The sequence below is a fragment of the Cervus elaphus genome, chromosome 4, assembly GCF_910594005.1.
Source record: "Cervus elaphus chromosome 4, mCerEla1.1, whole genome shotgun sequence".
Classification (NCBI taxonomy): Eukaryota; Metazoa; Chordata; class Mammalia; order Artiodactyla; family Cervidae; genus Cervus; species Cervus elaphus.
The window spans coordinates 46,717,127-46,991,711 of record NC_057818.1 but is presented as its reverse complement, the minus strand read 5'-3'; the positions used below and the strand labels follow the sequence as shown (position 1 = coordinate 46,991,711).

The 274,585-nt window shown below is 49.8% G+C and overlaps 17 protein-coding genes, 1 non-coding gene and 1 pseudogene across 32 annotated transcripts; 8 read left to right on the top strand and 11 right to left on the bottom strand.

The window, feature by feature from the left end:
* The first annotated feature begins 17,761 nt into the window (after nucleotides 1–17,761).
* Nucleotides 17,762–19,351, top strand: LOC122688388 (cytochrome c oxidase subunit 7A1, mitochondrial). Its single transcript, XM_043894383.1, has 4 exons — nucleotides 17,762–17,876; nucleotides 18,561–18,647; nucleotides 18,782–18,866; nucleotides 19,213–19,351. The coding sequence occupies exons 1-4, from the start codon at nucleotides 17,862–17,864 to the stop codon at nucleotides 19,266–19,268; spliced, it is 243 nt and encodes an 80-aa protein (XP_043750318.1). The 5' UTR covers nucleotides 17,762–17,861; the 3' UTR covers nucleotides 19,269–19,351.
* A 567-nt stretch (nucleotides 19,352–19,918) lies between these two features.
* Nucleotides 19,919–27,199, bottom strand: CAPNS1 (calpain small subunit 1). Its single transcript, XM_043893778.1, has 11 exons — nucleotides 27,032–27,199; nucleotides 25,825–26,042; nucleotides 24,835–24,868; nucleotides 24,426–24,515; nucleotides 24,199–24,256; nucleotides 24,037–24,101; nucleotides 22,590–22,658; nucleotides 22,410–22,488; nucleotides 22,153–22,269; nucleotides 20,630–20,688; nucleotides 19,919–20,438 (listed from the first exon to the last, which is right to left on the bottom strand). The coding sequence occupies exons 2-11, from the start codon at nucleotides 26,022–26,024 to the stop codon at nucleotides 20,412–20,414; spliced, it is 798 nt and encodes a 265-aa protein (XP_043749713.1). The 5' UTR covers nucleotides 26,025–26,042; nucleotides 27,032–27,199; the 3' UTR covers nucleotides 19,919–20,411.
* A 21,536-nt stretch (nucleotides 27,200–48,735) lies between these two features.
* TBCB (tubulin folding cofactor B) lies at nucleotides 48,736–57,292 on the bottom strand. The gene is made up of 6 exons (XM_043893858.1): nucleotides 57,093–57,292; nucleotides 56,549–56,692; nucleotides 52,997–53,093; nucleotides 52,125–52,316; nucleotides 49,165–49,237; nucleotides 48,736–49,009 (listed from the first exon to the last, which is right to left on the bottom strand). The coding sequence occupies exons 1-6, from the start codon at nucleotides 57,204–57,206 to the stop codon at nucleotides 48,895–48,897; spliced, it is 735 nt and encodes a 244-aa protein (XP_043749793.1). The 5' UTR covers nucleotides 57,207–57,292; the 3' UTR covers nucleotides 48,736–48,894.
* A 169-nt stretch (nucleotides 57,293–57,461) lies between these two features.
* Nucleotides 57,462–59,108, top strand: POLR2I (RNA polymerase II subunit I). Its single transcript, XM_043894111.1, has 6 exons — nucleotides 57,462–57,950; nucleotides 58,034–58,088; nucleotides 58,378–58,451; nucleotides 58,538–58,612; nucleotides 58,720–58,771; nucleotides 59,006–59,108. Exons 1-6 carry the CDS (start codon nucleotides 57,892–57,894, stop codon nucleotides 59,066–59,068), a joined length of 378 nt encoding a protein of 125 aa, XP_043750046.1. The 5' UTR covers nucleotides 57,462–57,891; the 3' UTR covers nucleotides 59,069–59,108.
* A 45-nt stretch (nucleotides 59,109–59,153) lies between these two features.
* On the bottom strand, nucleotides 59,154–61,317 carry OVOL3 (ovo like zinc finger 3). The gene is made up of 5 exons (XM_043893954.1): nucleotides 61,191–61,317; nucleotides 60,916–61,062; nucleotides 60,777–60,841; nucleotides 59,855–60,056; nucleotides 59,154–59,362 (listed from the first exon to the last, which is right to left on the bottom strand). Exons 2-5 carry the CDS (start codon nucleotides 61,007–61,009, stop codon nucleotides 59,154–59,156), a joined length of 570 nt encoding a protein of 189 aa, XP_043749889.1. The 5' UTR covers nucleotides 61,010–61,062; nucleotides 61,191–61,317.
* Nucleotides 61,318–66,245: 4,928 nt separating this feature from the next.
* Nucleotides 66,246–113,413, bottom strand: WDR62 (WD repeat domain 62). 3 transcript variants are annotated; one of them, XM_043892123.1, is made up of 32 exons: nucleotides 112,881–113,413; nucleotides 103,251–103,342; nucleotides 101,563–101,625; nucleotides 99,146–99,203; nucleotides 98,728–98,898; nucleotides 97,427–97,564; nucleotides 96,839–97,021; nucleotides 94,317–94,477; nucleotides 93,049–93,238; nucleotides 90,868–91,005; nucleotides 89,194–89,372; nucleotides 87,234–87,325; nucleotides 84,966–85,091; nucleotides 81,482–81,549; nucleotides 81,279–81,400; nucleotides 80,470–80,545; nucleotides 79,065–79,176; nucleotides 78,744–78,807; nucleotides 77,906–78,028; nucleotides 76,227–76,360; nucleotides 73,890–73,942; nucleotides 72,464–72,682; nucleotides 70,550–70,677; nucleotides 70,149–70,252; nucleotides 69,685–69,792; nucleotides 69,278–69,412; nucleotides 68,786–68,900; nucleotides 68,547–68,673; nucleotides 68,413–68,464; nucleotides 67,636–68,253; nucleotides 66,683–66,840; nucleotides 66,246–66,588 (listed from the first exon to the last, which is right to left on the bottom strand). In XM_043892123.1, exons 1-32 carry the CDS (start codon nucleotides 113,055–113,057, stop codon nucleotides 66,325–66,327), a joined length of 4,548 nt encoding a protein of 1,515 aa, XP_043748058.1. In that variant the 5' UTR covers nucleotides 113,058–113,413; the 3' UTR covers nucleotides 66,246–66,324. The 3 variants fall into 3 exon arrangements, with proteins under 3 accessions (XP_043748058.1, XP_043748077.1, XP_043748068.1); XM_043892142.1 differs by having other exon boundaries at nucleotides 70,550–70,623; XM_043892133.1 differs by having other exon boundaries at nucleotides 93,049–93,223.
* A 26-nt stretch (nucleotides 113,414–113,439) lies between these two features.
* On the top strand, nucleotides 113,440–129,408 carry THAP8 (THAP domain containing 8). 2 transcript variants are annotated; one of them, XM_043893678.1, is made up of 4 exons: nucleotides 113,440–113,834; nucleotides 126,456–126,648; nucleotides 126,761–127,138; nucleotides 128,817–129,408. In XM_043893678.1, exons 1-4 carry the CDS (start codon nucleotides 113,515–113,517, stop codon nucleotides 128,955–128,957), a joined length of 1,032 nt encoding a protein of 343 aa, XP_043749613.1. In that variant the 5' UTR covers nucleotides 113,440–113,514; the 3' UTR covers nucleotides 128,958–129,408. The 2 variants fall into 2 exon arrangements, with proteins under 2 accessions (XP_043749613.1, XP_043749622.1); XM_043893687.1 differs by having other exon boundaries at nucleotides 113,690–113,820.
* A 1,490-nt stretch (nucleotides 129,409–130,898) lies between these two features.
* On the top strand, nucleotides 130,899–144,184 carry CLIP3 (CAP-Gly domain containing linker protein 3). The gene is made up of 14 exons (XM_043893044.1): nucleotides 130,899–131,060; nucleotides 131,377–131,600; nucleotides 135,326–135,465; nucleotides 135,550–135,643; nucleotides 135,846–136,007; nucleotides 136,374–136,492; nucleotides 136,969–137,205; nucleotides 139,769–139,904; nucleotides 140,021–140,149; nucleotides 141,043–141,186; nucleotides 141,255–141,378; nucleotides 141,586–141,650; nucleotides 142,021–142,093; nucleotides 142,673–144,184. The coding sequence occupies exons 2-14, from the start codon at nucleotides 131,435–131,437 to the stop codon at nucleotides 142,725–142,727; spliced, it is 1,644 nt and encodes a 547-aa protein (XP_043748979.1). The 5' UTR covers nucleotides 130,899–131,060; nucleotides 131,377–131,434; the 3' UTR covers nucleotides 142,728–144,184.
* Nucleotides 144,185–144,581: 397 nt separating this feature from the next.
* Nucleotides 144,582–150,437, top strand: ALKBH6 (alkB homolog 6). 3 transcript variants are annotated; one of them, XM_043893820.1, is made up of 7 exons: nucleotides 144,582–144,675; nucleotides 145,501–145,583; nucleotides 145,899–145,967; nucleotides 147,817–147,877; nucleotides 148,250–148,401; nucleotides 148,613–148,729; nucleotides 150,000–150,437. In XM_043893820.1, the coding sequence occupies exons 1-7, from the start codon at nucleotides 144,651–144,653 to the stop codon at nucleotides 150,261–150,263; spliced, it is 771 nt and encodes a 256-aa protein (XP_043749755.1). In that variant the 5' UTR covers nucleotides 144,582–144,650; the 3' UTR covers nucleotides 150,264–150,437. The 3 variants fall into 3 exon arrangements, with proteins under 3 accessions (XP_043749755.1, XP_043749761.1, XP_043749767.1); XM_043893826.1 differs by lacking the exon at nucleotides 144,582–144,675 and adding an exon at nucleotides 144,693–144,934; XM_043893832.1 differs by lacking the exons at nucleotides 144,582–144,675; nucleotides 150,000–150,437 and having other exon boundaries at nucleotides 145,521–145,583; nucleotides 148,651–148,716.
* A 537-nt stretch (nucleotides 150,438–150,974) lies between these two features.
* Nucleotides 150,975–155,482, top strand: SYNE4 (spectrin repeat containing nuclear envelope family member 4). Of its 2 annotated transcripts, XM_043893612.1 has the most exons (9): nucleotides 150,975–151,008; nucleotides 151,095–151,232; nucleotides 151,629–151,779; nucleotides 152,565–152,708; nucleotides 152,905–153,099; nucleotides 153,171–153,419; nucleotides 154,371–154,448; nucleotides 155,132–155,190; nucleotides 155,282–155,482. In XM_043893612.1, exons 2-9 carry the CDS (start codon nucleotides 151,105–151,107, stop codon nucleotides 155,460–155,462), a joined length of 1,185 nt encoding a protein of 394 aa, XP_043749547.1. In that variant the 5' UTR covers nucleotides 150,975–151,008; nucleotides 151,095–151,104; the 3' UTR covers nucleotides 155,463–155,482. The 2 variants fall into 2 exon arrangements, with proteins under 2 accessions (XP_043749547.1, XP_043749552.1); XM_043893617.1 differs by lacking the exon at nucleotides 150,975–151,008 and having other exon boundaries at nucleotides 151,015–151,232; nucleotides 152,905–153,084.
* Nucleotides 155,483–162,027: 6,545 nt separating this feature from the next.
* On the bottom strand, nucleotides 162,028–163,145 carry SDHAF1 (succinate dehydrogenase complex assembly factor 1). The gene has a single exon (XM_043894056.1). The coding sequence runs from the start codon at nucleotides 163,143–163,145 to the stop codon at nucleotides 162,669–162,671; it is 477 nt and encodes a 158-aa protein (XP_043749991.1). The 3' UTR covers nucleotides 162,028–162,668.
* A 31,208-nt stretch (nucleotides 163,146–194,353) lies between these two features.
* Nucleotides 194,354–202,042, bottom strand: LRFN3 (leucine rich repeat and fibronectin type III domain containing 3). Of its 3 annotated transcripts, none has more exons than XM_043892450.1 (4): nucleotides 200,877–202,042; nucleotides 200,664–200,765; nucleotides 197,912–199,351; nucleotides 194,354–194,989 (listed from the first exon to the last, which is right to left on the bottom strand). In XM_043892450.1, exons 2-4 carry the CDS (start codon nucleotides 200,756–200,758, stop codon nucleotides 194,524–194,526), a joined length of 2,001 nt encoding a protein of 666 aa, XP_043748385.1. In that variant the 5' UTR covers nucleotides 200,759–200,765; nucleotides 200,877–202,042; the 3' UTR covers nucleotides 194,354–194,523. The 3 variants fall into 3 exon arrangements, with proteins under 3 accessions (XP_043748385.1, XP_043748389.1, XP_043748393.1); XM_043892454.1 differs by having other exon boundaries at nucleotides 197,912–199,348; XM_043892458.1 differs by lacking the exon at nucleotides 200,664–200,765 and having other exon boundaries at nucleotides 197,912–199,348.
* A 16,172-nt stretch (nucleotides 202,043–218,214) lies between these two features.
* On the bottom strand, nucleotides 218,215–218,590 carry LOC122688241 (annotated as a pseudogene).
* Nucleotides 218,591–220,983: 2,393 nt separating this feature from the next.
* TRNAG-CCC lies at nucleotides 220,984–221,056 on the bottom strand. The gene has a single exon. It is a non-coding gene; the product is annotated as a tRNA-Gly (tRNA).
* Nucleotides 221,057–234,525: 13,469 nt separating this feature from the next.
* On the top strand, nucleotides 234,526–237,456 carry LOC122688255 (transmembrane immune signaling adaptor TYROBP). 2 transcript variants are annotated; one of them, XM_043894148.1, is made up of 5 exons: nucleotides 234,526–234,674; nucleotides 235,055–235,081; nucleotides 235,241–235,375; nucleotides 235,533–235,576; nucleotides 237,221–237,456. In XM_043894148.1, exons 1-5 carry the CDS (start codon nucleotides 234,620–234,622, stop codon nucleotides 237,284–237,286), a joined length of 327 nt encoding a protein of 108 aa, XP_043750083.1. In that variant the 5' UTR covers nucleotides 234,526–234,619; the 3' UTR covers nucleotides 237,287–237,456. The 2 variants fall into 2 exon arrangements, with proteins under 2 accessions (XP_043750083.1, XP_043750073.1); XM_043894138.1 differs by having other exon boundaries at nucleotides 234,529–234,674; nucleotides 235,530–235,576.
* A 137-nt stretch (nucleotides 237,457–237,593) lies between these two features.
* HCST (hematopoietic cell signal transducer) lies at nucleotides 237,594–240,207 on the bottom strand. 3 transcript variants are annotated; one of them, XM_043894173.1, is made up of 5 exons: nucleotides 239,970–240,190; nucleotides 238,926–239,021; nucleotides 238,520–238,543; nucleotides 237,974–238,105; nucleotides 237,594–237,743 (listed from the first exon to the last, which is right to left on the bottom strand). In XM_043894173.1, exons 2-5 carry the CDS (start codon nucleotides 238,966–238,968, stop codon nucleotides 237,703–237,705), a joined length of 240 nt encoding a protein of 79 aa, XP_043750108.1. In that variant the 5' UTR covers nucleotides 238,969–239,021; nucleotides 239,970–240,190; the 3' UTR covers nucleotides 237,594–237,702. The 3 variants fall into 3 exon arrangements, with proteins under 3 accessions (XP_043750108.1, XP_043750091.1, XP_043750099.1); XM_043894156.1 differs by lacking the exon at nucleotides 238,926–239,021 and having other exon boundaries at nucleotides 239,970–240,207; XM_043894164.1 differs by lacking the exon at nucleotides 239,970–240,190 and having other exon boundaries at nucleotides 238,926–239,068.
* A 141-nt stretch (nucleotides 240,208–240,348) lies between these two features.
* NFKBID (NFKB inhibitor delta) lies at nucleotides 240,349–248,164 on the top strand. 2 transcript variants are annotated; one of them, XM_043893707.1, is made up of 12 exons: nucleotides 240,349–240,479; nucleotides 241,854–241,954; nucleotides 242,134–242,194; nucleotides 242,566–242,783; nucleotides 243,037–243,227; nucleotides 243,309–243,414; nucleotides 243,532–243,678; nucleotides 243,793–243,844; nucleotides 243,937–244,085; nucleotides 246,231–246,347; nucleotides 246,634–246,798; nucleotides 247,498–248,164. In XM_043893707.1, the coding sequence occupies exons 4-12, from the start codon at nucleotides 242,778–242,780 to the stop codon at nucleotides 247,549–247,551; spliced, it is 987 nt and encodes a 328-aa protein (XP_043749642.1). In that variant the 5' UTR covers nucleotides 240,349–240,479; nucleotides 241,854–241,954; nucleotides 242,134–242,194; nucleotides 242,566–242,777; the 3' UTR covers nucleotides 247,552–248,164. The 2 variants fall into 2 exon arrangements, with proteins under 2 accessions (XP_043749642.1, XP_043749634.1); XM_043893699.1 differs by lacking the exon at nucleotides 240,349–240,479 and adding an exon at nucleotides 240,944–241,211.
* Nucleotides 248,165–251,706: 3,542 nt separating this feature from the next.
* APLP1 (amyloid beta precursor like protein 1) lies at nucleotides 251,707–261,365 on the bottom strand. 3 transcript variants are annotated; one of them, XM_043892479.1, is made up of 17 exons: nucleotides 261,111–261,365; nucleotides 260,130–260,273; nucleotides 259,187–259,319; nucleotides 258,837–258,949; nucleotides 258,470–258,603; nucleotides 258,170–258,357; nucleotides 257,594–257,724; nucleotides 257,145–257,219; nucleotides 256,121–256,279; nucleotides 255,911–256,039; nucleotides 254,403–254,502; nucleotides 253,371–253,478; nucleotides 253,085–253,111; nucleotides 252,827–252,897; nucleotides 252,536–252,598; nucleotides 252,260–252,403; nucleotides 251,707–252,158 (listed from the first exon to the last, which is right to left on the bottom strand). In XM_043892479.1, exons 1-17 carry the CDS (start codon nucleotides 261,237–261,239, stop codon nucleotides 252,060–252,062), a joined length of 1,947 nt encoding a protein of 648 aa, XP_043748414.1. In that variant the 5' UTR covers nucleotides 261,240–261,365; the 3' UTR covers nucleotides 251,707–252,059. The 3 variants fall into 3 exon arrangements, with proteins under 3 accessions (XP_043748414.1, XP_043748423.1, XP_043748433.1); XM_043892488.1 differs by having other exon boundaries at nucleotides 253,085–253,108; XM_043892498.1 differs by lacking the exon at nucleotides 255,911–256,039.
* A 1,195-nt stretch (nucleotides 261,366–262,560) lies between these two features.
* On the bottom strand, nucleotides 262,561–271,496 carry KIRREL2 (kirre like nephrin family adhesion molecule 2). The gene is made up of 15 exons (XM_043900585.1): nucleotides 271,145–271,496; nucleotides 270,770–270,919; nucleotides 270,032–270,181; nucleotides 269,704–269,864; nucleotides 268,936–269,086; nucleotides 268,573–268,678; nucleotides 268,319–268,467; nucleotides 267,862–267,989; nucleotides 267,638–267,770; nucleotides 267,247–267,347; nucleotides 266,869–267,088; nucleotides 266,281–266,385; nucleotides 265,861–265,961; nucleotides 265,463–265,528; nucleotides 262,561–263,544 (listed from the first exon to the last, which is right to left on the bottom strand). Exons 1-15 carry the CDS (start codon nucleotides 271,494–271,496, stop codon nucleotides 263,209–263,211), a joined length of 2,409 nt encoding a protein of 802 aa, XP_043756520.1. The 3' UTR covers nucleotides 262,561–263,208.
* Between the last annotated feature and the right edge of the window lie 3,089 nt (nucleotides 271,497–274,585).

The window sequence follows — 274,585 nt, the reverse complement described above, 5'->3', positions numbered from 1 at the left end:
TTTTTGCTCTTTCCAACAATCTAATAATATCCTTGCACCTACATTATTTTATATGTGTGTAATATATCCTTAAGATGAATTTCTAAAAGTGGAAATGTTAGATCAAAATGTATATACTTTTTAAAAGCTTTCTGTCCTCACAGACTCTTACAATATACCCAGTGCTCCCATGACCAACTTCAGTAATTACCATTTTATGGCCAGGCTTGTTTTATCTGTATTTCCACCAACTCCTCCAACTCCATGGTGTTTTTGAAATAAAACCCAGATATATCATTTCAACTATAAAAATTTTAATATGTATCTCTAATAAAATATATCACAATTTTACAAAAAATTTTCACACCTTAAAAAAATTGAGAGTACTGCCTTAATGCTATTACATATCTGATAGGCAGTGTTCCTTTCTGATTGTTTCATGAATGTCTGTTTCATGAATGTCAATTTTTTAAAAGTTAATCAGGATCCAAATAATGTCCAAAAATTGTAGTTGATTGTTGTTTTTTAAGCCTCAGTCTGTGTGTTCTCCTTTATCTTTGTTTTTGCCTTCAGCAATTTAATTTTTGAAAAAGCTATTTTGTTTGCCTTAAAGTGTGAGGCTGTCACGGCTAACGCCATGGCAGGCAGCCTAGATTAGGAGTAGGCCTGGTTTCCTGGGGTAACATAATTATCAGGCCTCCTGGAGCCAGCCAGTCAACAGATGCCTAGCCAGAAGAAAGGGAACCTATCAGGGGAAAGCTGAAAGCCCCATGTAGGGCCAACAAAAATTACCTTGCAACTGTGTAACCAATCCGCTTATGCCAACTACCCACTGTGTAACCAATCCGATTGCGCCAACTACCTGCTGCTTGTTTTGACCTAATAAATACCCGAGAGAACTGGGGCTCGGGGCCTTTCGTCCTCACACACCTGGTGAGGGCGGGAGGCCCTGGCTCGAGTCAGTAATAAATTCCCCTATTGCGAGTTGCATTATTTCGAGGAGTCTTCTTTCCCGACCGGGGACTCGGACTACGGGCAGAACAAAAGTTTCTTAGACCTTGGTTTTTGCTGACAGATCCCAGTGGTCAGTTTAACCTGCTCCTCTATCCTTGGTATTTCCTATAAGTTGGTACTTGATATCAAGGATCCATTGAGGTTCAATTTTTGTTGTTAAGGGTTCTTATAAGTGGTTAATATTGAGAAGTATAGTATTTAGGTGTCTTTTTATGATGTAGCAGCCATTGATGTTCAATTGGTAAATCTGTTAATAGGGACTACAAAATGATATATTATTCCTTTTCCCTTTTTTAGCTAGAATACTTTTACAAAGAAAAACGTCCCCTAAACTGCTGTTTGGTTACCCATGTAAAGAAAGACAAGTTTCCAAAATAATGAGCTGGTTCTCTAGCCTACTGCCATGGTGACCAGTGAGTTTAGGGTGGTGTGTATGTGAAACATCTTCAGTACATTTAAATCTATGTAAGCTGTACTCTCATTGATGCTCAGATTGTCCCCTGTGTGGTTTGACACAGGAGTGTCAAAAAGGACACTTGTCTTTGATCACTGGGCTGGTGTCTGCCACAGTAGGATGTCCCAGGCTCGTCTTTTTCATTTCCCTAGTTCCCACCTTGATGTAGCCATTTTCTAAGGAGTCCTTTTTCTTTCTGGTAATTTGGTACTTTCCAAAATGGTATTTAGAAACCACAGTCACTAGTTGTACGTCATTCTGCTGTTTGGACATTTTTTTATATAAATACACATTTTAGGCCATTTTGTATAAATCACTCAAGTGCCTTCAGGAAGATTATGCATCTATGCATCTGCCCACCTTACAAGAGATCCCAAAGCACCACATGAATCCATCTAATATTTATTGAATGTTCACCATTGGCTGGGTGAAAAATGGAAAAGTCACTTTTGTTTTTTCTTTCATTCCTTTGATTATGATGAATAGAGATGACCATTGTTCACATAGTTGTTGACCACTGGTTTTGCTTTCAGCGTGGTGCCTAAAATATAGTAGGTGCTCAATAAATATTTGTTAATTGAATAAATTAATTGTATATCCATATGCTTTATTCACTTAATATTGAGGTAGTCATATTTTTCTTAAGAGAACTATTTTTGAGAGGAATAAATGTGTACAAAATTCCTAGTACAATGCCTGAAATTCACCAAGTGTTAGTTCCCTGCCTTGTTGTTTGTGTCCATTGTTATTTGTGCCTCTGATTGGGTTTATTTTTCTACTTTAAGATAAAGAAATGGAGGGACTTCCCTGGTGGTCCAGTGGCTAAGACTCCACACTCCCAGTGCACAGGGCCCGGTTCAATCCCTGGTCGGGGAACGAGATCCCACATGCTGCAACTAAGACCCAGTGCAGCCAAATAAATAAATAAAAATTTAGTTAAAAGAAAGATAAGTTGAGAGTCAAAGAGACAAAGTAGTTTGCCCAAGGCCTCTTAAGTGGAAGATCCTAATTTCAAGGACAAGGGCAAGACAGGGTAGAGTTTCATGTGTACAGATTTGAGTGTATGACTGAAAAGGAAAAAGAGCAATGTTTTTTCAGATAATCTATAAATTTCAGTCTGAAAAAACACAGGTGGTTCATATGGTAAAGAATCCACCTGCAATGCAAGAGATCTGGGTTTGATCCCTGGGTTGGCAAGATCCCTTGGAGAAGGGAACATCTACCCACTCCAATACTGTGGCCTGGAGAATTCCACGGACTGTATAGTCCATGGGGTTGCAAAGAGTCAGACACGACTGAGTGACTTTCACTTATATCATGGCCCTAACACAGAAAGTGGAAATGCTAGGAACAAAAGGATGAAAGAACTTAATAAGATTTTTGTTTGTTTTATCCTTATAAAAAAGTAAAAATGCCCAAATAGAATACAGAGAATATAGGAAAATGGGAGGGAAAAACGTTTACCTTAAACATAAATGTTACCATTTTTGCACACTTCCTTCTAGCTTCGAAGTTTTTAAAAATTCAAACTTGGTCTTTACTATGGAACACTTCAAACATACGCAGAAGTAGAAAGTATAGTAGAATGAGCCCTCATATTCTCATTACCCTGCTATATAAACCATCAGCTGAGGAACTTCCCTGATAGCCCAGTGGTTAAGACTTTGCCTTCCAATGCAGGGGGTATAGATTTGATCCCTGGTTGGAGAGCTGAGATCCCACATACCTTACGGCCAAACAGAAGCAATATAGTAACAAATTCAATAACTTTAAAAAATAGTCCACATCAAAAAAAAATCTAAAAAACCGTCAGCCCGTGGTCAGGGTTGTTTGTCTGTACTCACATCTACTTCCTGTTTCATGGGATTCTTTTGAAAGCTGATCTCAGATGTTATATGATGACATCTGAAAATATTTCAGTAATTATCTCTTAAAGGGACTTTTTAAAATATCGGTAAGAATTTCTAATCCTGAGCCTCTAGTAGAAAACAGTAAAATTTTCTACCAAATCCATTTTAGCTGATTCTCACTGTGATTACAGAGAAAGTTGTTTCATATGCATAGGAGAATTAGGAATTTAGGACAAGACTTTCCTAGAAATGACATTCTCTCCCAGATTCTCTCTTTTCTTTTCAAAAAGAAAAATTATCATATGTGATTGTGAAATGTGAAGGATTATTTTTTTGTGTGTGAAGGATTTTTTATTGTTTGTATTAAAAATAACTGACATGGTACAAGTTTTACCCATAATTCTAAATCTTTGATGTGTTTAGAATTGCATTTGCTACTCTGTTCTTAGGAGGCAGTCAGATACTTTTTGAATGACTGAGTTAATAAAGTAGGCAAGTAATAGAATATTTTTATGGTGAGGAAAGATGTAGGTGGGGAACTTTCCCTTTAGAAAAAAAAAATTTTTTTTAAGATAAATATAGATGTGAAATTCCCCACTTAGAAGTCACCATGCCTTAAACCTTGGCTGAAAAATTTCACGAGTAATTCCAAAGAATTAACTTTTTTTTTTTTTTGGCTAGGCTGTGTGGCTTGCAGGATCTTAGTTCCCTGGCCAGGGATCCAACCCAGGTCCCAGTAAAAAGCACCAAGTTTTAACCACTGGACCACTAAGGAATTCCCAAGAATTCACATATTTTAATTTTGGAAATAAAGTTTGATATTTCATCTTTGTTAGATTCATAAGCAACATTAATGATGGACCAGGTTGCTTTACTATTCCAGCTAGGAATCCCTCAGGCATCTCAAGTGTAATATCTAAAGCCAGGTTTACATCTCCACCACCCCCACCTTACAGCTCCAAAATCCTCTTTTTCTTCCACATTTCTAATATATCTTCTAACAATGTCCCAGTTGGCCTGGTCTCCCAAGCCATAAATAGACTATTAGCTATGAGTTCTGGTACCTTATCTTCCATATTTGAAATATCAGCTTTAGGATCAGGTCTGGACTCTATCACTAGATAGATATGATAACCTAGCTTCTCTAAGCATCTGTTTGGGGCTCATAATAGTACCTCATGGAGTTATCATGAAAACGTCAATGTGAAAACCTAGCAGAGTTTCCAGCACAACAATAAAATCAGAAAGAAAAGTCTGATGTTACATAACAATTCAAAGTTACTTTAATAATTGCAGGCATACCTAAATTGACCCATTCATAGTCATACAAATAAGCTCCTCTAATTCAGTAAATGGCCCCCACTGCCCACCCTGGAACCCAGGGACCCTCCTTGGCCTGCCTCTCCCTGGTTATTTTGAAATCTCTTTTGCTTCTATCACTGGGGCATTTCTGGAACACACACCCCTTTGGTGAGTACCATGAAGAAGTACTTTAGGGTGATAAGCCCTGAGGCCAGAATTCCTGAGTTCAAGTTCAAGTACTGCTACTTTACTTGCCAAGTGGCCTTGAACTAGCTTCATAATTTGTGTCTAGGTAGTTCTTATGTGCGGATACAAATAATATATGCTTAGAGCATGTCTGGAACATAGTAAAGGTTGAGTACATTTAATTCAGTTCAACTCTACTTATTGAGCACCTACTATATGTCAAGCACTATTCTAGACCCTGGAGGTACAGCAGTGAGCAACACAGACAGAAAGCCCCTCCTTCCTGCAGGTTGTGTTCCAAATAGGGGAAGAGAGACCAACATCATAAGTCAATTTTGCAGTATGTTGGAAGGTGTTATGCATTGAGGTGAAAAAAAGGGCAGGGTAAGGAGATCAGGAATGGGAGGGAGGTTGCAATACAGCGATTGCTAGTTATTGTCATCACCAAGTATTTAATAATTGTTCTTTTATATATGTTAATACATATGTGTTTCTTACTTATTAATTAATGAACTCATTACTGTTTATCATTTGTTGTTGTTGTTTAGCCGCTGAGTCCTGTCTGACTCTGCGACCCAATGGACTATATATAGACCACTAGGATCCTCTGTCCATGGAATTCTCCAGGCAGGAATACTGGAGTGGGTTGCCATTTCCTTCTCTGGGGGATCTTCCTGACCCAGAGATCAGACCCACAATCTCCTGCTTTGCAGGCAGGTTCTTTACCACTGAGCCACCTGGGAAACCCTTATTTATAGTTGTGCTATGCTAAGTCACTTCAGTCATGTCTGACTCTTGATGACACTCTGGACTGTAGCCCACCAGGCTCCTCTGTCCATGGGATTCTCCAGGCAAGAATACTGGGGTGGGTTGCTGTGCCCGCCTCCAGGGGATATTCCTAGGATCAAACCTGTGTCTCTTTCCTCTCCAGCATTGGCAGGTAGGGGGATTCTTTACCACTAGCGCCACCTGGGAAGCCCTTATTTATAGTTATTAAGTGCTAATTATTAAGTAGTATAATCAGTGATCATTGTTTATCATTGTTACAATTTTATTATTGCCTTAAGTCAGCCCTCATCATCTCTTATCTTCCCTCAGAAAGCTGTATCTAAAATCAAGTATAACTATATTCCATCAATAGTCTTCACTCACTTAAGGAATAGAGTGACCTAACTGAACCTTAGCTCTGCTTTGCTCATCAGCTCCAGCTCTTAGGCCTCCCTCTGGATCTACCTAAGTCACTTGCTGCTCATCCTCACAGCATATTGTGATTTCCTGTGACATAATGACATAAGAAAGGGACAAGTCACTCTGTGACCAAATCTGAAATGAGAGACAATAATGCTCTGCAACCACAAAAATGACATGGTTCATGGTACATGGTTCAGGGTCATGACTATTCTTCTAGCTTCTAATACCCAAGGGGATGTGGGGACTTCCCTGGTGGCCCAGTAGCTAAGGCTCCACACTCCCAATGCAGGGGGCCTGCGTTCCATCCCTGGTCAGGGTTACTGGATCCCACACACTGCAACTAAGAGTTTACATGCCACAACTAAAGATCCTGCATGCTGCCACTAAGACCCAGCACAGCCAAATAAATAAATATTTATTTTAAAAAAGCCTGACATGAAGGGGAAAGGTATCAGGAAAGACAGGAGATTTTCTTGGGCAGTCTTTCACCTTCATTAGATGCCCAGAGTCCTGATGCAGGAACTGGAAGGAAAGATGCTTCAGGCCTTGGCAAGCAAACACATCCACCCTTGGGGAACATGGATGGCCTCTGAGGACAGAACCCTTGAAATCCAGAGGGCAGCCCCTGGCTCAGGCTCCCTCCTGGGGATGGTCAGGGTCTTGAGACACTTTAGCTGGGGGAGGGCAGAGAAGAGGCTCCCAGACTGACCTGACTGCCCCACCCTCCTTCAACCTGGGGGATCAGTCCTTACCCTCTGACCTGCATACATCTTTTCTGATACCCACACAGTCCCGCAGCTCTTTCTGCTTTACCCACACCAGCGGGAAATCAGCCCCCTCTTCCTTTCTCACCCACGATGCCTGGGGATGTAGTAACAGCCCTGTTTTGCAAATGAAGAAACAGACTTGGGGTGGTTAAAGCAAAGCCAGCAACAGAACCAGGATCTGAATTCATATTGGGCTTAGTAGCAAGCCCAATAAGATAGCTCAGAGAGACAGTGAGAAAAAACTACAATAGGGACTTCCCTGTTGGGTCCATTGGTTAAGACTCCATCCTTCCAATGCAGGGAGCGTGGGTTCCATCCCTGGTCAGGGAACCAAACTACAATCCCACATGCTGCATGGTGCAGCCAAAAAGAAATAAATAAAAATTTAAAGAAAAATCCACAATGGGAAAAATAGGACAGCGAGGCGGGGGAGGGGGGCAGTGTAGGGAATGGGACAATGGGGAAAAAAATAAACAACCAAAACTGAATTTATATCTAAGGAGTGAAAGTGAAACTCACTCAGTTGTGTCCTACTCTTTGCGACCCCATGGACTATATCCTTCCAGGCTCGTCTGTCCCTGGAATTCTCTAGGCAAGAATACTGGAGTAGTTGTTCCCTTCTCCAGAGGATCTTCCCCACCCAGGGATCTAACCCGGGTCTTCTCCAGCATTGCAGGCAGATTCTTTACCTAAGGAGCCATAGCCTAAACTGAAATCACAAAGATTTACTCCTATATTTTCTTCTCAGTTTCATAGTTTTAGCTCTTTGATCCATTTTGAGTTAGTTTTGGTATATGGTATGAGGAAGAGCCCAACTTAATTCTTTTGCCTGTAGATACACCATTTTTAACTACTATTCTGTCCTCTACTGTATGCTCTTGGCACTGCACTTTACTCTTTCTGTCATCTTATTTTTGACCACAAGGGTCAGAACTACCCCTGGTATGAGAAGGAAGGGAAGGAGGGAATGGTGACTTCGAATATGCTTTTTGGAAATCTGCAGAAAAGTTTACCCTGTCAGTCAAAGTTCTGAGTTTAATTTCATACTGGCACTTCTGCTTAGTTATGAGGCAAAATTCGAGAGAATTTAATCTACTGCTAGAAAAGCAAATGTTTGACTGAGTTTCAGCTACCAACTTTCAGAGCATTTTTTTATAATTTTATTTATTTACTTATTTATTTTTGGCTGTGCTGGATCTTCGTTGGTGCGCAGGCTCTTTTTGAGTTGTGGCAAGTGGGCGCTACTCTTTGGTGTGGTGTGAGGGCCTCTCATTGCGGGGGCTTCTCTTGATGCAAAGCACAGGCTCTCGGGCGCGCGGGCTCAGTAGTAGCAGTTCCCGGCCTCTGCAGCACAGGCTCAACAGCTGTGGTGCATGGGCTTGGCTGCTCCTCGGCATGTGGGATCTTCCAGGACCAGGGATCAAACCCGTGTTTCCTGCGTTGGCAGGTGGATTTTTTTTTTTTTTTTTTTTTACCACTGAGCCACCAGGGAAGCCCTCAAAATCCAACTATACATGTTATCTGAACTAGTATTAATTGTGCTTAGAATGAATGGTTTTATTGTTAGAAGAAAAAGATTAATGAAATGAAGAGATGTGTTCAAGTTCCACTGCTGGATCAGTAAACATAAATAATGGCAATGTTAAAAAAAATAAAATAAAATAATGGCAATGTTGAGGAAAAAACATTGATTCAGCAGACTTCTTAGAGCAACATTATCAAAGGAAAAAAATACAAGACTTTAACACATATATACGGAATCTAGAAAAATGGTACTGAAGAATTTATTTACAGGGCAACAATGGAGAAACAGATATACAGAATAGACTTATGGACATGGGGAGAGGGAAGGAGTGGGTGAGATGTATGGAAAGAGTAACATGGAAACTTACATTACCATATGTAAAATAGATAGCCAATGGGAATTTGCTGTAAGGCTCAGGAAACGGTTTCTGTATCAACCTAGTGGGGTGGGATGGGGAGGGAGATGGGAGGGAGGTTCGAAAGAGAGGGGACATATGTACACCTATGGTTGATTCATGTTGAGGTTTGACAGAAAACAGCAAAATTCTATAAAGCAATTATCCTTCAATAAAAAATAAATTTAAAAAATATAAGACTTCATCATGAAGATTATTTTTTAATGGTTTATCAAATATATAAAATTCAAGAAAAATGTCATGCCACAATATATTTCTCTATGGTTATATTCTTATCAAAAAAAAAAAGAATTTAATTAAAGGTACATGAGGGACATCCTCGGTGGTCCAGTGGTTAAGAATCCATACACTGCAGGGACACAGGTTCGATTCCTGGTCCAGGAGGGAAAACCTCACTTGCCGCGGAGCAACAAGCACCTGTGCCACAACCACTAAGCCCGTGCTCTGCAACAAGAGAAGCCACATCCACAAGAATCCCACCCGATGCAACCAGAGAGCCGTCCCCACTCCCCAAAACTAGAGAAAGCCCATACTCAGCAACGAAGAGCCTGTGGGCCACAACAAAGACCCAACATGGCCAAAAATAAAGAAATAAAAATTAATTTGAAAAAAAGAAACATGGACATACAGCACACCCACCTGTTGCTGTGTCCAGAGGATGCTGTGCTGTGCCGCCCAGCTCACTGTTTCAGGACCAAGGCACTCAGTCCTTCGTCTGCTTGAAGTGCTGGCTAGTAATGCCTTGCAGCTGAATTCCCCCCAGTGCATACTCTCAGCTAAAGAAAGATTTCTGGGGAGGGAGGTGGGAGCGGGGATCAGGATGGGGAACACGTGTAAATCCATGCCTGATTCATGTCAATGTATGGCAAAAACCACTACAATACTGTACAGTAATTAGCCTCCAACTAATAAAAATAAATGAAAAAAAAAAAAGATTTCCATTTGCAACTACGTGTGGTGATGAATGTTAACTATACTTGTGGTGGTGCTCATTTTGCCATATATACAAATATCAAATCGTATTGTACACCTCAACTAATAGAACATTATGTGTCAATTATATCTAAATTTAAAAATAAATTAAAAAAAAAAGACAAAAAGTCAAATAAATATTGCAATGTGATATCCCCTTTCTAGAGATGCCTTATACATGCACACATCAGAGATACTGTGAGCTTGGTTCCAGGCCACCATGATAAAGTGAATGACGCAATAAAATGAGTCACACCAATTTTTGGTTTCCCAGAGCATATGAAAATTATGTTTACTCTATACCATAGTATATTAAGTGTACAATAGCCTTATATCTTTTAAAAGTACATACCTAAAAAAATAAATAAAAGTACATACCTTATTTTTAAAATCCTTTATTGCTATAAAGTGCTAACCTTCATCTGACAACGCAGGGTTGCCACAGACCTTTAATTAGTAAAAACCACAATATCTGCAAAGCACAATAAAGTGAAGCATAATAAAACAATGTACGCCTGTATCCAGTTACTGGTTGATCCTAGAGATTCCAGCCCCATTGTCCCAACTTGGAGAACTCTGAGAGGCCATCCAAGTTCCACAGCTCCCCTCGGCCTGATGTAGAACACCCGAGGAAGAGGCCCTCCCAGGGCCTGAGATCCAGAGCTTGTTGAGAGGGCACAGCTATGGCTCATGGAAGGGCAGAGAGAATGGTGGTGGTGGATCTTGCTGGAAATGTGCCATTTGGAACTCGTTGGAATGGAAATCCACCCTGGTGTGTCAAGGAAAGCTGTTTGAGGGGAAGTGTCTCACCCGAGGCACTCTGCTATAAAACCACCCAAAGGGGACACTTCCGTGGTGCTGCAGTGGTTAAGATGCCATGCTTCCACTGCAGGCGGTGTGGGTTCAGTCCCTGGTCCAGAACTAAGATCCCACACAGCAGGACTACGGGGGAAGAAAAACAAAGCTACTGGCCACTAGGTGCTACTTGGCTGCTCCCTTCTTTACGTTGTGCGGCGCCCTGGTTCAGGAGAAGCTGAGAACGCCGTGGGAGCCTGGTGCTAGAAACTACCCACACTGCAGGGGCTGGGCATTAGGGAAGCCAAGCACGCTATAGGAGCCTGGCCATCGAGCACAACAGAACCAGGACGCAGACCCCCCTTTCCACTCTGTAGTCCCCATCAACCTCTGCTGATGAAGCTTATCATCATGCCAACCGGCAAAGAAAAAACTTTTTTTAATGACCCTACATTCATTTTCACGAAGCAGACAAAAGGGCGAATTTAGAGCTAAAGGGCAATAAATCAGTAATCAGAACTGTCTACCTCTTGGACTAATTAGTGTAGCACCCTCTACACACATGTGAACCCCTATACAACCGCAAAGTGTGAAACTTAGTCACGTATCTAACAAGATACAGCTGTCCTCCTTACGAATGAAGAAATTCTCCCCCTTTCCCCTAAGTGAGATGCACAAACCCCAAAAGTCACTGTATCCATTATTGGCTATATTAATTACTCCTCAAGTCACAGTCTGACTGAATACTAGTTTAAGGCTCAATTGTAAACTAACTTCCAACAACTTGCATATAAACTAAAAATGTATCAAGGAAAGAGGAGAAAATAGCATGTACAAACAAATACATACAGTAGGAAAATGGGTGACTGGCCTTTCCTGGTGGCTCAGATGGTAAAGAATGCCTGCAATGCAGGAAATCCAGGTTCAATCCCTGGGTCAGGAAGATCCCCTGGAGAAGGGCATGGCAACCTACTCCAGTATTTTTGCCTAGAGAATTCCATGGACAGAGGAGACTGGCGGGCTATAGTCCATGGGGTCGTAAAGAGTAGGACACGACTGAGCAACTAACACACACAGAGGCAAATAAGAGACTTCACTGGGGGCCAATGGTTAAGACTTGGGGCTCCCAATGCAGAGGGCCGGGGTTCAATCCCACAATCTGCAACTAAAGATCTCGCCTGCCATAACAAACAGCCAGCACAGTCAAGCAAGTAAATGTTTTTTTAAAATAGGCAAATGGGAAATATGGAAAGCCACTACAATTTTCACTTTTGTAACCGGTCACAAGGCCATAATTGATAGCTTCCTTCTTCCTCAGCCCATTCTGTATTTCCACCACCCTCAGCCAGAACCTCATCTGCTCCAGGTTCTTTACCTGGTGGGGTGATCTGTTTTGATTGTATCCTACTCACCCCATTGCTAAAGGAGGGTTCCTTTACCTTAACCTTATTTGTACTTACTTGCATTTGGTGTGACAAAGTATCAGTGAAACAACTTAGGACTTGGCACTTTCACTGCTGAGGGCCCAGGTTCAATCCCTGGTCGGGGAACAAAGATCCCACAAGCCATACAGTTCAGCCAAGAAAAAAAAAATTCTATTTTGGGATATAGTGTATATAATTTTTCCATAATAAATCAACAGATAAGTTAGAACTCTACATCTCAATAATAAGAGCATATATCTCATCAAACCAAATCTACACTGCTATGAAATATTAAGAAGCAATTCTTTTTAGGCCATCAAATCTGGCATAGATTTGATATAGTCTATTTCCTTAGAATACTAATACTGCAAACTTCACAATACTTTTCATTTATGTGAAATATCAAGATAATTTTATGAGGGAATTCCCTGGCAGTCCAGTGGTTAGGACTCCACGCTATCACCAAGAGTTCAATCCCTGGTTAGAGAACTAAGATCCTGCAAGCTATGCATACGACCAAAGGGGAAAAAAACACAAAATGATAATTTTATGACAGTTTAGTTTTATTTAAATTCAACTCTATACTCACAGGATTGAACATACCAACAGGATTATAAAAAGGCATTATTAATCAGTACACATGAAACTGAAAAATTTGTAAAGGAATTACAAGCGATGGAGCTATAAGTATGACCAGAAAAGATAGTGGAGCTATTAAACTATTGGAAGAATTACAGGAATAATTCTTTACATGACAAAACTTTGGCACCCAAAGAGATTCTTCTGAATCTTATTAGATGCATTGTTTTCTTTTTTTTTTAGATGCATTGTTTTCAAATGCAGTAAGAATTGTTAAAATGAATCTCATCAAAGAGCTGAATTAATGAAATATTTTGTTCAAACACTGGAGCTATTATACTGAAATGTGTTGATTGGTTGGAATCAAGGTGAAGTTTTGCACATTGTCAGTCTTCTGGTTTCAACTGTTCTGGGGTCTATGTGCTTGAGGCCAGCAGTTTTCAGCTGGTGGGGGTCTGGTTCCTTACAGGAACAACTTAGGAAGGTGTATCAGACTTTTATATCTTCAGGGAACTGGGTGTTGTGATTCTGCTATGTGACTGGTTTATAGTCTAAACTCTTACTGGCTTCCCAGTCCAACAGCTATTTCTTGTTTCTACATCTTCACATTTTCTAATTATTAACTCTTGAGCAAGCCTTTTGGGACTCTGGGGAGGACTGGGAGACTAAAGCAAAAGCCTTTTACTTCAAAAATCAGGGACACAGGGGCCTGTATACAGTTTCAAGCTCCATATTACCCCTAAAAAAAAGAACATTAATTCCTTCATATAATAAAATTTTCAGTCAGTGTTCACATTTCCCTGTTTGGTCATATTATTTTTATATTTTTTCTTTGTTGAAAATATATACATACTGCCTGTTCAAATCAGGATCAATAAATATCACTGAATAACTGCTGATTTCAGGAACAAGTTATCCTTTTATGTCTGGGGAAGGCCGAGTATATTTTCGTACTTTTGTTGTGGTATTTGAGGGGTTATTTTTGTTTTGTTTCTTACATGCATAAAATTTCCTTGGAAGGACACATAATAACACAGAATGGTTCCCTTGGAGAGGATCACAGAGAGTGATCAGAAGGAAGATTTTTCTTCCTATGCACACTTATGAATTTTAAGCCATATTGAACTCATGATCTACTCAACAACTGGGGAGTTAAAAGTAAAAAGTTTTCTAAAGGCAAGTCCTAAAACATCATCAAAAGGGATTAGAAGAATGCGGGAAGGAGAGGCGGGAGGGGCTGTTTTCCAGACCTGCCACAAGATGGCAGCAGAGTGACATCAAAGCTTGGTTCTAGAAGACTCTAGAAGGCTGCCTGGCTGCCTTCAGTCTCCCTCCCCATTCAGGACAGGCAAACGCTGGGAGGTTCCTGCCCACCACTATCCTGAGCTGTGACGCTGTAGCTGAGCTAAATCCCCAGATTCCTGACCCACAGAGGCTGTGAAATAATGTTCACTGTTGTGTTATGCTTCCACATTTTGAGGTGATTTGTTACTTGGCAGTTAGATACTAGACTTCATGCTATTCCACCAAAAAGTATTTGACTATGTATTTCTAAAACGTAGAGGCTCACTCTTAAAAAAAAAAAAAAAAACACAACCACAATAGAAATAAAAGCTTAAATTATTTACTATAATAAAATATCCAAGCAGTCTAGTTAACGACACATGAAGTATTTGAATTAAAAATATTAATGTCTGCAATCTCTTTTAAAATAGACCAAAAAATTATCTGGATGGATAGAGGTATAGATGGCTAGTTATGTGATAAGACAAATGTAGCAAAGTATTTATTATAGAGTCTAGGTGGTGGGTATATGAGTGTTTACTAGAAGATTCCTTTACCCTTTCTGTATCTTTGAAATTTTTCATGAAATATTGAGGGAAAAATCAATCACTGGGGCTTCCCTGGTGGCTCAGTGGTGAAGAATCTGCCCACCAATGCAGGAGACTCAGGTTCAATCCCTGATCCAGGAAGATCCCGCATGCCAAGCAGCAACTCACTCCGCTGGCTGTAACTGTTGAACCTGTGCTCTAGAGCCCAGAACCTCATCTACTGATCCCACATGCTGCAACTGCTGAAGCTCAGTGCCCCCGACCCTGTGGTCCACAACAAGGGAAGCCACTGAAATAAGAAGCCTGCATAAGAGAAAAGCAACAAAGACCCAGGACAGCCAAAAATAAATGTTTTTTAAAAGTCAATCATTGTTTAAATTTCCAATTGTCTCAAAAGTGTTGCAGTTTTTTTTGTTTGCCCATATCAAGATCCAAATAATATCCACAGCGTGAGATTAGTAAATATGTAAGTTCTGTGTTCTTCAAATCACAGTATTTTGGTGCCTTTTTGTTATATCAATAAGTGTTCATGCTAATACAGGGCAACAGAGTTTACATCCCCCAGCTGGCTCTTGATCCTGAAGTTGAGCTCTTTAGTCTTGCAAGCTGATGAACCCATTCCTAAAGGAGACCTGAGTGATGGCAGCAGCAGCTTCTTTTTTCTTTTTAATATTTCTTTTTAGTTATTTATTTGGCTGTGCCAGGTCTTAGTTGCAGTACACAGATCTTCCTTGGAGCATGAAGATCTTTTTTTTTCTTTTAGTTGCAGCATGCAGAAATTTTAGTTGTATCATGTAGGATTTAGTTCCCAACCAGGGACCGAACACAGGTCCCCTGCATTGGGAGTAAGGAGTCAGCCACTGGACCACCAGGGGAGTCCCAGCAACAGTTTCTGACTAGGGCTTTCTGACCAAGGTCAGTGCTACAGGGTGTGTTCTGGACTCTGTCCCTGCAGGGGCAGCTTCAGAGGACAGCCTTCTTCGGTCAGTTTTTACATGTCCTGAGTGTCAGTCCTACAGGACTAGCCTAAAAGTGAGGCATGTGTCTAGTGTGGCTACACAGAGCCCCACCCTCAGAAATGGGGAGTTTAATCCTCTGCAGTTGCCATCATGTAATTCCTTTTTATTTTTTATGTACTGCTGCTCATTCAACACACATTTTTGTGATTTATTTATTTATAGACTGCGCTGGGTCTTCTTTATGGCGCCCGGGCTTTCTCTAGTTGTGGTAAGTGGAGGCTACTCCTCATTGTGAAGCATGGGCTCTAGGTACACGGGCTTCAGTAGTTGTGGTACATGGGCTTAGTTGCTCCACAGCATGTGGAATCTTCCCTGACCAGGGATCGAACCCATATCGCCTGCCTTAGCAGGCAGATTCTTAACCACTAGACCACCAGGGAAGCGCGCCACCTTGTAATTCTTCAGGTTATCTTTGAATTTGTGTTTTGTGTTTTATAAGTGAAGTCTGCTGGGACAATGGAGCAGCCATCAGGAACTTAGAGCCTGACCTGTGTGCATTCTCTCTTCCCACCACTCTGTCTCCCTGAGACAGGTTCGGGCTTCAGGAGGGCCAAGGTCCACTACACACATCCCGTGGCCTCTGAGGGCAGGGCAGAGTGGCAGCTACTCCCTCCTCAGCTGGCAGTCCATGGCATATTCAGCAGGTGACCAGCAGAGCGAGTGTTCTGCCCACCATTAACCCCAGTTCTTGTGTCTTCTTGAAAGAGAGGCTGCATCCCCCTGTAGGGAGCAAGCCTGTGGGAAGGAGCTATGCCTTGTTTGACTTCTCCACCTCAGGCCAAGGCACCCGTTGGTCCAGTGGTTGGTGGGGAGAGAAGGAGAACCTGGCAGCCAGCAGCCATGTGTCACCCAGGCGACAGTGAGAGCTTGGACTCACCCCAAGGGTATCCGTTGCTCTAGGGAGCATGACGATGAATAGCAAATTAAAAGCACCGTGACAATGGAGAAGGAAATGGCAACCCACTCCAGTATTCTTGCCTGGAAAAGTCCATGGACAGAGGAGTCTGGTGGGCCGAAGTCCATGGGATTACATGACTGAGCATGTGTGCACAAGGGTGGAGGGAGATGGGTTGGTAGCAATAAAGTGGTAGAACTAAAAAAAATAAAAATAAAACCAAAAACACCATAACAGGTCAAGAACAATCATGGAAGAAAGAAAAATGCTTTATATCTTAGTATTTTTTAAAATATTTATTTATTTGGTTGTGCCAGGTCTTAGTTGCAACATGTGGGATCTAGTTCCTTGACCAGGGACCAAACCTGTGCTCCCTGAATTAGGAGTGCAGAGCCCCAATCGCTAGACCACCAGGCAAGTCCCAATATCTTGGTATTTTTAACAGCGGTTTTTTTCTTTCCTACTGTTTGCTGTTTGAACGAGGGGTCCCACATTTTCATTTTGCACAGGGCCCCATACATCAGTTCACTGTCCTGCTTAGAGAGCACTCCTTCAGCCTTTCCAAGCTTCCTGGTATCCCAACCCAGAGCAATTTCTGTTTTCTTCCCTGAATACTGATCCTACACAGCTGCAGATAACAGGGGACAGCTGGGGGAATGAGCACATGTGTGGCCACTTCCTGGATGACCAGAAATATCTAAATGAGCAGAATCTAGGAGAAGCACTGAAGCCCTACTTGGTTAAGTAGGTAGGAATGACCAAGTTAGAGAACATTTGGCTTACATTGTATATCCTTTGACAAATATTTATCAAATCCCCCCATTTGTCAGGTGCTAGGGATGCAGTGGAGTCTAAAGTCAACAGACAGAGCAACTACACTGCTTTCCAGGGTGAAGAACCGAGTGTGGTGGTGGGGGTAAGATGAAAAAGCAAAGACAGTTGCTATGCAGCGTCGTCGTTTTGTGCGCATGTTTAACTTAAGCAGTCAGCTACATGGGTTCACAATAACCAAAGATAGTGAAAAATAATTACGTATACAAGGAAATTATCCTGCCCTTCATTCCACTTAATAAATAAGCAGCGTATGCTCCCTCCTGTATGAGATATGGGCGTAATCTACTTCCTTGGGTCTCGTATCTCATCTGGATGTGGTGTGAGTTGAGTGTACTTTCCATACAACGTAGTCCCTGAACCCCAAAATGAACACTGACATTTAGCCAAAGCCACAGCAATCTGTTACAACGTGGGAGGAAAATGGCATAATGAAAGATGGTGTCTTACCTTCCTTCAGGTGCTCTCAACATCAATCAGATAGGGAGAGATCCGAGGGACCCAATGGAGGAACTGCACTAGCCCTAGCCGGACACCTCCGCAGAAACAACCCAAAAATATATTCTCTGGGACCGCTTTCCTCTCCGCGTGGACCAACAGAATTCTGAGATGAGTAACAGATGGGTGCTCCAACCATTCGGCGCTGGGATGCGGGGATGGGGTTGCAGCGTCTTCCCCGCCCACCTATTGGACAAATCGGAAAGCGTCCTCCGAGACCACAGTGTCCTAGGGCGCGAGGGGGGCGTGGCCTGGGACTCCCCCAGAGGGGAGGGCGCCGTCTGTCCTTGGGCAGAGAGGGGAGGTGACTCCGGCCGAAGAGGAGGACACAGGATGAGGGCCCTGCGGGTGAGGGCCCCCAGGGGTCGGGTTGCGGCCCCCAACTCGGAAACTCTCAGAAACTCTCACCCCTATATGAGACTCTCCCCCAATTCCGGGATCTGGGGACTTGGAACGTGAGCCCCCTTCAGGGCTCGGGACTCCCTTCTAATAAGCCTGGGGCCCCTCTCCCCAGCTCCCAACCCAAAAGCTTTTGAGACACCCGGGGACACGTTAACTTGACCGAAAGCCCCGAGTTTGAACCTCTTCCCTTCATCCAGGGTTCCCTTAGCATTCCTTCCCCTCTCCCTAACTTCTTAGGCTGCCGGGAAATTCCTTAAGCACCCCGATCCAGTCCTGCCCTTCCTGCGGCCTGAGCTCCTCCCATTAACCCAGGGAACCAAAAAAAAAAAAAAAGAAAGAAAGAAAGAAACCTCTCGGGACTGGGACCCGCAGAACACGGGACTTCCTTCTGGGTCCGATAACCTTCAAGCCAGACCCTCTAGGCACGAGTCCCGTTTATCTAGGCCTTTCCTGCCAGGACACCCTCCCGCACTTGCGCTGTCAGTTCGCATCTTGCCTTTGAGACGCTCCCATGGGACAGGAGTGTCCCCAAGTCAGAGCCTCGGAAAGTCCGACAGCCTCCCCCCAACGGGACCTCCTCCGGGACGCCCCTCCAGGCTCCCCCAATGTCCACCCATCCCCTCTGCACAGGTCTCCCAGGCACTGGTCCGCTCCTTTAGCTCAACCGCCCGGAACCGCTTCGAGAACCGAGTAGCTGAGAAACAGAAACTCTTCCAGGTGGGCGGGGCAAGGGTGGGGCGGGGGAGGAGCCTGGGCCGCCCGCTTGGTCCCGAGGAGAAGCTGGGGGAGGCAGGAGCTTAAGGTCTGCGGTGCTGACAGCGCCTTTCTCATCGTGTGCCCCCAACTTCCAGGAAGACAATGGCCTCCCGGTGCACTTGAAGGGCGGTGCAACAGACAACATCCTGTATCGAGTGACGATGACTCTGTGTCTGGGGGGTGAGTGCACGGCCGGCTCGAGATGGAGAGGGGAAGGGGCGGGTTCTGGCGCTAGGGTTTCGCCAGGGAATTGGATTCTGAGCTGGTGTGGAACCACATGGGAGCCTGGGCTGACAGATACGGAGGGGGCACCCCAGGGCTTGGGCTCCTGTCCCAGGAAGGTGGCTGGGCTAGTGATGCATCTGGGGAGAAAGCCTGAAGCCTGGTCTGTACCAAGGTCCAGCATTTCCCCAGCTGAAGGGCTGTTTGGGAAGGGGCTCGAGCCTGCAGCATGGGCTCAGAAGCAAGATGGGGCTCAGGGAGGGAATTGGGGCCTCATTCAGTATCCCCCACACTCCCTTCCTAGGCACTCTCTACAGCCTGTACTGCCTTGGCTGGGCCTCCTTCCCTCACAAGAAGTGAAACCAAGAAGTCTGCAGGACACGAACAGGCATCAATAAATGTGCTGGTTTCCTGGGGAACCCAGCCCAGCTCCATGTTCCCTATTTGTGCCTCCTAGCCCATCCTTCTACCAGCAAGTCATCTCTGCCCTGTGGACAACCCTGGGACCCTCCGACTAGACCAGGGTTATCCCTAGGATGTCACTGCCTCTCAGCCCTCCCAGAAGCCCCAAACAGCATCCCTGGGCTGTGCCCTCAGGGTCTGGGGACCTGCTTTGTATCCTGGGATGGCAGCCCCCTCCCTGCAGAGGCCCGGGGGTGGGGAGGAAGATCCTGAGCATACTGTATGACACCAGAGAGGTAGAGGTAAGTGAAGACAGACTCATTCAAGCACAGAAGCTGAGAGGGGCAAACATGGCCCTGGGGGGCACAGCCAGGGGGACACTGAGACCTCCCACAGGTCTGGCTCTTGGAGCAGAGGCAGAGATGGTCCAGACTTCTTGTCTTGGTTTCCATGGGATCTGAGCAAGATCTCAGAAAGAATAAGGCTACAGCTCAATTGGGATCCAGAATGAGACAAAAGACTGGGACTAGGAGACACATACAGACAGGCTTCCTCTGCCTTAAACAGAGGCAGAGCCACCCCCCAACTCTCAGAACAGGAGGCAGATCTCGGAGAGAGCAGCAACTAGGGTGCATTTATTTCCTTCTGGGCCTGGCAGGCTGGGAGCAGAATATAGACAAAGGCACTGGGGCATGTGGCCCTGTTTTGGCCTGGAGTTCAGGTGCCTGGGTGGTAACTGAATGAGTGTGCCTGGGTGTGGAGGGACTGGAGTGATCCTCCCAGAACTAAGAGAAGGGCCCTTGGGGTGTGGAAGCCACACAAATGTTGGGCTTGGCACAGGTGCAAGAGAAGGGTTATGGAGTAGACGGGATGGGTGTGCTGGGTGGGGGTGTGACTCGAGGGGCAAGGCGTGTTGAAGCATGTTGGGCCCTGGCTGTTGACTGAGAATCCAGGTGCCAAGGGCTGAGAGGACAGAAAGGCCTGTGGGTCAGCAGGACCCATGAAGATGTGACTGCAGACAGAATCAGCCCTGGGGGAGACCGAAGAGTCCAAAGTGACTCCTACAGCGAGGTGATGAGGGGGCAGGCCTGGGGCTCCCGTTCAGGAGTACATGGTCAGCTGCAGCCACTGGGGAAAGGAAGGGACAGACAGTGAGGAGCAGGGAACCCAGGAATGCCAGCAGCCCTTCTCTGCTCTCACCCAGGGGTCTTTGGGAAAATGGGAGGGAGGGAACCCTAGCTCCGAGCTGGTACATGGGGCTGAGGGGAGGGGCCCCCTGCTAGGAGCCCACATTCCAGGGTGGAGATGGGGGTTCTTACCTCCTGGATGTTCACCTGGATTTGTCCAGTGCCGTCTTTGTCGAGAGATTTGAAGGCACCTGGAGAAAGGAAGGGTTGGTGGGACTGTCTTTTAGGATTAAAATATACTAATATATGATAATACTAACAGCTAGTAGTCTACCTACTCTGGCAAGCACCTGTATAAAGTGCTTTCCAGGTATGAATTCATTTAATCCGATTTTGGGAGATAAGTGTCATTTTAAGATAAGGCACAGAAAGGTGAAGTGATGTGCCTGTGTTACATAGAGAAAAAGGAAACTGGGATTGGAACCCAGACTGCTGCTCATCTCAGTAATGGCCTCCATATCTTGACCTTCACGCCCCTCATCACCCTCTGCCCAAGCCCCAGCCCCCACCAAACTCTAAGCTCCACACCCTCCAGTTCCAGCTGAAACAAGCTACTGGAAGGAGGCTCTGCATTTCCAGCTCCTACAGTCTGTTGTGGTCCCCACTCCTGCCCTGAAACTCATCTCCATGTTCCCCACTCACAGCCAAACCTGTATGTCAACAGGTGCCCACAGTCTGTGTGGCTTCTCTCTCACTCACGGCTCAGTTACCACGCTCGGGGGTCCACGCGTGTGGTACCCCGGACACTCCACTCACAGCTGGCCCTCTTGCTGATAAATCCCAGGCCATTTCTTGACCCTCTCATACATGACTTTTGGCATTATCTGCCCTGTTGTCCTTTCTCACGTTCCCTTCATGTCCCCAACATACCTGCCCCTTTTCTTCTCTGCATGCTCTTAATATATTGTCCGCCCTGGGCTCTTGGCATGCCAGGAGATCTTCCTAAAGGAAACCTGAGACCCTGTTCTTCCCCTGCCTAGACCCTGTCCACTGTCCCCGTTAGTGTCTGAGCACCTCCAAACTTGGCATTCACAGCCCTGCATGGCCTGGCCATCCCACTGCTCCTGCCCCCTCTCTCAGACAAATCTCAGTTCAAATTCTAGCTTTGCAACTTCCTAGCTAAGTGGCTGTGAGCAAGAAATTCGCCTCTTTGAACCCTAGGTTCCTCCTCCATGAAACACTCTAACCCAAATCACCAAGAGCACCATCTCCTCTTTCCTTTCTAGGCCTTCACACAGGCTGCTCCCAATGCAACACTGCTCCCCACTCGCTTGCTGGGGTCACTCCTTACCCATCAGGTCTCAATTCACACATGCCCTCCCTCCTCTAGGAAGGCCTCCTTGATCACTTAAGCTGCATCAGCTGGCTAGAAAAGTTTGAAGAGTTCCCAGTCACAAATCTAAACCTGATCTACCCTGACCTTCCCCTCACAGCCCCCATCACTCGGCACAGGCTTCCCCGATCCCAGACTTAACCATCCCGAGCTGTCACTGTCTGGTAATTTGCCTCTCCTGTGCACTGTGAGCAACCTAAGGGCAGGAACATGGGCTGTTTCAGCCCTAACACTGGCCACCTCAGCATCAGGCACAAAGGAGGCTTGGCCCATGAAGGCCAGACAAATCCCCACCTGGGAAGAGAGCTAGGGTGTCACTTACGGAACATGGCATCCAGTCTGACCAGGCAGCTGATGAAATTGTCAAAATCCATGTTCCCTCCCTCATCTGAGTAGCGTCGGATGATCATGTTGTAGAGATGTTCATTCAGGTGGAATCCTGATAACGATTTAGTTAACAGGTGTAGGGCTCACATAGCCCAGCCCTCTCCCAGCCCCAGGATTCAGGCTCAGACCAGATCAGTGGGGGCCGCCTCACCAGTCCCACCCCCGGCCCCACCATGTTCCTGCCAGCCACACCTGCTGCCTCAAAGGCCCCTGGGAGTTCACTGCTGCCAATGGTGCCTGAACAGTCAACATCAAACCGTTTGTATATGGCCTGTGGGGACAAGGAGGTCAGGATTCAACTGAGCCTCATGGGGCGTGGCATTTCCAAGGCTCGGGGGTCTTCGTGCCAGTCGTTTCAGAGGCTGAACACACCTGCCACTTTTTGATGTTGTTCCACAAGTACTTGAATTCTTCAAAGCCCAGTTTGCCAGTCGTGTCACTCTGGTGGGAGGGTGTTAAGAACAGCCATACCCAGAAGTGTGGACAGTGTACACGATGATGGTAAGGGCCAAGCAGGGGAGCCTGGGCTAAAACCTCAGCTCCCATCCCACCCTCGTCCTGTCACCTTGGGTGTGGCTTCATTGTTCGTTTTGCCCATAGGAACCTTAGTTTGTATTTCTAAATGATAAAGACTCTCTTTACACATAACCTCATGAAATCCTTGTTTATAACATTCTTTGATAATAATTCAAACTTATAAATGTTAGGACATGTAAAACACCAGGGTATCTTAGAACTCTAGGGAAATGAGGTGATAAGAGTAAATACCTGTTGCATTTGTGATAAAAAGTGAATGAGATATTGGTATAAAGCCTCAACTCAGGGCTGACACTTGATAAATTCTCAGTAAATAGCAACAATGGCCAAGACTTATCACATGACTTCAGATAGTGCTAAACTTCTCAGGAACATCACTTGTCTCACTAAATCCTCAAGATACCAGCCCCATCAGTATTATATCTGGGTGACAGAGAAACAGCTTCAGAGCTGAAAAATCTACCTGGGTGAGATCATAGTAACAGTTAGTGTGTGCAGACCACTTACTGTGTGCTACCCACTGTGCTAAGCCTTTTGCATGAAATGCCAATTTGATATCACCATTATCATTCACCCAATTTTATCGAGAGGCAAACTGAGGCACAGAGAGGTTCAATAACCTTGCTAAGGGGCTGAGCTGCATTTGTTTCACCCTAGGCAACACATGTATGTGATCACATGACATGCATATATATGTGTGTCTTTAATGCTTTGTGCAGTATGTGCCTGTGTCCAAAATCAGTGAATGATGTATGTGTGTTCCCATGCACACACCTCTACATATCTTCATGTATGTGGGTGTGCCCTTATATATATGTGTGTGTTTGTGGGCAAACCTATGGCAGTTACAAGGTGGGGTTATAAGGTTATAAGGTCAGTTGAATGATTGCCTCTCTAGGTCCTGGTTTCTTCATCTGTAAAATGGAATATAATAATCATACCTGTCTAACAGGGTGGCTTTCAAGTAAATGTGAGTAAAATGCCAGTTATGACAGCTGATGTTGTTATGTATTGCCACATGTCCATAGGCGGGTGTGTGTTCTAATGTACACATGTCCACATCTGTGGGTATGAAAGCTACGCCCTGACTGCCCCAGCCACTCTCGCAGAAAATCCCTTCTTGGGAATTCCCTGGCAGTCCAGTGGTTAGGACTCCCTACTCTCACTGTCAGGGCCCCGGTTTAATCCCTGGTTGGGGAACGAAGATCCCACAAACCACGCAGCGTGGCCAAAGAAAATTCCCTCATCCCCGAGGCCTCCACTAGACTACCCTCAAGGATACATCCATTACGGCCACCATGCTGCGACATGTGTCAATGCCAAAGCCATCAGTCTTCAGATCAGGATCTGTGGGATACAGGTTGAAGGTCAGAGGCCAGAGATCACAACTACCCCAGCCGACATGCCTCCAAACCCGCCCTGTCTGTTGACGCTGGTCACTCACGTCGGGTCACCACTTTGTTGAGAATGTTCATGAGTTCCGTGGCGCTGACCTCCATGTCCTAGGGGGAGAAGTTAGGAATGGGTCAGGGGTGACTGAAAGGGGTCTGGGGGTGTGATGAAGGAGGATGGGAACTTTGGGATTGCCATGGTGGAGTGTACATGTAAAGGGCAGCCCAAGGGAAGGCATGGAAGGGTTAAGGACGGGTCTGGGGTCCCCTGTGTACTTACATCTCCAGCCAGCTGGGCAAAAAGCCTCCGGAACTGCCGGACCTCCTCACTCTCATTGGCCTCGATGTTGGAGTAATGTGTGCGAGGGGGCTGCAGAGGGAGGAGATTTTAGAGCAGGTAGGGGGAGGGGTGCCCTGGCCGGGACAGCGGTAGGTTGGGAGCGTCTGAGTGGGCTGGGTGGTGAGTGACCAATGAATCAGAGGTGGGCAGTGAACAGGGAATGGATACAGCTAAGTCCGTAAAGAGTTGGATACGACTTAGCGACTGGAAAATAATAGCTAAGTTGGAGGATGTTACAAGGGAGAGATTCAGTGAGATAAATTCCATAAGGAAAGGGATGGGGCTCCTTCAAAGGGACAAGGATGGGTGTTGGAAAAGGCCTCAGGAGGAGAAAACAGGGGGCGCTTACCGGGGGCTCTGGGTTGTACTGCGCAGCCGCCTCACTGCAGGAAACGGGGGGGGGGCGGAGTTAGTGCCAGGGGGCGGGACCGCCAGGGGGCGGGGCCGCCAACCGGCAGCCAGCCCCCACACCTGCCCCCACACCCCATCCCTCAACCCCTAGCTCGCCACCCTGCCTACTTGCTCCCTCCGCCCTCATCAGTCCTTGTCCTCACCTGTCCCTATCCTTGCCGCCCTGGTTGCGCCCCCACAGTAAGATCCCCCTTGCCCGAGCACACCTACATATGGCAGATTCCTCAAAAGACCCAGCCCCTTCGAGGGCTCGCCTCATAAAAGCTTGGCCCCAGCTTCCCGCGGCCTCATCCTCCTGGGTTCCACCCGTGTAGGAACCTACTCCATCATTATGGCTTCTAACGTTTGTGTCTTCTCAATATCCCACCCCAGCTCCATTAGTTCTCACCCCTTCAAAGTATCACACTCAATGGCTAAGACCTACCAGGCACCTACCGACCCCTACCCTCCCTTCACTAGGACATTTTTAATCCAATCAGTTCTCAGCCCAGCCTTGCCCCTTGATGGCCTTTTCCCCAGTCCTATAAGGGCTAGACCTCTTCTGAGCACACCTCATTGACCCACCTACGAGGGCCACGCCGCGCCCACAAGGCTAGCCTTGCCCCCATGAAGGGATAACCAGCCTCATTGGCTCCGCCCCCTTAACGTTTGTCTCCAGGTTAGCGGAAGTAGGCCACGCCAGCCCCAGTAAGTCCCACCTCCCAAAGCCCCTTTGGTCCCATCAGACGGTGTCCCCTCAATAATCAGAGTACCCCCATGTCAAGCTCCGCCCTCATGAACTCATTAAGGTCGGCCCCCTCAAAGAGAGTCTCCTAGCCCAGGCCCGGCCCAGCTTAATTAAGGTTCCTGGTCAGTGTCCAGGTTACCCCATTCTATTGCTGGACAAGCCTCCTCCTCAGGCCACGCCCATCATCAGGCCCCGCCTTACCTAATGGCGCTAATGACCCCGCCCAGGATGCGCATGGCAGTTCCGCCGCCGCCGCCGCCGCCGCCGCCGCCGCCGCCGCCGCCGCCGCCGCCTCCGGCCCCGCTGATAAGGCCTCCAAGCACATTCCCTAGACCCCCGCCCAGGCCCCCGCCTCCTCCGCCGCCTCCGCCACCCTTCAAGAACGAGTTAACCAGGAACATGGCTGTGACTCAAGATTCCTGAGGAGAAAGAAAGGGGTCAGATGGCTGTCTCCTCCCTGAGCCCGCCCCTTCCCCCACAAAAATACACATTTCTGACTGCTGGACAGGAGGAAGTAATATGAAGCCTCTAGGCGGAGACCTATCCTCCGGCTGGGGCTTAAGGGCCCATTCGGGATGAGGTCTGGGCTTCCGGGGGAGGTAGTTCTTGGACGGTGGCATAGGGACAGAAAATCAGGTTTGAAACCTCTTCCGTTCCAAAGGTCTGCATCTGGCTTGAAAAACTCTGGACTGAGTCTACGCATAGGCATCATGAAGTACCAGGCACTGGTCGGGTCAAGTGGGATTCTCAAGGTGGGGGGTCCCAAGCTAGTGCTCGAATCTGAAATCCAGAGCCCTAGAGGTTTGAGGCGGGTCAGAACGGTGGGTTAGAAATTCTCCGCCTGCAGGCCCCAGAAACAGTTTAGGAAATCCAGAACGTGGGTTTAAGGATTTAGGTGCAACCAGCAGCGAGACACTGGAGAAGGAAATGGCAGCCCACTCCAGTACTCTTGTCTGGAAAATCCCATGGCTAGAGGAGCATGGTAGGTAGGCTGCAGTCCCTGGGGTTGCAAAGAGTCGGACACGACTGAGCGACTTCACTTCACAGCAGCGAGACTAGACTCATTGCTGGATCTGTGGGTTCAGGTCTAAGATTGTTAAGTGTTGAGCCCCGGGGCCTGGGATAACGGAGTTCCTGTTAGAACTGAGAGGACGGATCGTGGTCCCAGAGGCTGCACCCAGGGCTGAATTTACTGGGTACCTCTTCATGGGCTCCTATTTTAGATCCTGAGAGGAAGGGCGGAAGAGTCCCCGGGGCGGGATAACTAGGCCGGACAGATCTGGGAGCTCGAATCTGAGATCAAGGGAGTGGTGGATCCCTGAGGCTAAGATTTTAGGATCTCTTCGGGTCCGGAGGCCTCCAGGGCCGGAATTACAGAGTGCAGGGGGAGTCCGGACTGGGTGCTCACCGCTTCGCTCACGCGTCCGCCGGTCCGCTTGTCCGTGTAGCTCTGGGGCCTCCAGCTGCGTCCGGCTCCGCAGGGCGGGGCGGGTGACTCAGGCTGCCAAGGCCCGGTTAGGCTCTGCGGGGTGGCCAGTCCGCATCCGCGCGGTCCTAGAGTCGACCTTAAGACTGCGCATGCGCTTGTCGGCCCCACCTCCTGTGATTGGGTGCGGTTGCCCAGGCTCCACCCTGCGTTTCCAGAGTCTTGCATTCCCGACAGCGCCCTGAATTGACAAATCTGAGGTCTTTCCCTACTCTATGCGGTCCCAGATGCAAGCACTTGGGAACTAGAACTCCGAGGGAACTTGGGCAGTCATCGTGCCCAAGGCCACCTAGTGTTTTTCGACCTAGTGTCGATTTTCGCCCGAAAGCCTGCTGCCATCGTCTCACAGATGTGGTTTTCGGTTTCCTCGGAAAAGGACTCCTGATACTCTTGGGACTTGTCTCCTATCCCAACCTTGTTACGACAAACAGCGTCTGGAATTGTATTTGGCCCACAGTCTCGGGACAAGTGCCCGCATCTATGGCGGGGATCCTGCAGGCAGAGTCCTGATGCTGGTCCAGTTCCACCTGTGAATCAGACCGCAGTGTGCCTCCTGCATCCACACCCCTTGACCCCTTTGTCTTCTAGTCAAGACCACTAGAATTATTTTTCCTGGACGGGTCCAAAGTGAAGTCTCAGTCTTCCAGTCTCTAAAGAGGGACCGGGATACAGGAAGAATCCGCTGGCCACAGACTGGTTTTTGAGGCTGGACGTTCCCCGGGTCGGTTGGTGGCCGAGGTGGGGAGTGCAACTGGGAAGGAAAATGGCAAAGGAGGCCACCTTTGGAACCCTTTCGCTTGCTCTCTGCTTCCAACCTGTAAGCGCCCAGGACATTTTCAGGGTCCCCCAGAGGGAGCTGTCAGCCTGTCTCTGTAGCCCTTAGGCGCTACTGTGGAAGCTGATTCAGGTTGGGGTTGAATCCTGACTTTGCCCCTTAATAACTTGGAATTCCAAAACAGTGACCTGAGCCATGATTGTCTAATCTGTATAATGTAAATAAAGGTCTCCATGCCCCCACTCTCTAGGATCCTAACAGAATGAAGCAGTAAATGGTTAGTTAAATAGTAGCTATTATCCTCTGTGTCTATTCCTTCCTCCTGAGCCCTCTTGGGTTCCTGAAGTAGACTCTTGCTCTTCCTTAGTTAATACAGTAAGTCCCCTACATACAGACCTTCAAATTGCAAACTTTCAAAGATGCAAATATGTGTTTGCATGTCCAATCATGTAAGTTAGTTCACCAGTCTGGTGTACTTTTTCAGGTGCATGTATCCTCTATAAGCTGCTGTGCTTTTGTGTACTTTACAGAACTGTATAGAGTGGGCTTCCCTTGTGGCTCAACTGGTAAAGAATCCACCTGCAATGCAGGAGACCTGGGTTCGATCCCTGGGTTGGGAAGATCACCTGGAGAAGGGAAAGGCTACCCACTCCACTATTCTGGCCTGGAGAATTGCATGGACTGGATAGTCCATGGGGTCACGAAGAGTCGGACACAACTGAGCGACTTTCACTCACTCATTATATAGAGTACAGTAGTATAGTATGTTTATTTCCAGCCCAGGATGTCTGGAAGCAAGCATAAAAGCAGTGGTGATGTACCTGGTACTACTGTACTTTTTAAGGTACTGTACTGTAAGATTAAAAATGTTTTCTTACAAGTTGAGAAAGCCTGTGTGCAGCAAAGATGATCCAGTGTGGCCAAAAATAAAAATAAATAAAATATTAAAAATAAATAAATAAAAAAATAAGTTTAATTTGATTTATAACCACTTTCTGCACCCCCGGAGTTCGACCCCTTGGACGAGCCCCTTCCCTACCTGCCACCCCGCCAACCCTTTCCTTCCCTTTCATCCAACTCACCTACTGGCACTGAAACCTCTCGTGACTCCCCCTCGACCCCACTACCCCATCTCCCTGACTCTCCCTCCCCACTTCCTTCCCCCCCTGCCACATGGTCATGTATGCAACACATGTTTCCCCTGAGAGAGGTGGCAGGACCAGAGGGCCCCACCCGAGTCCATGTGCCATTTTCATTGTCAGATATGAGCCAGAGAGAAGAAAAGTTAGGATCATTTTCTGAAAATCCTACCAGATACAGAAAAGAATTCCTGAGACTCTCCCAGGCCTATAACCTCACATGGAGTGGCATATATTATATCCTAAATGCCACTCTCACCCCAGATGAAAAAGACTGTATCTGGCACGTGGCAAAAGCCCATGCTGATCATTTACATAACCAAGACCGGGATAGCCCAGCTGCTGATGAGGTGGTGCCTCAGTTAGATCCCCACTGGACTTTCCAGCCCGGTGACCCAGGTATCAGGAGACTCAATCATATTATTACCTGCATTCTAGAAGGAATGCAGAAAAATACTCATATCCATGTCAATTATGATAAAGTCATAGAAGTCACCCAAGAGGCAGACGAAAATCCAGCCTTATTCTTGGCACGCCTCACAGAGGCAGTCCAGAAGTATACCAACCTAGATATCACTACCCCTGCTGGGTTACTCTACCTTCACATTCAATTCATCAGCCAGTCTGCCCCTGACATCAGACGCAAGCTTCGACAACTAGAAAAGGGCCCTGAGACACCCCCCCCCCCCCCCGCCCAAAGAGACCTTCTAGAAGTCGCCTTCAAGGTGTTCAATAATAGAGAGGAGGAGGCTAAGAGAGAAAAAGAACGTGAGAGAAAAGCTAAATATGCCTTTTTGGCAGCAGCAATTAAGGGAAGAGATCAGCCTGGACCAAGTCATCCCAGAACAGGGCTTAAGCCCCGCCCCCCCGACCCTGCTTCCGATGCAACCAGTCAGGACACTGGGCAAAGGCATGCCCAAGCCCACGGCCCCCCCACAAAAGCATGCCCAACCTGTGGCCAGTGGGGACACTGGAAGATGGAATGTCCCCAAGGACGCACTGGCACCCCTGGGGAGGTCCCCACCTCCCAGACCTGGAGAGTGGAATGTCCACAGGGATGCCCTGGTGCCTCTGGGGAGATACCCACTTCTCCCCAGAACCCCAGCCCAACCCTACGAGAGTTGTTCCAATGATGGAGCCCAGGTTCCAGCCCCCTGGCCCGTATCCTGAACACAAGCTCGGAACTTAGGGTAGACAGGGTAGTGGCTGGAAAAGAGACCTGTTTTATAGTAGACACTGGAGCCACTTTCTGTCTCTTAACTTCCTACTCTGGCCCAACTCAAGACTCAGAACTCACAATCAAGGGGGTCTCTGGAATTCCCCTAAGGCCAAAAATAAGCCCTCCACTACTCTGTCAATTTGGAAAATCGACCCTTATACACTCATTCCTCATAATGCCTCAATGCCTGATGGCACTCCGAGGGAGAGATTTGTTATCCAAATTGGGGGTCTTTATTACCATACCCCCCCTTGATACAGTCTCTATATTCTGCATGCAGATGGCACCTGGATGGTCCCTATCCCTCACCCCTGACCTTCCCTTGGATCTACCCTCCTTAGACCCCCAAGTCTGGTACACTGATCACCCAGCCATAGCCAAACATCATCCCCCCAAGTCCACATTACCCTAAAAGACCCCTTGACTATAGTCACCCAACAACAGTACTCCCTCACCCCGGAGGCCCACAAGGGACTTAAGCCTATCATAGACTGTCTTCTTCAAGCCTCTATCCTAATTCCTACCCATTCACCACACAACACCCCTATTCTGGCAGTAAGGAAGGGACCAAACTCTTGGAGACTTGTCCAGGATCTGCAAAAAGTCAATGAGGCCATCACGCCAAAATTCCCAGGAGTCTCTGACCCTTACACCCTTCTGTATACCATACCCCCGCCTGCAACCCACTTCACGGTATTAGATCTCAAAGACGGCTTTTTCACCATCCCCCTCCACCCCTTCTCCCAACCCCTTTTCGCCTTCACCTGGCAAGACCCTGAAACTCACGTTTCCCAACAACTAACATGGACAGTTTTCCCCCTGGGGTTCAGAGACAGTCCCCACTTTTTTGGACAGACTTTACAAAAGGACCTACAGACACTCGACCTAGCCCCGAGTCATCTCCTCCAATATGTAGATGACCTCCTCCTTTGTAGCCCAACCCGAAAACTCTGCCTCCAACATACTGCCAAACTTCTTGGGGCCCTGGGGTCCTGGGGTTATCGGGTATCCCAATCTAAGGCCCAAATAGCCCAGACAAACATCACCTACCTGGGGCTCTCCATATCCCATCAACAAAGAACTATTCCCCCAGATAGAATCCAGGCCTTAATTAACTGTCCATTTCCAAAAAAGAAGAGGGAACTCCTGTCTATCCCCGGCCTCCTAAATTTTTTCTGTATCTGGATCCCTAACTTCTCCCTCATTGCAAAGCCGCTCTATGAGGCAACTAAAGGATGTCTGGATGAGCCCCTCTTTAATCCCTCCTCACTGGCCAATCCTCTTCGCCAGCTCACCCAGTGCCTCCTCCAAGTGCCAACTCTCCACCTGCCAGATCACACCAGACCATTCTTTCTCTTTGCACATTCCAACCAAGGACAGGCCCTGGGGCTTCTATATCAGCGGGCTGGAGACACCTGGGCTCCCATAGCCTATCTATCAAAACAGCTTGACATGGTGACCAAGGGGTGGCCTCCCTGCATACAGGCTATGGCTGCTATCGCAGCCCTCGTACCCGAAGCAAATAAACTTTCTAGACATGCCCCTTTAACAGTCTGTTCTCCACACACCTTCCAAGACTTACTATCACATCGGGCTTTTCTCTCCCTTCCCTCTTCCAGGGTACAGGTCCTACATGCCTTTCTCCTCGACCCTCAGCTCTCATTCTCCCCCTGTTCTCCCCTTAACCCCGCCAGCTTATTACCCATGTCCTACAACAGACTCCCTCCTACATAGCTGCAGCCTAACAGTAGATCTTACCCAAAACCCCTTCCAACATTTAACAGATCAACCCCTTAGACCCAGACACCCCACACTGGTTCGTTGATGGCAGCTCTCAAAAATCCCACCCTTTGCAGCAGGATATGCCATCATCCAGGGGGACCTTCATCACAATTATGGAACCCAGACAATTGAAGCTTCACTTCTGCCACCTCACACCACCTCCCAACAGGCAGAACTGATAGCTCTCACCAGAGCTTTAACTCTGGTTAAAAATCTAACGGTTAACATCCACACAGACTCCAAATATGCCTATAACATACTTCACTCAAACATCCTAATATGGAGAGAAAGAGGTTTCCTAACCCAAAAGGGATCCCCCATTATTAATTCAGACGTGATCCACAAACATCTAGAGGCAGCACTCTTCCCAAACAAAGCCGCCATCCTCCACTGTAGGGGACATCAAAAGGGAAGTCTCATATCAGCCTACAACAATGCTGCCGACCAGAAGGCAAAGGAGACAGCACTGTCCCATCCTTCCCTCCAGTCCCGTCATCTTCGCTCTGACTCCACCCGACCCTCCCACCGCCAGAGAAATCCTCTCTTATCTACACTCACTTCTTCATCCCTCATCCAAGACACTCCAACAGTTCCTCCGTAACCACTTCCCCATATCCAATGCTGACCAACAATATTTAGATAACCTTACCCGCTCCTGTTAAACATGTCAACGTACTAACCCCAATTCCAACCTTAAACTGACATCCTTTCCAACCCATCAAATGCGAGGCAGCCTCCCAGCACAGGATTGGCAGATAAGACTTTACTCATATGACCCCGGTCCGGAGAGTCAGATACGTCCTGGTCCTTGTGGACATCTTTTCAGGATGGGTAGAAGCATTTCCCACTACAAACACAAGAGCCCACACAGTGCCTCAAATCCTCCTCACAGAAATTATCCCCAGGTTTGGCCTGCCTTCATCCTTACAGTCTGATAATGGCCCAGAATTTACGTCCAAGGTCACCCAACAACTTGTCCAATTCTTACAGATACCCTGGAAATTTCACATTCCATACCATCCCCAGTCCTCAGGAAAGGTAGAAAGGATGAATAGAATAATCAAAAAAACGCTTACCAAACTAACCTTGAGGTACATCTGGATTGGACTAAACTTTTGCCAATTGTTCTCCTCAGAATACAGGCTTTGCTCAAAAAGCCCCTGGGGCTGAGCCCCTTTGAGGTGATGTGTGGAAGGCCCATGCTCCCTCCTGGACTCCCCCCGAACCTCCTCCCATACAAGCTTCCTACACTCCCCTCTGCTGGCGCAACTCCGCAATGCCCTCTGGAGATACATCAATCACAACTTGCCTGCCCCTGCCCCCCAAGCCTCCCTGCCCCCTTTACAAACTGGGGACATGGTCTATCTGTCTGATAATCCCCAGGGTGACCTAACCCTAAAAGTGGCAGGGACCATTCAAAATCATCCTCCTTACCCCAACTGCAGCTAAACTTGAGAAGGTCACCTCCTGGGTACACCTCTCTCACTTAAAACGGGTCACCTCCGATCCTGCGCTGTCCTCCTTAAATGATCCCTATTAGGTCTCCCTCACAGGACCTACCTCCTTAAAACTCACCCGGCGACAACCTCTGTCAACCATCCAGGAAGACACTGAATGACCTGGACTCTCTTCAACCTACAACTGTTCCTGACCCAACTACTGCAAGACCTCTGGACCAGCGCCCCGACAGGAACCTCCTTCAAAGACCTGACTACACTGGTGTCTTAACTGTGGCTCCAGGGAACCTTCTACAGCCTGACTCCAGGCGAAATCGATTTCTTTACTCTCATTCTCTATATCATTCTACATCCTAATGAGCACTGTTCCAAACAACCACCAACTTGGAGCCTTCTGCCCCTTGCCCTGACTGGCCTCTTCCTGTCTCTCTAACTATAACTGCACTCCTAATCCTAATCCTTGCTATAGGCCTAGTAACTGTCTCCCCTCAGGACTGGCCGCCTATCCTTCGTCTTTCCTTGGGTATCGCCTACGTTGCTGGCTGTGTTCTGCTCCTGGGGCGCTATTTCCTCTGCACCACCTAACTAACAGCCCCATGACTCCTCTGCTCCTTATCCTTGCTGCACTCCCCAGCCTTCTGGCTACTCCCTGCCCCTGCTCAGACATTTATTCCTACGTACATTCCTCATGTTATAATACAGCTCCAAAACCATGCACCATGAACCTCGGGGGCGGGAAGTCCAAATCCCTACTCACTGTCAAAGTACAAAAGAGAGGGAGTTTCGTGAGTACCTGCCATAAACCAAATGGAAAAAACATATGTTTTTATCCCATTACCCACTGGGGGTACTCAGATGGGGGCGGGGTACTAGATCAAAATCGGGAAAAGAAACAAGAACAAGTCATAAAGAACATAATTTCCCGGTTACAGGCAACCCCTGAGCCTTATAAATGCCTAGACCTCCTTTCCTAATTACGGCCTCTCCTAAAACCTCCCTCTGGCAACCAACACCTGACTCGCCTTCTCAACTCTTCCTTCCAATTCTTCCAGTACACACAGCATACATCCCAGTGTTGGATATGCAAGTCACTGTCTCCCTCACCACACATAGCAATTCCCTTACCCTCAACCTGGCTGTCACAGGGCAACTATACCTCCCCTTCCCAACAGAAAACTACACAACTCACTGGGCCAGTCTCTGACAATGTCCTACTCTCAGCCTCTTCAAACCTAACCTGTATTAACTACTCTAGTCCCAACTACACTGGTCTTACAAACTCGGCTCCCTCCTTCTGTTCCACTTGGGTTCTGTGGAACAGCACAAATAATTGCACCAATCCGGGAATCTTCATTCTCTGCGGGACCTATGCATATTCATGTCACCCCCCTGGACCCTGCATCTTGGTCTTCCTGACCCCTGGCCTAACATTCTTCAAAGAAGAAGAGGTAGAACAAATAGTCTACCCCCAAGGGAAACTTTCCCACAGGAAAAGACGAGCTGTCATAGCCCCCCTCCTGATTGAGACTGGCATAGCAGCAGCCCTAGGCACCAGGATTGGAGGCATCTCGACCTCTGCCCATTTCTACTACAAACTGTCCCAAGAACTTAATGAAGACATGGAGCAGGTAGTGGAGTCCTTTGTTTCAATCCAAAGACAAATTAACTCGTTAGCTTCTGTGGCCCTACAAAATAGGCGAGCCCTGGACCTTCTCACCGCAGAAAAGGGAGGGACCTGCCTTTTCCTAGGAGAGGACTGCTGCTATTTTGTTAATGAGACGGGCATAGTCCAGGGCAGAGTCAAAGAACTTAGAGACAGAATGGAACTGCAGGAAAGAGTTACAAAACCTTTACACTCCCCAAAACCTGTTCCAATACATCCTCCCTTGGTTGCTCCCTTTCCTGGGGCCATTGGTACTTATCATTCTATTCCTGTTATTTGGACCCTGTCTCTTCAATCTCTTTCAAAGGTTTCTCCGAGAACGGATTCCGGCCATCTCTCGAGATCAGGTCAAGACCATTCTTCTTCTCGAGAGCCTCACCCCAAGCTCAGAAAAAGGAGACCCTGGGCCCTAGGACAATCTTCCATTCCAGACCCAAAACCATTGCCCCTATCCAGCAGGAAGTAGCCAGAGAAATACAGCGCCCTCTTCCCCATTTTTTTTTTTTAATGACCTCAGGGTCTGGATGAAGGAGTCTTTTGGGCCTAGAAAAGAAAACAAGTGTCAAAGGACCTTGCTGAATCATCTAACTTTGGAGAAAACAAAACAGAACTTTAGGTTCTGCCCTGATGCCCTAGGCCAGTTGCATCTATCTGGGACTTATCACCCTCTGCCCAGAAACCTTCCACCCCTACACCTGCCCAGAAGACTTATCACCCCCTGCCCAACTACAAATGCCATCTCAACTAAAGAATACCCAAAACATCCTGCCTAATTAATGTTTCCCTTATCACTTCCACAAACCTCTCTATAAATATGGAGCCTCCCTGATCCCTCTGGGTGCTCAGCCTGGTCCGACCGTCGCCCCTCCTTGCATGAATAAAGGTAACATACTTCTGTTGACTGGAGAAGGAAATGGCAACCCACTCCAGTACTCTTGCCTGGAAAATCCCATGGACAGAGGAGCCTGGTAGGCTATAGTCCATGGGGTCACAAAGAGTTGGACACGACAGAGACTTCACTCACTTCTGTTGAGGTCGTCTTTCCTTTTCTGCCTCGGCCCAAACTATACATTACAATACCTACTACTGTGGTCAAGAATCCCTTAGAAGAAATGGAGTATCCCTCATAGTCAACAAAAGAGTCTGAAATGCAATATCACAGTAATCTAAGTCTATGCCCCAACCAACCAGTAATGCTGAAGAAGCTAAAGTTGAATAGTTCTATGAAGACCTACAAGACCTTCTAGAACTAACACCCCCCCAAAAAATGTCCTTTTCATTATAGAGGACTGGAATGCAAAAGTAGGAAATCAAGAAACACCTAGAGTAACAGGCAAATTTGGCCTTGGAGTACAAAATGAAGCAGGACAAAGGCTAACAGAATTTTGCCAAGAGAATGCACTGGTCATAGCAAACACCCTCTTCCAACAACACAAGAGAAGACTCTACACATGGACATCACCAGATAGTCAATACAGAAATGAGATTGATTATATTCTTTGCAGCCAAAGATGGAGAAGCTCTATACAGTCAGCAAAAACAAGACTGGGAGCTGACTGTGGCTCAGATCATGAATTCCTTCTTGCCAAATTCAGACTGAAATTGGAGAAAGTAGGGAAAACCACTAGACTATTCAGGTATGACCTAAATAAAATCCTTTATGACTATACAGTAGAAGTGACAAATAGATTCAAGGGATTAGATCTGATAGAGTGCCTGAAGAACTATTGACAGAGGCTCATGACATTGTACAGGAGACTGATCAAAACCATCCCCAAGAAAAAGAAATGCAAAAAAGGCAAAATGGTTGTCTGAGGAGGCCTTACAAATAGCTGAGAAAAGAAGAGAAGCTAAAGGCAAGGGAGAAAAGGAAAGATATACCCATTTGAATGCAGAGTTCCAAAGAATAGCAAGGAGAGATAAGAAAGCCTTCCTCAAAGATCAATGCAAAGAAATAGAGGAAAACAATAGAGTGGGAAAAAACGAGATCTCCTAAAAAAAATTAGAGATACCAAGGAACATTTCATGCAAAGATGGGCACAATAAAGGACAGAAATGGTATGGACCTAACAGAAGCAGAAGATATTAAGAAGAGGTGGCAAGAATACACAGAAGAACTATACAAAAAGATCTTCATGACCCAGATAACCACAATGGTGTGATCACTCACCTAGAGCCAGACATCCTGGAATGCGAAGTCAAGTGGGCCTTAGAAAGCATCACCATGAACAAAGTTAGTGGAGGTGATGAAATTCCAGTTGAACTATATCAAATCCTAAAAGATGATTCTGTTAAAGTGCTACACTCAATATGCCAGCAAATTTGGAAAACTCAGCAGTGGCCACAGGACTGGAAAAGGTCAGTTTTCATTTCAGTCCCAAAGAAAGGCAATGCCAAAGAATGCTCAAACTACCACACAATTGCACTCATCTCACACACTAGCACAGTAATGCTCAAAATTCTCCAAGCCAGGCTTCAACAGTACGTCAACCATGGACTTCCAGATGTTCAAGCTGGATTTAGAAAAGGCAGAGGAACCAGAGAGAGATCAAATTGCCAACATCTGTTGGATCATCAAAAAAGCAAGAGAGTTCCAGAAAAACATCTACTTTTGCCTTATTGACTATGCAATGCGGGGGGCACAGGTTCAATCCCTGGTCGGGGAACTAAGATCCCACATGCCACAGAGTAGCTAAGCTCACAAGCTAAAACTAGAGAGTCCATGCACTGCAATGAAAGACCCTACATGATGCAATGAAGATCACACAAAGACCTGATGCAGCCAAAAAAAAAAAAGAAACAATAGTGCAGCTTTGGGACAGGATCCTCATTCTGCCTTAAGGGATACACATAATACCTTTGAGAATACCTCTGCAGAATTAAAACTTCCACCCAATGGAAGATGTTAGATGCTTGATGAAGCATTCTTCATTCCAGAGAATCAGAAGACCAACAGGAGGTCAGATTAAAGGAGTGCAGGCCCTGAATACTCCCTGATTCTTATCAGCAACCCCGCCCTTGAACCATTGCTCTTAAACTCCTCACCACGTCCTCCTGAGTTGATACACAAGCTTTGAGGGCATGAGCCCTCTGTGTCTCCCTTTGCCTGGCAAAGCAATAAAGCTATTCTTTTCTGCTTCACCTAAAACTCTGTCTCCAAGATTCAATTCAGCACTGGTGCACAAAGGCCAAATTTTTGGCGTCACTACCCTAGTGTATTGACTCTTCAATAATATAATGAATAATAGCCCAAATAACAAAGTCACAACAGACGAAACCCCAGTCACAGCTATGCTTCCTGAGGGCTTGTTGGGGCTGCTACGAAGGCCTTATCTATGATGCAGGATCTAACAGGAGAGAAAATGGAGGCTGGGTCAACTTGCCTGAGTTCACAGAGAGTGGCAGGACCAGATCTGAACCTGGGCTTGGCTGATGCCAAAAGTTTGCTTGATGACTGATCTGGATTCCCTTCTGACCACACCCCTCCCAGTCAGTCTGAGTAGCTTCCTCCTCTGCCCTTTCCTGGGCTCACTTGCTACCAGGCCTTTGCATGGGCTGTGTCTGGAATACACTTCTGCCTTGTTTGCCTGGTGTTGTAACCACTCAAGCTTTGAGTGTCAGCTTAGGAGTCACCTCTTCTAGGAAGCCCTCCCTGTCTGAGCCTGAGACTGAAACTGAAGTTTGCAGTTCTGTGCTTGTAGCATACATTCTCATAGCACTTACTGCCAATTACAATCATCTAGGTCTGGCTCCCTCATCTTTCAATTCTGACCAGCTCCAAATCTTAGTCTGCCTCTCCAGCCCACTCATGCCATCGTGGATCTCCCTCTTTTGTTGTTGTTGTTGTTCAGTTGCTAAGTTGTGTCTGACTCTTTGTGACCCCATGGACTGCAGCACGCCAGGCTTCCCTGTTTCCCGGAGTTTGCTCAGATTCATGTCCATTGAGTTGGTGAAGTTATCTAACCATCTCATCCTCTGCCGCCCTCTTTTGCCTTCAATCTTTTCCAGCATCAGGGTATTTTCCAATGAGTCAGCTCTTCCCATCAGGTGGCCACAGTATTGGAGTTCAGCATCAGTCTTTTCAATAAATATTGAGTTGATTTTCTTTAGCTTAAATTCCACCTCCAGGAAATTTCTTGGTGGTCCATTGGTTAGAACTCTGTGTTTCACTGCCAAGGGCTAGATTTCAACCCCTGGTTATGGAACTAGGATCTTGCAAGTCACACAGCATAGCAAAATAAATAAATTCCATCTCTAGGCTATCAGCTTATGCCCAGGTTTCTATCTTCAGCCCAGATATTTCTATCTTTAGGCTCCTCCATTCTGTATCCTACTCACTGTCTTCACAGGGGTCTTAGAGATGTGCTGAGCTTGGGACATCTTTACCTTCCTCCTTACCTTCCCCAACTAGTTTAATGGCATCTCTATCATTCCAGTGACTGAGACCAAATACCCTAGGTTGGTCCTTTAAAAAAAATATTTTTGTTTGTTTGGTTGTGCTGGGTCTTAATTAAGGCTCCAGGCATCTTTTAGTTGGGGAATCGGGGATCTAGTTGACTTCCCAGTAGTAGCATTTAAAAGCCAGTGCGGGATGCTCAAAGCTCTAATCTTCTGATGCTCTCAGGTTGCCTAGGCAACTCTGAAAGCTATGCAAGCACTGAGGTGCCACAGAAAGGAGGCTAGCTGGATGCCTAAGCCATGGCAAGGAGCACATCTGCCAATTTCTGTGAACAAGAAACCAATTTTGAAGTGTTAGTCCACTGAGGGCCAGAACTCATTGTCACCGCCACATAACCTAGCCTATTCTGAATTATGATGCCATGAGTTAACCAGAGAGATGGGATTACTTGTCCAACATCATACAGCTAAGAAGCACCAGAGTCAAGATTCAAACCCAGGAAGACTGACTTTGTAGCTTATGCTTTTTTTTTTTTTTTTTGTCATGCTGCCTGGCATGTGGGATTTTAGTTCCCTGATCAGGAATTGAACCTGCATCCCCTGAAGTGGGAGCATGGAGTCTTAACCACTGGACAGCTAGGGAAGACCTGTGGCTTGTGCTCTTAATCCTCACAATTTGCTACCTCAGTGATGTTAATGTTACAATGCCACCACCAATTAATAAACTCAAAATAGTCATAACTACCCTAGCTCATGCCTCCTGAGGGTTTGATGGGACCAGGCTGAAGTAACAGCATTTTTATAGACATGTCTTGCCAGGCCTCTCACAACCCTCTTAGAACGGAACTAACATGAAAAGAAGTGGAGGTTCAGAGAGGTGGAGTCATTTGCCTGAGGGGATGGCAGAGTCAAGTATGAACCCAAATGTAGTTGATGCCAAATTGTTCCATGATGACTAATACAGTTTACTGTCCTTTCACCTTGCCAGTGTATTAGTCAGGGTTTTCAAAGAAATAGAACCAATAGGATATATGGAGAAAGAGAAAAATACTTATTACAGGGGCTTCCCTGGTGCGCCAGAGGCTGCGACTCCCTGCTCCCAATGGAGGGGGCCTCATTTCTATCCCTGGTTAGGGAACTAGATCCCTCTGTGTACTGCAACTAAAGATGCCTCATGCCATAACGAAGCTCAAAGATCCTGGGTGCTGCAACTAAGATCCGGCACAACAAAATAAATAATTTTAAAAAAGAAGAATTCAGATCTATGTGGCCTTCTCTTGAATGTGGGTGGATTTGTAATCACTTTCTTCAATAGACAGTGGCAGAAGTGACTTCTGAGGCTGAGTCAGAAAAGGCCATGCAGTTTTTCCTTGGTTCTCCTACAACACTTCCTTTGGAGAAAGCCAGCTCTCATGTAAAACATCCAACTACACTGGGACAGCCGTTGTGGAAAGAACATCTGAGGTGCTTTAGTTATAGTCCCCACTCAGCTCCCAGCCAACAGCTAGTGTCATTGCCAAGCTGCTGAGTCACTTTGGACATCCAGCCTGCTCAAACCTTGAGATGACTGTAGCCCCAGCCAACTTCTGATTCAAACATAGGAGAGATCTCAAGTCAAGCTCATCCCAAATCCCTGATCTACAAAAACAGAATGGGAAAAATAAAGTGGCTGTTTTAACTTGCTGAGGTTTAGATAAAATTTAATGCAGTTACAGATAACTGGAATACAGTTACATGAACTACTGCTGTTAACAATTTAAAAACCAAGATTTAATAGCCTAAAGCAATGTTAATTATCTCACATTGTCTATGGGTCAGGAACTCAGGAGTTTTTACTCATACTGGCCTACTCCGGGCCTATGCACAAGGCTGTTAGCAGGAGGCCCGTCAGTTCTTGCTGGCTGAGTCCTTGCAGGACTGTTTCTCAACCACAGTTTCTCACATATGAAAAGCTGGGTTCTCTTGGAGCCAGTGAACCCAGAGAGAGAGCAGGATGAAAATACAAAGCCTTTTGTGAATTGATCTCAGCAGTCCCACACAATTTCTTCTGTTATGTTCTTCTGTTCCTTGGAAGGGATGTACTACATCCAGCCCTCACTCAACGGGAGGGTCTTTTGTTTTTTTTTTTTAACAAACTACTGAATTAAAAAAAATTATTTATTTATTTGGCTGCCTTGGATCCTAGTTGCTTCATGGAGCATTTTGTGTTGCAGTGTGCAGACACAGGTTGTGGTGCCTGGTTCAGAAGTTTCGGCACCTACTTGTTCTGTGGTGTGCGGAATCCTACTTCCCAGTCAGGGACTGAACTCCACTCACCTGCACGACAAGGCGGATTCTTTTTTTTTTTTTTATCTTTTAGAGTTTTATTAGATTCATGGCAAAATTGAGTGGAAGGCACAGAGATTCTCACACTGCCTGCCAGCATAGCTTTCCCCTTTATTAACATCCCCCACAAGAGAGGTGCATTTACTGATGAATCTACAATGACACATCATTGTCAAAGTCCATAGTTTACATTAGGGTCACGTTTAGTGTTATGCATTCTGTGGGTTTAGACCAATACACAAAGACATACACTGTTCGAGGTGGATTCTTAACCACTGGACCACCAGGGAAGTCCCAATGGGAAAGCTCTTGAGAAATGTGTCAAAAAACTTGTGGACATTTAATCTATTACATATTTATTTATCTGTTATTTATGTTTTCTTTTTTTAAATAAAAAATACATACTCCAAGCCCCAGAGACCTGGGGTTTGATCCCTGGGTCAGGAAGATCCCCTGGAGTGGGGGGATGGCAACCCTTTCCAGTATTCTTGCCTGGAGAATTCCATGGACAGAGGAGGCTGGTGGACTACAGTCCATGGGGTCGCAAAGAGTCAGACACAACTGAACGACTAACACTTCACTTTTTCTCTTTTTTTAACTGAAATACAGTTGATATACAACATTATGTTAGTTTCAAGTGTGTTGTAGACATATTTTAAAATCACAACAGGGATTACAAATTTAACCTCTAATTCTAATCTTAAAGTAGTCAGACACATCACGTGAATCAGTGAGCAGAGCCTGGTGTAGAACAACAGGTCATGATGGGATTCCTGGTGCTGAGGAGAACCCAGGCTGTGCTGCTCTGGGCGGTATTGCCCCATCTGGTCCTTGCCCTCCCCTTGCTGCTCTAGGCCACAGTAGTTCCCCAGTCTCCTCTTCAGAGATGCTCCTGGGCTTTTGCCAACAGGAAATGTGGGCAATAGACCAGAGAGAGCTAGGAACTTTAGCAGCTTCCTGCTGCACTAATTTCCATTTGGTTTACTGGCTCCTGTTTGGCCCCTCAGCTCCTCCATCCACTGTGTAACCATCTCCATGTGTTCATGTCCCTCAGTTTTCATATAGGAGTGGTTTCTGCATCCCAGTTAGGTCCTGGCAGGTACCGCAGATCCAACCCACTGGGCCTAGTAGAGACATGGACTCTGTATTGTTAGATATCCCAGTGTGGCAGAAGCCAGAGACCAGGATTGTCACAGGGAATGTTTGGGTATTTCAAATGCTGGGGACACCCGGGCATCCTTGAGATCTTTTCAGGGAGTCTTTGAAGTTAAAACTATTTTCATAATACTACTAAGAGTTTTTCCTTTTCCACTCATTCTTTCATAAGTGAACAGAGGGGGATTTCAGAGGTGATATGACAATATTCAGTAGTTCATATGCAGAAACAGATGTGAGAACCCAGCTATCTTCTCTTAAGCCTAACATGGTCGCCTTGCTGAATCTTAGCTCCCTAACCTGGGCCCTTTGCTGTGAAAGCTCGGAGGCCTAACCACCGGACAATCAGGGAATTCCCTAAAAAGATTTTCAAAATGTAAGAACATGTCACTCTTCTTGCTAGTTTTTTTCAAGTTATTTTTTTAATAAAAATGTTAATAACAGTAACATGTTTATTTTGTTTGTTTTAATTATTTACTTATTTGACTGTGCCACATCTTAGTTGCCGCAAGTGGGACCTTCTCTCTTTGTCGAAGCATGTTGGGAACTAGTTCTCTGACCAGGGATCGAACCTGGGCCCTCTGCATTGAGAGCATGGAGTCTTAGCCACTGGACCACCAGGGAAGCCCCTGGATTATTATTTTTTAAATGAAAGCTTAAAAATTTTAATCTCCAAAAGTGGTAAATATCTAGATATAAGCCACCTAAACAAAACCTGCCTGAGGTTCTCAACAATTTTTAAGAATGTAAAGTCCTGGGACTTCCCTGGTGGTCCAGTGGTTAAGAATCTGCCTTGCTGAAATGTTGTGAAGTAATTAGCCTCCAACTAATAAAAAAAATTAAAAACATAAATAAAAAAAAAATAAATAAAAAGCAAAAAAAAAAAAAAAAGAATCTGCCTTGCAATGCAGGGGACTCAAGTTCGATCCCTGTTCGGGGAGCTGAGATCCCACATGCTCTGGGGCAACTAAGCCCGAGCACCACTACTACCGATCCCACATCAAAGATGCCAACACAGCCAAGTAAATAAATAAATATTTAAAAAAAAAAAAAAAAGAATGTAAAGTCCTGAGACACAAGTTTGAGAACCACTGGTCTAAATGTCGGCTGTCACTGCCGTATCAGTGAGTTGAGGTGAAGAGTCGCCTCCTGAGTTTATCAACAAGGAAGGGCTTCAGCAATAAAAAGTTTAGTTCTTGTGGAGTTGGGAGAGGGTTGCAGGAAGGACCACCTAGACATCTCTTTCCTGAAGCTTGGTTGTGGTTTTATAATGGATAGATCAGGCTGACAACACAAGAATCCAACCTTGGATCTTAGTACCACAAAGACAACCTGGTAACATGTGCCTCCTGAGGAAAAAACACCACCACCTAGAAAGTATATTTATTGCAAAACTGAAGCTGAAGCTGACCTAGTTTTTGAATCTACCAGTTTGTAGAACACGCAGGGATAGAGGACAGCAGCAGGTACAACCAGCCAAATCAGACTGTGGCAAATCACACAGGGAAACTGTTGTAGAGTAGAAGATTTAGAGCATTAACAGCCAAATGCAATGCCTAAACCCTATTTGGATTCTGATTTGAACAAGCCAACAGTAAAAAGTCATTTATGAAACAAATGGGGGCTTTGTTTCATATATAATAACGCTGACTGTATATTAAGTCATACTAAAGAATTACTGCAATTTTGTTTGGTGTGAAGACCTCATAACTTTTAGAGATACATTTAGAATGCAGATATACATCTGGATGAGAGGATATGTTGCCTGAGATGTGCTTTAAAATAATGATGGGAGAAATAGGAGGAAGCCAGAAAAACTGAACATGATTGGCCATATATGGACAATTATTGGCTCAGTTGGCAAAGAATCTGCTAGCTATGAAGGAGACCTGGGTTCGATCCCTGGGTCGGGAGGATCCCCTGGAGAAGGAAATGGCAACCCATTCCAGTATTCTGGCCTGGAGAATCCTATGGACAGAGGAGCCGGGCAAGTTACAGTCCATAGGATCGCAAAGAGTCAGACATGACTGTGCGACTTTCACTTTTCACTTTCAGCTTTTTCACTGAAGCTGGGTGACAAGTAAAGGGGGGAAAACATGGTTTTTTCTTTTAAGATGGGTGAGCCTTGACCCAGCTTGAGAGCTAATCAGGAGCCTGGAAAGTGACCGCCTGAAATGCAAGAACGCGAGCGGCAGGCAAGAACACGCCGGCCACGAAGAGGTCACCTCTTTCTTTTAGTGCAGCCAGAAAGTCAGCTCTGGCGCCCCCGCCAGGACATTGGTTCTTAGTCTCTGATTAAACCGCGGCGGGTTCGATAGGCCTCCGGCGTCTGCGCTGCCCAGTCCTCCACTAGGGAGCCAAATCCTTTCACCCCAGAATTCCCCGCGCCGCAGGAAGGGAGCAAGACCTTCGCTTCCAGACTCGCACAAGGTTAGACCGAGGGTGTCGCTTGGTTTTCTGGGAAACTCAGTTCGTGTGGCCAACTGCGAGACACCGCCCCGCGAAAGCGAGCCTAAGCCTGCCACAGTGCTCCGCGCGCACGGTGCGCAGAGCCGTGCGTTGCTGCCCCCACGCGGCGACTGAGAGGTCATTGCCCGCATCTGGGACCGTGCAGAGGCTAGGGGTGCTGAGGCTTCAGGGACTTTGGGGAGACCGGTGCCAGCCTGGAAAACCCTTTAGGAGAGAGTGGCCCCAGACTTGGCCCAGAAGAGATGGCATGGGAAGAGGAAAACGAAGAAACTGGAGCCAGGACCCGCTATGATGATTAAATGAAGCCAGCATTGGAACTGTTGACCGTATACAGGCATTTTTATTCCGATGGCTTATAAACAGCACTTACCTGCGTGCCTGGCTCTGAATTCAAGTGCTTTAGATGTATTAGATCATTTAATGCTCATAAAGTCGTTTGGGGTGGGTACTATTATTGGCCCCAATTAATAGAAATGAGGCTGAAACCCAGGGAGAAGGACTTGTTCAGTACCCCAGCTGGTGAGGGACAGAGCTGGGGTTTGAACCTAGGCTGTTTGGCTTTTTCTCATTAAGTTACACTACCTCTTAACCTATTGAATTATCCCAAGTTTGTAACTGGTACACGAATGAATTCAAGTGAGCCATTAGCATGTTGAGTTAGTGATTTATAACAGTTCTAGGAACCAGGAAAAAGGTTACATTCACCCTAACTTTGTGTTTAGTACTGGGACAAGTTTCTGGTCAGCATGAATCACCGAAAGGATTACTTCAGGCCCACAAAACTAGTCCTCTTTTGTTCATGTGGCTGCTATTCAAATATCCTCCATCTCACCCCTTCCCTCATACCAGCACCACCTGGCAGATTTAGTGATTTTATTCTCCCTTCCCCTAAGGTCAGTAAAATTTTTCATACGAAATATCAGTCAAAAAAATAAAGAGAAATACTTGGTAATTATATGTTTGTCTGCCTTCAACTCGCAGGCCTGTATGGTGTTCATGAGCCTGTAACCAGCATCAAGCCTGACACCATGGGGGTGGGGAGGGCTCCAAAATTGTGCAGAAAGAGTGCTGGACATCCACTGTCTTCCACCTGCCTTTATCTGAGGATTAAGGGGAGGGTGGTGGATGGTACAGGTCAGGCATGAGCAGTTGCAGATTTAATGGGTCTGGTGGATCCCACAGCCCTTTCCTGCTGCTTCCCCTGAGATTGTGGATCTAGTAACCCTGTAAAGGGTGGTCATTGCTGGACCAACATTCACAGTCGGTTTTCATAGTTAGAGGCTGGGAGGGAGCTGCTCAGCCCAGGAGCATGTTCCAAAGCCCACTCTGCATCAGAGTGGCTGCATGACTGACAAGTTCTCACCGATAGAAGCAGAAACGGAACATGTAGATTTTTAAAGAAAAGGATGAAACCTCCCCTATTTGCCGCCTGGAAGCTGGTAATTCCAAACACAAGAAAATGATGGAGCCCCAATATGGAGTCTGGGTGTGTGAATCATGGAGACTGCTGCCAATTAACCAGAACCTCTGCACTGGACTGCGTGTAGGGGGATATTGGTTATGGCAGCTGGTATTGCCTTAACACATTGACCACTGTCCCCCTTCCTTTCTGGCCCCCCTTAAAGCTTAAGCACTTATTCTGTAAAATATATCTCCCCAATCCCTAACTGTGGTTGACTTTCACACAGATGTGTTGGTCGCACAGTCATGTCCAACTCTTTGCGACCCCGTGGACTGTAGCCCACCAGGCTCCTCTCTCCATGGAATTCTCCAGGCAAGAATGCTGGAGTAGGTTGCCACTCCCTTCTCCAGGGGACCTTCCCAACCCAGGGATTAAGCTCAGGTCTCCTGCATTGCAGGCAGCTTCTTTACCATCTGAGTCACCAGGGAAGCCCATAGCAAATGTTTCCTATTTAGAAATCACCAGCATGATCCCTTCCATTGTCCTCTGATGGGGACAGCTTCTTCCATGCTGACAGCTGAAAGCCAATAAAGCACACCCTGGAAGTTTGTGCTGAGATCTTCCACTGCAGTTGGACAGATCCTCATATTCGCTGATGCTGTGACCTGTGCTTGGAGCTCAAAGGTGATTTTGGGCGATCAGTGTGTCCAGGAAAGCAAAAGCACGTGATCTTCCTGTCCCTGTTCTTTAGCCTCATCACATGGAGGTGCATAGTGGGCCTGATTTTAAAGTGAGCCTTGGGTCTTCAAATGCCAACCCACTAGCTAATTCTGCTGAACTCTGGCTGAACTTTGGTAGTTTTTGTTTGAGAATTTGGGGACACCTCCCAATGCTCCTTGTTCTGACAACTCCCTCATGTAGGAGGGACCTAAGCCGTGGGGTCCTTTTCTAAAGAAACCAGTTAGGGGACTTCCCTAGTGGTTCAGTGGGTAAGACTCCTCGATTTGAATGCAGGGGGCCCATGGTCAGGGAACTAGACCTGCATGCTGCAGCTAAGAGTCTGCATACTGCAATGAAGATCCTGGGAGCTGCAACTAAGACCCAGTGCAGCCAAAACAAACAAATAAAAATAAAAAATAGCCAGTTTTGTTTCATAGATTGACAGCTTCATTGATTTGCATGTGTGCGCGCGTGTGTGTAGGTGTACATCTACCCCACACAGGTGTTTGATGTCAATCTCTTGAGTGTATCCTGTGTGCGTCACTCTCCTATGTGGAGGAGAGAATCTTTGTGTACTGACTCTATTTCTCTACCTATGATCTGTAGTGTCTGTCTTCTGTGTGTGCCTCCCGAAGTCAGTCCAGATGTGTGAGTGTTCTGAGTATCTGAGTGAGCCTGTGTACATTACAGTAGGCATTGGAGAATGTATCTATCAGGTTGGAGGTACATGTGAGCACCTTCCCCCAGGACCCCTTCAGCCCCTAAGCATTTCAACCTCATTCTGCTTACTGTGGTTGCTCCTACCACTGCCAACTTCTTCTCCAGAAGTTATAATTAACCGCAACAATTATTATAGTCAAATATTATATATATATAACATTATATATATTATAGTCAAATATTATAGTCAGGAATCCCTTCAAGGAGCTAATGAGGGATTACTGCACATGTAGCAGAAACAGGGTGGATCAGGCTTCCTAGAATGCATGGGCTGCATGCACTCGTCACATACCTAAAGCCTCACCATGCCCAACTTGGATTTTGCCCAGCATCCTGTTTCACCCTCACCCATCCAGCTGTCTACAGCTCCTCCTATAATCACTGAGTCTTCCAAACACTTCCTAGGTTTCCAGCAAATTTAATACATGTGTCTCAAAAGTCAATGGCGAGGGTAGTCAATAAAATAAAAACAGGCTCACAGGGAGAGGGCCATGGGCACACACAGGGAAGGGCAATGAGTAGGCGAGCTAGCTGGAGCAGGCGGCTGCCCTTCCTTGGCCATCACATCTCATCCAAACCGTAGTCCTCTTCAGGGAAGTCCCCCACTGTCACGACTGATGGCTTGACGAAGGCGCCGTACTTGGCCTGGCATTCAAAGTAGCGCTTCCCATTCACGCTGCAGGACATCATGAGGGAGGCAGTGTCAGAGGGCTCCCACTCCAGATGCTAGTGTGGGTGGGCTCCCCCAGTAGTACCCGCATGCACTTACACATAAACGCACACGTGTGTGTGCCTGTGCACACACACAGACACTAGAGTGAGGATCTTTACCTGCCATCGTTTTTCCCTAGTGGTTCATCATAGCGGACGCCGATCCAGTGGCCAGGTTTGAAATCTGTCAGTCCTGCCCAGGGGAGAAATCCCTGTGAAGCCTCCCTTCGCAGCTCACCCCAGATTTGTGCCTGCCCACTGACTGTAAAGCCTGTCCAGGCAAAAACTACTCCTTGCTACCACCTAGGACAACCACCATCTCCAGCCCACTCTAATATGGTAGTCTCCCTGTTCCTACCTCTGACCCCTTGTTCACTCAACAGCCCCAGTCATAGGGGGCTTTGTAAAAATCAAAGGGAAGCAGCACCACTGGGGTTCTCAGTCCCTCAGTTGTGTCCAACTCTTTGCAACCCTATGAACTGTAGCCCGCCAGGCTACTCTGTCCATGGGATTATCCTGACCTTGCCCCAAATTCCTCAAAGGCTGCCTATCCCACTCAGCATAAAATCCACAATGTTTATGGCCAAATGATTTCTGACAAGAGAGCCAAGACAGTTTCAGGAGGAAGGAATAGACTTTCCGTCAAATCATATTGGGACGACTATATATCCACATGTAAGAGAATGAAATTAGACTCCCACCTTACATCATAAACAAAAAATTAATTCAAAATGGGTCAAAGACCTAATGTAAGTTATAACACTAGAAACCCTTAGAGGAAAATACAGAAGTAACTCTCTGTGGCCTGTCTAAGGCACTGGTTTCTTAGATATAATACCCCATACAGAAGCCAAAAATAAAAATAAAAAAAATTGGAGTTTATAAAATTAAAAATGTTTGTGCTTCAAAAGCCACTATCAAGAAAGTAAAAAGGGACTTCCCTCGTGGCCCAGTGGTTAAGAATCCACCTTGCAATGCAGAGACACGGCTTTAATCCCCGGTCAGAGGACTTAGATCCCACATGCTGCAGAGCAACCGAGCCTGCACGCTGCAACTGCAGAAGCCTGTGCACACCACCAGAGAGTTCGTGCACAGTGAAAGACCCTGCATGCCACAACTAAGACCTCATGCAGCCAAATAAACAAATATAAAAAAAACAACCAACCTACAGAATGGGAGATATATATTTGTAAATCATATCTGATAAGGGAACTGTACCTAACATATACAAAGAACAACTTGTTATGGGCTTTGTGTTCCACCAAGTTTAAATGTTGAAGCCCTAATCCCTTGTAGTTCAGAATGTGACTGTGTTGGAGACAGGGCCTTTAAAGAGATAATTAAGTTAAAAGGAAGCCATTAGGGTGGGATCTAATCCAGGCTGACTGACATCCTCATAAAGATTACCTGGATAAAGACTCCAGGGATGTGCCTACACACAGAGGAAAGAGCATGTGAGGACAAAGAGAGGAGGGGGCCGTCTATAAGCCAGAGAGAGGCCTAAGAAGAAATCAAATCTGCCAAGGCGTTAATCTAAGGCTCCCGCTTCCAGAACTGTGAGAAACAAATTTCTGTTGTTTAAGCCACCCAGGGTGTGTGGTACTTTGATATGGTAGCCCTAACATACCACTCAAAAACCAAAACGACAAACAACCCAACTAAAAAATGGGCAAAAGAGCCGAATAATCAGTCTCTCTAAAGAAGACATACACAAAGCATTAAGTACCTGAAGAGGCTCAATAGCATTAGCCATGCAGAAATGCAAATCAAAACCATAATGCTGGAACTTCTCTGGTGGTCCAGAGGCTAAGTCTTCACACACCCAATGCAGTGGGCCCAGGTTCGATTCCTGGTCAGGGAACTAGATCCCACATCATGGGATCTTCATGGGGGGTCTTCCCACTAAGCCCCGCCACAGACGAATATTAAAAAAATACAACACTGCTACATGCTACAACATGGATGATCCTTGAAATTATGCTTCTAGTAAAAGAAGCCAGTCGCAAAGACCATATATTATATGATTCCATTTATATGAAACTTCCAGAATAGGCAAATCTATAGAGACAGAACATGGATTAGTGGTCACCGATGTGGACTAGGGGAGCTGGGGTTTCATAAATGGGGAATAGCTGCTAATGATTATAGCATTTCTTTTGGGGGTGATGAAAATGTAAAACTGACTGTGGTGTGGTTGCACAATTCCGTGACCACACTAAAAATAATGAATGGTACTCTCTTTTCATTTTTATTTTCTCTTAGCCATGCTGCTTGGTTTGTGTGATCTTAGTTCTCTGACCAGGGAGTGAACCTGTGCCCCCTGTAGAAGTCCTAAACGCTGGACTGCCAAGGAATTCCTGAATGGTACTCTAAGTGAATTTTATATGGTATATAAATTATAGCTCAATAAAGCTGTTATAAAAGCTGTTATAAAAACAAACACAACCCACACTGCTCTCTCCTGTCCCCGAGGCCTAGCACAGTCCAGCCTTGCCCATGCCCCGGGTCTCAGCTCTCACCTTTCCCCTCTGTCACTCCCCACTGGCCATGCTGACTTCCTTTCCCTGCCTCAAACAAGTCAAGCTTGTTCCTGCTCACAGACCAAGCCCATTCATGGCCTTTGCGCTTGCTACTCCCCTGGCTCCCTCTTCCCCCTTTCCACCTTCACTCATCCCTTTCCTTCAGATAGCCCTTCCCTCAGGAAGCCTTCCTGGGTTACTCTCAAGGGTCTGGTACTTCCTCGCAGCTCACACAGCCCCCTCAGTTTCCCTCATCTCTGCTCTGATCACTTCAGCCTGAGCTTCCCCCATCACAGCCCTAATAATTCTGCTTGTTTCCCCATCTCAGCTCTGATCACTGCACCCCAGGCTTTCACCTTAGAATTGATCCCTCTGGCCTCTGCTTTCTCTGTTACATCCCAGGTCATATGGCCTCTGCTTCCCACTTCCCTGCTGTGAACATACTAGGCTGTCAGCCACCCCTGGAGACATCTCCCCTCTTGGACTGAGATCCCCTTGAAGGCTAAGTCCCCAGCACTGACCACCGCAGGGCAGGGCATGAGGCCTCTGTGGGCCACGTACCTACATACATGACGGTGCCCCTGCGAGGGGGCTGCCCAGGTGCCCGCACCTCACAGCGGCTGCCCACAGGGATGGTGCTGGCCTGGGCCTCTTCCTCAATAAGGCGCTGGGAGTTCTCGGCCTCTTGCTGGGCCCGCTCTTCTTCATTGAATCGACCTAGCTTGTTGCGTTTCAGGAAGGAGCGGATTGAGTCTGTGGGTGGAGAGGGTGGCGGGGGGTCAGACATGAGAGACCTGGGAGACCTCTGGCCTGAGGAGATAACCTGCCATCCCCACAGGGCCAACATCCAGAGACAAACTCTCCCGTTCTGGGTGTTGAAGGGCTGTCATCAAGCTCCCCCAGGTCTCCCACCAGAGCCCTGACCTCTCCACAGATCCCCCGTGCTTCCCCATAATCTTGAAAATAAATAGAAGGTGCTTGCCTGCAGTCTTTCACGTTACCCCATCTTCCCTGGCCCTTCAACTTCACTTACCTCCATCCGACCCCGGAAACCTTCCTCATCCCTCCCCCCACACTCTGATCTGTCACCACACTGGTCTCCACACTGTTCTGTCTGGCCCACATATTCTACCATACTCGGCCCTCCACACTGTGCCCCTGACCAGGCCCTCACACCCTGAACGTTTCCCATGGCCCTGTTTGTTTGCCCACACTCCCCATACCTCCCAGCTTCCATTCATACCTCATGCCTGTCCACCCTGACTGCTCTCCTACGACCCATCTGTCCCCACGCCAGCCTTACCCCACCCCACACACCGCCAACTTCCCCTCAATGTCCCTGTCTATCCTGTGTACCCCTGCACACACCTCTGCTTGCCCCCACACTTCCTCTAGCCCCCATAGGCCCCCATCCATCGCTGGGCATCCCGTACTTTGCCTCTGTTCATAGGCTTCTTGTGAGATCTCGTATTTCTCCACCTTGGACAAGTCCTCATACTCCCCAAGGCGGGCACCACTGTGGTCAATGACCTGGAATGAGGCAAGCGAGGTCAGTGGGCACAGAGACCTAGGATGCTGCGGGGTGAGTGTGGCTGCACATTCTTCAGATTTAAGTCTCTCCTGCCTCCAAAAAACGACATTCTCCTACCTTCACCTTTATCCCTGCTTTCTGTCCTCCCCGGGGCCCAGCCGAAGGGGTGACAGCTGGTGTCTACAATAGGTGTCTCCCCCTCTGTGCTCCATCTGAGGCCCTGGAGGCTGCATCTGCCTCCCATCTACCCCATACGCCAGCATCCACATGATTGATGGCCCCAGGCCACTGGAACCCAAGGGCAGGGCTCAGGGTAGCGTGAGGGCTCAGGGAGCTCACCCTCTGGGTAGCGTGTCTGTCCTCTCCGGACCCTGGGACCCTCCTACGCTGACCCCAGCTTCCATGTCTTGGAACATCTCTTCCTGTACTGCCCCTGACATCCATTCACTTGCTCCTCCAGGGTGCCCTGCTGGGCCCTGTGCTGGGTACTAGTGCTGAGTCGCTTCAGCCGTGTCTAACTCTTTGCAACCCCATGGACTGCAGCCTGCCAGGCTCCTCTGTCCATGGGCCTCTCCAAGCAAGAATACTGGAGTCGTTGCCACTAGGGTGGTTGCCCTTCTCCAGAGGATCTTCCTGACCCAGGGATTGAACCCATGTCTCTCATGTCTCCTCACTGGCAGGCGGGATCTTTACCACTAGCACCACCTGAGAAGCCTGTGCTGGGTACCAGGGCCACAGTGCAAAATCAGATCAATCCCTGTCCTCAAGAAGTGACCATTCTGGCGGGTGGGAGGGGTCAAAAAAAAAAAAGAAAAGAAGTGATCATTCTGTTGGGAGGTAAACTGGAAACAATCGCACAGAGATGTATATTAAACACCAGACAACGACAAGGTTCTATGCAGACAAATACAACTTGAAGAGGCTTCTGATAGGAAGGGATGTCTGAGACAAGGCCAGGAGGAACAATGGGTACAAAGCCCCAGCTGTATAAATGTCTTTAGCTCCTTTGAGGAACAGCAGGGCCGGCGAGGTAGGAGTGGAATGAGCCAGAGGGAAAGTGGGAGACACAAAAGACCATTGAGGACTTTGGCTTTTACCCACAACGAGATGCAGCTAGGGAAGGGCTCCACTAGGAGGGCTCTGATCTGACTCAGGGGCTCACAGGCTCCCTCAGCTGAGTGTGGGAGGCAGGTGGAGAGGCACTGGGATGGGGGCAGGGAGAGGATGTGATGGCCCTGCGTGGGGTGGGGTGGGGGGTTGTGTGGAAGGGAAGGATGGAGGTGGGGCTAGTATGGGGGCATGGGGGAGCAGAGTTTAGACTCTGGATAGATTTTGTGGGTGGAACCAACAGGGGCTGCAGAGAGATTAGATGTGGATGTGGGGGAAAGACGGAGGTCAGGAACACCCTAAAATGTTCGGCTGGAGTTACTGGGCAAAATAGAAATGGCCCTTATCTCTGGCCAAGGATCACTAAGAATGTCTACTTTCTACATTAGGGATTTTTGTAAGTTTGAGATTGCTGTTGTTCACTGCTATAAGAAATAGGGGTGATATTTAGAAACAGAAAAAGAATTTTAGAAAAAATACAGGGGAGGCACGTGGGAGGGGGATTCAGGATAAGGGGGACACATGTATACCTGTGGCCTATTCATGCTAATGTATGGCAAAAACCATCACAATATTGTAAAGTAATTATTCTCCAATTAAAATAAATTAACCAATTAAAAAAAATACAAATTCTCCAGAGGCTCCACCTCTAGGAAACTTTCCTTGTGTGGTCACGTCAGTCAGCAGCCAGCCTGTACCTGAATCCATGTGTAAAACCCTCCTGTTGGAGATGCCACTGCCCTGCGTGATCCATCCAGCATCCCTAGGGTGAGACTGCCTAGGTCAGCCCAGTCAGTTCAAGGGCTTGTGAGTTCTAGTTCACAGTTCTTGGAGCCCAACACAGTCCTGACCGACTCCCACTATGGTCCAGAACCCATCACTTCAACTGGGTCCTGGACCCAACTATGGAAGCAGCCTCCTCCTTGGTCTCCCTACTTTTCTGTCCTCCAGTCATTTCCCCACAGGCAGTCAGAGTGCACCTGTTAACACCTGACTCACACCAGGACCCTCCCAGCTCAAGTACTCCCCTGGCTGCCACTTCCCTCCACAACATAAGAGGTCACTCTTCAGCCCCATACCCACTCTGCTCCCTCCCCCTCAGAGTGCACATGCTGTGCCCTCCTCCTGGAGCATGCTTTTCCCTTCTTTAGTTAATTCTTCCTATTCTTCAGGTCTCTGCTCAGGCAGCACCTCCTCCAGGAAGTCCTCCTGGATCTTACTGATGGGTCAGGCTCCACAGTATATGATCTTCCAGCTCTGTGATGTCCTCCTGTATGGCCCTCATCTCACTAACCCTTCACATTTGTTTCTGTGAATGTTTAGCTAACAACTACCTCACATACTGGACAAAGCTAAAACAGAGACCTTCTCAAACTTGATTCACGGCTATACCCCTGGCACATCATGTAAGCTCAATGAATAGTTATGAATAAATGAAAGAGATAATCTACCCATGTTCCTCCTTAGGAAAGTCAATTCCATCCTGAAGCTAAGTTTTCTCTTTTGCAAAATAGTGTTAATTATACCATTTTCCAAGTCTTATTTTCTGGATTCAATTCATCATTCAACAATGAATCACTGAGCATCCTCTGTGTGCCAGGCTCTGTTCCAGGTACTGAAGAAAACTCCACAGTATGTCACAGGGTGATTAGTAAGAAGAAGGAAAATAAAATAAAGTGGGAAAGGGAGGAGGTTTAAATTTTATACTGAAGGCCATGAAGTCCTCACACCCAGTGACATTTATGTAAAGACTGGAAGGAAGAAACAAGCCATGGAGGCATAGAAAAAAAGAACCATTCAGGCACAGGGACTAGCATCTGCAAAGCTCACCCAGGATGCTGGCTCGTCTGAGTTTTTTGTGGGAGATACCGAGAACAGAGAGGACGATGTGAGCTGATGCATGCAGAGGTCCTCTGTGTTCTGGCATCTCCTGATACATGAGCCTCTTCGCTCACCCTGACCCATCTGACCCTCTGTTCCCTCTACCTGGCGTGTCCCTCCCTCCTCTTCCCTTAGGAGGCCCTTTCCTCATCCTTCAGATTTCAACTCAGGCAACCCACCCTTCAAGAATCCCCTTCAAAAAAAAAAAAAAAAAGAATCCCCTTCATATACCCCTGGGTGGGGTCAGGCACCTCTGCTGAATGCCTCCAGTCCCCTAGGCTTTTCTCAGCCCATTCCAGATCGCTGAGTGCCAATGTCTGGGGATGGGTCCGTCTCTCTCCCTGCTGGACTGGGAACTTCATGAGGTTAGGGGCTATCTTGGTTATCACATAGCGCAAAGTACAGCAAACATGTGTTGAATAAATAAATGAATGGAAGGGAGGGATCCTAGCTAGGGAGGCCTCACATGGATGCGACAGCCGTCGTCTACAGGGTAGGAGCCCAGCAGCGCATCATCCTGATCCAGCTTGCAGTAGAACTTGTCGTCAGGTCCATACAGATCCAATTCCATGCAAGAAGCAGGGCTGCCCACAATAAGCTGTAGTTTACACTGTGAGGATACAAGAGGGGGGAGGCGGGGAAGAGGTGGAAGACTGTCAGTGGCCCCACCCTCTGCCCTGAGGCTCCGTCCTTTGTATCAATAACCACCATCCCTTCCCAGTTCCTCCAAGAGACCTACCATTTGGGACCCACCAGGTATTCCTGGCCCCACCCCGTTCGGGTCTTGCCCCCAACTCCCTGCAACCTCCGATTTTCCCTCGCCCCGCACCCATTCTCTGGAACCTTAAGTTCTATCTGGCCCCGCCCCGCTGAGGTCTCGTCCCCAACCTGTGCAACCTGGGTTTATTTCTGGCCCCTTTCCTGCGTTGTGGAAGACCCTCCATTTCTTCTTGGTCCCGCCCCCTCAAACCTACGCCCCGCCTCTCCGGACCCCGCCCCCATGGCCACACCTTGAACTCAGCTACGGTGAGGCTACGACTGTACCGCTTTTGGGAGCGAAAGCTGTTGAGAGAGCTGCTGATGAACACGTTCACTGTGGGCGCCGACAACCCCGTCACCTCCATCTCGCCGCGCCCTGTGGCGGCCCGCAGCCCGGTCAGCCGCCTCACACCGGCTCCTCAGGCACCACCGCTTCTGGGATATCAGCCCCGCCCCTGCTCCCGGACCTGGCCAATCCACGCCCTCCCGTCAGGAGAGTCCACCAATCGCCGCGTCTCTTCGCCGTCGGCAGGAAGAGGGCTCTCGGGTAGGCTTGAGTAGGCCCAGCCAGTCCTGAGAGGCCTTGCACGACCTTTCATGGTGTACAGTTCCTCCAATAGCGGCACGGGAAACGGCCTGGCGGGCGAAGGCTGAAGCCGAGAGGAAGAACTGGCAAAAGCTAGCCCAGTCCGCGAAGGGTAAACTCGCGCATGTGCACTGGCCTTCAGCCTGCAAAGAGCTGGGGCGTCTTCATTAATGCTAAGCTCTTCGCGCGTTACGTGACGCATCGTTTTGCTGGCTCTCGTACTACACTATTGTGTGAAATAGGGAAGCACGGCCCAGAAATTGGAAGCAATTATTCTGAGGTATCAAGAGACTGAAGCAAGTAATTAATCAAACCTCAGGGCAGACGGGCGAGCACAAAGCCGCCGGGCACCAGTACACGTGCCCGGCTCCGCCCTTAGTTTGGCGAAGCTAGGAGTTCTGACCCTTCCTGCGACCTGTCGCACGGCGGAGCAAGCGCGGAAGCTGGACCGGCAGTGAGTCGCTATGGAACCCGACGGGACCTACGAGCCCGGCTTCGTGGGTATTCGATTCTGCCAGGAATGGTGAGGCCCGGCTAGCAGTGTGGAAGGGCAGCAAGTAATGGCCCCAGTACTGACCTCTGATTTCCCTCTTCCCCTCTTCACAGTAATAACATGCTTTACCCCAAGGAGGACAAGGAGAACCGCATTCTGCTCTACGCGGTGAGCGCGAGTCCGCACGCATTCTGAGACCGGCCCCTTGGTACCCAACATGGCCCCGCCCTACTCCCGGTGCCGCCCCGACCCCTCCTGGTCTAAACTCCAGACTATCCCCCAAATGAACTAGACTTTGTTTTGCCCATCCTCGAGGTAATCCTGGATTACACCCCATGACCCCAGTTCCGAGACTCCGTCTCCTAGTCATGCCCTCCGGGGAAGACCCTGCCCTTCCTTCCACTCCCTTCGGGTATCACCCCTTGACCCCCTTCCCGCCGCACACTCCCTCTCGCAGTGCCGGAACTGTGATTACCAGCAGGAAGCCGACAACAGCTGCATCTACGTCAACAAAATCACGCACGAAGTGGAGTGAGTGGCAGGACCGGAGCTCGGGGACGGGTTTGTTGGCTTGGGAGGTCCGACCAAGCATAATTATTCACCCTGTATTCCCTTAGCGAGCTGACCCAGATCATCGCTGACGTGTCCCAGGACCCCACGTTGCCGCGAACCGAAGACCACCCGTGCCAAAAGTGAGTGCGCAGCTGGTATTGGGGAGGGGAGGTGGCTGGCTTATCCTCACCAGACCGAGAAGCGGTGAGGGTAGGGTATGGCAGGCTCTGAGTGACTGTTCCCTCAGGTGCGGCCACAAGGAGGCGGTGTTCTTCCAGTCACACAGTGCTCGGGCCGAGGTGAGTGGCGCGAGCAAAACTTTCTGGGTGATCTTGGTCTGGTCCTTCCCGGGGGGTGGGGATACCTATATTGGGGAAGACCCTGCCCTTCCGGGTTTCCTGAGATGGACCTTTAGCAGTGGGGAAAGCCCTCTATAGTTTGTTCTTTTGGGGTGAGGCTTCTCTGAATGGAGGTTGCGTGTTGTACCCCGCTGTGGGTCGAGAGCCTTCCTAACCATGTATCTTTTCTGCCAGGATGCCATGCGCCTTTACTATGTGTGCACGGCCCCTCATTGCGGCCATCGTTGGACCGAGTGACCCTCTCTCTCCCTTGTGTAATAAATGCTGTGTTCTGTGAGTGCCTTTTGTTTATTTCCGTCTCATGGGTTGCCGGGTACACAGTCTAGGCAGTGCGGTGGAGAGCGCGGTGCCGCGCGAAGGCGTCGGGCTGCGAGCTGGTGAAGCCGCAGTCCTCGCACACGTGCAGCTTTTCACGGCGCTCGCGGTAAGCGTAGCTGGCCGGCTGCCCGTGCACCTTGGCGAGGTGTGCTTCAAGTGAGCAGCGCTGCGTAAATGCTTTTCCACAAGCTCCACAGCGGAACGGCCGGATCCCTGTGCAGGTGGGCCAGAGGGAGGGCAATGGTCCTCATACCAGAGCCTCCCCACCCTCACTCAACCTCCGTGAGCATCCCATCCACACACACACACATTCTTGCCCCAAATTCATCAGACCTTGGCCTGCATCTCATCATCTGCTCCCTCTCCACCCAGTGCAAACATGGACCAGACACCTGTGTTGCTACCCTCCTCACTGTGATGTTCCCTTTTGCACCCTGCAATCTGGGACCTGAATCCTGTAACCTGTATCTGTTTTCTCCCCATATCCCTCAGCAGGCCCCCACCTTGGCACTGCCTGACAACTACTGGCTGGGAGCTGAGGTGCGTGGTGTTCCTAGCCCGCTGAGGCCTGAGTCCTGCCCCACAAACACAAGCACCGCTTGTGCACCGAACTCAGGTGCTTGGAGTCTCTTGAGTCCCCTGCACCTCCCACCATTTCCTCCCATCTCCCGCCCGCAGCTCCTCCCAGTCCCTGCCATGGCTCACCTGTGTGTGTCCTCATGTGGCGCTTGAGGTCGAAGGCGTCATGGAAGCCCTTGCCACAGCAGTGGCATACGTGGCGGCGAGCAGGGCTGTGGCACTTGAGGTGCCGGGTTAGCATGCGCTGCAACGGGAATGCCTTGGGGCACAGCGGGCAGCCAAGGGTCCCGGGGCTACTAGGGGTGGCAGTCAGAGTGCCCTGGGAGGTCTGTGGGAGGGACAGGAGGGTTAGGACCCCAACTCCCCTCCCCTGGATGGAATCAATTGCCTAGAACCGGGAACCATGGAGGTCTGGTAAGGCTGGAGACTGCAGTTTGTGTGAGCAAATCCCATCCCACAAAGCCTTTCCTGGTCACCCGGCCCCCATCTCCCTTCCTTTGTTTTATATTTTTCCATAGTACATACCATCTTCCAACATATTTTTTCCTCTAATTTTATTATCTATACCTGCAACCCCCACCAGATGATAAGCTTCAGGAAGGAATGAGTTTTTGTCTTACTCTTAAACACCCATAGCCTAGAACAGTCCTGGCTTCCAGTAAAAATTGAAATAAAACTCCAGCACATTCACATCCCGCCTAGGGCTTTCCTTCTTCCAGTGTACTCACGGCTGAGTATCTCTTCTGAGAGGCCCCAAGCTCCTCCCCCACCCCCCATCCTGCTCCCGTCACCTTGTCCAACCCTCTGACATAGATCACCATCCATTTTATGGGCTTGAATCTGTTCTGCCCCACTGGGCACAGAAGCCCTGGGAAAACAGTGCTTAGGAGGAGGCCTAACAGTGAGCCCGCTACTCAGAAAGGAAAGGCATTCCCAGCAGAGAGGGCAGTGGGTGGGCAGGTCCTGAGGCTGGAGGAGTCTGTGGGAGTAAGGGGCAGTCAGGGTCTCTCGAGGCTGAGAGCGGGCAGGGGTGAAACAGCAGACTCACCGCTGCCCAAGAGTCCCCAAGGCCGGAAGTCTGGTGTGCTGGCGGCCCGCCCAGGTTGCTGCAGTCTGAGGAGAGAAACCAGGTGGTCATGCTTTATGTCTCCTCTGCCCCTCACCTCCAGGCCCAGGGAGGGGCCCACCTGGGATATAGGTGTCTCCCCGGAGCTGGTCAGGCAGGTGGTCCCAGTTGGGTGGCTGTGGACGCCGACTCCTGACCAGAAAGGCACGGGGCATCACCTCTGGGAATGGGGCGACAGCTCCACACACGCGGCTGCTTCCTCCACCTGCTGTCAGACCTCAGGTTCAGGATGACTCTCCCAGAATGGAAGGGAGGGGGAAGCCCCAGAGAAGCCTTGTTCCCGCCATGCAAATTTCCTGACAGGCTCTGGGGGCAGACTTAGCCAGCTCTGGTTACCTCTGCCTTGGGGCCTGCCATTCCTCCTGCTTCTCCTCTGCCAGGTTTCCCCGGGCCCTCTCCAGCCTCCAGGGGAAGACAAGCCCTAAGTCCTCCGAGGAGGTCCAGCAGGGCAAGATGGAACCTAGGTGGCTCTTGGGTGGGGGGGAGCGGGTGGAGAGAGGAAACAGAGACCCCAGTGAGGCTGAGTGTCTTTCCATAGTACCAGCAGGGCCCAGGACCAGAGGGCCTGTTTGCCAAGCAAATTAGTCACTACCGGACATCCACCAGCCTGCTTGGTTATTCAAATCACAGCAGCTGTATGAGGAATCAGGGGAGGGGGTGACTGTGATTGCTCCAGAGGGTGGAGGGACAGCAGGGTCTACTTAGTAAGATCAAAGTGAGAGTCCATGCTGATCATCGTCAAGAAGCTCTACCTTTCTGATCCTCAGAGGATAAGAGCTGACGGTCAGCCAGAAGCACTGTTCTAGTGTAGGGGACATTACAATACTTGGTTGATTATTAGTCCAGGGGCTTCCCAGGTTGTGCTAGTTGTAAAGAACCTGCCTGCCAATTCAGGAGACACAGGAGACTTGGGTTCAATTCCTGAGTCGGGAAGGTCCCCTGGAGAAGGAAATGGCAACCCACTCCAATATTTTTGCCTGGAGAATCCCATGGACAGAGGAGCCTGGCAGGCTACAGTCCATGGGGTCACAAAGAGTTGGACATGACTGAGTGACTGAATGTGCACCTGCACGTGTGCACACACATGCAAACACACCAGTCCAGCTCCTAGTAATTGTCTGGGACACCACCCTCCTATTGTTCAGGAACTAAAGGATGGGTCATGTGACACAGCCAGAGGCTCCCAGGACCCTAACCCCAGCACTCTGGCCAGGCTCTGTTCTAGACTGGTCATTGGCTTCTTAGCCAGGGGTTAAGGATTTTGAATATTCCCCTGCAGTTAACTTTTTTTCACTTATTCACCTACATTTTCCTGAGCTCCAACAACAGGCCAGGCCTACCTTAGCACTGAAAAAGACGTAACCTCATGGGGGAGACACCCAGAATGACCAAGGCTATGGAGCACAGGCAGAGGGACCCAGCTTCAGTGGGGAAAAGCCAGGGGGCTCAGGGGACCCAGGAGAGGCTCCTGATTCAGTCTAAGGGTTCAGGGACGACTTTCCAGGTGTGAAACCTGATGGAAGAAAAGGTCTCCGATAAACAGGGAGGGCTCTCCAGGCAGAGGAACAATCTGTAAAAGGCTTGGTGGTGAAAGAAGCAATATTTATTCATTTCTTCACATTCCTGGAGAGTGAGTCCTGCTAACGCATTTGCACAAACAACGGAGTTTAGTGCTGGAAGTCTGCGGGCCCAGAGCTTTGCCATTTTATTTTATTTATTTATTTTTTTTTTTGCGGCTTTGCCATTTTATCTCCACGGAACCTGGGCCAAGCCATGTCTCACTGAGCCTGAGTTTCTCCATCTGGAAGTGGGACTGATGCGTCTTCCTACCACTGTTTTGTGTTGAAAATCCATGTAGATCACCAGGTGGGAATGCTTTGCATAGAATCTGGCATGTGACAGTGATAAATGGGGGTTGTTTGAAAGTCTTTTTTTTTTTTTTTTTGGCCACATAGCAATCATGATGCAGGATCTTAGTTCCCCAACCAGGGATTGAACCTGCCTCCCGTGCAGTGGGAACTCGGGAGTCTTAACCACTGGACCACCAGGGAAGCTCTGTTTCAAAGTCTTGAAGGGTGGGGTGGCTAGGCAAGCATCTGAGTTTCAATCAGCCGGTGAAATGTGATTTTAGGCGTCTCATCTCTCAATTGCTGGACTTTACGCAGTGTACCTGGCCCAGGTCTGGGGGACCAGTATCTGCCCAGGACCTGTCAGTTGTGGAGCGCAGGGCCCAGAGGCACTGAAGAACGAGCCAGTGAATGGGTCATGGGAGCCATTTTGTTGTTCTCTGGTGTCTAGTTTTCCATGCCCAACACCAGGTCTCTTGGGATACCTGGTTCCTGAGTTGTTGCTGAAACACATTAGGGAAGAACTCTGGGCCTGGGGCTCTTTACTGCCCCCAGTCCCCTTTCTGTCCTGTGTCCTGGAGGCTGACTGGGGTGGGAAGCATCACCTGGACCCCTGTGCCTGCTGGCTTCCGGTAGGGTTTGGTAATGGGTGGCCCCACAGAAGATGGAGCCCCTCTTGCCACAGTCACAGCTCCCCTCAGGGCAGCGCCCTCTCCTCTGGGTTCCACTTTGCTCCCTATGCCTTCTGGCCTGAGCAGTGAATAGCTCTTCTCCAGTACCATCCTAGGGTACTGTACTGGCCCTGAGGTTCCCCTGTCCACTTCTTTACAAATGACCCCTCTGCTGAACTCTTTGAAATATCCCACATGAGCATGCTTCCTGCTGGGACACTGCTGCATGCACACACATTCATCAGCTTTGGTTTCTTTTTGAAAAATATTATTTACTTGGCGGTGCTGGGTCTTAGTTGTGGTGCTCTGAATCTTCCAGTTGTGGCATGCAAACTCTTGAGTTGCAGCATGTGGGATCGAACCTTGGGTCCCCCACATTAGCAGTGCAGTCTTACCCACTAGACCACCAGGGAAGCTCCAGCAGTGGTTTCTTAACCAGTTGGTTTGTCTAAGAAAGGTCTTGTCCTTCCAGGACTGAAGAGCTCAGCAGAGGTGGAGACTGGCAGACACACTGCCAGCCCACCCTCCTTTTGTGCTGAGAGAACCCAATTTTGTTCAAACAGTAACATGCCCAGGACAGGAGAATGGCTGAAGCAAGCAAATTAAAGCCATTTCCATTCCTGTTGCCTGCAACTGCCCTGAAAGGGAAGGGCGTCTAAGAAGGTTTGGCACTTTTCCCCCATGACCTTGGCGGGTGCCCAGCTTCGTGCCTTTGCTCCTAGTTAGGTGAGGGTGTACGCTGGGAACCACGGCAGCTGTGTTGCCACCATGAGGGCCTAAGCCAGGGAGTGAAACTCCGACTCACAGAGGGTGGAATAGAGCAGTAACAGAATCTAGAGTAACAAATGTCCCTGTAGCTTGGGGCCCCTTAAGCCAGGCGTTTGCTTCCTGGAGTTGAAGACCTTAACTATGATACAAGGTGGAACGAGGGGTAAAATCCACGAGGGACAGAGGCTCAAGGTGGTCCCCTCGGTGTCCAGTCACCTCACAGATTTTACAGCTTTGGCTGAGCCAGGCCAGGGCGGGGAGAGTGGTCTCCAGTCTTCAGGGGTGGCCTGTGAACCCAGGTAGGGAGCCTCCCGACAGAAATGCGGCCCACCTACGTGTCCTGGGCTTCCTAAGGCAGAAAGGAGGAGGGGAACCTTGTGAAATAAGCAACACTGGGCATCTCACAAACACCAAGATCAGGGATTTTATTTAGAGAAAAACCTGTATTGTGAACGTGTCTTGGGTTTAATTTTTTTTTTTCGTTTTTTAAATTTAATTTTGGTTGCACTGGGTCTTTGCTGCTGTGCAAGAGCTTTCTCTAATGGTGGCGAGCAGGGGCTACTCTTCATTGTGGTGCATGGGCTTCTCATTGCGGTGGCTTCTTTTTGTCGTGGAGCACAGGTTCTGAGCAAATGGATTTCAGCAGTCATAGCTCGAGGGCTCTTTAGAGCACAGGCTCTGTGGCATGTGGGATCTTCCCAGACTAGGGATGGAGCCCTTTCCCCCTGCATTGGCAGGCAGATTCTTAACCACTGGATTATCAGGGAAGTCCCAGATTAAAATGACTTAAAACATCAAGGCCCTGCCTGGTGGGACCCATTTTTCCTCCCACCTCCTCTCCTACCATCTCCTTGAGCCCACTCCATTCCAGCCTCCTGGCTTCATTGCTATTCCTTTCATCCTCACATATGAGCCTGCCATGGGGCCTTTGCACTGGCAATTCTCTCTGCCTAGATATTTGCCCAGTTGTCCACACGGCCTGTGCCCTCTATCAACCCTCTGTTTCAATGCCACCTAAGAAAGGCTTTTAACCAGCACGGTGACTGTGAGATCCCTCCGTTTACCTGCAGTTACACAGTTATTGTATTAATTCCTATCTTTTGCTCTCTAGAAGGTGAATGCATGATGCTCTGCTTGTCCTGTTCCCTGCTCTACTCCTAACATGTAGAACAGTGATGAGAGATGGGACCAGGAATTCCTGGGGGCTGAAAGACTTTTCAACAACTGCGTACTTAGTTCAGTGTTTACAGGGGCAACAGAGGGCCATGTCCTCAGGCTGAAGGGCCTGGCTCTACTACCAGGCAAGCCTGGGTTTGAGTCTCAGCTCTGTGGGGCCCTAGGCATGACCCTGGATATCTCTCTGAGCCTGTTTCTGGTGAGCCATGATCACATTAGAGCCCGGAGGAACTCACAGGCAAGTGGGGGTTCGGGCCCCACAGAACACATGATAGGACTGGGCTTCAGGGGAGGGGCCTGCTCCTGCTGCGCTTCCTTTTAAAAGACTCAGGACAGTGAGGGCTTTTGTGGTCCTAGTAGTGTCTTCTCAGCAGATATACCACATGGCTAGATGCCTGCTGCCTGGGGAGGCTGGTCCCAGAGCTGGAAGCCCATGGGACGTTGGAGCTGGACACAGTCTTGCTGGTGGAGGAATTACTGGCTCCAGCTGCTGGGTGGCCTGGGCTGGATTGTCCAGTAGCTGAGCATGTTTGTCCTTCCTCACTTTCCCCTGCTGCAAGTGGGAACAAAAGCCTGGAGCTCATAGGATCCAGCATGGGCCTGGCCCAGGGGCCGTGAGACAGTGTTGTGGGGATATGTGAATTGGTGGCCAGCGTCTGGCACACGGTAGTCATAGCGGCTCCAGTGGGTTCGTGGGCATTGGGAGAGGGCAGGGAAGAAGGGCTGGCCCCTCCCTAGGGGCCAGCAGCTCAGTGGGCTGGGGACAGGCGACATGGGAGCCAGGTGCTGGGGCCATCATTCCTGCAGTGCCCAAACAGTCCTGTGTGCCCCACGGCCGGTGAGTTCCCTGGGCTGTCCTCCTCCCCTCTCTCCCCACAGCCATCTGAACGGGGCTTTGTGGATGCTCCAGGACAGGCACCAGGCGCCACTTCTGCAAGCTGTCTGTTTATTTGCTTAAAATACCTATTTCCTCAGAAGCACATGGCTGCGTGGAGAGGCTGCTGGCCCTCAGTCCCCCCGTGCCTTCCTCCTCACGGCCTGCACCAGCAGCTCTGAGTAGTGTTCCAGCAGGGCACGCAAATCTGGGCTGGCCAGGGGGCACAGGGTAGGCGGGGAGGGGGCACCTGGGCTGGGCGGGGCCTGGGCTGTGGCCACATCCGTCCCCACCAGCCAGTCGCTGGCCTCTAACTGGCTGTGGATCCAGAGGAAAGTGGAGGCCAGCTCAGTCCGTGCCTGCCGCTGTTCGGCGCTCACCTCATCACTGGAGACCATCTGCAAGGGGCGCCCACCTTGTTAGGGGCCACCTGGGCTGGGCAGTGCCAGGGAACCCCTCAGCCCTTTCCCCTGACCCTGGGGCTTGGCTTACCAGGTGGTAAAGGTCCAGGGCTTCCTGGAAGGCATCCTGCAGTCTGTGCACGACAGTCCCCACATTGCTCAGCTCCAGGGGGTCTGGGGGCAGGAAGCTGGCTGGCGCCCTGGGGTCCCCCCAGTGTCCAGGGCAGTCCTGGTCTGGACTGGGTGCTTCTGGGGGTGGAAGGGAGGAAATGAGAAAGACACTTCTACTTTCCAGCTGATCTGAAGAGGCCAGGGTGGCTGGGCCAATCCCAACTGTTGTCCCCTTTCCTGGGACATTTCCCTCAGTCCCCAAGGCTCCTTTCCCAACCGTCCTGCAGGTCTCTGCTCAAATGCCACCTTCTCCCTGAAACCTTTTCTCATCGTTCATCATCCATCAGCCACTGCATCCACCTGTCACTCCCTAAACCCTTTCTTTCTCTTCCTTCTCTCCATAGCACACCTTGCTTCATGATACACGTAACCCTTTCCTTATAGATTTAGTCTGGTCAGGGAGGGGGCACAGTCTTGAGGTGCTAGCCTGTGTTTCCCTTTTGTTTGCCCGGCAAAGTAATAAAGCCACTCTTTCCCTCTCCTCCATTAAAAAAAAAAATTTAGACTGGGGATTTCCCTCAGTTAAGGTGTTAATTTCTGTAGTCTCATTTACCACCAGCTCCTATGGATCGGGAAGATCTCCTGGAGGAGGGCACGGCAACCCACTCCAGTATTCTTGCCTGGAGAATTACATGGACAGAGGAGCCTGGCAGGCATCAGTCCATGGAGTTGCAAAGAGTTGGACACGACTGAAGCGACTTAGCACATCCATGTCCCCAGGGCCCAGAACAAAGCCCAGTATATACAAGTACTCACTAATATGTAAGGAAATGAATGAATGAATGGCACAGCGCCTGTGGCCTTTGGAGCTGAGCCAGCTGTTATATGGGATGAGCTTAGGGGACAATCCCTCATCCTAAGGATGGTACTCACCAGGGGTGGGCTCCCGGAGAGAGGCGATGCTGCCAAGGACCCTAGGCCTGGCTTCTGGGAGCGGGAGACTGTTGGGGACAGGGGTATTGAGGTGCACAGGGGCCAGGAACCTTGGGAGAAAGGCGGACTTGTGGAGCCTCGAGGCGATCCCATCCACAGGGCTGTGGGCTGGAAAACCATCTGTCGTAACAATGACATCGCGTTCGGTGTCCACAGGCTCCTGGGACCAGACACACGTGGTGGGAGGCTCCAGTTGGGGTGTTGGCAGCAAGAGCCTGTCACAGATGCTCGACAGGCTGAGTTTCAGGCTGGCGCGGGCCTCATGGTTGCCCCGGGAGGGCAGGGCAGATTCTCGGCCCTCACCATCAGAACTGGGTGTCACTGTGGTGGTGACATCCTGGAGCTCCTGGCTCAGGGAGGCCAGCTCCTCCAGGGAAACGCTGCGGGACATCTTGGCATGGGAACTAACAGTGGCCTCCATGTGGGAGTGGGTGGTGGGGGTGTGGACACTCTGAGCCAGGCCTGCAGCGGGTAGGGCTGTGGGTGCTGGTGGCTTCTTGTCGGTGGGCAGCGCAGAGGAGGAGGACATGCAGGGCGCCAGGCCCGTGAGGCAGGGGGCTGGAAAGGAAGCAGGCGGCTTGCTCTCACAGCCCAGCTCAGGGCTGACAGACAGGGCCCCCCACCCGGCGTGGTTCATGGTCCGAGCGGCCCCTGGCCATCCCCACCATGGCTCACTGAGCCACCCAGGGCTTTCCACTGGGGGATGGGGACACTCACACAGTGGGGACCACACCTCCAGTGTCTCCTCAGCCTTTCCTCCAGAGATGACCTGCAAACACAGCCTCGAAGTAAGGACAAGGCCTCCCGGCTCCCAAGCCCCGTGTCTCGAGGGAGGTGGCCCCAGTACTCACGTTGGTTCTGACTGGGGAGGTGGAGCCAGCACCCACTCTTGGGGGCTTGCCCCCGAGGTCCGTGAGTCTGACCTCCGAGGACTTCACGAGGTGCCGGGGCAGCCGGGAAGGGAAGGTGTGGGGGAACCTGTTAGGAAAACAGGTGGCAGTGGGGGCCCTGAGGGTGCTTAGGGGCACACAGCCCCGCCCTGCAGGGAGACGGAGAGTGGGTGGGAGTTCACTAGTTCACCCGCTCCTACCTGGATGTCTTCTGAAGGCGGGAGAGGAACTGGGCTGAGATGCTCAGTCGGGGGTTGAAGAAGTCGTCCTCGGTCTCAGGGGCTTTCAGGTCTCTCAGGGATCCGAGGAAGAGCTCTAGGGCAAGATGCCAAGGGAGCCCTCAGAAACCCTCCAGCCAGCCAGCCCTGGGCCCAGGCAGACCCCACAGACCAGCAGACAGATCCTCAGAGACCCTCAACAACAGATAACACGGGGCTTCCCTGCTGGTCCAGGAAAAGATCCCACATAATGCAACTGAGACCCGATGCAGTCAAAAATAAAAAGCAGACAACACACACCTCGGGAGCAAATCGAGCTGGCAGAGGATACTGTGCTGCTCAGCCCCTAAGTAAAATGCACGCCCTCCCACCACCCTCGCCAGCCCTGCCAGGGAAAGCCCCACCCTGGGGACGTCCACACTGAGCCCAGCCCTGGGTGCGCCCAGGCAGGTGTCAGAGAGGGGCAGGGCTTACCCTCAGGGTGGGCATCAGTAAGCGTCTCGAAGTGGTGGCGGAGGAACTTCTCTTGCTCAGGGGTCTGGGGCAGGGAGCTGTTGGACACGCCTGGCACCTCGGGCCGGGGCAACTCTCCTGCAGTCCCTGGGCATCCTGAGCAGAGGGCGTGGGCAGGAGAGAACTGTCAACACATGAGTCACGCAAGAGGCCCTGAGAGAGCCACCAACTGCTTAACAATGGAGGAAGCTGGACTCGCCCATCACACACCCTGTGGCCACCAGGCGGGGAAGGCGGGGCTGATGGCTCTGCCTTCTAGGGGAGGGAATTGGGGGTGCAGGACTGATGTACAGCCAGTGGTTATATATCACAGCTATCAGCCGGCCAGGCCCACGCACCACCCTTTTCTGCATGTGGCCGCCGCTTACCTGGTGTGGGAGGAACTGTGTCAAACTGAGGCTCTGGGTCTGGCTGTGGAGGGGAGGACTGGACGGTGGCGACACTGCACTCCAAGTCAGCCTCTGACTCCCCCGAGTCTGGAAGAGAGTGGGTGCGGTCAGGGGCCCAAAGCTGGGCCTGACTGGGTGCGTCAGGTAAGGAGGCTCCGGGTTCCAGGGCTTCAGTTCCCTCATCTGAAGAAGGGGGACCACAGGACCCACGCCCTACTTTATGGACCAGCAAGGCTACACTTCAGGGGAGCGGCAGTGCTGGGCTCCCACTGGTGGGCAGCTGGGCTCCAGAAGTCTAGGGTGAAGACAGCAGGGATGACGTCTGTCTCTGTGACAGACTCTGAGCTTCAGGAAGACGGGCTCACAGTCACCATCAGTGCCCAGAAAGGGGTCCGGCCAGACGAAGAGATGACTGCAAGGTGTCCTGCCGGGTGCTCACTCACCCTCAGGTGGACTCCGGTCCTTCGAGCCGATTGAGGGGACCCGGAGGAAGGGCTCCCCTTGCTGGTCTCTGCCTGCCTCCACCACCGCCTCCGCACAGTACTCGCTGCATGCCGGGGGTGAGGGGTGGGTAGGGAGAGTGAAAAATGGCACACTGGTTAGTAAATACCTGGCCCCTACCCAGAAGCCCTGGGCATCTGCACCTGCCCCTGCGGGGAGCACAGCCTCGCCTCTCCTGCCTTCACCAAAGGCGCCCTCCACGCACCTCCTCCTGGAACCAGGGAAAAAGGTGGCAGCCTCACCCCCCTGCCTCCCTCCCTCAGGCCCACTGGGAGAGCGGAGCGCAGTTCTTCCAGGGTGTGCCTACCAGTCGAGGCTTCCTCTCTCCAACTAAGGAACTCACCTGTCCATCCCTGTGACTGTCACCTCTGTCTCCGGGGGGCAGGTGATGAGCTCGCTGGCCTCAGAAGACTCCTGCTGTGGGGGTGACAAGGAAGGGTGCCCGCAGCCGTCCTCCTGGGGACTCTCGGACTGTGAGTGAAGACAGCACAGCCCTCAGAGGCAGCCGTGACCCCCAGGGCCCATGTGAGCTGCTAGGTGTTCTACCCACGCCGATGGTGAGAGGAAAGATGGCAGGCCTCACTGTTGGATGCTCCCTGTGAGGCAAGGCCTGGGCGGGGCCGTCATGAGCTCACGTTCTGTGCTGCCCCTCCATTTCATCGGCCCCTTTACAGTAAGGAATAGGTATGGCTCCCACCCTGTAAGGGTCTATTCATATGAAGTTCAAGAACAGGCAAACCAATCCATGGTGACAGAGGTCAGCATGCTAGTTACTTCATTGGGGGTACTGACTGGAAGGGGCAGAGGGATCCTCCAAGATCAAGAGGTAGAAAATGCTCTACATACTTTGACTTAGGGGGTGGATACCTAAGTGTGTACACAGGTATTCAGCAAACTGTGGTTTTATGATCTGTGCACCTAACTGTACTTATATTAAGCCACATAAGAAAACTTACATTGTTGTTGTTAAGTTGCTAAGTCAGGTCCGACTCTTTGTGACCCCATGGACCGCAGCCCACCAGGCTCCTCTGTCCTTCACTATCTTCTGGAGCTTGCTCAAACTCAAGTACGTTGAGTCAGTGATGCTATCTAACCATCTCTTCCTCTGTTGCCCCCATTTTCCTCCTGCCCTCAATCTTTCCCAGCATCAGGGTCTTTTCCAATGAGTTGGCTCTTTGCATCAGGTGGCCAAAGCATTGAAGCTTTAGCTTCAGGATCAGAAAACTTACATAAGAAAACTTATATCATAGAGTAAAAAAAGATTTTGTTTGGAAAATAATAGAATAAGATCTAAAGTTATGTCAGCACGTTTTTGGGCCCAGACTGTTTATGGCCCTGGGTAACTGCAAAAGCCCTCTGAGGGCTTCTTTTTTTAATAACCATTTTTAACTTAAAAAAAAAATTTTTTTATTTCTTGATCTTGTCCCACAGCATGTGAGATCTTAGTTTCCTGATCAGGGATCAAACCTGTGTCCCCTGCTTTGGAAGTGTGGAGTCTTTTTTAAGATATTGATTTGTTTTTAATTTTATTTTGGCTGTGCCGGGTCTTTGCTGCAGCGTGAGAGATACTTAGTTGCAACATGTGGGATTTAGTTCCCTGACCAGGGATTGAACCCTTATCCCTTGCATTGTGAGCTTGAAAGACGTCTTAGCCACTGGACCACCAGGGAAGTCCCCATGACCATTTTAAAAAATGACTTTTTGATATCGTTTTTCTTGGTCATCTTTTTTTTGGTTTTTTTGGAAATGACTGTATTTTTGAAAACCAAAGACCAGAGAATTGAGAATCAAGCCTTGCTGCAAGTTACACTGCCAGGAGTGGGCAGGCCCAGGGCACCACCTGCTCCAATGCCCTTCACTCAGGTACAGGCCTGCCCTGGGGCCCAAGCTCTCACCCCCAAGTGAGCGCCTCCCTGACTCCTGGTCTGCTCTGGGAAGTTCCCCTGTGCACCAGGCCCAGGGCTTATCCTCCTGCTCACTGCCATCTCGTTACCCTCTCACATCCCTGGAGTGGCACCTGCCTGCTAAGTTGCTTCAGTTGTGCCTGACTCTTCGCAATCCCATGGACTGTAGCCCACCAGGCTCCTCTGTCCAAGAGATTCTCCAGGCAAGAATACTGGAGTGGTTTGCCGTGCCCTTCTCCTGGAGTGGGATGGTCAACCTTATTTTCAAAATGCGTGCGCTTTGAGGCCCCAGGTCCTCGACCCGCAGTTGTGGTGCATGTGCTGTGGGTGGGGCTGGGGCCAGCAGTCCATACCTCGCTCAGCAGGCCTGCCAGTCTCTGCGACTCCATTGCATCCAGGACAGAATCCTCCAGGCTCTCGGGCTTCATGGGTGTAAAGTAGCAGTCCAGGTCCCTGACATCCAGGATGGTCTTAAGAGGCTCCTGGTCAGCCCGCTCTGCCCAGCGGCCATGCGGCTGGTAGCTGCGCTTGGCATTGAAGGCTGTGCTGTCTGCTGCATCATCATCTCCTAGCTGGGGGGACAAGGGGACACTCAGGCAGCTGGCCAAGTGCTCACCAACTCCAGGGAGGGCGAGGAACACTGCACAGACCCTCTTCCAGCCTTGTGGCTTTAAACCTCACTCAGAAACAGCTTGCAGATGTCTGTCTCCAGCAGAACCTTGCTATTATTTCTTATTTTTTTTGCCACGTCACATGGCTTGTGGGATTTTAGTTCCCTGACCAGGGATCGGACCTGCAGCCCCTGCAGTGCTGGCACTTGAGTCTTAACCACTGGACTGCTCAGGAAGTCCCAAACCTAGCTCTAAACTTCAGAAGTCCTCATGCAACTGCTGCACATCTCCACATAGATGTTTAGCAAACTTTTAAAGCAAACATGTTGAAGACAACAACTGACCCTTCCCCCTAAACCAACTCAACCTAAAGTCTTCTGTCTCAGTGATTCTTCCCAGCTACTCAGGCCCCAAACCTTCTTGTCCTCCTTCATTCCTCTTATTCTGTCCCTCACACTTCACATTTCTGCAACTCTGCCACTCAAACACACCCAAGATATGTACACTTCTCTTTTCTGCCACTTCCTTGACCTTGCTTACCACTGCCTCCTACTAAGACTTGCTTGGCAGACAGTGGAAGGGTGGGTGCTTGAGAACCTGGGCTCTGGAGCCAGCCTTCTAGGGTCAATCCCACCTTCTCTAATTCCTAGCTGTGTGACTGTGGGGAAGTTATTTAACTGCTTTGGGCCTCAGTTTCCTATCTGTGAAATAATAGGGGATACGAAACGCCCAGACATCAATGATGATTAAATAATACATATAAAAGACTCAACAGAACCTGGACAGAGCAAGTGTGCTGTGAATAACTGTTATTGTTGTTTTAGTTGCTAAGTGGTGTCTAACTCTTTGTGACCCCATGGACTCTAATCCACCAGGTTCTTCTGTCCATGGGATTTCCCAGGCAAGAATACTGGAGTAGGTTGCCATTTCCCTCTCCAGGGGATTTCCCTCTCCAGGGATCAAACCTGTGTCTCCTGCTTTGGCAGGTGGATTCTTTACCACTGAGCCACCAGGGTAGGCATGCAGTAAACACCTGTGGCATGAATGAAGGGCTGTCCAGAGACTGAAACCATCATAAGGATTCTCCATGGAAAGTAAAGATATGAAGGGGGAAAGGGCACCCGTACTTTGTTAGACTCTAGGTGTCCCACTCCCCCGGCGGACTCACCAGCCGCTTCGCCCAGAGCGGCAGCTTGCCGTTGGTCAGCAGGCACTGAGGATCTGAAGAGACACAGAACATCCATGAAAAGAGAATAAACAATTCAAGAGACCACCGTCAACATAAAGAGGTAGCTCTCCAGAGACCACACAGGAAATGACACATCCAAAGATGATTGGCCTCACTAGCTATCAGGGAAATGCAAATTTGTTTTAAAGGTTTATTTTTTGATGAGGACTATTTTTAAAGTCTTTACTGACTTTGTTAACAATATTGCTTCTGCTGTCTACGTTCAGTTTCTTTTGGGATGTGAGGCACGTGGGACCTTAAGTCCCCAACCAGGGATTGAATCCACATTACCTGCCTTGGAAGGCAAAGTCTTCACCACTGAACCGCTGGGGAAGTCTCATGGGAAATGCAAATTTAAACAATGGGATATGTTTTCCCCATGCACACTCAATTGCTTCAGTCGTGTCCAACTTTTTGTGACCCTATGGACCATAGGATCCTCTGTCCATGGGATTCTCCAGGCATGAATATTGGAGTGGGTTGCCATTTCCTCCTCCAGGGGATCTTCCTGACCCAGGGATCGAACCCGCATCTCTTATGTCTCCTGCACTGGCAGGCAGGTTCTTTACCACTAGCTTAAGATTGACCAAAATTAAAAGGCTTCAAACTATCAAGTATTGGCAAAAGTATGGGGAAACAGCAGGCATAATACTGACTGCTGGCTGGGGCTGTCACTGGATTTGGAGGGCCCTTGGGGTTATCTTTTAAAATAAGAAGTGTATTAATCCTGGGATCCAGCAGCGCCTGTCCTTGGGTGGGGGCAGTGGGGGGGGAGTGGTCAGCACAGCCTCGTTCACAACAGTGTAATGTCAGAAAACACTCAAATCGGGGAAGAGGTTCAAGAAGGGGTATATGTACACATGTAGCTGATTCATGGTGTTGCACAGCAGAAACTAACACAATGTTATAGAGTAATTATACTCCAATTAAAAAATAAAAGTAAATAAATAAAGCTAAAAAGAAAAAAGAAAATATCTAGGTGTCCCCCTGGAGCACAATCAGTGGTGATGCTACCAGTTAAAAGAGGGAGGCCTCTGCTTTGTAGTCACTGAGATAGTTTTGAGAGAAAAAAAGATACAGAAGAATATCTGCAGTCTAATATAATTTGTAGACATAGATGCTCCCTGTGTATATTTTATGTATATTAATGTTCAGAAAAAGGCCTGAAAGGATCCACACCGAAATCCTAAGAGTGGCCACCTTGGAAGCGACGTTGGACTGGATGTGAGGGTGGTGACAAAGAAAATGAGCTTACTCTCTAGTTTTTTCCCAGGTTGAATTCTCACATGGCTGCTGCCTACCAATCAGCCATCCAGGGGGCCTCTGGCTGTTTCCTCCCTGTTGGCAGAGCCCACAGCTTCACTGGGAGCTGGCTAGCCACACAGGCCAGCCACCATTCCCAGCCTCTCTCACAGCTGAGAAATCATGGCCAACATGACCGGCAAGAAGCCTGCAGGGGCTTATGGGAAAGAAGCAGCCCCATAAAGGCAATTCCAGGAGGGAATGTCCTCTTCGATCATGTCTCTGATGGCTGGAACTTCAGCAGCCATCTTGCAACATGAGTGCTGAAGCCAAGGCAATATGCAAGGAGGCAGGAATTAATGGAGGGCCTGGCCTCTCATAAAGTCGCTGAGCCACTTCTCTCCCTTCTGCCTGAACAAGAGAATCTGGTTTGTCTTCTGGTTAACATCATCCTGTTTTCCCCCGGGACAGCCCCTTACACTAACCCCTGGCTCTTGATCATGTGGTTCAAGTGGAGCTGACTAAAGCCTCTGCCCTCAGGGATGACCACATGACTCAGGGCTGGCCAATCACAGTGGCTAGATCAGAAATGGGCAGGTGACTTAAAATAGGAACATAAGTCATGAGCAGAGGACTCCAAACTGTTGGAGAAGAGGTGCTCTCTTCTCTACAGTGTTATAACCTTGAGCTGCCAGGGATACTCTGCCCCTTTAACAGGGAGAGTCTGCCTGAGAGCAAAGTCAACACGGAGAAGCGCAGAGCCAAGAGATGGAGAAATATCTATTGCTTTAATGTCACCTGACTACCAGGATCCAGCTATGCCTGAACCCATACTCTCAAAGTTTCCATTACAGGAACCAATAAATCCTCTTTCCAAATTAAGCCAGTGACAGTCTAGTTGCTATGACCCTGAAAGAGTCCTGACTGATGTGATTATTGAGTTGCAATATGTGTCAGGCTGTGAAAACAAAGCAGTGACCAAAACCTAGCAATGATCCCTCTGCTGAGAGTTCAAAATAGGGCCCCTTTCCCAACCTGGATCCAAGCTCTCCTTGGATGGGGTCTTCAGCAACTCTTCAGATTCACATTCTTCCTCCAGCTCATCCTCTGTCTGCTCTCCAGGGCTCAGGGAGCAAATCTCACTAGGCACGGATGCATATATCTCCTGCCTGAAGACAGGGAAAAGGATGGCAGGAGAGAAACACAGGTAAATGGGATGGGAGAGGGGACCTGCCTAGGGCTGGGTCCATAAGAACACACTCTTGGCTTCTGGTCAACATGGGGCTGGGAGATCTCACCTGCTACAACCCCTCTGCTAGAAACACACTGTCACAATAAATGACATGTAACAAAGGCTGGCCTGGAGAAGGAAATGGCAACCCACTCCAGTATTCTTGCCAGGAAAATTCCATGGACAGAGGAGACTGGCGGGTTACAGTCCATGGGGTCGCAAAAGAGTTGGACATGACTTAGCAACTAAACAACAACAAAAGCTGGGCTCAAAAAATAAGGCAAACTCGTCAAGGCCCACAGCAATGGAATAGAAAGCAAAGCAGATGGTAGGGTATGAGTCCTGAGCTGCTGGCTTCTGTTCCAGGAAGCAGGGTTAGCAATGAGATTTTAGTTTCAAGGGCCAAAGAGTTGTCCGCTCCCTTGGTGCCTAGATCTGCATCACCTCAAGATGACTGCAGAAAATGAGGCCATGTCAGGCCTGGTTCCCAGGGGGAGGCAATAGCAAAGCCCCAAGACAGAGAGAGAGGACTTCCCTGGTGGACCAGTGGTTAAGAATCCACCTGCCAATGCAGGGGACAGGGGTTCGAGTCTGGGAAGATCCCCTATGCTGTGGGGCAACTAAGCCTGTGCACCACAACTACTGAAGCCCATGCACCTAGAACCTGTGCTCTGCAACAGGAGACCAACAAAAAGCCGTGTGTGCCTCAAGGAAGCGCAGCCTCCATTCACCACAACCAGAGAAAGCCCATGTGCAACAATGAAGACCCAAAGCAGCCAAAAATAAATAAATGAAAGAAAAAAAAAAAAAGACAAAGAGAGACAGGGACAGCTCCAGGGACAGGAGAAAAGAACATTTAAAACCTCCCACTCCAACTGAAACTTCCAAACCAAAATCCCAAATCAAAGACCAGAACAGGATTTCACTCCAAATAAAACTGGTCTTAGAACTTAAAGACTTAAGAAATAGGTTTAGGAAACTCAGGGATATAAGTGAAAGAACAACTTCCATTTAAAGATTAAGAAGACATCTCTGCTCCCCTGGACCCTTCCCTGACCTCCTCCCTCCCCACCAAGGGCTGGGTCGGGGGCCTCCTCTAGTCCCCACAGCCCCCTGAGGGCTCCTCACCAGAGTGCTCACAGGCTCTCCTAGCACTTTCGCTTTTACACTTCAAAGCCTTTCTCGTGTGTGTTACTGTAACTTCGTATTCAAAGTCCAGTTCCCAGAGAATACATGCAAAAATACAGCTGATTCACTTCCACTGTATAGCAGAAACTAACGCAACATGGTAAAACAACTATACCCTAATAAATGAAAACAAAACCCAAAACCCCACAAAGTTCATCTCCTCTTCCAGGCCCTGAGGGCACGAGGGGCAGGGTCTGGGGCCTGTGTCCGCAGCCTTACTCCCTATGGGGGCCGGGGCAAGAAGACACCCCTCTGGTGAATGGACAGGTGGGGATGGACAGGAGGCTGCCAGGACCTGGGGTGGCCGCTCCACTTCCCGTCCTTCGTGTTCTGCTGCTGCTCCCGGTGGTTGATCTCCAGCAAGTGCTGCTTCATGCAGTTGGTGATCTCAGGGCCCAGGTGCCAGATGAAGACACAGCTGCAGAGGCCAAGGAGAGATGTGGGAGGAGGAAGAATGGTGAATACAGAAGTCGTCCGACCCTGGAACCACCTGGGTCACCACAGCCAAGACCCTACTCCCTGGCCCGGAAAATAGCTCCCGTCAGCTCAGGGCAGGTCTACACCCTGGTGGGGTCCAGGGCCCCCTAGTAAACCAAGGCTGCTCTGAAGACCTCAGACCCACGGAAGATAGCCGCGAGGGAGGGTAGTAAATCGGACAGAGTGACAAAAGGGATGTCCTAGGATACCAACCAGGTGCTGAGGAACTGACATATGTCATCTCATTTGACTCTCACCATATGATTCTCAAGGTAGATGGGGTCATCTCTCTCTCTTTTTTTGGCCCCACCATGCAGCATGCAGGATATTAGTTCTCTGAATAGGGATCGAACCCCCTGCGCCCTGCCATGGAAGCTTGAAGTCTTAACCACTGGACCACCAGGGGGAAGTCTCGGGCTCATCTCTCTTTTACAGAGGTTCAGAAAGGGGAAATAACCTGCTCAGGGTCACAAGTAAGTGGCAGATCTAGATTTGAACTCAGGGCTTGGCACACTGTCCGGCGAGAGTAAGCTGGCATGCTGAGTTCCAGCTGTGGGCACCAGGCTCTAGTGTCTGAGCCCTAGCTCTCACCATAGGATAGGTCTCACCCACTCCCAGAGCGAGGCCCTGCTGGGCAGCCTCCAGGCCTTTCCCACCTGTCTCCGGACACGGTGATCAAGTGACGGCAATCATAGGTGAACTTCATGCCGGTGACAATTTCTGCAAGTAGAGTAGAAAAGCTGCATTGGTCTTTTTCATTTATTTATTTGACTGCACTGGGTCTTAACTGCAGTATATGGGATCTTTAATCTTCATTGTGGGATCTAGCTCCCTGACCAGGGATTGAATCTGGGCCCTCAGCATTGGGAGTAGGGAGTCTTTACTGGACCACCAAGGAAGTCCTGCACTGACCTTCTGAGCTAGAAGGCTGGGTGAGGGCAGGTGGGAAGGGGTCCCAAGCAGAGAGGCACACCCACCTGAATGGCCAAACATCTTGGCAACACACTCGCCTGAGTAGAAGTCAATCACTGAGATGCTTTTGTCAGAGCAGCTTGTGGCCAGGAAGGTGCCGGAGGGGTCCACGTGGACCTGCCGAGAAGAGCGCCCACGTGACACTGGGGTGGCCTCCTTCTTCCCAGAGGCGGGGGTCAATATCACAGCCCCGCTGACCAAGGTCCCCCTTGTGCTGGGCGCTAGGTATGTGGACTCATCCCAGGTTAGCCTCACGACACACCCCATGGTAGGCAGAAGCTCCTGTCCCCATTTCACAGGTAAAGAAATTAACAACCACCACAAGGGTACTAATGGCGGCCAGGCCCTGTGCTAAGTACTGTACGTATGTGGATTTATTTCCCCCACAGACCCCTGTGATAGAGGCTTAAAAAAAAATTTTTTTTTAAATCCTAATTAAATTTGTTACAATATTGCTTCTGTTTTATGTTTTGGTTTTTTGACCATGAGACATGTAGGATCTTAGCTCTCTAACCAGGGATTGAACCTGCCCCCCTGCACTGGAAGGTGCAGTCTTAGCTGTTGGACCTTTGGAGAGGTTCCTGTAGAGGCTATTTTTATTTGCATTTTAGAGATGATGAAACAGGATTGAGAGGAGATGACATTTGCCCAAGGTCACAGACAGCCCAAGGCAGAACTTTAAGAGGATCTGACTCTGGAGCGTTGTAACAACTCCCCTAGTTCAGAGACACTTGAGAAGGTTCCCACCTCATCCTAGATGACACAGGCAGGGGGGAAATTTGAAGAGGGACCCCAGACCTCTCTGATTCTTCCCACCACACTCTATTGCCACTCAAATGGAAACCACTTAAATGTCCCCGCTTGGGGAAAGTCAAAGAAAGTGGCTCAGTTGTGTCTGACTCTTTATGACCCCATGGACTATAGAGTCCATGGTATTCTCCAGGCCAGAATACTGAAGTAGGTAGCCGTTCCCTTCTCCAGGAGATCTTCCCAACCCAGGGATCGAACCCAGGTCTCCCGCATTGCAGGAGGATTCTTTACCAGCTGAGCCACCAGGGAAGACGAAGAATACTGGAGTGGGTAGCCAATCCCTTCTCCAACGGATCTTCCCAAGCCAGGAATTAAAGCAGGGTCTCCAGTATGCAGGCAGATTATTTACCAGCTGAGCTACCAGGGATGCCCCCCATTTGGGGAAGGGTTCAGTAAATAAATGTAGAGCTCTAGGGGCCACTCCTGGCTCCCAAGCATCCTTAGTCAGCCAGGCCTGAGTGGATGCTGGCCAGCATGTGATCCTTTGATTCCATGCCAAGGAGGACTCATATTTCAGATGGCCCAACAGCAGGAAGCAGACAGGGGGGCCTTGGGTGTGTGTGTCTGGGTGTGTTTTCAGCCAGGGCCCCAGTTCCTCACCTTCAGCAGGGACCCATCGTCACCCTGGGAGCCCTTGTAGCACTTCTTCTGCTTCCCGTTCAGGGTGTTGTAGACTCTGGAAGGTGAGGGCAGGAGTGGCTAACGTGGCCCCACCCACAACCCTTCTTGCTCCAACCTTACCTGCTGCCCACCTCTCCCTGGGAAGCCCCCACTACCTCTTTTCCTCTGCTTCCTGGATTGAAACCTTGTATCAGGAAATGGGACCCTGTCTCAGGCTGAGGTCACAGAGGTTATGTCTGGCAGCCAATTTGAATAAGCAAATATAGGAGATGGAGAATCTCTTTGGACACGCTCATTCCTCCACATCCTTCCCAGTCTAAGCTCAGATATCACTTCCGGTGATCCCTGCTTGAGCCCCAGGTGGGGTGGATGTCCTCCCAGGGGCCCCCAAAGCCTCTGGGCTGTCCTCATCCCAGCCCTGACCGCTCCATGCTGTTATTATCTGTCTGTCCTCCCCTGCACTCCACGGAGGCAGGGTTAGGGACTCCCTCTCTCTTCCCCGCAGACAGGTACTCAAGAAACGAGGCTGAATGATTTATATACCATGTCAGCACCTCTTGGTTACCCCATGCAGGCTCCTGAGAGCCAGGGAACCCGCTGTTGACCTGGAGACAAGGCCTGGGTGAGCCCAGCTCCTAAAAAACACCCACTGGGTCCCTCCACTCCACTCAGCTTCTCAGGGACTGATGGGCAGGGGAGGAAAGCTCATGAGAAGACAGACCCACACAGGCCCTGCTCAGAGACCCGCCGAGGCCAGGCCGACCAACCCGCCCAGGGCAGCTCCTCACCTCACATTGCGGTCCTGGCAGGCCACGGCCACGTACTTCTGGGTAATGTCGATGTCCATGTCATACAAGGTAGTCTTCTCAGCCACGTGGTGGGTACGGACAAAGTGCAGTCCATCTGAGGCCTGGCAGGGCAGATGGGGTTTTCAGAGGCCACCCCCAAGGAGCCCCCACATCCAGCCCCCAAGGAGGCCACCCCACTCTACCCGCTGGGCACTGCGGAAGTAGATGCTCTTGTCGGCGCCACAGCTGATCATCTGGATGTCTCTGTTGCCTGGAGGAGGAGGCCATCATGAGGGAGGGCTGGGCCCCTCTGAGCCCGACTAGGGCTAGGGATCCTAGCTAGGGAACCCTACCATAAGGGAACTCTGCTGGGCATCACAGAGGGCTTCCTGGAAGAGGTGACGGGAGTGCTGGCAGGTGGGAGGACTCTGTAAGCTGTGAGCCATTTGCATGAAGGGGTATGAACGGTGCAGTGGGCAATGCAGGCCTCTGCAGAGCGAAAGCATACAGGGAAACAGGCCAGGGTATAGCAGGGGCACAAGGCTTAATCTGGGATTCGGAAAAGTGACTCAGGCCACAGAGTGGAGATGTGACTGAAGCAGGCAGCAAGAGGAGACAGGCAGACTGCTGGGAGGCTCATGCCATCAAGAACGATCAGAGGGACTTCCCTGGTGGCCCAGTGGATAAGAATCTGCCTGCCAAGGCAGGAGACACGGGTTTGATCCCTGGTCCAGGAAGATTTCACAGGCAACTAAGCCCGTCCGCCACAACTACTGATGCCCGTGTGTCACAACTAATGATAACCATGCATCACAACCAATGATGCCCATGTACTCTAGAGCCCCTGCTCCGCACCAAGAGAAGCCAACACGGTAAGAAGGCTGTGTGCCACAAGGAAGAGTAGCCACCAATTGCTGCAACTAGAGAAAGCCCGCATAGCAATGCAGACCCAGCTCAGCCACAAATAACAATATAAAAAAGAATGATCAGAATATCCCGACAGGGACTTCTTGGCAGTCCAGTGGTTAGGACTCCACGTTTCCACTGCAGGGGGCTTGGGTTCAGGCCCTGGTCAGGGAACTAAGATCTCACAAGCCGCGTGGCACAGCCAAAAAAGAAAAAAAATCCACACAGATCCCAGTCCAGGCTCTCTGCCACTTGAGCCTCCCCCTCCTGACTTGTCACCAGCCACATTTTTGCAAACGTGAACCCAGGGGCTCAGAGTCACAAAGTCCTTGTCCCAGAGTGCAGAGTCAGGACCGGGCCAGGGCTGATCCAGGCATCCTCTGGTTATTAAACACTGTGCTCGGAAGCCAAGCTTTCTCTCCGAGCCTCAGCCTCCTGTCTGTTCAATGAGCCTGTATCAGCCACTGCCCCGTGGAGTGGCATGGAAACCCCTGGGACAGTGGCTGCCACCTGTAGGTACTATCGATGTTTTTGCTTTTAAGCTTCTCTCTTTATAGAAGAGGAATAATCAGAGAACAAGTACCTCACAGAGTTGTGGTGACGATGACAAGACAGAATGAATATAAAACATGTAGAGCCTTGGTACAATGGATGCTGCTCCTTCGTGACAGGACATTTGCAAGCTCCCAGGCCTGACATTACAAGCTAAGATGTTACTCAAGTGGGAGTCACTATTCCTAGAAGGGAGAGAGCCCTGTGTGTGAGAGGGACCCAGAGAGGGCCTAAAAGTTACTGGTAATGCTTTGCTTCCTAACCTGGGGTGGAGACTCCATGTGTTTAGCAAGATTAGGACCAGGATCAATCAGAATAGCCTCTAGTTAAAAACAAGGGGTGTGTCTAGTTCAGGCCTACCGACTATGAACTTTGATGTGGATATTTCATTGTATTATGCTGTAAACTATTCACAGATTTTCTGTTCACTTTTTGGAATATATGATTCAAAGAAAAGAGTTCAAAGACTGACATTCTTTAGCTGGGTAGCTTCAGACAGTTTCCAGTTGGCTGGTGCCCAGTTTATACAAATCATCAATGTTTCCAGCACAATGCCCAGGTAAGCCAGCCCAGCCAGAGCAGGGCTCACAGGAGCTGGGTTTAGGATGCCCATCCTCTCACACCGCCTGGGGCTTTAACAGAGGTCCACACTATCAGAAGGACTGACTCGTGGGTCACCCCCTTGGCCAGTCATCACCTCTCCTGGATCTAGACCATTCATTAAAGCTAAGGTCACTGCTGGGCACAGCACAAGATTTACTGATCTATTCTACCTACCTCTCCCCTGTGGAATGGGATGGTCTGAACAGTTTTTTAAGGCTGTCTGAGAAAGCTGAGCTGATCAGCATTTGTTAGGTCCTTACAAAGAGATGCGGGTTTGATCCCTGGGTCAGGAAGATCCCCTGGAGTAGGAAATGGCAACCCACTCCAGTATTCTTGCCTGGAAAATTCCAGGGACAGAGGAGCCTGGCAGGCTATAGTCCATGGGGTCGCAAAGAGTTGGACACGGCTGAGCAACTGTGCGTGTGCATACACACACACACACATCACAACATAGCAAACACTGTTAATCTGTTTTTGCTCAGCTCCCAACCACCTGAGACAGAGACAGGGCAGAAAGTGCAGAAGTCCAAGGGACATTAATACATTCTCAGCCACAAGATTATATGTACAAAACTCTTCCTAGTCAAGAACATAGAGCACAGGGATATATTCTCTCCATAATGGATTCTTCTTGAATATAGTTTTGAATACGTTCTTGGGTTCTGATCAGTTAAACTCCTACAAGGGCCTGCTTCCCCTTCTCTTGGAATCCCTTAGGGCCAGCGATTTCCAAACTGAATCTTTCCAGTCTTGGAGGGATCCCTTCAACTGCCTGTTTGAGTGAGGGCTTTGAAGGAAGACAGCCTTATGCAAAATACTGGCTGTGTGACTCTGGCTGTCAAGTGGGGTAACTGCTGGGACAGCACAAGGGTCACCACCCAGCACAGAACTAGCCTCCAGTAATTGTCGCTGTCACCCATTTTTCTGCCAAGGTCCCCAGCACCCATCCCATCCTGGATTGGCATTCTGACTTCCTGTTGGGGCACTCGCCTAATGTCAGTTCTCCTAGATCAGAGGTGGAGGCGGGTGGGAACTGGAGAAATAGGAGTCAGACACAGCCTAAGAGGACACTCCAAAGCTCTGGCACCGATAACTGTTCTGGAAAGGGGTGGCGCCTCAAGTCAGCACCAGGAAAGTCAGCTCTCAATTTCTGCCAAAGAGATAGGAAGAGGGGAAGTGTCTTTCCAGCAGCATAGGAATCACTGAGACCCTGCCCACCCAAGAGAGGCACAGCCAACAGAGGGAGACAGTCTGGATAACTTAAAAGAATTCAACCTTTGGGGGACTTCCTTGGTGGTCCAGTGGTTAAGACTCTGTGCTCCCAATACAAGGGGCCCAGGTTAAATCCCTGGTCTAGGAACTAGACTGCACACTAAGAGCTCTCATGCCACAACTAAAGATCCTGCATACTGCAATGAAGATGGAAGATCTGAGTTCCACAACTAAGACCCAGCACAGCCTACTAAATAAATAAATTTAAAAAAACATTCAACCTTTGGATCCAGCTGGGCTTTGAATCCGATGTTGCTGCTCCCTTTTTTCTCTAAGCTGAAGGGGGCTCTGCTGTTATGTGCAGCCAAAGGAGCCCACTGAATGAGGCGCAGGATGTAGAAGGCAGGGGCTTACCAGTGAACTTGATGGCCGTGATGGATGAGGAGTGGTCGTCCAGGGTCTGCTCCAGGTTGTAATTCTTCTCCACGTTCAGCACGTGGATCAGTCGGTCCCGACTGGCCGAGGCAAGCAAAGTCAGCCCTGTAGGTGAGAGGGAGGTCCTGGGTTCCCGGGGGCCCGCTTGATGGCCTGGCCTCTCAGACAGCAGTGTGACTGAGCTTTCCTGGCCTTGAGGAAGGGGATCTCTGGTTTCCTAACTGCAGCCAACTTGCCCCAGACCCTGGCACTCTGCATCCCTCGCCACCGGGTCGTGCAGGATGAATCTTGACGTACACATGGACACTCCTCCACCTGTGCCCACACCAGACACTTTGGGAAAGCACAGCATGCCTTCCTACCCAGTCCAGCTACTGGCAGCCATGAGAGGCTCTGCCAACTTCTCAACCTCTCCAAAACTCCACCCACCCCCTCACTCTCTACACTCTGGCTGCATGAGTCTCACGTAGGTCCTACTGACCATCTGCTGCCACCCTTTCTTCAGACACTGGACCCTTGTGCTGGCCCCTTCAAATGGTGCCTACCCTGGGCACCTGCTAGGTCTAAGGCCTAATGGTGATCTGAGGTGGAGGGGAGCTCAGGAGAGGTGTACTGGATGAAAAGAAATGCAGAGGAAATTTGGCAGAACAGAGTATGGCAAAAGGAAGGAGAAAAGAAGAGAATGGGAAAGAATATTAACCTCATTAATACATAACTTCACCAAGATTATATTCCTGCCAATAAGGTATCATCAGAATCAAAACATGAGGAAAACAAACAAATTCAAATGGAAGGAAATTCTATAAGACAACTGGTCTGTATTCTGCAGAAAGACAAAGTCATAAAGACAAACTAAATAAGGCTGTGGAAATAAGCCTCAAGTCAGCACCAGAACAAAGGTGACAAAAGAGCTACGACAACTAAAGCATGAACCTGGACTGGAAAGACAAAGGTGCTGCAAAAGTCAACACTGGGAAAACTGGCAAAATGGGAATAAGAACTCAAGATAGGGACTTCTCTGGTGAGTCGGTGGTTAAGAATCTGCCTTCCAATGCAGGGAACAAGGGTTCAATTTCTGGTCGAGGAGCAAAGATCCCACATGTCTTGAGCGGCCGCAATTAGAGAAGCAATTAGAGAAACCAGTGCTCTGCAGCAAAGACCCAGCATGGCCAAAAGAAAAAAAAAACCCAGGAGAGATGACAGATTTGATAAGATGCACATTGAATAAGATGCACTGTGGTCAGGTAAACAGATGTTCCCGTTGCTAGGAAATGCTTACAGAAGCATTTAAGAGTGAAAGGACAGCAAGTCTTCCTCTCAAGTAGTTTTAACTTTCTCTCAAGTGCTTTAGCAAAAGGAAAAAAAAACAACAACAGGGCTTCCCTGGTGGCTCAGTGGTAAAGAACCTGCCTGCCAATGCAAGATACATGGGTTCAATCCCTGGTCTGAGAAGATCCTACATGTTATGGAGCAACTAAGCCCATGCACCACAACTACTGAACCCTTGCTCTAGAGCTTGAGAGCTGCAACTTCTGAGCCCATGTGCCACAACTACTGAAGTCCACACACCCTAGAGCCCGTGCTCTGAAACAAGAGAAGCCGCTGCAACGAGAAGCCCATGTGCTGAAACTAGAGAGTAGTCTCCTTCAAAAACCAGAGAAAAGCTCACGCAGCAATGAAGACCCAGCACAACCAAAAATAAACAAGTACAATTATTTTAAAAAAAAAGAAAAAAATTACATACATGGTATTATTTTATTATGAATGTGTATATACACACACATGCACAAATCCAGAGAAAAGGAGAGAGGGGAAGCAGATAACATCCTATATATAGTCAAAGGGTCAGATAGGATTTAAAGAAAAGACTTGGGGAGCTGTGAAGAATCTACAGGTGTTCATGATAATATTCTCATAAATTTACCGTAAGCATCAAAGTTTTTCAAAAGAATATGTTTCACTACTGATCTATCTTTTGCAGCAGAGAAGGAGCTCATCCATACATTTACTCATTAACCTTCACCTCTTTAGCCTGAGCAGCTTGGGGTGCTGGGGACCAGAGTAAGCAGGTCAAGTCCTGCGTGCTGGTCTTACCTTCAGGAGTCCCAGCCACCCTGGTCCCGGGGCCTGGCAACAGGAATTCTTATTAAATGCAGGAGCCCTAGCTGTCATTCACAGTCCCGCCAGACACCAAGTGCTCACCCCGGTGGCTCTGCCAGGCAGGCCGTGCCCCCACCACAGGCTCACCTGTCTCCGGCTTGGAGTACTCCAGGCACAGCACCTCGGCATCGTGGGCCTCCACCTTGACCAGCTCGTCCATGAAGTGCAGTTCGTGGATCCTGGGAGACACACACTGCCTGCTGTACCCTGCCCACTGCCCCCGGCCCTCAGCCCCAGGTGCTCTGCTCCCACTAGAAAAGGCCAGAGCAGCCGGGTGGGGGACATAGAGAATACCCTACCCCGGCCAACTAGTCTAGAGGTGCCTGACCGTTCTCGGCACCCAGAAAGCTCCCAAGCCTGGGAGCACCTCAGCAGGCACCTGCCCCTTGGGGTTCCATGGGTTAACATCTACGATGGTCCCTGGGGGAACAAGGGTTAGGGGAGGGCTGTTATCAGAGGTGATCACTGGGGGTAGGGCAGGGGTCAAAGGTCATACTCAAAGATAGGCCCTATGGGTGGGAATATTTTTGTTGTTTTTTTTTGCTTTTGGTGTGGAATCTTAGTTACCTGACCAGGGATCAAACCTGGGCCTTTGGCAGTGAGAGCACGGAGTCCAAACCACTGGACTGCCATGGAAGTCCCAGGTGGGAACATTTAAAATATATATATTTATTTATTTGGGCATGCCTGGTCTTACTTGTGGCACACAAACTCTTAGCTGTAGATGTGGGATCTAGTTCTCTGACTAGGGACTAAACCCAAGCCCCCTGCACTGGAAGAGCAGAGTCTTAGCCACTGGCCCACCAGAGAAGTCCCCCAGGTGGGACCATTTGATTCTAATTTTTTTGGCCACACCCCAGGGCTTGCAGGATCTTAGTTCCCTGACCAGGGATTGAACCCAGGCCCTTGGCAGTGAAAGCCTGGTCCTAACCACTGGACTGCCAGGGAACTCCCTCTCATTCTTAAAGGGTCTCAAATCCAGACTTTCCTCATATTCTTGCCAAATGAAATCAGACAACAGGTCATCCAGGACTGAAATAAGAAATGGTCATCCCAGCTCCTCCATTCTCCACCTGTGTGATCTTAACCTGGCCACTCAGCCCCTCTTTCCTCAGCGAATCCATCTGAAAGTGGTGAGAATAACAGCACTGACACCAGCAGGTCGCTGAGAGGATTAAATCAGTCGATACCCACGGCGCTCAGGCCAGGGGCCGGCCTGGGAGAAGACCGTGATGCCCCTGTTAGCTCTCCTTACTGTTTTCTGCCATTCACACCAGGATGCTGTCAACTGGAGCAGCCCCCTGACCTGCTTGGTTTGCCTCATCAGTGACTGACATCAAAACAGCTGCTAACATTTAAAGACCATAGAATTTCACAGAAAAAAATCTGCACAGAAAGTTCTCTTCTGTTCTTCTTGGATGACAGGAATATGTGACAATGTGGAGGCTGTGCTACTGGTGCTGTGTGGCAGCTGCCCCTTCACGCGGCACATGGTCTCCAGCGCCCCCGGTCCCTCCCATCCCACCAGAGACCCAGCACCTAGGTGGTCACTGTGCAGCCTTTCACATTACACCTGATTCCTAAGACAGGGCTCATATTCTGTCAGCACCTATTGGGCCTGTCACATCTTGAAAAACCTCTGCAGGGTGGTAAACAGCCTGAGCCCTCAGATGTCCCACCCTCCGACCCCTCTCCTAGCACTCCCAGGTCCAGCTGGCATCTTCTCTGAGGGTTCAGCAGGGGTATCATGGGGCCAAGAAGGTGTCACCCTGCCCTGGAGTCATGCAAGTGTGCCTGTCCACTTGGCAGGCAAAGTTCACATGGCCCAGTCCCTAGGTGGCTACTCTGATATACTGGGAGCCAGCCCTTCTGGAAGCCCCTTCTCAACTTATGTTCCCAGGGCGGGCTGGCTCCCAGACTGCTACCCACACTCCCTCATTTGCCAACAGGCAGCTGGAGGTGCCAAGGCCAGGGCTCCTCCCCACTGCCCTGAGCACCCGAGCCCAAGCTGGGAGGTGTGCACTAGACACCACCAGGGCCCACTTGCCTCAGATTTCCACTTCGGTCGCCTGAAGCCAAGTGTTGGCCATCAGGACTGACCTGCATGACTCGAACCCCAGCCTTCACATCCACGGGCATCGCATTCTCGCTCCCCCGGTCTGGGAAGTGTGACGTGTCCTGCAGGTGCTGGATGTCGCTCTCCACGTACACGACCTTCAGCAGCGTCTGCAGAGAGGAGAGGGCCGAGGGCAGCGCTGGGAACCTCTGAAGCACCGCTGCCACTGTCTCCTTACAGCCAGTCTCCCAGTCTTGGTGAGCAACAGAGCTCTGATTCTGACTTGGAAACTTCATTACTCAGAATAATTACTATGTCTCCCACACTCCTTTGCATCTAGATGAACTTGTGTGAATAAATTCTGGTCAATGAGATGTAAAGCAAGTGAAAACTCTTCTTCCTTCCCACTGTCCAGCTGCCTGGAACTTGGATGTGATGACTGGTGCTCCAGTAGCCATCTTGGGTCATGAGGACAAGGGCCACGCCTTCAAAATGGCAAAGGGCCACTCCTTCAAAATGGGTGGTTCTTAAGTCTCTAAGTGCTTCCTAAAGCTGCCAAAACAGCCTGGACTTGTTATCCCTAGGCTATTTTTATGAGCCAGAAAATCAAACCTTTTCCATCATGTTTGGGCTTTTTCTATTGTGTATAACCAAATACAACACACATATCACGGTGCAGAAGAGAAGATGGTTGGGGGAGAAGAGGTGCTAGTGAGGGTAGCAGTAAAGGAGCACTTGCTATACATATTCTGCATTAAGGGCCTTTTTCGTTCTGGTAACACTGACCTTTTTTGGATTTTCCAACTCACCAAGCTCTTTCCTATCTCAAGGCCTTCGTCCCTTGGTGTAGAACACTCTCCCTTCCCCTCTTTATGCTGCCCAATCCTCCCATCTCAGTTATCTCGTCCTCTAGAGGCTGCCCCTAGTGCCACAGATAGAATCAGATGACTATTCACGTATCCTACTCGTACCTTACAACTTTCTTTCATGGTCCTTATTATGTTTGGAATTATATCATAGTGTGTGTAGTTACTGGCTCGTTGTCTGCCTCCTCCACTAGACTGGAGGTGCTTTGAGAGGAGGAGAATGTGTCTTAGTCAGTGATGTGTCCCCAGCACGCAACACAGCACCTAGCACTGACCTTGGTAGTATCTGCAGAATCAATGAATGCATGATTTAGGCCTTAGCTCCCCAGAGAAGCTCTCTCACTGACCTAGCAACACCTAACATTTCTCCAGCAAAGTGTTTTCTCCCCAGCCTCTCATCATGCCAGCACCCCATCTCCGGCCCCAGTCATTGCCAGACAGGGGACGCTTCTGCCTGGTTCAGCCCATCACGTGCTCCCCAGGGGGGTTCTAACCCAAGACTTGGGGAATAATTTCTTCTTTGTTGAGTATATTGGATTGCCTGGAGTAGCTGTGTTTACATACACTTAAGAGAGTAGGAGCTGACTCAAAGGAAAGCAAAGAGGAAAGACCAAGCCACTTAGAAAGGGAGAGAAAGAAAACTGAGAGAGGAGACAGAAAGTGACCTGCCTTGGTTCCTGGTTCCTGCCCCTAGTGAAGTCAAACACCCAGGTTCCATAAAACTCTTTCCTGCCCCCACATTTAGCTTCAAGTAGGCCTTTGTTCCTCCTAACAGACAGATCACAATGAAGCCACTCACATTACTGAAGATGTTCTTCTGCCAGTGAGAGTCAGGGTTGCTGTCCATGTTCCAGAAGCGGATGGTATTGTCTGAGGAACAAGTCAGAAAAGATCCTGATGGTAGACAAGCTCTCTGATCTTCAAACTCAGGATACACCTACAGTCCCCAGAGAACAAGGCAAAGGGCAAGTCAGTACAACCACTTTGATAACAACACTATGACCTACTATTGGATTTTTGTGAAAAAAAGTAAGTGGCAGGGCTACCCTGGTGGTCCAGTGGTTAAGAATCTGCCAGGCAATGCAGGGGATACAGGTTTGATCCCTGGTCTGGGAAGGTTCCACATGCCTCGTGGCAACTAAGCCCATGTGCCACAGCTACTGAGCCTGTGCTCTAGAGCCTGAGGGCCTAGAGCTCATGCTCTGCAACAAGCGAAGCCCTCGCGCCACAATTAGAGAAAGGCCGCAGGGAGCAACGAAGATCCAGTGCAACCAAAAATAAACAAATACATAACAAAATAAAATCAGTGTTGATGAAAATACAATGATGAAGATATTGAATAATTTGTGACAATAACAGCATAGAGGGTGAGGGACAGAACTACATAAAGAGCAGAGTGTTTGTATACTACTGAACCTAAATTGCTATTATTTCAAACTAGTTTGTTAAAAATGTAAGATGTTACTTATAATCTTCTAGTAAGAAGGTAACTTTAAAATATACAAAAGAAGAAATGAGAAGCAAATCAAAATGGAACAATACAAAAAAATCAATTAAACACAAAAGAAGGTAGTGATAAAAGAATTAAGAAACATCAAAGACATAAGAAAGATACATACATGTTCATGACATGACATATTCAAAGATACATACAAGTTGAAAGTGAAGGTAGAGAAAAAGATACTCCATACAAATAGTAACTAAAAGGGAGCTTTGCATGTCTATAGTAATGTTAGATAAAATAGACTTTGAGTAAAAAGTCATTAAAAGATCAAAACAGACTTTAGCTTTATCTGTAATATTTCATGTTTTTTCCCAAGAAGACTGTTTTTATACATAAATTTTGAAAATTATTTTTTAAAAAATATTCTTAAGTGAGAAAAGTACAAGCAACAGAAATGTCAGATCCATGAAGGCAGATACACACTCAAGCAAAGAGCTGGATAATGCCTATTCAAAAGGATGAAGTTATTTCTCACAGTCTTGAATTGGGCCACTGAAAACATCATTTATCTAGCACAAACATTTTCAGAAAGAAAAAAAAAAATTGGATACAATTCTTTCTCCAAGAGTTGCCTTATCTGCAAGAAGTACCTAGAATACCCTCAGAGAAAAAGTCCCACAGATTCATTCTCAGAAAATAAAGACTTCTTTAATACTTAAAAAACAAAAAAAGCAAGCTTCCCTGGTGGCTCAGTGGTAAAGAACCTGCCTGCCCATGCAGGAGACTCAGGTTCAATCCCTGGTCTGGGAAGATCCCACATACCATGGAGCAATTAAGCCCATGCGCCACAACTATTGAGCCTGGGCTCTACAGCCTGTAAACTGCAACTACTGAAGCCCTAGAGCCCACGCTCCTCAACAAGAGAAGCCTGCAGACCTCAACTAGAGAGTAGCCCCTGTTCTTTGTAACTAGGGAAAAGTCCACGCAGCAACAAAGATCCAGCACAGCCAAAAATAAAATAATAAAAACAAAAAAAAAGCAATAAGGTACACAAATGCCCTTGACAGAAAGCTCCCTGAGGTACACACGCTCCTGCTATGGGGCCTTTGCGCCTGCCATACCCCCAGTGGTGGCTAGCCTCGCCCCTCTCTTCCTGCAGGTCCCCAACTAGAAGAATGTCACACCCTCCGAGAGGCTTTCCCTGACCACTCTCCTTTCTAAAATAGCACCTTTGATCCCCTTCCCTGCTGGGTGGCTTTGTTTCTCTTCAGAGAGGTATTGTACTCGGCATGTTCTTGACTGATTTGTTTATAGGTGTACTCTACCACCCGGATGTGAGCTCCAGATGAGGACTCATGTCAGCTTCCTGTTCAGACGTGTCCCCAGCACCCAGAACAGCACCTGACACAAACTGGGGTCCAGGAGTATCTCTGGCAGGTATGGCTGAACGGGCTTCCCAAACTCTGCAGGAGCTTTCTCAGCTGAGTCCCCAGGCTGGGGCTGAGCAGGGGTACGGGGAGGGAGAGAGGGGCTCACCTCCACGTTCCAGACGTAGGAGCTGTGGAAGAGCTCCGACCACACCTTGCCTACTTGGTTGATGTCTCTGACATCCCAGATGTAGATGCTGTGGTCCTTGTACACGCAGGACAGCCACTGGTGTGTGGGGTCAAAGGTCAGCGCCACTGTATCCGGGTAGGTGGCCTCTGCCTTCCTGTGGAAGAGGAAGCTGACAGGGCCACGTGAGTCATCAGTTGCCACCAATGCCACTGTGAGCAGTGACAGCTGCCTCTGGTGACACCCGAGCAGCCCCCCGCCTGGCAGTGCCAGCCCTGATGATCTCTGTGGTAACCCAGCTCTCCCACTCCGACTCCACTGCTCGCTCCTCCATCTTCTTCCTTTGCTTTGCTTCTAATACACAGGCTGTAAACTGGAAGCTTCCACCTGGCCCCTGGGAGTGTTTGAGTTTTTTACTTCTGTCAACATTTCTCTCCCATCATTTTACTTGGCACAAAATCCATCCTCTCTGAGCACAGGATCATGGCCTTCTCTCTTGGCCTCAACACATGATCAAAAATCCCTGTACCAGTCAGGACAGGCTCCAAGCCCCTCAGCAGCTTCCATCAGTGCTCTCACTTGTTGCCCTTCCCCCACCCGGCGTATCGGGCTCCAGCGACATGGCCTCCTGCTGTCCCCATAACACACTGGGCCAAGTGTGCTGTTCCCTTAAGGCCTCTGCATTCGCTGTCAGGACCCAGCTCTCCACACAGCTGGCTTCATCTCACTGGAGAGGCCTCCCCCAGCCACCCAATCAACACACCCCCATCCCAAGACCCTCTCCTGGAGTCCCTGCTTTATTTCAGCAAAGCACTTACGACTATCTGAAATGATCTTTTTTATTTTTCAAATGTTTATGTACTCATCCATCATCCAGCACCTTGGGGCTTCCCAGGTGGTGCTGGTGGTAAAGAACTTGCTTGCCAGTGCAGGAGACATAAGAGACTCGGGTTCAATCCCTGGATGGGGAAGATCCCTCGGAGGAGGGCATGGCAACCTACTCTAGTATTCTTGCTTGGAGAATGCCTTGGACAGAGGAGCCTGGTGAGCTACAGTCCACAGGGTCACAACTGAGCGACTGCGCATGTACGCATTAGACTACAGACACCACGAGATTCTGTTGCCTCCTTAGGGTCTGTATCCTGCTTCCAGCCCAGGGCGGCCAGTAAGCAGATGGATCAGGAAGCATGGGTAGATACTGGCAGACAGACTCTAGGTGGGCCCCTTTCCCTCCCCGTGCTGGGCAGTACCTGGGCTCCAGGCCCTGGGCCACATCCACCCCCAGGTAGTGCGGCTTGGGCAGGTTGGTGAGGTACTGCAGGCTGTGGGCTTGGAAGATGCGGACTATCCCATCAGTGCAGCCACAGAAGATGAGCTCCTGGCTGACACACAGGCAGGAAGACAGGGAGACCTGTGGGGGCAAAGGGGACCCAAGTGGACCTGCTGCTTCACGTGGCCCAGATCGGGTCAGCCTTGGGCCTCCAGTAAAGCTTTACAGTTTTCGGATTTAAGAAGCCCATTTTTTGAACTTACTTACACAACAGAAAGAGACTCATAGACTTAGAAAAAGAACTTATGGTTGCCAGGAGGCAGGTTACAGGTAGAGAGAGGGAATTTGGGATGGATAGGTCCACACTGCTATATTTAAAGTGCATAACCATCAAGGACCCACTGTGCAGCACAGGGAACTCTGCTCGATGTCATGCGGCAGCCTGAATGGGTGGGAAGTTTGGGGGAGAATGGATACATGAATATGCATGGCTGAATTCCTTTGCTGTCCACTGGAAACTATCATGACATTGTTAATCAGCTATACCCCAACATAAAATAGAAAATATTTTTTAAAAAAAGAAACCCATTTTTTGCAGATTTTAAGATTTTTAAAATCAAGATATAATGTACATTCACTGTAGAAGAAAAGGTGGCAGAAAGGCACACAAAGGCATAAACTGGGGCAGAGTTGTCATTGCTATAGAGGAACTCAGCTGTGTATGGAAAATATCTCCTTAGTTGATTGTGACCTCCGAGGTCGCCTGCACTAGAAGTGCTGAATTTTAAGCTTAAATTTGATTCCACATTCCTTAAAAATAACTTCATAGAGAGTATATACTTCAAAGCAGCACAGAAAAAAGTTACTATCTTTTAGGAAGGACTATCCATTCAACCAGGGCATGCACATAAAGGGGTAGGACATGCCAAACTTCTAGATACAGCTTACAGTAGTTATGCCAAATCTACAGACTCAGTTTCTGAGTCTCTAAGAAGTCTCTAAGACCACTACTCAGGGACTAAGCATCTATCTATCAAAACGTCTGACTTGCTTAAAAGCTTCAGTAGTTCTAGCAGGAGGATTCAAATGAGAAAAATAAATAATGTTCAGTACAGCACTGTTTACAATAACCAGGACATGGAAGTAACCTAGATGTCCATCGACAGATGAATGGATAAAGATGTGGTACATATATACAATGGACTATTACTCAGCCATAAAAAAGAACACATTTGAGTCAGTTCTAGTGAGGTGGATGAACCTAGAACCTGTTATACAGAGTGAAGTAAGCCAGAAAGAGAAAAATAAATACCGTATATTAACGCATATATACGGAATCTAGAAAAATGGTATTGATGAAACTATTTGCAGGGCAGGATTGGAGATATAGAGAATGGACTTGTGGACACAAAAGTGGGGGAGGGAGGGACGAATGGAGAAAGTAGCATCAACATATATGTGTAAAGTGGATGCTGGAAAGGAGCCTCTATATACCACAGGGAGCCCAGTCTGGTGCTCTGTGATGACCTAGAGAGGTGGGATGGGGGATGGGAGGGAGGCTCAAGAGGGAGCGGATATATGTATAATTATGGCTGATTCGTGATGCTGTATGGCAGAAACAACACAACATTGTAAAAACTAAAAATCAAAACAAAAAAAAATTTTTTTTAAATGATGTTTAACCAACTAGGAAAGACAGAAAAGGCTCAGAATTCTCTACATGCCTCTTGCCAGGCTGTTAACCCTGAAGCTGAGGTCTGAAGGAGAACTGCAACAGCAGGAATAGGATAAGCAGGAAAACTTTGATGCGTCTGCTAACAGCCAAACAGGCACCCAATCCCAGGATGGAAAGACAACTTGGACTCAAACCCTCAGATCCTAAAGAAAAGCGGTTCTGCAATTCACTGATACATCATTTTTTAGTTTAAAATTTTATGTATTTTTTTTAACTTTTTATCTTGTATTGGGGTATAACCGATTAACAATGTTGTGATAGTTTCAAATGAACAGTGGAGGGCTCAGCCACACATACACATGCATCCTAAATTTTTATGTATTTTATATAGTCTTTGATTGTAAAAATAATATAAAAAGTATTAAATACATGATACCTTAAATTAAACAAGGAAAAAAAAGCGGTCCTCCCACCAGCCAAGAATGCCCAGTAAAGAAAACAAATGTGAACTGGATCACACAGTGATGGGGAAGCAATTATAGCCCTGACCCGTTATAGGGGCCAGGCAATGTGCTAAGTGCCTTACATATACCATCCCATAGGACACCCCTATCAACTTGGTGAGGCAAACAGTAGTAGTCCCATTTTACAGATGAGAAAACCGAGGCTCAGAGAGCCTCTCCCAGAATCAAATAAGCAGAACCAGAAATCAGACCCCAAAGTGGTGTGACCAGCTATGACGCAAGGGCAGTGCTGTGTGTCTCTGGAGACACGTGTCATGGGAAGAGTGTTTCCCGCACTGATAGCGGAGAGAGGGGTTGGGGTACCTTCAGGTTGATCCACTTCTCCAGCACCCTCTTCTCGTTGAACTGGCAGAGGAGGCCCGAGTAGGACACACAGAAGGTACTGCCTGCCATCTGGCCCCGGCCACAAGCCACACCACAGAAGACGTTGTCATGCAGCTCACCCAGGATGCCTGAGCGCCCCACCAGGGGCACCGTGCCTGTGACCTGGAGGGAGAGTGGGGCACAGCGAGACCCTGAACAGATGGCCTAGTCCCCGGCCAGGTCACGACAGGCTCTCCTGACCAGTGGACAGGACACAGCTAAATGGGAGAACTCTCAGAAACACCTCCAAGTGGAGAAGGCAGAACAGAACACGCACGCTTCCAGACAGAGTGGCTGGAGGCCACAGGCCCAGAATGAGGGGTGGCCCCAGGGCCCAGCAGGGGAGAAGAGGTTTCCCGGCAGGTCTGTCAGTCAGTCAGCATCTGGAGAGCAGTTCCGGAATCAGAAGGCCACCCCACTGAGAGGCTAGACAGCCACTGCCCCCGAATCATGGTAGAACCAGGAGTCCCTACTACCCCTGACGGTTCTCCCCTAGGCCTTGCTGAGGGAGTGGGGATGAAAACGCACCTTTGCTTCAGTGGACACTTCCAAGAACCAGAACCTCACATGCCGGTTCCCGACAGTGACAAAATAGCTGCTGTCCTCTGAGAAGGAGAGGGCAATGACCCGGCATGATACCTTGTTGGAGGCCACCAGGATGTCTTTCTGGAAGAATCAGTGAAGAGAAGGTCACCCCAGCACCCACCTCACCAGACTCTTTGTGCCTCTTCTCTCAGCCCTGTGTCTCCCTGCCCTCGCCTGCTCCAAGGTTGTCTTCCTCAGGCCCTTCTTTTTGGGGAAACCTACATGTGGCCCTCTTATCATTCCCAACACAGAGGAGACTGAGGCCTGGAAGGGCTTCCACATGAGAGGAAGTTCCAGAACTCTCCTCAGGAGTCCAAGCCCTGCAGCCCACATATGGTGTTGAAGATGGCCACAGCTAGAAGCGAAGGACAATGCAACCCACGTTGCTGGAGATTGGGCTCTCACTCTGGGCCCCACTGAGCCCTTCACAGAACAGCTCAGGAAGCCCCTTAAAAGTCCTATGAGGGAGGTGCTTCTCCCCCTACCCCGTCATGCTCAGGCAGGACAGTCACATGCTCAAGGTCACAGAGCAGGTGATGAACAGAGCCAGGACTGACACCCACTTCTGCCAACTTTAAGTCCTCCCCCAGCCGTTCCCAAGCCCAGCTTTCCAATGCATAACCCTGCGTTCTCCCAACTCAACAAAGTAGATACTATAACATCCATGTTACAGATGAGGAAACAGACTCACAGAAAGGTTAGGTCACTTGCTCAAGGTCACAGCTGGTCAGTATAAAACAAATGATACGTTCCACTAGTTGAGAGCTTATCACCTGCCCTACAACAAATGCCTAAAATAGGGACTGGCATGCAGTAGGTGTTCAAGAAACATTTGCTGGATAGGGCTTCTCTGGTGGCTCAGTGGCAAAGGATCCGTCTGCCAATGCAGGAGACACGGGTTCAATCCCTGGTCCGGGAAGATCCCACATGCCGCAGAGCAACTAAGCCCATGCACCAAAACTATTGAGCCTGTGCTCTAGAGTCATGAGCCATAACTTCTGAAGACCGCACACCCTAGAACCCCATGCTCTGCAACAAGAGAAACCACCACAATGAGAAGCGCAAGTGCTGCAACTAGGGAAATGCCTGCACAACAAAGACCCAGTCAAAAGTAAAAATTATTAAACAAACAAAAAGTGTGTTGGATAAACGCTTTACCAAGTTATCTCATTTAGTTCTCCCCATGCCTGAGACTCAGGGTGTTCTGGCGGCGGGCTGTCTGCCACCCACGCACCAGCTCTTACCTTCCAGTCCCAGACGTTGAGCACCATGTCGTGCTGGTAGCCCATGGACACAATGTGCTTCATGTTGGGGGAGAAGGCCACGCAGGCCACGCCATACTTGTGGCCCAGCATTTCCGCCACCTGACTCTTCTCTTCCACGTCCCAGATCCGTACAGCAGGTCTGTGTCCATTCTGGGGAAGATGGTGCCATTTACTGCTGCTGGGTTCTGCACCAGGTGAAGCTGGAGGGGCTGTCAGGGCTGAAGCTGGTACTGCCCCAGGGTGTGCCTGAAAGCCATCCCCCCCGCCCCTTGCCGCATCTGCCATGGGGCTTTCCTGGTCCAGGAAGGAGCTATTCCAGGGATTTCTCAGGTCTGCTGGGGCCAGAGGAATGGCCCCAAGACCCCTCCCCACCCATCCCACCATGATCACCACTCACCTCTCCCGTCACTATGTACTTTCCATCAGGGGAGAAGGCCAGAGCGCTCAGAGACTTCCTGGGGACAAGGAAAGGGGTTGATCACTGGTACTGAGGGTGGGCAGGCAGACCCCAGCCTGGCTGTGCTCACAGTACTCGGCGTACCCCTCGTTCCCAAGAGGCCAGGAGAGGTGAGCAAACACAGTTCCCTGTTGCCAGTGCTGTGAGCTGGCCCAGCACAGCACCCAGTGCGTTCCTAGCCTTGTCCTGCAGCCAGGAGAAGCAGGGGCAGTGCACAGAGAAATGAGGTTTTGTAAAAGCAAAGGCCCCTTCCTCCCCTAAACCTCAAGCCCTGATGGAGTGGATACTGCACAGCTCATGGGATTGTAGTTCCCCAACCAGGCACTGAACCTGGGTCCTTGGCAGTGAAAGCATGGAGTCCTAACCACTTGACCAGCAAAAAATTCCCAGAGACAGAGAATGATAAAGCAAACGTTGGTAAAATGTTAGCATCTGGGAAATATGGGTGAAAGGTATACAGATGCTCTTTGTACTATTCTTGTAGTCTGAAATTATTTCAATGTAAAAAGTCTAAAAATTGCCAGTGCTTACACCTTACTCTAGACTAACTGATTCAGCTTTCACTGAGGGTGAGGCCTGGGATCAGGTGACTCTGAAATGCAGCCAGGATGAAAACTTCCACTCTGCCCACACTGCCTCCTAAGACAGACCCACTAGTGACTTAGAGTGGACTCTTTTTGGCTATCTGCTTCAGATCAAGGTGACCTACTCTATCACCTGTGGGCACTGGAGAGGCAACTGGGAGGATGAGAAGAATTGGCCAACGGAGACTCTGACAAATGTCACCAAACTCCAGCCCATTCCTGCCATGGAGAATATGGGCCCCAGAGATGTGAACCTCTCACTTTTCCAAAATGAGAGAGCATCTGGATTTTTGTGTAGAAAACTTTGAAGGTTGTCGAGTAAGTCTGATATTTAAGACATACATACAAGAAGTACTTCATTTGAGATCACATAGTGAATAAACACGCTTGGATGGGGACCCACCTCTGCACTCATCACCAGTGACAGAACCCACAGTCAGAGCTAAGGGTCCAAGAAGCCCCTTCTAAGAGAGAAGCTGTATCTGCCAAATCATATCTCAGAGACCCTGCCTTAGGGATTATACAGGAAGAAGAAAACCCATATCTTCCCTGTCCACCTGGAGAGCTGGGCCAAAGGAGCTAAGCTTGAGCTATCTGTATAGTATTTGTAGAATAAAAAGTTGCAATGAGGGGAAGGACTGGTGGTCTAGTGGTTAGGACTCTGAGCTCTCACTGCCAAGGTCTCAGGTTCAATTTCTGGTCAGGGAACTAAGATCCCACAAGCCAAAAAAAAAAAAAAAAAAGTTGCAGTGGAGTGCCTCCCTAATGTCACAACTCAGTGGGGACCAAAGCCCAAGGATGACACAGTGATCAATGGGACCCCAGGTACCAATTTGGGCCTGCTCAGGGCCAAGAGTCTTCCCCAGTAAAGTGGCAGCTGAAGGGATCTTTCTAAAACCCAAAGTACATTCATTCATTCAGGAAGCAAGAAGTGCTGTCAATATCCTAGATACTGACCTAGGGTATAGGGACACAGAAATTAACTAAGAGAAAGTCCCTGCCCCAAGACAGCTCATCTTGTAGAGAGAGACAGTAAATATCATCACTGAGGAAACTACAAAGTATATCAAAAAGGAGTACATTCTGTGGGAAAAAGGAAAGTGGGGAAGGGAAATAGATAGCATGCTACAGGGCTGGGGTGGCTAAGCCCTCAGCCTACAAACGCCCTCTAGTGGCTTCTCTTTGCAATCAGCATGATAGTCAACCACTCCCCAAGGTGATCTGACTTCTGGGGCTCCAGCCTCACCCATGAAACCCTGACTGCTCCTCAAACAGCTTGAGATTCTTAACTATTCAACCTGAGATTCAAAAATGACTTTGCTCTTGCCGTCCCCTCTGCCTACAATGCTCTCCCCACACCTTCACATGAGTCACCTCCTCACTTTCTCCTGGTCTCAGCCCTGGGAGGGCTCTGATAAGACTCTGATAAGGGTCCTCTGACTTCCAACCTGCCCGAACACATCCTCATTATTTCCTCCATAGCCACAGTCAAGGTCTGATGGTTGGCTAGTAACTTGTCAGCTCTTTTAGTCTGTCTCCCCCACAAGCTATCAGCTCTATGGAGAGCAGCTTCTTATCTCCTTTGTTCATGGCTGTGTTCCCAACACCTGGAACAGTGCCTAGCACAGAGCAGACCTGAATCTGAATTGAGTGTCAGTGAACCAAGTGAGTGAATGAATGAGTCACCTACAAGCATCTCCAGGCAGTGTGGGGAAGGAGGGGTGTGTCAGGACCTTGATCCCACCCTTACCCTTTGCCCAGGCCCCAGCTTACCTGGCAGTATTAAGAATGTGCTGCTGCTTGTTCTCCTTGGGGTTCAAAATCACCACCACACAGCTGGGGAGAAAGAGGAAAATGTGCCCAAACTGAGGGGAGTATTGGGGTCCAGGGATGACTGCACTCTCAACGTAAGAGCCCACATATAGACAAGGCTATATGAGAGTTGGACTATAAAGAAAGATGAGGGCTGAAGAATTGATGCTTTTGATCTGTTGTGTTGGAGAAGACTCTTGAGAGTCCCTTGGACTGCAAAGAGATCCAACCACTCCATTCTAAAGGAAATCAGCCCTGAATGTTCATTGGAAGGACTGATGCTGAAGCTGAAACTCCAATACTTTGGCCACCTGATGCGAAGAGCTGACTCATTTGAAAAGACCCTGATGCTGGGAAGGATTGAAGGCGAGAGGAGAAGGGGACAACAGAGGATGAGATGGTTGGATGGCATCACCAACTCAATGGACATGAGTTTGAGTAATCTCTAGGAACTGGTGATGGACAGGGAAGCCTGGCGTGCTGCAGTCCATGGGGTTGCAAAGAGTCGGACACGACTGAGCAACTGAACTGAACTGATAGAAAAGGCTCTTTCTGTTCAGATGCTTCTCTCTTTAGTCCCCTCCTCCCCCATTATCTATGCTGAGAATTCTAGGGCACTTAACATTATTACTAATATCAACAAGTTCTTAAAAAGAAGCGAACACTCCCTCTGTAGTAACTGTACTGTCAGGCTCTGGTCTAAGAAAGATTTACTATTGTTCATTCATTAAGTCGAGTCCAACTCTTTGTGACCCTGTGGACTGTAGCCCGCCTGCCTCCTTTGCCATGGGATTTTCCAGGCAAGAATATTGGGGTGGGTTACCATTTCCTTCTCCAAGGGATCTTTCCCACCCAGGTACTGAATCTGCGTCTCCTGCATTGGCAAGCAGGTTCTTTACCAGTGAGCCACCAGGGAAACCACGAAAGACTTACTGTGTACAACATCTTTAATTCCTCACAACCGCCAGGTGAGGTCAGCAGTCTAGCTGCTTTTCATAGACGATGAAACTGAAGCCCAGAGAGAGCAGTTCTTTGCCCAGGGCTCCCCAGCATATCAGGGAATGAGTAGGGATGTGAATCCACACCCGTCAGATTCAACAGCCCCCCTTGTCCTGTATTCCGGCTTCTTCCCAAAGACTCAGTAATAGATGCTGTTCATCAGGAATTACTATGGCCTTGCCCTGCCCTGCGGGGGTGAGGGGTCCCTTCGGTGCCTAGAACAGTGCAGGTTAGACCAGTATTTGTGGGATAAATGGTTGCAGATGACCTTCAGTCCTCTCTAACTACCAGGAGGAGGGTATCACTAGTTCTGTTTTACCAAAGCAGAGGCTAGGACAGGGGCATGTGTGGTGGAGCTAGGACACTAACTGCCTGACACCAACCGTGGCTTTGATCTTAACCTCCTGTGTTTCCCAGAATCCCTGCTACCTCTCGCCTGCAGTCACAATAAGGCTTTCTTAGCACGCACACGTGGTGGTACCATTCTAGACATAAAGGGGCCCGTGGAATCCTTCCCACAGCCTTCAGAGGCAGGCAGCATTATCTGCAGTCTACAGAGGGAACAGCCGAGGCCCTGAGAGGTTCATCGAAGACTTGAGGCTCTGAATTCAGGATCAGGGATTAGAGGCCGAGGCCACCGACGCACTCACCCTGCCAGGTAGGCCACGTGGCCTGTGCTGGGGTCACAGGTTAGGCCACTGCTGTTCTGGGCTGTGATGCCAAGCACCTTCTCGAGTGATACCTGCAGGGAAAAGGCCCAAATCAGAAGCACCTGCCCCAGTAGGTCCCACATCCCTCAGTCACACATTCAGTCCGTTACTTTCAACATGTCCATTGAGCTTCTAGGGTCATCTACCAGCAGCTAATGCTTATCCACTTCAGTAATGCTTGGGCAAATACTGTGATAGGGCATAGAACAGTGAGGAATGTAGACAAATCCCTGTCCTCCTGCAGCTCACATTCTAGTGGTGATGGGATGGTAGACACAGGAAATGAACAGAACAGATATGTAAAATAGATATCAGGTGATGATGGGAGCATTAGAGAAAAACTAAGCAGGGAAGGAAATTAAGAGGACAGAGGAAGGGGAGAAGGCCTCAATGAAAAGAGTAAGTCTCTAAGTGTCTTATATGAAAGACTCGAGAGCCCACAACAACCCAGGGAAGAAGGCGCTGTTATCAGCCCTGTTTTACAGATGAGAACACAGGGCCAAGGTCCCACATCTGGAGCAGCAAGGCTGGGATACACACTCAGGCATCCTTTGGTTTCAAAGTCAGCACTGTGCTCACAGCAGTGAACACAAGAGGACACTGTCCATTTGCTCAGTAAATTGACAGTCTAGAGGTTCAATGAGTAAAGACATTAGTGAACTGGAACAATCACACTTAAAATTTAAAAATTCTCTAAGCAAAATAAGTCAAATGAGCCAGTCCCCATCATGGCTGATTAAACATTTACAGAGTATGGACTAACAAAGTGTGATATTTTCATATTCTTAGGAGATTAGTTTCTAATTATTATAAAGTAAAACACTCTCAAACAAGGTGTTGGGCCTCAGAAATGAGAGGCAGAGAGAGGACAGTAACGGTCAATATTTATTGAGCATCTGATCAGGAGATAGGCGCTGTTTATACAACTGTATTAACTTATTTAATGCTCACAATAACCCTGTGATATAGTTACTATCATCATCATCTCCTTACAGATGAGGAAAGAGAGGCCTAGAAGGGTAACCCATCTAGAAGTTAGCAGGACTAACCCAGGCAATGGAACTCATGTTGTTTTTTTAATCTGTTAATAAGCATTACTGGGCATTAGCGTAGCTGGTCGTTTTTAGACCAGGTCTTTGGCAAGCTGGATGGACTCTGCACCACCAAACAGGAAAAATACATGACATTAGTCACCCAGAATACACAATCACAGCAGTAGTAACTAACAGCAATAGAGTACTTACAATGTGCCAAATGTTTTTCTAAGTATTTAAGATACGTGAGCTTATTTAATCCTCACAAATAAACTATAAGGTAACATTTATATTATTATCCTCATTTTACAGATGAGGAAACTGAGGCACAGAAAAGTTCAAGAAAAAAAGAAGAATTCAGGTTAAGGAGTTGAGGTTAAAGCCCAGGCAGTCTGGGTCCAGAGGTGGTGCTCCTAACTACCTTGCTATACCGCCTCTCTGGAGCTAATGGTAAAGAACCTGCCTGCCATTCTGCCAGTGAAGAGACTAACAGATGTGTGTTCAATCCCTGGCTTGGGAAGATCCCCTGGAGAAGGAAATGGCAACCCACTCCAATATTCTTGCCTGGAAAATCCATGGACAGAGGAGCCAGTCCATAGGGTCGCAAAGAGTTGGACAAGACTGAGGCGACTTAGCACGCACAAACCACCTCTCTGAAATTGATTGTTATTCCTCTCCTTCATACACTTTAGAGCTCACATGGCACTTTCAGAAACATAAGAGATAAAAGCTATGAAGTATAAGGTGCTGGGTGAGAGACTGAGGTGGGTGACTGCTTTAGGCTGGGGTTCAAGAAGGCCTCTCAGAGGAATAAAAAAAGAAAAAGGCCTTTCTTTTTTTTTTTTTTTTTTAGTAGAAGGCCTTTCAGGGTAGAGATATTCAGCCTGAGACTCGAAGGATAGGTGCCAGTCAGGTAGACTGCAGCAAAAAGCCCAGAGGACTCACCAAACACAAAGGCTAAGAGGCAGAAAAGAACTTGGAGTCTCAAGAAAACAGAAAGCAGGCCAGTGTGACAGGACCTTTGTGAGAGGAAGGACAAGGGAAGTGTGGCCAGAGAGGTGAGGAGCAGGCACATGCCCAGCAACTTGCAGCCAGGAAACCATGGAGCATGGTTTCCTAGAAACCATGGATCAAGATTCACCCTCAGGTATTGCAATATTGACCCTTTATCTGGCATATTCACAATTTCCTTTCATCTCCCTGCAACACCATGGCTATTGTTACCAGCATTTTATAAAAACAGACTTGGCAGCTCTGCAAGTTGGGAGAATGATTTTTTAAATTGCTGCTGTGTGGACTTTCCTGGTGATCCAGTGGTTAAGAATCTCCCTGCCAATGTAGCGGACACAGGTTCAATCCCTGGTTTGGGAAGATTCCGTACTTCTTGGGGCAATTAAGCCCCTGCTCCAAAGCTATTGAGCCTGCCCTGTAGAGCCTGTGCTCTACAAGAGAAGCCACCGCAATGAGAAGCCTGTGCACAAGTAGCCCCCACCCCTTGCCACAACTACAGAACGTCTGCAACACAGCAACGAAGAACGGGCACAGTCAAAATAAATAAAAACAAATAAATATATTTTTAAAAGTTGCTGCTGTACAATTGGAATTTCTTCTACCCACTCTAAAAGTTTTGCATCTCAGGATTTAGAGAACTGGTCTATACCCATGTCCCTCCCCCCTCCCCTCGCAGTGCTGCTGAGATTCTAAATATTACTCACATCCTCTCCATAATTGAAGGCGGCAGTATGGAATAAGCATCCCACCGTGCTAAGGGAGAGGAGAGAGAAGGGGGGATGAGGGAAGGCAGGCTAGAGCCCAGGGAGAGTTGGAAAAAGTAGCAATGGGGACTGAACCCTGGTAGGGACCCTAAAGACCCAGCAGGGGATGAGGTCAACAAAAGTGTAAGGGCTCAGAAAGACTTCTAAAGGTGACTGAGGGGACAAGCAGGAAAGAAGGACTGGGAGGTGACTAGCACAACTATAATGCGTTTCAAAGGATAAAATCAGGAAGGAACCCTGGAATGATCCAAAGGCTGAGGGCGCCTTTGTTTGCCTTTCCTACTGTTCTTTTCCCCTTGCGGTAATCTTTACTGTATATAAATTGTCTTCATCTACCTCTATTTAACTCTGCATATCTATTCTTTCTTTCCTTTCCTCTCAACATATTTGTTAGTTTTTTTTCATTGCTTTATTCCCCACTTGACACCTTGCTTTAGTTTTGTTTTCCAGTTTGTGCTTTAGTTAGTTTTGTTCTTAACTGGTAAATATAATTTTTGATTTACCTTGTTTGCTGGGTCAATCTACTGTACTTTATTTTTGTTGGACCGTTTTCACTTTGCTTGTGGGTGTATGTGTATATTCTTTGCCTGATTTTGTAACTGCCATTTGTCTGGGGTTCATCTTCGGTTTCTCATTTTTGGATATTTGTTTTAATCTCACTTAATGCCATAACAAACTACTTGTGGAATGTTCGTTCCTGACTAGAGATCAAGCCCTGAGCCTTTGGAATGGGAGCACTGACTCTAAAAGCCTAGACAACCAGAGAACTAACCCTGCTGCTGCTGCTGCTGCTAAGTCGCTTCAGTCGTGTCCAACTCTGTGCGACCCCATAGACAGCAGCCCACTAGGCTCCGCCGTCCTTGGGATTCTCCAGGCAAAAATACTGGACTAGGTTGCCATTTCCTTCTCCAATGCATGAAAGTGAAAAGTGAAAGTGAAGTCGCTCAGTCGTGCCCGACTCTTAGCGACCCCATGGACTTCAGGCTCCTCCATCCATGGGATTTTCCAGGCAAGAGTACTGGAGTGGGTTGCCATTGCCTTCTCCAGAACTAACCCTAGGGAGTATCAAATAGTGAGAACTCACACAAAGGAAATCACTTGAATACAAGACCTGGCATCACCCAACCACCAGTAGCATCCTGTGCAGGATGCCTCATCTAAACAACAAACAAAACAATACAAAAAAATACAAACCCAATCATCAGCAGACAGGATTACCACCTCACTGGCCTTGCCCATGAGAGGAAAAACAAACAAATAAACAAAAACTCAGTACAAATCTCACCCTATACAAAGCTTACACAAATGACTGGACCAACCTTAGGAGGGCAGAAACCGAAAGGAAGAAAGAATTCAACCTTGAAGCCTGGGAAAAGGAGACCTCAAGCACAGTAAGTTAAAATAAAATAATGAAAAGGCAGAGAAATACTACACAAACAAAGGAACAAACTAGAAACACAGAAGTCCAAATAAATGAAGAGGAAATAGGCAAACTACCTGAAAAAGAATTCAGAATAATGATAGTAAAGATGATCAAAAACCTTGAAAACAAAATGGTGAAAATGTAAGAATCAATTAACAAAGACCTAGAAGAAATAAAGAATAAACAGAAAGAGATAAACAACACAATTACTGAAATTAAAAATACTCTAGAAGAAATCAATAGCAGAACATCTGAAGCAGAAGAATGAATCAGTGAGCTGGAAGATAAAATGGTGAAAATAACTTCTGAAGAGCAGAATGAAGTAAAAAGAATGAAAAGAACGGAGGATAGTTTCAGAGACTTCTGGGACAATATCAAATGCACCAACCTTTGAATTACAGGGGTCTCAGAAGTAGAGAAAAAGAAAGGGCATGAGAAAATTTTTGAAGAGATTATAGTTGAAAATTTCCCCAAAATGGAAAAGGAAATAGTCAATCAAGTCCAAGAGGCACAAAGAGTCCCATACAGAAGAACCCAGGAGAAACATGCTGAGATACATACTAATCAAACTAACAAAGACTAAACACAAAGAAAGAATATTAAATGCAGCAAAGGAGAAGCAACAAGTAACATACAAGGCAACCCCATACAATTAACAGCTAATCTTTCAGCAGAAACTCTACAGGCCAGAAAGGAATGGCAGGATATATTTAAAGTATTGAAAGGGAAAAATCTACAATCAAGATTACAGTACCCAGCAAGGATCTCATTCAAAATTGATGGAGAAATAAAAAGCTTTTTGAACAAGCAAAAGTTAAGAGAATTCAGTACCACCAAACCAGCTTTACAACAATGTTAACCGGACTTACGTAGTCATGAAATACAAGAAAAAAGATCTACAAAATCAACCTCAAACAATTAAGAAAATGGCAATAGAAACATATGTATCAATATTTACTTTAAATGTAAAAGGCATAAATGCCCCAACCAAAAGACATAGACTGGCTGAATGGATAAAAAAACAAGACCCATAGATATGCTGTCCAAAAGAAACCCATTTCAGACCTAAAGACACATATAGATTGAAAATGAGAGGATGCAAAAATATATTCCATGCAAATACATTTTGCAAGGAAGCAAAAGAAAGCTGGAGTAGCAATCCTAATATCAGACAAAATAGACCTTAAAATAAAGAAGATTACAAGAGATAAGGAAGGACGCTACATAATGATCAAAGGATAAATCCAAGAGAAAGACATAACAATTATAAATATCTATGCACCCAACATAGGAGCACCTCAATACTTAAGACAAACACTAACAGACATAAAAGGAGAAATTGACAGTAACATAATAATAGTAGGAGACTTTAATACCCCATTCACACCAATGGACAGATTATCAAAACAGAAAATTAATAAGGAAACACAAGTCTTAAATGATACATTAGATGAGATGGATCTCACTGATATCTTCAGGACATTCCGTCCAAATGCAGAAGAATACACCTTCTTCTCAAGTGCACACAGAACATTCTCCAGGATAGGTCTACCCACATCTTGGGTCACAAATCAAACCTTAGTAAATTTAAGATAATTAAAATAATATTAAGCACCTTCTCTGACCACAGCGCCGAGACTAAAACTGTAAGAAACACAAACACATAGGGAACAATACGTTTCTAAATAACCAACAGGTTACTGAAGAAATCAAAAGGGAAATAAAAAAATTTCTAGAAACAAGTAAAAATGAAAACACGACAACTCAAAACCTATGGGATACAGTGAAAGCAGTTCTAAGAGGGAAGTTTATAGCAATACAATCCTACCTCAAGAAAAAAGAAAAATATCAAACAGACAACCTAACTTTACACCTAAACCAACTGGAAAAAGAACAATAACAACAAAAAACCCCCAAAATTAGTAGAAAGAAAGAAATCATAAAGATCCAAGCAGAAATAAATGAAAAAGAAATGAAAGAAACAATAGTAAAGATTAATAAAACTAAAAGCCGTTTCTTTGAGAAAATAAACAAAATTGATAAGCCTCAGCCAGACTCATCAAGAAAAATAGAGAGAAGAATCAAATCAACAAAATTAGAAATGAAAAAGGAGAGGTTACAAAAGACAATGCAGAAATACAAAGGATTATAAAGACTATTAGTATATGGCAATAAAACGGATAACCTGGAAGAAATGGACAGATTCTTAGAAAAGTTCAATCTTCCAAGACTGAACCAGGAAGAAATAGAAATTGTGAACAACCCAATTACAGGCACTGAAATTGAACCTGTGATCAAAAATCTACCAAAAAACAAAAGCCCAGGACCAGATGGCTTCACAGGAGAATTCTATCAAACATTTACAGAAGAGCTAATCACCTATCCTTCTAAAACTCTTTCAAAAAATTACAGAGGAAGAAACACTTCCAAACTCATTTGACAAGGCCACCATCACCCTGATACCAAAACCAGACAAAGACCACAACAAAAAAGAAAACTACAGGCCAATATTACTGATGAACATAGATGCAAAAATCCTCAACAAAATTTTAGCAAACAGAATTCAGCAACATATCTAAAAGCTCAAACACCATGGTCAAGTTGTTGATTTGATTACAGGAAAGCAAGGATTCTTCAATATATGCAAATCAATGTGATACACTATATTAACAAATTGAAAGATAAAACCATATGATAATCTCAATAGATGCAGAAAAAGCCTCTGACAAAATTCAGCACCCATTTATGATTAAAACTCTTCAAAAAAATAGGCATAGAAGGAACCTACCTCAACACAGTAAAGGTCATATATGATAAGCCTACAGTAAACATTATTCTCAATGGTGAAAAACTAAAAGCATTCCGCCTAACAGCAGGAACAAGACAAGGGTGTTCACTTTCTGTTTTTTTTTTTTTGAAGGGTGTTCACTTTCACCACTATTATTCAACATAGATCTGGAAGTCCTAGCTACAGCAATCAGAGAAGAAAAAGAAACGAAAGGAATCCAGAACAGAAAAGAAGAAGTAAAGCTCTCACTGTTTGCAGATGATATGATACTGTACATAGAAAACCCTAAAGATACTATCAGAAAATTACTAGAGCTAATCAGTGAATTTAACAAAGTTGCAGGATACAAAATCAATACACAGAAATCACTTGCATTTCTATATACTAACAATGAAAAACCAGAAAGAGAAATTAAGGAATCAATCCCATTCATCACTGCAACAAAAAGAATTAAATATCTAGGAGTCAACTTACCTAAGGAGACAAAAGAACTGTACACAGAAAATTATGACACTAATGAAAGAAATCAAAGATGACATAAACAGATGGAGAGATATTCCATGTTCTTGGGTAGGAAACATCAATATTGTGAAAATGACTATACTACCAAATGCAATCTACAGATTCAGTGTGATCCCTATCAAATTACCAATGGCATTTTTCACAGAACTAGAACAAAAAATTTCACAATTTATATGGAAACACAAAAGACTCCGAATAGCCAGAGCAGTCTTGAGAAAGAAGAATGGAGCTGGAGGAATCAACCTTCCTGACTTCAGATTATACTACAAAGCTACAGTCATCAAGACAGTATGGTACTGGCACAAAAACAGAAATATAGACCAATGGAGCAAGATAGAAAGCCCAGAAATAAACGCATGCACCTATAGGTACCTTATTTTTGACAAAGGAGGCAAGAATATATAATGGGGCAAAGACAGCCTCTTCAATAAATGGTGCTGGGAAAACTGGACAGCTACATGTAAAAGAATGAAATTAGAACACATACCAACACTTGTGTATGGTATGTGTAACACCATGTACAAAGATAAACTCAAAACGGATTAAAGACCTAAATGTAAGACCAGAAACTATAAAGCTCTTAGAGGAAAACATAGGCAGAACACTCGATGACATAAATCAAAGCAAGATCCTCTATGACCCACCTCCTAGAGTAACGGAAATAAAAACAAAAGTAAACAAGCGGGACCTGGTTAAACTTAAAAGCTTTTGCACAGCAAAGGAAACTATAAGCAAGGTGAAAAGACAACCCTCACAATGGGAGAAAATAAAAGCAAATGAAACAACTGACAAAGGATTAATTTCCAAAATATATAAGCCGCTCATACAACTCAATGCCAGAAAAACAAACAACCCAAACAGTAGGAAAAAGACTTAAACATTTCTCCAAAGACATACAGATGGCTAACAAACACATGAAAAGATGCTCAACATCGCTCATTATTAGAGAAAGGCAAATCAAAACTACAATGAGATATTACCTCACATGGGTCAGAATGGCCATCATCAAAAACTCTACGAACAATAAATGCTGGAGACGGTGTGGAGAAAAGGAAATGCTCTTGTATTGTTGGTGGGACGATGGTATGGAAATTCCTTAAAATACTAGGAATAAAACCACCATACGACCCAGAAATCCCACTCCTAGGTATATACCCTCAGGAAACCAGAATTGAAAAAGACACATGTATCCCATTGTTCACTGCAGCACTATTTACAATAGCTAGAACATGGAAGCAACCTAGATGTCTATTGATAGATGAATGGATAAAGAAGTAGTGGTACATATACACAATAGAATATTACTCAACCATAAAAGGAACACATTTGAGTCAGTTCTGAAAAGGTGGATGAACCTAGAACCTACTATACAGAGTGAAGTGAGTCAGAAAGAGAACGATAAATATCATATTCTACCACATATATATGGAATCTAGAAAAATGATACTGATATTCACAGGGCAGCAGTGGAGAAACAGACACAGAGAATAGACTTACGGACATGGGGAGAGGGGAGGAGAGGGTGAGATGTATGGAAAGAGTAACATGGAAACTTACATTACCATATGTAAAATAGATAACCAAAGGGAATTTGCTGTAAGGCTCAGGAAACTCAAACAGGGGCTCTGTATCAACCTAGTGGTCTGGGATGGGGCAGGAGACGGGAGGGAGGTTCAAAAGGGAGGGGATATATGTATGCCTACGGTTGATTCATATTGAGGTTTGACAGAAAACAAAATTCTGTAAAGCAATAATGATTCAATAAAAAAAAGTTTTTTTAAAGGCTGAGGGTGGGGCCAGGGGTTGAGAGGTGGGACTAGGGGTGATGGGCAGTACCCGAGAGAGAGGAGGAGACGCGGAAGTGGGAGGAGCCTCATTTAGGGGCGGGATTTAGGGGATACAACAGGCCAGAGAGCAGCCAGAAGGGTACCAGCCGGGGACTGATAGGCGGGGCCAAGGGTCTAAGGGTGGGACCAAGGAAGAGCAGGGAACCTGGAACTGAGATGGACAAGGCAAGCAACTCCTCACCCGATTCTGCACCGCGTCCTCCGGAGCCGCCGGGAGTCGCGTCCGCCGCCGGAGGCAGAGCGGTGGAGCCGGGGGCGGGGAAGACTGGGCCCTCCGCGCCGGAACTCCCGCCATGACTGATGGCAGCTTCTCAACTGTATCATTCCGCGCGTAGCCTCCGGGCCCCAAGGCCGCCATCGTCGCGTCGGAGCACGGCGACCGTTACACTCCTCAACCGCCGCCGCCGCCACGGTCCACTTGAATAGCGAACGGCCGCGGGAAAGCCGGCGCCGCCGCCCATTGGACGCGGGGGGCTGCTGGTCTGGCCAATCTCTGGGTTACCCCGCGGCGCTTTTGACCAATGAGGGCTAAGAGGTGGAGCGGGGTTTCTGGCTGGGTGGAGCCACGGCTTCTTAGCTAGATGTTTGATCGAGCGTTGTGGAGTTTTTTTTAATCCCGTCTGTGTTTTCATCATTCACTGAATGTCAGTTTTGAACTTTTACGAGGCTAATGCCAAAGCCCCCTACCGCCACCCCAGGCCGACTATCCTCGCAGTAGCAGTCGCCCGGATGTAAGCTAGGGTGGAGCTGAGAAAGACTGAAGAGTTGGCGCAGACTCAGAAAGGTCTTGACGCCACCTCTTCCCCCAACACGTGATGAAGTCCCGGCGGCTCAGAGCCGGTTTTACTTTATTCACTTGCCACGTGATGTGGCAACGCAGTCTGGCGCGTAATACGCAGGCGCAGCTTTCCTTCCCCCCGCATGTGACGAGGACCCAAGGGCCGTCACGTGAGGCAGGCGACAAGCGCGCGGGTGGGGCGGGGTTCGGCGGCGCCTGGCGAGGATCAAAGTGCGGCTGCAGACCGGGCAAAACCCAGTTGGGCTGGACAGCCATGCCCAAGTACTGCCGGGCTCCGAACTGCTCCAACACTGCGGGCCAGCTGGGCGCGGACAACCGCCCGGTGAGCTTCTACAAGTGAGCGCAAGCGAGGGGCGGGGCTTACAGGGAGGCGGGGCCCAAGGGCGGGGCAATGTGGGGCGGGGCCCGAGCATAAATGCTGCGGCGCAGCGCTCCTGGTCTAGGTTGCAGGTATTTGGAAGCAGGGTTAGTTGCAGTAAACACGGTACATGTAAACGTGCAAAGGTATGATACAGCAGGGATAGACGATTAACTGCAGGTAGTGAGCGGGGCGAACGGAGGAAAGGGAGGGCTGTGTAGAGGAATGAAGTTGGTCCAGGCTCAGAAAGAGCTTACAGTTGCCTACTCGCCATCCCCACGAATTTGAGGCATCTCAAACTCAAAAGTTCCGAAACCGACCTCCTGACTGTCTCTCCCAGAACCTGCCATAAGTTTTCCTATCTAATAACTTTTCATCCTTTACTGTCTTTCAGGCTAGAAGTGCTTAGAACCAACTTTACTTTTTTCTCACACCTGAGAAAGTAAAACTTAGCTTAAATTTTTAAAACAAACCCAAAATCCCTGCCTTCTAATTTATTTAGGTGGGATGACAGAGATGGAAAAAGCTGGCTGAAGAGTTAATCGGAAAAAAATTTTCTCAGGAACGTGCTGCAGATGTGAAGTAGCAAAACTTCCCTTCTTTAAGCGACTACTGCTTTTTTATTAAGAAGCTTTGTTCTCTAAAAGCATAGGCTATCGCAAACTTTGCTGTTTGAAATTACATCAGTAGGAATGAAACATCTTACTTAAGGCCTGGAGAAGTTAGGTCGCTTGACACAGAGAAGCAGCCTTGATTTATAGTCCAGGTTCAGAACTTCAGGTAAGGGGTTTCTGAACACAGTAGTTCACATCTACCCAAACTTTATTGCTTCTAAGGACACAGACCCTGGGCCCACTTTGCAATCCAGGTCTGATATTGATCCGTTTATGCACAGTTCTGGTCTGCTTTGATCTTATCCAAACACTGTTTCACTTACATTTCATCTAAACTTTACCCATCCCCCAAACCCCAATAATGAGGCTTCCCAGGTGGCGCTAATGGTAAAGAACCCAACTGTCAATGCAGGGTATGTAAGAGACCTGGGTTTGATCCCGGTCAGGAAGATTCCCTGGAGGAGGGCACAAGCAGTCCACTCCCTATTCTTGCCTGGAGAATCCCATGGACAGAGGAGGTTGGCAGGCTACAGTCCATAGCGTCACAGAGTCGGACACGACTGAAGCGACTTAGCATGCAAACCCCAATAGTAATTATTTTCCTCTGTTTGATGAAATTCCCCACAGTACCTCTGGTGTGCAGTTCACTTATTGCCAAGGTAAATAACCTGACTTTATTAGACTCCAGGTTTGTCCCTGGTGGCCTTAGTCTAAATGGGCCAGGACACATTCCTCATCTGGTCCATCAGCAAACCCTGTTGGCATTCCCTTAAAAAATTTTTTTTTAAATTCATTATTATTTTTGGCTGCACTGGGCCTTCATTGCTGCACACAGGCTTTCTCTAGTTGAGGTGAGTGGGGGCTACTCTCTAGTTGTGGTACCCAGGCTTCTCATTGTGGTGGCTTCACTTGCAGAGCATGGGCGCCAGGGTGTGGGGGCTTTAGTAGTTGTGTGAGTGGGCTCAGTAGTTGTGCGCCACAGGCTTAGTTGCTCTGAAGCATGTGGAACCTTCCCGGACCAGGTGTTGAACCTCTGTCCTCTGCATTGACAAGTGGATTCTTAACCACTGGACCACCAGGGAAGTCCAGGCTCTTCCTTTAAAGTCTATCCAGAATTGACCACTTCTGTCCCCATCTTTGCCCCCACCCTGGCGTTGGCCACCTCCTGACTGCACTATTTTAGTCGGCTCTCCATTTGACAAGCTGCTCCCACAGTCTGTTTTCCACATGCAGTCACAGGGGACTGGTAACCCTCCGAGTCAGATCAGGGCTCAGATGCCTCCCCTGGCTCCCACCTGACTGTATAAAAGACAAGAAGGTGAGGCTGGAGCAGGCAGAAAGCAGGCCTACGAAGCCCTACAGGCACTAGATCCCCCCTGTCTGGCCTTATCTCCTCTCTCCCGCCCCTTACTCATTCCATGCCAGTGTCACTGCCTGTTTGATGTTCCTCTAGCATGCCAGGCACATTCTTGCCCCAGGGCCTTTGCATGGAAAGTTCTTCCCTTTATGACCACTACTCTGTAAAATGATAACCCTCTCCCAGTACGTACATATTTTCTTTACTCGCTTCCTGCTTTATTTTTCCCTTTAACCTTAACACTGTCTGGCATACTACATGTTTAATATTGGGTTGGCCAAAAAGTTCATTTGGGTTTTTCCACAAGATTGTATAGAAAAAGCCAAACGAACTTTTTGGTCAACCAATATATCTGTTTATTGTCTCTTCCATTAAAATGTCAGCTTCCTGAAGGCAGGGATTTTTGTCTGTCTTATTCCCTGTTGTGTCTCTATCACCCAGAACAGTGCCTGGCACATAGTGCTTAGTAAATATTTGTTGGGTTAATTATGTGAATGTGTCTCATATGAGCTTCCCAGGAAACCCAGAACTCCACACCCCAGCTATCCTTTGAGGGACCCTGTTTCAGGGTAGGAGGAGAGTAGAGTGGTCTTTGGACCTGAATCAACATGTCCAGACTTGCTTTTTAAAATGTATCACTCTGACGTGCATGTGCGTGCTAAGTTGCTTCAGTTGTGTCAGGCTCTTGTGACCTTATGGACTGTAGCCTGCCAGGCTCCTCTGTCCATGGGATTCTCCAGGCAAGAATACTGGAGTGGGTTGTGTGCCCTCCTCCAGAGGATCTTCCTGACCCAGGGCCCAATCCACATCTCTTATGTCTCCTGCATTGGCAGGTGGGCTCTTTACCACTGGTGCCACTTGACACCATTTATTAATTCAGCAACTTTGAGTGTCTCCTGTAGTAAGCAAGCCCCTGCTGGACACACGGGACACTGACACCTCTTGTTCCTGCCCTGACAGAGCTCATGGAAAGGTGTAGGGTCAGTCATTGACGAACTGAGGACACAAACTGATCCTCTTTTCTTCAGCACCACTGCCCCTAGTCTATACCATTAATCCATGCTTTAACTCTACCCTCTGACACTCCCCATCCTGCAACAATCACAACAAAACCCCTAACTCTTTGGAAATACAGTTACAAATGCCAATGACAGAATCCTCACTAAACTATTAGGAAATAAGGAAAGGAAAAAGCCCACCACCTTCCCAGTCTGACTACTTCTTATCACCTCTGCTATCACAGTGCAGTCCAGGCTGTCAGTCTCTTTTAAGATTTTTTTTTAATGTGGACCATTGTAAAGTCTTTACTGAATTTGTTACAATATTGCTTCTGTTTTGTCTTTTGACCATGAGGCATGTGGAATCTTAGCTCAGCTCCCCGACCAGGGATCACACCCAGGCCCCTTGGATTGGAAGGCGAAGTCTCAACCATCGGACCACCAGGGAAGTCCCTGTCATTGTCTCTTAATGAGATGCTGTTATAGTTTCTTGCTGGTCTCCCTACTTCTGCTCTTGCTTCCCTTACAGCAACAACAGTAAAAACTTAGAGAGCACCTACTGTAGGCCAGGTACTGTTCCAAGGTCTTCACACGTAATAATGAGAACAATCATGACTGTACACGGCAGCCAGGGGAACATAGGAAAATCAGTTCAGGGAATTCCCCGGTGGTCTACTGGTGAGGACTCCATGCTTTCACTGCCAAGGGCCCGGGTTCAACCCCTGCTTGGGGAATTAAGATCCCACAAGCTGCTTGGTGTGGGGAAAAATAAAAATCAGTTCACATCTGTGTTGTTGAAATCTCCACCAGTGGCTGCCAGGCTGTTCCTCACACAGGCTGACCCATTTCCACCTCGAGGCCCAACCCTGAATCACTCTTGCGGAAGCCATTTAGCTAAGAGTTTGATGAGAAGTAGGCTCCAAAGCAGATTCTAGAGGGCATGGATGCTAGAAGGAACAAGGTGAAACAATGAGCAAAGTACTGGGAAATAACTTGAAATTCCTGCCAGGATGCCAAAGGAAACATCCATTAGTTGTGTTTGAGACCCTTTCAGCACACAGGAACAAATGACAGTCATCTCATGGGGGTGGGTGTCTATGGGGTGTCTGTCAGGTATGAATTGCATCTGTCTGGCAGTTAAAAAAGTCCTGAAATAATAGTGGCTTAACCAAATTATGGGGTCTGTAGGAGTCAATCTGGCTGAGTTATGCTACAGTAACAAACTCACCGAAACTCAATAGCTTACTGCAACAAAGGTTTATTTCTCACTCAGATTAATGTGCTTGGCAGACCATTGATGGCACTTCTCTACTGTATCTTAATTAGGGGCCTGGGATGGAGGAACTGCCCCTAGGTGGAATGTTGCTGATCTTGTGGGAGGGGGAAAAAGATACAGTGGGGAGAAGTCACCCAGTGGCTCCTGGTAACTTGTGTACTTTGAAGTGGCCCATGTCACTTTAACTGCTTTGGCAAGTCTACAGCAGCATCAGGTCAGTGGAGTGGAAATGTGTTTCCATGTTGGCAATGGTAGCAAATGTTTTGAACAATAATTCAGTCTATGCAAGGTTTGTTTTTCTCTCATATAAAGCAAGTATGTAGGTCGGCAGACCAGCACTGATGTGGCAGCTCCACAGTCATCAGGGATGAAGGTCCTGTCTTTCATATCCATCCTCCAGCTGCCAACCATCATGCCCTACCATTTCTGGTAGGGAGAAAAGGGAAAGGAGGAAGAGTAAAAGGGACTCAACTCTAAACCAAGCTGGTCCACTTCACAAAGCCTTCCCAGAAATCCCACCCAATGATTCTTCATCATTGGGCATTGCAACTGCAAAGGATGCTGGGAAATGTAGTCTTTTTGATAGGCCTTTAACCACCCTGATGACATTTTGAATTATGTTAGTAAGGAAAAACAGAACTAGCAGTGCTCTAGATAGAATGGCTAACCAAAGACTAAATAAGAAAGACTAAGTTAGAATGGCCAACTAAGACTAAAATATTGCTATATACAAAAAAAGATTGGCTGTCCACTTAAGGTAGATTTTTAGAGAGGGACATTTCCTATTATAGATGTTGCTATCCAGAGGGACAAAAGAGAATAAAAATAAGACCAAATTAGGAAGAGGTTTTTTAATGATATTCCTTTCCTCCTTTAACCCTTGAGCTGCTTCTGATTCCATCTGAGGTTGCTTCCACATTTAAGGTACCATCTCAGATGTCTCACCCAACATGGAAATATTCATTGGCCAGGACTTAATTGCATGTCCCCACTATGGCAAAGGAACCCAGGAAACAGTCATTTAACAGAGCACATTATGGCCTCAAAAAAGTTGGAGTTTGTTAGTAAGGAAGAAGCAGAGAGTGGATATGGAATAATCCTTTGGCAGTCTCTGCTCAGGAGCAGGTGGGTCGTGCTATTACAGGGGGATTTCACGTCCAGGCAGAATGAGGCTGGTGAGAGCAGCTGGATCTCAGATGGAGGCTGAGGGAACTGCAGCAGCCAGAGTTCCTGGCTTTGTGCCCTGGGTTCTTCTCTTTGGCTGCCATGGCTCCCCTCTGAGTCCGCCCTCAGTCCTCTTTGACCAGCTACCCACCACTGTCTGCCTTTTGCCTGAGGAGTCTTGCTCTGCACCCCACGACCAACCTCAGTGCATCCCGTCCACCACCTCCCCAAAGGTGGCCTCTTTAGTGTCTTATGTGGCTTTCCCAGTGTTTCTTTATACAAATACAGTATATGTTGCTTAGTTTCCTGTGGCTGCTGTTTCAAACTGCTGGTGGCTTTAAACAATAAGAATTATGCTCTCACAATCCAGGTTGGTTTTACTGGGCCAAAATCAAGGTGTCAGCAGGGTTGCATTCCCCAGGAGGCTCTAGGAGAAAATCTGTTCCTCAATCTTCCAGTTTCTGGTGTCTGCAGGCATTTCTTGGCTTGTGGCCACATCATCCCAATCTCTGCCTCTGTGGTGACATTGCCTTCTCCTCTTTTGTCTGTGGTAATGATATATTCTTCCATTTCCCTCTTAGAAGACTACTTGTAGGACTTCCCTGGCAGTCCAGTGGTTAAGACTCTGTGCTTCCACTACAGGGGACAGGGGTTCGATCCCTAGTCAGGGAACTAAGATCCCACATGCCATGTGGTATGCCAAAAAATTAAAAAAAAAAACAACAACTTGTAATTGCATGGAGGACCAACACGGATTATCTCCGATAATTTCCCCATCTCAGGATCCTTTATCACATCTTTTGTCATGAAATGCAGTATTCACAGCGTCCAGGATTGGGACAAGGATGTCTTTTGTGGGACTATTACTCAGCCTACCACAATTACTGAAAGCTGGTGTACTCCATTTGGAACCTTTTTTTCACATAATATATGCCTAAAAATAGCATGTCAGTTCATACAGTGCCTCCAACTTACTTTAGAGCTCATAGTGTTCTTTTGTGTGCATATGTTTGAGTTTATTTATCTTGTCTTCTACGGATGGTACTGTCCCCTACTTTCTAACACTCCTTACTCTTCCTTTTTAAGAAAGAGGGTACAGACCTTACAGCCCTCAGCCTGTAAAGATATCCAGGTGTTTTTATGGTTAACTCCTATTTATGGAATTGATACTGATGTTCCATTTTCAATTGTGATTTAAAGATACATAAAAGTTTCTTTTAGGTATCTTTGTTTACTACTTAAAGTTGGTCAATTTTTAAAAAACTTGTTATTTTGTATTGGGGTGTCACCAATTAAAAGGTTGTGATTGTTTCAGGTGAGCAGCTAAGGGAATCGGCCACACCTATCCATGTATCCATCCTCCCCCAAACTCCCCTCCCATCCAGGCTGGGGCAGAACATTGAGCAGAATTCCCTGTGCTATGCAGTAGATTCTTGTTGGTTATCCATTTTAAATATAGCAGTGTGTACAGGCAACCATAAGTTCATTCTCTTTCTGTTTTGTGAGTAAGTTCATTTTGTATCATTTCTTTTTAGATTCCACATATAAGGGATGTCATATGACATTTCTCCTCTAACTTATAAAATTGCTCAGTTTTAAGAAAAAATATTAAGTAAATAATGTCACCTTGTGGAAGACTTTGTGAAGGGGGGATGTGGATAACTATTAGTTATCTAATGCTTCATAACATTGAGCAGCTTAAAATAAACCTTTTATTTTAAACCTCACAATTTCTGGCAGCTGCCATGGGATCAGCTGGCCAGAGCTTAATGATGGGGCCACCCTAGCTGCAAATGAAGCTGGGAAATGAGGTCTTTATTGTGGACAGTCTTGAACCCAGGTCTAAACAGAGTGTATCACTATAAAAGAGGACAGAAAGAGACATTGGGGACAATGGCACCAGTTGACAGGTGGCACTACTTCTATAGACACAGAAGTAGTAGGCCTGTAGAGGGTACCTTATCAGATAATCCCCACCCACTCCCACTGGGAATTTTATTTAGTTCATTTTTAATTTAGTTCATTTTTTTAAAAATTAAAATTGCTTAAAGTTTTAATTGTGGTAAAATACACACAAAATCTACCATCTTAACCATTTTTAAGTTCAGCAGTATTAATATGAAACATATTCACATCTTTGAGCAACCAATCTCCAGACTCTTTGATCTTGCAAACCTGAAACCCATTGAAAAAGAACTCGAATTTTCCTACCCCTCCCCGAGCCCCTGGCAACACCATTCTACTTTCTGTTGCTATGAGTTTGATTACTTTGGATACCCCATATAAGTGGAATCATATTTGTTGTTGTTCATTCTCTAAGTCTTGTCAGACTCTTGGTGACCCAATGGATAGTGGCACAATAGACTTCTTTCTCCTTCACTATCTCCCAGAGTTTGCTTAGATTTATGTTTATTGCATCGGTGAAGCTATCTAACCATCTCATCCTCTGCTGCACCCTCCTCCTTTTGCCTTCAACCTTTCCCAGCATCAGAGTCTTTTCCAGTGAGTTGGCTCTTCACGTCAGTGACCATAATACTGGAGCTGCAGCTTCAGCATCAGTCCTTCCAATGAATATTCAGGGTTGATTTCCTTTAGGAATGACTGGTTTGATCTCCTTGCTGTCCAAGGTCAAGAGTCTTCTCCAGCACCACAATTCGAAAGTATCAATTCTTCAGCGCTCAGCATTCTTTATGGTCCAACTCTCACATCCAGACATGACTACTGGAAAAACCATAGCTTTGACTATGTGGACGTTTGTCAGCAAAGTGATGTCTTTGCTTTTTAATATGCTGTGTATGGTTTGTCATAGCCTTCCTTCCAAGGAGCAAGCACATTTTAATTTCATGGCTGCAGTCACTGTCTGCAGTGATGTTGGAGCCCAAGAAAATAAAATCTGCCACTACTTTCACTTTTCCCCCTTCTATTTGCCATGAAGTGATTGGACCAGATGCCATGATCTTAATTTTTTGAATGTTGAGTTTTAAGCCAGCTTTTTCACGGTTCTCTTTAACCCTTATCACTTTCTGCTATTAGAGTGGTATCATCTGCATATCTGAGGTTATTGATATTTCTCTCAGCTATCTTGATTCCAGCTTATGATTCATTTCATCCAGCATTTCACATGATGCACTCTGCATATAAGTTAAATAAGCAAGATGACAGTATACAACCTTGTTGTACTCCTGTCTCAATTTTGAAGTAGTCCATTGTTCCAGGTCTGGTTCTAACTGTTGCTTCTTGACCTGCATACAGGTTTCTCAGGAGACAGATAAGTTGTTGTTGTTCAGTCGCTTAGCTGTATCCAACTACAAAGAGTTGTATCCAACTCTTTGCGACATAATGGACTACAACACACCAGGACTGTCCTTCACTGTGGTATTCCATCTCTTGAAGAATTTTCCACAGTTTATTGTGATCCACACAGTCAAAGGCTTTAGTGTAGTCAGTGAAGCAGATGTTTTCCTGGAATTCTCTTGCTTTGTCTGTGATCCAGCAGATGTTGGCAATTTGATCTCTGGTTCCTGTCCCTTTTCTAGATCCAGCTTGTACATCTGGAAGTTCTTGGTTCACGTACCATTGAAGCCTAACTTGAAGGATTTTGAGCATTACTTTGCTAGCATGCAAAATGAGCACAATTCTGCCATTGTTTGAACATCCTTTGGTATTGCCTGTCTTTGGGATTGGAATGAAAACTGACCTTTTCCAGTGCTGTGGTCACGGCTGAGTTTTCCAAGTTGGACTATGGCGTGCAGCACTTTAACAGCATCATCTTTTATGATTTGAAATAGCTCATCTGGAATTCCATCACCTCCTCTAGCTTTGTTCATAGTGATGCTTCCTAAGGCCCGCTTGACTTCACATTCCAGGATGTCTGGCTTTAGGTGAGTCACCACACCATTGTGGTTATCTGGGTCATTAAGACCTTTTTTGTACACTTCTTCTGTGTATTCTTGCCACCTCTTCTTAATATCATTTCATTCTGTTAAGTCCTTGCTGTTTCTGTCTTTTATTGTGCCCATTTTTGCATGAAATATTCCCTTGATATATCTAATTTTCTTGAAGAGATCTCTAGTCTTTCCCATTGTATTGTTTTCCTCTATTTCTTTGCATTGTTCACTTAAGAAGACTTTCTTATCTCTCCTTGCTATTCTTTGGAACTCTGCATTCAAATAGGTATATCTTTTCCTTTCTCCTTTGCCTTTCACTTCTCGTCTCTTCTCAGCTATTTGTAAGGCCTCCTCAGACAACCATTTTGTCTACTTACATTTCTTTTTCTTAGGGATGGTTTTGGTCACTGTTACAAACCTCCATCCGTAGTTCTTCAGGCACTCTCTCAGATCTAATCCCTTGAATCTATTTATCACTTCCACTGAATAATCATAGTGAAAGTGAAAGTTGCTCAGTCGTGTCCGACTCTTTGCGACCCCATGGACTATACAGTCCATGGAATTCTCCAAGCCAGAATACTGGAATGGGTAGCCGTTCCCTTCTCCTGGGGATCTTCCCAACCCAGGGATCGAACCCAGGTCTCCCGCATTGCAGGCAGACTCCTTACCAGGTGAGCCGCAAGGGAAGCCCAACAATATTGGAGTGGGTAGTCTATCCCTTCTCCAGCAGATCTTCCTGACCCAGGAATCCAACTGGGGTCTCCTGCATTGCAGGGGGATTCTTTACCAACTGAGCTATCAGGGAAGCCCGAATAATCATTAGGAATTTGATTTAGGTCATACTGGAATGGCCTAGTGGTTTTCCCTACTTTCTTCATTTAAGTCTTAATTTTGCAATCAGGGGCTCATGATCTGAGCCACAGTCAGCTCCTGGTCTTGTGTTTGCTGACTGTATAGAGCTTTTCCATCTTCAGCTGCAAAGAATATAATCAGTCTGATTTCAGTATTGACCATCTGGTGATGTCCATGTCTAGAGTAATCTCTTGTGTTGTTGGAAGAGGGTGTTTGCTATGACCAATGTGTACTCTTGGCAAAACTCTGTTAGCCTTTGCCCCGCTTCATTTTGTACTCCAAAGTCAAACTTGCCTGTTACTCCAGGTATCTCTTGACTTCCTACTTTTGCATTCCATTCCCCTATGATGAAAAGGACATCTTTTTTGATGTTGGTTCTAGAAAGTATTGTGGAATCATACAGTATTAGGACTTTTTTTTGTGTGACTGGTTTATTTCACTTACCATAATGTACTCAAGGTTCATCCATGTTATATAACATATGTCAGAATTTCTTTCCTTCTTTTTTTTTTTTGGCTGCACTGCCCAGCATGTGGGGTCTTAGTTTCCTGACTAGAGATAGAACCCATGCCCCCTGCAGTGGAAGCGTAGAGTCTTAACCACTGGACTCTCAGGAAAGTCCCAGAATTTCTTTCCTTTTTAAGGCTGAGGAATATTTCATTGTGTGTGTGTGTATTGTGTATATATATATCTAGTGTATGTATATGTGTGTGTGTGTGTATATATATATATATATATATATATATATATTCCACCTTTTGTTAAAACATTCATTTGTTGATGGACCCTTGGGTTTCTTCCACCTCCTGGCTATTGTAAATAATGATGTTATGAACATGAGTGTGCAAATATCTCTTTGAGACCCTGCTTTAAAGTTTTATTGGGGGGGGGGTCTTTATCCAGAAGTGGGATTTGGATCATATGGTAATACTGTTTTCAGTTTTTTGAGGAACTACCATATCATAGAGGCTTCTCCATTTTACATTCCTACCAACAGCACACAGGGTTCCAGATTCTGCATATTCTTGTCAATACTTGTTATTTTCTTTTTTTTTTGTAAATATAGTAGTCATTCTAATGGTTACGAGGCAATATCTTGTGGTTTTGATTGGTACTTTCCTAATGATAAATGATGTTGAACATCTTTCATATGCTGGTTGCCATTTGTAGCTTCTTTAGAGTCTATTCAAGCCCTTTGCCCATTTTTTAATCAGGTAATTTTTTGTTGTTTAAAAACTTTTTGACATGTTTTCAAGCATACACAAGAAATAGTGTTGTTTAAATGACTCCTCATGTATCTATCACTCAGTTACACCAGTAGTCAACATTTCACTAATCTTTTTCTTCCACCTTCCTCCCACGTACATCTTTAATGCAGTATTTTAAAGTAAATTCCAGTCTTTTATTCATAAATATTTCAGAATATTTTTCCAACAGATGACTATTTTAGAAGCTTAAATCAGTGTAATAATCACACCTAGCAAAATTAACTTCTTACAATTATCTAATAACCAATTCATGTTCAGTTTCCCCCAACTGGATTAAAATGTCTTTTTACAGAACGGTTGGTTGCAGAGGAAGCCCAGATCTGCTTTTGTGTTGATGTTTCTTAAATCTCCTTTAATCTATAACCCCACCCCTAGCCTCATGAATATAGGATCTCCCACATTCTAGATTTGTCCGATTTTGTTAACTGCTCCCTTAGGGTCCTGTGGAGGAACAGATTAGTGGGGAGGGGAGAGTGGCCATGGAAGAGAGACCAGGAAGGAGTTTGGAGGCTTTGGGGGACAGACAACAACAGATGTGGGAGAGGTGGGCTGATGCTGGGTGTTTAAAAGATGAAGGTGAAAGTCGCTTAGTTGTGTCTCTTAGACTCTTTGCGACCCCATGAACTATATATAGTCCATGGAATTCTTCAGGCCAGAATACTGCAGTGGGTAGCCTTTCCCTTCTCCAGGGGATCTTCACAACCCAGGGATCGAACCCAGGTCTGCCACATTGCAGGCGGATTCTTTACCAGCCACAAGATGGGAGCAAAAAAATTAGATATGGGTAGAGGCAGAGATGGGCTTCCCTAGTGATTCAGATAGTAAAGAATCTGGAAACCCAGGTTCTATCTCTGGGTGGGGAAGATCCCTAGAGGAGGGCATGGCTACCCACTCCAGTATTCTTGCCTGGAGAATCCCATGGACAGAGGAGCCTGGTAGGCTACAGTCCGTGGGGTTGCAGAGTCGGACAGGACAGAGTGAATACCCCCCCCCCCCCCCACACACACACACACAAACACACACACACAACCTGGTTGGGAGGCATGGCCAGACTCTGCCCCGGGGGAGGCAGAGGTTTGGCACTCAAGGCTCTCGGTGTGCGCGTGCTGGCGGTTGCGGGGGGGTGGGGCGGGGCGGTGGGGGCGGGGTTGGACCTGACATCGCTGCCCTCGCCCCCTCGCAGGTTCCCGCTGAAGGACGGCCCCCGGCTGCAGGCCTGGCTGAGGCACATGGGCCGTGAGCACTGGGTGCCCAGCTGCCACCAGCACTTGTGCAGCGAGCATTTCGCCCCCTCTTGCTTTCAGTGGCGCTGGGGCGTGCGCTACCTGCGACCCGACGCCGTGCCCTCCATCTTCTCCCGAGCGCCGCCCGCCCAGGTGAGCTCGGGGAAGCCCCGTCGCTGGAGTCGGATCCCCAGCCCTCCCCGCCTGAGGAATTTCCCCTTGGAGTCTGGCCCTGATGTCCGCCACCCCGCGCCTTGTCTTCCAGAGGCAGCAGAGTTCCCGAAGCACGGAGAAACCCGTCGTGCCTCCGCCTCTGCAGGCGACCCTATCCTTGGCCCCAGGCCCCGCCGTCCCGGCCCCTGGGCCCGAACAGCTCTTGATGCTGGGGCCAGCCTCCGGGGCCCCCGAGGCTCCAGCCACCGTTTTCCTGACGCCCCTGTCGCTTCCGCCGGCTCCCGCGGGGCTGCGCCCTAGAGCATCAGCCCAGCACCCCCGGGCCGGGCTGGGCGCGGCGCTGGGCGCGCTGCAGCGGCGGGTGCGGAGGCTCCAGCGGCGCCACGAGCAGCACCAGGCGCGGCTGCGGGCCCTGGAGCAGCTGGCGCGGCAGCTACTGGCGCGGGTGCACTGGGGCCGGCTGTGTGCGGTGAGTGCCCCGCCTGGCCCACACAGCCCCGGTGTTTCCGTCTAGAGTCCAGAGTTGAAAAGTCACAACGTATCACCCGGTTTCCAAATTGCTGCCATGAAAAAAATCAATCTGGCAATGCCAAGCAACTATGGGCAGAAACTGAGTAGTGGCTGTTCCCTTTTTAAATAATACTTAAGCCCCCCTATTCTCTTCTAGGGGGTTTCCCAAGTGGCACTAGAGGTAAAGAACCTGCCTGCCAATGAAGGAGATGTAAGAGATGTGGGTTGGATCCCTGGGTCGGGAAGATCCCCTGGAGGAGGGGACAGCAACACATGCCACTATTCTTGCCTGGAGAATCCCATGGCCAGAGCAGCCTGGCAGGCTGCAGTCCATAGGGTTGAACGGAGTTGGACAGGACTGAAGTGACTTAGCATACACACATACTCTCTTTTAGACACAGTTAATAACTTAATGAAAACTCACTTGACCTTGATGTTGACAGTCCCTATTTCCCATATGAAAAACTGAAGTACAGTGTAACGTGCCCAAAGCCAGGCAGCCAGTAAGTTGCAGAGCCAGGATCCAAATTCAGCTGTCCTGCCCCAGAGGAGGCCTGTGCGCTTCTGTTGGAGACCTCTGGGCATGGCCCCTATAGAGCTTGGGTTTGCAGCTCTATACTAGAGTTTCCCTGACCCTATCTAAGGCCCTTTGCCCCTGTATTTTACTGCTGAGTATTTTCTGGGGTGGGAAGTGGAGAGGATCATGTCTTTAAAAATCAAAAATTGGCCAAGCCTTTTTCCTGCTTAAAACCCCAGGGGCAAACTTGAGGTCCTGGGGCTCTTGTTCCTGCTTGGAAAAGGGAGGTGGGGAGGAGTTTCCGAAAGCCCCCGAGGTGCCTCTGTAGCTGAGATATCCTCACCTGACAGCCAGTGGGGTGGACCTGGCCCACAGATACCATTCGTTTGGCCTCAGTAATGCTTTAACATATTTTCTGGCCTTTCCCGAAGGCTCAGCCGATGTAGCAGCACTGGGTTCATGTCCCCAGACGGTAGCAGTCAGCTGGAGCTGCAGTGGCCGTCCCTGGAGGCCCTGTGTTTGAGGCTGTGGCCTGAACCAGCCATGCACCAGACGGACATGCTGGTGGGGGAGTGGCGAGCACAGAACGCAGACTCAGGCCTGAGGCTCTTCATGGAGCCTGCCAGGGCCCCTGGGCTGACAGTGTGTGTCTCTCTCTCTGCCTCCCCTGCCCCTCTTCCATTCCTGTTTCTCAATCTCTTCTTCTCTCTCCCACATTCATCTTTGTCTTTCTGCACACCCCCCCAATTTCTCTGTCATCCCATTTATCTCCCCATTTCCCTGTGTCTCTCTTTATCTGCTTCTTTGTCTATCCCCCATACCCATGTCCCTGTCTATCCCTGCATTTCTCCCACACCCCCATACCTGCCTCTCCATGTCTCTGTCCCCCCTCATCTCTGTCCCTGTTTTCCCATACCGCTTCATTCCCTCCTGAATGTCTCTCTGGTTCTCACCTCTCTCTCTGCCCATGTCTCTGTCTGTCTTCTGACACCCCCCTCCCCCCTCCCCTCCCTGTTCCTCATGGTTTCTCCCCCTGCCCCCACTTCTTCCTTCCCTCCTCCCCTCCTCTTACTTCCCTGTGTCCCCCATCTCTACTACTTCTTTCCCTGGGATGGCCCAGCTCCCTCAACCTGAGGAATCCCAAGCCTTCACCATCATCTGTGGAGGGCCTGACATTGCTGTGGTCCTTGCCCATGGTCCTGCACCTCCCACGCTGGACACCAAGCCTGAGCTCCTGGACACTCAGACTCCCAGTGCATAAGGACCAGGACAGATAATGTCGTAGGAAGGATGACAGAAGACAGAGGAAGAGAGACACATCACACATGGACTTGGCCTGCATGCCTGGGGCATAGCACTGCCTTCCTCAAAGGCCTGGCTCCCACCACCTCCTCCTAGGAACCCCTTGAACTTTAGGGCCAACCTGGGCCCAAGACCTCTGTCAGTAGTGATGACCCTGGGTACCAGGTCCCAAACCCACCTTCAATCTTTGTGGTCAGTAAAATATTCTCAGAGCAGGGAGAATATTGTTTGCTTGGGGAGAGTTGTAACTGGTACTGAAGAGCCCCTCATACCCTTTGCCAAGCCTGGCACCAAGCTGGGGATACAGCAGTGAACACAGCTGACAAAAGTCCTGTCCTCATGGTGCTCCAATTCTGCTTGAATAGAAGATGAAATAGTGAACTAATAAACAATATAATTTCAGACTGTGATAAGTGCTATAAAGACTGAATGAAAATGTAATGGCTGCAGTGAGGCGAGTGGCGGGTGGGAGGGTGGTTGTGGACAGAGGGAGGGAGGGAAGATTCTCTAAGGAGACAGTGTTTGAGCAGAGACCTGGATGATGAAAAGAAGCTGGCCTGGAAGGCATGCAGACTGGATGTTCCAGGGAGAACAGCCGCTGTTCTCACAGCATCATCTAAGGTGTAAGCTGGAGGAGGGCAGTGTTGCTATGGTGAAGCAGGGATGGGAGTGAGTTTGTGTGTAAGGAGGGCGGGGTTGGGAGGCAACATTAGATAGAGCCGAAAAGGTCTCATTGAAAAAGAACCAATAAGTGAAAGCCTAAAAGAGAGGAGAAAGGAGATCAGGTATTTGGGGGAGAGGCATTCCAGGCAGAAGGAACAGCTAGTGCGAAGGTCCAGGGGTGAAGAGGGACAAGGAGGCCAGTGTGGTTAGAGTGGAGTGAGTGATGGGGAGAGTGAGAGAAGGTGAGATTGGCGAGAGGATGGGACTTGTGGGCTGTGGTTGAGACACTGACTTTTATCTGGGGTGAGGTGCAGTAAGCAGATGCCTTCAGGAAGGTCCTGATGTGATAGGTATCAAGAGGTCCCTGTGGCAGCATCTTGCGGTGTTAGGGGGAGTAGGGAGAACAGGGAAGAGGCTGCTGCCATAGTCCAGGTGGGAGAGGATGAAGGATGGACCAGGGCCAGGGCCTGGGATGAGGGTGAGGGATGAAATACCTTGGAAATACCTTGAATGGAGCTACTGGGCTGGCCCATTAGAAGGATGAGGGGTGGAAGGCAAAGTCAGCCAGTTCTGTTGAGATCAGAGTGGACAGGGCAGGCCCCAGTCAGGTGTGACAGGCAAGCCACTGTGATGGAGCCATCCTGGGCTGGCTCCTGGAGGCCTTTCTGGGGAGGGGTCTATTGGCAGATGTGTACCCTACAGTGCCTAAGTCAGGTAGCATGGTGATTAAGCCGGGCTACTTGGATTCAAGTCTTAGCTCCATTTTACCTACTTGCTCTATGCCCTTGGACAAGTGGCTTAACTTCTCCGGGTCTGGTAAGTGCTGGGCGAGCACTCTGACAATTACCATAACAATGACTATAGGAGTCTCTACAAAACCATCCCTCTGAGACATCACTTGTCTAGGGCGAACATGGAGAAGAGGTCAAGTCTGACACGTCAGAGAGAGAAAACACCACAGAGACCCCCGCCCTAATTGGCCTGGTTTGCAGGCCTGCGGGGAAGGCGCTATCACAGCGGGAAGGACTGTGCCCGTTTTCCCAGGACTCAACGACTGAACAATTGCTTCATCGCTCTCCTTCTGTCTCCAAGCCTCACATTTTCTTGGTGGCCATTTCTTCTTCCCATCCTCGGCGTCTCTTCCCTTCCCATCGCTGCCTGCAGCCTTTTTATCAATGCAAACAGCCTCGCGCTGTCTCCGCCCCCGCGCCTGGTTGGGGGTGACACGGCGCATGCGCCGTCAGCGCCCCTCCCTCTCCACCCCCATCCCCCCCATCGGCGTCTGGGCCTCATCCCCTTCTCTCTGTCTCCTTCTCCCCCATCACTTCTCCAGACATTGACACCCCATTACTCCAGTTTCCCCGGTTTCAGCTTGGGTCTTCAGCCCCATCCACTCGAGGTAAGACGGGTAGAGGGGAGGCCCGCGGAGAAGGGGAGGGGAAAAGCATCCTGCATCCTGAGATAAACAAACCCGGGGAGGGGGCGGCCTAGACTGAGGGGCCTGACGCGGTAGGAGAAGAATGGGGGACTGGCCTGGGGGAAATGGTAGACCGTAGGCCCACAAACCAGGGTCCTCTGATGGGTGACTGACATCTCTATGGTTGCCCAAAATCCAGTGCTGGGGGCGTGAGAGCCATCCGGAGCCCTGGGAGTGTTTGGGGGGCTCAGATTCTGGAGACTGTGGAGCACCCTCTCTAGTTTACCTCTGCCCCCAGGATTTGCCTGAAGCCCACCCCCAACTCTGTACCTGCCCCCCGAGGGCCACCGAGGACCATGACTAAGACAGATCCTGCCCCCATGGCCCCGCCGCTCAGGGCGGAGGAAGAAGAAGAGGAGGAGGAGGATGAGCCTGTCCCAGAGCCCCCCAGCCCCACCCAGGAGCGCCGGCAGAAGCCTGTTGTGCACCCCTCGGCACCAGCTCCCCTCCCCAAGGACTACGGTAATCCCCCTCCCCATCCTGCAATATGGCCTGGAGCCTTGGGTGGCCAGGGAGGTCTGGCTGAAATCTCCGCTGATGGAGATGGTGGGAGGACTCCCGAGGATTTGAAGGTGGTCTGGAGAAGTCATGGCCCTTGCATCCCCACCCCCCTTCATTCATTCATTCATTCACCCACTGAAGAATGGAATTGGGATAATCCTAATATTTGATTCATGACACATCATTCAGTCCTTTAGTCATTCAACAAGCATGTTTGGAAAGCCTGCTATGGACCTAGGAGGTGGGGGCAGACAGATCTAGTCTTTGCCTAAGAAAATTCACAGGCCTCAATAATGGGCACACAGATAAGTACAAAAATACAAGTACATAATTAAAGACATGATGAGAATTGTGTTTGCCAAGAAGAGGAATCTGCAAGAGCCTTTTAAGATACAGTTTTCCTGAAGAAATAACATTCAAGGGAGACCCAAGGATGGATTGAGGGTTAACAAGGGGAAGGGGCTCCCAGGAGAGGTGACCACAGGAGTGAAGGTCCTGAGGTAGGAAGCTGTGGAGCTGAGAGGGAGGTGGCCTCTTAGAGAAATAGAAAGTGTCTACTCATTCAGCAGTACTATACTCCGTGACAAGCCTCGTGCTGGGAGGTGAAGATTTAACGGTGAGCAGTCCAAGCATGATCTCCGCTCTCAGGAGAGAAGGCAAGACTAAACAAGTAACAGATATACAAATCAGACAAGTTCAGGGGCTTCCCTGGGGGGGTCCAGTGGTTAGGACTTGGCACTTCTACTTCAGAGGGCATGAGTTCGATCCCCGGTCTGGTAACTCTCACATGCCATGAGGCATGGTCAGGAAAAAAAAAATCAGATAAGTTCAGATTGGCGTGAATGCTGTGAAAGAAATAAAAGATGGAGATGTAATAATAGAGAATGGCTAGGGGGCAGCACCTTGAGATGGAGCAGTCAGGATGGGTCTTTCTGACGAGGAAGCATTTAGGTGGAAACCCTGAGCATGAGGGGGGCTTCCCTGGTGGCTCAGTGGTAAAGAATCCACCTGCCAATTAGGAGATGTGGGTTCAATCCCTGGGTCAGGGAGATCTCCTGGAGAAGGAAATGGCAGCCCACTCCAGTATTCTTACCTGGAGAATTCCATGGACAGAGGAGCCTGGTGGGCTCCAGTCCCTGGGGTCGCAAAGAGTCAGACACGACTGAGCGACTCTCACTCACTCACTCACCCCAGGATTCTTGCCTGGGAAACCCCATGGACAGAGGAGCCTGGTGGGCTACAGTCCACAGGGTCACAGAGTTGGGACGCGACTTAGTGACTAAACAACAACTGAGCAAGAGGAGGAATCAACCATAGGAGAGCTGGAAAAAGAGAGTTCCAGGCTGTAACCAGCAAGTTGCAAAAGCCCTGAGGCAGGACTGAGCTTGGAACAAAAAGAAAATCATGGTGCTGCAGTTAGATCAGAGTTGAAGTGAGAGGTTGGCAAGGGCTAGATCTGGGAAGGGCCTTCAAGGCTACTGTGAGGACTTCGGGTATATTCTAAATGTGATGGCGGGGAGAGCAGTTGGGGGCGGGGGCATGTGTATTTAAAAGCAGGGGAGTGGCAGGTCTGATTTATATTTTTAAAAGCTCCCTCTGGTTACTGCATAGACAGAGTGGAGCTCAGCCAGAACTGGGTATAGGAGGAGGCTTTTGGATGTTGGCTGGGAATCCTCAGTAGCTGTACGTTCAGCTAGGTTCCAAGTTCAGAGAGTAGGCACCAGCAGGATAGGGCAAGTGGGATGGCCTCTGTGTCACTCACTAGAGGGATCAGAGAGGCTACAGGTTGCCCTCAGTCTGATGGAAAAATAACATTGTCTGGGTGTCCAGGGTGGGGTATCCATTCCGGAAAACTGGAAAATTTCCTTTGGAAATGTGGCTGTGGCCTGTGGCCTGCTGGGATGTCAAAGAGCCTAGGGTGTCTGTTCCCCACCCCCAGGAACCCTGTTGCTTGTAAAACAAGGAGGGTTTGGTCACAGAAGGTGAAGGAATCTGAAAAATGTGGTTGAGGCCAGAGAGAGGGCTAAGGTGGACTCCAAGAGAAACTCATGTATGTGTTTATTAAATGTGTACATTAATTCAGCAGAGACTGAGCATCTCCTGGATGCCAGGGCCTTGGGGATAAGGAAGAATAGAAATGTCCTAGTGAGGGGGACAAGTGAGAAAGAGAGAGAGAAGAAAAAGAGGGAAGAAGAGAAAGAGAGGAAAAGAGGAGGGAGGGAGGAATAAACAAGTAGTGGGTGGTTTTTGGTTTTTTTTTGCCACATCATGAGGCATGCAGGATCTTAGTTCCTTGACCAGGGATTGAACCTGGGTCTCTGCAGTCTTAACCAGCAGATGGCTGGGGAAGTACCCAAGTAGTGGTATTCAAAAGGCAAGAGGGACTTCCCTGGCAGCTCAATGGTTAAGACTCCATGCTTCCAATGAAGGGGGTGTGGCTTCGACCCCTGGTTGGGGAACTAAGATCCCAGGTGCCCTGCCTTGCAGCCAAATTAAAAAAAAAGGGGGTGGGGTGGGGCAAGAGATGGAGAAGGGCAGAGGTGCTCACTTAGCCAGGACGGTCTGGGGAGGCCTCTCTGGAGCCTTAAAAAGATCTGAGGGAAGACTGGCCCTGGCCAGAAAAACAGCAAGCACAAAGTCCTGAGACAGCAATTTGCCTGGCAAATTGAAAGGGTGGAAGGAGGCCAGTGTGACTGGAGGGGAACGAGTGAGGGGGAGAGAGCAAAGAACAGACAAGGCCAGGTGGTGCAGGGCCTGTGGGCCAGAGTGAGTGTGATGGGAGCCAGGGCAGGGATCTCAGCCAAGAAGGGCTGGGGTTTTAAAGGAGTATACAGGCTGCCTGCTGGAGACTATACGGTACTCCCCTGGGCTCTGTATCAGCTGGTCATTCATCTGCTCATCCATTCAACAGGCACTGAGTTCCCACCACGCGCCAGCCCTGTGCTGGGTGCTGAACGTTACTAGCGGGCAATCCTCAGAGTCTAAAGCAGCGAGATGGAAGTTCCTCTGGGTTTCTCCCTGGCTGGCCACAGGTTGGATCCTGCCCGTGGATACATTTTATGTGGACTGCACCGTAGCTGAAAAATTGGGGAGATTTTTCTTAAAAACTGATTTCTGGCTTTTAACTTTTCTTTACTCTGGGACTTCCCTAGTCATCCAGTGATTAAGACTTTATGCTCCCAATGCTGGGTGCCTGGGTTCGATCCTTGGTCAGAGAACTAGATCTAGACACTGCCTGCTACAACAAAGATCCCACATGCTGCAGTGAAGACCCGGTGCAGCCAAATAAATAAATCAATATTAAAAATTTTTTTCTTTACTCTGGAGATTCGGCCTAATAGTGCCCAGACTGGCAGGGAACCATGGGGCAGAACAGTAGCAATCCCTTTGGGCATGCAGACTCCTTGTCACACTCTTGTTTCATGAGGTAGAGTTGGCTGTTATACACGAATTGCCTGATCTTTAATTTTTCAAAACACAGAGGACATCCTAATTTTTATGTGAAACCTTTTCATTTTGAAACCTCATGCTGGCCACACAGAAAATGCCCAGGGCCCACAGGCCACCAGTGTGAGACCCTGCCTTAGAAGGTCTTAAAGACAAAGACCTAGAGCTCCTCTATCTCAGGGTGGAAGGAGGAGGGGTCAGGTTGCCTGGGGGTGACCTTGGACCTCTCACCACCCCAGCCTTCACCTTCTTCGACCCCAACGACCCTGCCTGCCAGGAGATTCTGTTTGACCCCCAGACCACCATCCCCGAACTGTTCGCCATCGTGCGTCAATGGGTGCCCCAAGTCCAACACAAGATCGACGTCATTGGCAATGAGGTAAGGACACTGGTGAAGCGAGGGAGGAGAGGAAGGGGTCTCTCACATGTTTGGGTAACCCTCCCTGGTCCCCGGTACTCTCAGATTCTGCGGCGAGGCTGCCATGTGAATGACCGTGATGGGCTGACCGACATGACACTGCTCCATTATGCGTGCAAGGCTGGGGCCCACGGAGTCGGTGAGGGTCCTAGCCCCCAACCATGAACCCCCAAACCTAGGCTCCCACGCCCGACACTCTCAGAACTCCAGCCCTCCGACCTCCATCCTGAGCCCACAGCCTAGGATCCCAAAGTGCAGTCCCTGAGGCCCAGGGCCTGCCCCATGGCTCTGGCCCCACTCTCTGGAGGAGGGGACCCGAGCTGACCTGGGCTGTTGCGCAGGGGACCCCGCGGCGGCGGTGCGCCTCTCGCAGCAGTTGCTGGCTCTGGGCGCAGACGTGACCCTGCGTAGCCGCTGGACTAACATGAACGCGCTTCACTACGCCGCCTATTTCGACGTGCCCGATCTCGTGCGCGTGCTGCTGAAGGGTGCGCGGCCGCGAGGTGAGGAGGAGGGGCCGGGCTGGGAGCGGGTAGGACCCAGACGAGGAAGGAGGTCTGGAAGCAGGAGGAGGGTGCTCAGGTGTAGGTAGTGAAGAAGGGTGGGAAGACGATTAATGGGCCTGGCTTGGGAGGGCAGGATGGGAGGCGGGAGGTGAGGGATATGGGGCTCAGTGGTCCTTAACGCCGCTGGGACCTGGCAGGAGCTAGTCGGGAAGGGTGTGGCCGAGGAGGGGCGGGGCTCTGTCCGAGGCTGCGGGAGGCACAGAAGCCTGCGGGTTAAGAGAGAGATGGAGAGATGGACTTCCGGAGACTGGAAGGCGGTGCCGAGGGCGCTCACCCGGAGCCCTCCTCTCACCCACTTCCCAGTGGTGAACTCCACGTGCAGTGACTTCAACCACGGCTCAGCCCTGCACATCGCTGCCTCCAACCTGTGCCTGGGCGCGGCCAAGTGTTTGCTGGAACACGGTGCCAACCCGGCGCTTCGGGTACTGCCACCCTGGCCCAGTCCTGTTACCTTCCTTTTCCTTCCTTCCCAATCCCTTTCCAGCCAGCAGGCCTCTACAGAGGATGGGAGGGGGGCAGGACCACTTGCCTTTCTTGAAGCTCTCATTCCCCATTGGCCCAGTTGGACCCTTGACCTGGTACCACAGGAGCCCATTTTCTGTGTTTGTCCTTCCATGGCCCCATTTCTGCGCTTGGGGTCTTGGCCCTGAAGGCATGACCTACAGCACTGAAGTGGGACCTTCATTCCCCGTTGGCTCCATACTTGACATCCCCAGGCTGAGGTCTCAGGGGTGGACTTCCCTGGGGACTGTGGCCTGAACCTTAATGCCCCATCCCTTCCTGTTGCCATGTTGGCCCAGGGCATGACCTTGCTTCACCTTGACCAAGGGTCTCTGGAGGTGTGGCCTCAGTGGGAGGGCAGCCTACTGCCACTGAGTTTTCTCCTGTTGGTCCACAGAACCGAAAGGGACAAGTGCCAGCAGAGGTGGTCCCAGACCCCATGGACATGTCCCTGGACAAGGCAGAGGCGGCACTGGTGGCCAAGGAGCTGAGGACACTGCTGGAGGAGGCCGTGCCGCTCTCCTGCGCCCTCCCCAAGGTCACACTACCCAACTATGACAACGTCCCAGGCAATCTCATGCTCAGCGCACTGGGCCTGCGCCTGGGAGACCGCGTGCTACTGGATGGCCAGAAGGTCAGGAACTGGAGCAGGGATGGGAGGGCAGGACTCAGTGCTCAAAGCTGGGGCCTTGGGCAGAGTCCAGACTCGCCCCCTCTTGTCTGTCCACCCTCCCAGGCATGCACACAGTGTTTATTTCATCCAACAGTTGTTCTGCTAGTGCCTCCCATTTTGCCCCACCCTGGGCTGAGCTCTTAGTCCAAGGGGGACAACAGTTCCATCTCCTGACAGTGACAGCCCAGAGCAGTTGTGGCTCTCATGAGGAAGCACAGGCAGAGTGATCAGCATAGGTCGGCCCCATTTGGGTCCCCCTGGGCCTTGTGGTCCCCATTCAGGGGCTACCTGTGTTCCCAGAGTGATCACTCCTTTGCTTGGGAAAAAAGTACTGATCAGAGAGATCAGGGTGTGATGGGGACTGCACCCACTTGAAGATGTGGAGGAGTGAGCCAGGAGAAGAAAAGGAGAAAGGGGGTTCTTAGGGAGAGGGAGCAGGGATAAAGTCCCAGAGGACAGAGAACATCTTCATTCATCCAGGCATTCCAAATTGAATTCATTTACCTGATGTTCTTCAGACTCCATGCTGGACCCAGCCTGTCCTTGGGGGTAAAGACCTGTGTCAGCCTCAGCCTTGCTCTCATAGAACTCCATTTCTATTGAATAAGAGCCAGTCAATAAAGTCAACTCACAGTTAAGATAATTTCCAGTAGCAAGGGCTTTGAAAACATTTAATAAATTAACCCTGGCCGAGGGCAGAGGTGGTTTTAGCTAGGGTCTTCTGAGAAGGCGTCTCTGAGGAGGTGATATATAGGCTGAGATGGGAAGGAGCTCACCTTGCAAAAATACAAGACAAAGGAAACCACAGGTACAAAGGCTCAGAGGAGTGTGCATGGAGGGGAGTTACCTAGGCAGAGTGAAGTGGCAAGGTTAGCAGGGGCTGGATCACACTAGAGCTGCAGGCCACTGCAGTGACTTTTAATTTTGTTTTTTTGTACAGTGAGAAGCCATAAAGTCACACTTTGTTTCCTAATCAAGAGTTTTGCATGCATCAGCCCCCTTTGGAAAGTTCTTATACATGATCTAATCAAATCAATGTGCCAGTTTTGAAAGCAGGAGGGGTTGACTCTCCATTTTACAACATAGAAGACTGTAAGAAATCCAGGGTGGTGAAACCTTTGTCTGGAGACATGTAATAACAGTCTCTGCCTGGAGAGAAGCAGCATAGCACAGTGGTTACAAAATCAGGCTTAAGATGTGCTCAAGCACATCTCAGCTTTGCCCCTTGCCAGCTGTGGGGCCAGTGATTTCACCTCTCTGGGCATCAGTTTCTTCATCTGTAAAATGAAACTAATAATACCCGTTTCAAGGGGTTGTATGAGGTTTATTTTAAAAATGAATTTGTATTTTACAATATTGTGTTAGTTTGCTTCATTGTACAGCAAAGTGAATCAGTTACACATACACACATATCCATTCTCTTTTAGATTCTTTTCCAGGTTTAAATTAGTTAAAATGAGTAAAGCCCTTAGAACAGGGCTTGGTGTACACCAAGTGCTCTTTGTGTGCCAGCCATTGTTCTGATCCCCACACCAGCTCTCCAAAGGAGGCACTATTATTTAGCCCATTTTATAGACAAGGAACTGAGGCTTAGAGCAGTGAAGGAACCTCACACAAATGATACAATAACCACATTCACTGCAGCTAAGCAATGTCACATGTATTGAAAATGTTTCCACCAGATAACCAGCCTCTGAGGTGGACTGTTATCCTCATTTTACAGGTGACACTGAGGCCCATGCAGTCCCTTTATGAAAGTGACGGTATACTAATAGTCAACACTTAATGATCCCTTACTCAGCACCAAGCCCTGTACTGGGGGCTTTTCTGTCTCTGTAGCACTCATGTCCAATAGACTTTGTGAGATTGAAAATGTTCTGTGTATTTATAGTCCAGTGAAGTAGCCACAAGCCACATGTGGTTTTAAGAACTTGGAATGTGGCTACTGCAATTGGGGAAATATTTTAATTTTAGTTTTTGTTTTTTTTTTTGGTCACTTTACTCAGAATGTGGAACTTTCCTGACCAGGGATCAAACCCATAGCCCTTACAGTGGAAGCATGGAATGTTAACCACTGGACCATGGGGGAGGTCCTGATTTCAGTTAAATTGTCATTATGTGGCTAGTGGCTATTTAGTACATTGGACAGGGCAGCTCTGTAACAATCCTGTAAGGTGGGTGCAATTTCTGCTCCCATTTCGCAGATGAGGACACTGAGGCACAGTATAGTTAAGTCACATAGCCAGTGAATGGTGATGTCCAAGCTGAGATGCTGAGATTTGAGCCTGGGGCTCCCTCATACACTCCACCATGCTGCTTGTGTGCCAGTGATTTTTTTTTTTTTTTCGGCCACTCTATGCAGCTTGCAAGATCTCCAGGGACTGGAGCCCTGGAGTTCACTGAGCCCTCAGCAGTGAAAGTGCTGACTCTTAACCACTGGACCACCAGGGAATTCCCCGTGCCAGTGATCTTATTATGGCCTCCCAAGGCCCACCCAAGACATATCCTCCCTTGTTTTCTCCAGACGGGCACGCTGCGGTTCTGCGGGACCACGGAATTCGCCAGTGGCCAGTGGGTGGGCGTGGAGCTGGATGAACCCGAGGGCAAGAATGACGGCAGTGTTGGGGGCGTCCGGTACTTCATCTGCCCTCCCAAGCAGGGTCAGTCCCACTGGGGTCCATTCAGTAGTGATGCTGCTGACTGGTGGGGTCAGGGGTGATGATGGGGCAGGGGGCAGAGGCTTGGACAACTCCCAGCCCAGGCTCTGTCCCCCCAGGTCTTTTTGCCTCTGTGTCCAAGATCTCCAAGGCAGTGGACGCACCTCCTTCATCCGTCACCTCCACACCTCGGACTCCCCGAATGGACTTCTCCCGTGTCACTGGCAAGGGCCGCAGGGAACACAAAGGTCAGGTGGAGCCCGTGGGGTGACAGGAGCCAGTCTTGAGGATATTCTGTGGGTAGCCCAGCTTCTGTGACTCAGTTTTTCCTCAGGCCCAAACTCCCATTTTAGAGGACAAACTCTGAGTCCCTGACTTTTGTACCTGAGTTTCTCCTTTGATTCAGTACTGGTCCCACCCAGGTCTTGGAAGGACCTGTATGTATTCCCTGCCCCCTGTGACTTAGCTTCCCCTTAGACCCAAAGGCTTTCTCCCAGTTTTAGGGAAGACTCTGTGGGGTTCCTGGCTTTAGTGACTTGATTTATCCTCAGACCCAACTCCCTCCTTCATTTTATTTATTTTCCCCTCTTCATATTTTTATTTTAAAAATATTTATTTATTTGCTTATTTATTTGCTGTGCTGGGTGTTAGTTGTAGCACATGGGATCGTCCGTCTTTCTTGTAGCATGCGGGATCTTTAGTTATGGCATGCAGAATCTAGTTCCCTGACCAGGGATTAAATGTGGGCCCCCTGCATTGGGAGTGTGGAGTCTTAGCCACTGTACCACCAGGGAAGTTCCCCCTCTCCTTCATTTTAAAAGGATAATTTCTGACTTTTGACACTCAGATTTTCCTTTGGCCTCCGTATCCTTAACTCTGAGAAAGAGTTTTGGGGTTCTCTAGGTTCTTGACTCACTTTTCTCTCTCACGCCTAAAGCTCCCAACCCCAGTTCTCTGACAGCTGGGGTTGTCTTCTTTCAAGCTCCCCAACCCCCCACTCCTATTTCAGAGAAAGGCTCTGCAGTTCATCTCATTTGAGCCCGGACAGAGTTCCTACCTTGTGGCTTTCCAGGTGGCACAGCATCCCCTGGGCTGGTGTCTGGAGGTCTCACCCTCACCCCTTGTTCCCCTCCACTCCCAGGTAAAAAGAAGCCCTCATCATCCCCGTCTCTGGGCAGCCTGCAGCAACGCGAAGGAGCCAAGGCTGAGGTTGGAGACCAAGTCCTTGTCGCTGGCCAGAAGCAAGGGATTGTGCGCTTCTATGGGAAGACAGACTTCGCCCCAGGTGAGGATCACTATCTGGGCTGGGGGGCAGACAGGGCCTCAAGGCATCCTGACACCCTCCTGTTGCAGGGTACTGGTATGGCATCGAGCTAGACCAGCCCACTGGCAAGCACGACGGCTCTGTCTTCGGTGTCCGGTACTTCACCTGCCCACCGAAGCATGGCGTCTTTGCACCAGCATCTCGAATTCAGAGGTGAGCCCCAGACTCTGATCATCACCCAGGGTACTACCCAGAGCCCTGATACCCGCCTTAGATGTCTCCTCCTCTTGGACCAGGAGGACAGAGTGGACACCCACCCCCATACCCTAGCACTTTCCTTGTAGGCCTCCTGCGGCTCAGCTCCTGCCAGACCCTGGCCTCTTGTGGCTCTGACTCCTCCCACTTCTCATGTCTCCCTAGGATTGGTGGATCCACTGACCCTCCTGGGGACAATGTCGGAGCCAAAAAAGTGCATCAAGTGACAAGTGAGTTGCGGGCTGGGTGTGAGGAGGAATGTGGTTTGGGAGTAGGCAGTAAGGTCATGGGTCCTTAGGTATATGCTGGTGACAGAATCTCCAGTATTTAATTGGGGATCCAGGAAAATGATGATTCAGACCCCCAAAAGGGTGGGTGTTATGGAGAAGAGGATGTTAACAAGGCTCTGAGCAGGCACTGGGGACATGGGTAGGTCTCAGAGGACACAGGGAATATTATTGACAAGAGAGTCCAGATGGCTGTTGGGAGTGTAGGATATTGGGGATGTAGATAAATATTAATGACAAAGAGTCTGGGTGGATATCGAGGACAGAGGTGAGTCTGTCATCCCATCACCTGAGACCTTGCCCTTCTCTTCAGTGACGCAGCCCAAACGCACTTTCACAACAGTCCGGACCCCAAAGGACATCGCATCAGAGAACTCCATCTCCAGGTGCGTAGCAACCCTTGGTCCCCTTTCCTGTGGGAAAATTCGGGGAAAGGCATCCACCAGGCCACTGGACAGAGGGGTCTGGAGTTCTGGTTGGGGCTGGAAATAGAGGTTAGGAAAACTTAGGACTTAAGTTAGCTTACCTGGAAACAGTCTTTAGAGAGTGAGGCCCCACCATGAATTCTGGTGAATTCAATTTTTAAGAGGCAGGTAAGACCTTCCCTGGTGGCTCAGTGGTAAAGAATCTGCCTGCCAAGCAAGAGACAGGGGTTCAGTCCCTGGGTCAGAAAGATCCCTGGAGAAAGAAATAGCAATGCACTCCAATATTCTTGCCTGGGAAATCCCATGGACAGAGGAGTGGGCTACAGTCCATGGGGTTGCAAAGAGTCAGACACAACTAGCGACTGAACAAAAACAAGGGAGACAGAACACCCTCTGCTCCAGAGGAGCCTGAGAGAGCCAGAGAGGTGGAGGCAGAACCCAGAAAGGCCAAATCCCAGACCCTTGGGGAGGAGCTGGGTGGGGATGGGTCCAGATGCTCCCGCACCCTGCACTGGGGTGTGACACAGTTCTTTTCCCCAGGTTGCTCTTCTGCTGCTGGTTTCCTTGGATGCTGAGGGCGGAGATGCAGTCTTAGAGGCTCTGGACATCCGACAGAGACACAGAGCCCCCTCTAGCGTCTCCTGACACAAAGAGCCCCCAAGTCACCCTGAGATAGAGATTCCCAGTAACACATCCAGAATAGAGACCCCCATTAGCCAGCCCTCGATCACTGAGGCCCTATTAACAGATTCCCCCATGATGACCCCCCAAATACAGACCCTATGTTACCCAGAAAGAGATTCCCTGAGTGTAGTACCTTCAGGCTAGTCCCACCCCTCAGATCAGACCCCCCAATTAACAGATTTCCATCTCACCCCAAATGATGGTGACTTCTCTACATAATGCTCCACAGTAGAACATTCCTGAGTCACTAGTCACTGGAGCAAAACCATTCCCTATTAACAAAGACCCTCCCAGCATCAAACCCCCTTGAAAGAAACATCTCCAGAGAAGAATAACAGACCCACATTTAATATCAATCCTGTCAAGATGTTGTGACTCCCATGGTCACCCCAAAACCCTTAGACTGCAATCAGAGACTCCCTCCATTAACAAAAGCCTCTACTCTTACCCCTCAAGAAGAGACCCACATTAACCAGCCCACTGTCACCCCCAATTTACAGATGCCAAAACAGTCCTGGAAGTGCTAATTACAGGACCCCCAAGTCTTCCTATCCTCTGCACCCTCAAGAAACCCCCAGTGCCTTGTATGAAGCCCACCCCATGTGGCCCACAGCACCTGTGCTGGCCAGGCTCCCAGAAAATTCTCTATTTTTTAAGTAATGATTTCCCCCTTTGGGGGACCCCAAAATTTGGAGGCCCCATTCTGGGACTCAGGATCCCAACCCCCAGAGTACATGTCCCAAACTTCCCTCTGCCCCTAATTCTGACAGCCCCTAGGAAAGCTCCAAACCCTAACTCCCAGGACCCCCAAATCATGGAACCCCAAATCCCCAGGGAATCCCAAACTTTAAAAATCTGATTCCAAGCCCCCAGGAAACCTTCAACCATGGAAGTCCCTATGCCTGAGATGGAGGAGACTGTAGTCAGGATATGCATCCTAGGCACCAGGAGACCCCAAACAGAAATTCTAATCCCTGGAAACCAGAGGACTTCAATGCCCCGAGTCCATGGATCTCAAGAAACCCAAATTCCAAGAGCCCCAGTCCCAAGGGAACCCCAAATCCTCAAGCTTCCCTCTCTAATAGACGAGGAGCATCGAGGCCTTGAGGGGATCCCAAATCCTGGAGCCCCCATTTCAATCTACCTTCTGGTCACAGGTCCAAAACGCCAAATCTAAGTTACTGGCCCTGGAGGACCTCAGCGCACCCTGGACAGACCAGCAAAAGCCGACGGAGACCCTGAAGGCCGAGGGTGTCCAGGGCAGACCTGGGGCCCTGAAAACCAAGAACAGCTCACGACTGCCCCTTCACTGCATGTCCCCAGACTCAGCATGACCCCTATCCCCTTCAATAAAGACGTTTCTATGGCTTTCTGTGTGCGGGTCGGTGTTTAGGGAGTTAACGGCCGTGCCTTTATACCCTTACTGGGGAAGCATGGCAGAGAAGTCCTTCCCTCAGTCTCGTCTCCCTACGGCTCGTATATAGGATGGCCTAACCTGCGGGGGTGTCTTTCCAGCACTCGCGTTTTCCCTGTGGGCCGCCAAGGCTACCCCTCCACTATGGGCTCGCTCCGCAGTGTGGACGGGTTCCGTTCTGAAGCTCTGATTGGTCGGTCCAGACGAAGATCGGTCTCTGAAGGGTCCAGTGGCTCAAAGGCCAGGAGGCATAGCCTATCACCGAACTAGAATGAGGGGGCGGGGCGACACTCTGTGAGAGCGCCTATTGGGTGGAAGGCGGAGCCTTAGCGCCATTGAGAATTCCCATTGGTCTGAGGATGCCTGCGTCAGGCATGGGGGCGGAAGTAGCTGGGAAGGGAATTTGGATGTTGAATTTGGATGTTGGAGGGGTCACTGGTGGACGGTCAGTTTGCGGGGTGGCCGAGGGTGGAGATGGCGGTCCAAGAGAGCTAAGAGTGGGGACCCAGGGAAGCGCATATGAGAGTCTGAGGAAGCTCAGAATGTGGGGTTCTAGAAGACAGAGTCGGGGGATCCAGACGGTTCGGGGGTGAAAGGAGTCAGACTCAGGATCACAGGTCCAAGGGTGCTGGAGTGAAGGGGCGCTCCGGAAGAGAAATCTGAAGGGAGTCTAGAATAGGGGGATCCGAGGAGACTGAAAATGGGTATGTCTGAGGAGGCTTAGATTGGGGGCACAAGGGTGCTCAGAATGGAGCGTCTGAAAGGGCTTGAGGAAGGAGGAGGATCTATGAAGACCTTGAACACTGTTAGAGAGCCAGGATTGCAGTTTTTAGGCATGCAGTTTTTAGGCACAGCTGTGCTGTGCTGTGCTTAGTCAGGGCATGGCAATTTTTAGGATAAGGTCTCAAATCAAGGTGTTTAAAGGGACTCTGGTGTGTAGCTTTGGGGGATATGTGGTGGAGCTCTTGGGAAAGGTGGCGGATGGAGTCAGAGGCTGTTCTCTGTGGGAGCTTGAGAAAGCAAATGTGTAGTTTGATGGACCTTTGATGGATGGAGTTTGGGGGAGTATTCTGGGTGCTCACTGTGTCCGGGCAAGTGTGGGGGATGTGCACTGAGTGGCTTTTGAGATACTGAAGACAGGTTTTAGAAACTAAGAGAGTTTCCCTAGAGGTCTGAGCTGAGGCTGTGGCCCATGGTAAGAGCAGAAAGCTGGATCATAGTCTGAGGGCGGCAGGCTTGGTTACTTCAGCATGTTCTCCCCTCCCCACAGGTCTGACCGGGTACCTGGAGTTGCTGTCGATGGAGGATCAGGATGCCAGGGTCCCAGCCCTGGAACCATTCAGGGTGGAGCAGGTTGTCAGGACTGGGGGTGCAGAGGGTTAAGGTGGGGACTAGAGGGCGGGAGATAGAGTGGAGGTGGATAGGGAGGCTAACTCCTGGGCTTGTGGACTGGGACTGCCCCCTCCCTCTCCATTCTTCCCCTCAGGGTCCAGCCCTAGCCTCACCCCCACCTCCTCATCCCCCAAATAGTCATTGGTCCCTTGACTTAAGGCCCTGGCCTGTCTGGGGACATCCTGAGCTACGCTCCAGAGAAGGGGCTGCGCATGGGTACTAGCACTAGACTGCGGCTGAAAGGGCCACACCTTCAGGGGGATCTCTCTGTCCTAGGCACCACCTGTAATCTACTACATCCCTGACTTCATCTCCAAGGAAGAGGAGGAGTATTTGCTTCGACAGGTGACCTCAACACCCTTCTGGTCTGTTTTTCTCCTCTTCCCAGATCCCTCTCCAACCCCCAGCTCTCATGTGACAGCCCACAAGGCCACAGTGAAGATCCTGGCAGAAAGGAGAGTGCCACCCAGCACCCATCCCTCACCTTCCCTATTTCTTTCTCATCACCTGCTGGGGCCTGGCGAAAGAGCTTTTGCCAGGAAGCTTAGAGGAACCAAACTGATTTTTTTTTTTTTTTTTGCCAAATTATACATCTTGCAGGATCTCATTCCCCGACCAGGGACTGAACCTAGGTCACAGCAATAAAAGCGCTGAATCCTAACCACTAGACCACCAGGGAACTTCCCAAACTGATTCCTAGAAAGGTGATGGTTATTATGGAGTTTAGGCTGCCTGTGCTAAGACAACCCAATCCTACTACTGTTATAGGGAAAAGGAGGTTACAACACAGGTTGAAAGAGCCCAGTTCAGGCCCTTGAGATTTGGGGAATGAAGAATTTATAGTGTTCAGATTTCTGTGCTGAGATAGTTCAGGCCTCAGAATGTTAACAGTAAATGCTTCCCTCCACTGATAGCTCAGTATAGATCCAGAGCCTTGGGAACAAGTTTATCAAGCCCAGACCACATGTGTTAGATAGTATAATCTGTATTCTATTCTTAAGGTTTGCAGAAAGAAGAGTTTTTCAAAGTTCAGAATCCATGCACTGGGATAGCCCTTTGCAGCCCCAGAGCCCTGGTTATAGAGCCTGAACTTGCCCTGTGCAGTCTCAACTAACTCCTAGGAATGAGTTAGCTTGAGGGCTCAGACTCTCCTACTGAGACAACCCATCCCAGCCCCATTACCATGAAGGAAATAAGGAGATTTCTTAGGTTTATTTTTTTAAAGATGCTTTTTAATTAATTAATTAATTTTTGGCTGCTCTGGGTCTTCCTTGCTGTGCGCAAGCTTTCTCTAGTTGCGGCAAGTAGGGGCTACCCTCTGTCGTGGTGCAAGGGTTTCTTATTGAAGTGGCTCCTCTTGTTTTAGAGCACAGGCTGTAGGGTGTGTGGGCTCAGTAGTTGTGTACACAGGTTTAGGTGCCCTGTGGCATGTGGGATCTTCCCAAACCAGGGGTCGAACCCATGTCCCCTGCAGTGGCAGGTGTATTCTTAGCCACTGGACCACCAAGGAAGTCCAACTTTTAATTTTTTAGTATTTGTTTGGCTGTGCCGGGTCTTCGTTGTGGCATTAAGGATCTTCAAACTTTGTTGCGGCATGCGGGTTCTTAGTTGCAGCATGTGGGATATATTAATAGTTCCCTGACCAGGGATCAAACCCAGGCTCCCTGAATTGGGAGTGTGGAGTCAGCCACTGAACCATCCAGGAAGTCCCTTCTTAGACTTCTTTGAAACAACCCTTTCTAGACCCCTGGGGTCTTGGCCGTGGAGAATTTTCAAAGTATTCTCTTGACTGTACTGAATAACCCAGTTTAGCACCTTTTCTCCCCCAGGCAACAGGAACAAGGAGGTTCCAGAACTCAGACTGTCCTGAGATAGCCCAGGGATCAGAAAAGTAGAGTGCAGACTGTTTGCTGGGCTGAAAGAGCCCCATCCAGCCCAGAGCTCTGGGTAGATTCAGACCCTGATTGTGTACCCCTTCCTCAATCCTGGTAGACACAGGTCAGCTTTGAGGCCTGTGGTCTCCACAGGGGGAAAAGGCAAACAACAAAATCCTGGGAACACTGTCCCAGAGAATGATCCCACAGACACTGGGATGACCCATTTCCACCCCAGTTAAAAACCCCTTTGTTGGCCTGGGTGGGAGAATCAGAGAGGGTGGTCCTTGAAAAAGGACTGACCCCCTTCCATCTCCCAGGTCTTCAATGCCCCAAAGCCAAAGTGGACCCAGCTCTCTGGGAGGAAGTTACAGAACTGGGGTAAGTGTCCCTGACTGTGAGCATAGGTGATTTAGGGTTGTGGGCTGGGGTAGGCATGTCAGGTTGGATAGTCTCAGGACATTGAGGCCAAGGTGGGGGGGTCCCTGAGGGTTCAAGGGGTCCCAAGGGCCAGGAGGATTCTGAGGGGTCAGTAGAGGTCTTGAGGGATTAGAATTTCCCAATGGGTTGGGGAGTATCTCTAGGTTTTGGAGAAGCAGGAAAGCTTTGAAGAGTGGAGTGGGGATCTCCAAAGAGTTAGGGGTCCCTGAGGAGGTCAGAGTGCTACCAACCACTGGGATATTCCTAACAGGGGCTCCTTGGTGCCAGAACTCCTTGGTTGGGTGCCCTCAGTGCCCCATTACCCTCCCCCAGGTGGGCTCCCCCATCCCCGAGGGATGGTTCCTGAGCGACTGCCACCATGGCTCCAGCGCTACGTGGACAAAGTGTCTGACCTCAGCCTTTTTGGGGGTCTCCCAGCCAACCATGTCCTTGTAAACCAGTATCTGCCTGGGGAGGGCATCATGGTAACCACACTCTCACCCCGCCCCCCAGACCTCGGACCCACCACGGGGCAGGGCATCATGTTGACCCACGTCCACTCTCATTAAGCAGTTCACATAGCCCGACCAAGCATTTGCCTCCCTGTCCCCAGCTGGGGAGACCCCCTTTCACCCCGGAGGGTGGGAGGGGGGGTGTGGACTCCTGCCCCGTCCAGCCCTGGTACCCACTCCTCAGCCCCACGAAGATGGGCCACTGTACTACCCGACCGTCAGCACTATCAGTTTGGGCTCTCACACCGTGCTGGACCTCTACGAGCCTCGGCAGCCAGAAGACGATGATCCGACAGAGCAGGTGGGCCCTGAGATGCTGCCCCAGCCACTTGTGGGCACTCCGACCTCCCATATCCTCCAAGAGACCCCAGTTCCACCTGCCTATGAGGTAGCCCTGATACCCATCTACCTCTGCCCCTTCATGAAGGGCACCCACAGCCTCCCAGAGACCTGACCCATCTACCTGCAGGGTGCCCTAGAAATCATGATCTTCACAGATACCCCAATACCCCCACCTGTTGAGTGACTATCCTGACATCTTACAGATGTTCTGGCTCAGCATATTTAGAGGGAGAGCTCCAGTACTGCAGGCAGGGCTCCCCAGTTCTCCAACAGACACTGATACCCTGATAGCCCACACCATCCCCTCAGGGGTGTCTCTGACATCCTCCCAGACACCCTGACTCTCAGTGGCCAACTGCATAGGCACCCCAATACTGACCTCCTCCCTCCCACTCCAATAATGTGATGTGTCACGCAGGACACCTCCTTGGCACCTTGGCACCTCAACCCAGGACTCGCTGCTCAAGCCCCTTTCCTTCTGTGAGGGTTGCTCATGACAATTTCCCTGACCTCTTTCTCTGATGCGTGTCTGACGCCCCAGTGTTCACAGAAACTACCCTGGACACCCTGAGCACAGCTGCTCCTTAGGGTTCTCCCTTAAAAAAAACCCACCAACTTCTATTTATTTGGCCACACCACCTGCAATGTAGGACCTTAGCTCCCTGGCCAGGAATGGAACCTTCATCTCCTGCAGTGGAACCACAGTGTTAACCACGGGACCTCCAGGGAAGTCCAGAGGCTCCCTTTGTTAATCCTACATGGAGCCTGCCCCTCCCACTCTGCTGGGGTCCTCAAAGCATCCTGAGACCCCCCACATCTGCCTAGACCACACCTGCTCCTTTCTCCCTCACTTCCTGGCTTCAGCCAAGTCTTCAGCCCAGTTCCACCTAGCTTACTGGGACCACTGATCCCTCAGTCCCAGCTCCTTGCAGATTCCTTAGATACATAGACGCCCCCATCTGCAGCCTAGTTCCTACTCCTTCCCAAAAGACTGCCGACCACTCCCCCTTCCCTCCCCGGCGCCCCTCCCCTCCAGGCCCTGGCCCTGTCGCCCTTGGGATTTTCATTCCAAAGCCTCGATCCTTAAGAGCACACTTGCGCCTCAGCCTTTGCCCCTGGGACTCGCTGACCCTCGCCCCTGAACCCCCTGAACCCCCAAACCTGCTGATCTCTCGTCTGCCCCCGCCGCCGACTTCTGGGGACCCGCTAACCTTCAACCCTCCCCGCAGCCCCGGCCCCCACCCCGGCCGGCCACCTCGCTGCTGCTTGAACCGCGCAGCCTGCTGGTGCTCCGTGGCACCGCCTACACGCGCCTGCTCCACGGCATCGCGGCAGCCCGCGTAGACGCGCTCGACGCAGACTCCCTGCCGCCCAACGCCGCCGCCTGCCCCTCGGCGCAGCCGGGAGCCCGCCTGGTGCGCGGCACCCGCGTCTCGTTGACCATCCGCCGCGTCCCCCGCGTGCTGCGCGCTGGCCTCCTGCTCAGCAAGTGACCCCAGGACCCAGGACCCGCTCGGATTCCTGAGCTCGCTCCCGCTCTGGACTGCTACCGCCCTGTGACCTTGGATCTCTGGGGCAGAGGCGGCTCCTCTCGGGTTATTTTCCAGTACCTGCGTGGAAACCGCAGGAAAAGGCCCCATTCCAAATAAACCAACAACAAAGTCTTACTCTGGTTTTGGACATTTGGAGGTGGGGCGGGGGGCAGATGTTTGGGTTCCTGAGGGACGCTGTGTCTGCGACCTTGGATGGATGGTGTGGGCTCCCAGGGGGGCTTCCCAGGTGGCTCTGTGATAAAGAGTCCGCCTGCTAATGCAGGAGACACAGGTTCAATCCCTGAGTGGGGAAGATCCCTTGAAGTAGGAAATGGCAACCCACTCCAGTATTCTTGCCTGGGAAATCCCATGGACAGAGGATCCTGGCAGGCCACAGTTCATGGGGTTGGCAAAGACTCCCACACCACTCAATATGCATGCACATGCAGACATGGGTTCCCAGGGTGAGAGGTCTGGGTCTCAGAGTGGCTCAAAACTTGGAGCTCTTGAGCGGGCAGGGTCATATCTGGAAACCCCTTAGTTGGGTGGGGTGAGCTTGAGAGTCAGCTACTGGTATGCCAGGGAGGAAGGAGTTAAGTGGAGCTAGGGTCACCTGAGCTGGGCATCAAATTACCTGGGTCCAGGTTCCACCTGGAAGGAGGTGGAGCTGAACCTGCCCCTGGGCTTCTGGCTGCCTCAGGCCTGGGTGAGTCCTACTGAGGAAGTCTTCTAGGAGACGGGGGCTAGGAAAAGGGCTCCTGCTGGGGGTCCTTACTGACTCTCTGTCCCCAGGCTCCCAAATATGGCCCGGCCCCCACCTCTGGGCCCTAGATCTCCCTCAGAGCCCTTTAGTCACCCCCCCGGAGCCCCTAGGGAACTGGACGCTACTGGAGACGCAATTTGCATTGCATCTGGAGAGGAGAGCATCAGGTAGGGGCTGGGGCTTTAGAAACTGGGGTCCAAAGTGGCAGGGGCATTAGCAGGGGCCCTTGAAGGGTAGGAGGTATTGTGGCTAAGACCCCCTGGGGACATGGGAGAGGTAACCCGGGACACGGGTGGGGTAGAGTGAATAATGCGCACCTAGACTCACCTGCTGGCTCAGATGGTAAAGCGTCTGCCTGCTTTACTGGAGACCCAGTTTCGATCCCTGGGTTGGGAAGATCCCCTGGAGAAGGAAATGGCAACACACTCCAGTACCCTTGCCTGGAAAATCCCTTGGACAGAGGAGCCTGGTAGGCTACGGTCCATGGGGTTGCAAGGAGTCGGACACGACTTCACTTTCACTTAGACTCACCCAGGGGCCTGTCACTGTCCTCTACCTCCCAGGTCAGAACAGGCCAAGAAGCTGGGGCAGGACTCCTTGGACCCTCCAGAGCAGTTCCGGGGTGGGCCGAGGGGCCCAGAGCCTGTTGCTGACCTCCCCAGGTTGCCAGCGCCCTCTTCTCTTGAGGAGTCAGCTGGAGCCAAACACCTAGAGGTGAGCTGAGGTGACCTGGGCCCCTGGGCCAGCCCCCACCTCCTGTCTGTCTCCCAGAGTCTGGCCTCCACACCAGGGATGAGGCGATGATTCCGGAAAAGTGTTGGCCAACTGTGTGGGGGTGGGATGCTCTAGACAATGATTCTTGACCTGTTTACTACTTCATATTTTATAAACTGAGAGAGAATTATATGTTAATATTTTATTTACTTATTTATGGCTGTGCTGGGTCTTCATTGTTGCATGTGGGCTATCTTTAGTTGTGGAGAGTTGTTATTATTGTTCAGTTGCTCCAATGTGTCTGACTCTGTAGTGGGGATGCTTTCTAGATGTGGTGCATGGGCTCAGTAGTTGAGGTGTGGTGCGGGCTTAGTTGCCACACAGCATGTCTTTGGACCAGGGATCGAACTCATGTCCCCTGCATTGGCAGGTGGGTTCCTAACCACTGGACCACCAGGGAAGTCCAAGAATTATCTCATCACTGGCCCTGGTGTAGCCCCATTCCCTGTGGGAGTAATTCGGTTCCATTACCCCTGCCTCTTCAAGACCCCCAGGCCCTATATGGACAAGTTTCTAGAAGCCTTGAAAACCTGGAGAATTTGAACTAGAGGTTCTCCGGCCTGACTCCACTGGGAAGTTTCTCTAGGTTGGAGTGGCCTTGGGGCACACCCACAGATGGACTCTGCTGCAGAGAAGCATCCAGAAGGCAGAAGCCTGGGTGCAATGGGAGTGGGGGCAAGGTCCCAGTTGGCTCACCAGCCCTGACTCAGCCCTGTGTTCCCCAGCACCCCATCTCTGGCCGGGAGGTATTGGAGGCTGAGCAGGACAGTCTGCATCTTTGTCTTCTGGGGCTGAGCCTCTGGCTGCAGGACTTGGAGCGAGGCCTGGGGCCCTGCGTGTCAGCCCAGAGCAGGATGGTCCAGCTGCAGGTGGGTAAGGGCCTCAGGATGGGGACCAGCTTCCCCTGGAAATGGATCTCTTCCATGTTCCCCATGTCTGGATGGGAAGAGGGTGGGGGTAGTAACTCCAGTCCTAGGTCTCTGGTTTTCTGGTGCCTCTGTGTATGTGTGTGTGTGTAGGCGGTGGGGTGGGCTGTATTGATGATGTTCAACTGTGTGTACCCAGGCGCTACAGGCAGACCTACGTGGGGCAGCTGAGTGTTTAGATGCACTGCTGGTATTCGGTGAGGGGCTGGCGCAGCGCAGTGAGCCTCAGGCCCGGGCAGCCCTGGAGCAGGTCCTGAGGGCCTTCAGAGCCCACCAAAACAGCATCTTCCAGCATCTGTGGCGGCTGCAGGCCCAGCTGGTCAGCACCAGCCTGGTATGGCCCACCCTGGCGGTCCCTGGTGCGGGTGCCAGTCTCAACCCTCATGACCTCTGTCCTCTGAGCAGGTGTTGGAGGAGGCCAGCACACTGGAACAGGACTTGGAGGTCGAGGGGGACTCAGATGGGCCGGGCCCTGGTGGGGTCTGGGGGCCCTGGGCACCCAGTAGCCTCCCCACACCAGCAGAGTTGGAATGGGACCCGGCGGGGGACGTTGGGGACCTTGAGCCTTTGGGGCGAAGGACAGCCTGGATGCCAGGGGCTCCGTGTGAGCTGTGTGGCCACAGGGGCCCCCAGAGCAGAGGACAAAGTCTGGAGGTGAGAGCAGGTGGGGTGACCTCCTCCCCCAAAGCAACCATGGGACCCTCTGTGTGTCTCCTCACAGGGTCCTTGCCTTTCGAGAAGGCCTTCGAACCTCTGGCTCTGTCTTTCTCAGTGTCTCTTTCTCTTTTGGTGTCTTGGTGTTCTCCTTCCGGGTCTCTCTGTTGTATCTACATTCCCTCATTTCCTCTCACTCTCCCCCTCACTCACCCCACCGCAACCACACTACCCTCCTGGCTCTTCAGACATTTCAAATACACTCCCATCTCCAAACCCCCAGCTCACCTCCTCCTTCACTCCAGTCTCTCCTCAAATATCACCCCAGAGAGACCTGACTCAGAACATTATCACTCCTTATCCTCTTACTTGGGCTTCCCTGGTGGCTCAGCTGGTAAAGAATCTGCCTACATTGTGGGAGACCTGGGTTTGATCCCTGGGTTGGAAGATTCCCTGGAGAAGGGAGTGGCTACCCACTCCAGTATTCTAGTATTCTGGCCTGGAGAATTCCATAGACTGTGTAGTCCATGGGGTCACAAAGAGTCGGACACGACTGAGCGAAAAGTTAGCACCTAACAGTACTTACCACATCTTGACTTATATATTTATTAAATTACAATCTCTCTCTCTCTCCTGCTAGAATATAAACTCCATGTATGCCAGCATTTTGCCTGCTTCTATGCCCACTGTGTCCTCAACTCCTAGAACAGTACCTGGAGTGTAACAGACTCTCATTAAATATTTGTTGAGTGAATGAATAAATAATGTCTCTCTTCTCGGGTTTTTTGTTGTTGCTGTTATGGGGCTCTGGTCCTCTCTTCATCTCTCCCTGAGATCTCGCTCTTCCCCCAGAATCTCATCTATATGACACCATACTGCCATCGTGGCCCTTCCTCAACTTTGTGTCTGTCATTGATTCTCCAAGGACCCCACACCTCTCTCTCCCCACAGGACACGCTCATGTCGGGCGTCAGCCACCGGAAACACATAGCAGGTCACCAAAGACAACCCCTGCTCCAGAAGTCTCGAGTGAGTTGGTCCTCAGCCAGGTGTATCACTCAGGAATCTCGATAGCAAGTGACAGCAACCCAACCCTGACTGAATTACACAAAAAACGGGGATGCTGGGTTGTTGTTTTTCTCCCCCGCTTAACTGACAAGTCCAGGCGCTGTTGAATTTCAGACCTCAAATACTGCCAGGGCACAGTCCCTCCTTGTCTTGGGCTCTACTTCACGGTGGATTTCTTCTCAGCAACACGGCTGCCCCAGCAGCTACACATTCACTTCCCACTGGCTCACTCACCCCAGGAGAGAATGCTCCGGACTTAACGGCAGCAAAAGTTCTAGGTCAGACTTCCGCTTCGCCACCAATCACAGTAGCCAAGCTGACGGAGGGCTCTGATTGGCCAGATCTGGTCACATGCCTAGTCATGGCAGTAGAACTGTGAATTCAGAAAAGTGGGGAGTTATGATACCTTCCTCTCCAAGTTGAACCACCGTTAACAGGAAAAGGGGGACTGCATGGAGGGCAGGCACAGACAGACCTCCACTACATTTGGAGCTATTCCAAGTCCCCATGGGGGCTTGAGGATGGAAGGGGTGCTAGGAAAGGAGGAGAAATAAGCCCAGTTCTGCCTGTCCATGGTAGTAAGGTAAAGAGCACATTAAATGTCACATTCACCCATTCTGCTGCTGGCGGCTCTCTACGTTTAGGACAGGATGAGGCAAGCATCTTCCAGTCTCCAAGATGTGATGCTGGAGGCGGACCCTGGGTAAGACGTCTGGGAGAGGAATCCGGGGGTTGGGGAACAGGGCTCATGGTGGCACCCACTGGTACATTGAACACTGTATTTCCCTTCACAGAGTGCCCACTCCTGCATCCAGGCGACCTCTGACCTTCTTCCATCTCCTCCTCCTCTTCCTTTTCCTGGTGGGTATCACATTGTTCCTGCCCACGTCAAGGGGTTCCTGCTGCTCTCCTGCCCAACTGATCAGGACACCTTACCTGGAACTCAGCTATGTCAATGGTCCCCCTCCAATGTGAGAATGCAGTCCAGACATATGTAATAAATAGTCACTGTTAAAGGACATGTCTTAGTCTGTTTGGGCTGCTGTAACCGAATAACATAGACTGAGTGGCTTAGAAACAAAAGTTGGTTTCTCACAGTTCTGGGTGCTGAAAAGTCCAAGATCAAGGTGCTGATAGATTGTCTAATGAGGATCCAGTTCCTGGTTCATCGATAGCCATCTTCTTCCTGTGTCCTCACATCAAAGAAGGGCCAGGGAACTCTCTGAGGTCTCTCTCTCTCTTTTTTTGTTTTTGGCCATGTGGCATGTGGGATCTTAGTTCCCTGACCAGGGATCGAACTCACACCCCCTGCATTGGAAGCATGGAGTCAATCATTGGACCACTAGGGAAGTCCCTCTTTAGGGTCTCTTAGAAGGGCACTAATCCCTTTCATGAGACCTTCACCCTCATGACCTGATCAGCTCCTAAAGGCCCCACACCTCCTCACATTGAGGGTTATGAGTGTTGAGGGGACACAAACCTTCATTCTATAGCAGGATGTGTGAGGACACTGGATGCTTGAATATTGACAATCTTTGTATGACCCTGGTACCTCTAGATAACCCCCTCCACAGAGCCCTTTGCCTTGAGCACAGAATATAGAACTGAATCAGCCCATCTTGGGCTGGGTTCCCCCAGACCATCAGACAAAGATTCAAGCACAGGTAGTTTTTTGTTTTTTAAAACATGGTGTGTGTGTGTGTGTATATATATATATAATATATATATATATTATATATATAATGTATTTTTATTTAATTATTATTTATTTGTCTGTGCTGGGTCTTAGTTGCAGCATGAGGGATCTTTAGTTGTGTCATTTGAACTCTTAGTTGTGGCATGTGGGATCTAGTTCCCTGACCAGGGATCAAACCTGGGCCCCCTGCATTGGGAGAGCAGAGTCTTAGCTACTTGACCACAAGGGAAGTCCCTCAAGCACAGGTAGTTTTTTTGATGGGGTGATCCTAGGCAAATTGACAGGGGAGTGGGAAGTGAGCCAGGGAAGGGAGTCAATGAGCTGGTTGCTTCTCTGGGCATTGGCGTGCCATCCCCCTAGGGACCTCTGGGAGATTGTGGGACACACTAGAGGTGAAGGACTTGTGGCAATGTACCAGCTCTCATCTCTCATTGACTCAGGATTAATCCTGGAGATGTTAACTCCCCAGCACTTCCAGCCTCTCCTGCCTGTAAAGACCCTCAGGCATCAATGTATGACAAAATCCACTGAAATGTTGTGAAGTAATTAGCCTCCAACTAATTAAAAAAAAGAAAAAAAGACCCTCAGGCAAAGAGGCACAGGTGCTTTCCACAGGCTACTAGGGGGTGCAGGTGTACAGGAGGGGTAGAGGGATGTTGGTGGGTTGCTGACAGCACTTGCTTTAGCCCCTGATCTGCATTCATCCAGGTGCTGTGTTCAAACACTCTACACGGTGGGCTCCCAGGCTGGCCATCACTGACTGGACTGTGAAAGCCTTCTCCCAGGTCACCAAGCTGAACTGCCGGGGCTCAGTCCTGGAGTCCAGTCCCCAGCCTCAGGTGTCTAAGCTTATCCTCTCCCAGAGCTTAAAGTATCAGGACAAGAGGTGGAGCAGAACCAGACTCAAGAACAAGAGGCAGGAGCCCCATGCTAGTCTCCTGGATGCGCACTTAAGACAGACACCTCCTTTAATTCTCACAACCACCCAATGATGTGTCCCTGCTTAACAGAAATGGGAAACTGAGGCTCTAGAGGGGAAGCCACTAGCCTGAGGCCACACATGAAGCAAGTGAGTGAAACCCAGTCTCCATTGATTTAAGGCTAAGATAGTGAGCACCCTATGCAGGAGGCCCAGGTTCCTCTCCTGGTTAGGGAACTAGATCCCACAGGCCGAAACTAAGAGTTTGAATGTTGTAACTAAAGATCCCACATGCTGCAATGCAGACTGAAGCTACCATGTGCTGAAACTAAGAGTCGGAGCGCTACAACTAAAAAAATAAAAAGTGCCCGCATGATGCAACTAAAGATTCTGCATGCCACAACTACGACCCGGCGCAGCCAAATAAATAAATAGTTAAAGCAAACAAAAACAACAGTAATTTCTTTTTTAAAAATTGGGAATTAATAATTAATTAATAATTATTTTATAATTTTAATATATAATTTTAATTTTATAATTTATAATATTAATTAATAAATAATTAATTAAGTAGGTAACTCAAAAAGTTCAGGACTGCAAGCACGCTGGATCCAGGGGCTCAGTTCTTTCCTGTTCTGGCTTCAGTCTTATCCAAATGGTGGGGAGTGCCCCTCGAAACCGCCAAGCCTACATCCCACCAATTTAGCAGTCAATAGAGAGGTGTGTGTGTGCTTAGTCGCTTCAGTCCATGGGATTCTCCAGGCAAGAATACTGGAATGTGTTTGCGTCCTGCCCTCCAGGGAATCTTCCCAACCCAGGGATCGAACCCAAGTCTCTTATGTCTCCTGCATTGGTAGGCGGGTCCTTTACCACTAGCACCACCTGGGAAGCCCAATAGAAGAGTTGCAGTGAAGTGAAAGTCTCTTAGTTGTGTCCGACTCTTTGTGACCCCATGGACTGTAGCCCACCAGGCTCCTCTGTCCATGGAATTCTCTAGGCAAGAATACCGGAATGGGTAGCCATTCCCTTCTCCAGGGGATCTTCCCAACCCAGGGATCAAACCCAGGACTCCTGCATTGCTGGCAGATTCTTCACTGTCTAAGTCCTGAAGCCAGCTCCTCTGGTTAGTGCCACATGCTTCACTGGGGGCTGTAGTCAGCCTTGCTCATACTAAAATGGGTAGAGGGGAGTAGTTCTCAAAAAAAAAAAATCAGGGAGCTGTTACCAGAAGGGGGAATGGACCCTGGGGGATGGAGGGCAGGAAGCAGCAGATCCTCAGAGTAATTCCACATTCAGGGAGAAGTCTGTGCAAACCTGGGTCTGTTATCTTTCAACTGCCAGACCAGGTCCTGTCCCCAGCTGAGGAGGAGGCATGGTATCCTTGGGGTCACTAGCAAACTGGATGGATGTGCAGAGTCTTGGCAGCATTGTCCCAACCGATTGAGTAATGGAACAAATCCATGTCATTCACTCAGTCATTTACTACTCACTGAGTGTCTGCTATGAACCAGGTCAAAGAGCAGGATTATGACCGTGAACAAGACAGGCTAAAATCCTGGTCCCTGTGGAGCTGACATTCTAAGGAGAGAGAGAGACGAACGGGATTGGTGGGATCTTGCAGGTGACCTGTGGCTCCTCGTCCAGTATGATGAGTTTCCCAGAATTCCCCAGGGCCCCCTGGACCACCTCATGCACCTGGTCGCCCTTTTGGGAGAGTGGAGCTTGTGACCCAAGACAAGAACATATTCTAGTGACCTGTCACTCCGACAGGGTGGAGATCAGAACCTGTGAGGGAGAGCAGATGGTACTATTTTGAAGGTCAGGAATTTAAATTGATTGCTAAATCTGTGAGAAAGTTATGTATGAGAGATCTATCCAAGTCTCAGAAAATACAGGCTTTGCTTTTCTCAAATCTCTTGTAAAAATGTACCCTGTGTGTGAAGATACCTGGTGTCCAAAGACAAATGACCAGTAAGACACTGATATTGTCATTATATATATGACATTGTCTTTTTGGTAACTTTTTGTTTTGTTTCAAATTCCTGAAAAGCTTTAAGACTAGTAACAAGAAACTCTCACATACCCTTTATCCACGTTCATCAGCTGTTAACATTTAACCCCATGGGCTTCACCATTCACACTCTCAGTAATATATCTATGCACATATTTTGGAACCATTTGAGAGTAAGTTGTAGACATGATGCTCTTTACTCCTAAATACTTCAGTGTATAGTTTTTAATGTCATAGACACTGTCTTACACAATTAGAGTACAGTTACTGGATTCAGGAAATTTCAACACTCAGTTCCATTTTATTATTAACCCACAATGCATATTCCAAATTATTCTAACCCCCTAAGTCCTTTATAGCAATTTTCTTATATCAGGAGATTCTTTGACAGGTTGAGATGCAGTAACCCTGTCCCTGAGAAGAGAGAAAACAGCAGCAGACATAGACAGGACCATTGGGGGTGCTTTAACATCAGTACATTCTGAGATAAGGGCTTGAGTGAGGTGGTATATTTGTGATGTGATCCCAGGAGGCAGGAGGCAGGGAATGAGGAGAGACAGAATGAACAGGGCAGAGGCAAAACAGATGCTTATGGTGCGGGAGCCACTGTGAGTACCTGGGGCTCAGTCCCACCAGACAACAGGCAACTGGGGCACTTAGCCAGTGACTGCTGTCCCCCACAGGCTGCAGTTTGCTCCTGAGGGCATTAACCCACCTCTCAGAATTCCTAGAAAGCCCTCAAGCAGAAGAGCAGAGATGCAGGGGCTCAGAGCAGGAAGCTGGCAGTCTCTTGGGAGCCCTCCTCTGCAGCTACAGGTGAACTCAAGTAGACAGGAGGGTTATGGGGTTGGGACATCACTCTCTGCTGCCGCAGGTATTTAATTCACTGTATCATAATGGTGACTGCACCATGAAATTAAAAGATGCTTGCTCCTTGGAAGAAATGCTATGACCAACCTGACCGTGTTTTCAAAAGCAGAGACATCACTTTGCCGACAAAGGTCTATATAGTCAAAGCTATGGTTTTTCCAGTAGTCACGTGAGAGTTTGGACTATAAAAAAGGCTGAGTGCCAAAGAATGGATGTTTTCAAAGTGTGATGTTGGAGAAGACTCTTGAGAGTCTCTTGGACAGCAAGGAGATCAAACCAGTCAATCCTAAAGAAAATCAATCCTGAATATTCATTGGAAGGACAGATGCTAATGCTCCAATACTTTGGCCACCTGACGCAAAGACCCTGATGCTGGGAAAGACTGAAGGCAGGAGGAAAAAGGGACGACAGAGGATGAGATGGTTGGATGGCATCACCAACACAATGGAGATGAGTTTGAGCAAACTCAGGGAGATGGTAAAGGACAGGGAAGCCTGGTGTGCTGCAGTTCATGGGGTTGCAAAGAGTCAGACACAACTTAGCGACTGAACAAAAACATACCATAACAGCTGCATGAGGGAGACACTATTGTAGTTAGTGTGCCCATTTGGTAGATAAGCGTGTTGAGGCACAAGGAGGTTAAATCACTTGCCTCTGATCACGTAATCAGTAAGTGTTAGAACTGCGATTCAAACCTAAGCATCCAGTTCCAGGGTCCAAGCTCTTACTCACCCCACATTCACCCTGTAACTCCCTTCTGACCAGGACACCCAGCCCCAGTGAGAACTCGATCACTGCCTGTGACCCTGCCAGAAGCTCCCATCCTGGAACTTATTAGGGCTCAAGCTCTTGGAGCCAGGAATGAGCAGGAGGAAGAGGAGGGAGATGCAGCTGGAGCCCTAATGTGGGCTGGATGGGTAGGACTTAACACCACTAGCCACTTTCAAGATTTCGATTTATACTATGAAATGCAGCCAGGCCAGGATTAATAGCAACACCCTGGTGGAAGAAACTGAGGCGGACAGATGAACATGGACATGGAGGCTGAGTACCAACCAGAGACAAAGCTGAAGTAGAAGCCACTTGCATGAACCGCACAGCCTGTGCTCTGGGGCTCTCCAGGCCCCAGCATTTCTCCCCTTCACCCTCTCCAGGCCTTTACCCACATGGTCCCCCTGCTTAGAAGCCTATCCCTATATCCTGGCAAACACCTCGTAATTCTTCAGATTTCAACCTCATTTTATAACTATTTGAGTATCTGCCTCCCGCACTGGGATTGGGGCAGAGACTGTTTTTCTTTGGTCCATCCTACCTTTGGGGCTTCCCAGGTGGTGCAGGGGTAAAGAATCTGCCTGCCAATGCGGGAGACCCTGGGTTGAGAAGATCCCCTGGAGTAGGAAATAGCAATCCACTCCAGTATTCCTGCCTGGAAAAAATTCTATGGACAGAGGAGCCTCGCAGGCTACAGTCCATGGGGTTACAGTCAGACACGACTGAGCAGCAGGCATGCCATGGCATCCTACCTTTGATCTGAGCGCTGAGTTCCTTTCCTGAGGTCCTCCTCAACTGCTTTCTACTTATTTAATGGGTGCAAATACAGCTGAGGGCTACAAAATGCAACACCTCAGGGAATGTCTAGGGCATGTCCCTGTGGAGACATGGGAAGAGGTATGTCTGTGGCCTAGGGGTGCATCTCTCCTTTCCTACCCCTAGGCCTTGCTAACAACAATTCCAGCTTGTAGCTGAGGCTGGACTCCTTAGCCAGAGGTTTGAGGGTCCCACTACTACCGCAAGGGTTACCAGCCAGGCCCCCTCAGCTCCACCATTCCTCTTCCGCCTCACTACCTTCCATTAAGGGGTCAACAGGGGCTTCCTTGGGGGTCAAACCAGGGTGGGTTCCCTCCATGGATTTGCCCAGGAGAAAGAACTATGCTGCTCCAACTAATCTGCCATTCTAGAGGGTTCCCCACACCCATCCCTTGCCAGAGGGTCACTTCTTGATAACCCTCAAAATCCCCAAACACATCAAATCTTTACCACCACCAACAGGTAAGTAAGCACACCCCATTTTATTGCCTTTTTGTCCAACAGTCCTGAGCAGGGTAAGGGGCAGGAATCGGGGAGGCGGGAGGTTTCCCCCTCAGAACCATCATGTAGAGGGCTTGAGGGGGTCTTTAACTGATTAGCGGGGGTGAGAGGCTCCTTACCCCCTTCCTCACCAATCCCAGTTGGTCTCAATGGAGGAAAGATTTTTCTGAGGGGGTTTCCAGGCTTCTCACCGTCCATCAGGGCATCATCCCAAACTCCTCAACGAAAAAGTCTGCTCTTCTCAGAGTTAAATACAGGAGAGGGGAGTCTCTGAGGAGTCAGCAGTGGTATTTCTCAGGGTTCTAGACAAGAGCGTCTCAGTCTCTTTCTGTCCAACAGCGGGGTGTCTTGGCTCCCCAGGCCTTAGGGTAAGTAGCTCTCAGTTTGACAGTCCGCCCCAAGCCTCACTGGTTAAGTTTGACCCGGTACCATACAGCAAGTAAAGCCGGGCATTTCTCGCCATCGAACCCCACGTCCCAGGAGGGCTCTTCATCTCCCTCAATCTGTCCATCCAGCTTCTCAAGACCTCTCAGTTTCCATCCGGGGGCTCCCCGGTCCGCCAGTCCCCCTGAGCCATTTGCCGAGCCCTTCAGCCGGTCACCGTCCATCCAGCGGGGTCTTTTGTGTCCTCACGCTGTCTAGCGGTCTCCTCGGGTCGTCACCTTCATCAGACAGGGTCCCTGGGGCCCCCGCGCCGGTGGACTCCTCGGTCGGGCCCCGCGTACGCACGAAGGCACCCAGGGCCGTGGCGTGGCCCGAGCGTAGCATCTGGAGCTGGCGCCGACCGCGGCGGTACAGGTACTCGATGCGCAGTACGTCGGAGCGTGGCAGGCAAGCGTGCTGCCGGAACTCGGCCCGCACTCGTGCCTCGGCGCCCGGCTTCCCGCGCCCGGCGCGCAACAGCTCGCGGTACAGGCTCAGAACTTGCCTCTGCAACCGGCTGTGCCGGCTCATGGTAGTAGCTGGGGCGCGGGGCACAGAACCGCGCGCCAGCACAGTCTGGAGAAGCGGTGAAACACCGCCACAGGCACTTCCGCCTCCCGTTCCCAGTTTTGCGGCGCCGTCGCGCCTCATAGGTTGTCGCTGCTGCTACGTCACAATGTTGTGAGTAAGGGGCGGAGCTAATGGTTCACTGGCCCGGCCCACTGGACATCAGTGTCCTTGAGAGGACGCTTGAGGACCTGGAGGAGGAGGACGCTAGACGCTGAGACCCTTAGGTTTGGGGTCGGAAGAGACCAGGGGATCCTAGGTCCTGCGAGTGGAGAGAGCTAGAGGGTAGGGTCCTTGTGTTCCCCGGGGCGCTGGGGGCACTGGGAGAGGGAAGACGGACACACACGTGGGTTTATCCTCATTTATTAAAGCAACCCTGGGAAGCTCCGTGCGTCCCCACTCCCAGAGCAAGTGTACATCGAGGGTCCCAACCCTTGGGGACGAGAATACGCGGTAAAGTGTTGGGTCACAGCCGGTAGAACCAGTCTCTCGGTGCTGGGAATATGCCGTGCGCTATAAGCCCCCAAACGCAGCCTGTTTGGGCCGGCAGCGCTCTCTGCCGTTGAGAGTCGGATCTGCGGGTAGGAGAGGGAGGGGCCTCCCTAGCTGATGAAGCCGAGTCCAGCCCACACGGAACTCTTCGACTATGTTGGCACTTCGCAGACCTCAGGAAGTATCAGGTAGTCAGCCGCAACTCCGTTATAGTTCCCGCAGGCTATCCGGAGGCGTCCCCGTAGCGCTGGGAGGCCCGCAAGGCCACGACCTGCTCAGCACCCTACCAGCACCTACCAGCATGCGGAGTGTGGGGGACCGGGAAACGATAACCCTGGATCCCTCCGCCCAGAGTGCGACCACCGCCCCGCACATCTGGGCATGCATTCTTCCGCAAGAGGCTAGGCAGGTCAGGGGCTGGGAAGAGGGCCTAAGTTTGGGAGTCTATCAGTTCAGTTCAATTCAGTTGCTCAGTCGTCTCCGACTCTTTGCCACCCCATGGACTGCAGCACACCAGGCTTCCCTGTCCATCACCAACTCCAGGAGCTTGCTCAAACTCCTGTCCATCGAGTAGATGATGCCATCCAGCCATCTCATTCTCTGTCCTCCCCGTCTCCTCCTGCCTTCAATCTTTCCCAGCATCAGGGTTTTTTCTAATGAGTCAGCTCTTCGCATCAGGTGGCCAAAGTATTGGAGTTTCAGCTTCCGCATCAGTCCTTCCAATGAATATTCAGGACCGATTACCTTTAGGATTGATTGGTTTGACTTCCTTGCAGTCCAAGGGACTCTCAAGAGTCTTCTCCATCACCACAGTTCAATTCTTTGGCGCTCAGCTTTCTTTATAGTCCAACTCTCACATCCATACATGACTACTGGAAAAACCATAGCTTTGGTTAGATGGACCGTTGCAGGCAAAGTAATGTCTCTGCTTACTGTGGTGTCTAGGTTGGTCATAGCTTTTCTTCCAAGGAGCAAGTGTCTTAATTTCATGGCTGCAGTCACCATCTGCAGTGATTTTGGAGCCAAGTCCATGCAATTCTCCAGGCCACAATACTGGAGTGGATTGACATTCCCTTCTCCAGGAGATCTTCTTAACCCAGGGATTAAACCCAGGTCTCATGCATTGCAGGCAGATTCTTTACCAGCTGAGCTACAAGGCAAGCCCTGGGAGTCAATAGGGAGATCTGAAACTGCTGTGATTCCTGCTGGTGTCTCTGTCAGAAACACATACCAGGTTCTTTGCTAGAGGAATAAGGTCTGGGATTTGCTTTAAAATCCTACAGCACAAACAAAACAAAGAGTGGGAGGAAAAGATGAAAGCAAGCATGGCAAAATATTTGTAACTGTAATGGGGTTTCAAACACTATTCTTTTGTGATGCTTGAAATTTTCCATAATAAACACTGTCTCAGAAGGGAACTTTAGAGAGAGGAAAAAAAAAAAGCCTCTGGAACCTGTCACATCTCTCATCTGTGTCTTCATAATCTAGTAACAGTTAACTGAGCACATTCTCTGTGCCAGGCACTCTTTCAAGTGCTTTAATATTTTACTTATAATGTATAGCAGAGTAGGTTAATAAAATGTGTAATATAATATGATGCAATTGGCATTTTAATATATTGTCACCTAATTTATATTATTTTATGTAATCCATTTATTTGAAAATAGTAAATATTTAAAAGTTTATTAAACATTTAATGTTTTAAGTGATGTTAAATCCTCATCAACACTCCAATGAGACGATCTGTACCATATGACTCTTGTGAAACCGAGGCCAGAGAAGTAACATAGCCTGCCCAGCTTCACATAGCTGGTAAGTGGCAAAGTCAGGTTTTGAACCTCAGGGATCAGATTTTGTGACCTCTAGTTTTAACAACTCTGCTCTACATACTGAAGGCTTCCCAGCTGGTGCTAGAGGGAAGGAATCCATCTGCCAGTGTCAGAGACACAGGAGAAGTGGGTTTGATCCCTGGGTTAGGAGGATCCCATGGAGGAGGGAGTGGCAGCTCACTGCAGTGTTCTTGCCTGCAGAATCCCATGGACAGAGGAGCTTGGCAGGTTACGGTCCAGAGGGTTGCAAAGAGTCAGACACAACTGAAGCAACTTATCATGCATATACATACTGCCTCTCCAAAGATAATATAAAAATGGTTACAAGAGCAATCACAGCTCATACTTACTGAGCACTTATGCCAAGCACTTTATATATATCTTCACAGCTACCCTGTATGGTGAGTACTGTTCTTATCACTACTTTTTGTGGATGAGCAAACAGGCATAGGGAGGGGCTGAGTCACTTACCCAAAGCTACACTAGACGTTTAGGAGATGCAGTCAGGAGGCTCTTGACCCTTGAACCAAAGGGTCAAGCTTACCTGTCTGGCTTAGCTTACTTGACAGTTGTGGTATATGTTCAAGCTGTTCTCTCCCATCCTCCCACCCCTACAGGTAACCCTGAACTCACAGATGATTCTATTTCTCATCATGAGATTTCAGGTTTGTTTTCCCCTTACTAATAAATAGCATTCTGGGACTTCACCAGCGGTCCAGTGGTTAAGAACCACCTTCCAATGCAGGGGACTTGGGTTTGAACCCTGGTCGGGGAACTAAGATGCCACATGCTGTGAGGTATGGCTAAAAAAAATAAAAACAACCACCAAAAGAACTCCCAAAACTATCCATTTTGCCTTCCCAGATCCCAGCTCTGCTGTTGCTCTCCTGCTTTCAAGGGAGCCGTGCATCCTCTATCCTGGCATCCCTTCCTGCTGGATTTCCAACCTCTCCTTGTCTGGCTTCTGCCCATCAGCACTGAAACACCCCTGAGTTTCTCCCATCTCAAAATAATACTGATAAAAATTAGTTCTAAGATATCCTTGCCCTCTGGCTCTTCCTAGCTGATCTTATTATTATTTGTTCCATGCCGTGGGGCATGCAGGATCTTAGTTGCCCAAACAAGGATCACATCTGTGCCTCCTGCATTGGGAATGTGGAGTCTTAACCACTGGAGCTCAGGGGAAGTCCCCTAGCTGATCTTTATTCTCCCTTTTCTGCATGAATACCTTGTCAAGAGAGGTGTCTATGCTTGCTACCTCCAGCTGTCTCATTCCTCAGCCCTGTAGTCTAAGAGCTGCCTCCTGCTGTGTTGTGTGATAGAAGGAGCCTGTGTTTCTGAGTTGGAGGAAATGAGCTGGTTTTACTTGGGCTGTTCATGAGAGAGCAATACGCTTTTATCAAGTTTAAGTCACTGTAATGTTGAGCCTCTGTGATAGCTCTTGGCCCCAAAAGTCTAATTAATGTAGATGCTAATGAAACCATTTACCTCAGATTGGCACTTGATCCCATGTGCTGGGACTTGAACCCAAGTGGCTGGGCCTTGAGCCCAGCCAAAACCCTGCTTGGGAATCTAACCCATGTGGCTGGAACTCAAACCCAGTCAAAACCCATGGTACCCGGTTCCAGGACGTAATGAAGCTCAGGTTCTTGATGCCTCATCACAGAAAGAATTCAGTGAGAAACAAAGTGATAGGTAAGAAGTGGATTTATTCAGATTTAGGGAGAAGCACACTCCACAGAGTATGGGACATCACAGAGGGCCAATGAGTGTGCCTGCGATATGTGGCATGATTAGTTTTTATAGGTTGGGTAATTTCATATGCTAATGAGTGGGAGAATTATTCCATCCATTTTGGAGAAGGGGTGGAGATTTCCACTGCTTACTGTTCTGATGCACAATTCTTTGCAGTGGCCCAATTTCTTGGTCTTTTGACAGTGCCTTGGAACTGTCATGGTGCCTCTGGGTGTGTCATTTCACTTGCTGATTGAGGATGATGGTCTAGTCTTGTCTGCCATCTTGGTCCCATTTGATTCTAATCAGTTTATGTTGTGTCTTTGGGCGATGTCTTTCTTTCAAAAGTTGTGTCCTGCCCTTTTCCCTCCTGTTATGCTAACACAGAAAAAGGAAAAGGCAGGGATGAAAGATGGAAACTTGAGTCCTAGTGACATCATTTGAGTCCCCAAATCCAGCCCTGTCTGAACACCTCAACTTTACCCAAAGAAAAGTAGATATATTTCCTGTTGTATTTAAGATAGTTGGCATCATTTTCTGTCGGTTACAACTGAAAGTCTTATTGATAAGGTGTCCTGAAGGGAATATTTTTATAAGATATGGGAGACTCTGTGCCCACCCACCCAGGCCTGGGGACCTGTCTTACAGGGATGTCACATCCATTGTGGAAGCAGCCCCAGTGGTCTTGGGACACACAATCTGTGACATCAAAGATGACGCCAGGGTCACACTCACAGCCCTCATGGCATCAGAACAGTGAGCAGGGCTTGTTGCAGAGAAGCCAATTCTGACTGCATATTGGAAACTGTTTCTTTGACTTGCTTTTTGTTGCTTTTGTTATTTTGTAAACTCTGGGAGATAGTGAAGGACAGGGAAGCCTGGCATGCTGCAGTCCATGGGGTCGCAAAGAGTTGGACATGACTGAACCACTGAACAACAACAAGCCTGCCTCAGAAGACGCTTCCCCTCTTCCTGACTGTAAATTAAAGTGCTTTTGTTCAGTTTATAGAGAGATAATCTAACCTTACCCACCTGTGAATAGCTACAATAAAAAGAAGAGATTAACACACCCCTTCCAAAGGTTGGCCATTCCTGGAGATGTTTTGCAAGACTAAAGAGTCTTTCACTTTACTTCCCCACAGCCTCTCCCTCTCTATTCTGCCTTTTGACTTTCCTTCCTCATCACCCCTCTCTCTGGCTCTGTAAAAGAACCTGGCATCCAGATTCCAACAAGATGGTTACTCTGAGACATTAGTCTGCCATCTTCTCCGTTAGCTGGCTTTTTTGAATAAAGTTATATTCCTTGCCTCAACACCTTGTCTCTCGGACTTATTGGCCTGTCGTGCAGCAAGCAGAGTGAGCTTGGACTTGGTAACAGGCTGAGAGGCAGGACATGGACCCCATGACAGGTCCATGCACAGTGGCTTCAGGTGGACAAGTGAGGACTGCAGGTGGATGGCAAAGGTGAGTGCTTGGACTCCCAAGTTTCCTTTTCCAGTCCTACTGCCTCCTACCCCGAGTCAGGCTAGCTTCCTAGTGATGTTTTCCAACCTCCACAACTTTGTAATTATAGTTCCCTTTCCCTTGCATGTCCCTCCTACACCCTCTCCTCAGCCAGTTCCATCAATGTCAGGTCTTCTCTGATCTCCATCAGGAGAGGAGATGTAGCCATGCGTTCCGGGAAACAAACTCACTCAGAAGGACAATGCAGATAGTGGAGTGCAGTTTATTACACCAGCAGGCCTAAGGCAGAGTCTCCTCTTAGCCAAGGACCCCGACCAGTTTTTGTGAAAACCTTATATACCCTAAGTGTACTTGCTCAAACCCACCTCCCCAAATTCCTTGAAAGTAGTCTGGACAAGGTAAAAGAGAGATACGATCAAACTTAAACCATGATTCATGTGTCACAAGACTAGATAAACAGTGGATATTTATCAATAGGCCTGTGGTCATATCCCGATAAACATAATGGAATTTAGCACTTTGTTCTGTTACAGAGATAATTAGCATATTCTTTTAGTCAACGGAGAGCCCAAGTACAAGTCCTGAGGCTCTTTTATCCAGGGATCTGGTTTTCCATTGGTATGCCATTTCTGTAGACACCGGGCACAAAGTTCAGAGTCCATTGGGACGGTGACCATGCATGTAGCCTAATGTTCGCAGCCTGGCCTAAGATGGAGCCCAGCTCTGTCTGTCTTCTCCTTCAGAGACTCTTCCTGCTGGCCCACAACTTGCCTAGCACGCATCCCAGGCCCAGCCAGAGCACTCACAGCAAAGTTGGGGGCGCCTCCAGGACATCATGGGGATCCCAGCCTCCAGATGACCCTGCAGTGTAGGCTGTGATGCAAAGAGGAGACAGATGGTGAGGAAAAGAGACAGGCACAAAAGAAAGACAGACCTTGGGACTGTGTTGGCAGTCCAGTGGCTAAGACTCTGTGCTCTCAATACAGGGGGCCCAGGTTCTATCCTTGGTCAGGGAACTAGATTCCACACGGCACAACTAAGAGCCCCTATGCCCCAACTAAAGATTTTGCATGAAGCAACAAAGATGCAACTTTGTTGCCTCAACTAAGAGGCACAGCCAAATAAATACTAAAAACAAAACAGTAACAAAAACACCCATAAAGACTTTGTTAAACTGCTGTCCCTCCAGATCTGGCCACTTCTTCAAATTTAGTCATTGCTCTTTTTCAAGTCCCACCCTTCCTCACCTAGCCCCACCCACCAAGGCCTAAACTTCTCTTTCGCATGCGAGTGACCACACAGGCCAGGGCAGAGGAGCCTGCAGACTAGGCCACAGCCTGGCATCTCTGCCAACTTCCAGGTGTTGAGCAAGGGTGCTGAGGGGCCGCTTGGGCTGCCTGGGTCATGAGGTCAGCATAGGTAGGATCCTGTAGGGCTTCAGCAGTGTCACGTGCACCAGGGTATCCCAATCTTAGGTCAGAGAAAGGCTGAAGTGGGTGTCTATGCAGGGCAGGCAGCCTTGGCAGTAGGTGAGGAGGCTGCAGTTCTGAATGAAGGGCAGTGATTCCAGAATTCCCTTCACCTACAGAGAGGGAACGTGGGAGGGGAGAGCAGCCAGGCAAGGGTGTAGTGGCGGTCAGCAGACTCTTCTGGAAATGTCACTGAAGGATCAGAGAGGGACTAAGGAGAACAGTGGTGGTTCCTTAAGGGGCATTTAATCATTAGATATCAAAGGAGAATTCAATGGGAGGTCAGTTGGAGGTGAAATGGAGGGTCAATAAAGGATCCAATGAAGGATCAATGGTAGAGTGGTCAGAATTAATGAGGAGTCAGTGGAAGACCAATGAGGGGGAAAAAGAATAATTAAGGAGTTGGTGGGGAGGGGTCAGTGAGGGAGCAAGGGGAGGATCACAAAGAGGATAAATAGAGGCAGTGGAAGGACAGATCCATGCATCACTGAGGATCAGGAGAAGACTTAGGTGGCTTTGGGTGGCAATGGGAGGACTTAGCTCGTGGGTACGTTGGGGTAGATTCAGAAAGTAAACTGATGAATTAATGTGACACTATGAAAGGCTCAATGGAGCCCACCAGGCTCCTCTTCCATGGGGATTCTCCAAGCAAGAATACTGGAGCGGGCTGCCAGGCTTTTCTCCAGGGGATCTTCCCAAGCCAGGAATCCAACCCCCATCTCTTCTGTCTCTTGCATTGACAGGTATGTTCTTTACCACTAGCACCACTGGGAAGCCTTCAGTGAATAAGATACTGCATCAAAGAGGCTCAATTAGGATACCAGAAAGGAGTGAGAATTCAATGCAAGAGTCAATATCAATAGGAAGATCAATGGGAAGAGCCACAGGGGTGTAAATGATCAAAGACTCAAAAGAGAGTTAATTAGAGAGTGATAGGAGTCTCAAGGGTAGTAAATAAAAACAAGTGAGAGTTAGTGCGAAGGAGTCCACAAGCAAATCAGTGAGGAGGGGGGTCAGTAGCCATTGTGGGGGGGGCGGTGAATGGGGCCCCTGGGGAATCAGAGTGGACATCTTTGAAGACTAGTGGGAGAGTCAATGAAGGGACAACAGCAGAAAACAGGATTTTGGGGGTAGTGAGGACAGTAGGGGGTGGGGGCCAGTGTGGACCTTTGGAACCTCAGCCCGCTGTGGTTGAGATCGTTCAGACTCATGTCTGGTGTCAGAACACAGGCTAAGGGTCAGACCCTTGGTGCAGCCTTGTGCTGCAGAAGTGGCATCAAACCCAGACTGAAGTTGTCATGGGCTGTGTCACGGAGACGCACCAGGCGGTAGACAGAGGAAGCAGGGAATTCACAGTGGGCTCCTTCCAATGTGTTGAAGTGGAAGTCTCCCATGGCAGGGCAGACCAGTGGCTCCTCCAGGGCAGTGGGGCTGGGTGGGGACTAGGCTAACAGGCAGTGGTACCAGCCACCTGTGGCAGCCTTGCAGTGATCATAGCACTTCTCAGGCCAGCACTGGGGCATGCTGCTCACAGGGCACCAGTGGCCAGGTGGTAGCCACGCTGAATACAGTTGTCTGTCCAGAAAGCGCAACCTCGGCAGAGGAAGCAGGAGCAGTGGGCATGGGGCATGCGTCAGCCCTCCAGCAGAAGATGACCAAGTGGGCACCGGCAGATAGGATCATGGGGGCAGCTCCAGTGCTCTGCGGCTGCGGGGCTGGTGCATATGGTTGGTTAGACTGTGCCACATGGCACAAAGCTGGTGTTAGGTGGGCTGTGGAGTGGGAAATCAGCAGTGAGGCCATGGGGCTCAGAGCAGGAGCCAAGTGGATGTGGAGGTTAGGGACCCATGAGTCCCAGGAGTCTGAGCCACAGTCTGCTCTTTGCCAACACCCAGAAGTCATGCGCTCATCTCTGACCCCTCAGGCCACAGCCCTGGTCACCTTGCAATTGACAGCCTAAGAGTCCATCTGTGATGCCACAGACCTCTTTTGTAGGGCAGCTTCAGGGGTCCCAGGTAACACCCTCCCCTAGTTGGCAGGTATAGGAAGAGCAATTCTTTCTTTTTTAATTAAAAAAAATTTAAAAAAATATTTAAATTTATTTATGTTTGGCTGCGCTGGGTCTTCACTGCTGTGCACAGGCTTTCTCTAGTTACGGCGAGCGGGGTCTCATCAGTAGTTGCAGTGAACAGGCTTCTCATTGCAGTGGTTTCTCTTGTTGCAGAGCACAGGCTATAGGGCACGGGCTCAGTAGTTTTCATTGTGGTGCACAGGCTTAGCTCTCCAAGGCATGTGACATCTTCCCTGACCAGGGATTGAACCTGTGTCCCCTCTGTTGGCAGGCAGATTCTTATCCACTGTACCACCAGGGAAGTCCCAAAGACTTTTCTTTTTTTTTTTTGATGTGGACCGTTTTTAAAGTCTTCATTGAACTTCTTACAGCATTGCCTCTGTTTGATGTTTTGTTTTCTTGGCCAGGAGGCAAGTGGGATTTCAGCTCCCCGACCAGGTATCAAACCCTTACCCACTGCATTGGAAGGTGAAGTCTTAACCACTGGACCACCAGGGAAGTCCCAAAATTCAGTTCCAACATAGTTTCATTGTTGATGTTTTCTGGCCACACATGCAGCTTGAAGGATCCTAGTTCCCCAACCAGAGATCAAACCCATGCCCCCCGCAGTGGGAGTGTGGAGTCCTAACCACTAGATCTCCAAGGAATTCCTCTAAGAGGAGCAATTCTTTAACAGGACAGTCTGGCCAGGCTGTGGAGGAAGGGAGGAGAGTGAAAGGGGATGTGGTACTAAAGGGAAGGTATGCCTAGAGGTTCTGACATGAGATCCATTCAAGAAAGTGCATGGAGATTAGAGGCAAAGTGGAAGGCTCCAAGTGAAACTCTAACAAGGACCCAAGAGGATGCTCACAGGGAAGTTCTGGCCATTGTGGAGGCAAGAACAGTGGTCCACAGGGATGCAGTCACCCCCTACCTGGAAGAATCCATCCTCACACTCAGAGCCCTCATCCCAGGTTGTGGGAAGCTGCACCACCTCCTAAACACTCAGACAGGCCACAGGGCAGGGGATCCACACAAGATGCAGAGGCTCTTTGAGGGTGGGCCAGGGGTGGGGGAGGCTGCATGGCTGGGGAGACAGGCTTGTCAGGCTCAGACAAGCCAGAGGCTTACCCTCCATCCAACCAGCACCCCGAGGCTGCATTGTTCTGTTGGCAACTCCCCTTGGATTAATCATACAGCAAAAATAACCAGCAATGACTGAGCAGTGTCTACATATCCTGTCATGTGCTATCTACTTTAATGGGTCCTAGATATGACTGGTGGAGAAGGCAATGGCACCCCAATCCAGTACTCGTGCCTGGAAAATCCCATGGATGGAGGAGCCTGGTGGGTTGTAGTCCACGGGGTCGCTAGGAGTTGGACACGACTGAGCGACTTCCCTTTCACTTTTCACTTTCATGCATTGGAGAAGGAAATGGCAACCCACTCCAGTGTTCTTGCCTGGAGAGTCCCAGGGATGGGGGAGCCTGGTGGGCTTCTGTCTGTGGGGTCGCACAGAGTCAGACACGACTGAAGCGACTTAGCAGCAGCAGCAGCAGATATGACTGAAGCAGCTTCTCTGTTCTTTGTCTTTGAGGATTTTTGGCCCACCACTCACCCCCAGTCTCTACTGAAAGGGGTGACCATCCCTTGAATCATCAAATGATTCTACCTCTTATCTGCCTGTTTGGGCCTGTGGGGAACCTGGCAGTAGACTCTAGTGGTGGCTGTCTTTTCTGTCCTCCCATCTTTAAAAAAAATAAAATAAATAAAACCCCAAATGAAAACATCTATTTATTTGGCTGCAGCAGGTCTTAGCTGCAGCACTCAGGATCTTTGATCTTCATTGTTGCATGCAGGATCTTTAGTTTCAGCATGTGAACTCTTAGTTGCGGCATGTGGTATCTAGTTCCCTGGCCAGGGATCGAACCTGGGCCCCCTGCATTGGGAGTGCAGCTTGTTAGCCACTGGATCACCAGGGAAGTCCCCTCCCACCCTTCTGACAATGACACCTCTACCTCCTTTTTGGCAGTCACCCATCCTTATTTCCAACATGCAGATTGAGATGACTCCACATCCAGGCTCCAGAGATGGGTACAGGAATCAGGGCTGGCTAATCAGACTATTCCTCCCTCCTCTGGGCCCCAGTAGTTGGTCTAGCAAAATCTATGAGTGGGGACTCTAGGACTTTGGCAACTAGTGGGGAAAAGGTGTTACATTTTGTGAGAGGGCTATAAAGCTGTTAGAATTGTCCTCCTGTTGTTGCAGAAGCCTTGCTGCTACCACAGGGGAAGAATTTGCTTGAGAATAAAGCTAACACAGAGAGAGGAGGTTCTCCCCTAGTAGCTCAGATGGTAAAGCATCCGCCTGCAATTCAGGAGACCCAGGTTCGATCCGTGGGTCGGGAAGATCCCCTGGAGAAGGAAATGGCAACCCACTCCAGTATCCTTGCCTGGAAAATTCCATGGACAAAGGAGCCTGGCAGGCTATAGTCCATGAGGTTGCAAAGAGTTGGACACAACTGAGTGACTCACACACACACAGAGAAAGGAAGGGAAAACCAGGACAAAGAAGAGAGAGAAAGAGAGAAACAGGTTTCTTCTAACTGCAATCGAAAATTCTTAATCTAGCTAAGCCTGAAGATAGAAATACCGTCTGTCTTTGCAGCTATATGTGCTTCAAATCCTTTTTTTTTTTTTTTTAATTTCCCTAGTTTAGGACTCTGACATTGCCAGTAAGAGGCCTGCCTGACATATTGGCCACTTCATGTCCCCATGACTCCATCTCTGCCACAGCTGGTTGGGCCAAGGCTGGACAAATGACCATGGTTGACAGAGGTAAGGGTGGTCATCAATCTGTAACTAAAAAGCAAGCCAAACAAGTTCCCCCCAGGGTGCATTTGAACTAGAGGCAGTAAGGGGTCAGACAGGGATGGACGCTGACACAGAAAGTCAGGATGAAGCCAAGAGACCATGAGGAATGTGGAGGAGAAATGTGGACATACAGACTCAAAGTTGATGAGAGTCTGTTCAATAAGTGAACAAATGTTCAGATGCCAACTAATTCATTTTCTCAAAAAAAAAAAAAGATTGATTTATTTATTTTTGGCCACCCTGGGCCTTTGTTGCTTTTGGGCTTTTCTCTAGTTGTGGGGAATAGTGGCTACTCTATTCTTTGGTTGCAGTGCTCACATTTCTCCTTTTGTGGAGCACTGGCTCTAGAGCACAAGGGCTTCAGTAGTTGCAGCTCCTGGGCTATAGAGCACAGGTTCAACAACTGTCGTGCATGGGTTAATCACTCTGTGGCACGTGGGATCTTCCCTGACCAGGGGTTGAACCCATGTCTTCTGCATTGGCAGGCAGAGTCTTTATCACTGAACCACCAGGGAAGCCCAGCTAAGTCATTTTCTAGGTGTAAAACACTGGGCAAATTCCTTAACCATCAATGCCTTGGTTTCCCTCATCCATAACATGTACCTGCCTGATGGGACTGTTGGGAGAATTAATTAAGGTAATAGAAGGCTTGTGTGTGTGTGTGTGTGTGTGTGTGTGTGTGTTTTAGTCACTTAGTCATATCTGACTCTTTGTGACCCCCGTGAACCTTAGCCCTTGAGGCTCTTCTGTCCATGGGATTCTCCAAACAAGAATACTGGAGTGGGTTGCCTTTCTCTTATCCAGGGGATCTTCCCGACTCAGGGATAGAACCTGCATCTCCTGCATTGGCAGGTGGATTCTTTACCATCTGAAACACCATGGAAGCCCAATAGAAGGCTTAGCGCTGGGCAAGCACTCTATACAGTCAGTCCCCTTTTCATGTTACTACTGGAACTATTTTTACATTATTGTTAGAAAGATACTAAAACATAGAGGGTTCAGGAGGATTCTGGAGTCAGGCAGAAAGGCCAGTTCTGCTGCTTACGGCTGAGATCTGGGGAAGCACTCAGCTACTCTGTGCCTCAGTTTCCTCACCAGAGAAAGGAGATGACGATTGACCTTATCTCCTAGTGCGGTTCAAAGGTGCAGTGAGCTGATTTGGAACAGGTCAAACAGAAGTTCTGAGACTCAGCCTTGCATCTGATCCCCTGAAGGGCTTATTACAAAAGGATGCTGGGTCCCATCCCAGCATTTCTGAGTCAGTAATAAGCCTGGGGCAGTCTGCATTGTAGACAAGCCCTGTGTTGCTGCTGCTGGTGGTCTAGGGACAATAATTTGAGAACCAGAACGGGTGCTTTGTAAATGCAGCCGTGAGAGAAAATCAGATCCATTTTCCCAAGGAGAGTGTGGGCAGAATTCTGTCCTATTTGGCACTGTATTTCATTCGTGAGCCTGGTACATGGTGGCTCTCGCTACCATCTGCAGGATGATGGAAGACCAGACCTGGTCTTGCACCGCCGACCCCGCTGGTGATGGCTCACAGCAAAAGCCAAGTGTCCTTCAGGGCCGCACACAGACACCAAACATTTGGCAAGCAGCCGTGCGGGCCTGTGGGCAGGCACGGAGCACTTGGTGGTTCCCATGGGCATGACCCTTGTCGGCCACAACCCTTGTCGGCCACACAGGCCAGGAAGAACTCTGGTGGCAACTATGGGTGGCAGGGTGCCAGCAGGCCTCTGGGATCATACAGGAGGCTGTAGCTGCTATGTCTGCGCTCCTGGCCTCGGTGGCTGCTGGCGTCTGGACAGGGATGCAGGCATGCCATGCAGCTGCAGCTCCAGCCTCACGCAACTGTCCAGAGTGCATAGGAATAGTGTGAGGCTGCAGGTACAGCGAGCCTGGGGAAAGAGTACCAATGGAGGGTTACTTGGTGGCAAGTGGCTGCTGGAGTCTCACTCCCAACTTCTGGGGCTGGAATAGGGCATCTGGGGCCCTGTGGAGGTAAGGGCTGGAAAACTTCACTTGGGCAGAGCCGAAGTGAACCCTCAAAGAGATAAATGCTAGGTAGACCAGCCATGGATCAGAGGCACAGCCTCTGTAAGAGCTTAGGATGGGAAAGGCCTTGGGGGCTGGACCATGACCAGGTCTGAGTTCCTGAAGAGGTAAGAGTTGAGTAACTAGACCACAATCAGGGCTGAGAAGTGCGAAGGATGAGAGCTAGTGGCTGGACTTCTGTCAGAATTGGGCTGACACTTTAGGATGGGCAAGGTTGAGGGTCTGGATCATGATGGGGAGGAGGGGGTGGCTGGAGGCTGGCAGTGGGAAGCGCAAGGTCTCAGGGACTACATTGTGCAGGAAGGGGCTGGCATCCTGAGATGCATCCTGAGATGGGCAACAGGGAGCTGAAGTTGCCCTGCCAGGGTCAGGAGTGGGGCCAAGCCCTACCGATGAGAGAAGATGAAGAGGCTGAGCTGAGGCCTTGGACCCTCACTGCATAGACTCAGTTCCTGCCAGGAGAAGACTTGGCCACCCAGCAATGGGCCAGTTTCACAGTAGACACTTCGCATTGGGCAGGGTCCAGTGCCCAGGCATATGTCCACAGTTCAATCTTGGGTTTGGTGTAGGAAGCTCATGGCCTGGGTGGAAGGGCCCCAGAGGGGCCAAGAGGATGTCATATGTGTGTGCAAAGTGTGCTGGGGTGCTGGTGATTGGCAGGGTGACACAGGATGGAAGCAGCACCTTGCCAGCAGCATCCAGGCACCCAGCCAGAAAAACCACCCAGAAGCTATGACTTAAGGCCCAGGCCAGTGCATCCTCAGGCAGCTTGATGCCCCCTAGAATGGAAGCTTTCCAGCCCCTAACTCTGGTAATCTCCACCCCACAAGGTCAAGTTTCGATCTCTAGAAACCAAAGGGTAAGTAAAATTCAGGCCATGGGATGCGGAACTCTCACTCCAGCTGCCTAGAGGACCTTTCCATCCACCAAATCCAGGAGTCTTGCCTTTTAGGCCTGAATAGTTCTGCACCCCAGGAACCAGAAGTCTTCACCCTCAGGGCACACAGATGCCAAACCCAAGACCTATTTCAACCCTCAGAACCCAGAAATCCCGCACCCCCAGTGGGGAGGAGTCTCCATCTCAGACCCAAGGAGCCCAGCCTCCGGAGCCTCAGCAGTCCCACTCCTAGGACCCAGAGGCTGTCCCATTCCTAGAACCCTGGAGTCTTGCCCCAGCAGCTGACTCCAGTATCAAGGAGAAGGTTAGTCGCTCAGTTGTGTCCGACTCTTTGTGATCCCCTAGACTATAGCCCACCAGGCTCCTCTGTCCATGAAATTCTCCAGGCAAGAATACTGAAGTGGGTAGCCATTCCCTTCTCCAGGGGATCTTCCTAACCCAAGGATCGAACCTGGGTCTCCTGCATTGCAGGCAGATTCTTTACCATCTGAGCCTCCAGGAAAGGCCCCAGTATGAAGGAGTATTGCCTTTAAATTCCAGAACCCCTTCCTTCCTAAGGTTCTCTCACTAGAGCCAACCTGGAATCTCGACAGGTTGACACTGACACCCAGGAGCTGACAGGCCAGCCCACAGACATGGAGGGCCACGCAAAGCACAAATCGGTAATCAGAGAAGAGACACATCCAAGCACTGCCGCTGGTCTCGAAGGGTCGAGGCGGCATCAGGTCATGGCAGCAGCTAAAGGGCCCGTTCAGAGCCACCTAGGCAGGACAGGGTCCCAGGGGCTCCAGTGGGGACCCAGGCCTGGCTCAGGGCACAGCCTAGGGGGCCTGGCCTGCATCAGGTGGCTGCAGGGCCCAATTATGCAAGGAGGTGCCGTGCAGGCAGCTTCTGCTTCAGACCTGCCTCTGCCCCTAGTCAGGAGCTGCAGAAATACAATCCAGCTTCCTGATACTGAGGGTCAAGGCAATCACAGCTGCTGCTGGTCCACCTGCGAGGCGACCCAAGCATAGGGTCACCAGAAAGGCTGCATTCCCCAGCATCTGAGGAGGGGTGAGGGATGGAAGTTTGTGGGGGGTTGAATGTTGGGGTACTAGGGCTTTGGGAGGTCTCTCATCTATTAACCAGGAGTCTTGTTTTCAATACCCAGTTCCGTCCTCATGCAAAACTCAGAAACCCTCCTCTGAGGAAACCAGGTAAGTTGTTTCACTAAAGAGCTAGGAGCGCCCACCTCCTCCAGTTAATAGGAGAGCCTTCAGCCAGGACCTAAATGTCTTTCCTCCAGTTATCAAGAGCCTCCACCAAGACCTTCCAGATCGGAGTGTCTCCTTTCTCCCAATCTATGATTCCCCTCTTTTTTTTGTCCTCCACCTCATCCCCCAGAAGCTTCCCAGGTCACCTTGTACTCTCCTTCACTGTCTCCTTTCTGGTCCAGCCCTCATCATCTCCTACCCGGACAACTTCAGTGACCTCCTCATTGCTCTCCCAGCAATTCCTCCATCAGCCCCATAGACTGTTCCCTACATGGCGCCACAAGGATCTTATTTACATGCAAGGGATGTCTCAACCCTCCTCTGCACAAAATCTGTCCTTGGCCCCGACCTTACACAGTATCAAAGCCGAAGTTACTGCAAGAGCCCACATGGCCGTCCACAATCCGACTCCCATGATCTCCTCCTTTACTGGGTACCACGATCCCTCTGCTTCAGCCTGGACTTCTTGCTGTTCCTCTCACATGGGTGGCAGATTTTCACTTTAGGCACTTGCTGTTCACTCTGGAATGCTCTTTTCTCAGATATCCACATGGCTCTCTCCCTCACTTCCTTTGAGATTTGGCTTAAGTTACATCCCTCCTATTTAAAACTGTACTCTCAGAAATCCTGATCACACTTTCGTTGCTCTATTTTTTCTCTTTAACATGTATCATCTCCTAACATGGGCTTCCCAGGTGGCTTAGTGGTAAAGAATCTGCCTGCCAATGCAGGAGATGCAGGAGACAAAGGTTTGATCCCTGGGTCAGGAAGGTCCCCTGGAGAAGAGAATGGCAACCCACTCCAGTATTCTTGCCTGGAAAATTCTGTGGACAGAGGAACCTGGCAGACTACAGTCCATGGGGATGCAAAGAGTCAGACACAACTGAGCGACTGAGCACACACACAGCACATGCACACACACACACACACACACACGTCTTCTAATATACTCTATTATTAACTAAACAGTTATTGTTTATATCTCTCCAGTAGAATATAAGCACCATGAGAACAAGGGTTTTTTTTTTTTTAATTATTTATTTGGCTGCTCTGGGTCTCAGTTGTGGTACATGGTACCTTTGATCTTCATTGCAGCATGCAAACTCTTCGTTGTGGCATGCTGGATCTAGTTCACTGACCAGGGGTCAAACCCAGGTTCCCTGCACTGGGAGCACAGAGTCTTAGACACTAGACCACCAGGGAAGTCCCAAGAACAAGGGTTTTTTTTCTGTCTTGGTTGCTGATACATCCTCAGTTTCTTGAACAAGGTCTTGTACCTAATAATAAAACATTCCTTAATCAAAGAAGGAACTCAGGAGTCAGGTCCCTAGGAGATGAGGGCCCAAGTCATGAGCATAAATCTCTGGAGCTCTGAGAATTTGAGGGTGCTGGATACCTGGAATGGAGACTGCTGGATGCTGGGGAGCCATGAGGGCACTTGGGGAACTCCTGACTCCTGAGTGGCAGGGTGAGCTCTCAAGGGTTGTGGAGGGGAGTATGGACCATCATGGGTTCACGTATCAGGTCTTAGCATCATATACTTTCTGAGCTTTCCTTATATTATCTCATTTAATCCTCACTACAGCCCTATGGGTTGTTCTTGTTGCTCACTTGTTGTTGTTAAGATGTGTCTGACTCTTTGTGACCCCATGGACTGCAGAACACCAGGCTTCCCTGTCCCTCACTATAGCCTGCAGTTTGCTCAGACTCATGTCTGTTGAGTTGATGATACTATCCAACCACCTCATCCTCTGTTGCCTCCTTCTCCTCCTGTGTGTCCGCAATCTTTCCCAGCATCAGGGTCTTTTCCAATGAGTTGCCTCTTGGCATCAGGTGACCAAAGCATTGGAGCTTCTGCATCAGTCCTTTCAATGAATATTCAGGGTTGATTTCCTTCAGGATTGACTGGTTTGATCTTTATATCATCCGAATTTCACAGATGAAGAAGCCGAGACCCAGAGAGGTTAAATAATTTGCCCAAGGTCATATAAATAACGAGTGGTCAAGTTGGGATTTGAGCCCAAACCATCTGGCTCCAGAGTCCATTGTCTTTTTATAGTGCAGAAAGGTAGCTTTGTACACCCATAACATCCAACACTTTGCCCCTGATTAAATATATTGTCTAGCCCCCACAACTTTCCAACCAGAGAAATGTCTGGAAACCTTCCCTGAGGAAAAATTTGGGACATGTCAGTGGTTGCATGTGGCCCTGGGATATGGCCAGAGCTCAGAGAATTTGGAGGTTCCAGATGCCAGTGTTAGGGGGAAATAGAAATAGCCGAAACATTCCTCAGTGACGCTCAGCATGAGCTGGACTTGGTTCCAAGCGCTTTCCCTACGTTAACTTGTTCGCACTTCACAAGGGCCTGACGAAGTAGCTGCTAGAGGTCCACAGTCCCTTATCTACAATTCCCTGATGCAAAAGTGGTCTGAAGACTGAGAGATGTGTTATGTGTTTGACGTTAAAACTAAGTCAGCAGCAAAAGCTGACCTGAACTCACATGTGGCTGCTTACAGTTGTAATTTATCCCAATTGGTATGCATATTCAGAAATGTCACTGCAGAAACATTCATATTTGTGGTTTTGTAACACCCACTAGGAGTATTATATGATATGTGGTATTTGCATGGGATGACCCTTTGAAATTCTAAAATCTGAAATGCACTGGGCCATAATAATTTTATTTACTTATTTATTATTTTAAAAATTTATTTATTTAATTAATTTATTTTTGTCTGTGCTGGGTCTTCTTTGCTGTGCAGGTTTTTCTCTAGTTGTGTGCGGGCTTCTCATTTCAGTGGCCTCAACGGTTGTGGAGCACAGGCTCTAGGGCACACGGGCTTTAGTAGTTGGGGTCCACAGGCTTAGCTGATCCGTGGTATGTGGGGTCTTCCCAGATCAGGGATCGAACCCAACTCTCCTGCATTGACAGGTAGATTCTTTACATTGAGCTACCAAGGAAGCCCTATTTTTTATTTATTTATTAAAAAAAATATTGTTACTGTTGGGACTTCCCTGGTGGTCCAGTGGTTAAGAATTCACCTTGCAAGGCAGGAGACATGGCTTCGATCCTTGGTCAGGGAACTATGGTCCCACATGCTGCAGAGCCGTGTGCCATAACTAGAGTCTGTGTGCCCCAACACAAGATTCCACATGACTCAATAAAGATCTTGCATGCCTCAACTGAGATCCAACAGCCAAATAAATAAAAACATATCCTTTAAAATGTCACTTTTTTAAAAAGATTTTTTTGATGTGGATCATTTTTAAAGTCTTTATTGAATTTGTCATGATAGTGCTTCTATTTTTTATGTTTTGTTTTTTTTGGCCAAGAGGCATGTGGGGTCTTAGCTCCCTGACCAAGGATTGAATCTGCACCACCTGCGTTAGAAAGCAAGATCTTAACCCTTGGACCACCAGGGAAGTCCCCCCAATCATTTTAGATAAGGGACTGTGGACCTATCTAATTGCCTCCATTTTAGAGATGACAAAAATGAGGGATGGAGAAGGAGGGAGTTCCCCAGTATTCCATACAGTGTGATTCTCACATGAACAAAGCTGAACTCATGTTTGATAGCAGTGATGACGATGCCAAAGACGTGCATTGTGACAAGCACGGACTGTCTCTCCCCAGAGCAGGTGACCCACAATTGAAAGGAAGGGAGGCCTCTGTGTAGAGTCTGAGGGCAAAGGCTTAGCATGTAGGTGGCAGCTCCCAGGTGTGGGGAAAGCATAACCATCAAATGTATAGGTTCCATGGCAGTCTAGTGGTTAAAGCTCATCTTCCATTGTAGGGGGCACAGGTTCGATCCCTGGCTGGGCAGTTAGGATCCTACATGCTGCATGGTGCGGCCAAAAAGTATAGATGTGTGGTAACCCAGCGGCAGATGGCCCCCTGCCCATTACCAGAGACAGCTTCTATCTCTGATTTGGTCACAGACATCGTTTTAGACTCAGATACAGTTTCAACTCCTGGTTTTCCCAGTCACAGCCTCTAAGCTTGGTTCAGTACTGCCACCACCCAGGACCCTGGCTTGGCCACTCAGGCAGTTGCTGACCCAGACCATGACACTGTCATTGGATCTGGACTCTGGGTCAGCTATGAGCATCAGCAGGGAGACAGGTGCAGGTGCCAATTCAACCACAGGTACAGATTCAGGCCAGGGTCCCTTCACAGCCCCTTGGCAAGCCCCAACTAAGCTGTGGCCACAGGTAAAAGCCTTGGTTCAGTTTCAAGTGTGCTTTCTGATCCTGGATTGGCCATTACCATAGTTTGAGAGCTGGACACTGCTCTGGAGTCCCTCAGAGGTAGCATTTTGGAACTGGACATGGTCTTGGACTTAAATGTGGCTTGCGTGCTGGGCACACACAGTCTTGTGCTTCGCAAAGGTGATATGTGGTCCTGTTAAAGGAAGCATTGTCATTACAGGAGACTGGGCACTGGAGTGGCATCGTCAAGGAAGATGCTAGGAGGGAATGAGATTCCATGGGAGGGTCCACAGCTTCCTCAGTCAGAACATCTGCAGATGAGATGAGGAGAGGATGCATCAGAACTGAATCCTGACATTAATCTCATCCCTCCACACCCTAGACACCCAGGGTCTCTGGTATGGAAGCGTCAGCATTCAGAAGCTAACACAGTTCCCGATATAAAATGAATTGGAGGACTTCCCTGGTGGTCCACTGGTTAGGAATCCGCCTGCCAGTGCAGAAGACATGGGTTCACTCTTTGGTCCGGGAAGATTCCACATACCACAGAGCAACTAAGCCCATGTGCCACAACTACTGAAGCCTGTATGCCTAGAGTTTGAGTGCCACAATGAGAAGCCCACGCACTGTAACTAGAGAATCCCCTGATTGCCACAACTAGAGAAAGCCGTCTTGCAGCAACAAAGACCCAGTGCAGCCAAAAAAAAAAAAAAAAATCAGGAAAAAATAAAATGAATTGGGGCCCATATCAGCAGAAAGAGAATGATGGGGCTGAGGGACAGTACAGAAACAATCAGCACAGCCTGGGTGTAGAATAGGACTTTGATGAGCTGGTGAACACAAGTTTCATCTAAAAACAGCATTGTGTATGTGCATGCTCAGTTATTTCAGTTGTGTCCAACTCTTTGCGACTCCGTGGACTGTAGCCCTCCAGGGTCCTCTGTCCATGGGATTTTCCAGGCAAGCATACTGGAGTGGGTTGCCATTTCCTTCTCCTGGGAATCTTCCCAACCCAGGGATCAAACCTGGGTATCCTGCTTGGCTGGCAGATTCTTTACCACTGAGGCACCAGGAAGCACAGAGACTGAATGGGAGCCCTTTATTCCAAGGTTCTGGGAAACCAGTCCCATAACATAATTTAGGACTATGGTCAGCATCCAGTTTACACCGAGTCTGCACGGAGGGCCTCTTCCCTAGTGGCCTGAGCGGATTTTAGGGTCACAGCTGCCACCTGTTCCATGTGCAGATTTGGTTGGTGATTTCTTGACTTTAACCTTCAACTGCTTCCTCTATAAAATAGGGATAATAAAAAGATCTGCCTCCACGGTGTCTGAGGATTACATTTTTAAAACAAATGTTAGTCATTCAGTTGTGTGTCTCTTTGAGACCCTATGGACTGTATGTAGCCCGCCAGGCTCCTCTGTCCATGGGCTTCTCCAGGCAAGAATACTGGAGTGGGTTGCCATTCCCTTCTCCAGTGGGTCTTCCCAATCCAGGGATTGTGCTCGGGTCCAGGAGGCGTGGCGCATCTCCAGACTGTGGACGGCACAGCGCCGGGGTCCACAGGCCAGCTCCGTCCAGGTGAAGCCCTGGGCAGGGGCTTGGCTATGGTCGGAATGCTGCTAGCGATGCGGCCCCGGACCGGAGGGGCCGAGGCTCCAGTGCAAGCTGAGCAGCGGCCGCGGATTGGAAAAGCCTGGCAGCTCCACGGGCGCTAAGCGAGGCTGCGCAGCACGAGAGAAAAGGAAGGATCATAGACGACGCCCCCGCCCCGGGCCGCGTCCCCGGCCAGAAAAAACACGTGCAGGCGGGCCGCGGGCAGCACAAGCGGGAGCCCCAGGTCCGTGTCGAATCGCAGCCAGGAGCCGGGGGGCACAGCCTGCGCACCCCTTGGGCGCCGCCTCTCCTACAAGCGTCGGCTGCGGGTGCTGCCTGCCGCCAAGTACACGAGGTCTCGGTGCCAGGGATTCGCCAGCACGAACGGAGGCACGGCGTAGACAGGTCCTCAGAGACCCTGGGACAGCATTTTGGACACGTGGTCGCAGGCCTTGTCTCCCGCATGCAGGACGGGATGAGTGGCCACCACCCCGGTGCCGACAGGTCTCCTGAGCTCTGCACCTGCAATACCTGGAAAGGCTCAAGGCGTGCGAGGAGGGGCCGGCGGGCCGCGTGCTCGACGCCGTCCAGCAGGACCGCCCGGCAGGTGTGAGGCTCGGGCCACCGCGGCAAACTCCTTGTGCGGGTCGTGGGGCTGCGGCGACGGCGTCACCATCACGGAGCGAGTACCCAGCAGGTGGCGCGATAGAGCCAGCGTCGGGTCCAGGGAGGCGTGCCCACCCAGGGTCATCACTGTCACTCCCATCGGCCTGGACGCCCCTACGTGCACCTGGCCACCCACCGCCCTCCGAGGGCCCCGCAGCTACACAGCGCAGCACAAGCGCGCCCACAGAGTCCACCAGTGCGCCCTCACCAGCACTGTGGTCAGGGGCCCCTTGGGCGGTGGCGACAGGTACAGCCGGAAATTGGGCTTCTCAGTACCAGTCCTCCAAGAAATCCTGATGTAATAACATCCCTGGAAACCCACACATGCAGTCACCCGGCCAGAGGGAACTGGGAGGGGACAGGAAGGAATCAGTATTATCTGGTGGATTTCGAGGCCAAACACATAATGTTCTAATCCTGTCGCCACCTAATCCCTGGCCATGTGAGCGTGGGCAAGGTATTTCACTTCTTTGGGCCTCAGTTGACTCATATGTAAGAGAGGGTGTTAGCCCAGGGGTATGGGAAGATTACATGAGATAATGTATGTAAAGGGCACAGAACAATGTCTGGTACATAAACATTAACTTAGAATAAAGTTGCTTCCACTGGGCGGTCATCCCAGAAAGGCCCGACTGGTCCCCTTCTCACAAGCAGTTTGGCCAAATCCCTTGCTACAGACCCTGCCCAAATAGTCCTTTGCCCCAGTTGGCCAGGGCCCCGCCCCAAGAAACTCCACTATGGCCAATCCCCTGTCACAGAACTTGCCAGGCAGCCCAGGAGCCCCAGCTGGCACTGCCAGTTCTCTGATGCTGATTCAGACCAACTCATCCGCCTTCTGGGTCTCCCACGGGTCACTCACCCCACTGGAAGCTCAGGGCGCCGCGGCACAGTGGGGCAGGTGAGAGGGCGCCCGTGGCTGGAGAGGGAGTGGGTGGATCCCGGTTAGTCACCGCAGTCTCTCTTGCCAGTCTGCCCTCCAGGCCTCCTACCGCAGGAACAGAGGGGATGCAAGAGGAATCCCAGAGAAGAACGCAGTCCTCGGAGCCCAGGGAATAAGGTAAGATGGGGGCTTACCTGCAAGGAGCCGAAATGAGGCCAGGCACATTGTGGGGGCATTTATGGTTCCAAATGCCTGGGCTTCCCTGGTGACTCAGATGGTAAAGAATTTGCCTGCAATGCCGGAGACTCAGGTTCAATCCCTGGGTCAGGAAGATCCCCTGGAGGAGGAAATGGCAACCTGCTCCAGTATTCTTGCCTGGAGAATTCCATGGACAGAGGAGCTTGTGGGCTATGGTCCATGGGGTCTCAAAGAGTCAGACATGACTAAGCAACTAACACACACATGCTTGGACCTGGCCCTCAGCACTCTCCCTGGGTTAGCACACTGAGGTCCCCATTAGCACTGGCTCCAGCCTGACCTGTTGCCATCGATAGTAATGAGGCCTCATTATGCAGGCAGGGTCAAGGAAAAGGGGCAGATGGACAGACAGGGGAGGGGAAAGGACAGGGAGGGGAGACGGGGGAGACAGAGCTGAGCAGAGACACTGAGAGAGGGAGAGGAAAACATACAAGAAAATTGCAGTGAGATGGAGAGATGGGTGTGGGGAGTGAGACAGGCAGAGTCAGAGAGATAGAGAGAGCTGAGTGGTGGAGAGATGTGAAGACCCAAAGACAGACAAGAAAGATATTCCTTCAGAGGGCCCTCAAGTGTTTGGAGGGGTGAAGTCTCCCAAGTTTAAGACAGAAAATTACAAATCAGGGGGTTGAAGTGGGTAAGACTAGCATACCATGGTTGGGACTTCCTTGGTGGTCCAGTGGTTAAGACTCTGTGCTTACACTGCAGGGGGCATGGGTTCAACCCCTGGTCATGGAACTAGCACGCAGTGTGGCAAAAAAAATAAAAAAGAGAGAGAGAGAATATCATGGATCCTAAGAAAACAGGGTCAGGGTTCCTGAGCCTGCTGAGGAGTGAGGAAGGAGAGGCTTCAGGCTTGAACTTTTGGGGTCCTGGAAAGGAGGGTGCCAGGTGCCTGGACACCTGGATTCTGCAGAAGAGCGAGCATGGAGACTGGATTTCCTGAGTCTGAGGGAGGAGGACCGGGGACCTGAACTCCTGGGGAAGGTGGAGGCTGGGCTCCAGGTCGTGAAAGTGACTGGAGAGGGCAACACATGCACCATGTGGAGGTCTGGAGGATCTGACGGTGGAGCTCCCATGGGAAGACAATGGCTTCCAGTTGCTCTCATCCTCCTAGAACGTCCTGAACCAGAGAACAGTGGAGCCTCACCGTCCATGGAGGGAGGATCTGGGAGGAAAGACAAGGCTGGGGCTCTAGACAGGGAGAAGCAAGAGACCTTGGATATAGTTTCCAGCCCCTCCGTTCTCCCAGGTCCCAGGAATGTGCACCCCCTAGCCTCTTTCCGCCCAGAACCCTTGCTTTGGGTGGGAGGAGGAGGAGGAGAATTCAAGAAGGAACCGACTTTCAGTAGCTTCATTTCTCACCTGCTTAAGATCCCTCCCCGGGCTCTTCATCACAAGCAGAGGAGGTGAGGGGGGCTCCACCGAGGGCACAGGGAACAAAGTGTGGGAGTGCAAAGGTGAGGGTCTTTCCGGGAGCAGTGAGTTCCTTCCAGACTGAGGTGGGGAACATACGTGCTAGAGATGGAGCTGGACCTGGGAACAGGGGAGGGGGCAAAGCCTCCGCTGCCGGGCTGAGGAACTGGGACTCTGTCCCGGGCCCCCTGGAGAGCCATGGAAGTTTCCATGCAGAGGAGGGTGCATGGGTGCTCAGTCGCGTCTGACTCTTTGTGACCCCATGGACTGTAGCCCGCCAGGCTCCTCTGTCTGTGTGGATTCTCCAGGCAAGAATACTGGAGTGGGACTGGAGTGGGTTGACATTTCCTGAAAGGGGAACCTTTCAGACCCAGGGATCGAACCAGTGTCTCCTATATTGGCAGGTGGATTCTTTACCACTGAGCCAGTTGGGAAGCCCAGAGGAGGGTCGGGTTTGGCTTTAGGAAGATTCCCTGGACCAGAGGGTGAGACTGAGGCCAGAAGCCCAGGGGGAGGAGGTACAGGGACCCATGTGGGTGAGGCCAGAGTTAGAACAGAATGGGGCCAGAGAACGGAGGAAGGTGGGGGGCGCTGCTCAGGAGGCTGAATGGGGGTTGCCCTGAGACAGGACTCAGGAAGAGGCAGTTTAGGGAAGAAGCTGAGGCTAGGGTTGGACCCCATGGGTGTGAGGGGCCCCAGGCGGATGTTCAGGAAGCCAAGGAAAGCCAGGCCCAGGGTTCAGGGGAGAGCCCAGGGCCGGGATACAGGTGTGGAGGTCCTCAGTGAAGAAGGAAAAAAGAAGCTTTGGGGTGTGCTGGGGGTGATGCCCCAGAAAGAGGTAAGTGGAGAAGCAGGAGGGTGGTGAGGACCACAGCATTCAGGGCTGTGGATGAAGAGGAAGTTCCCGAAGAACTGATGTTTTATCCAGAGTCAAGTGTACCCCAGGGATTCTACAGAGAGTTGAAGCCAGAATATACCCAGAATAAAGTCCTCTGAAGTGTCACGTTTTATACTCTAAAGTCTCGTCAATTTTGCATTCAACTCCATCAGTCTACCCATGTGAGTTCTCATATAAAAAGATTTTCAAATACTTACCAGGAACACCCTTGAACCTACCCTTGTGTACTCCCCTCCCACCCTCAACAGTGAAAATGGGTTCAGGTTCTCTGGGTTCAGCCGTGGAATCTCCTTGATCAGTCTCCCGGTACACCGGAGTGTCAGTCACCCATGCATTCAAGGCTCTTCATAAGCCTGCCCACAGCAGTCAGACAGTCCCAAGCCCTCCTAAGGCAAATGAGCCCCCAATCCCAACCTTGTTCTTTGCTCTGTGCCCCTAGCAACCCTCCTCACCACGGATCTTTCTAAAGTCCATACCAGACCCTGCCCCTCCCATGGCTCCCGTGCCTCTGGTGTGCAGTTAGACTTCCTCAGCCTGGCAGCAGGCATCCGCCCACTTCTTAAGTTTCCCCGTCACCCGCCCTCTTCTCCCACTCTGTTCTCCAGCTACAGGGAACTTTGGCCAGCTCTCCAAGTGCCCATCCTCTCTCTCTCCTGCTTCTCTTTTGCATACAGTGTTCTTCTTTCTTGGGAGAACTCTCTTCTCCCAGCTTTCTCCGTGTATCCTTCAAGTATGTGGGGTGGGGGTGGGGTCCCAGTGCAAAATGAAAATGTAGAGTCCTTTGTTCAAAAATCATTAAGAATTTCACGATGGTGACAGTGGGGCATCAACCAGCATGGGGTCCTTTTAAACAAGGGGCGCTGGGCATCCCTGCAGATCACACTGCCATGAAGCTGGCCCTGCCTTCGGGGAATCTTGGAATCTCCCCACCTCCCATCCCAGGCTCAGTTAGGATCCTCTTCTGGGCTCCCAGAGTCCCCTCAGCTTAAACAGGCCCTAATCATTCTTGCCTGTGCTTCTCCCATCCCAGCCTTGACCACTCTGGGCTGCCATTGTTTGGTGAGTATTTATTTGCTCCACCGGACTTGAACTCTATGAGGGAAGGGTCTGGGGCTGTTGGTTACCACTCTGTTCCCAGTATCGCTGTGCATGAAAAAGTGAAAGTGTTAGTTGCCCAGTCATGTCTGACTCTTTGCCACCCCATGAACCATAGCCTGCCAGGCTCTTCTGTCCACAGAATTTTCCAGGCAAGAATACTGGAGTGGGTAGCCATTCCCTTCTCCAGGGGAAATCTTCCTGACCCAGGGGTTGAGCCTGGGTCTGTTGCACTGCAGGCAGATTCTTTACCATCTGAGCCAGCAGGGAGGCCCCTATCATTCTGCACAGGTCAGAGCAACACTGAGCATTGATACCTATCCTTGCTTTTGTGAGGTGTGATCAGGAAGGAACCATGTCCAAGTTCAGTCTAGCAAAGAAACATCCCCTTTCAGAGGACCCTTCATCTGATTCTCCCACATACACATCCAGGTAGCATTATGAAGTCTTGGCATTAGCCGATGCCTCTCATTTAATCACAGTTATGTCCAGGCACTCAGGAACCATGGGTTAGCCACACCCAGGATCTGGCAGGAGGCAGACAGGGGACAGAGTCCTGGTATCAGAACTACAGTGTCTTCAAGAAGATGCTCCAGAAGCCTGGAGCTTTGGTGCCAGGAAAGCTGGTCTCAAAAATGTGCAGGGGATCCTCCAAGCCAGATGGGGGATGGACAGTGGAAAGAGTAGCACTCCCTGAGCTCAGAAAACTGGTGGACCCAGCTAGGCAATGTTGGACAAGCGGCATTTTAACTTTCAGCTACAGAGACACATGATCATTTGCCCAGAGTTGGATTGTTTCTGCATGGGGTTGGGGGATGGTCCATGTATCTTTCTGGGGAGGCAGAAGGGGACCATGCTAGAGGAACCAGCCTGCCCCCGTGTGCCTCCTCCCACCTCACTACTTCTGCCTGTGTGGGTGTGCATCTGTCTCTGGGACTGAATTTCCTGGGTTCACATCCCCCTCTCCCCTGCCCCACAGGCCACAGCCTCAGTCTTAGCTCTTGAACCTGGAAGAGGTCCTTAATTCCTGTACTATAGAGAAGTCACCTTCCTCATCTAAGGGGTGGATCCCAGGTATCAGAGACAGAGGCCCCACAACTCTTCTTCCCCAGTCTCTGCAATCTTGCCTGAGAATGGGGCAGCTGGACAGTGGTCCCCACTGTCCCCTTCTGTGTAGAGGATGGAGGCCTTGGGTAAAGTATTTCAGATCTCTCAATCCACTCACTTCAGCTCCCAACCTCGTCCGGCCACTTTTTCTGCCTGCACCATCGCGGTAGCCTCCTCCTTGGTCTCCCTGCGTCAGCTTTGTCATGAGCATGTAAACAGAACCCCCACTGGAGCTTCCTAGACATCAGGGAGGACTCTTCTCCTTATGGGTCAAAACCCTCCAATGACTTCTCATGCCACTGAGAATAAAATCCGGGATCCTCCCAGTTGTCCACAGGGTCCTTCATCATCTGCCCCTTTCAGCTCTCCAACCTAAACACAGGATCACTGTTTTTTTCCTCCCCTCCAACCCATGCCAGCCCTGCAGCCTCCGGCAGTGCTGTTTCATCTGTATGGAATATCCTTTCCACCCACTGAGTAGTTAGCTTGAGCATCTCAGCAGGTGTTACTTACTCCAGGAAGACTCCCTAAACTCTCTTCCTGGGTCAAGCGCCCTGGTTGTAGGGTCTCATAGTTCCAAGGGTCTCTCCTGCGTGACCCACCTTGTCACCATACATGCTCTCCACTTGCTTATTTGACGCTTGTTTCCCTCACCAAATGGTGAGATATGGGAGGGGAGGATGGGCCTATGTTTGTTCAGTATCGAATCCCTTTTTGTTGCTGTTGTTTAGTTGCTGAGTCATGCTGGACACTTTGTGACCCCATGGACTGTAGCCCCACGGTGCTCCTCTGTCCATGGGGTTCTCCAGGCAAGACTATTGGAGTGGGTTGCCATTTCTTCCTCTAGGGATCTTCTGGACCTAAGTATTGAACCCGTGTCTGCTGCATTGGCAGGGGGATTCTTTACCACTGAGCCACAAGGGAAGCCCTAGTACTTTGCATTAATTAATGCTCTAGTACTACAGGCATTAATTGTTCAAATTTTAGAAGGAAGATTGCAGGATGGCACGCTCTGGCTCCCCCTTATGGCAGTAAGTGGTATTTTGATGCAGGCACTAGGTATCCATCCCATCCTCCCATTCTCTAGGTCCCTTTCCCCAAAACACCTCACTCTCCCTGATGGCTTCACCTGACCTCTGCCACTGAGGGTAACAAACAACAAGAAGAAGGACCTCGTGATGCTGCTGGAGGACTTGGGGGATCAGGTCAGGTCCTTGGGACTCAGGCTGTTCCCTTGGTCAATGGAGGATCATTTCCAAGGCCTACACCCAACCAAGAAAGGTGTGCCAGGATCTAGGATGTTATTCCACGAGGACAAGTCATGTGCACCAGATCATGAGCATGGCCAATCCAGTCTTGGGCTCTTCATCAAACCCCTCACACAGCAGGGAAGAAAGACAGGACCCGAGTTCCCTCCATATCTTGCCTCTGGAGGTGGTACCAGTGGTGGTCTGAGGTCAGGGAGTGCTGGTCCTCCTACTGCTGATCCATTCCTGGGCCTCCAGTGACACTTCTAAGACCCACGGTTTGATCGTGCAAACCTCCAGGCCTGGTATCCAAGGGGAGGCCTAGGGCAGATCTAGACTGAACGAGGACAAACCCTGGAGAGACACAGGGGCAGAAAGGCCCCAATCAACCTGAACTAGGCTCAAGGCCCACAGGACCACAGGGTCTATACTCCCTGTCTATAGTTTCTTACCTCCTACTGTCAAATCAGCTGGCTTTGGCAGCTGCCCAGCCAATCCCCTACACAGCTCTCGCTGAGGTCACCACAGCCTTGAGATCATTAAACACAAGAGTCCTTGGCTCTGATTTGCCTGGTTTGTTTCACTCCGTCCCTCCACCTATTGCTGTTCAGTCTTTGTTTTTCAGCCCAGGTATTTATTTTCCTGTCCCTTAAATATGGAGAGTCTGATGACCTGAGTCTGATGACCCATCCCCGCTGACAGAGCCCCCATTTCTGTCCCTAGCTCTGGTCTTAGACTAGGGGTCTAGTGGTCTCCTGGCTGCCATCCCTTGATGGCATGCCCACCCTCTGGGCCCCCACCCCTACATTCAACAAGTCCCAGTGGCATCGGTCGGACAGTGGTGAGCATGGCTGCCTTCCATGTCCACCAAATCCCACACTGGCCTCAGTACCGTCCTCAAACCTGCCCCTCCTCCCTGGTCCTGTATCAGGACAGATCCACTGTCCCTCCCCCGGTCAGAGCCCTGGGCCTTCCCCTGGACACTTCCCTCCCCCACAGCCCTTCAGCTCCAAAACGGATCCACTCAGCTTCCTGTCGTTCTCAGCCACCCTCTGCTGCTTTCCCCCACGCCTGCCCCTGGTCCAGCCTTGTCCTCATCCACCCAGGTTCCTGACTTGGTTTTCCTCAGGCTCCCAGCCTGTCTCTGTCTCTGATCCACCGTCCTGACAGCTAGAAAGATCTTCCTAAAACCCAAACCTGACCCTCTCCCTCCCTTGCATAGACTCCTCCATGACTCCCCAAAACCATCGGGCCAGAGTCTGAGCTCCTCAGCCTGGGGGTCCTGAACCCTGCCCACGCCTCCTGCCTCACTTCTACCGCAGTGCTCCCAGTGCCCTGCATGTCCTAAGCCCTTGTTTGTGTTGGCCCTAAGCCCAGAATACCTTTCCTTCTGCTCTTTGCCCCATTATCTCCTTCAGATGTCATTCTCAGCTCACGTCTCCTTCATGAGGCCCTCCCTGACCACACCCTAGGCTGACTCAGACACATTTCTGGGGGCTCCTTCCATCTCCTAGGCTTCCCTCCTCACCAAGTCTCTCATCGCCCTGAGCTATCACTGTCTGAGGGGCAGGGCTGGGGGCTGCCTGGGTCGCCACAGCGTCAGCCAGCACAGGGCAGGCCCAGAGAGGACACTCAGGGAATGTCTGCAGGGTGAAGGGAGGACCGTCCTCAGGCTCATCCGGGGACCTCAGACAGAAAGGGGCGGAGGGCGGGGTTCTCTCCCCAGTGGAGGCATCCCACTCCGGAGCCCCGAACGAACCCCAACCCCAACAGACAGAGACACGGGCAAGGGCCCAGGCCCAAGCTTAGAAAAATAGGACTTTCTTGTTGTGCCCCGGTGCCCCCGACACCCTCCCCGTCAGAGTTTTAAAAACCGTGAGCAATTTGGTGAGTCCGAGGCCAGGGCCCACGGGGCGTCTGGGTCCTGCCGCCCCGGCGGGGGGTGCCCTTCTGGGCCGCAGAGGTGGGCGCCAGGCTAGGGTCCCGTGGGTTCGTGGCTGGGCCCCCGGGGCTCACAGTCCAGCTGGACCACGGTGTGGGCCCTGGGTGCGGTGGGCTCAGGGGCCGGCGGGGCCGGCGTGGGGCCCAGGGCGCCGTTGGTCTGGGAGCACACGCTGCTGACAGGCGCGGAAGCCTTGGTCTTGCCGGGGGGTTGGCCGCCGTGCACCTTGTAGCGCATGAGCAGCACGAAGATGAAGACCAGCACGGAGGCCACGATGACACCCCCCAGCGCGATGATCATGGTGCCGCCCAGGAAGGGCGCGTGCGGGGCCCCGCAGGGCCGCAGCGCCGGCTCGGTGGAGAAGCGGCTGCAGCCCACCGGCCGTGTGGCGGTCAGCCCCGTGGCGCCGTCCTCGTACACGGCCAGCACGCACAGATCGTAGGTGCGGCCTGACGCCAGGTCCGTCAACAGGAAGGAGCTGCTCTCGGCCGGGATCATCCTGGAGGGACAGGCAGGTGGGGGTCAGGTCGCTGGCTGCCCAGCACCCACCCTGCACCCTGCCCCAACCCTCCAGTCTGGAAGATCCCCTCCACCCCCCGCCCGAGGCCACTGCCTCGTTTCACCCTAGGCCCTGAGGTCCCTGTAACCACTGCCTGAATTCCCTTTGGTTTGATACTCTTCAGCCACCATTCTGTTAGCCAGCTTTACCCCAGTCCACCTTCTCATTTTCCTGCTGCTCAAATGTCCCTTTGATCTCCCTCTGCCCTCAGTGCCTATATTCTCACCTGTGCCCGCTTCCTCTCCCCCCTGCTGCCCAGTATGCGGTGAGCCCCACGGCCTCCCAAGTGTGGTTTCATTTTATATGCCGTTGCCTGGTTCCCCTCCTGCACTGCCACCCTTCCAGCATTTTCCCCGAGCCTGCAGCCCAAGTTCCCTCTAGCCTTACTGCCCAATTTTGTTCCACTCCCCTGCCTGACTTCACTCTGGTTCCCCCACCCGCCTCTCCCCTAGCTCACCGCCTGAGTCCCTCAAGTCTATCACCCCATTTCCTGTCAGCCCACCACTGAGTTCCCTCCAGCCAGACATCTCTACAACTCAGTGCCCAGCTTTGTTCTTTTTTTTTTTTTTGATGTGGACCATTTTAAAAGTCTTTACTGAATTCATTACAATACTGTTTCTTTGTTTTGTTTTTTTGGCCCCAAGGCATGCGGGATCTCAGCTCGCAGACCAGGAATCTAACTTGCACCCCTTGCTTGGGAAGGCGAAGTCTTAACCACTGGACCGCCAGGGAAGAGGCTGCCTGGTATTCCTCTAGCCTGATGCCCATTTCTTTCTACCATCCCCCTGCCCATCCAATTTCCCTCTAATCCCACCTCCACATCTCCCTCTAGGCCTTCACCTAATTTCCCTCTGTCCCTCTGACTTTCTTCCATCCCGGACTGGGTTGCACTTTCCCAGCTGCCTGACTTTCCTCTAGTGGAAAGCTAGAATTCTCTCTAATCTAACCGCCTGAATCCCCTGTTGTGCTGATGCCCGATTTCCTTCTAACCTGCCAATGAAGGTCCCCCGAGCCCCGCTGCCGTATTATTATTGCTGTAGCCGTAGCCTGCTTGCCAGAGAGCCCTGTCATCTGACTCCGTTTTCATTAAACTGATGTGCCTCAGTCATCGCTGCTGAGTTCTTTTCCTCCCTGTTGCCTTATTTCGTTCCAGTTCTGTCTCCTGATTCTCTTTTATCTCTCTGGCCTGGTTTCAATTTATCCTTATCTTTCCCATTTCCTTTTATCTTTAGTACCCAATTTCACTATATTTCCTTTTGTAGCAGGGCGCCCTGTTGGGAGATTTAACTTGTTTTATAATCCCTGTTTTATTCTTCAGCGGCTTTAATGAGGGAACTCCGTGATTGTCTCTAGGAGGGTGACGATCTAGGAGAGCACTTGTCCCATCCTCCCCACCCCACCCAGCAAGGTGGACAGGACTTGTGTGATTTTCAGGTGTGGGCCCTCTGTGGAATCGACTGAGGATGGCTATCTTTGAAATGGAATGGAGAAAAGCTTGTTGGATTTCCAGGACTGAGAAAGAAATCAAGTGATTATCTTTGGAGATTTTGGCTTGTGGGGAGGCAAAGGGAACCCAGATACTGGATTTACAAAGCACGGACCCCAGACCTTGGGAGGCCCACTCTTCCGCAGCCGGGTGTCAAGGGTGGTACCCCTGGGCCAGCCGGACAGAGAGGACAGGGAGCCATCCCCAGCCATCCATGCAAAGCTGGACTTGGGTGAGACATGTCAGTAGCACCTGGGTTACAGCCACCATCAGTGACCACATGTGGCCACAGCAGATGTTCCAATCTTGCCTGGATGACTGTCATGGTAACCCACTCTTGGAGTGTGTAACCCAGGTTTTGTTTGCAGCAAGGCAAGGGAGAAGGGAGTAGGGAGTCCCCAGCAATGCCAGATTGAACAGTCCTGTTCACCTAGCCGTGGTGGAGCCTGAACTAGCTTGAATTTGATTTGGAAAAAAAAAAAAAAAAGCTGAGATGTCACCATGTTAGAACTCCAAACACATACAGCAGGTCACATTGTACAAACCCAAAGCCTAATCTCTATATAACCTCCTCCCCCATTTTCCTTTTAACTTCTGGTCTGAGTTCCTTTGCAGGCTTTCCAGGCAGCTCAGTGGGTAAAGAATCCACCTGCAATGCAGGAGATGCGGGTTCAATCCCTGGGTCAAGAAGATCCCTTGGAGGAGGGCATGGAAATCTATTCCAGTATTCTTTCCTGGAAAATCTCATGGACAGAGGAGCCTGGCGGGCTACAGTCCATAGGGTTGCAGAGTCAGACACGACTGAAATGATTGAGCATGCACTCAGTTCCTTTGCAGCTGGGCTGCCTCACTCCATTTTCCCCATGATCCCTGGACCCTCCTGTTTGATCTCTTTTTATTCCTGCAGGCTGACTTGAATCTAGCTGTCATCTGGAAATACTTAGTTCTCTTTACTACTTAAATCTGCTCGTAACCCTTCAACCTTGCCTCCCCGGCTGCCCAGTTAACCTTCTTTTTTTTTTTTCCTGGCCACGCCTTGCAGCATGCAGGATCTCTCTTAGTTTCCCAACCAGGGATCAAACCCATGCTCCATGCAGTGGAAGCGCAGCATCCTAACCACTGGGCCACCAGGGAAGTCCTGATTACCTTTTATTCTTGCTGCCAGATTTCCTTTTTCTGTCTGTTCCTGTTTACTTTTGCTGCCTCCTTTCTTTTTACCACTGCTGCCACATTCCATTTGCCTTCTCTGCCTGATTTCCTTTGTAACCCTGCAGCTTCCCTTCCGGTGCTGCAGCCTGGGCTATCAGTAGGTGTTCCTCCAGCCCTCCCTCCACCTCGCTCCCCCACCCGAACTGCCCACCGCCTGGACCCTGCACCTGTACACGAGGATGTCGTCGGCTGAGCTGTTGTACTGGATCTGGTACATGCGGATGCCTGGGATGGGCCGCTGATCTGGCCACTGGACGAGAGCCGCTGTGGCGCCATGCTCCGTCACCTGGACGCCACGGTCAGTAGGGGGCCCGGCCTCAGCCGCCTTGGCAGAGGCAGAGGCAGAGGCGGCAGAGGGCGGGGTGAGGGCATCAGGCTCCCCGTCCCGCGGGGGGTCACAGCTGGTGCTGTTGGCTAGCTGAGGGGGTGGCGGGGGACCCACAGTCAGCTCAACAGCGGCCGTGGCCTCGCCAGCTGCATTGGCCGCGATGCACGTGAAGATGCCGCCATCTCCCGGCTCGGTGACCAGCAGCTCCAGCGTCCCATTGGGGAAGGCGCGTGCTCGGCTGGAGTTACCCAGCAGCCGGCCCTGAGGTGACACCCACCGCACGCGGGGCTCGGGGTCCCCCACCGCCCGGCAGCGCAGGGCGGCCGGCCGACCGGCAGGCACGGCCAGGGGCGGCGAGCGGTGGGTCACCACCGGGGGCTCGCACACAAACTCCTCCTCGCCCACTGCCCAGAAGTAGCGGCCGCCCAGGGCCGGCGGGGAGGCGCAGGCCTCCAGGTCGTCCTCCCGCGCCAGCCGCCTCAGCCACACCAGCTCGCAGTTGCAGTGCAGGGGGTTGCCGCCGAAGGCCAGCACCAAGGCGGAAGCAGGCGAGCCGCGGGGCCGGGCCAGCAGCGGCAGACGGGAGAAGAGCGGGTCCGGCGGGATGGTGGTCAGGCGGTTGGAGGTCATGTCCAGCCGCGCCAGCTTGTGCAGGCGGGAAAAGGCGCCGGCAGGCACGGAAGCCAGCAGGTTGTGGTCGAGGCCCAGTGTGTTGACGTTGCCCAGGCGGCCCAGCGCCTCCCAGGGCAGCTGCTCCAGGTTGTTGTAGGAGAGGTCGAGGTCCTCCAGCGTCTCGGCGCAGTCGTCCAGGGCCCCGGCCGCCAGGGCCGCCAGCTGGTTGTTGCTCAGAATGAGGTGGCGCAGGTTGACCAGGCCGCGCAGCTGCCCCTCGCCCAGCGAGGTCAGCCGGTTGCCGTCCAGGTGCAGCGCGCGCAGGGCACGCAGGTCTGCAAAGGCGCCGGCGGCCACGTGGCGGATGGTGTTGCGGGACAAGCTCAGGTGTAGCAGGCCCGTCATGTTGGCCAGGTCCCGGCGCCGCACGGTCGCGATGAAGTTGTCCGCCAGGCGCAACTCCGCCGCCCGACGGTCCAGTGAGGGTGGAACGAACAGGAGGCCTGCCCCCGGGCACAGCACGCTTAGGGGCAGGGATTGTGTCTGGCAGCGGCAGCGCCGGGGACACGGGCTGGGTGAGGCTGGCTGGGGTGGAGATGAGGCAGGGGCCAGCGGTAGCAGGCAGAGGAGCAGCGGGAGGACGGCCATCGCGGGCAGGGGCGGCCTGCTGGGAAGAGGAGGGGGTGTTAGGGCGGGCTGGGGCCAGAAGAGGGGTGCTGGAGGGGGTCGGGGTGGTCTGAGACCAGAAGAGAGGGTCACAGTGGGCTGAGAGCAGAGAACTTGATCAACGATGGTCAGAGAGGAGTGTGGTCAGACAGACCAGAAGCCAGAGAAGATGGTTAAAGACTCAGAGAGATGTGTCACGAGGGAAGAGAGGGAAAAGAAATGAACAAAGAAAGTCAGAGGGAAGGGAGGTGATTAGAAATGAGACAGGCAGAGAACAGGAGCAGTGATCAGGGTGGGGAGAAGGTAAGCCAGAGAGCTTTAGATGTGGTCAAAGAGAGACACTCAGAGATGGCCAAAGAGAGAAGAGGTGGTCAGGGTGGTGGGAATGATTAGAAGTAGGCAGACAGGACCAGACGAGAGAGGTTGTTAGAGATAGTCACAAAGATGAGGAGTGGCCAAAGAGAGGGGAAGCGGCAGGGGTGGCCAGATCCAGGAGAGATGGTCAAAGATGGTCTGAAATGGTCAAAAGGCAGAGAGGCTGTCAGAGAGAGGAGGAGGCAACAGACATGTCAGAGACAGCTGGAGACGGGACAGCTGCTGAGATTGATGTGTGGGGTGTGGGGAGAGGGCACCAGAGAGAGGAAAGGCAGTCAGAGATGTTAGAAATGATCAGAGAGCATCAATGAGCAAGAGAGACTGAGAGAAGAGAGGTGGTCAGTGAGGGCGGATGGTCGGAGACTGGCAGTTGGAGTCAGGAGTGGGTAGAGGGCAAGAGAGAGTGAAAGATGGTTAGACAGAGGAAAAGGTGGATAGAGAAACTCAGAGAGGAGAGACAGAAGAATGGTAGAGAGAGATGGTGAAAGATGGTCAGAAACAGTCACGGGTCAAGGCTTAGAGTCCGGGGTAGACACGGGTAAGAGAGCTGCTGAAAGATGATTAGAGAGAGGTTCTACAGACAGAGATGTCAAGGGTGGTCACTGAGTGAAACAGTAGACAGAGGTGGCTGGAGAGAGATGCTGTGGACAGGGGTGTTAAAGACGATGATCAAAGACAGCAGTGGCAGACAGAAATGGTCACTGAGAGGAGTGGGGGCCAGAGGTAGCCAGGGAGAAGAGCCAGTGGACATAAGTGTCAAAGATGATCAGAAAGAGAAAAGGTGAGTAGAGATGGTCAGTGAGAGGAAGAGATGGAGAAAGGAGACTGGAGAGAGGAGTGGTGGACATGAGAGGCAGCTGGAGATGCTCAAATAAGACAGATGGTAGGAAGAAGCTGGAGAGCCGGAGCGGGGCCGGGGGATGGGGGCAGTCACAGACCTGGAGATGCCATCAGCTGGGGATGAGGAGGTCAGAGAGGGGCAGGGCTGGCCAAATGTCCACAGTGTTCGAGGCAGACTCTTGTGAAGGGACATCTGTTCCCTGGGGAAATTCCAAGGGTGCCCAGGGGTACATGGTCCTCCTTACCTCCACCCCCAGCAATGAAGTTCCTCCCAAGTCCCTCCCCACCACAGGGTCTCCCAGTAGCCTTACCTGAGCTGGAAGCCGCCCCAGGGAGCAAGAATCCTCAAGCTCCGAGGGGTCAGGGGTCAGGGCTCTGGAGGGGGTGCCTGGTCATGCCTTCCCTGCTCCCAAAGCCTCTGTCGAGGAACTGTCTGTTGTGTCTCCGCTCAGATTTGTGGCCAAAGAGTCTCTAGACCTTGATACTTAGGGTCTTAGATCTCCAAATACTGGGCCTCTTAAGGGCCCAATTTTAGAGACCCAGGCCCCAATCTAGGTTGCCCGGAGTCACCGTCTCCCAGCTCCAGTCTTGGGATGCTAAACAGACAGATGGAGAGTTTAAGATCTGAGTCCCAAGCCCAATCTTGGGATTTGATGCTAGGGTTCTGGGTTTAGATATTGGGGCGCTGAGTCAAGATTCGCCCCAAATTTCAGCATTCGGCTTAGCAGCAAGGATTTCAGGCCCAAACTCAGGTTTAGGCCCTTTGCAATGCCAGGGTTCAGATCTTGGACTCTGAGGCCTAAATTTCAGGGTTCGAGTCTCAAATAGTGGGCTCCTGGGTGTAGAAATGAGAATCCAGTCCCAGATTTGAAGGTCCCAGGCATAGAACTCAGAGCTCAGCTCCAAATTTGGGGATTCAGATGCTAAATCTTGAGGTTCAGGCTCCAAATCTTGGGGTGCACATTCCAATTCTTGGGGTTCCAGCTCCAAATCTTGGGGTCCCAGGGACTGATGTTGCGATTTCAGCCCCAAATACTGCTGTTCAGGCTCCAGGTCTCGGGGTCCCAGCCCCAAATCAGGCTCCAAGGCTCAGGTTTCCAGATCTCTGGATCCAATCTCGGGGTGCAGGCTCCCCTATTTCGGGGTGCCGGTCCTGGTTGTGGGGCGGCGCCGTCTCCACTCGCTTCGCGGGATGCAGCGGGGGCTGGTCCAGATGGAGGGGGGCGGCTGCGGTAGGGGCGGGGGGCGGCCAGGCAGCCCCGGGGGCCGGGGTGGGGCGAGGCCTGGGCGCGGACAGACGGACAGACAGGGACACGCGGGGTGGGGGCACCGCAGCACAGGCTGGGACGTAGGGGGAGGGGCCGCGCTCGGAGACCCCTCCCCCGCCGGGGCCGGGGCGGGGGCCGGGCGGGGGCCGGGCTGGAGGGCCGGGTCCGGGCGCTCCCGCGGCCTCCTCGCCGGGAACCCAGGGCCGTGCGCGCGCCCGCACTTAAAGGCGCAGGCCCCGCGCGCGCCCGCGCTTAAAGGTGTAGGCAGGTCTCCTCTCTCAAAGGCGCGTCCCTAGCCCCACCTTTCATGGAGTCGTCCTGGCTTTCCTTGGGAGAGAAAATCCTTGGATAAAGAGTCAGGAAGACACAGAGACTGAAACCGAGAGACACACAGAGATAGAGAAAGAGACAGAAAGATAGACAGGCTTAGATTGAGGGACAGAGAGGAGCAGAATCAGAGAGGCAGAGACAGAGAGGAAAAGACACATATTCAAGCAGAGATGGAGATACAGAGACAGTGAGAGACCCAGAAAGAAAAAGAGAGACGAGAGACAGCACCAGTTAGAGATAGACAAAGAGACATAGAGATAGTCAAAGAGACAGAGACTGAGGGAGAGACAGAGACTGAGGGAGAGACAGAGACAGCGACAGACTGAGTTGGGCAACTCAGCTGTGAGGGGGTGTGTGTGTGTGTGTCTGTGTGTGTGTGTGTCTGTGTGTGTGTATGTGTGTCTGTGTGTATGTGTCTGTGTGTGTCTGTGTATGTGTGTGTCTGTGTGTGTGTATCTGTGTGTGTGTGTGTGTGTGTCTGTGTGTGTGTCTATGTGTGTGTGTCTGTGTGTGTGTCTGTGTGTGTGTGTCTGTGTGTGTCTGTGTGTGTCCAGCTCTCATTCGCAGCCTTGAATGTGATTCTCCATCCCAGAGCCCTCTGCCGCCTAAGCCTGTCTTCTGCCTTCCTGTCTCAGCATCACCTCTCTGGGATGTCCTTTAGGTGGAATTTCCCTGCCTGGGCCCTGCCTGTATCAGGCCTTATCTTTCAGGCCAGTGTGGAGACTCTGCTCTGTCCCAAGGCTCTTTGCACTGGCTGCAAGGGGAAAACGTGGCTCTGGAAATAGAGCTAGATGTCAAGTCACACTTGCCAGATATCCCATGGAGAAAGGAGAAGATAGGAATTGGAACAGAGGCAGGGGGCAGGCCGGGTTGACCCAGAAAAGTATATCCGTATCTCCACTGCCTCCCCCTCTCCTCGACTCAGGTCCACTGCCCCATAGAATATCCTACTAGAATCGTACTAACACATGACTCACCAGGAGTGGTGTCTGCTGTGCTGATGCTCGCAGAGGATAGTGGAGGAGAGGATGAGGGTGGGGGGATCCCACGTGTTTCCTGGCAGATGGTGTTGCGGGAAGAGGGATGTGGGCCGTGGTCTACAAGCCTGGCCTCGGAACTTGGTTATAGCAACCTGGGGGACCTAATCTTTTGGGAGCCCTGGTCCAAAGAGGACCCACCCTTGGCTCGTGGTCATCACTTTACCCTGGGGGAACCTGATCACAAACCCTCCCCCCCACCCAAGGATCCCCCATCTGAGTGGAGAAGTAAGGTAACCCTGTTGGGGGCGGGGGCATGAATGCACATCCACCCTGGCATCACTAGCTCTGCTGAAGGTTTCAGAACAGACTTTTGGCTTCTTCCACTTGTGTGTATTGAAAAATTGCAGCTAAAATTAACTCAGCTTTAGGGCCCGCCTTTCCCGATCATTAGCAAAGTTCATCAGTGCTCCTGGCCCAGTACAACAGATACTGGTTTCTCAGACACTCAGGAAAAAGATGAGAAGTTTCAGAGATGCTACAGCAGTGGCGGAGGTGGGGGAGACAGAGGAAAATACCTGGAAAGTGAAAGTGATCTTCCCAACCCAGGGATCAAACCAAGGTCCCCTGCATTGCAGGCAGATTCTTGACCAACTGAGCCATCAGGGAAGCCTGAAGATACCTGGAGACAATCTCAAACAGACCGGGATTAGAATTCAGTGGAACTGGCTGATTTTGGGGGTGGCCCCCGGAAATGTGCAAGTGGGGAGGGAAAGAGTGAGGCAGAGGAGGGACCAAAGTTAATAGAAGGTGCAGACGAGGAGTAAGTTACCCTTTTGGGCAACTGGGGCTTGATTCTGCTGGGGAACATTAAGGAACCTTATAGAACACATCAGAAGTATTGTTCCTTCCCTTCCTTCCCTGATGCAGATTTCAGAGAGCCTGGGGCATTTATCCAGTCTTGCCTTCTTTGGTGATGACTGTTCCTTGGTGAGAGGGGGTGGTATTGAGAGCAATTTGAGATCAGAGGGGGCTGCCTTGAATGATCTAGATCCGAGGTCCTCATACTTCAGCCTTATCAGAATCACCTAGAGGCTGTGTTAACCAGAGATCTTCAGGCCCCAGTTCCAGAGTTTCTGATTTGCATTTCTGCCTTCCAGGCTGATGGTAACGCTGCTGGCCCAGGGACCACACTCAGAGAAGCACTGGGCTAAACCAGGAACGTCTACAATGTGTGTGGTCCTGGCCACCACACTGTGCCAAGACCTGGTGGATTGAGGGGACCCCAAGCGCGGGCCAAAGAAGCTAACATGTTTAGAGACATACAGAGAGACTTGGCAACAGAGAAAGGCAGAGGCAAAGATGCTAGTTCAACATTTACTTTGGATCTCTGGGCATGGTTGTGCACTAGATGACACTGCAGTAAAAGTGTTACCAAGACAGTGTCAGTGAAGCAGGTCCTGCTTCCCTGAGCTCACATTCTAAAAGGGAGAATGACAGCCCGGGGTGGTCGCGCCTGGGATGGGAGGAGCTTGGGCTAGAAAGATTGGGACTGTCGTGACAGAGCGGTCAGAGTATGACAGAAGCACAGGGCAAAATAATAAGGGCTTTGATGACAAAGTACAGGGCTGGATGGAGGAACCAGAGGGTATTCTGATGGAGCGTTCTGATGGAGGAAACAGAGGGTGTGCACCTCAGAGGCAGAGTCCAGCCTTTCCCTCCACCTTCCCACCCTCCAGGAGTCAGGAGGCCTTCCTGGAGGAGGAGACTTTTATACTGTGATCGAAGGATAAGTAACAAATGAAGCAGGTGGGCAAAGGGACGCCTATGCTGTTTGTATGCCCTTATGCCGTAACATGTGCAGGCTGGGGGGAGTTGGTTTCTGAATAGTTCCGTGCGTGTGTCTGCATGTGCTGTAATCCTTCATTAGCTCCTGGAAGGAGATCCTGGTGGGATGGTTGTTTGGGGGACTCCGCTTAATTGCTGCATTTACTTAATTGCAACATCTGGAGAAGGGGACCGAAGCATCAGAAACAGCCACAGCAGGAAGAATGAGGTTAAACTGCCTGAGAGCTGAGGGAGCCTTGGGAGGAAGGGAACTGCTCATATCTACACACACAGTCTATCCAAAAATACACATCCATACTCACAACGCACATCACATTCTCAGAGGCTCACCAGAACACACACGGATACAGAAGGCACACGGAACACACATCACGTCCAAATAGAGAGACTTATACAAGTTGGGCTTCCCCAGTGGCTCAGCTGGTGAAAAAAAACAGACAAACCCCCCTCTCCCCACCTGCCAATGCAGGAGACACAAGAGCCACGGATTCGATCACTGGGTTGGGAAGATCCCCTGGAGAGGGAAATGGCAACCTGCTCCAGTATTCTTGCCTGGAAAATTCCATGGACAGAGGAGCCTGGCAGGCTACAATCCTTGGAGTCGCAAAGAGTCGGACATGAATGGGGACGCACGCATGCAGGGGGGTTGGGGAACATACAAATACATACTTAGGCACACTTCCAAAACACACACACAGACCCACATTCAGACATGTGAGAAGTCACATGTGCAAAAACACACTTGGCACACAGATTCTCTCTTGTACACGCGTGTGAGCCACATTCCCACAGATAGACACAAGGAGCATTCTGAGAGTCACACAAGACATCTACGCAGGATGGACACACACACGTGCACATACATGTACATTCAAATCAACAGATTCAGTCTCTCTGCCAAGAAAGGGTGGCTCTTAAAATAAACTGAGGCCCCTTCCAAGTCAGGGGGTTGTTAGAGCAAGAAGGGATGGAGGTGGTATATCTCCTTATCCTCAACTAGTACCTGCCAACTCCTCGTACAACCCAAGTCCAGCCAATGGGGATTCATTGAAATTAGCTCAGCTTTGTAATTATCACATGAATCAGCGCTGAGGACTAGGGACTCACTTGAAAAAGATCATGTCTGAATGTGCACCCCCAAATGGAGAGGGGCCAGGAGATGAGTACATCTTCTCCACCCACCCCCTGTACATACACACTAACCACCCTAAATCAGACTGATGGGTCCCAGGCAAGCACCCACTTCTACATGGCAACCATGAGACCCTGTACTGAGGTTCTGCTGAACTATGGTAGAAGACAGAATACAACTTTCAGGGACTGTTTTAATGACTTCCATCTATCAACATGGAAAAAGACTTCTGTAAGAACATGGGGGAAAGTTTACATTTGTGCAAAGAACCAAGGGAAATATGTTGAAAACTTTTAACCAGTAAACGTAGAGACTCAGGGCCATTGTAGAGACCTATTCTGTGAAATCCTGAAAACCACAGTTAAGGATTTGAGGCTCACTTTACAGAATGACAGGAGGGCTCAAGCTTTACTGATATCCGGGGACCAGAAAGGAAGGAGCAGTGTATTAGTGAATGTAATGCCAACTGCTGTAACAAATAACCCCCTGAATTTCAGTGACTTCATACAATAGTTTATTTCTTGCCAGAGGTGTCTTGCCACAGGTAGCCAGCTATCCTCGTCAGTCAGTCCGTCAGTTCAGTTGCTCAGTCGTGTCCGACTATTTGTGACCCCATGGACTGCAGCACACCAGGCCACCCTGTCCATCACCAACTCCCGGAGTTTACTCAAACTCATGTCCATTGAATCGGTGATACCATCCAGCCACTGCATCCTCTGTCGTCCCCTTCTCCTCCAGCCTTCATCTGCTGATAAACAAACCAGTTGTTTATCTTGCACTTCTGTTATTTCCTGGGGCTCAGAATTATCTGCTTTCACCAGTTGGCGCTAGTGATAAAGAACCTGCCTGCCAATGCAGAAGACGTGGGTTCCATCCCTGGATCAGGAAGATCCTCTGGAGAAGGAAATGGCAACCCACTCTAGTATTCTTGCCTGGAGAATCCCATGGACAGAGGAGCCTGGTGGCTATAGTCCATGGGGTCGCAAAGAGTCAGACAGCACTGAAGTGACTTAGCATGCATGCACACACCTGGTGAATGGGAGGAGACAGGGTGGAGAAGGTGGTGAGCTTCTTTAAAAACCTTGGTCCAGAAGTGACCTTCCACAAACTTCTCTCTTGCCGATGTTTTATTGGAGAGATGCAAGTGGGACTGGGAACATATTTCCAGGCTGGATAGCTCCTCCCCGCCCAGTCACAGTTATACAAAGAGTATGGATTATAATGGACCCAACATCAACCACAACCAGATCCACAACTTCAGGGGGCTGTGGAATCTTCTTCCATCCACTACAACGAATCCTGCTACAGAGGATGTTCCCAGCCCCACTCTTACTACCCTCCCACCCACCTACTGTGGTCCTCTGCCTTTGAGGTGGGTAACCACAAATTTGACTCTTTTAAGAGTGAAGAGAATTTGGCTTGATTTGATAAATGTTTGATCACTGCAGAAGGATAATGGTGAGAATCTGACACTCTTTCTCCAAGCATTTATTGAGCTGTTACTGTGTGCCAGGCACGATGCTGGGAACATGCCCATGAATGAGACACAGTTAAGGCTTTGGAATTGCATCTCCTCTTTCTCAGACAGAAAGAGAACAGATGATTTCTGAACCTGTGCTTGTCGCAGTGATATTTCACTATGAACAACATGGGAGAGAGGGGAGGGGCAAGGAAATCATCAAGTCTGTCTGCCTGTTGGTGATAGAGTGGGTGGGGTTGAGGGAAAGGATGGGGGCAACATTTGACGGGGGTGGTCACCTGGATCAAAAGGGGTGGGGAGGGCTTTCTAGGTGTGAATAGAATCTCTGTGTGCAGACTCCTGGGCTAATCAGAAATCTAATTCCAGCTTCTAACACAAACCATTGCTGATTCAAGTGCTAATCAGAAATCTTATCCCCGCGAAAGCAAACCTGTGTTGATTCATGTGCTAATTATAAATCTAAGCTGGTTTTAAACTCTGTCCTGGAGCAGGAGCTAAATCACAAACTTGGGCAGGAACTCCTGCTGATAATCATCAACTCAAAGAGATCTGCGTTGCTAATGGCCATCGAGAGTTGATTCATGTGCTAATTACAATCTTGGGATAGTTTAATAGAATGATCGGAGGGTGTCAAATTCACAGCGAAGAAGAGCATAGACTCTGAAGCCTGACAGTCTGGGTTTAAATTCTATTCCTGTAAAGAGGGGTCTGATAGAACACCAAATGTCTTTTGGGAGGATTAAATGAGTTAATACAAGTAAAGCGCTGGGAGCAATGCCTGGCACCTAAGTGCTTATTCTTTAAGTACTAGCTGTTCCCCAGTCCCGCCCCCGCCCTATCCCTTTCAGCACCCTTCCCAGGTCTGGACGTCACCGCTCAATCGCCACTTGAGGGCAGCAACACACCGTTCAGCCGCTGCGCGCGGTGCATTGTGAGGCGCGTAGTCTTTGGGGCTGATTAAGCCGCAGCTTGGGCCTGGCATGCGAACTGCATTTCCCAGAAGGCCATGCGACAATACTATGCCTCACCTTGCTTAAACCTGTAGGCGGAGATCTCGCCCTCCGCAGAGAGCGCGCCTCCTGAGCGGCGCGGCGGATCACCGGCTGTAGGGACAGCCCGGCGCCTAGAGGAGGGCTCGCTGCGCAGGCGCGGGCAGCCTGTGTCTCCTACTGGGGGCAATAGGAAGCGGGTGACCCTGGAGCCACAGACGCCGAAGCTGAAGTCGAAGCAGCTGTGGAGGCTTGTTCAGTCGCTAAGTCGTATCCGACTCTTTGCGACCCCATGGACTGCAGCACGCCAGGCTTCTACGTAGTCGCTGACTCGTGGAAGAACTTAATACCACCCAGCCTCCACACCTACCCCCGTTGTGTGCCCTGGAGCCTGCTCACCCGCTTTCCTACTCTCCTGCATCTCCACTGTCCCTAATATTTTCTTGGAGCTCCAGTCTTAAGAGGAAAAAATTAAATCCTTTCCCTTCTTTTTTCTTTTCTTCACAGGCACACACCCCCTTAAAACACACAAACCCCTTATGGTAATGTTCAACCAAGCACAAAAATAGAATAGTGTAATGATCCTCCAGCTACCTATCACCTCTCTTCAATAATTATCAACATATGATCTTATTTTATTTTTTCCGCTTCCCTCCCCAGGCGAATTCATTTAAAGCAAATCCCAGACGTATGATTTCATCCATAAACACTTCCGTATGTATCTCTAAAATAGAAGGTTCTTAAAAAACAATACTTTTATAACACCTAAAAATGAATAATAATTCCATAGTATTATCTAATATCCAACCCATCTCCAAATTTTCCTGATCATCTTATGTCTTCTAACTGTTGGCTTGTTCAAATCAGACTCCAAACAAGGCAGTGTATTCCATTTTGTTGACACCTCTTATTTGCTGACAGTTCCCCCTTATTCTCATCTGTTTCACAGTCTGATCTGGCAGGTTGTGCTTCTTGGTGTCCTTTGATATGTTCTGTTCCATGTATCCCCTGTAAACTGGTAAATCTAGAGGCTGGGTCAGATTCAGATTCAATTTAGGGGTAAGTATACTTCATGGCTCCCCTGGTGGCTCAGATGGTAAAGAATCCACCTGCAATGCAGGAGACCTGGGTTCCATCCCTGGGTTGGGAAGATCCCATGGAGAAGGGAATGGCAACCCAGTCCAGTTTTCTTACCTAGAGAATTCTATGGACAGAAGAACCTGGCAGGCTACAGCCCACGGTGTTGGAAAGAGTCGGACACAACTGAGCAACCAAGCTCAACTCCACTTCATGAGTGATGTCCCCTTCTTCCATCAGTTAGCATGTGATAATGCCTGGTTGCTTCTTTTTGTGTGTGTGATGTTAATATTCACTGTTGGGGCTGAGTGTTGTCACCCTAATCCATCCATTATAAAAGCACGGCCAAACTTCAGGAAAGAAGTGTGTCCATGCTCTCCCTTCCAGCTCTCTCTGCTTGTTTCACAAATGTGGTCTATTGCTAAAGCTCTTCCTTGTTGCTAAACTCAGGAAGTACTCCTCCATCCTCAGCTTGCTGGTCCTGTAATAACAGGCCTGTTCTGTGCTGTTCAGTAGGGTAGCCACTGGCCACACAAGTGGCTATTGAGAGCTTGTGCCTGCGAGCATTTGGGGCGCACAATAAGTCACTACAGTTGTGTTCAACTCTTTGCGACCTGCCAGGTTCCTCTGCCCATGGGATTCTCCAGGCTAGAATACAGGGGTGGGTTACCATACTCTCCTCCAGGGGGTCTTTTTGACCTAGGGCTCGAACTCACGTCTCTTATGTGTCTCTGATGCAGGTTCCTTACCGCTAGCATCACCTGGGAAACCCTTTGGAGAGCTTTCAGCTCAGTTCAGTTCAGTTGCTCAGTCATGTCCGACTCTTTGTGACCCCATGAATCGCAGCATGCCAGGCCCCCTGTCCATCACCAACTCCCAGAGTTTACTCAAACTCATGTCCATCGAGTCAGTGATGCCATCTAGCCATCTCATCCTCTGTCATCCCCTTCTCCTCCTGCCCCCAATCCCTCCCAGCATCAGGGTCTTTTCCAATGAGTCAAGTCTTCGCATGAGGTGGCCATAGTATTGGAGTTTCAGCTTGAGAGCTTAACTAGTCCTAATTGAGATGTGTGCTGTAAGTATAAAATACACACTGGGATTTCAAAGAGTACCAAAAAAAAAAAAAAAGAATTTAATGATGAGAAGCCCGTGCTCTGCAACAAAGAGTAGGCGCTGCTCACAACAAGTAGAGAAAGCCTATGTGCAGCACTGACGACCTGGTGCAATCAAAATAAATAAGTAATTTTTTTTTAAAGTGTAAAATATCTCAAGACTTTAAAAAATATGGATAATGTTGAAATGATAATCTTTGGTATATAGTAACAGTAAAATACATGTGTGAGCTACCTTATTAAAATTACTTTCACCTGTTGCTTTTTACCTTTTAAATGTGGCTACTAGAAATGTTAAAATCACATATGTGGCTCTTGAGTTATATTTCTAGCAGGAGGTGTTGTTCCAGAACAGTGGTTTTCAAAGTGTGATCTCTGGACCAGCAGCGTCAGCATCAACATCATATGACAACATGTTAGAAATGCAAATTCTATGTTGCCCTGGGCTTACTGAGCCCAAGTCTCCGGGGACTGGGGCCCAGCAGTCTGCATTTGATTAAGTCCTCCAGATCATTCCTATCTGAAATCTCCCCTCCTGGTTTGTGTGACACAGTACCCTCCCAAACCCACCTACTTCTCACCCCTTCACTGTTAACACCTTGGTCTGAGCATCTCTTGGTCCTACCCGGACCCCTGCAGTCGCTTACAAATTGGTTTCCCAGCATCTAATGTTGTGCCCTACTTGTAGTCATCACACTCCGTTTTGGGCCTCCTCCAAAAACATAAATCAGATCACATTACTTCCTTTCTTAAAAACTTCCAGTGGCTTCGTGTTGCACTTAGAGTAAAATCCAAACCCCTTCCTGTGACTCCTGCAGCTTCCCCATCTTCACATAGTCCCCTGACTCCACCTTCGCTCTTTCTGCCCCAGCCTTGCCATCCTTCTTGCTATTGCTCACACACTCCCAGCTCCTCCCTGCCTCGGGGAATTTGTGATGGCCATTCTCTGTTCTAAGAATGTGGTTCTTTGTAGGACTGGCTCGCTCATTTCCTTTGGGCCTCAGCTTAGATGCCCCCACCTCAATTGTCACTAAAGCCAAGCCCATATCCATGTTCACACAATGTCACCCACCTTTCATTCCCTGCATGGTATGTACATAACACACACTGTTCTTGTCATTTGTCTGTCTCTACCACTGTCAGGTATGCCTACAAGGGCAGGAACTCACCTCTCTAGCTCACCACTTTGACCCCAGCTCCTCCCACAGTGCCTGCACACAATAGGTGCTTTTAAAAAGTCTGTTCATTGACCCAGCATGTGAACTGCTGCAGCTGCTCCTCTTCTGTCTCTCTCGCTGCCTCCATCCACTCTGAAGTCAGAGGACCGTTGTCATCCATGGTGTTTGAACTCTTGGAACCTTCCCCATGACCTCCTCATTTCTGGCTTCTGCCACACTAGGATATCTGAACATAGGGCCCACTTTCTGATTTGCGATCGGCAGGCTGGAGTTGCTATGCTTGCGAGGGCTTGATGAGGATACAGAAACCACTCCAGTGTTAGAACAGAGGGATGTTAACACATCGGGGTGGTTATGCAGCAGATAGAGGAGCTGAGGAGCCAACAAGAGCCAGTGAAGCCAGTGGAAATTAACAGCAGTGGGAAGCCACCACTGTTCCAGGCTGGAGGAATGAAGTGAGGGGGTGGGGTCACCAGGGCCTGAAGACAAAGTCACCTGATGGAAGTTGGAAACCCAGTGGGATTGTCTAGCTGGCTGGAGTGGTGAAGGGGGCACAGCCACAGGGAGAGAGGCGGGCTTACCAGGCAAGGGGAGGATTGCCCTGGCCTCCTCCTCCTCCCTTCCAGGCTCCTGCCACTGCTTTCCATTGGCAGAACCCAAGATAAATCCAGATGAAGGGGAGATGAACTGTGGCCTGGGATGCAGCAGGAAGGGGAGGGCGAGGAACAGATCGGGGCAAATCCAGCCCAAAGCAGCACAGCATGGTTTTGTCTCTGCACCAGACAGCCCAGCTGGTCATCCCACACTAGGCCTCGCATTGTTGTGTTCAGTCGCTAAGTTGTATCTGACTCTTTGCAACCCCATGGACTGCAGCATGAAGGTCAGGCTTCCTTGTCCTTCACTATCTCCCGAAGTTTGCTCAAACTCATGCCCATTGAGTCGGTGATGCCATCCAACCATCTCCTCCTCTGTCACCCCCTTCTCCTCCTGCCCTTGATCTTTCCCAGCATCAAGGTCTTTTCCAATGAGCTGGCTCTTCGCAGCTTACTGAATTACATCATGTGTCTGGCTGCTGTAGGATTAGGATTTTAAAAAAAAAAGCTTATTTATTTGACTCTGCCAGGTCTTAATTGCAGCATGTGAGGTCTAGTTCCCTGACCAGGGATTGAACCCTGGCCCCCCTGCACTGGGAACACGGACTGTCAGCTACTGGACCACCAGGGAATTCCCTAGGGTTAGGGATGAGTTTGCAACCCCAAAGTTTCAGATATCTACTGCTGCATTACAAATTATCCCTAAATTAAGCAGCTAAAGACAACCATTTTCTTTTTCCTCTAACTTTATGGATCAGAAACTCACAAAGGTTTCAGTGGGGTTGTTTTCATATGGTGTCTGTCCTGTGGTTGGACAGATGTTGACTGGGGTGGTCATTTGAAAACTCGACTGTCCAAGGTGGCTCATTCAAAATGTTGCTGGCTGTCACTTGAGAACTCAGTGGGCTGTTGATCAGAGAGGCTGCACATGGCCACTCCAGCACCATGATCTTACTTGGGGGCAGGCTTCTTCCAGAGCATGTGTTCCAAAAGACCTGGGTAGAAACTGTATTTTTTTTTTTAATGACTTGGCATAAAAAATCACACAGCATCACTTCTGCAGTCAGGACCCACCCAGATTCCAAATGAAGCTACATAGATCCCACCTTTTGATGTAAGGAATTGATGGCTACATCTTGCTCCAAAGAATGTTGAGGCACTGATATGAGTTCTTTTCTGCCCTGACTCTAGACAGTCTCCTCAGATGAACATCTCCGGTTATATTCTGGGGGCTTTGATGTCTAATTACGTGGATACATTTTCAAGCCTTATATGCAGCCCAGCCCATCTCTTGATCCATAGAATGGTTCCTAACTGGACATCCTCCTCCCAGGTGTTGTTTCAGTTCAGTTCAGTCACTTAGTCAAGTTCAACTGTTTGGGATCCCATGGACCACAGCACGCCAGGCTTCCCTGTCCATCACCAGCTCCCAGAGTTTACTCAAACTCTTGTCCATCGAGTCGATGATGCCATCCAACCATCTCATCTTCTGTCATCACCTTCTCCTCTGGCCTTCAATCTTTCCCAGCATCAGGGTCTTTTCTAAGGAGTCAGTTCTTCACATCAGGTGGCCAAAGTATTGGAGTTTCAGCTTCAACATCAGTCCTCCCAATGAATATTCAGGACTGATTTCCTTTAGGATGGACTGGTTGGACCTCCTTGCAGTCCAAGGGACTCTCAAAAGTCTTCTCCAACACCACAGTTCAAAAGCATCAATTCTTCAGCCCTCAGCTTTCTTCACAGTCCAACTCTCACATCCATACATGACCACTGGAAAAACCATAGCTTTGACTAGATGGACCTTTGTTGGGAAAGTAATGTCTCTGCTTTTTAATATGCTGTCTATGTTGGTCATAACTTTTCTTCCAAGGAGTAAGTGTCTTTTAATTTCATGTCTGCAGTCACCATCTGCAGTGATTTTGGAGCCCCCAAAAATAAAGTCTGTGACTGTTTCCATTGTTTCCTCACCTATTTTCCATGAAGTGATGGGACCGGATGCCACGATCTTAGTTTTCTGAATGTTGAATTTTAAGCTAACTTTTTCACTCTCCTCTTTCACTTTCATCAAGAGGCTCTTTAGTTCCTCTTCACTTTCTGCCATAAGGGTGGTGTCATCTGCATATCTGAGGTTATTGATATTTCTCCCAGCAATCTTGATTCCAGCTTGCGCTTCATCCAGCCCAGAATTTCTCATGATGTACTCTGCATATAAGTTAAATAATCAGGGTGACAATATACAACCTTAATGTAATCCTTTCCCAATTTGGAACCAGTCTGTTGTCCCATGTCCAGTTCTAACTGTTGCTTCTTGACCTGCAAACAAATTTTTCAGGTCAGGTGGTCTGGTATTCCCATCTCTTGAAGAATTTTCCACAGTTGGTTGTGATCCACACAGTCAAAGTTTTTGTCTTAGTCAATAAAGCAGAAGTAGATGTTTTTCTGGAACTCTCTTGCTTTTTCTATGATCCAGCAGATGTTGGCAGTTTGATCTCTGATTCTTCTGCCTTTTCTAAATCCAACTTGAACATCTGGAAGTTCACAGTTCATATTCTGTTGAAGCCTGGCTTGGAGAATCTTGAGCATTACTTTGTTAGCGTGTGAGATGAGTGCAATTGTGTGGTAGTTTGAACATTCTTTGGGATTGTCTTTCTTTGAGATTGGAATGAAAACTCACCTTTTCCAGTCCTGTGGCCACTGCTGAGTTTTCCAAATTTGCTGGCATATTGAGTGCAGCACTTTCACAGCATCATCTTTTAGGATTTGAAATAGCTCAACTGGAATTCCATCATCTCCTCTAGCTTTGTTCATAGTGATGCTTCCTAAGGCCCACTTGACTTCACATTCCAGGATGTCTGGCTCTAGGTGAGTGATCACACCATCGTGGTTATCTGGGTCATGAAGATCTTTTTTGATAGTTCTTCTGTGTATTCTTGCCACCCTTTCTTAATATCTTCTGCTTCTGTTAGGTCCCTACCATTTCTGTCCTTTATTGTGCCCATCTTTGCATGAAATGTTCTGTTGGTGTCTCTAATTTTCTTGAAGAGATCGCTAGCCTTTCCCATTCCATTGTTTTCCTCTATTTCTTTGCACTGATCACTGAGGAAGGCTTTCTTATCTCTCCTTGCTATTCTTTGGAACTCTGATTTCAAATGGGTATATCTTTCCTTTTCTCCTTTGCCTTTCACGTCTTTTCTTTTCTCAGCTATTTGTAAGGCCGCCTCGAACAACCATTTTACCTTTTTGCATTTCTTTTTCTTGATCCCTGCCTCCTATGCAATGTCACAAACCTCTGTCCATAGTTCTTTAGGCACTCTATCTACCAGATCTAATCCCTTGAATCTATTTGTCACTTCCACTGTATAATCATAAGGGATTTGATTTAGGTCATACCTGAATGGCCTAGTGGTTTTCCTACTTTCTTCAATTTCAGTCTAAATTTGGCAATAAAGAGTTCATTATCTGAGCCACAGTCAGCTCCCAGTCTTGTTTTTGCTGACTGTTTAGAGCTTCTCCATCTTTGGCTGCAAAGGATATAGTCAATCTGATTTTGGTATTGACCATCTGGTGATGTCCATCTGTAGAGTCTTCTCTTGTGTTGTTGGAAGAGGGTGTTTGCTATGACCAGTGCAGTCTCTTGGCAAAACTGTATTAGCCTTTGCCCTGCTTTATTCTGTATTTCAAGGCCAAATTAGCCTGTTACTCCAGGTATCTCTTGACTTCCTACTTTTGCAAGATGGACGGGTCATGGTGGAGAGTTCTGACAAAACGTGGTGCACTGGAGAAGGGAACGGCAAACGCTTCAGCATTCTTGCCTTGAGAACCCCATGAACAGTATGAAAAGGCAAAAAAATAGGACTCTGAAATATGAACTCCCCAGATTTGCAGGTGCCCAATATGCTACTGGAGATCAGTGGAGAAATAACTCCAGAAAGAATGAAGAGACGGAGCCAAGACAAAAACAATGCCCAGCTGTGGATGTGACTGGTGATGGAAGTAAAGTCCAATTTTGTAAACAGCAATATTGCATAGGAACCTGAAATGTTAGGTCCATGAATCAAGGCAAATTGGAAGTGGTCAAATAGGAAATGGCTAGAGTGAACATCAACATTTTAGGAATCAGCGAACTAAAATGGACTGGAACAGGTGAATTTAACTCAGATGACCATTATATCTACCACTGTGGGCAAGAATCTCTTAGAAGAAATGGAGTAGCCATCATAGTAAACAAAAGAGTCCGAAATGCAGTACTTGGATGCAATCTCAAAAATGACAGAATGATCTCTTTGTTTCCAAGGCAAACCATTCAATAACACAGTAATCCAAGTCTATGCCCCAACCAGTAATGCTGAAGAAGCTGAAGTTGAATGGTTCTATGAAGACCTACAAGACCTTCTAGAACTAACACCCAGAAAAGATGTCCTTTTCATTATAAGGGACTGGAATGCAAAAGTAGGAAGTCAAGAGATACCTGGAGGTGTTGTTTAAACACCTCAAAATAGCTAAACTCAGGTTATTCTGATACCCAGTTGCTGGTTGGGAATCACTATTCTTCAAGATGAGTGCTAAAAACTTCCCCGGTGGTCCAGTGGTTAAGAATCGGGGCATGCAGTTTTGATCCCTGGTCAGGGAACTAAGATCCCACATGCCACATGGCAACTAAGACCTGATGCAGCCAAATAAATAATTAACAAATAAATATTTACAAAGATGACATATTTCTTTCAGTGATACCCGGGGCCTCCATCATCTCCCGTTATATAGGTTCTGATTTGGCCCCAGCCTCATCTCTCTGCCTTTAGAGTTTAGGGATTCACCAAGACAGTCTCTAAGTGGTTTCTCACCTATGTACCCCCTCCTCACTTTTAAGGCAGATCCCTGGGGTTATGTCCAATGGAGCCCACTCCCTCTCTCAGACTGGGAGAGGTACCTGCCTCAGGGCCCAGTAATGGCCTGGGGCCACACATTCACTGCATTTCAGGAGCCTGTGTCTGTGAAGCCTGCCAGTAGCACCTGTTTCAGCCTGGCTCTTGTGAATGGTCAATAAGGAGCCACTTACTGAACAGTGGAAGTAGTTTTATACTAAGATTCCCAAAGAGCTATACCTCCCTATGTATACTCATGTAATCCTCTCTCCTTAAACCTGCCTTGGATGCGTGACTTGCTTTAACTAATAGAATATGACAGAAGTCACCCCCCCACCCCCCCCACCCCCCGCCAGTTCTGGCCTAAACCTTAAGATTGGGAGCTTTCGCTTTTGTGTACTCAGGAGCTCTGAGCTCCACACTGGGGAGACCACATAGAAGGCCATGTGGAGACCCAAGGAAGCCAGGTGGCAGTGAGAATAGATGGCCCCGATGTATGACCCCAGTGCAGCCATTCGAGTTCTCTCTTAGCCATTCGAGCTTGTCCCAAAGCACCAGGCTCACAAGTCAAGAAGCCCCTTGGATGTTCTTTTTTCCCCTGGGTGTCCTAACCAGAGCTGACATCATGTGGAACAGAGACAAACTATCTCTACTGTGTCCTTTTCAAATTCTTGAAATTCAGGACAGTGAGCAAATAAAGTTGCTGTTCTTTTTTTTTTTTAATGGGGAAATCAGGGTGTTTTATTGATAATGGTAATGTACATGTCTTCATGGTTAGTTAGGCGGGGCTATAAGGCCTGAGCCTAGGCTTTGTGCTTCTCCTTGGGCTTCCTGGGGACAAACTTCTGCAGTTTCTTCCACATGCCTTTATTCATCTCCTTAAACTCGTCCAACGTATCTGTAGACAGGATCAGTTTGTACTCTTCCAAGGACAGGCCACTGAAGCTTGTGTCTCTGGGGTGAGGGTACTTGTGTTTGCAGTAGTTTGAATGGAGCCAGGCTAAGCTCTTGTACACTTGACTACAGGCCTCAGGCTCTGCAATCTGGGTGTTCTCTCCCTCCTGAAAGGCCTGTGCCACCCACTGCCACAAATAAGCGCCCACATTCCTGTCTGTTTTGTTTCATCCCCGGCCATTCCTCACAGAGCTTAAGAAAATGCCCTTAGCGGCTGGCTGCCATTTTAGGCCCCGCTTGACTCTGCCCCTGAGGGAAGAGTTGGCCCTCGGTTGTGGTTTTTTTTTTTTTTCTTTTCCGGTTGTGGTTTTAAGCCATTAGTTGTGAGGAATTTCATTATGCAGCAATGGCTACCTGATATAGGCTGAGTAAACTGTTTCCTATTCCTCCTTGGGCCTCACAGAGGAGCGGGCAGAATGTCATCACCAACATAAATACACTCATTGCCTGGATCAGGGCTGGCGTATTGTATACATTCATTTATTTGCTCACTCACTCATTCATTCACTTATTTATTCTTTCACTAGATATTTATGGAGATCTTGCCATATGCCAAGCTCTGTTCTAGGTGCTGTGGATACACTGGTGACAAGACAAGACAGACAAACTCATGGAACTCATATAATATGAAGTGTGATGTCACTGTAAGAGCAATCATCCTGGGTAATGTACCAGAACGACTGGCTAAAGACAGAGTAAAGAAAGCAAGACTATTAGTGAACAGAAGCATAATGTCACACCAGTTGGGTTTATGTCTCAGCCATTTGGGGGAAGATATCAATTTGGAGCCTCATCTTGCATGATAAATGAAAATAAATTCCAGACGGACCAGAGTAAAATGTGGGAAGAAAATTACACAATAAAAATCTTGAAGATGAAATAAATATTTAATAACCTCTGGGTTGGAAAAGACTTTCTGAACTTTAAGAGAGCAAATCACAGGGACTTCCCTCGTGACTGTGGTTAAGACTCTACGCTCCTACTGCAGGAGGCCTGAGTTCGATCCCTGAAGATCCCGCATGCCTGCCACTGGGTATGGCTGAGAAAAAATCCTGTTTAAAAAAGAGAGAGAGAATAAATCATAAAGGAAAAGATTGACAGATTTGACTGTATAAAAAGTTGAGTATCCCATATGTTTGAAAAGGGCATGACTAGGGACTTTCCTGGCATTCCAATGGTAAAGGCTCCTTGCTCCCTAATACAGTGGGTCCTGGTTCAATCCCTGGTTGGGGAACTAAGACCCCACATACCGACTGAAAACAAACAAAAATAATTGTTTTAAAATGGGCATGACTAAAATTGAAGTGAACTAGTAGAGAAAAATATTTGCTACAGGTATAATAGAAAAGTGGTTAACGTAATAAACATATTAATAAGTTAACATGAAATTAACAGGAAAAGCCAGTACCCAAAAGAAAGATGGGCAATTAATATAAAAGGACAATTCAAAGAAGAAACACAAAGGGCCAAAAAAGATAAAAGCCAAGTTTATCCCTGGTAATATTCAAATAATTTGCCCTTTGAAATACTGAGAGGCAGCCCTTTGCCTGTCAAATCAGCAATGATGTTTGAAATGTGGTTCCCTTTGGTGAGGAGAGTTGGGGGAAATGGGAGACCCTGTTCACATTCACCATGATTGGGATGTGAAGGGGAGTGATTTTTATAGAGAAGGCTTGGGCCCCAAGTCTAAAGCTGGAAAATACTCATATCTGTTAATTCATCATTTACACTACTGAAAAGAATCTGGCAAGTGGAAAAGGATTTCACCTCAGGGATTTTTATGGCATCATTTACATTTAAAAAAATTTTATTTATATATTTATTTTTGGTTGTGCTGGATCTTTGACTCCTCCTTGCAGTGGCTTCTCTTGTTGCAGAACACGGGTTCTAGGGTGCATGGGCTTAAGTCCCTGTGGTGCAGGGGGCTCAGTTCCCCTGTGGCACGTGGGATCTTAGTTCCCGGACCAGAAATTGAACCTGCATTTGCTGCATTGCAAGGTGGATTCTTAACCACTGGACCACCAGGGAAGTCTCTATGGCACCATTTTTTAATAAAGCAAAACAAACAAAACCAAATTGGGAATAATTTGACTATGACCTACTAGCATTTGACAAAGGTCCATGGGATATTAATTGGTATTTGAAAATAAAAGGCTCCTTAATAAAATTAATGTGGGAAATGCTGACTTGGATGAAGCTAAGTGAGATTCAGGAGCTTTAATTAACATGCTAGTGTCCATGATAGCTGTAATAAGAAGGGCCCTCCTAGGTATTTTTTCCTATATAAATTCATGTATCACTTTATTTTCGGTTTTTCAGCAATTGTTGTCAACTATCAAGTCATTTCTTCCACCTCATTCTATTGGCCACCTCGTGGCCCAAGGCCTACTCAGATCAAGGGGTGGGGAAATAGATTCCTCCCTTTGATGGAAGTTGCTGTGAAGTCAGATGGCAAAGGGCGAGGAGACAGGAAGGGGTGAAAAACTGGAGCCATTTTTGCAGTCTACCAGAGCCCTTTCTTCATGTGTATGAGGAAAGGTAAATTACTAGCAGCTAAAAAATATATTTATTTATTTATTTGAGTGTACCAGGTCTTAGCTTCGGCATGTGGAATATAGTTCCCTGACCAGGAATCAAACCTGGGCCCCCTGCATTGGGAGCACAGAGTCTTAGCCACTGGACCACCAGGGAAGTCCCAAATTAATAACAGTTGTTACTTGAAGAAGTAAGTTTTCTTCCCCAAGTCTCAGTGGCTTGATAAAACCTTTTTTTCCCCCCCACAGGATAGCATGATGCAGTCAGTGGGGTAGCTCTACTTCTCAGAGTCACCTGGGGACTCAGGCTTCTCCCATCTGGCAGCTCTGGGCTCCTTTAGCTCCCCTGCTCCTGCCCCTCATTCTCTCCAGCAGTGAATGTTGAAAGAGAGGAGGGGCATACATGGGAGGTTTTGGGGATAACACCTAGAGGTCGGACACATGTCTGCTCACTAGCTCTTTGGTTCACATATCCAATTGCAAGGGAGGATGGGAAATGTAGTCCAGTTCCGAAGGGGCAAAGGAAAGTAGTGTTAGTGAGCAATTAGTCTCTACAACGCGTTTGGGAACCTGCTGTATCTGAAAGTAGAGAAGGGTTATTGTGTTTATTTATTTGTTTTCTTGTATATCACCTGTCTTCCTTCTCTAGGTTGTAAGCTCCAGGAAGGCAGTTTTGTTCACCATTTCACCAACTAGGGGCCCGGTAAGCACTCAACAAATATATGTGGAATGAATGCATGAGTGAATGAAAAATTCAACAGTTTCACAGGATACAATATTATGAACCAATTAAGACTGATATGTCTAAGATTTTGGGAACACGAAAAATTGTTAACATGTGAACATTTAGATAGGTTCTAGGTTAGGTACGATAGATCCCCTGGAGGAGGAAATGGCAACCCATTCCAGTAGGTTTGCCTGGAGAATTCCAGGGACAGAGGAGCCTGGAGGGCTACAGTCCAGGGGGTCGAAAAGAGTCTGACATGACTGAGGGACTCACTTTCACTTTCAGGTTAGGTACGATATGAATTCATAACAGAACACTATATAACAGTAGCTTAAACAACGGAGAACTTTATTTCTCTCTAACCAATAGAAATATCAATAACCTCAGATATGCAGATGACACCACCCTTATGGCAGAAAGTGAAGAAGAACTAAAGAGCCTTTTGATGAAAGTGAAAGAGGAGAGTGAAAAAGTTGGCTTAAAATTCAACATTCAGAAAACTAAGATCGTGGCATCCAGTCCCATCACTTCATGGCAAATAGATGGGGAAACAGTGGCTGACTTTATTTTCTGGGGCTCCAAAATCACTGCAGATGGTGACTGCAGACATGAAATCAAAAGACGCATACTCCTTGGAAGAAAAGTTATGTCCAACCTAGACAGCATATTAAAAAGCAGAGACATTACTTTCCCAACAAAGGTCCATCTAGTCAAAGCTATGGTTTCTCCAGTGGTCATGTATGGATGTGAGAGTTGGACTGTGAAGAAAGTTGAGTGCAGAAGAATTGATGCTTTTGAACTGTGGTGTTGGAGAAGAGTCTTGAGAGTCCCTTGGACTGCAAGGAGATCCAACCAGTCTATCCTAAAGGAGATCAGTCTTGAGAGTTCATTGGAAGGACTGATGTTGAAACTCCAATACTTTGGCCACCTGATGCAAAGAGCTGACTCACTTGAAAAGACCCTGATGCTGGGAAAGATTGAGAGCAGGAGGAGAAGGGGACCACAGAGGATGAGATGGTTAGATGGCATCACCGACTCGATGGACATGAATTTGGGTAAACTTCCGGAGTTGGTGATGGACAGGGAAGCCTGGTGTGCTGTGGTCCATGGGGTCGCAGAGTCAGACATGACTGAGTGACTGAACTGAACTGAACTGAACCAATAGACCAAGCATAAACAGTCCAAGGCTTCATGGTATCAGTATGGAGGCTTCATGGCATCAGAGAGGCAAGCTGCTTTGACCAATGCCTCTCCCATTCCTAGGGAGTGGTCCAAGGTTGCTCCCACCACATCCATGTTCTATGCTGTGGGAAGGGGGAAAGGAAAATGGAGACTCATCCTATGGTTCTTCTTAAGCATAGGTGAATTGAAAAATAAAATCTTAGGTTTGGTGTCATTTATTCTGAGGGTCATCTCTTTGCTCTTTTCCCAGGGCAAAGAGCAGACGTTTAACAGTGAGGTCGGGTCCTGAATGAGCAGTCGAAAAGAATATAGCTTCGTGTTTCAGGTAAATACAAGCTGTTTGCAAAGGTGGGCAGGATGCAGATTTGCATATATGATATGGTCAGAAATATATAAAAATATATTCAGTAAAATGACAGGAAGGAAATACAACAAAATACTGTAATGAGGTTGTCTCTCAGATGTAGGTGAAGTGTTTTTTTTTTCATTTTTCTTTTTGTTTCTTTTTCTTTCTCTTTTTGTTTCTTTTTCTTTTTTCTTTTTGTTTCTCTTTCTTTATGAAAATTTAAAAGTTTCATAATGAGCAAGCATCAAGATCTTTTAAATTTTATTTATTGTGACATATCAAACACCTATCAGAAAAAGCCCACAAAACCCCCAAATGAAAAGCCAAGCACAGGATAATGAATCATTGAGCGAACACTCAGGCATACACACACACACAAAAAAAAAGATGTCATTGATGCATTCTAGAAAATGTTTTGTCCTATTTTATTCATAAAACTTCCTCCTTTCTAACAGGTTACTACCATTTAGACTTGATGGAATCCTTTCTTTGCTTTTCTTAGTAGTCTTAACACCTACGTGTGCTTCTTAAACACTACAGTCTAATCTGGACTATTTTAAAACTTTATGTAAATGGGAACCATATTGCATATACTCTTTCATATATGTTTTTTTCCTTTCACTCAACATTCTGTTTGTGAGATAAATCCATGTTGTGACAAATATTAGTACCTACTGTGTTTATTCTACACAGTTAGGATATTTATTCTCGTTATCACATAGTGTCCTATGGTGTGAATCTACTACAAAGTATGTATCCATCTTCCTCTGATAGACATTTGTGTTGTTTCTCTTGAAGGGCTTTGCAAGTAGGGCAGCTATGAAGAGCTTTACACAGGCTTCCTAGTGTACATCAACCAGTCTCTTTAGGATATAGATAGAGAGGCAGAAGTTCTGTGTCACTGGGAATAACAGTGCCAAATTGTTCCCAAAGTGCTTAAACCACTGCCATTCACTCCTTCTGCAGTGTTTGGGAGTTTTGGTTGCTCCCTATCTTTTAGCACCCACACCTGGTATTGTCAGATTCTGCCATTTTTGTCATTTCTAGGTATAGAGGGGAAGGTGTCCTTTTGTGGCCTCACCGCATGGTAAATGGGATTTTAGTTTCTCCACCAGGGATCAAACCTGTGTCCCCTGCTTTGAAAATGTGGAGTCTTAATCTCTGGACTGCTCAGAAAGTCCTGAGGGGAAGGTATTTTAATTCACATTTCCCACTGAACTTCAGAACCTATTGATACCTTTGCTGCCATTTGGATTTCCTCCTGTGTAAAGGATCTGCTTAAGAGTTTTTTTCATTTTTCTTTTGAGGTTGGCTGTTTGTTTTTGAAGGAGTTACTTCTATATGCCCTACTCAAATCCTTAGTCCACATTATAGGTTGGAATTATCTTCTCCCACTCTGACCATTTGGTAAAGGTATCTTTTTAATGGAAAAATCTCAAAACATACACAAAAGTGGAGAGAACAGTGTAATGAATTCCCATAGACTTATCACCAGCTTCAACAATTGTCAGTGTATTTGTTGTTGTTTAGTTGCTGAGTCATGTCTGACTTTTTTGTGACCCCATGAACTGTAACCTGCCAGGCTCCTCTGTCCATGGGATTTCCCAGACAAAAATACTTGAGTGAGTTGCCATTTCCTTCTCCCAAGGATCTTTCCCATCCAGGGATCGAACCTACACCTCTGCATTGGCAGGCAGATTCTTTCCAAATGAGCCACGGAAGTAGTCTGTCAGTGTATAGCCAATCTCATTTCTTTTCTACCTGCACTTCTTCCCCCTTGGGTTATTTTACACAAGTTCTAAAAGTCTTATTATTTTATCCAAAAAAATTTATTAAGTATCTCTAAGCAGTAAAGACCTTTTAAAATATAAATATATAGCCATATCACTCTAAGACATCCTTTGATGAATACAAATTATTAATATTGATTAGCCAAATGTAATAATCTCGTCTTTTGTAGTAAGTGCTTTTTGAGTCTTGATTAAGAAATCTTAGTAGATGTTAGCTATTATATATAGAATGGATAAACAGCAAGGTCCTACTCTATGGCACGGGGAACAGTATTCAATATCTTGTGATAAACCATAATGGAAAAGAATATTTTTAAAGTATATATATATATGTATATGTATAATTGAATCACTTAGCTGTGCAGCTGAAATTAATACAAATTAATTATTGTATTAATTAATTATTAATACAAATTAATACAATTAATTCAAAACAACTATACTTCAATTTTTAAAAATTAAAAAAGGAGAAATCTTTTCTCTTCCTTGCAGTTATGCTACATTATCTTTTAAAAACTTTTTTGTTTTATTTTTCAATTTGGGTCTGTGATCTACCTAAAGTTGATTATTGTGCTTAGTATGAGGTAGAAGTCTAATGTGATTTTCATCCAATTAGATAGCAAACTCAGTATATTTATTGAAAAGATCGTCTTTTTCTTTTGCAGTAAAAACCTCTATCACAAGTCACGGGGCCATATGTACATAGGTATACTTCTAGAATCTCTGCTCTAGTTCACCAATCGCTGAATTAATTTCCATTGCTTTACAAGTCTTTTTAAAAATATTTATTTTTATTTATTTATTTGATTGTACTGAGTCTCAGTTGCAGCAGTGGGATCTTTAGTTGTAGCATTTGGGATCTTGTTCCCTGGCCAAGGATTGAACCCTGGCCCTTGCTTTGGGAGCATGGAGTCTTAGCCACTGGACCACCAGAGAAGTCTGGCTTTATAAAAAGTCTTGATATCAGCTAGGGTGGAAACTATCACCTTGTTTTTCACTAAAAGTATATTTGTTATAATTGGCTCTTTGCATTTTAGTATAAAATTTAGAATCCACCTGCAAGTTCCACAGAAAAAAGCTTTTAAAATCTAGATTATGAATGGATGGAACATATAGGTAAATTCAAGGGAAACTGCTATCCAAATCCAATAACATGGTATATCAAACCATTATCTAGATTTTTTAAAAAGTCTTTTACAAAGTTTCCTTATACAGGCTTTTCATACAATTTGTTAGATTTATTACCAATTAGATTTATTACCAGATCATTTACGCTAATATAGATGGTTACTTTTCTCCACCTTTGTTTGGTTTATGACTGGTATGTGGCAATAAAATTGATTTTTATACATTGATTTTATATCCAGTTACCTAGCTAAGTTCTGTTATGAATTCTAATAAATTAGTCTGTAGAGTCTTCTGAACATTCTTTAGCCAGAATCATATAATCTATTAAGAATGATGTCAATAACTTTTTATTTATTTATTTATTTATTTGCTTTCCTTCAGAGTTAAGGTGTCCAGGACAAAATTGAACAGAAGCAATAACAACAGGCATCTCTCTTTGTCTTATTCCACACTTAGAAGGAAAACTTTTAATATTTGACCATTAAATATTTAAATGCATGTGTGCTAAGTCACTTTGGTCATGTCCGACTCTTTGTGACCCTATGGACTATAGCCCACCAGGTTCCTCTGTCCATGGGATTCTCCAGGCAAGAATACTGGAGTGGGTTACCATGCCCTCATCCAGGGGATCTTCCTAACCCAGGGATCAAACCCACATCTCTTAAGTCTCGAACCCATGTCTTTTAAGTCTCTTGCATTGGCAGGCAGGTTCTTTATCACTAGTGCCACCTGGGAAGCCTAGATATTTTAATACTTATCCATAAATGATGTTAGCTGTAGGTTTTTGGTAGTGCTCTTCATCAAAAGATTTTTTGAAATATTTATTTGGCTGCACCAGGTCTTAGTTGTGACACTTGGGATCATCAGTCTTAGTTTTGTCATGCAGGATCTTTAGCTGCAGTATATGAACTCTTAGTTGTGGCATGTAGGATCTAGTTTCCTGACCAGGAATTTAATCCGGGCCCTGTGCATTGGGAGTGCAGAGTTTTAGCCAATGGACCACCAGGGAAGTCCCTCCTGGTTCATTCATACCTTGATGACCTTCAGGTCTCAGCTTAAAATGAAGAGCTGAGGTTCAGACTCTCCATTCTGAGCTCCATTGAGCCTTTACTTTTGCTCAAACCATCTTTTGCATGAAAGAAGGCGTTTGTCCCAAAGGCATTTGAGTTTTGAACTCCTCTCTTGTTTCATTCAGAGTTTTCAATACTATTTCCTTACCCTCTTATTAGTGTGCATGTTCAGTCATGTCCGACTCTTTGTGACCCCATGTTCTGTGACCCACCAGGCTCCTCAGCCCATGGGATTTCCCAGGCAAGAATACTGGAGTAAGTTGCCATCTCCTTCTCCAGGGGATCTTCCCAACACAGGTGTCAAACCCGCGTCTCTTGCGTCTCCTATATTGGCAGATAGATTCTTTACCACGGCACCACCTGGGAAGCCCTCCCTCTAACTAGTGTTTTGCTGCTTTTAATAATTCTTTTCCCCATAGATTTCACCCTGCATTTTTATCTGTTCTCCAATGGAGATGGTTTTTGGTTTCTTTAGAACACCATTCCTGGCAGAAAAAGTCCTGTTATTTTTTCTTCTGCAAAACTGAATTTATTTGTCATGTTTTCTGAAATTAAAATATCTTTCCCCCCAATTATATATACTAAAAAATCCCCTGTAAAAAAAAAGACAACCAAATTTTTAAAAATAATAAAATATAAATGATCTAAATCCCATTGCCCAGAGATATCACTGTTGACATTCACTTGACTACACATTCATACTTCTTTCTATTCAGATATACACGGTCTTACATATATCACTTTATATAAACGGCGCTGGTGGTAGGCGTGCATCTTAGACCACAGTGGCTGAGTTTTCATTCATAAAATGAAGGTCTTTTAAATATAATTAATGTAATGCTCGATGGATTTATCAATTGTGGTTCACCCATATCATCAATGCAGTCATTACAAATGAATTAGAACTCTGCAAGCTGATTTGAAGGGATTTTAACAGAGAAAAGCAAGATGCAGAGAAGTGATTCTATTGGTGGTATGATTGCAAACAATAATTAAAATGAATCTCTTATGTATGTGTATGTGTATATATATATGTGTGTGTGTGTGTGTTTGTGTGTGTTTGCCTATTTGAGTGATGGTGGCGAAAACTACCTAAGGATACACTCAGGCTATTAACGTTGGCAACACTGGTGACCTCGGTCAGGATAGGAGATGGGGAAGGGTAAACACAAAATAGGCTTGAATGTAAAGGAACTATATGAAAACAACAGTGTGTATAACATGATGCCGTTTATATAAAGTGATGGGATTGTTGGATCATACAATAAGAATATGTTTAACTTTCAAAGAAACAACTGAACTGTTTTCTAAAGTATCTGTACTATTTTGCACTTCTATCAACAATGCATGAGAGTTCCAACTGTTCACATCCTTGGTAGCTCTAGATATTGTCAATTTATTGTTGCTGTTTGCCATTCTAATAGACATATAGTGGTATCTCACCGTGGTTTTTCTTTTTGTTTTAACCAAAGACTCAAACTATTATCTTACCTAGGAAGGGTAAGGCAGGCTGGATGGATTGGTTCCCTTGGTATTTTGGACAATTCTCATGCTTTCTATGCCAGACGTCCAGAGCCCTCCAAACATCATCTCTCTTTTTTTTTTTTTTTTTTTTCTGGCTGTCTTCTACTTTTTAAGAATTTCTTACCTTATGAATTCAACCTCCTCAGAAATCCATTTTCCTACTTTTCCTTGCAGCTGTCGTACAGGTGTGTGTCTATCCAGATTCATCCAAAATTCCATCACTTCCTTCCTTCTGATATTTGGGTGCTCAGCTTTCCCTTTCAATCATGTGTGCACTAACCTCCAAATCTTCACAAACTTCACCCTGTAAACTCACCTAGTTCAAGCAGGGCATTTGAAACTACAGACTTGGCTGTAGTTGCAAGGTCCCCTGCCCCCTAGGGCTTCCTAGGTAGCACTAGTGGTAAAGAACTCGCCTGCCAATGCCAGAGACATAAGAGACGCTGGTTTGATTCCTGGGTAGGGAAGATTCCTTGGAGGAGGACATGGCAACTCACTCCAGTATTCTTGCCTGGAGAATCCCATGGACCGAGGAGCCTGGCAGGCTACAGTCCGTGGGGTCACAGAGTCGGACACAACTGAAGGGACTTAATGCACACACACGCACAAGGTCCCCAAAGTAACAGGGCTGTTTCCTTTGTCTGCTCTGTAACAGACCATCCCAACATGTAGTGGCTTAAAACAACATTGTTTCTCATGATTCTATTCTGTGAGCTGACGGGATGACTCTTCTGCTTCATATGGTATTGCCTGGGGGTCATTCAAGGGGCTCTGCATTGAACTGGCAGCTGGAAGGGCCCAGAAGATCCAAGATGACTGGATCTTTTGGGGCCCTGGGCACTTCCTGTCAGCCAGGGTTCCTTGGATTTTATCCTTGTGGCCTCTCTCTCCTCATGGTATCTCATCCTCTAGGGCCTCTTTGTATGACTTCACTCTCCAGGAAGGGAGCTTGGATTTCCTTACAGCATGGCAGCTGGGTTCCAGGAGAGTAACAGCAAAAGCTGTAAGGTTTCTTAGCCCAGGCTCAGAACTGGCACAGCATCACTTTCACTGTGTTAAGTCAAAGCAGCTCATGAATTTGGCTCAGATTCAAGAGGAGGGAAAATGGACTCTGTAACTTAAATATATGTGTGTGTATATTTGGCTGTGATTGGTCTTAGTTGTGGCCCAAAGAATCTTTCAGTTGTGTCATGTGGGATCCCTGACCAGGGATCAAACCTGGGCCCCCTGCATTGGGAGCATGGAGACTTAGTCACTAGACCACCATGGAAGGTTTTTTTTTTAAATTTATTTCTTTTTAATTGAAGAATAATTGCTTTACAATATTATGTTGATTTCTGCCATACATCAACATGAATCAGTCATAGGTGTACATATATCCCCTCCCTCTTGAACCTTCCTGCTGCCCCCCTCCCCGCCCCACCCCTCTAGATTGTCACAGAACCCTGGTTTGAGTTCCCCACCAGGGAAATTTTTTTAAATTTATTTATTTTTGGCCATGCCACATGGCATGTGAGATCTTAGTTCCCTGACCAGGGATCAAACCTGTGCCCCTCACTATCCCTGCAGTGGAAGCATGGAATCCCAACCACTGGACAACCAGAGAAGTTCCCCCTCTATAATTTTTGATGAGAGGGATAGTATGTACATATTGAGATGAAGAAAATCTTGGTGACTATTTTTGAAGACTACCTACCATGGGTGGTTTAAATGAGGTAGAAGTTTCTCTCTCTCATGAGTTCAGGGCTCCTCCAATGTGATGGGTACAGAGGTTCCTTCTATCCTGTTGCTCTTTTGTCCTTATCATGTTGCCCTCATCCACTTGTTTTAATGTGATCCCTCCCTTATTGAAATTCCAGAAAATGAGAAAACTGAAGAAGCATAGAGTGTACCCTTTCATGAAAGCCATGGCCTTTACATTGCTCATTCACTTCCAACATGGCCCATCAGCCAGAGCGAAGTCATATGGCCTTTTAAATGCAATGAAGCCAGGAGATACAGTCTTTAGTCTAGTGGCCAGAGGCCCAGAGGAAAATTCTGCATGGGGGACAGCAGGTATAAAGGCCCTAAGGTGAGAATGAGCTTGACTTATTTGAGAAACAGCAAGAAGGCTAGTGTAGCCCCAGTAGGGGAAGTAAGGGGAAGAGAGGAAGGAGGAGACGACAGAGAGATGGACAGGTCTTTCTATGAACATATGTTTTCTTTTTTTAATTTTTAAAATTTTATTATTTATTTTGGCTGCACTGGGTGCTCGCTGAGGCATGTGGGCCCTTGGTTGAGGTGTGCAGGGTTCTTTAGTTGACACTTGTAGGCTTAGTTGCTGTATTTGGGAGTTCAATCCCTGGGTTCCCCGACCAGGGATTGAACCCAGGTGCCCCATTCCCACCAGCCTGGTTTCATTGAGAGTACTGAGTGCTATCTGCTGGACCACCAGGCAAGTCCCTGAATATGTGTTTGCAGTTCTCTGCAGTAAATGCCTTCTTTTGTGGAATTGCTGGATCTATGTGTAGGTGACTATTTAAATTTTAAAAATACATGTATTTATTTTGGGGGCAATGTCAGGTCTGAGTTGCAACACAGGATATTCCATTGCAGTGTTGCACCAGCTTAGTTGCTCCAAGGCATGTGGAATCCTAGTTCCCCAATCGGGGATTGAACCCATGCCCCTGGCACTGCAGGACAGATACTTAACCACCGGACCACCATAGAAGTCCCTGTGACTATTTAAATTTATGAGAAACTACCAAGCTCTTTTCCAAGGTAGTGGTTCTATTCCACATTTCCAATTGCTCCTCATCTCTGCTGACACTTGACAGGGTCGGTCTTTTTAATTTTTGTCACTCTAGTGGGCGTGTAGAGGTGTTTCACTGTGGTTTTAGCTTGTATTTCCCTCATGACTAATGATGTTGAACGCTTTTTCACATGTTACTCGGCTAGTCACATCTCTTCTTTGGTGACGTGTCTGTTCAAACCCTTCAGCCATTTAACAAAGTAAGTGATTTGCCTCACTTTTCAGAAAGCTTCCCCTGGCTGCTGGGGGGAGGGTGGACGCTGGCAGGAGTTGGGGGAATGGAAGCAGGGAGTAGGGGAAGGGACTGTAGCTTCCACAGAGGCGAGCTTGTCATAGACTCAACCCATGGCCTGTCTTCTGGGCAAGTCAACTTTGACCTTCCCCAACGCTTGGGGTGCTGCCAAGAGAGTCTGAGACACTTTACAAATCTCGTGGGGTTCGGGACAGCCCTGCTTCCTGGAGTTGGGCACTGCGGGGAGGGGTCTGCCCTCCATCTCGGTCTCTTCCTTCCCCCAGTGGGATGGAGACCCTGGACTGGAGACCAGCTGGCATATTAGGGTCTGTACTAGTACAGCTATGCTTGGGCTTAGTCCCTCAGTTGTGTCCAACTCTTTGCGACCCCAAGGGTCTGTATGGACTGCAGCCCACCAGGCTCCTCTGTCCATGGAATTCTCCAGGCAAGAACACTGGAGTGGGCTGCCATTTCCATTTCTGGGGAGTATAGCTGTACCCGTAGTTAAAATATTGGAATGCTTCACATTTCCACCACCTCAGCCCATTCCACTGGAACACCTCGGACTTCCCCACATCTCAGCAGCCAAAGGGGGACCCCGAGACTCCGACCCAACCCTATGGCTGCCTCTGATTGGAGGGTGCCTGGGTGTGGGGCTGTTAGATTGGGGATAGCCTGGGCCTGGCTGGAATTGGAAGAGTCAGATCAGGAGGCTGAGGCTGAAAGGTAGAAGGAGGATTTTTCTCTGAAGGGGAGCCCAGAACTGGAGACATGAATTGTTGTTTCGTCACTATGGTGTGTCCGACTCTTTTGCAACTCCATGGACTATAGCCCGCCAGTCTCCTCTGTCCATGGGGTTCTCTAGGCAAGAATACCGGAGTGGGTTGCCGCTTGCTTCTCCCGGGGATCTTCCTGACCCAGGGATTGAACCCGCGTCTGTGGATTCTTTACCACTGAGTCACCTGGGAAGCCTTGAATTGCTAGTAACAATGACAACAATGATATTGATAATGATTAACATTCACTGAGCATTTACTGTGTGCAGGCAGGCCTGATTCTCACAGACCTCACAAAATCCTCACAAGAAACTGGGCCGCTGCTGCCGCATCCTGGCCCCCTGCTCCCACCCCTGCCTCCAACAGTCAGGTCCCCATGCCCAGCCAGGGGGAGCCTGTTGACTCCTGAGTCAGATCAGGGCCCTCCTGGCTCAGAGCTTCCTCTGGTCTCCGATTGCCCCTGGCTCACTAGGCTTCAGCCACCTTGAGACGCCTGAGCAGGCAGGCCCTGTTCATTCCAGACCTGGTGGTGGCGGCGGCATGTTGGTTCTTCTGTGACAGGACTCGGCCAGGCCTGGGCAATGGTGGCGTTTAATAGCCAGTGCTGCCTGGGACTTGGCTGTGACTCTCTTCCGGACTCCAATTACCCACCCCCCACTCCAACAGGTCATTCAGCGTCTGTCCCATGACTGGCATCCAGTTTCCCCTTTTTCTCTCCTGAGCCCAGGCCCGGGGAGCTGTGGGTGTGCCGCCTGGACGGGGCTTCCTGCCACTGGCCCATCCCCCTATAGCCCCTAACCTCAGGTTCCTCCTTCCCCAGCTCTGGCTCCTCTCCTGTTGGGGCTAAAAGTCCTTGTCATCTCCTGGGTGGCCTCCCTCAGTACAGGCTTCCAGCCACTTCCTCATTTGGTAGGGGCAGCCCGGCCTGGCCCAGTGTCACCCATTGTCCCCCACCTGCCTCACCCCAAAGCCCTAGGCCTGGGTCTGTGCTGTGTGCATCTGTGTGACTGCCTAGTCTTCTCCCTCTTTCTCTGCCTGGTCACCACTTTTTCCTTCCCTTGCCTCCATCTTGGTTCTTTTCTCTTTTTCTTTAAGGGTCGGATATCTGTCTTTGGGTCCTGGGTTCACCTTTATTTGCTGTGTCACTTTGGCCGAGTGTCTTTATCCTTCTCTAAAATGGGATAAAAGCATGTACCTCAGAAGGGTGTGCTATGCTTCGTTGTTCAGTCATGTCCGACTCTTTGCGACCCAATGGACTGTAGCCCACCAGGCACCTCTGTCCATGGAGATTCTCCAGGCAAGAATACTGGAGTGGGTAACCTATCTCTCCTCTAGGGGATCTTTCCAACCCAGGGATCGAACCCAGGTCTCCCGCATTCCAGGTGGATTCTTTACCAGCTGAGCCACCAGGGGAGCCCAAGAATACTGGATTGGGTAGCCCATCCCTTCTCCAGGCGATCTTCCCAACCCAGGAATCGAACCAGAGTCTCCTGAATTACAGGCAGATTCTTTACCAACTGAGCTACCAGGGAAGCCGCCTCAGAATGGTGTGCTTGGGTTTAAATGCATTAACACTTGGACAGGGTGCCTGTGCATTACTGGAACCCATATCCTGGTGGTATCTTTTAATATCCTATGAACATTACAAGGTTCAGATTGTCAAATAAATATACCTGGTGCTTATAAAAAGCTGACAAGGGTCAGACCCTGTTCTAGAGATACAAATTCATTTGACCCCCACAACACCCTTCAGAGTAGGTACTATTTTACTCCTTGTTTTACAGGTGAGGAAACTGAGGCCCAGAGAGGTTGAGTGACTTGCTCAAGGTTGTCCAGCCAGGAAGAGGCAGAGATTAGCTCCAATCACAGTCAGCCAGAGACCCTCCTGTGACAGTGATGGCGGACCTCTGTCTGGGGGTGAAGGTTGAATGGACACATGCGCCCATCGCCCTTCATTCTAACTACTGGAGGCTGCAGCCTGGGGTGTCTTGGCCTGACTCTCTTTGGTGATGTCTGTCTCTGTCTCTGTCCCTCCTCCCCCACCGTCCCCTCCTCCCTCCTGCCACCACCCACCTCAGACTTCCTCCTTTACTTGGACACTACACCACATCCCAGTCGCCTTAGACTGTGGTGTCCAGCAGCGTCACCTGCATCATGGGGGGCCTTAGACCCTCCGACAGGCTCCCATCTCTCCTTCTGACTGTGGGTGGTGAGTTGGGGGCTTCTGCAGCTTCTGGGCTCAGCACAGGGCAGGGCAGGGAGCTGGGCGGAAAGAGAGAATCGAAGCGGGGAGAGGTATTGTTGGGACCGCAGCAGATCCCCAGCCCCCCAAACCCTATGAGTCTCTCCCAGAGCCTGCGCCCCCACCCGCCCCAAGATTTAGCCTCTGGGAGAAGCAGAGGGAGGGGACTCTTAAGAGTGTTGCGACAGGACAAGTCGATGTAGAAGGAACACAGTCCAGAGGCCTTGATGACAGCCCCCAGTTCCCTCTCGTGCCCGCCGGGGATCAGGAGACACCCTCCCCAGCTTCTATGCCCACCCCGCAGTCACAGCCCCGTGTCTCAGTTTACCTTCTTTTCCTCTCCTCAGGTCTCAGCCTCGTCCAGGCCCAGAGTGGTAGGTCGAGACCCTGCAATCCCCCGCCCTTCCTCCCAAACCACCCCACCTCCGGACCCTTCCCCAGTCTCTCCACACCTCCCCCCCGATGACTGACACCTCCTCCCGACTCCCACTCCCGGGGGTCTCCCCTGACTCCTGTACCACATCCATTCCCAGAATGCAACTGCTCCTCGGTGAGCCCGGGCGTGCTGGCCGGGATCGTGCTGGGGGACTTGGTGCTGACCCTCCTCATCGCCCTGGCCGTGTACTCCCTGGGTCGGCTGGTCCCTCGGGGGCGAGGGGCTGCGGAGGGTGAGTGGGGCTGGCTGGGGATGGCCTGGGACCCTCTGAGGACTTGCCTGGCAAGGGAAGGGTAAACTCCCAAGTCACAACCACCCAAGGGGAGGTGATGGAGGGGCTGACTTTGGAACAAGAAAATAGTCCCAATTCTCACCCCACCCACCAGCAGTGACCCGGAAACAGCACATCACGGAGACAGAGTCGCCTTATCAGGTAAGGAAACCAAGTTCTTGCCTCATCTCTCACTCTGGCCCTGTGGTTATCTGTCCGAAACATCCCTCCCCCAGTCCCCGCAGAACCCAGACCCTGAAGCCACATTCCCAGGAGCTCCTCAAACATTGAAGATGAAGCGTCCAAAACTGCTTTCAGTGATCAATCACGACCTTATACTCAGCTTAAAATGTGCGGAGGGGAAATTCAGGGATGGTTTGCCTCATCCAGAAGGCAGGAAAAGCCCAGCCCAGGACATGCTGATTTCTCAGAGAAGTCCTCCGAAGAGCAGAGGATATAATTCAACCCTAATTTGGTAACTTTAAAATGAGGAGTTTTAGAATTAACAGTGGGGGGCAGGAAGCGGATCTTGTCTCCTTTTGAGAAACTGACAAAAGCCGGAGACTCCTCAGAAAAATCAGTACGAAAAATACAAAATTGTGCATATAATCTACGGGCAGTGCAAGTATCCTTGAAACCCTCCTTAAGAGCCATGATACAGGGACTTCCCTGGTGGTCCAGTGGCTGAGACTCCACGCTCCCAATGCAGGGAGCTCAGGTTCGATCCCTGGTCAGGGAACTAGATCCCACAGGCCGCAACTAAGAACCACGATGCAAATGTCATCTTTCCATCTTCCACCTCCTGTCAGTGTGATTCTTAACCCTTTACGGGGTCATGAGTTCCTCTGAGAAACTAATGGAAGACAAACAGACCCTTTCCAGAAAGATGAACTCCCAGACCAGGCATTTGTATGTGATTTTAGGGATTCTATCTGAGGCAGGCATCTTGGGGCCACAGACCCTTACCCCACCCCCACTGTGAAACTTGCTTTGTGAAGTCTGTTTTATTTGTCTGCAACCAGCTCTGGTTTGCGTCACTTGTGGCTTGAAAGTCTCTCTATAAAGTATAAGGATCTCAAGTTTGGCTCCATGAGGACCAGAAGACTCAGGGGGATTTCCAGTTACTGGGAGGCAGTGACATTTTAGGGCAAAGCCCCAATTTATTCATTCCTTTGGTAAAATTTGTTGAGGGCCTGTATAGGCTAGATGCTGGTGAGCTTACATCCTAGTTGGGGAGACAGTCTTGAAGCAAATTAACAAGATCACTTGGGGAGGCAGTGTGAAGAAAATAAAGCAGGTTGATGTGACAATGACTGGGGTGTGGGGAGGAGAAACTAAAGATGAGGAAATCAAGAAATGCCTCTCAGGGAATTCCCTGGTGGTCTAGTGGTTAAGATTCTGTGCTTCCAATACAGGGGGGCCCAGGTTTGATCTCTGGCCTTAGGGAACTAGGATTCCACATGCCATGTGGTCAAAGGCAAAAAGAAATGCCTCTCTGAGAAAATGCCATGAGCTGAGACTAGAAGGGGGAGAAGGAACCTCCCATGGGACTATATGGGGGGCTGGTGTTCCAGGCAGAGAGAAGAGCACACCCAAAGGCCCCTTGCCTGGGGCATAATGGTGAGGCAGAGGGAAGAAGGGAGCATTGAATGCCCTTGAATAAAATCTAGATCTCTTTCATGGCTACAAAGTTGAAGAAGCTGCCAGGGGCCTTGCCAGCTCCTGGAAGAAAGCTAGATTTTCAGTTTATTTGGTCCATACCATGGTGGTCCTTTCACTGATGGTCCACACCCTTCCATCCCTTAGGAGCTCCAAGGCCAGAGGACAGATGTCTACAGCGACCTCAACACACAGAGGCCGTATTACAAATGAGTCCAAAGCAGGGCAGTCAACAACCTGATGCCTGGATCCAGTCATTCCTGATGCCTGCTCAGCACTCTACTCCTAATCCCATCAAGACACAGATCCACAGAGTGGCCTCCATGAGATGTCAGACTTCTCCCCACTACTGCCCCCAAATAAACATTGGAGTGCACAAACAATGCTGAGTTATTCCAGATCCCTGGGCAGATGGGGTGGGGATATATGGGGCCCTGGGGGGATCAAGGACCCAGAAAACAGATAAATGAGAAGAAGCCTTTGGGGAACCTGGGTTCTTTAAGAAAGAATTAGAACAAGAGGTATTTCAATGGCTTTATTCCAGCCCCAAAGCAGGGTGGATTTTCTTGTGCCACCACCCACACACAGGATGAGAGGGTCAGAAGTCAAAACTTGCAGTTACAGGGAAGTCAACCCCTGCCAGGCATGTTGATGTAGATTTTGTCATCTTCTGGGGGTGGGGGAGAGAAAGCATGAGGCCTGACCACCCACCTCCCACCCATATCTCCACCCCCTTGGGGACCCCCAGCCTCAGGGGTTTTCTCAGGAGTTCCCCCAAGCACCGCCCCCAGGGTTTCCCCGGAACCTCGAGGGCTTGCCCAAGGAGGGGGGGCCCGCCCTGGGGACCCCCTCCCTGGGGACATCTTGTCCCTTTAGGCCCAGCCCTGTCCCTGTTCTCACCTTGGGGGGGCCTGCTGCGTAGGCGCGCACACACAAACACCACCACCACAATCAGCAGAGACACAATAGCATCCGCAGCCACAAGGCCTGCCAGGAGTGGCAGAGAGAGGGGCCCACATCCGGAACAGGAACCTGAAGCGGGGGGACCAAGACCAGAAGGAGGCTGAGGGGGCTTCCAGACACTCAAGGCTGGGCTTCAGGCATCTGATACAAAGGAAATCCCTTTGGGGGTGGCTGTCCCAGAATTCCTGGGGAAGGAGAGGGGTCTTGGAGATTCAGAGAGAAGTTGGGGATGTCCTAGGGCTCCCAGGACTGTGCTTTGGGCACAGTGAGTACCCCTGGAGACAGATCGGGGGGTTGGCGCATTGTTGGGCCTTCAGTTTGGTGATGAGGATGGTGACGTGGGGACCCAGAGAGGGCTGCAGATCCTCTGGCGGCTCCAACTCGAGGATGAGAAGTGAGATTCAGGATTCAGAGGCCACACTTTAGGAATGGAAGCAGGACCTGAGGTGGTGCTGCAAAGGGGAGGGGGGATTGATTTCTCACCTGAGGTCATCTGAGCTGCAGCCACTGTGGAAGGAGAGGGAAGGCAGATCAGTGGGCAGAGGTGGTTCTCAAAACAGGGCGCAGGGAAAGGAGATGCCCTGAGAAATAACCTCCACTCCGGAGAGATCAAATGAGAAGAGGGGCCAAGTAGGAGGGGAGTGCCCAGAGACCCAGAGAGAGACAGGAAATCAGAAGTAGGGGCAGAGACCCAGCAGTAGAAGGGGATGGACAGGCAGCCATCCAAATTCAGCTTCCCTTCCCAAAGAACCGGCCCAGAAGTTCATTTCTGGAAAGGAAAGGGCACTGGGAGGACCCGCCCTCAGCACCTCTCCCTTCAGATGCCACCCCAAACTGTTCACAAAACTCTAAAACCCCCCGCCCCAGCCCCCGAAACCACTGGCTTCACCTGGGAGCAAAAGCAGGAACAGGATGTTGGCTGGCGGGACCATGGTGGGCTGGGGGTTGGAAGGGACCTCTCAAAGGGCTTTGGACCAGAGAAGTCCTGAGGAACAATGGGGGAGTGGAGAGGCAGCAATAGCGGATGTCACCCTGCTGGTGACAAGGCCACCTGCTTCCTGTGTGTCTGTGTGGGAGGGGGAGAGGTGATGGATCCCTCTGACTGCCTTCAGGGACAAACCAGGGGGAGGGTCAGAGAGAACAGGGAGGCTGCTATGATTGTCCAGGTGAGACATGACAGGTAGACCAGGGTGTGGGCACTGGGGAGATTCTGGCGAGATTTTTAAAGTAGAGATGACAAAACTTGCTGATGGAGTGGATATGAGTGTGTATGAGAAAGAGGGATCCAGGATGACCGAAGATTCTGGTCTGAGCAATTAAGGACAGAGAATCCTTTGACAGGATGGAGAAAGAGGGGAAGCAGGTTTAGGGGAAAAAGTGCCCAGGTTTGGCAAACGGAGTTGGAAATGCCTGATAGAGCTCCCCGCGGAGAAGCTGAAGACCACAGTGGCCTCTTTGAGTTCATGGAATGTCTGGTCTGGAGATGTAAATTTGGGGACTGATGGCTCATGGATGGTATTTAAAGCCATAAGACTGGATGAGATCATCAAGGAAGTGAGTAGAGACAGAGAAACACCACCTCCCCCACCACCAAGAAAGGGTGAAGAGGAGTAAACAGGCAGGAAAACGGAAGAAGCAGCAAGTGAGGGAGGAGAACCAGGAGAGCACAGTCTTGAAAGCAGGGGAGAAATGTGATATACATGGTCACCAAGATGGGAACTGAGAAACGAGCCTCCCACTGGAATGACAGTCTGCTTGAGGGCTGGGGATTCCTGCCTGCTTAGTTCACAGCTACACCACAGCACCCAGCAAACTGCCTCCCTTGCAGTAATAAATTCTTTTTAACGAGGAATGAACAAATGAGAACTGGCCCCTGAAAAAGAATGTGATGTGGGGAAGAGGGGAAATTTGAGTCCACCTACATCACTCTTACCTATAGACCTTTCCTCCCTTGAGACCAAGGAGTCCAGAACCCCAGCACCCTTCTCCCTGGACCTGGTATTACTGGCAGCGTCCTCCCAACCTCCACCAGCCCACGGCCTTGAAGTCAAGGCCTCCAACATCCACTTGGACAAAGATCCAGAAATTCGGGTCCCCAGTTCCCTCCTCCTTCAGGAGTCCGCCACCCCAGGCACCTTCTCCCTCAGACTGAAGATAGGGTTCCCAATTCCTCTTTCCCAGGAGACTTTGGAGTCGGGACTACAAAATAAGCTCCGCCCATTCAGACACCAGACTCGCTCGAGCGCACCGCGGGGACTCCCGGGCTTGTGGGCGGGGCCCTGCCCAGGACTGGGCGGGGCCAGAATCTGCGTTTAAAATCTCGCGGGGGGACCCGGTCCAAGATCGGGGACCCGGCGGCGGCTCCGCGGGAAAGCAGCGAGGCTGGCGCAGCGCCGAGGCCGGGGCCCTGGGGGCCCGCAATCAGCACCACGGAATCCCCGAGGTAACTGGGGGGCGGGGAGGTGAGGTACGCTCGGCCCCTAAGAGAGGGGCTGGGGGCCGAAGATGGACATCAAGAGTGAGGGGGTCTAGCATCAAGCTGAGAGTGAGAACCCAATGTGTGCAGGGGGCAGAGGGTGCAAAGTCCTGGGTCGTGATACCGGAGCGCCTGGGATTCTGGGATCCGAGTCCGGAGAGCTAAAAGACTGGGGATCCGGAGTCTTAGGTCCTGGGGATGAAAGTGCTGGGAAGCCCGAGCCCTGCCTGGGTCCTAGGAGGAGGGACTGGCGACCCAGCCGCCATACTCTAGAAAGAGGCTGGATTGAGTCCTTGGGGGCGTTTGAAATTGGCCAAGGTCTAGATAGACAAGGTCCAAGGCTTGGCCGCAGGGATGCTCTCTGCCCGTGACCCTGGCCCCACCCTGGGATTTCCCGAGTCGCCACCCGGCCCGGGTCCTCGGTCTGAGCAGGAATTCCCCATGTGCGGGGATTCCACGAACGCCACGCTTGGCCACGCATCTTGTTTCGGAGCCGGACACCTGGTGTACCGGGTAGAGAGGAAGAGGGAGGTGGAAGATTCCCTTGCGTGAGCGCCGTGACGTCAGCGCGTCGCGTCTGGGCTGTTTCCGAGTCCGCCCTCCCGCACTTAACCCTTTCTCCGCCCGAACCGGGTGAGGGCCGAGGGCCCAGGCTTCTGGGGTCGCGTGAACGAGAAGTCTGGAAACTGGGACTCCCAGGTCCTAGAGGGGAGTAGGCTGAGGCTCGGAGTCCTGGGTCCTGGGGTAGAGGTTGCGAGTCTCCCAGACTCCTGTGGGGTGGGGCTTGAACTCCTGGGTCTGAAGAAGGGGGCAAGATCCGAACTTTTGGATCCCTGAAGAGCCAGGGAGCTGTTGACTTCGTGGTTCCTTAGGGAGAGGGCTGGGAACTCGGATATCTGGTTTCCCGAGGAAAAGTATCAGGGCAGCTTCTAGGGCAGAGATTTGGGAACCTGGATGTGCGTCTCTGTGAAGGGAAGCCCGGCATCCCCCCGAATTCCTCAGGACTGGGAGATCTGGGGGTGGGGTGCGGTGGGATTTTTCACGGAAGTGGCGGTCAGAGGGAGGGGGGCTGCAGAGGGCGTCCTCCACCCCCTTCCTTAGTTTCCACGACGCTGGTGGAAAGTTGGGTCAGAGGGGAAAGTGCGGAGCAAAAGGAAGGAAACGGCGGAGGCGGCTGCGGCGCCGCACCCGAAATCTTAGATTGGCTTTGGAGTTCTCAGGCGACAGCAGTGTGCCAGTTTTTTCCGCGCGGGAGGGCGAGGAGGATGCTCAGATCCACTCCCCCGCGCCCTTGGGTGACTTAAAGACCCCTGATAACTTCCCTCCCTCCTCACCCCGCAGTGAGCCGGAATGAGCGCAGCCATTGCCCGTCACAGACGGTGAAGAAGCTGCTAGAAGAACAGAGGCGCCGCCAGCAGCAGCCAGACGCCGGTGGGCTACCGGTGAGCCCCAGGACGCCCTGTAAACTACAACTCCCATGAGGCCATGTCCTGGTGGGCAAGGGCCCTCAGGGCTGATGAGAGATGTAGTCCTGACTTAGATGCCCTGTAGGTGGGGAATGGGTGCCGAGAAGTCTGCTGGATAAATGCCCCCTTGTTTCTTTTTGTTTCGGCCTCCACAGGGACAGTTCCCACCTCCCCTGGCCCAGCCCCTGACTTCATCTGTGAATGAGGGTGAAGCTGGTAAGTCTGGAAACTCACTTGGTTCCCTCAGGGACTCAAATATCCCCTCTCTTAGAACTTTCCAGAACTTAGGTGTTAGGCCCTCATTTTTGCCGAGACCTGGTAGCAGTTTGATCTCCCAGATTCTCTGGAGCTCAGTAGTTTCTGCACGTAGTCCTTCAGGGGCCCAGGCTCCCAGCCTGGAGTCTAGGCCCTCACTCAGTGTTCAGGCATTTAGGCCCCCACAGTCCAAACCTCCAGCCCTTTGATGCCCCAGAGGTACTAGTTTTCTCTATCCTGGGGACGCTGGGCCCTCATACAGCTCCTGTCTGGGCTGCCAGTTCCCTGACTCTGGTAACCCGGCCTGCCCCTGCTCCTCCTCTCACACACAGGCCATACTCACTTCCCTGCACACCAGGAGACTGTGGGTTCTGGACTTGGCAGCCTGGCGCCCCCCACTGGCTTTGTAGACTGGGACCCCAACACGCATGCTGCCTACACGGACAGCCTCTACTCTTATCCTGCTTCTGCTGCTGAAAGTTTTCTGACTCCTGACTTCTACTCACCCTCGGACCCAGGGCGGCCGTGTTCATTTCCCCTGGGGATGGAGGTGAGACTGACAATGGGAACTGGATGCTGAAGGGTCCCTGAGATGCCCAGTTGCCCTTATGCAGCACAGCATTCTGAGATGTCTGGGTTAGGAGCCCATTCCTCAGATGGGCAAAACTGAGACCCAAAGGTCCAGGGTTACTGGCCGCAGGTGGAACATGCAGCCACTCTGCCTAGCACTCTGTATGTGTATGTGTATGTGTGTGGTGGAAAGAGGGAATTCTCAGCTGACTGGCTCTCCCCACCCCCTTCAGGACCCCCTGGACACTCGGCTCTATGCAGACCCTTCCCTGCCACAGGCAGGATCCTGGAGGGCTTCTGGGCTCCCCTCAGGACCTCCACAGTTGCCTCCTGTGGTCACTGGACCATCCCTGGACACTGCCCGTGCTCACATGCTGGCTCTAGGACCCCAAAAGCTGCTGGCGCAGGATGAGGAAGGAGACACGTGAGTACAGGGGAGTGGAGTCTGCGGGCTTCCTGCTCAGCTGGGGTGCTGTGCTCATTGCTGCCCCCCACCTGTCCCCAGGCTCCTGCACCTGTTTGCGGCGCGGGGGTTGCGCTGGGCAGCATATGCTGCAGCTGAGATGCTCCAAGCGTACAGACATCTGGACATTCGTGAGCATAAGGGCAAGGTGAGGGCTGGAGGCTTGGTCTCCTGGATCTGAGGACAAAAGGGCTGGGGGCCTGGGTCCTGGTTTTCAAAGGGTAGGGGATGGGGGGCCCAAACTGACCTTTCTTGACACCTGCAGACCCCTCTTCTGGTGGCTGCTGCTGCCAACCAACCCCTGATTGTGGAGGATCTACTGAACCTGGGAGCGGAACCCAACGCCACTGACCATCAAGGACGTTCTGTCTTACACGTGGCCGCTACGTATGGGCTCCCAAGAGTCCTCTCGGTATGTCCATTTGGCAGGTGGGATGAGTGGGATGGGCTAGATTGCCTAGATCCTGACTTTCAGGGCTACACGGCCCTGAGAGACTCTAAGCCAACTCTCTGCCTTCTCCTCCAGGCTGTAATTAACTCAGGGGTTCGGGTTGACATAGAAGCCAGAGACTTTGAGGGTAAGTTGAATGGTGGGCAGTGTGTTGTGGCAGGTGGGGCTGGGTCGGGGGAGTGCTCCAAATGTAAAGTCCTCACTGTCTCTGCTCTGCAGGCCTCACCCCACTCCACACAGCCATCCTGGCCCTCAACGTGGCTATGCACCCTCCTGACCTATATCCCCCAGTACTGAGTACCCAGGCCCAGGACAGGCTGGCTTGTGTCAAGATGTTGCTGCACATGGGTGCTGATCACACCAGCCAGGTGAGCTGGGCAGTGGACAGCTAGCCCCCAGGAGGGCATGTGGGATGGGAGTTCTTGAATGTCCAAGAAGGCTAAATAAATGCTGACTTGCCCCTTGTCAGTGGCGTGAACTTAAACATGTTACTTCACTTCTCTGTGCCCCAGTTGTCAACTGGGAATAATATTAATGATTTTAGCTTATATTTATCAAGCACTTAACTGTTACTAAACACTAAGTTTCACTGATTAGCTAATTGAATTCTCACAAACACGCTTTGACGTGTGTGCTATTATTGCCTTCTCCATTTTAATGATAATGAAACTGAGGCTCAAGGACTCAAAAATCTTGTACCTTGAAAGTGTCAGAGAGGGGATTCAAGCCCAGGTGGCCTGACCCTAGAATCTAGCTCTTAATACATATATTCTCCTCCTTCCTGCCAGTAGCTCCTTCAAAGGCTGGCTGAAAAAATTACACATCCACTCATTGTTTTGGATATTTTTGTTTTAAGAACTTTGAACACAGATAAAGTACAGAAAATAATGTTGATATAATAAACTCCACCTACCCAACATAAATAACCAGCTATGAGTTGCTGGGTTATCACTTCTCCACTTCCCCATATTACTTTTAAGTACAATCCAAGCTTATAATTTTATGGGTAAAATTATACCCATAAATATTTGTCTTAAAAGATAAGAATTCTTTTTAACCTCAGTACCATTATTCCACCTTAAAAAAATTAACAATCTCATAATAGCAAATATCTTGTGTTCAAATTTTTGTTTGGCTCTAAAGTAACATACGGGCTTCCCAGGTGGCACAGCAGTAGAGAATCCCCTGCCAAGCAGGAGATGAGGGTTCGATCCTGGGTCGGGAAGATCCCCTCAAGAAGGACATAGCAATCCACTCCAGTATTCTTGCCTGGAAAATCCCATGCACAAAGGAGCCTGGCAGGCTGTAGTCCATGGGGTCACAAAGGGTCGGACACAACTTAGTGACTGAGCATGCAAGCACAGTAACATACGTTTATTTTTTTCATTACAAAAACCCCAAAAAAACTTTGATCCAAATAAAGCCCACACATTGCAGTGACATGTCCTTTTTTTCCCTTTTTAAAAAAATTTTTATTGAAGTATAGTTGATTTACAACATTATGTTAGTTTCAGGTATACAGCAAAGTGATTTATTTGTACATATATATATATATACATATTCTATTTCATATTCTTTTCCATTATGGTTTATTACAGGATATTAAGTCTAGTTCCCTGTGCTACACAGTAGGACCTTGTTTGTCTATTTTATATGTAGTAGTTTGTTTCCGCTAATCCCAAACTCCTAATTTATCCTCCCCCACCCTGTTTTCCCTTTTAGCAAGTATAAGTTTGTTTTCTATGTCTAAACACACAATTTTTCATGTTTATTATCATTAGGGATTCTTTGAAGGCACATAATAAAGTTTCATTGTGGAAAATGTCTTTATTTGCTTCAAAATGTGAAGAGAGCTACTCAGTATGGAAGTAGATATAGGCTTAGGTAGTCCACTGATAAATGCTTCTCAGCTCCCATCCTTGTAGATAAAATAGTCCATGTGGGATGTGGGTGCATTTTATTGTGTTCAGTAGAATGTGGGCTGGCCAGGGCAGCTGCTAGTTCAGAGATCCAGAGAGCTCCTTTGGAGGACTAGAAAAGGAGTTTTTTTCTCAATGATACCTGGGCCTGAAAACTGTCTTAATGAATATACAGTTCAGTGGTGCTTATGATCTGAATGTGTGCTTGTGTTCGCTCAATTGCTCAGTTGTGTCCGACTCTTTACAAGCCCACGGACTGTAGCCCGCAAGGCTCATCTGTCCGTGGGATTTTCCCGGCAGGAATACTAGAGTGGGTTGCCATTTCCTCCTCCAGGGGATCTTCCCAACCCAGGGATCGAAACCATGTCTCTTGTGTCTCCTGCATTGGCAGGCAAAGTCTTTACCACTGCTCCACGATCTGAATGGCACCCCCTTAAATCTGGTATTCTTGTAGAGTGCACAGTGCATGCACCTGTATAATGCACATATGGGTGCTTGCAAAAGAGGAACAGAGTCTCTAAAGGCTTTTGGGCTCCATGGGTGGAGGCCTGGGTATGAGGACTGGCCTGACCTCTGCCGTTCCCCTCTCCACAGGAGATCAAGAGCAACAAGACTGTTCTGCACTTGGCTGTGCAGGCCGCCAACCCAACCCTGGTTCAGCTGCTCCTGGCACTGCCTCGGGGAGACCTGCGGGCCTTTGTCAACATGAAGGTAGGGGCCTGGGCTGGAATGTGCAGATTGGGTGAGATGTGGCAGAGACGGGCAGCTGGATGCTGGGGGTCTTGTGGCTGTGGCTGTGGAGGGGACGATGTATAGGATGTGGACCTAGACCAGGGGCATGTGTTGGGCATAGACAGAGGGCTGTGTGGAATGTGGTGTGGAGCAGGGCTCTGGGACGTGAGAGGGGACATGAACATGGTAGTATAGAGAGTGTGAGGTCGAGAGCCCAGGCCAGCTGAGTCTGCATCCTTAGCAGTCCTCCCCTCACTGTCTCCAGGCCCATGGGAACACCGCCCTCCACATGGCGGCCGCCCTGCCCCCTGGGCCGGCCCAGGAGGCCATTGTGCGCCGTCTGCTGGCAGCTGGAGCGGATCCAACACTGCGCAACCTGGAGAACGAGCAGCCTGTCCACCTGCTACGGCCTGGGCCGGGCCCCGAGGGGGTGAGCACTGAGCCAGCCCTTACTGCAGGGTGAACCTCTGACCCCATCCATTCCTGACTTTAGAGGGTGACTTGTGGTGTCAGAAGGTGACCTTGACCCTTCTCCGACCTCGACTTCAAAATGTGACCTTGCTGTGGTTAATACTTCCCACTTCCATTGCAAGGGGCTTGGGTTTGATTCCTGGTCTGGGAACTATCTTCCCACATGCCATGCAGCACAGCCAAAAAACAAAAGTGACCTTGGACCTCAGTGTCTGCTCCCTTGCCTGATAAGGTGACTCCTCCTAATCTCTATTTAAACCCTGACCTCAGAGTATGACCTCTACTTTTAACCCTGAATCCTGACCTGACCTTAAGGTGTGACCTTTGATCCCCAGGATAACCTCCAGCCCCCTGACTTTTAGTCCTGACCTCAAAGTGGGACTTCTGACCCGCAAATGTGACTCTGACTCCTAGCTTCTCCCTTTGGACTCCCAGTCCTCAATGCTAATCCCAAGATGAGAACTCTCAGCCAGCAACACCTTTGCTCAGGAGCCTTGATTCATTGTGTGCATGAGGCTTAACCCCCATTCCCACACGTTTGACCTTCAAACCCATCTGACTCGACTCACTTCTCTCTGACCCCCAGCTTCACAGGGTGCGCCTGCCCCATCTCTCCCTGCAGCCTCTCAAACTTCTCCCCGTCTTGTTTTGTTCACAGCTCCGGCAGCTGTTGAAGAGGAGCCGAGTGGCACCCCCAGGCCTGTCCTCTTAGGACGCAAACCCAGAACCTGGACTGATTTTCCAGTCCCCACCGTCCTGTGGGACAACCAGCGTATGCTAATGTTGCAAATTCGTGATAATGTATGTGGACAATGTCCAGCCTTTGGGGTCTTACATTAAAACCCCAAAATGGCTGCTAGGGGGTAAACAGTCCCCAATATTTGGGGCGGTATGATACCCCTCCCCCACCCACAAGGAGCCCCCTTGATGATTTCTGTGAAATCGAGGCCCCTTGATTGTTTCTGTGAAACACCCTAGACCCCCAGCCCTTTCCCCTGCAGGATCTTTCAGGGTCCCCTCTGCTAACTCACCTCTTTACATCTGGAACCCCAGATATAAATCCCTTACATGGTACTTGGAGTACCCCCCAAAACAGCTTCTGGTACCATCCCAGTAGAGCTCCAAGATGACCCAGTGACCTCCCTTGGACCCAACCCCTTCAGGTCCCTAACCCTGAGACATAGGAAGGACTCTCCTAAGTTAGAGTCCCCTAGGCCTTTTTAAGTCGACTCAACCAGGCCCCTGTCCCAGACCTCGATATTTCTAGTGAATCCCCTCCCCTCTCTGAAACTCCTGATTAAACTCAACCTGGACTGGAACCATTACTATCTAATCGCTCATCCTTGGTGCAGGGAAGCGACTGAGGAGCTGTGTTTGGGTGAACGTGTCTGGGTGGGGTGTTGTAGCAGACACTGTGAGGGGGCCAAGTCCACATCCTGTCACCCTTACCATCAACACCTGGTGGTCTGCCTGCCAGGGCCAGCACGTGAGTCTTTGCCTGTGGGCCTTCTCAGACCCCTGGTGCCCCCTTTGCCTCTTCCCACCTCAGTAGCCCTCAACCAGTGACTGATTGAAGGGAGATGGTGTGTAAATGCTCCAGGCCCACCCCCTCAGTGGGGATGACTGTGCGTGTTCTGCACGGGCTCTCAAAGTTCCCTGATGGAATGAGCCTCCAATTCTCTACCCACTGGTCCTGGCTTGCTAACATGCCCTTTTGTGGCAGCTTTTTCCCTTTTCTGCGTCACTTCCTGCTTCCCCCACCAGTGTTTTCTGGCCCTTCCAGGTGATCATGTCCTCAAATCCTTGCCTGAGCCTCTGCTTCTGGAGAAACCTTAACTAAAGACAGAAGGCCTCCACAGCCCCCTTCTCATATCTGCCCCACAGCCTCTGCTCTGGCCTCCATTCCAATCTCATCCCTCCAGAGAGCCCTCTGACCCGTGTTAGTCCCCACTGCTTGGAGCCTCTCACGGACAGCAAACCAGGCACACTTGAGGGTGCGGGCCAGTGTCTCTACCCCAAGACCTAAGGCTTAAAACAACCACCACTTTTTTTGGCCATGATTTTGCAATCTGGGCTGGGCTGAGCTGGGCAGTTCTGCTGTCTTGCTTTGGTCACTCGTGTGACTGCAGTCAGCTGGAGGCCTGCTTGGGCTGGACAATGGCATTCACATGTCTGAGAGTTCGGTCAAGATGGCTGAAACCCCTGAGAGTGAGCCGAGCATCCCTCTCTGGTCCCTCCAGGAGGGTGGGAGGATCCCTTCACATGATAGTTCCAAGAGAACAAGCCCCTGCTCACATCATGCTTGCTGACACCACACTGGTCAAAGTCCGTCATGTGGCCAAGTCCAGAATCTGTGGGGAGGAGGGTACTGCCCAAGGACAAGACTGGGAGGTGGGGTCATTGGTGGTGCCAGCACCAGTCTCCCACATCAGCTGCCTTGGACCAGCACGTATGTGCTCCTCTGTGTGTACTCACATCCTGGCAGCTGACCCATGAAAAATTCATAGAAATATGTCATATTTCATCAGTTCTAGGAAGAACTTAATAGGAATTTATCTTACAGTCAATTATGTGACCTAGTTTAATATCAGCATATTTTTCCTTTGTGGTATACAGAATAATCGTATTTATTTTTGATAGCATCTTAGATTCTGTTGACATATATGTATCCCAACGTGTATCAAAACACACACATTCACACACACAGACACCACTAACATGATAACATGTCCGTATGTGTGTTTGTGTGCGCTCTGTTGTGTCTGACTGCGACCCTATGGACTCTGGCCCACCAGGTTCCTCCATCCATGGAATTTTCCAGGCAAGGATACTGGAGCGGGTTGCCATTTTCTTCTCCAGGGAATCTTTCTGACCCAAGAATTGAACCCACCTCTCTTGAGTCTCCTGCATTGGCAGGCGGATTCTTTACCACTGAGCCACCTGGGAAGCCCAACATATCTCTAAGAAAACTGCTTTACTAAAAGAAGAATCAAATTGCTTTCAATGGGAAAATAGAGTGGCTTAGGGGGCACAGGAGCATCAAATAAGCAATAGTAAAGTTATTTTTCCTGCTGGAATTTCAATAAAACAGTGTTTTTAAACTAATTACTCTAAGTTTAGCCATTAAAATGCAAATATTCTTAAGGAATCATGTACTGAGCATATTGAACAAAATGGCCTTTCATTTTCTATCCCACCTGCTCAGAGCTCCTTACCCATTGTTAGCCCGTTAATCACCCTTGGCTGTGAAAATAGAAAGGCGGGTTTTCCCCTGCTTGTAGTGCTAGTTATAGATTTCTAACCTGATGTTAAAACCAGATCAGAATGATGTTTCTAACTGGGTTCTCTTTTTTGACCACACTGCAAGGAATGTGGGGTCTTAGTTTTTCAACCGGGGATCGAACCCGTGCCCCCTGAAGTGGAAGTGTGGTGTCTTAACTACTGGGCCACCAGGGAAGTCCCAGAAACTGCGTTCTTAATAAAACTGTAACATTGTATCCAACTTGCATCATGTAGACATCTTTCTCCCAATACTTATCATGTCTATATTTAATATACATGACCTATATTTACATGTATATATTATGTAGAGCTCACCACGGTGAGTTCATTGGTCCTTTGGGAAAAATAGAAAAACTGCTCCCTCCCTTAGCGTTCTGTCAGAAAATTGTGCTATCCTAATATTAGGACATGACACATTACTGCCATCTGCTGGGAAGCTCTGGTAAAAATGCGATCTGCAATGTCTAGGAGATGAGTGGTACCGCTTGAAATGTTGCAGAGAGCAACCTGAACACCATGTGGGACATCCATGGATTATTAGCCAGGAGGTTAGCAAAATGGCCGAGTGGCACTGGAGCCAGGTTTCCTGGGTTGGATTTCTAGCTCCAACGCTTCCTAGATGGCGACCTTGAGAACGTGATGAACGATCTCTTTGCCTCCATTTCCTAATCTATTAATGAGGATAGTTGCAGTACCTACTTCATGGGGTGACTGAGTGTGCCGGTGCATGTAAAGCCCTTGGATCAGTGCCTGGCTCAGGCATGAGTTTGCTCCCATGTCATTTTAGAATTTATTCAACAAATACTTACAAAATGCCAGGCACAATTCCAATGTCTCAACAAATATTACTCCTTTTAATCCTCATAACAACCCTCTTGAAGCAAGTAATGTATAGAGGGATAGCTCTGGCATGTCACAAAATGGGATGCACTTGCAGGCAACACGTAACCCTTACTGGGACACGTGGTTGAATTTCCACATGCCAGGGGGACTCCTATCGCCTCCCCAAGAAGGGATGAAGACTCGGGAATGGGAAGTACGGCTCAAGATTCCCTGTCCCTCATTGAGCTCACAGGTCAGGGGTGGATGCTGTATGTGACTGTGTATGAGTAGAAGGCAAGGGAAGTTTGCAAAGTCTCCTTGGAGTTCAGCCTGAAACCTAGCTGATACTGGCCTAGAAGGGGCAGTCCGTTCAGTACCACGGAAAGCTCCTGGTGGGCGGGAGAGCCTATCCTAGACCTCTGGACCCCGCCCCCTTCCAAGGTCCCCCCCAAATTTAAAGATCGACCGGGGTGCTAATGAATCCGCCTGCCAATGCAGGAGACACAGGAGAGGCAGGTTCCATCCCTGGGTTGGGAAGGTCCTCTGGAGGAGGAAATGGCTACCCATTCCACTATTCTTGCCTAAAAAATCCCATGGACAGAGGAGCCTGGCAGGCTACAGTCCATGGGGTTGCAAAGAGTCCAACACGACTGAGCGACTGAGCACACACAGTTTAAGAATGTGAAGGAGGCCTGGGTGGGGTTGCGCACCAATGTCCAGAACTGATTACACCCTGATTTCCCCAGACAGACAGAGGATGGCCTGGTGGGGAAGAGAACTTTATTGGGATATTAGTGGAGGACACATGGGAGGATGAATTCCAGGGAACAACAGACGCTGGGACCAAGCTGCTGGTCACCTTAAGGACAATAAATTAACGTACAAAATAAATTAAAGTAAGGAGGTCTCAAGGAGGCAGGGAGGGCAGCTGGGAATATCCAGGGATTTCTTAGGGATGGAATTTGGAATTGGAAAGGGGAAATAAGAATTTCCAGCCCCCTCACAAAGGGTCTGAAATGAACTTTTTCACCCTCTCCCCCAGGCTGGGAGTTAGGGTTCAGGGGTTCCAGGAAGAGGGAAGGTCTGGGCTCAGCTGAAGGGGTGAAGGGGGTTGGTTCAGGGTCGTTCCTCCAGGAAGCGGTAGGTGGGGTTCTCATAGCCGTGACGCTGCAGTTCGCGGAGCTGCTGCTCCTCCAGGGTCAGCATGGGGTCCACCTGCAACGGGGGCAGGGGTGGGAGAGTGGGCCGTGGGGACCCAACCACAGATCTCCCGGGCTCCGGGGCTCCTCCCCGCCCCAGGTCTCTGTGTCCCTTACCTCCACCACTCCGTGGCTGATGGCCCCGTAGGGCTTCTTCCGGCGCAAGAGCAGCAGGGAGAGGATGATGAGGGAACCCCCGCCGGCTCCCATGATCAGCAGACCGGACACGGCCTCTCGGGACACGCCTGTGCCAGCTGGGGCCTGCAGTGGGAGGAGAGGATGCCGGGGCCATCTCTGAGGCTGACCAGGGCCCTGTGTGGCTTCGGGAGTCACAGTCTAGCCACTGACCTCTTGACCTCTCCCCCTAAGTACCCTGAATATTCCTCCTCTTACCAGCTCATCCCTCTGAATCTCCGATGAGTGGAAAGGAAAGCCCCTTGGAACAGACGCATTCACCTGGGGGAGTAGGAGGTGTCAGGAGTCGGCTCCAGCCCCCTCCTCCCCTGGGCCCAGGAGGGCATCCCCCAGCCCTTTTCTCCCCTAGGACCCTGAAGTCCATGTCCTCAGGCCCTTCTTCCCTCTGAGGCCAAGGAATCCAAGCCCCCCACGAGCTCCCCCTGCAGACCTAAGAGTCCAGCCCCCCTCCCACCCTGCCTCAGGTGCCCACAGGTTTGACTGGCTTACCTTCCGTTCATACTGCTCCAGGGGGGTCATCTTGTCTTTCCCAGAGGACGCAGCATCTTGTTCTGTGGACCCTAACCCCCAAATCCTATCTCATTCCTGAGAGTCCAGAATGGTGATACCCCTGCCTGAGGAAGGGTTGGGGGGCACCAGACCCCACCCCAGGAGGCCTGGGGTTCCCAGTGTGTGGGCCCTTTTCCACTCTGGGCTCAAGGACTCAGAAGGATGTGGTGACCAGGGGCTACTTTATGAGCTACTCACCTTTGGGAAGGGCCATGGGGGTGTCTGCTGGCAGCCAGAGGAGACAAGACAGGTGGAACCGTGAAGAGAGGAGAGCATCACTGAAGAAAGTGTGGGGACACCCCCTCCCGGGGGCCGAGGAGGGAGGATCTAGGACTCTCCAGAGGCCTCCACAACCCCAGACATTCCTTCCCACCCTCTACCGCTCACCCGCTGGCTAAGACACCTCCAGACTTTAGGGGATTAGAATTGAGGTTGAGGGCCTGTCCTCCAAAGCCTGGGATTATGTACGTTTGGGTTGACTCACCATCCTTGGAATCCAGGGGCTGTAGCCCACTCTTGTCCTCACTGCTGCCCCCTGGGGCAGGGGCTTCCAGTTCATTGAGGCCCAGGTGTTCAGAGTGGAGGAGTTCCTCTGAGTGGAACATGCAGAAAGGGGGTGATTTCATGAGTACAGGGATCCACAAAACATGATGGTGCCTGTTAGGGTGAATGAATGGCACCCTAACAATAGCATGATTGGGGGGAGCCATACGTGAGATGTGGGAGAGTAGGGAGTGGAATGTTGGAGGAGGGAGATGGAAGTTCAAGAGAATGGCCTCCTCAGGACTTCCCTGGTGGTTCAGTGGCTAAGACTCTACACTCCCAATGTAGGGGTCCAGTTTCCATCCCTGGTCAGAGAACTAGAATCCACATGCCGCAACTAAGAGCCCACATCCCACAACTAAGACAGGGTGTAGCCAAATAAATAAATAAGAGAATGGCCCCCTTACAGAGCAGGAGAATTAGGGTTAAGCATGCGACATTCAAGAGGAAATTACAATAGATCTGGGGGCTCTGGGGCAGGGGGCAGTTACAGTTCCTGATATTCATGCTTTTGAATAGATCTCACAGCGTAAATCTGGGTTGGGTTTGTGACTTGCTTTAACCAAGTGGGCCCAGGTCTTAAGAAGACCTGGCTGTTTCTACTTCGGTGCTTTGGGGAGCTTGAACCACCACGGAAGTCCACGTGCCTTGCTGGAGAGACTGCATGGAGGGGTTCCATGGAGAAGAGAGGCCTCTCTGAAGGGAGAGAGGCTCATTCGTGCCAGAGTTCCAGCCGCTAGCTGACCTGCTAGCCCAAGGTAGCTACACGCTTGCCTACTGACAAGACCCGCAGAAGAAGCACCCAGCACAACCCAGATGGCAGAATCATGAGCAGTGAAAATGATTGACTTAAGCCACTAAGTTTGTGTGTGTGTGTGTGTTGGGTGGTGAGGGGAGGGGGTTGTTACATAGGAATAGATAACTGAAATGGCAGAGGAGTCAAAGGTTGGGGGGGTCATGGTCGGGCACTCACGGATCTGGGGCCGCAACTCCTGAGCCAGGCGGGGGTTCTGGTCAAGCAGCCCCAGGCTCTGATTCATCCTTTCCTCAATTACTTGAAGGTGGGTCTGCACCTGTTGGGGAATGAGTGTGAGGGATGAACTGAGCCGCGTGGGCTACAGAAGGGGAAACCGAGGCCGGGTGAAGGAGGAAGGTCAGGAGGGTCCCAGGAATAGTAGCACCTACAATGGACAGGAAGGAGGGTACAGGGGCCAGGAATTGGGCCATGGGGGACAGGAAACTGAAGGCAGAGAAGCAAAATACAATGAAAAGGAAAAGATGTACAGGAGACAGGATGTGAGAATCTTGGGAACGAAAGTAAGGAAGAGGGAAAAGGAGTAGCTGCTAGGAAAAGTTGGGCACAGGAGGCCAGGTAAGTCTAGGGTACAGAGACTATGGTATAGAAGACAGGAAGTGGAGATGAGTCAGGGGAGAGGTAGAAAGTAGGGTCTGAGGAGTAGGAAGCAAGGTTTGAGGGGGTTTTGGAGAAGGAAGTAGAATTGGAGAGTCATGTGGGGAGTTCCCTGGTGGTCCAATGATTAAACTCTGCCTTCCAATGCAGGAGATGTGGGTTTGATCCCTGGTTAGGAGACAAGACCCCATGTGCTACAGGGTGTGGTCAAAAATTAAAAATAAATAAATATAGCTTGTTAAAAAAAAAGTTAGAAATGATGTGGCTCAAGGGCAAAGCTTGGAGCTCAAGAGCACAGAATCAGTATTCTTGAACAGGAAGAGAGCATCCAAAAGATAAGAATTAGGATCTAAAGGCACTGAACAAGGGTTTCAGGGAGAAACAAGCAGAGTTAGGGAACAAGCAGCATTGAGGGACAGGAACAGGGTTCCAGGCACAAGAGGGGGATTCTAGGACAGGAAATAAGAATCCAAAGGATAGGAAGTGGGAATTCAAGAACAAGAAAGGGGTCAGAAGCACAGGGGGTGATGGAGGCAGTGTTCCAGGGTCAGGAAGTAGGGATCTGAGGGATTAGAACGGGTCGCAGGCACAGAAGGGGGGATCCAGGGAGATGAAGGAGGTCCAAGGGGGCAGACAGAGGGTCTGAGGGACTTCCTGGTGGTCCAGTGGTTAAGAATCCACCTGCCCATGCAGAGGACACAGGTTCGATCCCTGGTCTGGGAAGATCCCACATGCCATGAGGCAACTGGGCTGGTGCATCACAATTACAGAACCCCCGTGCTATAATTACTGAAGCCTGTATGCCTAGAGCCTGTGCTCCACAACAAGAGAAACCACTGCAGTGAGAAGCCCGAGCACCACAAAGAAGAGTGACCCCCACTTGCCACAACTAGAGAAAGCCCTTGCACAGCAACAAAGACCCAGCTCAGCCCAAAAGAAATAGATTCAAAAATGAATTGCTATAAAAGAAAGAGGATCTGAGGGGCAAGAGCAGCATCTGAGGGATGGGGGTCCAAGAGACCAGGGTCCGAGGGATGGCAGAGTATTTGGGAGCTGGAAGAACCGAGCACCTGGAAGCGCATCTGCTGGGCCTTCTCGGGGTCCACGGCAGCCACATGCTGGTAATGCCTCAGTGTGTGCCTCTGCTCCTTCTGCTCAGCTCGCAGGTAGCGCCGCAGGGCCAGCAGGACCCGCTCTGGCTGTGGAAGGGAGGGAGGCTGCCCAGGCCCGTCCCAGCCCACTCCACCCTCTACCCTCCGCCCGCGCTGCGGTTCCCGTACCTGAGGCGGATCCCCCTGCAGCGCCGCCAGGAAACCTTCCAAGGCGGCCCGGCGCTGGTCATTGATCAGGGCGATGACTCGGGTAGCGTGGGTCTCCACCAGGCGCTGTCGCTCACCGGACACCTGCTCCTCCAGGGTCTGCAGGATGGACTGGAAGTGCTGGCGAGGGGGTGGGCACAGGGTCAGGAGAGAGGCATAGCCGGATGAAACCCAGGTCAGAGGGAGTCTGGAAAGGGAGGGCTATTGGACCATAAGTGGGGTGGGGTGCCATGGATCCAGGCCTGGGCAGAGTCGAGCTGGGGTGGGACTAGAAGACAGGAGACTGGCTGGAGTGGCTGGGTAGAGTAGGGGCAGAACCAGCTCTACTGGGAGCCTGGATGAAGGTGTCCACTGTATGGGTAGGAAGAGTGTAGGAACAGAGCTGGCCCGTGTTAAGCCAAAAGGGACCAAGTATTGCAGGAAAGGTGGGGCTTAGGCCTGGGCAGGGCTCACTGGAGACAGCTGTAACTAAATAAACCTGAGTAGAGCCAGAGCAGGAGTCAGGGAATGGGGCTAAGCTGAGCCCGGGTCTACACAGGGTAGGGTTGTGCCAAGGTGAGGCTGAGAGAGGTGGGTAGGAGAGTGATGAGGCTGGGTCTACTGAGGAGGGATTGGGTAAAAGTGAAATGAGAGGGTCAGAACCAGAGTCAGGGGAGGGGGCAGGGCTGAGCATTAAAGAGAGGCTGAAAAGGACTTGGCTGTGTCTGCAGGGCCCCAGCTTGGGAGAGGCCTCCAGAGCCAGCCCTTAGAAGTTAGGATCAAGTTAAGACTGGGTAAAATATGGCCAGTGGGAGGAGGAAGAAGAGGAAAGCAAAGTCAGATTGGATGTAGGCCAAGAGAGGTGGAGCCAAGTGTAGGGGTGGGGCCAGGAGAAGCCCATATCAGTAGGAAGGGGTGAAACTGGATGAGGCCAGAAAAAGCCTGAGCCAGGCTGAAGCCCATTACGCCCAAGTACCCAAGTAGGACACTCTGGAGGCTGTCCTACCTCATTCAGGGCCTGTCTGTCGGCTTTAGGCAGGTTCTTGGACTGGTTGTCGGCCATGGCCCACTCACGCATCACCTGGGGACAAGGGGAGCTTCAGGATCCTAGAAGTCACTCTGCTGTATCCAGTAAGTCCCCACATCCCATTCTTCTTCAGAGTCTCCAGATCCCTTAAGTCCCACAGCCTCTTGGATCGCCATGAGAGAGAGGATTCAGAAGGAATTTAAAGTGGAAGAGTACCATGCATCAGAGTTGCCACGGACTCTGGTGGTGTCTCAGTGGGACTCTACGTGGCTTGGGGATCCTTGGTCATCTTAGGGGTGAGTTGAGGGCTGGGGGATGATGGAGGTTTGGGGAGCCTTGAGAGGTAGTCTCAATGTGTCCCTGAGCAACTTCCTGGTAATTAGGGAGCTCTGTGTTATGGGCGATCCTGGGGCCCCCAGTACCATCACCTCATTAATCTGGCGCATCCTGCGCTCCTCCAGGTCCATCTTGGCCCTCAGGAAGCCTTCATGCTCACTGATTTCTCCAGGCATGCCAAAGTACACGTCCACACCATCTGTGGGCCTCGGGGTGGGAGTCACTGCAAGGCCAGGAATCCAGGAGTCAGCCTGAAGCCCAGCCCCAGGTCAGCTTCCCTTCCTAGAGAACTGCATTTCCTAGAGTGCAGTGGAGACCCCCATGTGTTCACTTCAACCATAGCTGCTGCCTGGCATCACACAAGATGTGGTTCTGAATTGGACCTGTTCTTGCAAAGCTTAGGAATCTATCACACTATCCTTCAAGCTTTCCTCCAAATAATCCTTCAGACATACCAATTCTGGGTACCCCCAAACCACCCTTACCCTTTGCATTCCTGACAGGGTGGCCCTTCCACCTCTACTTTATCCAAACCCATTCCCATCCCTCCCATTTCCCCACACAGGGCTTCTCCCCAGTAGGTCCCTCCTCAAATGCCCCTACACCAAAGCTCTCTTAAATCATCTTCCTTCTAGGGTGGAGAGGGTGGGGTTTAGAGATGGCTTCACCTTTGCTGACCCCTGCAGGGGTCTGGGAGCTTGAGGGTGGGACTCTCTCCTCCTCCTCCTCCTCCTCGTCAGCTCGTGGGGGCTCCACAAAGTAATCATCTACTGGCTGCAGGAAGGATTCCTCCTCTTCCTCGTCATCGCCCCTCTCAACTCTGCTTCCCAGGGGCCAGGACCGGGTGGAGGGATCACTGAGGGAGCAGAAGACCCAAGGAAATAAGAACCTGGGCCTAGGTCCCCAGGCTTCCATCTCCTGCCTCAGGAGCCTGGAGGGTTGGGCCTGGAGGGTTCCCTCTCACTCACCCGACTGCTGTCCCAGAAGGGTTGGTGGTTGCTGGAGGTGGGCAGCAGACATATTCCACACCTCGGAACCGATCTGCGCCACAGGGCAAAAGCATGCCTGAGCCATGCAGGATGAGGCCCTGGGAGCTGCAGGCCTGTGGGAAGAGTGGGCATAGATACTAGGTCTGGGGGGTAAGGAAGGGTGGAGGGGGAGCCTGGATGCCTGAGTCTTAGGAGCTGATGGGGCTTGGAGCCTGGATTCCTGGTTCTGTCCCACTGGGGAGAGGGGGCTGAGGCTCAGACTCAGGTTGTGGAGGAGGAGGGTGTTAGAGGATTGGAATCCTGGGTTCTCCGGGAGGGGTGGGAGGATGAGGGGCTGGGTCCTTACTTCCTGTGCTTCCTGCTGCCGCTGGGTTGAACTCTCGCACTGGTCCATGCGCTCCTGGTGCAAGAACCGGCAGCCTTCAGGCACCAGCAGGGCCTCACTCACGAATTCACCGGCTGGAAAATGGGGGGGGGGGGGGCGTCGGTGTGAGACACTCTCACAGCCACTAGCCCTACCCACTTCCCCCCTCCCCAGAATTCAGATCTTTTACCCTCAGAGGCTTCTGTCCCACTGTGGACTCAGGCACCTAGCTCCCTAACGCGAGCCCGAGACCAGGGCCAGACTCTCATCCCTTGGAGTCTACCACCCAACCCCCCACCTTCCGTTCCCCAACCCCCCGGCCTTTGACTCACGCAGGCAGTGGAAAGGCACAACTTGGTGGTGGGGGTGGGCACAGTGGCCACCCCGGGCACCCCCGCACCACTGTTCCATGGGGATGGCCTGCGTCGCCTGCTCCACACGGGCAATCTGCAGCTCCGGGTACATCTGGGGGCACCGAGTCGGGGCGATCAGCCCTCTGCCTCGCCCCTACCAGGTGCGCTCCTGCGCTGGCGTGTCCCTTTTCAAGGCTCTAGTATTCGAAAGACCCACTCTTCCCTAGGCCCGTAGAACAGGACTTAGATATCTAAGCCCCACAAGCCATTGGCCACACCCCTTAGTACCTCTCCCTTCCATCCTTAGGCTCCGCCCCTTTCCCTGTCGGGTTTCTTTATGAAGGTCCCTCCATTACCCCAAAGCTCTCCCTTTAAGCGCACCTCTTTTCTAGTCGCTTCTGCCCCTTCCCCCAATCAAGTTCATCTCTCCATAGATTCCACCCTTCTTTAAGCCTCGCCTCTGGCCTCTCAGGATCCTTTCTCTTTGTGTTAGACCTGCTTTTTCATAGCCACACCTCCCTTCTAGCTTTCCACTCTCCCATTGGGTTCCACCCCTTTCCCAGTCACTCGAGTCCACGAGGTCTTTTTGTCTTAGCCCCGCCTCTTACTTGCCACGCCCACCTACACCTGCTCTTTAAAGTGTCCACCACAATGTTAAATTTCATCTCATCACTGGACACTGTCCTCAGCTGGCCGTGTTTGCACGGTTCTTCTCTTTTCTTGACCTAGTTTCTCAAAACCAGGTCCTGTCCTATCCTAACTTTGCCTCTTTGTTGGCCATGTCCCCTAGTTTCCCATGCCTTGTTGAACCCCTCATTTCCCCGGACCTTGCCTTTGCACGGCTAGCGTCTTAAGGGCAACCTGGTCCCAACTCGGACCCGCTTTTTTGCTGGCCACGCCCCTCTCAGTCGGTCCCGCCTACCTGTCTGCAGTACTCCAGCACGCGCTGCGGGTCCCGGAGACAGCGTCGTGAGAGCTGTGGGTCTGGTTCCCAGCGGCCGGTGCGCAGGTCCCGGTGAAGGGTTGGGCGCCCGCATAGTCCAGCCACCTGGGCAGACCCTGGGGCCTGGGGGTGGGGGCGGAGGGGTCAGCGAGGGCACGGGGGACGCTGGCATGTGAGTCCCCCGGTCCTTTGCTCCCTAGGACCCAGATGGTCACACCCCCAGCACCAGCCCCCTCCATCAAGCACCGCGCACCCGCCTCTGTGGAGGTTCGGTTCCCTGGGAAACAGCTCCCACTGGGCCGGGGGCCGCCCCAGCTCTGCCGTTGCTATGGCAACTCGGGGTCTCCTGGGATCCTCACGGCCTTGTTGCCGTGGAGACAGGCCCCGCCCTCACCCCAGCGCAGCCGCACTGGAGCTCGAAGGGGTTAAACTTGAATGGCGGGGGAGGAGGCCAGAACCCAGGCGTTCTGGCCCCTCCTCCCTCCGTCCCTAGCTCACGCTCGCATTCTCGAGTGGAAAGACCACAAGGCCTGGCTTCAGGGCCCTGCAGGCCTGGACACTCAGTCCTTGGGGGATGGAGAGCTACATCCTGGGTTGGGGGGGCGGTGGTTGGAGGTTCCTGGGTTCTGGGAGCCTTGCAGGAGCCTTCATATGGGTCCCGAGGATAAAAGGGGCCCAGATTCTTGGCTTTAGGTGCCTTGCTGCCCGGCGGGTCCTGTTCAGATGGGCAGGGGCTGGGGCTGAGTCACCTAGGTCGGAAGGGTCTGAAGGGGCTAGACTTCGGGACGACGCTGGGGCCTGGACTTAGGGGTTTCTGAACGCCTAGCGCTATTAGGGGCGCCTGGGGGCTGGCCACCTGGCTGAAAAGACTGCGCTTTCTGCTTCGCACCTATCCGCCCCGGGGTCCAGAGGCCCGGTCCCGCCCGTTCCCCCACCCCCTAGGGCCCGGCCGGGCCTCACCTCGGCCGCGCTGGGGCTCCCACCGGCCAGGTTCCCTTCGGCGAGCTGCACGCGCAGAAGCAGCAGTAACAGTGGCAGCAACCGCAGCAGCGGGCCCAGACCACGAGCGGCGGGGCTGGCGGGCCCCATGTCCGGGCCCTCGCGCCCTCACGTCTCCAGCACTCCCGCCCGGCCGGGCCCCAGCGGTGACAGGAGCTCCCAGCGCCACGGCCGCCGCCTCCTCCGCCGACGCCCCCGAGCTGCGCCGGCGCCGCCAGCCCCGCCCCGCGCCGGCCCCGCCTTCCCGGCCAGGACAATAGCGTGGCAGCTTTGCGCACAGCTGAGCAGCCTGGAAGCCCCTGGAGAGAGCCTGCGCCAGGCCCCCGCCCCCTTGTGGGGGACTCCAGGCGTCCCACCTATGGAAGGGCCTACCCGGGGGTCTGGGTCACAGGCTTCGTAGTTGTGGATTTTGAGTTCTCCAAGACCGTCACCTCCTGTTTTCTCACTTGGACCCATACCCTCACTAAACGTCTTCCTTCTCTTCCAGGGACGCCAGCACAGGAGCCCCTACCCCACCCCCAAATCCTCTTGAGGTCACCTCTTGAGGTCCTAGGCCTCCAAAATTTCCTCAATCAAGAACACAGCAGTTGAACTTTAAACGACCGTGAAGCTGGGGAGATTCTGGCCAGGAAAAGGAGGTCGGATCTCATTGTTCTCCCAGCCTTTCGACCCTCCTCTGAAACCCTTCAATAAAATGGCTTGATTTAAAATAACAAACAATCAAACAAAACCCCACAGCAGTGGACACCCAGTCCTCTTCTCCCTCAGATCCAAGAGTCTGGGTCCCAGGTACCTTCTCTCTCTGGACCAGAGACCAAGCCCTTGGCCCTTTCTCCCTAAGATCAACGAGTCCAGGCCTTCTGCTCTGCTTTCCAGGAGCCCTAGTCATAGACCTTTAATTCCTAGATCAAGGATGCATGAACCAGAGCCCCCAGACCCTTTCTTTAAGGATGAGCCGAGTCAGGTACCTATCACCTCAAGATAAGAGTCAACCCCCATTCTTGCTCTGAGGATCAGGACAGTTCTCTTTTCCCACCCCTAGCCTCTCCTTTGCTGCCTCCCCTTCAGGGTTCACTTCCTTCTCTTCCCAAAATACAGTGTAGAATTGTCTTCCCCAAGCAGACTGGGGCAGTCCTGTCATGTGTGCGCATCTGCACACATTTGTTTGTCTAGATGTATCTTAAAAGAGCTTAGTGCTCAGTTCAGTTCAGTTGTCACTCAGTCGTGCCCAGCTCTTTACGACCCCATGGACTGCAGCATGGGTGCTCAATGGATAGTAAAGGGCTGTGGGTTGGCTCATGTTTTTTTCTACAGCCACTTCGTAGTCTAGGGTAAGAGGAAGGGCCTTGGGGCAGGTTCGATGGACCCCTTCCTTGATAGACAGTAATAATGCCAGGGGATTTCTAAGATATTCACTTTGCAACTTTTTTTTTTAATTGAACATAAATATTCTCATTGCCAGATTCCAACACCACTCCTTCCCTGCTTCCCACCACCACAACAGCTCTTACCCTGTCCTTACTCCTTGGGCCCGGTTCTTCCAGGACCTTTAAGGAAGGAAGAAAGAATCAAGATGGTGGCCATCTTGGATTCCCAGAGAATGAATGGCCATTTTGACAGCAATTCCATGGGTGAAGCAAAGTACCCCTTGGGGATAGCAAGGACAGGTCCTGTATCTTGATCTGCTTTATGTTGCCTTTCTTCTTAATGTGGGTGGCCATCTTGAAATCTCTTCTTTCAATGTTTGGAAGCAATTTCCTTCTCTGTCCCTAACTCCCATCACCCCTGTTCCCATCCCTCTGCAAACGGCCCATCTGCCCTCTTGAATCTCTTTTTTGCACAGGAAGAAGCAGGCCCAGTGGCCTTCTTGCTTCCACTCGGGGCATCCCCTTTGGCTGAGTTAACTGTACATCAATGACCCAGGCAATTGTAATGATCTTTCCTTCCCCTCAAGGTTCAATTTTGGAAGGGTAGGTTGCCAGTTTGTTCTGGTTACTCAGAAATCAGGACAATCCATTATGCAAGTTGAAGATCCCAGGACTCTTCAGCTGGAGAGATGTCACACATGAGTCTGGAGACGTGGGTGGCTGGGCGTGGGGAAGGCAGCATATGGGAAGGGAGGAGTGCTGGGGGCCAGATCTGGGGGTCCAAAGGATGTGGGTTTGATGTAGCTAGTAAAAGCTCGAGGATGGGGTGTGGTGAGATAGCCTGCCCGGGCTCTATACAGTCTGCAGGGGGGGACCATGCCCAGATGTGGATTGAAGTCATAGAAGGTAGGGGTTCCCGGAGGTCCAAGAGGGGAGGAGGGTGGTAGGAAGAGACCTCCTCCGGGGGCTTCTCCAAGGCTCAGGCTCACACTGACTCCTCGGACCTTGTAGTAACCATTGGTTGGGTCCTGAGGGAACAAAATGGGACTTGGTAAGGTATGTGAGGGTATAGAGGGATGAGGGTAAGTGAATAGAGAGACACACTGAGATAGAACCAGACCTAGGGAGAGACGAAAAGATAGAAGGAGGAGCAGGCAGAGAATCCAGAGACGTATAGACTGGTAGAAGGGCAAAGTGAGACAGAAAAACAGTAGAGATGAAAGGACAGAAAGAGATGGACAGAGAAAGGCAGAGACAGAGGTTTGCCAAGGGATGGTGGTATGGAAAGGAGATGCAGAGGGAACAAGAGAGAGAAATGGAGATCAAGACATCCATTCATGCATTTGCCCAACAGCCTGAGGCTTTGACTCTATGTGCTGCTGCTGGAGACATCTCTCTCTAGGATAGACCTAGTCCCATCTTCATGGAGATTGCAGGTCAAAGGAGAAATGATGAGTCACCAGACAGAACCGGAAGGGTCAGGGATGTGATGGAGGAGATTCAGGCAGAGTGACTGGAACAGTGATGGGAGAACCTTCAGACTGTGGTGGGGAAGCCTAGATCACAGTGGTCCTGGCTGTGACAGGTGAAACAGAATGATCAGGGCTAGGAGGAGAGAAGCAAAAGTTTTCCAGCACAAAAAATGTTTGAGGGCTTTCCTGGTGGTCCAGTGGTTAAGAATCTGCCTGTCAGTGCAAGGGACACTGGTTTGATCCCTGGTCCAGGAAGATCCCATATGTCATGAAGCAACCAAGCCCGTGCTTCACAGATACTGGACCCATGTGTTGCAATGCACCCTAGAGCCTGTACTTTGCAATATAAGGAGCCACCGAGATGGGAAGCCCACACACCACAACTAGAGAGTAGCCTCTGCTCACTGCAACTAGAGAAAAGCCTGCAGGAAGCACCAAAAGGCCCACCACAGCCAATAAATAAATAAATAAATCTTAAAAACAAAAGAAGAAGAAATGTTTCAACTGACACCAGAGGAATAACAGAGAGAACTAGGTAGGTATGTGAAGAAAAGGGGCTTCCCAAGTGGCACTAGAGGTAAAGAACCTGCCTGCCAATGCAGGAGACATAAGAGATGTGGGTTAGATCCCCGGGTCAGGAAGATCCCTTGGAGGAGGGCACGGCGACCCATTTCAGTATTCTTGCCTGGATTATCCCATTGACAGAGCAGCCTAGCAGGCTGCAGTCCACAGGGCTGCAAAGAGTCGGACAGGACTGAAATGACTTAGCACACATGAAAAAAGGAGTGTTTCAAGCCAAGAGACCAGCATCTGCTAGGTAGAGAGAGAGAGGGGGGATCTGGACTGGGAACTGGGGTCAGTGGGGCCCCATTTTTTGGGGAACAAAGGACTGACAAGTTTGGGGAAATGTGACGCTAGTGTGGAACCTGGTAGGCAGAAGGGGCCTGGGTGAAGCAGCCAGGGAGAGGCATTTAGGAGGCCTGATGTGGGGTGTGGGCCTCTGATGGGGAAAGCACAGGCAGAGTGAACCTTGAACTGGGGCTCAAGATGCAGGCCAAGGCTGGGGCAGATATGTGGGCATAGTCAGCAGACAAACCAACTGAGACTCTGAAGGTGGGTGAGACAGCCCAGGAGGCAGCAAGAAATGGGTGGAGGGGAACGTCCCTGCTGGTCCTGGGGCTAAGACTCCCTGTTCCCGATGCAGAAGGCCAAGGCAGAGTTCCAATGCAGAGTTAGATCCCTGATCAGGGAACTAGATCTCACACGTCGCAACTAAAAAAAATCCTGCATGCGGCAGCAAAGATTGAAGATCCTGCGTGCCACAACTAAGACCTAACACAACCAAATAAATAGATAATATTTAAAAAAATAAGTGGGTAGAGGGACCTAGGGGCCAGAATGAAAAAGGAGGGAACAGAAGTGGAGAGAGAGCTGGAGACACAGTGAAGGGAGCCCCTCTTTTCCCAACACTCACCTTGCTCTCCAGAACCCCCTCCTCATCCAGAACCAGGTCGCTGTGGTCCGTGTGCACGATGGGGCCCTGGGGTAGAGTACTTAGTGAGAGGGAGTGTAGACTACACTGCAGGGGATGCCAGACCCCAGAGACCCTCAGTTGAACATCTGAGGCCAGAAAGGAAGGACGAAGGGCTCCTGGGAGCTGGGGTCTGGACACAGAACAACAAGGAGTAGGGGGACAGGGCTAGGGAATAATTGGGATGGGGCATACTTGGATTTGGGAGACATTTGGATCTGGGGGTCACTGTTGAGACTAGGGCTCTATTTGAGTTTGGGGGGCCCGATTGGGATGGGGATCACAACTGGTTACTATTTGGTTTTGAGGTACCATCAGGTCTGGGAACCCTCACATCCTACCTGGTCTTTGCTGCTGCCTGTCTCCTCCTCAGGGCCCCTGGAACTGGAGCCATCGCTGCTCCCTGGGATTCGCACCAGGTTCTTTTGCTTGGAGAAAGAGGCTGAGGCCAGGAACATTGGAGGTGGGGGCAAAGGTAAGTGATGGGGCTGGGTCACGGTTTGTGGAGACCAGTGAGCAGGAAGAGAGAGGGCTGGGGCAAATCAGGCTGGAAGGCTGGGAATCAAAGAGACCACTGGCCTAGGAGGGCAAGGGGTGTGACCCTGAGGAGATGGAGTTAGAGCTTGAGCTGGGAACCAGGCTTTGAATGGGAACCAAGCCCAAAGGGGGTCTGGAGAGGCAGGACTGGGACAAGCCCCAAGGCCAGAGCAGCCAGTGTACAGGACCTGTGTGGGGGTCTGGGGTGGGGTTCAGACACTGACCCCTGCCGTGGCGCCAGCAACAGAGGGCCACCCCAGTGATGATCATAAGGAGAGTCATGGCCATGGCGGCCACTCCGGCCACGATCCGCACAGTGGGCAGCAAGTCTGTGGGAAGAAGGGGAGGGGGTTTCTGAGGAGGCTGAGCAGATGACTGAGCAGGAACTGGGGAACAGGTCTTGAGTAAGGGAACCTCTGGTCAAAGGTCATCAAGTCTGGGGATTCCCAAGTTTTGTAGTCTCCTAGCCTGGGGTCTCTGGGTTGAAGAGCACATGAACCTGGGGCTTCATAAATTTAGATTCCCTGACTTTAAGAAGTCATAAAGTTTGAAGGTATTTTACTTTGCAATTCTCTATATTTGGAGGTAGCCTTCTTTGGAGTCCCTAAGTGTGAGAGGTCTTTCAGTTTAGGATTCTGTATTTGACAGAAATTATTGTTGGGGGCGGGGGTGGTCTCAGGATTCAAGGGACTCCTAGTTTTGAGGCTCCCAAGGTTCGAGGGCTCTGCCTTTGAGGGTCTTCGGTTTGGAAATTGTGGCATTTTGAGTGTTTGAAAACCTCAGATTTGGGGTCTTCAGGCCCAGAATCTCACCTCTACGGCCCAGGCTGACCTGGGTGCCTCCCTCACCCAATCGGTTTCGGGCACTGCAGTTGAAGCCCCGGTGAAAGTCGGACTCCTGGGTCCCCGAAATGTGTAGCACAGAGATCAGGCCTGGACCCTGTCCCCCGAGGCCCTCTGGGGCTGGGAAGGTCTCCACCAGAAACCGACCCCGTGACCCCGCCGTCAGGAAGCCCTCATCCCAAGACCAGACCTGGGGGCACAAAAGAGGAAGGTCACTGAGGAGACTCAGGAGGGCAAGAAGGTGTGGGCAGGGCCTGGGAAAAGTCAGAGGTAATCACAGCGGTTTGGGGAGTCTGTCTAGGAGGTCAGGGTGGCCGAATGGGTCATGAGAACGGGGACTTTCCTTACCACGGCTTCTGGGGCAGGGGAAGCGAAGACCAGACACTGGAGGCGGGCGGGACCCCTCAGGAAGGCAGGCGTAGAGTGCAGAGCGGTCACTACTGGGGGAGCTGGTTTGGAGATTGTGAGCCAGTCAGAGGAGAGGCCCCGCCCTCCCTGAAGCCCATTCTCAAGCTGGCTGGGTCAGGCCTGGGCTCTCCCCACTAACCTCAACCTACCATCCCACTCCTCTCAACAAACGTGAACCCTACTGAGGCTAGCCTTTTGTAGGTCCAGCTGCAGTCCCCAGGCACCACCCCTTTCTTCTCATGGCCACCCCCACTCCCCTTAGACCTCATCCCCTCTGCCCACTTCTTATCCCAGAACCCGCCGGTCCCACTAGGAAGCACCTCTTTCTCACCGTTCACAGTCAGCCTAGCTTCTGCAGCGCCACCGCTCTGGCCCGAGAGCCCCGGCTCGGCCCTGCACACGTAGTCGCCTGCATCCTCGGGCCCCACCGCGGGAAGACGCAGCGTGGGCCCGGAGGCCAGCACCTGGGAAACGGAAGGGGCGTCAAGGGCGCGACCTTGGGAGGAAGACCCCCCTACTGCCAGCCACTGCCACAAGCCCCAGATCTGGCTTCACCTGTGCGTCCCCGCGGCGGGTCCAGGTTACCCGTGGGAGCGGATTCCCGCGCCAGACACAGCTGAAGGAGGCGTCTTCTCCTACGTCCACCGACAAGGGTTTCGGCTTTGCCTGCAGAATCGGCCCGACTGGAGGAGACCGAAGAGGGGCCACATGACCAGGGAGGGAGGCAACTTCTGACTCCGGAGCAGACACTCAGAAACGACACCCACAAGGGCCCATTGGGTTGAAGACCCCAGTTCTCAAATCGGCGCACACGTCTGGCCCACAAGCCTCAGCCCCACTCTCGCCCCGCCCCTGCTCCACTTTGGCACTGATCCAGCACAGCCAAATCCCGCCTAAATCCTACATCCGGCCCACCATCCCCGGCAGCCGGTCGTAGCCACGCCTCACGGTAGCCCCTGTCCCATTCTGCTCGCCCCACTTTGGCCACGCCCCCGGCCCCGCCCCGGCTCACACTGCACGTCCAGCGCTGTGCTGCGGTTGGCGCTACCCACTGCGTTGCTGACCTCGCAGGACACCGGCGCAGTCAGGAATGAAGCGTCGGCCACTACCTCCAACACTGGCCCGCGGGCCCCGAGCACCGGGGAGCCCCCCTTTGCCCATCTGCGAAGATGGTGGGGTGTTAGAGTTGTTCTTGCTCTTCAGGCACACCTACTCAGGTCCTAGCCCCAGTCCTCCCCAAGCTGGTCCTCCAGGCTGGGTCCTCACCTATAGCCGGTGACAGGAGGCTGGGCTGTGGCCTGGCATAGGAACGTGACCTTCTCTCCCTCCTGCACTGTCTGTGGTTCTGCAGACAGAGTCACCACTGGGGGGTCTGTAGAGGTGAGTCAGTGGTCAGTGGTGGGCAAGGACATGGAACACCTCCACTGATGACCTAGGAGTCCAGTTCTCACTCCTCCACCCCAGGAGTCTGATTCCCAGTCCCCTCTTCCCTTTCAGCTAGCAGTCTAGGCTTCCCCCAGGGAACCGAGGTACACAGCCCCCTCCTTTCTCATGCCCTGAAATCCAGATCCCAGGCTCTTCTTTCTCCAAGGACCTCAGGCTCAAAGCCCAGTGTCCGACTGCACTCACACTGCAGGCTCAGTGTGACAGCTGTGTCCTTCCCTGCAGGCAGGGCCTGGCTCCGGGCCCGGCAAACCAAGGTGGCTCCATCGTCATGGCTGGAAGGGGTCAAAGATAAGATGCTCTCCACTGACCCGATGGTTCCTTCCTTCAATGGGGTCTGTAGGTTGTGAATAATAATGATGATTTCATCTACCTTTAGGTAGTACTTAATGTCAGTCACTCTTCCAGGCACTTATAAATATTACTTTATTTAATCTTCCAGTAATCCTAGACGTGCATACTACTGTTAACTCCACTGTACAGATAAGTAAATTGAGGGGCAGAGAGGTTAAGATCAATCAACTAACAAGTGACTGAGCCAGGATTTGAACCCAGGTAGTCTAGCCCTATGGGGGCTTCCCAGGTGGCACTAGTGGTAAAGAACCCACCTGCCAATGCAAGAGACATAAGAGATGCAGATTTGATTTCTGGGTCAGAAAGATCCGCTGGAGGAGGGCATGGCAACCCACTCCAGTATTCTTGCCTGGAAAATCCCATGGACAGAGGAGCCTGGCAGACCATGGGGTCACAAAGAGTCGGAAATGACTGAACTGACTTAGCATGCACGCATAGTCTAGCCTTAGAGTCCCTATGCTTAAGTACATACCAAGGATCCCAAGCCTTGAATCTCTGCCTTCTCATGCCCTTCTCCTCTGCATGAGCCTGTGGTCTGAGTGGACCCCAGAATTTCCCTGAATGAGCAGGGAAGGGCTGGCACAGAGACTTGGACCTGACCTGACGGAAGATGGCCCCGTCCAGCCGGACCCCATCTCGAAACCACAGCAGCTCAGGGGTGGGGTGGGCATCACCACGGCTCCGACAGGTCAGATTCGCAGGAACCCCAGCAACCAGAGACACAGAGGGGCCGCCCAGCACCTGGGGGGGTTCTGGAGGAACTGTAGAGTGGATCTGGGGTCAGAGCTGGATCTTGGTCCTAGAGACCCTGATCTTCCCAGCTCTAACTGCCCTCTCCTTCATTCTCCCCGGACTCTGATATTCCCAGCTCACACTGGTGGACCCCCCTCCCCCAGGCTCCCCAGGGACAAGTGGGCTGAGTCCTTACCCAGCACATGCAGCTGGGCTGGTCGAGAGCGGAGGCCGGCTTGTGTTGCTTGACATTCATACGATGCTTGATCCTCTAGCTCCACAGGCCTAATGTGGAGGTCGTGCTGGCCACTTGCTGCATTCCCTGATATCCAGTACCGGGACCAGCCTGGAGTCAGGGACAGAGGCAGTCACACCGTGGTTCTGAGTTCCTGGTCCCAGGCCTCCATCCCCAGGCATCTTACACCGGAAAGACACTACCAAAAGTTGGGGCTGGGCCAGAGAGACACTAATCCTTTCCCAGTCCAGAGTCACTACAAACTTGGGGGGATTATAAATTGAGGGGGAGAAAAAGCAAGAAAATAATTGCCATAAAAATCAGAGTAGATACTACCTGTAGGTAGTAGGGAGGGAGTGAGCTACGAGAGAAGGGAATAAGGAGGGCTTCTGGGGAGCTGGCAACGGGGCTGGGTAGTTGTTACACAGATATCTATTTTAGAATTATTTGACACATCTTCCATTTATGTTTTATGTGCTATTTGGCACTGATGCACTATTTTACAATCAAAATAAAAATTTCCAAACCCTATGGGTCAGCTGCAAAGAAGATCCTGAAAATTCACGACCCCCAAATGTTTCCCTGAGCCCATTAATTTCCTAAATTTGAAAATGTCAAGCTAGAAACTTAAGTTGTAGCTCAAGCCCAGCATCCTCACCCTGGAGCCAGCCGCTCCTTGAAGAGATAGTAAATTCTCACCTGGAAGGTCCCTTTCGCCCCCTAGAGCCAGCCCATCCTTAGTCCACTGAACCAGTCCCCGGTAGGCGCCCAGGGCACAGGGCAGCCGGGCCTCCTCTCCCAACAGAACTACCTGGTCCTCTGGCTGTTGCAGAAAGTGGGGTGCCAGGCCTAGGAGAGTGGGGCGAGGGAACAGAGCCGAGCTTAGCATATTCAGGAGCTCCGGATGGAATCCAGTCCCCAATCCCCTCTGTCCTCAGACCCAGAAGCCCAGGCTCCCAGAGTTCTCTTCCGTCAGACCCAGGAGTCTGGACCCTCAGCCCCATCTATCCCAGCAAAGCGACAGCTAGCAAACGACCCTCTCCTGTATGTATCTGCGCCGGCCCCTCGCGGTACCTGCACGCCCCCTGAGGCAGAAGGAGAGGACGAGGAGTACGGGCACGAGCATCCTGAGTGTGTCCCCCAATATCCAGCAGACTTGCTGTTGCACTGGCTTCCCTGCCAGTTCCTTTCTCGGAGCACACTTCCCACCACTCTGGCCTGGAGTCCGCTCCGCTCCTGACTCTTCTCCCCAGGCTAGAAGCTCCCCTCTCTCTGACCTGGAGGTCCGCTCGTCTGCTCCGCCGCAGGCTCCGCTGCTCTGAAACGCCTGCCAGTTCGGCGCGCCAGGTCTCCGAGAGACCCTGGAGGGCCAGTTCCCACTCGCCCCGCCCCGGCCCGCCCCCTGGGAGACCCGCCCTCTTCCCATTGAGAAACTCCCGCGGCCGCGACGCGGATGAATGGGGGCACGCAGGGCTGCGTCCCCGCCAGCGGGTGGGCACTCCAGCCCCCTTACGGTCTGGGAGCTGGAACACCTGGGTCGAAGGCGGGGGTACCGGCTGGGTTGGACAGCTGCACCCTACCGGGGTTGGGGGATGGCTGGGGGTGAGGAGGAGGGAGGGGAGGGAGTGGAAGAAACTTGCTCAACCCGGGTCCTGGAGGGACCGCGCTGAGTGGAAACGCAGCTATAAATGGGAACCCTTGGGGACTCGCTAGTTTCCTCGCCCTGGGGAGGCGGGGCCCGCGGCTCCTCTGGGCCTGTGGGTCAAGAAGAGGGCACCATGTTTGCCTGGGGGGCTGCTGGGACCCCCGAGAAGAGAGGGTTCAGTTCTCCCCACCTCAAAAAGCCTTCAGTGCCTGCCTTTTTACCGCTGCAAATCACAGCTCGTCCTAAGATCCAGGAATCCAGGCCCCCCACCCCCGCCCCTCCTTTCCCAGGACCCTGCAGTTCGGGACCACCCCCTCGCCCCACTCAGCAGTGGTTGCCGGGCGACGGCTGGGAGGCGGCGGTGCCCGGGCTGAGTCAGGCAGGGAGGCTGGGAACCGCGCAGCTTGTCCTGACGGCTGCATGTCGCCCAGCTGGGGCGTTCCCACGCGGCCGGCCGGCGGTGCGCTGCGCAGCTGGCAGGGCAGGTGGGTGGAACCCGAAGCCGACAGAAGGGGGGGACTGGGGGCCTGGGACCCTGGGTATGGCATTCTTAAAACTGTAGGGACTGGGGATCTACACTCCGTTGTTCCGAGCTCAGATTCTTGTGTCCCTAAATAGCAGGGACATGGACGCCTCCCCCCCCCCCCCCCCCGCCCCCCCAGGATGCTAAGACTAGGAGTTCAGACCTCTGATGACCGAGAAGTTAATGGCCTGAACGCCGAGTTTCTGAGGCATTGGGGACTCAACTAGGGCCCCTGCCTGAAGCAGAGTGCAGTTGGGAAAGGATGACCTGAGGTCAGAAAATCTGGTCTTAAGTCTTAGAGTCCATGGATTTAACCACCAATCTCTCTCCCACCCCCTCGCAGGCCCAGGAGGATTTGAAAATCAGCCGGCAGTGAACATCTGCCCTAAGTCCTGTGTGTGTGGGGGGGGAAGGACTGGAGGCCTGAACCCCCAGGTCCTTGGGAAGGAGGGACCTGGACTCTGGAGTCTGAGTGGCTTCTGTTTTGGGGATTCAGCCCCTGGATTTTGAAATAGGATGGGCTTGTGGCTAGGACACCTGAGTCTTGGGGGTGGAAGTCAGGTAGAACGGCTGCTTTTCCAGGCATCTGACATCACTTCCCCTTCCTGGCTCTCTGGGGGCCACAGGCATGGAAAGATGGAGAGTTTGAGGTCCCAGGAGCATCCAGAGAAGGAAAACATCTAAGGTTGGAGGGTGGAAGGTTCGTGCTAATTAAAGGTCCCAGCAATGGACAGCCCTATGCCCGGGCCCTGAGGGACACCATCTGGTGACGGCCCTATGACAGAACCTCCAGCTGTGCACCCAGCCCATTCCCCAGGAGGCGTGGGGCCAGTTGGGAGAGGAAACGTGGGAGGAGGGCAAGGAGTTAATAATGGGAGGGAAGAAGACAGACGAGACTAGAGTCAAGGATGGAGCTGTGGGGGCTCAGCCCAGATGCCTCGTCTTGTGTAGGGAGAAGGACCAGATGGGGGTCATGGAGGGGAGAGAGAGAGAAAGCGAGCAGTTCCAATTCCTGCAGGAGATGAGCAGGCAGAAGAAGCTTATCCCGTGTGGGTGTATAGGCGCACAGTGGGGTGGGGAGGGCAGGCCAACCAGCATATGGTTGTAAAATTCAAATATGTGACAGTCAGGAAGACTCAAAGATGGAGAAACGAATAAAAGAAAGAGGAGTAGTCCAAGGCTGACTGAGAACAAATATTTATTGAGCTCCTGGCATGTGTGAGAGACAGAGCATCGGGTGGGAGAGAGGTACAGATGAGAACAGAAAGAGAAAAACAACGGGACTTCCCTGGTGGTCCAGTGACTAAGACTCTTCACTCCCAATGCAGGGGGCCTGGGTTCAATTCCTGGTCAGGGAACTGGAGCTTATATGCCACAACTAAAGATCCTGCACGCCACAGCTATGACCTAGTACAGCCAAATAAATTAATATTTAAGAGAAAAATGGAGACGTGTACAGGCACAGACAGTGACAGAGTTAAAGGCTGGCTGAGAGGTAACCACCTAACGGAGAGAGATGGGGAGAAAGACACCGAGTCAGAGAGGGACAGTCTCAAAGTGGTGGAGAAAAGAAAATAAATCAAGATGAACTGAGGGAGGGAGAGAGAAACATCCAGAAGGAAAGAAGAGATAGACACCGAGGGATGCTATGTGAACTAGAACTCACAAGACCCGTGCTAAAGCGTTCACACATTGGGCTCAGGGCTGGTGGCCTCGGACCCTACCTTTCATTCCCACCCACTCTGATTGCCCAGCACATTTACACCTGAAACACTTATACACACACACACACACTGCACAAGTTTTCACAGATCACAGTTCACTATCAACTTCCCCAGGCATGTTCACTTACGTGCATTCCACACATGTGTGTGCACAGATACATGTACTCTCCCAGTCTCTCACACACACACTTGCACACTCCTCAGCAGAGATTCATGATCTCATTGAGAGGGAGCTGTCTACTCAAGGAAGGAAGAGAGGCTTCCCTGGTGACTCAGTGGTAAAGAATCCACCTGCCGATGCAGGAGACACAAGTTTGATCCCTGATCCAGGAATATCCCACATACTTCGGAGCAACTAAGCCCCTGTGCCATGACTACCGAGCCTGTGCTCTAGAGCCGGGGAGAAAGCAACTACCGAGGCCACAGGCCACAACTACTGAAGCCTGAATGCCCTAGTGCCTGTGCTCCGCAACAAGAGAAGCCACCATAGTGAGAAGCCTGTGTACCGGAACTAGAGAGTAGCCCCCACTATCTGCAACTAGAGAAAAGCTGTCCAGTAACGAAGACTCAGCACAGCCAAAAAATATACAAGTAAAATTATTTTTTAAAGTTTTTTAATTAAA

Bases quoted from the DNA above. Each gene is read 5' to 3' on its own strand.
- KIRREL2 (XM_043900585.1), bottom strand. From the start codon at position 271,496: ATGGGAAGAGGGCGGGTCTCCCAGGGGGCGGGCCGGGGCGGGGCGAGT. The intron at 269,087-269,703 runs GTCAGGTCCAAG...CACAACCTACAG, and splicing joins ACGGGGCCATCTTCCGTCAG to ACCCCATTGAAGGAAGGAAC. The intron at 267,990-268,318 runs GTGAGCCGGGGC...GGTCTCCTCCAG, and splicing joins CACAGCGCTGGACGTGCAGT to TCGGGCCGATTCTGCAGGCA.
- SYNE4 (XM_043893612.1), top strand. From the start codon at position 151,105: ATGGCCCGGCCCCCACCTCTGGGCCCTAGATCTCCCTCAGAGCCCTTT. The intron at 152,709-152,904 runs GTGGGTAAGGGC...GTGTGTACCCAG, and splicing joins GCAGGATGGTCCAGCTGCAG to GCGCTACAGGCAGACCTACG. The intron at 154,449-155,131 runs GTGAGTTGGTCC...CTCTACGTTTAG, and splicing joins CCCTGCTCCAGAAGTCTCGA to GACAGGATGAGGCAAGCATC.
- CLIP3 (XM_043893044.1), top strand. From the start codon at position 131,435: ATGACTAAGACAGATCCTGCCCCCATGGCCCCGCCGCTCAGGGCGGAG. The intron at 140,150-141,042 runs GTCAGGTGGAGC...CTCCACTCCCAG, and splicing joins GGGCCGCAGGGAACACAAAG to GTAAAAAGAAGCCCTCATCA. The intron at 141,187-141,254 runs GTGAGGATCACT...CTCCTGTTGCAG, and splicing joins GAAGACAGACTTCGCCCCAG to GGTACTGGTATGGCATCGAG.
- WDR62 (XM_043892123.1), bottom strand. From the start codon at position 113,057: ATGGCGGCCTTGGGGCCCGGAGGCTACGCGCGGAATGATACAGTTGAG. The intron at 97,565-98,727 runs GTAAGAGCTGGT...TGATTCTTCCAG, and splicing joins TCAACGTCTGGGACTGGAAG to AAAGACATCCTGGTGGCCTC. The intron at 69,413-69,684 runs GTAAGCGGCGGC...CCCTCTGCTCAG, and splicing joins CACAGTTCCTCCCACACCAG to GATGCCCAGGGACTGCAGGA.
- SDHAF1 (XM_043894056.1), bottom strand. From the start codon at position 163,145: ATGAGGCGCGACGGCGCCGCAAAACTGGGAACGGGAGGCGGAAGTGCC.
- OVOL3 (XM_043893954.1), bottom strand. From the start codon at position 61,009: ATGCCCCGTGCCTTTCTGGTCAGGAGTCGGCGTCCACAGCCACCCAAC. The intron at 60,842-60,915 runs GTGGGCCCCTCC...TTCTCTCCTCAG, and splicing joins GGGAGACACCTATATCCCAG to ACTGCAGCAACCTGGGCGGG. The intron at 59,363-59,854 runs GTGAGCCATGGC...CCACCTGCACAG, and splicing joins CCACATGAGGACACACACAG to GGATCCGGCCGTTCCGCTGT.
- APLP1 (XM_043892479.1), bottom strand. From the start codon at position 261,239: ATGGGGCCCGCCAGCCCCGCCGCTCGTGGTCTGGGCCCGCTGCTGCGG. The intron at 256,280-257,144 runs GTAGGACAGCCT...CCCCCTCGCCAG, and splicing joins ACAGACAGGCCCTGAATGAG to CACTTCCAGTCCATCCTGCA. The intron at 256,040-256,120 runs GTACGGGAACCG...TCCCTTCCACAG, and splicing joins TGCAGGGGGATCCGCCTCAG to CCAGAGCGGGTCCTGCTGGC.
- LRFN3 (XM_043892450.1), bottom strand. From the start codon at position 200,758: ATGTCCCTTCACAAGAGTCTGCCTCGAACACTGTGGACATTTGGCCAG. The intron at 199,352-200,663 runs GTCTGTGACTGC...TCCTCTTCCCAG, and splicing joins CCAGCTGATGGCATCTCCAG to CAGGCCGCCCCTGCCCGCGA. The intron at 194,990-197,911 runs GTGCAGGGTCCA...CTGTCCCTCCAG, and splicing joins GACGACATCCTCGTGTACAG to GATGATCCCGGCCGAGAGCA.
- THAP8 (XM_043893678.1), top strand. From the start codon at position 113,515: ATGAAGTCCCGGCGGCTCAGAGCCGGTTTTACTTTATTCACTTGCCAC. The intron at 126,649-126,760 runs GTGAGCTCGGGG...CTTGTCTTCCAG, and splicing joins CCCGAGCGCCGCCCGCCCAG to AGGCAGCAGAGTTCCCGAAG. The intron at 127,139-128,816 runs GTGAGTGCCCCG...GGGATGGCCCAG, and splicing joins ACTGGGGCCGGCTGTGTGCG to CTCCCTCAACCTGAGGAATC.
- ALKBH6 (XM_043893820.1), top strand. From the start codon at position 144,651: ATGTTGGAGGGGTCACTGGTGGACG. The intron at 145,584-145,898 runs GTTGTCAGGACT...TCTCTGTCCTAG, and splicing joins AACCATTCAGGGTGGAGCAG to GCACCACCTGTAATCTACTA. The intron at 148,402-148,612 runs GTAACCACACTC...CCCACTCCTCAG, and splicing joins TGCCTGGGGAGGGCATCATG to CCCCACGAAGATGGGCCACT.
- LOC122688255 (XM_043894138.1), top strand. From the start codon at position 234,620: ATGGGGGGCCTTAGACCCTCCGACAGGCTCCCATCTCTCCTTCTGACT. The intron at 235,082-235,240 runs GTAGGTCGAGAC...ATCCATTCCCAG, and splicing joins CCTCGTCCAGGCCCAGAGTG to AATGCAACTGCTCCTCGGTG. The intron at 235,577-237,220 runs GTAAGGAAACCA...TCCATCCCTTAG, and splicing joins AGACAGAGTCGCCTTATCAG to GAGCTCCAAGGCCAGAGGAC.
- CAPNS1 (XM_043893778.1), bottom strand. From the start codon at position 26,024: ATGTTCCTGGTTAACTCGTTCTTGAAGGGTGGCGGAGGCGGCGGAGGA. The intron at 22,659-24,036 runs GTATCCTTGAGG...CCCTCCCACCAG, and splicing joins GCATGGTGGCCGTAATGGAT to AGTGACACGACTGGCAAACT. The intron at 22,270-22,409 runs GTGTGGCTGGCA...AATCGTTATCAG, and splicing joins AGGGGCCTTTGAGGCAGCAG to GATTCCACCTGAATGAACAT.
- LOC122688388 (XM_043894383.1), top strand. The intron at 18,648-18,781 runs GTGGGCGGGGCA...CCCAACTTCCAG, and splicing joins AGAAACAGAAACTCTTCCAG to GAAGACAATGGCCTCCCGGT. The intron at 18,867-19,212 runs GTGAGTGCACGG...CTCCCTTCCTAG, and splicing joins GATGACTCTGTGTCTGGGGG to GCACTCTCTACAGCCTGTAC.
- TBCB (XM_043893858.1), bottom strand. From the start codon at position 57,206: ATGGAGGTGACGGGGTTGTCGGCGCCCACAGTGAACGTGTTCATCAGC. The intron at 56,693-57,092 runs GTGTGGCCATGG...GTATCCTCACAG, and splicing joins TCACCGTAGCTGAGTTCAAG to TGTAAACTACAGCTTATTGT. The intron at 52,317-52,996 runs GTACGGGATGCC...CTCCACCCACAG, and splicing joins AGCCTATGAACAGAGGCAAA to ACTCAATCCGCTCCTTCCTG.
- POLR2I (XM_043894111.1), top strand. From the start codon at position 57,892: ATGGAACCCGACGGGACCTACGAGCCCGGCTTCGTGGGTATTCGATTC. The intron at 58,613-58,719 runs GTGAGTGCGCAG...CTGTTCCCTCAG, and splicing joins GAAGACCACCCGTGCCAAAA to GTGCGGCCACAAGGAGGCGG. The intron at 58,772-59,005 runs GTGAGTGGCGCG...CTTTTCTGCCAG, and splicing joins CACACAGTGCTCGGGCCGAG to GATGCCATGCGCCTTTACTA.
- NFKBID (XM_043893707.1), top strand. The intron at 243,228-243,308 runs GTGAGTACAGGG...ACCTGTCCCCAG, and splicing joins CAGGATGAGGAAGGAGACAC to GCTCCTGCACCTGTTTGCGG. The intron at 243,845-243,936 runs GTAAGTTGAATG...TCTGCTCTGCAG, and splicing joins AGAAGCCAGAGACTTTGAGG to GCCTCACCCCACTCCACACA.
- HCST (XM_043894156.1), bottom strand. From the start codon at position 240,099: ATGTTGGAGGCCTTGACTTCAAGGCCGTGGGCTGGTGGAGGTTGGGAG. The intron at 238,544-239,969 runs GTAAGAGTGATG...CTCCTTCCACAG, and splicing joins AAGGGAGGAAAGGTCTATAG to TGGCTGCAGCTCAGATGACC. The intron at 237,744-237,973 runs GTGAGAACAGGG...CCCCACCCCCAG, and splicing joins ACGCAGCAGGCCCCCCCAAG to AAGATGACAAAATCTACATC.